This window comes from Pelodiscus sinensis, chromosome 4 (assembly GCF_052426305.1).
Source record: "Pelodiscus sinensis isolate ZL-2025 chromosome 4, ASM5242630v1, whole genome shotgun sequence".
In the NCBI taxonomy this organism is placed as follows: domain Eukaryota; kingdom Metazoa; phylum Chordata; order Testudines; family Trionychidae; genus Pelodiscus; species Pelodiscus sinensis.
The window spans coordinates 95,650,581-95,893,374 of NC_143055.1; the positions used below are offsets into that span (position 1 = coordinate 95,650,581).

Sequence of the window (242,794 nt, forward strand, 5' to 3'; positions counted from 1 at the left end):
GGATGCCCCCCCGCCGGCTTCCCCCGAGGCTTTGAAAGCCGCGGAGGGGCTCCGGCGGGGGAGCAGCCCAGGCGCGCCTGGGATGCCCCCCCCCTGCCGGCTTCCCCCGAGGCTTTCAAAGCCGCGGAGGGGCTCCGGCGGGGGAGCAGCCCAGGCGCGCCTGGGATGCCCCCCCCCGCCGGCTTCCCCCGAGGCTTTCAAAGCCGCGGAGGGGCTCCGGCGGTGGGGCATCCCAGGCGCGCCTGGGATGTATACCCGGCGTACAAGACGACCCCCGATTTTTGGGGGATGGTTTTTAACATCAGAGGTCGTCTTGTACGCCGGAATATACGGTAGTAAGATCCTCTGGGATCTTACTACATTTAAATGCAGAGGGGCAGCTTCCGAGACCAGCACGAGCTGGTCCTGACTCATGCTGAGTCCAGCAGCCCATGTTTCATTGTTCAGCCTGGTCCACTGCAAACAGGGGCTGCATGGCGGCAGCTGCCCCTGGCCATGGAGGGGCCTAGCTCCCTGTTGGGACCCTCATGGACAGGGGCTGCTGCCAGAGCAGCCTCTGCCCTCAGTGAGCCTTGGCCCCTATTCTCCCCCCGCCTCAGAACTTTTAAGCCAGCTCCCCCCAGCACCAGCTCCTGTTTCCCTCCAAGACAGCAAGGGCGGGTGTGTGTGTGTGTGGGGGGCGGGGGAGTAGTCAATACTTCAGTCAACTACTCGCTAACATCCCTAATTTGTAGGGCTCTAATAATAAAGCTTCTATCCTTGCAGTTGTTTTAACCTGGATGTCAAAGAAGCATTTTTCAGGCATTAGGAAAGTAGGATATGAATGGTTAAGCAGTAAGCATCAACCTGAATGGGTGATGCTTACTGGTCATGGTTAACTGGTGGGGACTGCTTCAACCCAGCTGCGGCAGGACTGGGCTGTCTGCTTCCCCCCCCCCCCCCACCATTTAATCAGTTAACTGGTTAAACTTAATGTTTATAACCAGTTAACTAAACAGGATTTTATATCCCTATAGCAAAGGTGGCAATTGCTTGGGAAAGGTGTCTCATGCAGAAGAGGCAGAGTGATAATCCAAGAATGACTCTTGTTCTAAATTTAGAGGTTGATGGGATTATGTAGCTAATACAACTTGTAACAAGAGGAAGTCTAGACTTAACTGTAGTGGGGGGCAGGCAGAGTGAAACACCTAGCAGCCAGCTTCTCCAGCTCCCTATAATGTGGAATATCTGTTCCAACAGCCACTTTCTCTAAGGTTGCACAATTTGTGGGATGAATTAAGGCCATGGTGGGATGTAATCTATTTCTATAATGGAAGTTTGTTTTGCAGAATTAACCAATATTGTGCAAAATTCTTTAGACAAGAACTTTTAGTTTTAGTCATTTGAATGCTGGTATGGGGTTTAGTCCACATTTAACCTAAGCATGTTAAAGTTATGAAACGTGCAAGATAGAGCCTAGGTGTTGTGATAAACTCTTTGTTCACTTCAGCTAACCTAGGCAATGTCCACAACCTAGTATTTCAGTATTAAATAACAGTGGGAGTTAGTCCGTGTGAGCATATTGAGAATCTACAGAGCAGTAGCCAGTGACCCTGCATGAAACTTTTGGAATTTGCTAACTTCTATAATTCTGGCAAGAACATTATTTGGTCTACAGCGAGGGCATCTCTGAACAGGCTGAAAAAATAATCTGAAGTAGCTGAAAATGTGAATTTTAAGATGGATTAGTTAAACTATATTAAGCCACAATGTCTGCCTGCTAGGGTTTAAGGACAGCTGTGGACTAAAGTTGCATTAATCTGAATTAATTTTTCTAGAGTGTTCCCCAGGTAACAAGGCCAGCATTTTGGTTCCTGTAGCTGGCCTTCTCCTTAAGAGAGACCGACTCCAGTGGTCACCAACTGGTCGATCATGATTGACTGGTTGATCGCTCCAATCCAGCAGGCCATGGCATTCAGCCCACAGAGGCTGCGCTGTGCTCCAGCTGGGCTGGATCAGAGGGGCACTTGGCTCACTAGGGCTACCCCATGCTGCTCCCCGCAGGCTGTGTGCAGGGTCGGAGAGCCACCTTTCCTAGCATCCTGCTGTGCCTGGCATGGCTGAAGGCAACCCTGGGCTCTGCCTGCCCCAGCCCCAGAGCCTAGGTTAGCAGGCAAGGGGCTGGGCCAGGCAGGGAAGAGACTCTGCCCCCTTCCCCTCCTTGCCCCAGGGCTACTGTCCTGCCTGTGAGGGTTGGGGGCGAAGGATGGGAAGGGGTAGGAATTGCACTGAACGGCATGGAGCAATGCAGGGGATCAGGCTGGGGGGAATCATGGGCCTGAGGGGAGGCTGGAGCAGAGGGAAGGGCTGGATGGGGGGGGGGGAGGGAGATATACATTTTTTACTTTGCAGAAGCTGCACTTTCCTTTACTCCCCACTTTTTTTTGCCTCCTTCCCCAACTAGCTATTTGGCTGCATTCTCACCCTCTTACTTCTTTCTGCATTACTGCCCCAAACCCTCCTGCCGCTAAACTCCCTTTCTGACCCTGCAGCCCCTCTCCTACCTAGATCCTGCCTCCGTATCACTCTCGCTGGCAACCCTATCCCACACATTGAGCCCCTCACTTTCGTTCGCACCTCAGCGCCTAAGTGGGGGGGGGGGGGAGGAAGTCCACAAAATCCACTAACTCCAGCACCCCAGAAAAGTAAATCTGACCTATGGGAAGCCTCGAACCTCAGCCTTCACTGCCCCTTCCCTTTGGGGGCTGTAGTGCCAGAGGAGTGAGGTGTCTGTTGGGAGGTGGGGGCACATCAGTGAGGGTTGGGGGTTTGGGAGGGGTTTTTTGCTTCTCACTTGTGTGGTCCCCAAATGATTTTTCTGTGGGTCAGTGGCCCCCAACCCAAAAAAGGTTCCCACCCAACCATTAAAACAAAAATTGAAACCTTGTGTTGGACGTAACAATATTTTACTTTATTTAAAATGGAATTTGATCAACTAACAGGGGTTGTAGATGGCAACACAGTCACCAGAGCTGCTCCAACCTGAAGCATTTGACTCCGAGGATTCCAAAAGTGGGTAGGGAGGCAGACAACAGAACAGGATGAATTTCCCGTAGACAGAACGTCGCTTCTCACAGAAATTTAGCCAGCTCCCAAAGTGTCGAAGTGTACACCTCTCAGACTTTCACTATAGCCCCGCCCCTGCAGGAGGTCTTGGAGCTGGCCCATGGTCACATATCAAAATTTGTGATGTTGGCTCCTGGCCAATTATTGCTCACCCCTAGCTTACGAGCTATCCAGTTTTACCATCAGATTGCCACACTACAACCGCTTAGCTGAGCCACTGTTCAGTGTCACTATAGAGCAGGGGTGGGCAATAATTTTTAAAGGGGCAGTACTCCAAGATTTGGCAAATGGCCAACAGCTGCACTGCTGTGGAGGTGATGTGCAGTCAGGGATGGAGTTTGGGCCCATCAGGAGGAGGAGCTTGGAGCCCACAGTCCGGTAAGGGTTATGGGTGCAGGAGAGGATTTGGGCTGGGGGTAGGGGCTCTAGTAGGGAGCTGTGAAGAGTGCAGAGAGTTTGGGTGGTGACCTGAAGCAGGGGAATTGGGTGCAGGGTCAGAGAAGGGGGATGAGTGCAGAATAGAATTCTGGCCTGTGGGAATGGTGTAGGAGGGGAGGGGTGCAGGGTCCCGAAGTCATGATCTGGGAGAAGAGGGAAAAGGGACACAGTTTGGGTGCTGTCCCGGGGCAGGTAGTCAGAGGGGAAGGGAAGTGCCAGAGGCAGGCTCCATCTGGGAGGTGCTTACCTACAGAAACCTGAGGCAGACTGCCTGCTGCAATCATGAGGAGGTAAAGCAGGGAGGGAGACGGTTTCCCACACTGCCTCTGCACCCAGCAAAAATCTCCATTTCTTTTGGCCAAAAACTGAGAATTTGCTTGGCAGTAGGAACAGCATAAGAAGTCTCCTTCCCCAGCCATCTAGCAGAGAGAGCAGCTGGCTTTTTAAAGCATGCGTTGTTCTCTGCCAATGAGTCCTGGTGGCTTGATTGGGCCTGATCCAGCCCACTGGCAACCTCTTGCCTACCCCTGCTATGATAATTCCTTTAGCTAATAAGTACTCTACTCCATTTAAAACCCACAAAATAGTCTTAACAACTACTCATTTTGACATATTAAATACTGCAGCTGATTCTTTGAGTCCTAATAGGCCTACCTTCCTATTCAGATGCTTTTATTCCATGTGCTTTTGACTGAACAAGGCATACTAACTGTGCAGCCTCCCAAGAAAGGCAGCAAACACATGATTTTTTAATGTGATCATTAAACAAATATAGCTTTAAGAAGTTACATGTGTAAGTCTAGTTCTCTGGCAACTGAAAGATAGGTAACTGAAAACAAGGGATTTTTATGCAAAACAAGTCAGGCCTACATGTCTCACCAAAAGCCCTTTATCTTTGGACCCCAATCCCTGGGATGGGAAAGCACAGGCTCTTGTTCCTCTTCTCCCTGGACAAAGGGGGCTTTTGGTGGATTTATCCTCCTGCTGGGGTTTTAGCATTTTTTCAGAAGGGGATCATGGTGCAGTAGTTTATACAGTGCATCAAAACATGGCTTCTATGAACTACTTACCCAGTCTTCATATTTGAATGGGAGATTACTCCTTTATAAAAAACAGCTAGCTGGATCTAAGCACAACATGCTCTCCTAGATGTATATCATCACCATAATGATAGGTGATCAGTATCAATATAATGATAGTTTAATGCAGAAAGGATTTGCAATCAGACTTCTCTAAAGTGGTAATTTCATCTGTCTCCCCATTTCCTCTAAAATTACCTAAAATGGGGATAATGCACTATAAAGCAGAGAATTACCATTTCAAAAATACTACACAAAAGCCACATGAAGCATAAAGTATTACCATCAGTTAAGGGACATCAGCTTATCAGTTTATGAGGTTTCTTACATGAATTGCTGCTAATGTTTGAGGAATTTCATTTTTTTTTTTAAAACTGTTCAGTTGCAGTGACAGCCTAAAGTGCTGTAAAATAAATAAAGCTCTCATCTGTTATACGTAGTTTGCATAAGCGGCGAGGAGTCCTGTGGCACCTTATAGACTATAACTGAAGTGTTGGAGCATAAGCTTTCATGGGCAAAGACCCACTTAGTCAGATGCATGTAGTGGAAATTTCCAGAGCATGTTTGCAAGTTACTTTTATCAAAGAATCTTGTGTTTTGGTCTTAGTCGACTTGACACATTAGAATTCTCGTTTTACCACAGCAATGCTTACGACAGTCACAGTAGGATATCCCACTCCTCCTCAAGTTCTAAATAAAGTACCAGTTACCTTGCCACTGGTTTTCTATAGAAGTCACTTGTGCTCAAGGGCGCATCTACATAGCAGGACTAAATTCGAAATAATTATGCAACTGACATAGCTCAATTGCATAGCTTATTTCAAAATAGCTTAGTTTTGGTGCTGTCTACATAGCACTTATTTCTTCCTCCAACTATCCTTACTCCTCAAAATGAGGGTTACAGGAGTAGGAGTAAGAAGTCCTCCAACTTCACAGTATTTCAACGTTACACACTGCCAGCTGTGTAGACAGACTATATTATTTCAAAATAATACTAGTTATTTCAAAATGTTGCTGTGTAGATGCAGCACAAGAGTACTACCTCTGAAATCACTGAAGTCATATTTTAGTATGATTGGAGGGCAATATATAGTAGAAAATACAGATCTATTGAGTCACTTTTGATCTTAATACTCTGTTGTACAGGGTAGCTCCTTAAAATGGCTTGTATTTTTTCCCAGCACTTTTGAAAAAAAAAATCTCATCTGCATGTAGCCACCATAAATGCTACTCTTCTATATTTTAAACTGCACAAAATCTGAATTTTTTTAGCCTCTTGGATGTATTAACACTGTTAAACTGAATTCTTCAACAGTCCTGGGAATGGCTATTACCATTATACAAGGGAGGAAAAAAACTTGAACAGAGCTTGAGTTAGTTGCAGCAGGGTTCACTATAAAAGACAAGTCTCAACTGGACATGATTATGGTTTAAGTAGCAGGTTTATATATATTTATTATAAATTATACATAACCTCAATTTGAGTTGCCATTCAAAAATAAATTGAAGTATTTGTCAATTTGCACATGATCTATCACTATTATAAAGATGTAATTTACATACATAGTAAACATTTTCCACACTTTAACACTGCTGTGAGTCTATTCAAGTTTCACGCATTCCCTCCTGCCCTCTAAAGATACGTTTAGACTAAAAATGACAAATATGCAACATCCAATAACCATTACCTTATCATGAACCAGTTAACTACAACTTTCAGCACTTTTAATATGGGTGAGTCATTGCATTGAATTCAAAGCTTAATTTTCAATTTTAAAATGTGTTCTTCAAATCACATTGCACTGCTAGATGTTTGAAACCTCCCACCCCCATAAAAAAGCAGGGAGGTGTTTTTTTTAAATGGTTCCCTCGGGTCAGTAGTACTGTAGCACCAAAACAACAAAAGCAAGAGAAAATATTCAGATTAATAATTACATGCAACTAAACAAATGATGCTACTTATTTTACCCATCTATGTAATTGTTGGACATTGGTGATCAGATTACTGTAAAAATATTACTTTTCTATTCTTCTAAAGCATATAAGGGTTATAGTTATACTCCAGCTGTTTTAAGGTCACGAGTGAAAAAATATTTGAAAAATTACCTTTAATAGAAAAGTTTTGAATAGTCAATTTCATTCCTTTTGTAACAGGATTTACTATGCCAATATTTTGTAACCAGTTTTAGGTGGGGGAGGGGTTTTGGAACCACTGTTTTGATGCTTAGTTCTTTAGAAAGTGTAATGTATTTTTAATATCTTTCATAGTACAAGTAGCAAGATTTCTCTCTGAATTAAGGGACATTAAGCAGTAGCAGGGGAAGGAAATTTGCAATAGCACTTGCCAAGGCTAGTCACTGCCTGTAACAAAAAGGGGAATTCAGTTTAAAGGATTGTTTATTCAGTGCCTTTCACAAGAAGGAAATATTACAAATGGATTCAAGTGAAAATGTTGAGTCTCAAATGGGGGAGAGGTAAAAAGTAAATAGGATTACAAACAGGGGTCCGAGATAGAAAATGGAAAGGAAAAAGTCTAAACCCAGGCAAAGTGGGATATCTTAAAAAATCAAAGGATACACATAGGAAGTGTCATACATCAGCACACAAGAAGAAGCCTATATACCGGCTTTGCTTTACTGTATGAGAGAGAAGAAGCTAGTGGAAAATAAGCTTCCTTTCCTCACAGCATATAGTAAATTTGATTATGGAAAACCATGTTGCTTTGAAAAAAACAGCTAAAAGTCACAGGTTGACAGCTAGACTAGCACTCTCCCTTCAAACAACCCCACACTGCATATGTAAATTGTAACAGGCACTCATGCTGTTGAGGTCCGACTGATTATACATCTCAGCTTCATCTTTGTAGATCTGGTTATAACCTTCAGACAGACATGGTGTTTCAAAGGAGTTGTATAGTGTTTCCACATCTTTACTATGCTACAGGATACTTAAGTTTCCTGCTGTAAATTTCAAGTGTGCACAGACGCATGACGCTTTAACTATGAAATAACAGAATTCATGAACATAGGAAGAAAGGCAGGCCTCTTTAATCCTATTTGTCAAATGACCAAGATTGTTTGTTATTAATCTTTTGACTAAGAAAGAGGGCAGTAGAATCAGTTTAAGCAGAAGTTGGACTAATTCTAGTTTTTTCAGTCTATTTGTTTATAGTATACGATTCCTATTTAATGAAACAATGGACAGTTTGTAAAGTAGCACTTAAAAATAACCTCTTGCTAGACAGTCTCAAAATGATGCAATTCGAGATTAAGGATATGTCTATACTTACCCTCAGATTGATGCTCCAGAGGTTGATCTTCTAGTGTTCGATTTAGTGGGTCTAGTAAGAACCTGCTAAATTGAACACCGAGGGCACCCCCATCAATGCCAGTATTCCTACTCCTTGAAAGTAGTAAGTGAAGTAGACAGGAGCATTCCTCCCCTTGACCCTCCACTGTGGGGACAATGCCAAAGTTCAAATCAAGGTAAGCAGACTCCAGCTACACAAACAACATAGCTGGAGTTGCATATCTTAATTAAAATTTATCCCCTAGTGTAGGCCTAGCCTTAGAAATCCAGTAAGATGCAACAATTATCCATTTTCATAACTCCTTAATAAACCAAATGTTAACCCTAGTAAACCAAATGATCAAACCAATGATGATCCACAAATTCTGCCTTCCACAATTTTCATACTGTAGTTCTAATATCCAGTATGTATATGTGAAGTTTTGTTTTCAACAACTGTATGGCACTAAGTTAGACAAACTTTAATCAAGATCATGCCTGAAAGCCATTCTCTGCTCATGTTTTTTTTTAAATGTATCTGCTTCCACACCCATGAAACAGACTCCCACAGAATCTAGAAAGTCTGCCATTTTTAAAGGCACTGATGTATCTGCCTCTTCCCTTGCAGGGGGAAAAAATATTAAATGGTCTTTTAAAAACAGATCAGATGTGTGGACTATTACTATAAAAATATCAAGGTTAGGGTGTCAGCATTTAAGTTCTAGATTTCTCCTACTTTCATTGCACAACTAGAACAGTAGAACAGTCTAAATGCATGACTGGTACTGTACAGAAGCTAGTATTGTGTAACGCCCCCCCCCCCCAAAATCACATTCTAATGGTGTGTCATGTTGCCTTGAGATGAAAGCTTTGTTTTTGTCAAGGTTAGCAAGTGTTCCAGTATATAAGAATATAAAGGATTCTGAAAATAATGGCCTTATTACAAAGCAGTTTGATGAATTACAAAGATGACCTTTCAGAATTTTTGCTGGAGTACAGCTGCCTACTAGGATACAGATCCAGGATACCTTAATATCCAAAATACATTTTTGAATGTTTCAAAATTGCATAATACAAGTTTTAACCCAAGACAGTTTCACCTTAAACTCCTGATTACCCAACTGCTACTCATAGTATAAATCTAGATGATGTATCAGTGTTAACAGGCTTTTGGATAACATCCTTTCCATGCTTAATATACAAATGCCTCTTTCTTTTATCCTTTGTCTAAAAATAGTTAATAGTTTATCAATTTGGAAACTACACATATTTTTACTTTGTATGGCATCTATTTTGCTACTTGGTCTTAAGGCCTCCACAACAGGTATTTTTCTATAATGAACATTTACTTCTCAGCTTATTTTGGGGTAATATCTGAATATATATTTTGTGAACACTTACTCACCAGCAGTTTGAAATATCAGTCAGCATTGCTGAAGTAAGACCTGCCAGATACTAATGGGATAAGATGTAAGACTGAACTATGTAGTCATATATTTAACTTAGGAACAGGAAATACTGTAGCTCTATGCAAAAAAAACCACTTAACATTAGCAAGTGTGGAAAAACATGTTTAATCCCTTATTTCATGAGGACAGCTAACATTTAAATAGTCTGTTTCATCTTCTGATAAAGATTTTGTGGTCAAGGTTTTCATTTTATGCAGTTTTCAAGACACAATGGTGAGGTCTATTCCCCTTCAGTAAAATGAGGAGTTTTATTTTACATTTTTGAGCATGATTTAAGGTCCTAGACTGCTTTTGGTCACCATTAAGATTTTTAATGCAGAAAAATGTACAGGTATATATTGCTGCTGTGGATTATTTAGCAATATATCTTTATGTAATTGCTCAATCTTGCTTTTAGGTTGAAGATAGTATTTTGTTTTCTGTTCAATAGATTGTCAAGACCCTATAAACTCAAATCCTATAAATACTGAAGTTTCTGTGAAAGAACTGCAGTCATGACAGTTTGGGGGTACAATCTCCACCTTATGTCTGTTAGTGATAGAATGTAAGCACTTGCACTAAAAAAAGGAGCTGAAAGCCTAACATTCATTTACATTTTTGCTTAGTCAATCCACAGCAGTAACAAGCTCTAGTAAAACAAAATAAATACACCAAACTACTTACTTTTGGAATGTGTGATCTTGAACAATGAGAGTAGGTGGCAAAGTGGTTTAATATATTTGGAGGTGGGCTTGGTCACAAGCTGGTAACATTTTATGGTCTCATGTCTGTTCATAGTAGGGATTTTGTCATTTTTTTCCCTAGAGAGTGCTACATTTATCACCATTTCCCTGAGCGTGAACACTGTGCACCACCACATAAAACAGTGACTTTGTAATCATGTCAAAATTTACATTAAGAAATTTTAAGGGAAGGGTTTACCAAAGGTTGATTCAAAATTTATTATTCTGGTTTCATATGAAACAGTTTCCTAGGTTTAGTGTAGAAGTGTAAGACTAGAGTTTTTCCACTAGCTGGTTAACTCTCCAAGACATCTGAAAGCAAGATGCATGAGTGCACTTCGCTCTACGTCCCCATTAGGAGTATTTTGATAGTGATGCCATATATTCTTCCCCTTTTTAATTATGGGATAAGGCTGTTCTTTTACTATTATGTTAAATGTATACTCCTTGAACTCAGTTTAAGTCAAATAAATATTTGAAATAAACCTTGGTTTCTCAACCCTTCTGCATCTGCTTGGATTTGGCAGGATTTTTTCCTATGTATAATTTGGGCACACATTGCCTCAATGTGTTAAAATCCCTAATCATAATGAATGTTGGCCAATTTGTGTAAATTATCCATTTGCTTTCATTTGAAATATTTAGTAAAGGACTTAAATCCACACCTCAGAATTAAGACAGTTTATGAACCCATTTTTTGTGTTACTATTTCTCCTGTAAGGTGTACAAGATGTGCTGTTTGAGAGAGCATGTATAGCTGTTAACTGACAGGAAATCTAGTTTTAAAATGTAACAAGTGCAAAAAAAATTAGATGTCTCTCTTGAAAGTGATAGTCCTTGCATATTACTGTAACTTTAGTATCAGTCTACCATAACCACATGTGCATTAAGTATGTATGAACAGGTCAAGAGTTATTTTGAACAAATGACAAAGCCAATTTACCAGTATTGTTTTATAATTATGTTAATTCATGGTATGATTCTCAAATTAAGAAAATTCTGTTCTAAACTTGTATGTTTTATATGAAAAATATAAAGACCGTACAGTTCTCATCAACAAGATGGACTAGTATACTAGCTAACCTCTATTTTAATATTTAAGTAACAGTACAATAACTAGAAAATAGGTCAGTGCTTCAAGTGGTCATATTAACACCACTTCAATTCCAATATTTTTCCAAAATAAAGATGCAATTAAATCTACACTTCAGCATCAGTAGTGCAATACAGTGTCCTTTTCTGATTAAAGGAATTGAGGTTTATCCACAATAAAAGCTTTAAACAAGGTAGATTGTTGCCATTTATATATCAATTCTGTATGTTTGATATAAAATATATTGGGAAAGCTTAAACTGACTTTTACAATCTACATTCGGCTAAAGCTCCACATAAGCAGCATCAATGGAAATGAACATTGGAGGGAACTCAATGTAAAACACGTTCAAAACTACTGCAAAGAACAAAAGGACAGAAAGTTGGCTAAGAATAACTGAACATCCGTAGTGGTGCTAGACATAAAAGAAGAATGGACCCTGTAGTTACTTGCACTGTTTTAATTAAGTGAAAGAAATGCGAAACTTAGTCCACTTCCATTTCTCCAGATGGTTTGGTCTGCTGAGAATTGTCCTTTGCGGGATCTGGTTTTGTTTCAGCACCACTTTGTCCATTCACTGGTCCATTATGTTCACCATTAGCTTTTGTCTGAGCTTCACTTGGGGGCTCCATCCTTGGCTTAGGCTTGTTAACAACAGGGTTACAGAAACTATCCAGTTCCTAATATATTAGGATTGAAGAAAAGAATTATGTTCATTTAGTGATGAAACAAACACTCAAAACACTTGTACTAAGGAAGACAGTTGAAGAGTTCCAGTTTACCCGGGACAACAGAATTGAGAGAGGCATTTATTTCAAAATTTCCATGGAATCTAGGTTTCAGAAGCTGATTTTATTTAATGTGAAGTTTGAAAAGCTTACACAATATATGTTCTCTGACTAATTCTAGTTATCTGAAAATGTTGTCAATTTTCTATAAAACTTAGGTGCAGTAAACAATACCAGTTAGTTAAGGTATAAGGCAAATAGGATCACAGAGAAATATTTAATCCGCTATTACTCCAGAATAGGACTGATTAAATCACTAAATGAAAGGGATCGTCCCTCCCATTTACATCACTGGAGAACCCCCCCCCTCCCCCGCAGACTTACTATTTCTAGGTTAAGACAGGGAGAAAGCTTATTAAGCTAGAGTATAGGTACACCCCCGCCCCTCCATCTGTACCCTATTTTGCTCTTGAGTTTAATGCAATTTAACTATTTATAGATTTCTTCCCTATGCTAAGGACATCATAGGTACAATAATGCTTCTTTACCTTGGATTTTGCTAGTATTTCTGCCACCTTCACAACTGGATCCTGAGTCAGACTTAGTTTATTCTGGGCATTCATTTTGGTATTCAACCAATTCATGGCTTCACTGATAAACTTTTCAACTTTTTCCATCTCAGCAGGATCTAGATGATCATATTTTTCATCCTAAGAGGAGAAATGTTTTGAAACAAATCACCACAATGAATTTATGGGGCACACACTGGTAAAAGAAGTGTACAGTATCTAAGATTGCACTGCAACAGTTTCTGTGATAAATCCATGCATAAACTGAAGTTTAGAAGGAAAAATAGCTTTCGAGATAAAAAAATTATATAGGGAGATTTCGTCTTTGTTCATATTTAAATGCTTCAAGATACTCTTATAGAAAGCACTCTATAGAAATGTAAATTTGGGATTTCACTAAATTTATAATTATATTCCTTGATGTTGTTCAGATTAACTTAGAGCCCAATATGCTTCACAATATATCAATTTTCTTAAGTTTATTTTAACGTATGGCAATCTCCACCAACTTAAGAGTGACTAAAAAATAACTGCCAAATGAATTACTCATTTAGTTTAAAAGATACTTAAAGTACAAAATGGAAATCTTCAATTTTTTCATTTGACTGATACAAAGCACCCCTTTCCTCAAGCTCTAGGATAATCTTTCCAAAAGCACTTAAGTGCTTTTGAAAAACATTATTCCTAGACTTTGACTTGGTCTATGCTAGCAACTTACAGTAGAGTCTCGATTATCCAACCTAAACGGGACCGACAGGTGGTCGGATAAACGAAAATGTCAGATAACATGGAGTACAGAACATTACCTGTACAGTAGCTGATTCGGGTGCTCCGGGCGAAGGGCAGCAGCACTTTGGGGATGTTCCACTTGGAGGCTGCCGAGAAGGGCAGCAGCAGCAAGAGCAGCATCAACAGCACCCCGAGTGACAGGGCAGCGAGTGGGGCCATTCTCCCAGCCTGCACCTGGGGGCTGCAGGAAGGGAAGCGGCCAGGCAAGGATGGGGACCAAGCGACGCTGGCAGGAGACTCCAACCCATGGACTGGACTCTCAATCGCCCGCCATGTGCTGCAATTCAACGGGTGTCAGCAGCTGGGGCAGGAGAAATGGGCCTGGTCACATGATAGGTGGGCGGCAGCAGCGTGGGGTTTTAGTTTTGCTAGGATCTCCTGCTGGAGCCTCTTCAGCCAGGAAGGCTGCATGCGACATGGCAGCACAGGGTGGCTGGCCTTGGGGGCCGCATACTTGCGCTGCACTAGGCTGGCTGGGGATTTCTCACGGAACCCCCTGACAATGGTCCGCGGAACCCCAGGGTTTATCCGGTATGTCGAATAAAGCGGAATGTTGGCTTACCGAAGGTGGGATAATCTGGACTCTACTGTACATCAGTGTTACTGTCCCTCAGGAATATGGAAAATTCATAACCCAGAGTGTTGCAGTTATACCTCCTAACTGCACTGTAGACAATATGTTGATGCGAAGGCTTTACCTGTTGACATAGCTACTGTACCATTAGCTACAGAAAAGCCCTTAGTTTTTCAAACTTTGTTTACTAACCTAGATAATCCCCATACTCCAACTGTATAAATATGTACCTTATTTTTGAATGCTTCTACTGCTTTCATTAGAAGCTGGACCTTCTTTCCCAGGTCATTTAAAGCTTTTGGTCTTTCTTCATGTTCCATGTATCTTTCCTGAATAGGCTGACCATATTTCTGTAAGTATAAAACAGAGCATGGCACACTGTATAATTACCTCCAAAACTGAACTCTCCCACTAACATTTATATGTTTAGCTAACTCAGTGAATGAACATTAGTGTTAAGGTCAATGTAGCATGTTCTGAGTTGCGTGAATATCCTACAGGAAGTAAACTCTAGCACGGGGCAGGCAATTTTTGCGGGGGCCATACCAAGAATTTCTAAATTAGTCAAGGACTACACTCTTCCATATTAATAGAGATGGTGAGGGGTCTGGGATAGAGGTTGGTGCAGAAAAGAGCGGGGTGCAGGAGAGGATGTAGGGGCTGGAAGGGAGTTTGGGTGAAGGAGATAGTTGTGACCTGGGTTGGGAGAGTAGTAAGGTGCAGGGATCTGCGTTGTGACCTGAAGAAGGAGACTAGGGATGCAGGATCTGGGGGAGGGGAAGAATGCGGAGGAATATGGATGCAAGAGGGGAGGTAGAAAGTTTGGGTTGTGACATGGGGCAAGGGATTAGGGTTCAGGATCAGGGGGGCAGAAGGTTTGGGTTATGTGGGGTAAGGGTCAAAGGGTTGGGATACACACTCTGGCGGGGAGACCTAAATGATTGACTCCCAGCCAGCAGACTCCTTGCCTGCCCTTACATTGGTTGCAGGGGCCATGTGGTTTTTCAACAGCTAGGAGCCTGAGGGGAGGTGGGGGAGGGTGCTTTGCAAGCTGTCTGTTAACAGGCAGATCCCTTTGGCCAGAAACCGGCCAATGGAAATGGTGCTAGGGTGGGGAGGGAGCACCACACAAAGCCTCTCCTCCCTCCCCGGGCTCACATCTGTTCAAACAAGAGCCCCACAACATCCATTTTCCTCTACAGCGTGGGGCATGGGGGATGGCAGGCAGGGAGTCTGCCAGAGGCTCCCCATTGCATCTGCGGGCCAGATTCAGCCCGCAGAGAATATTTTGCCTAGGCCTGCTCTAGCAAGACATGCTGCAGTTAGAATATTGGGAGACCACTATATAATAGTGAAGAGAAACAAGAAAGAAATAAGTGAACAAGATTTGACTGCCACAAAAATTGTCTAGGGTAATATATAGAATTACTTTTACAATATTTTTGAAGTACAGGCAGTCCCCGGGTTACGTACAAGATAGGGACTATAGGTTTGTTCTTAAGTTGAATTTGTATGTAAGTCGGAACTGGCTCCAGATTCAGCTGCTGCCACTGAAACTGACCAGGGGCTGACTACAGGAAGCCAGAGGCAGAGTTGCTCTGTCCCCAGCTTCCTGGAATCAGCCTGATCAGTTTCAACAGCTGCTGAATCTGGAACCTGGGACAGAACAGCTGGGGCGCTGCCCGGCAGGTTCCCACAGGACCAACCCGGCAGCACCCCAGCTGCTCTACCCGAGGCGTCCCGCAACAAAAGCCTAGTCTGCTGGGGGGGGGGGGGGCACACTAGCTGCGCCCCCTCCCCCCCAGCACACCAGGGAGACCCAAGCAAAGCTGCACAGGCGGAGGGACCCCGCCGCCCCTGTGGGTTTGCTCCTGTCCCCCTGGTCTGCTGGGGGAGGTCCAGCAAAGTCGCTGGACCCCCCCCAGCAGACAGGGGAGACAGGAGCAAAGCCGCCCAGGTGGCGGGGGTCCCGCTGCCTGGGCGGCTTTGCTCCCGGGTAAACGAGCAAAGCCGCCCAGGCTGCGGCTTTGCTCGGGTGTCCCTGGTCTGCTGGGGGGAGGGGGGGGGGCGGGGTCCAGCGGCTTTGCTGGACCCCCCAGCAGACCAGGGAGACCGGGAGAAGCTTTTCTCGCCCCGTTCATAAGTGCGGATCCGACATAAGTCGGATCCGCGTAAGTCGGGGACTGCCTGTATATTAGATTTCAAGTTAATGTCCTTTTGGACAGCTCACAACTCAATTGCAATCATTCAGTAGGCATTCAGCCAAATAACCACAGGAAATGGGCAACCACCAGAATCCACATTTTCTCTCCTAAAGATCTCTCCCATTTGCCAGAATGTGCTTAATTATTCAGTCTTGTAGGACAATCGATCTGAATCTCATCTATATAGCTCCCCCAGTTGGCTTATTTCAAATCAGCAAAAGTTCTGCAGCAGCCATTTTTTCATAGTCACCAGCTGCTCAAAGGGGGACTAGCCAGATAACAGTATTAAATCAGTTTCACCGCACTATTTGAGAATGAAGCATTTTTCAATTTGAAGTTAAGAGTTAAGTATCCAAGATTTTAATTATGAAATGTCCTTGATATTAGGCCCCCACTCTACTGTCAGAAACCAAGCAGATCTTAGCTATGAGCACAATGGAATATAAAAACCTGAAGACTGACATCTCATCTCACAGAAAATGTTTTTAACAAAAAATGTTTTTAACAAGACTTAACTGAATTCAACATTTACACTACAGTTTCTGAAAACAAGAGCTGCAGAAAGTCTAGTACTGGGATGGTGAGCCTATGGCGCATGGGGTATTTTAACTCCCTCTGGGGCATCTGGTATTGGCCACTGTCAGCAGAAAGGACATTGTACTATATGTCCTTATTTGGCCCACAGCTTGTCTTGATCCAGCCCACAAGGCTCCGGGTTCGCCCTAGGATTGCCAGATGTCCGGTATTAAACTGGACAAGTCTGTTATTTTCACCTCCTGTTCAGTTAAAAAAATCAGAAAATACTGGACATCTAAAATGTCTGGTACTTACTGAATTTTTTTTCCCCAGCCAGTTGGTGATAATCCTGGGCTGTCTGGCTCAATACGGAGGCAGCCTGGCAACCCTAGTACTTAACGGGTTCTGCAGGCAAGCTGTCCGGCCCAGCGCAAGGAGGTGGGTGGCCACCGGCAGCCTGTTAGGGCCAAAATGCCTCACCACACAGTTTTTAAAGGGGCCATGCTGGTGATTTGAGGTAGGGGTTATTTTTTGTTTTGTTTTATTAAAAACTCTCGGGGTCCTTTTTTTTTGGCTCAAACTTTTTCCTGGCATTTCTTTTTTGTTGTTGGGTATTTTTTCTGAAATCATCTGGCAACCCTAGCTCGCTCCCACCCCCTTATAGTAGGGCAAATCAGCGCTGCTGTTCCAGCAAGCGGGAAGGAAGCAGCTCTACATGCTGTAGGGAAGTGCTCCCTGCAAGCACCCCCTCCCCACCACTCCCATTGGCAGTTCCACAGAGATGCATGGGAAAACAGCTGTGTCCCCCAGCAACTATGCCAGATAGATAGGCCCCTTAATCCCCTATCCTCTCCCATACTCACCCCACTCCAGTATTCTCCTCCCGCCCAGCCACTCCTTCACCCTATCTACCACCCCAAAGCCCACTCACTGGCAGCCCTCCCTACACTGAATCCCTCATTTTGGATCCATCCAAGAGCCTAGAGGAGCCCCACAAAATCTACTAGGCCCAGTGAAGAGTTAACCTAGCCCTAAGGGTAAGCCATGAGCCTTGGTGCCTCCCCTCATGGTTCTGGAGCTTGAGGAGAATATGTGTTTTTTTTCAGCTTCTCAGTTGAGGGGCATGTGTGAGGGTTTTTTCTTTCCCCTCCTCAGTTGGAGGCAAGTAGGGACTGTTTATCTGCTTTTCAACTTGTGTATGGTCCTCAACTGAGTTGCCTGTGGATCTGTGGCCCTCGACCCAAAAAAGGTTCCTCACCACTGGCCTCATGCCAGGTGGTCGAATTGCACCCACTGGTGTTATTCAACAGGTGCCCCCCCCAAAAAAAAACCACACGCCAAACACCTAAGAAAAATCAAAGTGTTAAGCAATCTACAAACTTCGCCCACAATATTAGCCACAAATGTGATGCACTAACTTATAGTATCCTAATAATTGCACAGACCAACATACAAATATTTTCAGATGCAAATGTGGGTATCTAATTTAAAAACTTTCATTAATCCTGAATCATTCATTAATACCAGTGTTCGTGAACATTCTTAAATGGATAAACACATGCTCATACATAGAGGTCACTATATATAATCACTGATGGTGATGTTTCTTAAATTTGTGTTCTATAAAAGCAAAACAATCTTACTCTTAATTCCTGAAGTTTATCCATATATACTTGTTTTGGTTGGTCCTCACCATCTTCATAAAGCCAGTTTTCTGTATCTTCCAACATTAAGGTCAGTTTACTTGACTCCTAAAAAGCAAGTGTTTATAGTGAACAAGGTCATCAAATTTAGCTCTCTTTTTGAAGGTAACAATTTTGATGGTAGCAGGACAAATACAGAAATGTCCTAACCTACCCATATCTACAGAAAATGGAAGGGAATTCTGGACTCATATGCCAGTTCCTAATTAGGAGGAAAACCAAATGCAAGAAGTTAAAGACTAACCAGCAAGGATTTCAAGCCTAAGTTATACATAGTGATACAGTTAGGGTACTAATCAGGTTTGTAATTTACATAAATGATCTTTTGCATATTCCCCTTTGAATACTGATAGTGAAATTTTGGATTTTTCTAGTGGTGAATTATATTCACAAAGTATCTTAAGTTTCTGACTTTGTAGTATGTTTGTATGCAAGGTTATGGGGCACTGGCAAGAGTTTAAATAGCAATACTTCAGTAAATGATATAATTCCTGTCAGTTTAAAGTGTAATTGTGCAGTATGGTTTTAGCAATTATAACCACCCTTGCTTATGCATAAAAGCAGATATTGGCAATATTTGGTTGGATATTTCCAGCAAACGCTGAAGGTATTCTTAGACTTTAGTAAAAAACTAAGGCCTCATTCTCCCTTAATTTACTCTTCAAAGGCTTCTGTACCACATATACTTGTCCAATACAGCATTAATCAATTATGCTTCCATAACATCACTGGAACAGACTTTGGTACCAATATTTACAGTAAGTTTAGTGTCACTGTAAGCCAACGTGGCCATCTGCTGTAGCCAATTTCTATCCTGGGACACAGGGAAACCACAGAAAGGACAATCAAAGAACACTTAATATGGTGCCTTCTAATGCATGGTAAGACACAGAAGAGCTAAAGTGATGTTCTGTCTTGCACTTCTCATTTGGGCCTGCAAGACATACCAACCAATAACTTCTTTCCAAAATGAAATACACCTTTCAAGACTAAGTAGAAATCAAGAATAGAAAGCTTTATTTGTGCCACTTATTTTATTCCTGACACCTACTCACTTCATTTGGGACTGAATACTGATTGGTCATTCTTTCCTGGATTTTTATGGAGACAAATGACACTTGAAACCTTACTGTGCTAGATACCAGGAATGATATACCCCCATACCTGACATCTAGACTTTACTCATACAAAACTAGAGCCGGTAGAGCTTTGTTAAAATGGAGCAAAACTTGAACAGCATCAGATAGCAATACTACCTATGTTTGAAGGCTAATTCACTGCCCCAAGGATTTATCCCAAAGCCCAAAAAGAAGATCAGTACTTAAATGAAAGTGTTACCCACCCATACTCAATATTAGTTCAATGTTAAATGTGTTAAAATTGTATCTGGCTCTCTTACTTCCTCAGTGACGAATTTTTCAAAAACACCACATAGCTTGTCTCTGAAGTCATACACATATTCTTCAACAGCATTCTTAGAATCATTTCTTTCTTTCTCTAACTTGTCTTGCATCATCATCTTCCCCTATGGGGAGAAAAAAGCTCAATCAGTTCAAATGTAATGCACAGAAACATCAACAGTGACATTAAAATTCAAAGTGTTATTTCTGTATCAAGCTATTCCTAGCTGTGCAGATTATTTTAGGTTTCAGCTAGTGTGCCTTCTGTGTCAATGTGAGTACTATTCAGAGGCTTAGTGAGAGTAGAAGCACAAGAAAAAAATCTGATATGCAACAGGTTTTATACTGCCTTGCTGTTTGATCACCAATAGGGAGCAATTACTAGACTGACAATTTGAGACAGCAGATATGCTTGTTAATAATAATCCAAACTGGGAATGACCTGAACTATAGTAATACATTTCCTATAAACATGGGGGGCCTTTGACAATTTGAGGTAGCTCTGGTTTAAGCAACTATGATTTTTGGAGCATTTTGGTTTGAATTATAATGCAGAGTTCTCTATATATAAATAGACTGCTCGTTTTTGTGTGTGACCAAGTTCCAGCTGTGAAATCTGATTATAGCCCCTTCCAACACAGGAGCAGGGAGATCAATACCATTTTTTATTTCTGCAAACTAACATTTTAGTACTCTCTCTCTTCTTCCTCCACTTACAAGCTTCCCAACCTCTTGATTGTATTTTCTATTCCAACTGAACACCCTAAAGGAACTTGTATCTTTATTGGAGGGCAAGAGTTTGCACTATTAACAGATCATAAAAAAGGAATTCTCAGGATCCAACTATGATCGCTACAGATTGATGGGACCAAATAGCATTCCTTCAGATGAAGGATACTGACATGGGGCTGGAGAACACTGAAGACAAGAGGCTGGGCAATGGTTTGCAAGTCATAAGGAATTCTTTAGCCTTTGAAGGCATGATTCCTAACATGCTTAACGATTAGTGCTGTGGCACCTTAGCCCTGGTCTACACTAGGGATGTTAAAAAGTTACAATAATCAACTAATTGAATAGTTGATAAGGACGCTTCTGCTTTGAAATGTAGCAAGAGCCCACCTGGCTGTTGCTACAGTTCAAAAGGTGGAAGTGCTATGTGGCGTTCCACCTTTGAAATGTACAAGAGTCCCTACTGGGGGTCTTGTGCATTTCACAGACTGAAAAACCACATGGAGCCTGGGGTCAGCGGGGGAACTAGAGTTCCCCTGCTGGCCCCAGGCTTCATGCAGCATTTCTTCTTTGAAATGTAGAAGAACCCCACCAGGGACTCTTGTACATTTCAAAGGTGAAATACCACTGCTGCACTCCTGCCGCCTCCCACAGAGCTTGGGGGAACCAGTTTGCAAGCCAGTCCCCTCCCCCCACCTCTGCTGCCTCTTTCTGGTAGAGTCAACAAGGAGAGGAAGCGACTAGTCGATTAGTGTACACTAAGGAGTTATTTTGAAATAAGGGGGCTGGTTATTTCAAAACAGCAGTAGCGTGGATACTCCACTGCTGCTATTTCGAACTAACTACTCCTTAGAGTCATTCAACTTAGAGCCCCAGGAAGCACTGGGGAGTAATTACTTTGAGGTAGTGTGTCCGCATTAAAAGAGCCTGCCTCAGACTAATTTCAAGGCTTCCCTGTAGTATGGATATGCTATTTCAAAAGAGTTACTTCAAGAGTTAAGATATTTCAAATAGCTATTTCAAAATGTCCTAGTGTAGGTATGCCCTTAGACTAACAAATATATAGAATCATGAGCTTTCTTGGGTGATACCCATTGGCAAGCTTTATTTCTAGAGATCTCAATATATTCCATTTACAGACTGCTTTTTCCTCCAATTCCTAGACAAATAGGATAGCTGGAGATGGAATCTGTTAAAACAGACTGAAAAAAAGCTGCATGCTGGTCATTTCCACCTTTGCCACAAGAAGAGCTGGCTCTTCTCAGCCAGGTGTATCTAATGTACTACATATTACTTCTTTATGGAAGTTCTTAAGAGTCACAGCAATCTCCAAGCAAAGAGACTTAAACTACAGTTAGTGGTGATGGTAGTTTAGCCTGAACTACATTAACTTTTGTAGATTATGAGTAAAAATTTTCAGTTTAAGAAAAAACCCTGATATGACCAGTAATAGTGATATTACAGAAATTTGAAGTATATTTGCTAGTTCTAAATGATTTATCTCTGGAACAAGCAAGCATATGCTAGCAGCTATTTCTTGTACAAGGAAATTTTTTTGCTTTCTTTATGAAACTTATGCACTTACCTCATTTTCTATGTAGCTATTAATAAAGTCCTGCCCCAACTGTCTATATAGGCTAGCTTGGATAGGTAGTTCAATACTTTTGATCTTCGCTTTAGCTTTGACAGGCTGGGCCACATGATCTGGCTTGTCTCCTGAAGCAGTCTATGGAAAATATTTTATTACATTCTGAGAATTATTCAACTGTGTGTGTGTAACATTTCTCTTGTAGCCAAAGGCTATATGATTAAAAAGGGAGAATACCAAACATGTAAATGGAACAGGCAAGAAAGAACTAAAACAAGTTGATGATGCTGTACTACTCCAGGGACACTATCTTAACTGCATACTATGTGCATCTTCAGTATTTACTCCTTTTCTGAAATCTACATTTCAGAATTTAAAATGAGAAATTATTACTTTTGAAACAGTATCAACGCCTTATATTTAATATGAAAATAAGATGTGAAATCACTACATTAAACACAGCCTGAAAAGAAAATCAGAACAAGAGCTCTTTAAATTAGTTGCAGCAAAATCTCTGGTGCTTGCATTTCCATTGTCTCAGAAAATCCCATATCCCTGTGTCATAGCACCACTATAAATCCCATTATTTCTTTAATGCTTTAGGGAAACATTCTCTGAAGTCTTAAACTCATACCTATATCACAAACTCACTTCAAATGTACTATGGCAGTACTACTAATTATAGTTTTGATAATCCTGGAATTAATCCCTTGTACTTAAATTTGATGAGGTGTACATTGGGATGTGTAAATAGATTTACATATTTATTAGGAGAATACCAAGCTAAGAATGGACACATGAAAACAGGAAAAAAATGTATGGGCAAACTCACAAGTTTCCTTTATCAATACTTGATACAAACCTTTGTTTCAGCTCCTCCGTGTTGTTCGCTTTCCTCATCTGCTTGGGTTGGCTGTTCTGCCTGATTTTTGTGATTGCCTTCCTCTTGGTCAACTTGCATTTTATCCTAGAAAGATAAATAATTTATCTGAATATCTACCCTTGGCTCAAGATGTTCTGACCTGAGTCAACCACTCCAGATCAGCATTTTATTATAAATCACCGAGCAGTCTTAATGTTTAAATTAAGAGGACAAAATCCTCATGTGTAACAATGACAGTGACATGTTTTGATGCAGTGCTATCCTTATTTCAGAAAGGGGTATAAACTTTTAACATTTAAAAAAAAAAGTCTTTTTAGTGGTTCTTTTGAATGTGCCCTTTGACAAAATTACATTAAGACCACAATGCTTTACACACATTTAATTGAAAATAAACTGTAGGCAAGGAATAGAAAAGACATTTTAAGACCACCACACCAACATAGGTAGGAGAGGAAAAGATTCTCTATGGAACAGTCAGAACTTCAGATATTGCATCATCACAAGTCTACATCCAATCTGAAAAAAATTTCATTGCTTTATTTTTACTTACATATATAGTCATAGTAGGACCATGAAACTAGTTTCCAGTCTTAGTGTCAAAGTCTTACTACAATACTTATTTAGCATGCTACTGTTATCCTATATACAGTCTCTTACTCCAATGAAGAGGAAGCTGCCAAGTGCTTCTGACACTAGCTGTTGGTGGACACCCATTATATCAGGTCAGCACTTATTAAAAAAATCATTTTTGCAAGAATGTGGGGTACATCATCCCAGTTTAGGTCTAATTTCTTCCTAAAAGGCTCAAAAGAGGGTATGAAACCCCTCTTAAAAAGGTCAACTGAGAGCTTAAGTCCTGTATAATGGAGACTTTGACACTTCTTGGGTGCATGAAAAGCAGCAAGCAGGGCAGGTACATGATATTAGCACTTGAAAACTAGTTTTACATACCTACCATGAATAATAATTTCTTTGAAAAAGGTCAAGATGTAGCATATTGGACCTATTTTTAGACAACACTAGGAGTTGCTGGCATTTTATCTGGACCTTTCTTTAAAAACTGAGTATGTGATTTTTCCCACCTGTATCTTTCCTGTAAGTAACAGTCCTAAGATCAGTTCACCTGTTCTTGTTTCAAGTTCTAATGGCTACATCACAATTACTATGAACATCTATTCAACATGTGAAGTGAGTTCAACTAGCAGCTGAACTGTTTATTAACAAATATTTTGTTGTCATAAAGCATCTTAATATACATTTTGTTCCCTTTTTTAAAATCAGCAGAAATATCTTCTATTATTATATGGATTCAGCTATTTAAACATCAGAATTAAAACAACATTGGCAATAATGTTTAGAGTTCAAACTGAAGTCTGGAATCTCAAGTATGTTAAAATCTCAAAATGGCAAAATCAGAAGTCTGCATGATTTTAAAATGTTAATCTTGATTTGTGTTTACAATACACATTTATTGAAAATATTTTCAGTTTTTATTATTGAGGAAGCAATAGTCCTGCAAAGCCGTATAGCTCTAATATATATGAAAAGTGACATACTGTTTCTAGAATTAAAAATGTATTTACTTACTCATGTATATTCAGTTTGCATAAAATGAATCTTTAAAATGTTAAGTAGCAAAATTCAATATCAATAGATTGCTAAGTTTTCCTACTGTACTTAAAGGAAAGTTATCATTTGTGATAATAAAATTAGAAGCAATTCCTAGAAATTAAATTCCTGAATTTATAATAGAATACATATGAGAATAAAGTGAATTACTTTTAAATTTCTTTAGTAACTGACAGCAACACAAAAATGCACATGGACTAAAAATTATTTCCTTGTAGGTTAATAAAATTTGCTATGAAACTTTAGGTACTAGCATATGCTGCATCCACTGCAAGTATGAAATAATTTAGTTTGCTAAACTATTGTTTAATAATCTATTTTAAGCATCAGAAGGCTACTTCTGCCAACTTCTTCAAGTTTTCAACTTACTGTTCTTACTGTTCACACAGACTATCAGAGGCAACAGTTGGAAAGAGGGGAAGGGGAAATCTTCTCTATAGTTAAAGAGAAAATTCTAATGATAAAAGAATACTACATATGCATCACAAACCTTATCCTCAGAGTCAAGGGTATCATCCTCAATTATGAAAGAGAATTGCTGACAAGCACCACAGTAAAAACAGAAGACAAATTAGGAAGAACAGAAGTATTGTCATGGGGAAAAGCCTAGAGATAAAAGTGGGTTACTTTTGTATTGAGGATAGTGTACTATTTCGAATATTCTCTATACATAATACATTACATGGAAATGTCGACATGTCTTCTGCCACTATTTTTTAAATTTTACTTATTAATAAACAGTGATTTTTTGTTGACGGTAGGCCCTGGGACAGTGTAGCAGCACCTATTTTCCCATCATACTTTAATTGAATGGGATTCCCCTCTGGCATACCTGCACCTATTTCCTGGGGCAGCTTGCCTACCAACGGAAGTCCGCTCGGGACATCCAAGTGTGGCTTTTTTGTTTTTGTTTTGCTCAACAACTTTGAGCCTGGATTACTGGCACCTTTTTTCTTACCAAAAAAAACACCATTAATAAGTATCTTTAAATGTGTCAAAGGCACTTTTTTACTCCTTGAGAAATTTTAAATATTAATCCTTTCAAGTTATCAGAGCACAAAAAGTGTCCTTATGCTGATGTAATGGTAACTGCACTACCACTTATTCTAACCTTCATAAACCAAATGCTAAAATGTGCTACACAAGAAAAACTGGAAAAATATTACTCTGGGAGGAAAAAATATGTACATGGAAGAGGCGGCTTCTTCTAAATAAGTTCAAGTACCTATCCTGAGGAGCTTTCAACTGAATTTGGGAAGTTCAAATGCAAGAAGATGAGAAAATAAAATGAGCAGAGGACAGAAAATTAGTTTCAAGAAGGGATTTGAAAAGAGTAGGTAGGCAAGGTGTTTCACTTACACAATAGGAAGTTATTTCAATAGGAACCGCAATGTTTTGGGGAAGTGACAGATTGATGTGAGAAGGTGAGATGTGAGGAAGTAAAAGTGGTCTGGAATAGTCCATATGCATTTCTGACCAATGCACAGATCAAGATTTTACCAACAGGCATAGGGAACAAAGGAGAGATTTCAGAAAAGTGAATGAAGGAAGCTATTAGGAATTTAACAAAAACATGGATGGAGAAGAAAAAAGCAAACAGCGAGGCTGAGTTTAACTGAAAAGAAAAGTTATAACTGATGATAAAGACAAGTAACAGAGTTTTGGAGAACATGAAATTTAGTATGACAACAGGAATTCTAGGAAGTGTGCCACAGTTTAAAAAGGCAAGCTAGAAAGTAAGGGAATAGAATGAAGATAAGAGATGCATTTGGGGGACTGCCATATAATGCATCAATGTAAAAAAGGCAAATAGAATAGGACACCAAGCGAAGAAACCTAAGGGATGCCAGAGAAGAACGCCCTCGCCGCATCCATAAAACATCCCACAAGGTATCATTTGAGTGGGGATCAGGGTGGACTTGGCCTTGTTTAGTTTACGGTCCAACCTGAAGAACATGTCCCTGACCATATATGTGGTCAGTCACTTGAGACAGGGAGGAGCCTTTTATAAACCAATCATCCAGGTAGATAAATCTGGAGCCTCCCTTTGCTTCCTCAGGAAGTCGGCCACTACTGCCACAACTTTGTAAAAACTCTGGAGGCTGTAGAAAGGCCAAAGGGAAGGGGTGTAAACTGATAATGGTTGTGGCCCAACGTAAAGCGGAGGAATCACCTGTGCAGGGATGAAACAGATGTGAAAGTAGGTGTCTGAGATAGAGGGCAGCATACCAGTCTCCCATGGCTAGGGAAGGGATAATGGAGGCCAACGTTACCATCTTGAACTTTGATTTTCCTAGTCAAGTGTTGAGATCCCTCGGGTCCAAAATGGGGCAGAAGCTGCCCTTGGCCTTGGGGACAAGGAAGTACCAGGAGAAGAAACACCTCCTCCCCCTCCCGAGGTCCTGGGGGACCTCCTCTACTGCCCCCAGGTCAAGAAGCTTCTGCACCTCTAACCTGAGAAAATGCTTCTCATCATGCCCAGGACCCAGCAGTCCATCGTGATATGAGACCAGGCACAGTGGAAGGGGAAAAGTTGATCAGTAAAAGGCCTCTAGTCAGATTGGTGCGCTGTCTACACTCACACCTTCAAAGATTCGGTCTAGGGCCTTTGGGGCACTCCTTCCAGTCAGATGAAGAGCAGAACTGTCGCCTGCCGCTTCTATTATTATTATGGCCTCTGCGCCTGGTGAAATTCAACCTGCTCCCCTGCTGGAAAGGGCAAGATGGGGTCCTAGGGAGGGAGTGCCCCTGCAGGACAGGAATGTGGATGCCTAGGGACCTGAATGTTGCTCTAGTACCTTTTAGCCCATAGAGACTGGTATCAGTCTGCTCCAAAAACTGGCCCGCACACTTGAAAGGCAACTCCTGGACAGTGTTCTGGACTCCTGGTAGAATGCCAGACACCTGGAGCCATGCGCTTCTGTGCAAGACCAAGCCAGTTGCCATAGAGGAGGCTGCTGCATCCGGAGTCCAAGGCCGCCTGGAGTGCCACACAGGACACTACCTTTCCCTCCTCGGGCAAGGTCTTAAACTCCTGTCTAAAGTCTTGGGGCAACGACTCTCCAAACTTGTCCATTGCTGCCCAGGAGTTGAAGGCATATCTACTCAGGAGTGTTTGCTGATTAACAATCCTGAGCAGGAGACTCCTGAGGTGTAGGTCTTGTGACTCAACAGATCTGATCGCTTGGCCTCCGTGTTATTAAGGGTTGGAGCGGGTTGTTCATGACGCTCACAGTAGTTAGCAGAAAGAATGTAAGCAACTAGTCGCTCCCTTTTCAGAAAGAGGTAGCAAGGGGGGAACAAGAGGGGGTGCTGAGAGGAGCCGACTTAAAGCCAGTTCCTTCAGCTCCATGGAAGGGGGCAAGGGCACAGTAGTGGCATTCCACCTCTGAAATGTACAAGAGTTCCCACTGGGACTCTTGCACTTTTTAAAGCAGAAGCACCGCATGGAGCCTGGGGCCAATAGGGGACTCAGTCCCCCACTGGCCCTAAGCTGCATTTCAATCTTTGAAGTGCACAAGATCCCCAGGAGGGTTGGGGCTCTTGTACGTTTCAAAGGCGGAATGCTGAGCAGCACTTCTGCCTTTGAAATCTAGCAACAGTCCAACGGCCTCTTGCTACGTTTCAAAGCAGAAGCGCCCTCATCAACTAATTGAACAGTCAATGGAACTTCCATTAGTTGATTAATTTTAACGTCCCCAGTTAGCAGCCTGTACCACTATCAAGCCCAGTGATGGGTGTGAACAAATACTCATGGCCCACCTGGGGGACGAAGTACTGCCACTCTGCCCTTTTGTCCATGGGTGGTATGCATGCTTGGTAATTCTGCCCACCATTTTGTTTAGGGACAGAGCCATGCGAGATGGTGCCTCTATGTTGAGGAAGTTGACAGTCAGGTCGGAGTCCTCTGAGGCCCGCTCGAGCTGCACCCTGAGACTTTGTGCCAGTCTCCGCAGGCGTTCTTGATGGGCCCAGGAGTCCATGGTTGGCATTGACAGGGAGGCCAGCCCCAAGGCTTCATCTGGAGAAGACGATGAGTACTTGCGCACTATCAAGTCCTCCAGTTCACGCAGCTGCTCTGAGGCCTATGGGCAGGGCCCGATTGACCCGAGGGGACTTGAACCCTGATGCCCTCCAATGGGGGCTGAGATTCACCCCAGATTGCCAAGGCCTGCGGTGCTGGGGCACCAGCATGGTGGAAGGCCAGGCTCAGGGCGTCCTAATGTGAGGATCCCACAGTAGAAGTAGTCCTCCCTTGGGCCTGATGGTATGCTCATGGAGCCCAGAATGACCACCTGGTGCTGCCACTGCAGGGGCAAAGTCTGCAGTAGCGACTGGCCTGAAGTACTGCAATGTCACTCATGGTGCCAGGAGTAAGAATAGTGTCGGAAGCCGAGAAAGAGACAGCATCACTCAGGACTGTACCGACTCAACATCCAAATCCGCTGAGTAGTCGGACTCCGTTCCCCAGACTCCGCATTGGTCAGTGCCACTCTGTGTGCCGGACCATGGATGCTGGCTTGCCCTGGTGCCAGACCGGTGGTGGGGGCATCAACTGCTCCAGTTCTGCGGACTCTGCCTCCGCAATAACGGTGCTGGAGGCCACGCTCTCTCTGGACTCTTGCGGGAGAGTGGCCACTGACACTGAAGGGCCCACTAGTGTTGGCGCAGATGTGAACGCCAGAGAGTGCAGTCTCGCCACCAGACCCTAAGGCATCACAAAAGGCTGGAGAAGGTGCTGTTCTCAATACACGTCTGCCCAGGTCTGGTGCTGCCGCCGAAGTACGGACCCGAAACAGGTCCCAGCGTGCAAGAGGCAGCGAGGGCGAGTCCACAGTCAACTCAATCTATTCCCGTGCCACCTCGAGCGAGTCCACTGTACAGGGCCTATCAACTGGAACCAGCTCCTCCTCTGCACTGTAGCCCTTGGTTGTGCTCAACTGACCACGCTCTGACCCAGGAGCAGCAGACCTTGAGGCTAGTATGGGCGCAGCGCAACAGGGTGCCCCGACTGGGGCGCACCAGGATGGAGACCTACCCCTCTCCGCTCTCTTCTTACACCGCAACGGTGATTGCAAGCGGTGCCGGAACGAAGGGCATCTCGATGCTGACGGGGCTCCGGAGGATCCTGGTGTATCTCGCACCAAAGGCAGTGTGCTGCGGGATTCCGGTGCCATGTCAAACACCAGCTCCAGTAGGAGTATCTTCAAGTGCAAATCTCTCCTGCGCTGGGTTCGGGGCTTAAAACTGTGGCTGATTCCGCAATTAGCCAGGACGTAGGCCTCACCCAAACACTGTAAGCACAAGTTGTGCGGATCACTGCAGGACAGTCAGCGCAGAATTTAAAGCCGTGAGGCCCTGCCATGCCCCATGGGCAGAGAGGAAAGGGGGATGCATCAGGCGAACCGTATCTATCAAACAAGTACTTAACAGAAAGAGCAACTTGGAGGGAAAATAAGAGCTAACATTACTGGTGAATACCGCTGACAGCACGCTTGCGAGCAAACAAGAAAGGAGCTCCAACAACCGTCACATGTAGTAAGAAAGAACTGAGGGGGTGGAGGGTTAGCAGGGGTATATATGCACCGATACAGTGGTGCCACTCCTTCTTCTACAATCTCCTCAGCCTGCATTCACAAATTTTGGTCCATCCTTTTCAGGAGATTTTGATGGGCCCTTGCATCCATGGTAGGTAAAGAGAGTAATGTGCCCACCACTGTTTTGTCTGGGGAGGACGAGAAAGATTCCTTAAGGCAGTGGCCACCAACTAGTAAATTAGGATCTACTGGTACATCTTGGAGCCTTTGACAGGTAATCCTGACTGGTTTCACCAAGAGGCTATCAAGTGCTGACACTTCAGCTGCCCCTCCCCCTACTGCTGAGCATTATCCTGCCCTTTGCCTAGGAGCTGCCTCCCCCAGATCCCAAGAGCCTCCTGCTTGCTGTGCAGAGCAGGGGAGGAAGAAGAGGTGCACTGATGTCAAGGCCTTGAGATGGGAGTTTTCTGGCTGCTTTTGGGAGTGGTGCAGGGCCAGGGCAGTGGTGAGCCTGCCCTAGCCCTACTGCACCACCATCCAGGAGCCACGGGAGGTAAGCGGTGCCCAGTCGGAGCCCACATCCTGAAACCCTACCCCAGTCATGAACCCCCTACTGCACTCCAGGCCCCTGCCCTAGCCTCGAACACCCTTGCATCCAAACACCCTCCCAGAGCCTGCACCTAGAATCCCCTCTGACATCCCAACTGCCTGCCCCAGGCTCAGCTCAAAACCCCTCTCGCACTCCAAATCCCTTAATCTGAGACCAGAGCCCTGAACCCCAACCCACTGCCCCTGCCTGGTGAAAGGGAAGAAGGATGGGGGAGGGAAGAAGATGGAGTGGGCAGGGTCTCAGAGAAGAGGCAGGAAGGAGGCGGGGAAAGGGCATTTGAGTTTGAGGTAGATCTTGAATTGCACTTACATTCCAAAAGTGATCTCATGCTTAAAAGGTTGGAGACCACTGCTCTATGGGAAGCCTGCTCCTTAGTGTCCTGAATACACCTTGAATAAGGTAGACAGCTGAGGCCTGCAGACATCTGTCCTCAAGAGGAGGCCTAGGGGTATCCTTTTAGGCTGTATCTAGACGCTGACCTAGGAGTAGTGTGGTCGATGGGGCACCATGTGCTGCTGAGTAGACAGATGCCACTCAAGGTGTTGTTGGGCCTTGGGCCTGATGATAGGTGGTTTGTGGAGACTGGAGGTCAGTGCTTCAGTTCCGGGAGCTAGACCAGTGCCAAGTTGTGCAGGACAAGAGCAACTCTGCCTCAGAGAAATACTCAAAGGCTGATCAATGTGGTGCCAAAGAGGTCAGTGCTGGTGATTGGTGCCATGACATGTACCAAGACATCTATGTCTGTTTGCCTCGGTGCCTGACCACCTGTACAGGTGGCATCTGTGTTTGGATGTGGTCAGTCTTGGAGTCAGGGATGGTCTTCTCAGTGCCAAAGGCTTCTGCACGGATGCTGGTGTGCTGTGTGTCACGGGCGCCAGTGCTAACTAAGAGTCCACTTGTGGCCAAAGAGCTGCCTCCATAAGAAGAAGTTTGAGCAGCATGTCCTTCTCCTTTTTAGTGCGCCATTTGACTCCCCGTCAGATTTTACACCCACCTGTGTGACGATTCTCTCCCAGGCACTTTAGGCACAAGTCATGCAGGTCACCATGGGGCATAGGCTTAAAGTCCTGAGGCCCAAGTATACTCTGGTGTGGAAGAACAAAGGTGCGGTGGAAAACCCCACTCAGTACTGTAACTACACTATGAATACAACTTACAGAAATACACTAAATATAAAGTTGTAACTCTTTACAGAAGAACCACTAATGGAGCCCTTGCTGTAGCAAACAGTGTTCCAACAACCATCACAGGCAGTAAGAAGGAACTGAGGGGGCAGAGGGCCAGGAGGGGTATATGTGCACCACCATGGGGTCACCCCTCTAGAGGGCTCCCTTCCTGGCCCAATGGGTACCGCTAAGGGGGGGAACACCTTCTGAGAATCATACACGCAGTACACTCACACCTAAATGGAATGGACATGAGCAATCACTCAAAGAGCCACCAAAGATACAAGAGCAATAGCATAACATTTCAAGCTCAATTACAGAAGCCAAATGATACGTGTACAAAATGAGCAGCAGCAAAAGCAGAACTCAGACTGAACCCTGCACAAAGAACTCTGACTTTATTGTCTAGTTTTCACTGCCTCAAGCAGTTTCTCTAGTGAAGACTGAGTGGAAACTGCATTGGAAGTCAAGGCAGTCAGAATACAGTATGCTCATGAATCTTTTATATGAACTGTTGGTGGGTAAGACAGATGAGTGGATGATAAATGTAAGTTAGGACACAAGAGCATGTTTGAATCGAGAGAGAAAGGAGCACTGTTAAAAAGGAATGGTCACAGATGGATAATAGGATGGGCACCTAATTCAGAAACAAGGAAAACAAGATTGGAGAAAAAGGAAGAAAATTTCTGATTAACTGGATCAATATGGTCTGCAAAAATTTGCAGTGCGACCCCAGGATTTGGAGGCACAGTCACAGAACACAGAAATTGTTTAGCAAGGACCTTAGGCAGAATCAAAGGAATACACAGAATGGACAAGGTAAATCAAGGTGTAGTTGAATAGCAGGAAGTTGAGGTTGAACCTGAGGTTCAAATATAAAAAGCAGTAAATGCAACATGAGAGCCACACACGAGTAAGATGAAAGTAAAAAAAGTAAAATGAGAGTGAAGACAGAAGCAACCCAACCTGGCAGAGCAGCAACTGTCAGAAGGAAGAAAAGATGCTAGCAGTTAAGATTAGAGGTGACAACCATTAAATAAACTACAGAATAAAGGAGGAGTGAGAGTTCATCCTATTGCCAGAAGGCTACATACTGCTCTGATATCCACCGGGTCTCCTGTGGAGTTAGGATATACTATGAGCCAAGTGGTAGATACTAAACGCAAAAAAATGACTTAGTTCAGACTGTAGTCCTGTATGTATGAGCTGTTCATGTGGCTCTCTAAGGAACCACAGCAGGAACTAGAAAGTAAGCTTTCCCATTCCTTTACGGACAGGTTCATGTCTGCAGTTGTATACTGTAGACTACTTAGTGTCATACAACTGTCTTATTCTCTTCTCCCTAAAAGATCAGTCTGGTGACCTCCAACAGTTGCACTCTTCCAAGGTTAGGACATGTTAGAGGTAATGGAAAGGGGATGAAGACTTGAACCGGGCATTGTCACTGATTAGTGTATCACCAAGTTTATAATCCATGATTATACATGGCATAAAATTATTAAATACTGTCATATTTCCCTCATCTTTTAGTCATTCAAGTACATTTGCACTTAAAGCTTTTCATGATTAAACTATATAAAAAGGAAAAAAGCAAACAAATGAAAGTTTAAGCTGAAGATGAAATAAAGTGATATCCATAGGACACACAGAATATAGAACTGTTTTCATTAGTAAATTTCATTTAACAAATAGTTTTATGAAGTGTTTTATACAAACACATTAAAAAGCTTGTTTACCTGGAACTCAAAGACATATTTCTTCAAAAGCAATATCATTGTTGCCATTAAATACTAGTATTAAAAACTGCTGAAAACTGTCGGCAGAAGAGAAAAATTGAGCAAACATTTTTCTGTGGGTATCTGTGTGAATCTCATTTGTATTTATCTTTTACATACTGTAACTCCTGGGGGTATGAAAGGTATTTGTGTCCTATGTAGCTCTGAACCTATTATTAATGCTTACATAAATAGAAAGCTGTATACAAATAACATTAACTGGTGGTTCAGTCTATTCTTGTAACAAATAATATTGGAAATGGGAAAATTAGTAGATTAGAATTAACCTTTGATTGCATAGAATCATAGAACACTAGAACTGGAAGGGACCTCGAGATGTCAGAGTCCAGTCCCCAATACCATCTGGACCATCCCTGACAGAGGTCTGTCTAACCTGCTCTTAAATATCTCCAGTGATGGAGATTCCACAACCTCCCTAGGCAACTTATTGCAGTGTTTAACCACCCTGACAGTTAGGAAGTTTTTCCTAACATCCAACCTAAACCTCCATTGCTGCAGTTTAAGCCAATTCCTGCTTGTCTTATCCTCAGAGACTAAGAACAACAATTTTCTCCCTCCTCATGACATCCTTTTAGATAACTGAAAACTGCTATCATGTCCCCTCTCAGTCTTCTCCTTTCCAAACTAAAGCCCAATTCTTTCAGTCTTCTTTCACAGGTCATGTTTTCTAGACTTTTAATCATTCTTGTTGCTCTTCTCTGGACCTTCTCCAAGTCTTTTGTTCTTTTGTTGCAATTACAAGAGAAATTTTCAAATGTTACATACCTGTTCATCTTTGCCTTGATTCTTACACGATGATTCTGCATCCATAGGTATATCACTGTGATCTCCTTCCACATTTTGTTTCTCTATTATTGATGCATTAGCCACACTGAAGATTCCATGGATATTGACACGTACTTTAACTTTCACTTTGGAATTGTCTCCATCATACTGAGGAACAACATTCTGAATAGTGAAACGTCCTAAAAAACACAACAAGCAGCATATAAGGATTAATCTGGTTTTCTGGAATGTCTAAAAGTGCTTTCATTCCTCAAAAATATTCCCTAGAGCCATTTTCATTATCAAGCATTTTAAAAAAAAGGACAAGAAGGATTGCTCCAAAAAACTCAAGTAACTGTAGGTTAGAGAGGTAAATCAGTAGCTAGAACAATGGCTGACTAATCTCAGAATAACTAGATATTCCTTTACCAAATTCAGGAACTTCAGTCATACAACCTCTCCTGTAAGAGCTCCATAGCCTATATTCTGTGAGAAACAATGGCTCCAAGCAGAAAATGAGCACAGTGTTGGGAATTAGGTACTCCTCAATTTTAATCTTGGTTCTGCCACTGATTGCAGGTCCTTGGAAAGTCACTTGAAAAATCTGCCTCAATTTCTGCAACTGTAATACTTTGTACAGAGACATAAGTATATAAAACACTACACGGAAGTACCTTGAATTAAGTAGCCTGAACAGACAAATGGGGTTGGCAGTAAATGGAGGTCTTATTGACAAACACATTACTATCCTGGAACATTGGAAGAATATACTTCATGCTTCACCCCGTTCTGTTAGATCTTCTTCAGGCTGTTGTCTCCTAAATGATGGTACCACCTAACCTTGAACAATTTTACAATTCCATATCCTCACAAGAAATGAATCTGCTTGAAGAAAGGGGGTGGGGTAGGGCTAAATTCCACTTAGTCTTTCTGCAAATTATTCATTCAGTTTCAATTGCACCCATTCTGCTTTGATATGGATCTTAGGTATCCTTGCCTTAGAGCACACTACAGTATTGCATTATGGAAATGATCAAGAAACCAGCAACTGAAGAAGCTTCAGCTAATACAAAATCTGGTTCAATTATGGGCATCTTTTCCAGAGACACAATACCTTTTGTTTACCTGTACTGGCTTCTGATTAGTTTTAAAAGGTGCAAGAGGAAGTGTTTGGAAACCCTTATTTGGGGGGGGGGGGGTATTTGCCATATATTTGGTTAACAATTTGAGCAAGTTCTCAGAAATGGCTTTGTAGTATTTGAGAGAGACTTGGAACACCGCTTGGCACTGCCAACAAAAGTCCTATCTTGTTAAATATCCTTATCCAAAAGGACAGATGGTCAAATCCACAAGAGCAAACACATGAGGTTTTGCTCTAATAGAGACAGGCACCTGTAGAATGCTGAAATGCAACAGGGAGCCCAGGATCAGCTGGGGAGGCCCCAGGATCAGCTGGGGAGGCCCCAGCTGCTCCCAGGCTCAACAGCACTGCCCCTTTGAAATGCCAGAGGTAGCGTTTTAAAGGAGCAGCCACCGCACAGCTGAGCTGTGACAGAGGCAGCAAAGGGGGGAGAGGAAGGGGGAATCGACTAGTCGACTATCCAATAAATATTTGCTTATCGCATAGTCGACTAGTCTTTAACATCCCTATTTAGAACTGGAGGATTTGGCTGCTAGAGCTATTAGATCAGCAACACTTGGAGCTGGTTTGGAAATTCAATATGAGTGCTTGTGGTAAACCAGATGCTGATTGTGCACTATGAAAAAGAACATCCTTCCACTATGCAAATCAGATACCTTGTATAGACAACGAAATGAGGATACAACAGGACAAACCTCTTGAATCCTTACTCCTCCTTCCACTTTTGGATCTGTGAACCTACACCATGATGTTGGACCCAATAAAACTTATGGAGGTAGTAACTATAAATGACAAACAATGTTAAGAATTCTAACATTCATCTTAAATAAGAAATTTAACTAAAGCATTAAATCTTTGAAGACGCTGAATCCAAAATGAGCTGGCAAGGTTTCTGGTCTGATACTTACAGTAGCTTCAGCCTCACAATGTTCAGATAAGTGAAGTGAGGTAACAAGGAGATGCAAAAGCTCTCCAATACACACAACCAGTTCTTCATCTCTATGATTTTATGCCAAGACATTTGGCTCAGCTGTTTATATACACCATTTTAAATGAATGGATCGCTTTTAAAATGCACACAAAAGATTTAATATGTATTTCCATGGTCTGTTCTCACCTATTCTGGGTTCAGGATACGGTATTTCATTTGGGTGGGTATAATAGGCTTCCAGATCAAAAGGCTCCTTCTTGTGGAAAGTAATAACTTTTGAAAATGGAGCAGCATGGTTCTTATTGAAGACTTCACATTCCCTAGAGATATAAAAAAAGTGTTCAAGTAAATAAAAGTAATAGTTTGTAGAATGACTATGAGTCAAGTTATATTAGACCCTGCTATATTACCTATGAGCATCCATGAAAACCTAGTAACCAAATGAAATATTTAATAGACGTTTATTTGGCTATGGAAAATTATTTTGCATTCTCTAACTTAACTGAAGTTTGAAGGCAGAATGAGAGTTAAACTCAACGACCAACCTGACAATACTACATTTTACAAGTATCTCTATGTAGATTTTTTGTATATATTAGAAAGCTAATTATGATTAAGTTATGATAAATAAATTAGAACAATGTAGCAACTGGTGATGAGTAGCAAAATGGTACGTGACCCCAACTTCCAGAGACAAAATGATTAATGACAATACAGTACAAAATATAGACAAATGAGCTATAGTTCACAGGTTTGACCTTCACACACCATTAAGTCTTTTTGCATATTTTACTTGGGGGGGAAGAGGGGGGAACAACTTACCCTGTTCCTTCCTCATAAGAGGACTTCCATCTTAAAGTTACCGAATAAGGAACAACATCGGTGAGGGAAAATTCACGCACCTTAAAAGCTGGGGAAAGAATTGCACACTGGAAGAGAGAGATCATATTTTAAAGATGTATATAGTTTAGTGAATACATTTACTTGAATTTAGCATTATTATTCTTCTATAAATCTAGTACACTGGCCATGATTATCTTAGTGTAAAGTGTTTTTAAATGAGCTACACATACTAATATTCAGACAATTTTAAGTTACTTTAATTAAGAACCATCATCTGAGTTATACTGATGGAGCATGTTTATAGTGACAGGAATCTCTGAGTTTTTAAAACAGAATTACCTCATAATGGCTTTGAAGTTTAAACACTCCAGTTTTACAGATGAAGGAAGTGACATACTCATTAATGCAAAAGTCTATGGCAGAACTAGGAAGAGAACCCAGACATTCTGACTTTCACTCCTGTATTTTAACTATAAGACCAGCCTTCCCATCATTACTCACATAATTACCACCAAATGTGACTACAACAGATGTTTAAATGATTAGTGAATATGACTGTGCAAGAACCAATAGTTCAAAGACCTTAAATCATGATATGAGGGACATTTTGTTTTAAGTTGCAGCATTCTTTGACTTTTGCTTAATAAACAATTATAAGCAATGTATGCTGTAGAATAGATTGGAATTTTAGTAACCATACCTGTAATGCACAACCTCTTGCAACAGCTTCATCCGCATTCAATGTAGTGCTTATATCTTTACAGAAGAACCTACATATTTGTTCCTTCACTGCTGGGATTCTAGTGGCTCCACCTACAATTTCTATACTGCTTATGTCTTCACGCTGCAGTTCTAGGAAAGAAACCATTCAGGTGATAATCCAAATATTTTAGCTTCAAAATTACCCAAAGTTGATTTTATTGGCTGCTCACTCATGAATGAAATGCTCAAGGCATTCTTAAAATAAAACTAAATACCTAGACACTACAAGAACCAGTGAAGACAGGCGAATGGCCAAACCGTGCAGTGAGAATGTTATGTTCAATTGCAACAATTCAGACTAAACAAATCTCTGCCTCTCCTTTAGTCAAAGTGAGTTTCAAGCTCCAAGTGCAAAAACCAAGAATAAAAAACTACTTATCTTAATGACTGTGGTTGAAATGATACAGATTCCACTTTTATTACATATGTGCCTATTCACACACAAAATCAGATTCTTTTGACCAACCATGTCCCATCTCGCCCACTTCCCTCCCTTCCCTGGAAGGCATAAGAGTATAGGGACCCAAACATCCATAATTCTTACTCCAATACAGACGCTAGATAGTACAGTATAGTATTCCACAGCAACAGTGAAATAGGAGGGTCATAGATTCCATGAGGACATCATAATAACTAAATAGTTCTTTAAAAAGAAGTAGGACCGTACCAAATTCACTACTGTATCAAGGTAGTGTGTACTTCCTCAGAGAGACCAAAACCCCTCCCTGGGGGAGCAGAGCCACACCCACCTAAGCTGATGGGCAGGACAGAAAGCAGAAGTACAAAAGGCTGGCCCTGAAGCTCAGCTGGACTGGAGCAGCCAAGGGAGACTTTTCCCCTGCTGCAGAGCGGGACATCAAGGAGTTGCTCCCAGAGCTGCTGCCTAAGGAATGGCTAGAGGTTCCAGGACCAGCAACGGGCCAAGGCACCAACAAATGACCGGGTAACAACTGACCACCGACCTTGGGAGGATGGAGGATAAGAGGTGCCAAACTGTGCCTCATACTAGGTCAGTGTGTTGCAGGTGTATTCCTGCTGATCCAGTGGCTCACCACTAAGGAGGTTAGAAATCGTATATTTCAGTTTAGCTCTTGCACGATTACTCAGTACTCCCCTCCAAGGGTGAGCTGGCTCTCCTGGGGAGCCCCTGCAACCCTACGCTGCTGCCTTTGTATTACAGGCAGCGGCAGCTCAGCTGTGGTGGGGGCGAGCTCTCCGCAAACAGAGACAGCCCTGGCATCCCACAGAGCAGCCTATGGGTAAGTCTTTCCAGGCCCTTGAGGAGCCTGATAGTCATCTCATGGGAGAAGACCGACTTGCCCTGGACAGGAGAATACAATAGCTGTCAGGTGGACCTTGATCAAATCCTAGAGCCAGCCCTTAGTACTTCAGGTGGAATAAATACCCCAGGACTGATAGCAGGGAAGAATGAAATGGAGAAAGACTTTATATAAAGGCCCAACAAGTGAAGCGCTTCTATTTAGCCAGACAGGTAACTCTGTTGGAGGGCTTTCTGCTACCCAGTAGAACTTGCTGGACCTACACCAAACAAGCATTCTGCTTGTATTCAGCCACACCATCAGATGAAGGGAGGCAAAGTTTGGGTGAAGCATAGTTGATCCAAGACATCCCCTTCAAGGACAATGCTGTGTTCTCTGAACAGACACCAAGCTGCATGGCTTAAAGATTGGAGGGTCATATTCTGCTTTTTGGGCCTGTATATACCCTTGGGCCTCCAGGAAGCATTTTAGGCTGCAGCAGCCTCAGGGCCCAAGAGGCAGGGAAGGATTGATAAGTAGCCCCTGCCTTCTACATTGATGTCCCAGGAGGGCCCAGAGAGGCCTTTTGAAGATGCATCTGTGGACTAGCTTTGTTCAGGATCCTTCCCTTGTATTTTTGGACTGCATGTTTCCTTTCCTCACTGTGTTCCCAAATATCAGACCATTGAGTATTCTGTACTGTGACCATTGTGTACATTCAGCAGTTTTCCTCCACCCCTTGTTTCCATACCTATACCTCTTCAGGATCCTCCTGGGCAACTTCTTGCCCAGGGAGCAGAAGCTTTCCTACATATGTCAGGACTTGAGAGGGTAGGAGTTTGATTTTCCAATATTTCCTTATCCCAAAGGTGAAAGGGGGGGCCATGGTCCATCCTGGACCCATGTCACCTCAAAAAATTGAGGTTCCTCATGTTCCCCCGACCTCAGTCATTCTTTTCCAGGAGATGGGTACACACTCATCAACTTCCACCAGTCAAGGCTTTACTGACACAAGGAAATAGAGAGCTGCTTCTTTATTGTTGTTGTGCAGTTTACAGAAGACAGATACCGTAATTTAGTGAATATAACCTACGGGGTAATTTGTTTTTACAAACACCCTCCCTCCCCCCAGGGTATACAGCATTTTTTTTTTTTTTTTTAAATAAAAACACACACTCACCCAGTGGTGAGTCGCCTCTTCCTGTGGCTGCGCAGCTGCCAGCCTCCAGGCAGGGGAGCACTCACTCCACAGTTCCTGCAAAGCCGCAGGAAGGGGCAGGGGAGCGCTCATCCTCCTGCCCCTTCCTGAGGCTGCGCAGGAACCAGGGGGTGAGCGCTCCCCCGCCCGGAAGCTTGCAGCTGCACTGGAACCTGAGGTAGTGAGTGGCTAATCCCATCTCCCCTCTCCCCATAAATATACCCTTTGCACAGAAAATTCTTGTATACCCCACGGGTTATATTCATGCACGGGGCATACATTTTTTTTTTTTTTACTCAAATAGAAAAAAACGTGGGGTATAGTAGGGTTTGGAGTATATTCACTAAATTACGGTAAGCATATGGGTTCATTGCAGTGGAACACGGTAGGTACTTTGGGTAGGAATCTGGGAGGAGTCCTAACCTAAATGTGACCTTATCCTTATAAAATATGGTGGATCCGCCATTAAGGCTGCTATTTCGCCAACACGTCTTGTAGACGTGATTGCCACAAGGAAAGGTACTTTCATTGACAAGTGTAATAGTGTGCAGGTGGCAAGAGGCTCAAAGGGTTTACCCATGAGCACATTTATACCACGTTCCAGTCCCCTGCTGGGATTGGTTCCTTGTATGGGGGAAACATTGTGTAAACCCGAACACTGATCCGTAACTGGTACGGGTATCACATTTGCCTAGGCCAGTTGCATGCTGTGATTATTACTCTAGCCCTGTCTCACTTGATCTTGAGAATCACTCGTGGTATAAGAGGAATAGGCGGGAACACACATGCCAGGTGTGCATTTCATTCTATACTGACGGCATCCCCCAATGAGCTGGGACTGATGCCCACTCTTGAGCAGTACTGTGGGCAATGAGCATTCTTGTGTATTGCAAATAGGTCCACAATTGGGAATCCCCATTTCCTTAAAAGGTGAGTGAGCACTGATTGGTTTCTCTCCCACTCCTAGTTTTGTGAAAATTCTCTGCTTAAATTGTCTGCCTACGTATTGTCTTTGCCTGGTAGATAAGATGCAACCAAGTGTACATTTCGTGGGTTACACCTTTCCCAGAGTCGTACCATCCCCCGCACTCCCTCCCCTGTGGATTGTAAGTTGCCCCTACACTCCCAAAAACAGCCCTCTCCTTGTGGCTCCCTGTGCTGACCTGGGCAGGGGAGCCATCCAGCGCGGCCATGAAAGATGCATCAGGAGCCTGCTGTGGCCAAAAAGCCTCAAAAAGCATTTAAATGCATTTTCTTAAAGGGGCAGAGCTCCCCCCACCCCAACCAAATGCGATCCGGGGGCTCCTTTTAAAGGGGCAGTCCCTTTTTTTTTTTGGCTCAACAACTTTGCTCTTTGTGCTGGATCCACTGCTATCTTGGCTCTTTGCCCAGAAGGGGTTGGCCCCCCCTGGTGTATGAGCTCATGATGTAGGTCATCTCCCCAACCTAGGAGGGAGGCATCTAGTGATTGTTATTCACAGGGCTCAACAAATCACTGTTACTACTTGCCCATGGCGAGTAGATTTCAGCCGGTCGCCTTGTTCACTGGCGGTGCACGCATGCGCAATGCGGGTCTTGTGTATGCGCAGCGTGGGGCTGGTGAGTAGATTTCGCCGTTTGTCAAGACCTGGTTATTCATGGTGAAATCTGTTGGAAGGGGACTTCTATACATACATTGTTGTGTATCGTCCACCATGTAAGGGAAGCTTTTATCTTTTTGGGCATAGTAAGGTGTTTGCTCAAAGGCTGAAGGTGAGGCCGATAGGTTGTGTGTATCCATGCTTGTAATCGAGCGTGAGGTACTACAAATGTGGCTGCTGCCACGTGTCCCAGTATTTGCAGACATGGGCTTGACTGGACTGTTTCTATCAGGAGCTTGAGTGAGAGCCATCTGTGGTGTGGTAGATAGACTGTGCAAAAGCCAGAGCCTAGGTGTGCCCCTATGAATTCCAAAGTCTGAGTAGAGGACAAGGTGCATTTTACCATATTTAACAGTAGACCTACTTTGTCGAAGAGGGTTTTAGTTGTCGAGACTGCTTGCTGTGTATCTTGTTGTGTAGAGAACATAACAAGACAGTCGTCTAGATAAGGGAATACCATAATTCGGTTTTGCGTACGTGTGCAGCCACTACTGTGAGTACTTTTGAGAATACTTGTGGGGCTGTCGACAGTGCAAACGGTAGCACTCTGTATTGACAGTGTCCGTGCTTTATTGTGAAACGGAGGAATCTCCTGTGTGATGGGTGAATTGATATGTGGAAATATGCAGCCTGGAGATCAAGGGTAGACATCTTTGCTCCTTTTTCCAGGGGAGGTATAATCATAGCCAGTGTAACCATTTTAAAGCATTGGTATTTGACAAACCAGTTGAGTTTGCGGAGATCCAAAATGGGTCTCCAGCCCCCTGACTACTTGGTGGTAAGGAAATAATTTGAGTGGAAACCCTTGCCTCTGTGTTGTTAGGGTACCTCTTCTATAGCCCCTAAGGTTATGAGACGTTCTACCTCTTGCAAAAAGTAAATTTTCATGAGAGGGGTCCCTGAAAAGGGTCGGGCGGGGGGAGAGTTATGAAAGGAATGCACTAGCTGAATCTTTTGATTTTTAACATTCACTTGTCAGTAGTGATGGCAGACCAGAAGTCGACTAATCTGTTGCCAAATACCATAGATGATTTTGTTTGCTGCCTTGGAAATTTCAGGGTTGTCAGATCCTTGAGCAGGACTTCAAATCTGTTTCCTAGATGTTGATGGTTGCTGGATGGAGGACTGTTTAGACGTCTGTCTCCGTCCATTTTGACGTTGTCTGTGACTGCTGTTGAAGTGTCACTGCTGTTGGTTAAACACTGGAGACCTGTATCTTTGCTGGAATTATCTATTCTGTTTTCTTCTTCTAACAGGTACCTGGATGCCCAATGTTCTGAGAGTGACCTTTGAATCCTTCAGGGTGTGGAGGGATGTGTTTGTGGACTCCATGAATAGTTTTGTACCCTCAAATGGAAGGTCTTCTACAGTGGTTTGAACCTCTCTCAGAAAGCCTGAGCGCTGAAGCCAAGATTCCCTCCTCATCGCCACAGCCAAGGTTAAAGATCTGGCTGCTGTGTCTACCGAGTCCAGCGCTGCTTGTAGGGCTGTGAGCGCTGTAAGTGTACCCTCTTTAACGTTTGCTTTGAATTGTTCTGCCTTTGTGTCTGGAACGGAATCAATAAAAGATGCTATCTGATCAAATATGAAGTGTGTATACTTTGCTAATAATGCAGTTGAGTTAGCTATTCTGATCTGTAGGCCTGCTGACGAGTATGCCTTTTTTCCAATCGTATCCAGCCTCTTCCAACCCCTATCGTTGGGAGCTGTACATGTATTTTGTCCTCTCCCTCTTTGATTGACCGCTTCTACCAGAGAATTCAGTGTTAGATGGGAGAACAGGAATTCTTCTCCCTTGGGAGCTATGTAGTATTTTTTTGTCAAAACCTTTCAAAAGATCCTGTACTCAGCAAAAGAGGAGTACAGGATCTTTCGAAAAAGGTTTGGTTTTTTTGTTTTGGTTTTTTCCCCCAAAAAGAACCCCGTCTAGATGGCGGTTTTACTTTCAAAAAGCCCTTTTTCGAAAGAACATGAGGCTGCAATTATGCAAATGAAGCATGGGAAATTTAAATCCCAGCTTCATTTGCAATTTGTCTAATTTACATCCCTCTTTCAAAAGGGATGTAGTTTAGATATAACCTAAGGTGTTGCAAGAGCATTTGTTATTTTTTAAGTTACTGCTTGCCAAGGTACAGCTACAAAGAAAGCAACTTTAAACAGTAGATGGAACAAGAAGCCATAGACTCAAAAGGGCAGGCTCATGAGAGAACCAAACTGAAGTCTCAATAGGGAACCAGGTCCTGCATCAGTGGGAAGAGCATTTCAAGGACCCTTAGGAATCAGACATGCCATGGGAGACTGATTCACCTTAGACACACAGATGTAGGAAGTAGGAATAAGATCCTCCGGAAAAGGGCTTTTTTTCCGGAGGATCGGGGCCAGTGTAGACGCTCTTTTCCGGCTTTTCTAAAAGCCGGAAAAAAGCGGCGGACATTTTTATTTAAATGCCGCGGGGGATATTTAAATCCCCCATGCATTTCCCTATTGCGATTTCAAAATTACCATGCCCCTTCCGGAAAAGGGGCCAATGTAGACGTAGCCTACATGTTTAACAGGTTAACTGGGCTGCCACATTGCACTGCGGGCAGAAGAGCTGTTTCAGCCTAACTGGTTACTCGGTAAGCACCACATTACAGGGTGACTCTTACTGGGTAGCAGGTTACCAGTTTACTTCCTTAATCAAGGATTGACTGCAGATTCAACCTGATCGTGGAGATGCTACACTCTGATACCTGGCAAGACAATATCTCCCACTATGCCAAGTACAGGCAGTCCCCGGGTTATATGGATCCGATGTACTTACAAATGGGGTGAGGCAACCCTGCACTAGCTGCTTCCCTCCAGCAGACCAGGGAGACGCGAAGGTAGAGCCCCCCCCCCCCTCCCAGCAGACCAGGGAGATGCGGAGCGGCTTTTCTCAGCATACACCTCAGCTTGAGAATAAAGGACTGAGGGAAGTGAGGTGTGGGAGAATAAAACTGAGCTCTGGAGAAATGTTTGGCTACAGTTTCCCCTACAATATGTACCAGTTCCGACTTACATACAAACTCAACTTAAGAACAAACCAACAGTCCCTATCTTGTACGTAACCCGGGGACTGCCTGTAAGTCACTCTGGTAAAGAACTTTGATTTCTGAGAGAATCTGCTTTACCTGACTAGAGCAAGCCTTTTCCTCTGGGTTCATCCATGCAGCAGCTGAAGTGAAAGCCATGAAGTGGAAAGAGGAAAGGTATTGGTACAGGAGCCAATTGCAGTTCTGCAAGAGCAGACCCAAGTGGCTCGGGAGTAACCATGCAACAGCCTTGCAAGGCACGAGGGATAATTATGACAACTTGCACCTTCTCAATTTTGACAGGACACTGCTGATCAACAGAATCAGTGGCAATAAGTACATCAGATCCCCTGCCCGTGACCAGAGAAGGGTATCGGATAGGGCTGGGGGCTTGGGAGAGATCAGAACTCCTGGCACTTCTACCTCTGTCTGGAAGAGACCTCGAGGTCACCAAGTCCAGTCCCCCACACTTATGGCAGGATTAAGCACCATCTTGATCATCCCCAACAGATGCTTGGAGAATGATTTTTCTCATTCTGTCTTGTAAAAACTCTAAGTACTTGGAAGCTGTTATGTCCCCCTCAGACTTCATGAGCCTTGACATCATTCTGGGGGACCCGTAATTACCTTGTTGGGCAAAGATGAGGAGGCAACAGATACAGGCAGTTGTTCCACCACTGATTCCTCTTCCATGGGCCTGGGTGACCCTGAGGGATCTTTTCCAGTGTCACATTCATGTTGGGGAGCACTTAGGAGACTGTCATTGACAACTTATCCAAGGCCCCTTAAGTCAATCTATGCCCTTGTTATGACTGTCAAAACCAAGTGACTCCAGTGGTGCTTAGGGCAGAATACTGGCCCTGTGGCCATTATGCTCCAGACAATACCACAGAGCGCATCAGTGCCACCTATGAATGATCCTGCCCTGCTGGCAAAGACTCCTCCTTAATAATGGAGCCAGCAATGAGAGATCATGTCCTGGGAAGAAGGGCAGTATCAAGACCAAATGTCTATTCCAATCACATCAACATAACCTCAAAACTCAGCTAGGGATCCGCACAAGGGTGATAAGGAACTGAGGGCAGGGGGAGCTGGCATTGTCCCTTATAGGGATGTAAAAGGTTAACTCGTAAGCATCTTCCTTAAGGGTGATGCTAACTAGTTCCAGTTAACTAGTGGAAGATGGAGCGGCTTCCCACCCACTGTGGGCAGGGGGCTGCTCCAGCCAATCCCCCACCCTTACTATGTTTACATGGGATTTTGCATCCCCAGTCCCTTATAAGCACAGCATACATGAGCCACTCCAGAAGGTACCAGAGCCATTACCTTACAGATACCACTGAAGAAAAAATGTTAAGCACCTGTGCATGTGACAAGCACACACCTCTACAATTAAATGAACATAAGTAAGCACTTAGAGGCATTATGACTCATTTTATTGGGGAACGTATCAGAGGGGTAGCCTTGTTAGTCTGAATCTGAAAAAGCAGCGAGGAGTCCTGGGGCACCTTACAGACTAACCAAAGTGTTGGAGCATAAGCTTTCGTGGGCAAAGACCCACTTCGTCAGATGCATGACGAAGTGGGTCTTTGCCCACGAAAGCTTATGCTCCAACACTTCGGTTAGTTTATAAGGTGTCACAGGATTCCTGGCCGTTTTTATTGGGGAAGGTGACCTAGGCTGATATCCATCCTATATTTTAACTCACAAGAGTGCTAGATGAGAAAGGCTGTTCTGGCTTAGTGAGCTCTGTTTCCCCCTCTGGTTCTGAGGAGACTTTCATACTGCCATGAAAACTGTGAGATCCTGAAAACAGAAAGTTTAAAAATAGACATCTCGCCTCTTCTCTGGCATCTTGAAGGAAGAGAAACACATTAAGCACCTATCAGGGATATACCCTTCTTCAAAGTATTTCAAATGGCCATCATTGATCAGAATAGCTACATGACAGGAATGGGGGCAGTTTTAAAATACTGATTTTGTTTCAGCCTTGGCTGCTAACACGTACTAGCGGGAGAAAAATAAAGTTTTGTGGATTTTGGTTGTTTTTAGAGACAATGGATATAAACAGGAGAAAAAACTGAACACACATTGAGCAGTTGCACAGTGCACAAAAATGAAGCCACTGTAGGGGTTCTGTCTCACTGCCATGGAAGTAAGAAGAAACAAAGAACAGTTAAGTGGCTCCATTCTTTCTGCCCTCAGGTTTGGAGGGTAGAAAAGGTATGTTAGAGGGCATCCAAAGCACAGGTGCAGCCCCAATGGACAAAGATTGCCAAAAGAATTTGATCCTGTGTGCATGAGCGTGTGTCCTAGAAGTAGAATCCATGAGAACTATCACTTGAAGACTTAGTTAATTATATGGTTTCTTTGATTAAATTGATTCTTGTTTTGGCTACAATACAGACATTAAAAAACCACAAGCATTCACTAGAAACATGATGAACAATCTGCATTTATGATTTCAATTCAAAATTGCAGTTCTGGATTTGGATCATATGGGTATAACTAACTTTCTCTCAGGCAACTGTCACCCACTGTATATTGTATTCTAGCATACAGGATCTAGTCTCTCCTAATTTTTGCATTACTTATCTAGTCATTAAAATCAGCTCACAAAAATTATTTCTAGTTTTTCCCTTCCCTTTATTTTTAACACGTTTAAGGGGTAGATTTGTGTAGATTACAGTGGTCTTTTTCAGTCTGTGAAAATCCATCTAGATTTAGTGACCAACAATGAAAGTTTACACATGTGCTGCAGGACTTACACTGCAGGCTTTGCTCCTAAATGCTCATCATTCCATCTGCACCAACCACACTCCCTAGTCGCATTGAACCTTTACCACTGTTGTGAAACACCTAGCTACTGTATCCGTTCAAATCCTGTTGATAACTCATGCAGAAGGTTATTTCCATATCATGTAATATTTTTTAATTTTAAAAAAGTTATATAAAAAGCTACGCAACAAAAACTAAGGGTTGCAGAGACAAGGACTTAAAGTCAGGAAACACAAGAATTAAGGCTTTTGTCAGCTGTATGCATAGTGCAAGCCTAATGATGCTACTTAACTGCATGATTATATTCCATTTCCCCCCCCCTCTGAACCCACCTCATTCATTGTTCAGGATGAATGATGCTCAGTAAATCAGGAATACATATTAAATTGTTGCCATTTGAATTAATCCCATAAAATTTATGCAATCATATAATTATAGACCAGTGCTTTTTTTGTGACAGTACGCATCGGAGCACTCGCTGCTTTCCTCTCGCACAGCCCCCAGCCGGCCCTGGGAGCAAGCAGTCACACCAGACAGAAGCCCGCTCAAGACACGGGGCAATTAAAGGGACCATGACTGGTTTTTTTTTTTTTGGTTCAACAAATTTTCCCTGGCTTTTTTTTTGTGCTTGACAAAACCCTAGTACTGACATTCTTTTAAAAACAAAAAACCTCCCACTGTTATAGACCATATCGTAATACATACGAGGCCAAATTAAGCTTGCCTTGACAACGACCTCAACTGACATTTAAATTCAGTGCTTAGTTTTGCATACTTTAATTTTATATCTTTTAAAAGATTTAGCAGTTTTTCTTCTGAGCTAGTAAACGAAAGAGTATCCTGAATTAACTTCTACTTACTAGCGTGATCCATTACTGCTCTTAAAGGAGGTTCCACTTTAGCTAGGAGCGGAGCACATAATTGCTCAAACTGAGCTCTGTAGAAAAAGAAATATGGTGTTATAGGCAGAATAAAAGCCACCACGTTCTGTTTGGAATCAGTGCAATTTGCAGTACCTGTTCATCTTACTGGAGACATCAAGGTCATCCATGAAGCACTCAATGTTGAGGGGAAGGTCAGAAGCATTTGCACTCATAAGTTTCTTCAGTTTTTCACATTCTTGATACAAGCGCAGCAGAGCTCGAGCATTCTCTTTCACGTTCAGCTTATATTTTGTCCTGAATTCCCCACAGAAGTAATCTACTAAAGCCTCATCAAAGTTTCTGCCTCCCAAATAAGGGTCAAAAGCAGTAGCCAAGACCTGCATAAGAAGTGAAATGTGTCAAGTATATACTGATCCTCTACTTCCTACCAAGTCAATATTTCCCATAATATTGCCCTCCACTAAAGAAGCCCATGGGCTCACAGAACAGAGCATTCTGGACATACAGAAAGAAGAACCAGGATCTTTATCTTGTCATGTTGCATAGGGACAGCAATTTATCATTCCATCAAGAAAATAAAATCTGCCAACACTCATTCTTGCTTAAGTGTTCCACTGGGTATGCATATCCTTTCTAAAAACAAATACTCTGTTCAGAACACAGCATGCCTAAGACATTTATCTTAAAAAAAAGAAAAAAAAAAAAAGATACCACAGAACACTAATTTTTCACAAAACTGTGTTTTATTACTGAAGACAAATGTAATCTAGGGTAAAAAAAATTAAGCCACTATTGCTCCAACCTTGAAAGAAAAAAGTCTTACAAATACAATATTAAAATTGTTCAATTAAGCACACTTGTCAAATACCACCAGCCAACTCTCTTCCTAGCCATGCATTGAAATTCAGCAATAGCCTACTTCATTTCTCAAAGGTGAGTTTAACAAATTTTCATGTACACTGGACAGGAGATAGACAAGTTGGTTCTGTGACTTCTCCAGTTAGGAGATGAGATAGCTGTATTCTTCGTCTATAAAACAGAAGTGGGTAATATTTTTGGGTTGGGAGCTATGGCCCCCAAATGATGGGTCCTGAACTAAAAAGAGAACAACGAGGACACTTCGCTCATGCAACTCGAGATACTAGGGTTCCCCTCACGCTCCAGCCTCACTGGAGAAGTGGCTGGATTAGCTTATCTGGGGGCCCAATACCAACAGATTTGTAGGGCTTCAAGGTGGGACCAAAATAAGGGGTTGAGTGCATGGGAGGGGACCGTAGTGTCCTCATCCCTGCTATAAAAGATGGACTTTATGGTCATAAAGGATGGACTTTATGGTCATAAAGGAGTTTGAAGAACAGCTAGCCAAAAACTCAAAAAGTAATAGCAAAATATCTTTTAAGTACATCAGAAGCAGGAAGCCTGTTAACCAAAGGGGCCCTTGGACAATCGAGTTGCTAAAGGAGAACTCAAAGATGATAAAGTCATTGTGGAGAAGCTAAACGAATTCTTTGTTCCAGTCTTCACAACTGAGGATATTGGGGAGATTCCCAAATCTGAGCCATTCTTTTTAGGTGACAAATCTGAGGAATTGTTCCTGATTGAGGTGTCATTAGTGGAGGTTTTAAAACAAATTGATAAACTTAACAGTAACAAGACACCGGGACCAGATGACATTAACCCAAGAGTTCCGAAAGGACTCAAATGGGAAATTGCAGAACTGTTAACAATGGTAACCTATCCTTTAAATCAGCTTCCGCACCTGATGACTGGAAGATAGCTAATATGACGCCAATACTGAAAAGGGGCTCTAGAGGTGATCCTGGAAATTACAGACTAAGTCTAACATCAGTACCGGGCAAATTAGCTTAAACTATAGTAAGAGAGTAAAATTGTCAGACACATAGATTAACATAATTTGTTAGGGGAAGTCATCATGGTTTCTGTAAAGGGAAATCATGCCTTATGAATCTACTAGAGTTCTTTGACAGGGTCAACAAACATGTGGACAACGGGAATCCAGTGGATATAGTATGCTTACATTTCCAGAAAGCTTTTGACAAGGTCCCTCACCAAAGGCTCTTAAGCAAAGTAAGTTATCGTGGGATAAGATACTTATCTTCCATGGATTGATAACTGGTTTAAACACACAGGAAAAAAAGGGTAAGAATAAATGGGAAGTTTTCCTAATGGAGAGAGGTAACTAGTGGGTCCCCCAAAGGTCTGTCCTGGGACCAATCCTATTCAACTTATTTATAAATGATATAGAGAAAGAGGTAAACAGTGAGTTTCAAAAAGAAAAAGATCTCACCAAACTAAGTGATTGGGCAACAAAAGGGCAAACGAAATTTAATGTTGATAAATGTAAAGTAATGCACATTTGGGAAAAATAATCCCAACTACACATACAATACGATGGGGATTAATTTAACTACAAGTACACAAGAGAGATCTTGGAGTCAATATAGATAGGTATCTGAAAACATCCACGCAATGTGCAGCAGTCGTCAATAAAGCAAATAGAATGTTAGGAATCATTAAAAAAGTGTTAGAGAATAAGATGGAATATCTTATTGCCTCTATATAAAACCATGGTGTGCCCACATCTTGAATACTGCATACAGATGTGGATGCTTCATCACAAAAAAAAAGATATATTGGAACTGGAAAAGGCTCGGAAAAGGGCAACAAAAATGATTAGGGGTTTGAAATGGGTCCCAAATAGAGAGATTAAAAAAAGACTCGGACTTTTCAGCTTAGAAAAGAGGAGACTAAGCAGGGATATGATAAAATCATGACTGGAGTGGAAAGTTAATAAGGAAAAGTTATTTACTTATTTCCACACTATAAGAACTAAGGGTCACTAAATGAAAAATTAATAGGCAGCAGGTTTAAAAACAAACAAAAGGAAGTTTTTTTTTCCCCACTCACCTCACAGTCAACCTGTGGAACTCCTTTTGCCAGAGGATGTGGTGAAGACTAGGACTTTAACAGGGTTCAAAAAAAAAAAAAAAAGCTAGATAGATTAAAGAGCTATTAGCCAGGATGGGTAGGAATGGTGTCCCTAGCCTCGGTTTGTCTGGAAATGGGTGACAGAAGAGCGAACACGTGAGGATTACCTGTTGTGTTCCCTCTCTCTGGGGCAACTGGTATTGACCACTGTCAGCAGACAGGATACTGGGCTAGACAGACCTCTGGTCTGACCCAGTATGGCCATTCTAATGTTCATACTAAGGATGTTAATAACTAGTCAACTATCTGATAAGCATTTGCTTATCGGATAGTCTTTTGACTAGTCAATAGGCACTTCAGCATTCCTCCTTTGAAATGCACAAGAGTCCCCAGCAGGGGCTCTTGTGTATTTCAACCCATGGAGCCCGGAGTCAGTGGGACTTCTCACTTGTCCCATGCTGTACACAGAGTTCCACATTCCTCCTTTGAAATGTGCCATGAAGTACAGTCATTTAATAGCTGGAGGTTATTTTAGTTCTTACCATTTCATACATATTTACTACAAACAGCATGTATTTACCACACCAGGCATGATATTTAATCAGTAAGAAATGCACTCTAGTGAACAGTTTCCTAAGCACTGTCTCTGCTAAGCATGGCTACTGTTATCAAAGTTATCTTAGTCTATGGTGCAACAGTTTAGTAAAAGTTAACTTACTTTCAGTTTTCCTTTGTTAAAAGCACACACTGAAACTTGATATGCAGAATGTCCCAGGTCTACAAAGACTATATTTCTTGGCTTCTCCTCCAAAGCTGGTAGATCTTGCTTATAAATTCCATAAGCTAGTGCAACTGCAAAAACACACCACCACCACAAGGGTCAAGCAATTTTCAATACTTTAACAGGTTTTTTTAAATTAAAAAAGCCTAACTTGAGGCTTTAAAAAAAAAAAAAAACACATTGGGCCTGTTTACAAAAATTCACAGTAACTTATGATAGATATTATGTTGAAAGTCTACATATCTTTTACATTAGAACAAAGTCATTCAGTGTTAAAGTGACAAAGATCTCCTGGTGCAGTAACTGAGGTTCTTCAAGATCAATGTTTGTGTGGGTGCTCCATTTTAGTTGTTCACAAGCAGTGCCAATCTGAGTTACATATGCACCTTCTCCATCTCATGGTTCCATAGGTACCTCATCTAGCATGCATGGTCTGACCCTTCAGTTCCTTCTCTACTGTAGAGTCTATAGTAGAAACTACAGGGAGATGAGGGTGCGTAATGGAACACACAGAGACACACATCTTGAAGAACTGCAGTTACTGCATCAGGTGAGTGACCTTTTCTTCTTCAAATCATGTCCCTATGGTTGTTGTTCCATTCCAGGTGACTATAGACCAGTGCTCCCAGGGGACGGCCGCAAGAGGCTTCACAGTTGTCCGAGTGACTGAAGATAGCAATACTAGGTTTTGCAGGGTATCAGACCCTCAGGTCAGATATATTCAAAAAGCAATTATGCAGTTTATGTTCAGAGGCCCGGATGGCTGGTCTACATATGTCTCAAGTGGTACATTGTTCAGAAAGGCTAGTGAGGTTGCTATAGATTTGGTAGAATGAGTTCTGATCTTTGCAGTGGGTTTAAGTTTTTTCGTTGGTAGCAGAGTTGTATGCACCTCAAGATCCAATTTGAGAAGTCAAGGAGAGTTGGATTGTGTGAGCTGGATTCAGCATCAACAGCACCACAAGACTGGGATGACATGTGCATGACCCAGATAAGCACTGCTGCTGAAAACCTCTGCTCAATGTTCCAGGAACATGTGGAGCACCCACAGGGACATTACTCAGAGAAAAACATGCCACTGATAGTGGTGCCCAAACTGCAGGGCATGCCAATCTAGCAGGGTGAGGAGGAACACCTGGATGGTGCAATGGGACCAGTGTCAGCCCTCATGAAGTGGGTATGGAAGGAGCACCGCTCAGGCTCATTTTATTCCAAGCTCAACTCTCGGCTGCCAGCCTCACTTTGAAAAAGCCACTGATTTAAACTGCTCCGCCTGGGTCCCAAACAAATATTACTTTAATCCTCCTACAATGAAAGCATCTCACTACAACCACCATTCTTTTGATAAATGAGAATTTGATCTATCCTCTGCTATAATCGACCACGGTCCTCAGATTGGCCAAATAATTTGTAATACAACAATGGACACCTGGAAAAAAAGGTTACTTACCTTCTTAACTGTTGTTCTTTGAGCTGTGTTGCTCATGTCCATTCAATGTAGGTGTGCACATGTTACTGCAAGTTTTCCCTTACCATTTCCCATTGGGCAAGTAGGGAAGCTTCCTGGAGTGGCGCTGGTGTATCGGCTAATATATACCCCTGCTAGCCCTCCACCCCCTTGGTTCCTTTTTAATGGGACTACTCCAAGGAACGGAAGACGGGCAGGACTTGGAATGGATATGAGCAACATGTCTTGAACAGTTATGAAGGTAAGTAATGGTTTTTTTCTTCAAGGGATTGCTCATGTCCATTCTGTGTAGGTGACTCCAAAGCAAATGCTAGGAGGGAGGGTCGGAGTTCTAACCTTAAACTGAGTGGAGGACAGGCCTACCCAGGGCTACATCCTCCCTAGCCTGATGGATCAATGCATAATGTATTGGCAAAAGTATGGCCCAAAGACCACAAGGCAGCCCTAAAGATGTCCAAGATAGGGACCTTAGTCATGAAGGTCATAGAAGAGGCCAGGGTCCTAGTCGAGTGGGCTGTGAGGGGAGGAGGTAGTCCATAGAACTCCTTAATACATGACATAATCCACAAGGAGATCCTATGTGCAGAGACCAGCTCCCCCTTCAGCCTCTCTGCAATTGCTACGAAGAGCTGTGGGGACTTACGGAAGGGCTTTGTTCTTTCCAAATAAAAGGCTAGAGCTCTCCTAACATCTGAAATGTTTAACTCCTGTTCTTTACCTGAAGCATGGGGCCTGGGGTAAAAATCTGGGAGAAAAGTATCTTGAGAAACATGAAAGAGACCACGTTCAGAATAAAGGTGGAGAGGGCAAAATCTGATCTTATCCTTGAAGAAAACTATATACCGGGGGGGGGAGGGGGGGGGGGGGGGGGGAGCGGGGGAGGAGAGAGGGGAAGGGAGTGTCTGAGGTGAAGGCTCTCAGTTCGGACACATGCCTGGCTGATATGATAGTCACCAAGACAGACACCGCAGCGAGCACATTGCCAGGGGCTCAAAGGGTGACCCCATGAGTTTGAACAGGATCAGGTTGAGGTCCCACTGAGGGATGGGCTGATGGGACATGTGGATAAAGTCTGTCTGACCCTTTCAAAAACATCTACATCATGGGATCCGCAAAGAGGGTCTTGCCCGGGGAGGCCAGGTGGAAAGCGGAGATGGCATCAGGTGTATCCTAATTAAGGAGAAGGATAACCCCTGTAACCTAAGATTCAGAAGGTAGTCCAAGACCAAGGGGATCTGGGCATCCATGGGTGATATCCCCCTTCTGGGCAGCCCAGATACCTTGACAAGTGGAAGCGCTTCTGTAAGTGGTTCTAGTGGAATTTCCTACTTCCCAGCAGAATCTCCTGCGCACGCTGAGTACTGAAGTTCTGCCACTGTCAGCTATGCAGCTTCCATGCCATTAGGGGTAGGGATCCCAAGTTCAGATGACAAAGCCGGCCAAAGTCCTGAGTAATGAGATCCGGGTCAAGCAGGAGGGCAATCGCTCTCTTGCAGGACAGGCTCAGGAGGGACATGAACCAGTACTGCCCAGGCCATTCCAGTGCCATGAGAATCAGGGATGCCATGAACTCCCAAACTCGCAGGAGCATCTTGTGGGAAAGGCAGGAACACAAAACAGACCCTCAGGCCAGAGAGTAATGAGTACATCTCCCAGGGAGCCCCTCCTCAGCCCCATGAGGGAGCAGAACCTTGGACACTTCTTGTTCTGCCAGGCAAACAGGTCCAGAAGGGGAAACCTCCCACTGTGGAAAATTTGGAGGACCACGTCCCCTCTGAGGGTACATCTAAACTACACCCTTCTGTCAACAGAGGGTTATAAATTAGATGCATCGAAAGTGCAAATGAAGCGGGGATTTAAATATCCCGTGCTTCATTTGCATAATGGTAGCTGCCGCTTTTTCCCCCCAAACCGGGCTTTTCGGGGAGGAGAGGGGGGCAGTTTAGATGGAGCATTTTCAACAAATGCCCCATTTCGAAAGATCCTGTACTCCTCAAAAAATGAGGAGTACAGAATCTTTCGCAACAGGGCACTTCTGTTGAAAATGCCCCGTCTAAACTACCGTTTGTTTTTTCAAAAAGCCCCATTTTTTAAAAAAAGTGGTGACTGCCATTATGCAAATGAAGCGCCCGATATTTAAATTCCCGCTTCATTTGCGCTTTCGATACGTTTAATTTACATCCCTCTGCCGACAAGAGGGGTGAAGTTTAGACACACCCTGAGAGGCCACTAGTGGCTGAAGAAGAACATGCTCAGCTGATCTGCCAGAGTGTTCTGGGACCTAGGAGACAAGAAGCAACTGGGTGAATATCTGTCCAGATGCATAGCTCCCACAGCTGAAGGGCTTCCCAACACAGGGAAGGGGAACGAATCCTGTCCTGCCTGTTGATATAGGAGACCGCCAGCATATTGTCAGAAAGAACGAGAACCGTTCTGCTCAAGCTGAGGAAGAAAGGCCACACAGGTGAGGCCATTATGCCCACAGCTCCCTGACACTGATATGCAGGGAAAGTTCACATACCATGGGTCCACATGTCTACGAGGTGAGCCCCACAACTGGTGTCCGATGCGTCCATCACTGACCAGGGGATCAGCAGGGGCCTAGAGAATGGGATTCTGGACAGACCATCTCCTCCTAGGTCCACCAGTCCAGAAAGCAAAGGACGTTGGGGGGAACCGTCACCACTCTGTCACAAGAGCAGAGGGACGGGCTGAGAGCTAGCACAAGCCACATCTGTAGTGGGCGCATGCGAAGTCTGGTGTGTTGAATGATGTAGGTGCATCCGGCTATTAGTCCCAGGAGGTGCATGCAAGACCTGGCTATCTCATCATCAGGAATGCCTGCATGCCCGCTTTGATCTCCAGGAAACAGGATATGAGAAAAGGAGGCAGTGGCTGACCGAGTGCAGGTGGGCACCCACAAACTCTATGACCTTGGTGCGAGGGGACCAGCATCGACTTGGCCACATTCAGGAGCAGCCCCAGCTCCCAAAAAGGTCTTTTACTAGAGCGACGTGGGCCAGCACCTAATCCTACGAGGGGCTTAGAAAAGCCAGTTGTCCAGATAGGGGAACACCTGAATACCCCACTTTCTCAGGGAAGTGGAAATGACAACCATGTACTTCGTGGACACTTGAAGGGCAGTCGAAAGGCCAAAAGGGAGGGCCGTAAACAGATAGTGGTCCCAGCCCCGCATAAAGTAGAGGAACTGCCTGTGGTGCAGTGCAATAGAAATGTGAAAGTAGGCATCTTTTAGATTAAGGGCAGTGTACAGGCTCCGAGACTTAGGGGGAGATGACAGATGCCAGAGTCACCATCTTGAATTTGGCTTTGGTAATGAAGGGGTTGAGTTCTGAGGTCCAGGACAGATCGGAACTCTCCATTGGCTTTGGGAACCAGAGTACTGGGAATAGAAACTCCTGCCCAAGAACCCCTGGGGGACCGTTTCCGCGTCCCCTACGGTTGAGAGATGCTGGACCTCTTCCCAGAGGAGATGCTTATCAGAAGGATCCCTGAAGACGGGCAGGGGGATGGAAGAGAGGGGTCGAAAAGAAGGGGATGGCATACCCCTTCCTACCATTTCCAGGACCCAACAATCCAAGGAAATGGATTCTCAGGCCTGACAAAGAGAATAGGAGGTCCCTGAACAGGAATGGTTGGGCTAGTAAGCTGTCCGCAGGCATACCCCCAAAACCATTTGCAAACACTAAGGTGTTGTTTGATGGGCCCTGGCCGTAGCCCAGTGTCTGCCATTCCTCTAATTACCATGTCTCCCTGTACGGAGAGAGAAAATTGGGATGGGTGCCCTGTTGAGAGGGCCTAGAGCAAGGGTGGGCAAAAGGGCCTCCGCAGGCAGAATCCAGCATGCCAAGCAAGTTGATCTGCCCCACAGAGGTCCTGCCACTCTCCCGCCCCCAGGCTAATTAGGGCTTGGGGGCAGGGAAGCACGCAAAGCTTCCTCCCGCTCTGTGAGCAGCACGTAGCCCTTTGAAGCGCCACGTACTGCTCGCAGGGCGGGAGGAAACGTAACACACTCCCCCACCCCCAAGCTCGGATTGGCCTGGGGGCAGGAAGGGCGTACAACATCTCCTCCCACCCTGCAAGCAGCACATGGTGCTTTGAAGTGCCGTGTGCTGCTTGCAGGGCGGAAAAAGAGGCTTTGCACGCTCCCCCCGGCCCATCAGAGCCTGGGAACGGGGGAGTTTGTGAAGCCTCTTCGCACCCTGTGGGCACCTAGTGGGAAAGGGGGACAAAGGGGCTCCTGCACCCCCAGACTAATTATGGTCTGGGGGTAGGGAAGCCCAGAAGCATTCGGGACCCGCCCCTTCCAAATTAGGCCCCACCCCACCCCTTTCAGGGCAGCCTGGGGCCACTTAAAAAATTTGCCTGACAAGGAATGCTGCTGGGTAATCAGTGTATGGATCCCCAGGGACTTTAAGGTAGCCCAGCTATCCTTGAGACCGTGCAGGTGTTGGTAGGTCTGTTGGAAAAGAGGGATGGCCCTCTAACAGGAGGTCCTGAATAGTAGTCTGGAGCTCAGGGGGCACTCCAAACACCTGTAGCCAAGAGCTGTAATGCACAAGCCCCGTGGCCACAGTGCAGGCAGCTGCATCAGCCATGTCCAGGGTGTCCTGGAGGGCAGCCCTAGAGACCAACCCTGACTTCTTCCACGAGGGCGCTTCAACTCAGAGTCCCTAGGGACCAGCTCGGCAAACTTGTCAGTGGCTGCCCAAGTGTTATATGCATAGCGACTCAGCAGGACCTGCTGGTTGACTATGCAAAGTTGAAGGCCCCCAGACAATAGGCCTTTCTGCCCAAGAGGCCCATTTTCTTAGTATTCCTGCTCTTAGGGGTGTCTACCAGCTGGTCCTGTCTCTCGCTTCCAGGGCCAGAGTGCTAGGTGCAGAGACCACAGGGCGGTGCCATCTGGGTCCACGCTCCTTGGCCAGGTCTGTTGCCAAGGTTGTCTCAATCAAGTCTCTTGTTGCCTCAAAGGTACTGCAGTGGAGCTCTCTGGGAAGACTCCTCCCAAACTGGTGTCTTGGCATGGACTAGCGCTTCACCAACCTGACCGTGATTGTCCAGGTGCTGTGCTCGTTGGTGCCACATGCCCCACTTGAGGGTGAACAGAGGGCACGTGCTTCGATGGAGACCTGCCCCATTAGGTCTCTTCTTCTTCTGGGGCACCAGGGACTGCAACCAGTGCTGAAGCCTATGCGGCACCGGGGAGACACACAAGTGGCTAGGTGCCTCCCACACCGAAGCCGGTGCACTCTGGGTTGCTGGTGCCAGATTGGGCGCCGGTGTTGGGTGTAAAGCTGCCTTCATTAGGATAATGTTCAAGAGAGATTCCCTTTCCTGCATGGTGCATGGCTTGAAGCCCTTGCAGATCTTATAGGCCACAGATAAGTGGGCCTCTCCAAGGCACTTAAGGCAGGCTGCATGAGAGTTTCCACAGGGCATAGGCTTTTGGAAGCCTTGGGGCCCGGGCATGCCCCACCAGACACGCTGGGGACACAAAGCAAGCCCTGCTCCTGGGTGCTTAACACCAAGTACAACACTTAACTACTAAAAACCTAGACAGGAATAATTAACTGTAAAAATTTTAACCAACTACTAGAACGAGAAAGAATTACTAAGGGGCACTTGCAGAGCAAAAGGAAAGGCATGTTCCAACGACCGTCATGAGCAGTTGAAGGAACATGGGGTGGAGGGCCAGGGTATATATTAGCTGATATACTGGCACCACTCCAGGGGGATCTCTGCTGGTCCAAGAGCTACTGCTAAGGGAAAAACTTCTGATGACGCATGCACTCAGCGTATGTACACCTACATGGAATGGACTTGAGCAATCATACCACGAATAAGCAAATTACTCATTCTTATAAATGATGTTTGTGCCAATTCTATAATTGTGTAATCAGACAAAAATCATGGCATCTAGACTGAGGTGTGGTAGGTAAGAAGCAGAGAAAAATATTAACCTAAATTTGAAGCGGAGAAAAAATATATAATTTAGATAGGGACTTTTGTGGCAACCCTGGCAGATGCTACATTATTGTTAAGAATAAACTGATCCTCCCCGCCCCCGGGCTCCATGTGGCACTGTCACTTTGAAATGCCACATGGAGCCTGACATCAGGCTCCCCAAGGAGTTTCAAAGTAGCAGAACCACATGGAGCCCTGACCCACCTGCTGGCCCCGTGTTCCCAGCGGTGCTTTCACCTTTAAAGTGTAGCAACAGCCCTGGAGGAAGTGCTCTTATTGACTAATCGAATGGTCGATGCAAATTGAATTGACTATTCGATTAGCCAATTAATCAAATTTTACATCCCTAAGCCATACATTAGTAGGACTTCACCAAACTAGATAAATTTTAAGATGTGGTTATAATCAAACTCACACATATTAGTACTATTGGCTTGACTTGGGGATTGTGGGACATTATAGAAATGATTTCTATTCTAAGTATCCTCAATAATAACCTACTAAAACACTTGGAAGTCCCACAAAGTCCACTTTGACTAAGCCTCTGCTGCAAGACTAAGACCCCAGAGAAAAATAAAGAGGCATTTTTCTTGTAGCCAAATATATACCTGACGTGTGTGAGTGAGATCAGATCTTTTCTGCAGCACATTTATCTCCCTGAAACTAAAACAAAATTTAAGAGGAGCTACTGGTCTCAAACAGACAAAACATACAGGAACAGTACTTGGAACCTAGCAGTCCTGGGTTTTAATGATTAAGTCAATAACAAAACCCCCATGCCTCTGAATTTTCAAAGACTTTTTTTTTTTTTTTTTTTTAAAGTGGAGTACACTACTCCAGATGTAATTATTCTAAGTGGACTGTCAGAAAAGAAAAGCGTAACAGACAACTAAACTATCAATATTTTGTAGAGGCTGGAGCTCTCCAGTTCGGCATCGTCCAGATCTGAATTGTCCTAGACCAGAGAGTTTGTCTGACCAGGGGAGGTCTGTGCTCCTCTGCTTGCTGCTCCACTCCCAAGCTTCCTGCCCTGCTGCTGGCCCAGCACTGCTCCTCACCTTGCTGCCCACCCACTGCCACAGGGTCTCCTACGGTCCCTAGCAGGGACTGCTTGGCCGCTTCCCATCTCACTGCCGCAGGATGTTCTCCAGGGTTCCCGGCTGGGGCCACACGGCCACCCTAACTCACTGCTGAAGCTGCCCTGCTGCCCCTAGCGACTCCAGCCACCTGCCTCCACAAGCCCCACTTCAGCCCGGGGGGTTCCCCAGCGGAGACTGCCCAGCCACCCCAGCCACCAGGGGTTTCTCGAGGTTCTTGGCCAGGGGTTAACCAGATAGGGTGGGAGTTCCCTGGCCACCACCTGGCCCTGCTTACACAGCCACCTGCCTGGCCCCATCAATGCTGGGAGTTCTGAGCCAGGCGGTGGCTCACCAGATGCCTCCTGGTCCAGCCAGAGCTCTCCAGCCCTGTGTTGCTCTGGGGCTGTTTGGTCCAGCTACATCCCTGGCCCCATGGGACCACAGATGTTGCCAGACCAGAGTATTTTGGATTTGGAAGGTTCAGCCTGTAGATTTTATATATTTTTAACATAGGAGTGATTAAATAATTATTGTTCAAAATCCAATATTCCAAGTTTAAGAGTTTTTAGACTGTTAAAAACAGCATTACACACTTATTCCTGTTCTGCTTCTAGCAAGTATTAAAATTTTACCTGCTGTAGTTTCATTCATCAGTCTCAGACAGTTTAAACCTGCAACCTGAGCAGATGCCATTACAGACCGTCTCTCAGCATCAGTAAAGAAACTAGGGACCTGTTTTCAAAACAAAGGTTATACTCCATTATACAAGTTTCATGACATCCAAAATCCTATGCTCACTTTAAGAGTTAACATATCCAAAAAACAAAACAATTCCATAAGTTTGACTAATATGGACATTTAAAATATCAGTTCTATTTTATTAATTCAGACTGATTAAAATTGCTAGATCTTTTTAAAAGTTATTACAACTTCCAATTATCGAAGCTGGTTTTAAGACAATAAATATCCTGCATTATCAAGATTTTTAGGATCTGCGAAAATCCAGATGCAAGATGCACAAGTGTTTCTAAACAAATCACATTTAACATTAAAAAAAATCTCAATGCAAGATTAAGAAAAAAGGATTATACCTTAATTTTTTTGTACACAGAGAAAATATTTCAACATTTATGTAACAGTGAAATTTCAGCTCATTTTCTAAACTAATCCAAGTTATGTCTGCCCCCCATGCTCAAGAAATAAACACAAAATAATTTCAAAAAATTAATCTCCTTATTACAGGAAGCTACCGCTTACATTTAACGTCAGAGGTGTGAGGGGGTGGCTGAAAATTGCACCAAAACAAAGAACACAAGGAAGGCAGTAAGAATGGAGCTAAGATATTAAAAACACACACACACACACACACAAAAACGTGGCATCGAAAATATGCTATGAAAACATGTTGCAAGCAAAGAGCTCAGAGATTTCGTAGAAATATGCAAGTGAGGTATAATTCTCACATTTCAGTAGAATTGTCAATAGTACCTATAGCATCACAGAGCTTCAGCACTTCTTGTAGAGTAGATATAAGATCTAGCTATAGATCGGAAGAATTCTATAGCATGTATCAAGAAGCCTCATGCTGTACCAGAGCCTGTTTTCATCTGAAGACCACCACAAAGTTGTCAAGCAAATTTTGGCTCTTAACCCCACCCTCTACACAAGACATGCCTGAAATTTTTTTGGGTTAATGAGTATTAATTATTAAAAATATATTTTGTGCTTTTCAGCATATATTTTAGTTTTATTTTCTTCTGGGTGGTTTCTGACAGCACATCAACTGGATCTTTTCCAGTTAACAAACCATTATAAATTTACTTTTTACATACAATTACCCATTATAGCAGAATTCTGGTAAACATATTACAAACTTACAGAAATAACACAGTCTGCCACTGGTTTTTTTAGTGCACTTTCTGAAGTCTCCTTAAGCTTAGCCAATAGCATTCCTGTAACCTGTTCAATTGCAAATGGTCTCTCTTCATCTAGGTAGCGTGCCTGAAACACAAGATTAAACAACTGTAAAGCAGAAAAATATTTTCACAGTACAAATCAATGGATTTTTATAGGTTGTTTTATCCCAATATTTCTTAGGTCTTTTAAGACCTAAATGCAGCCACTCTGAAGATGGTCAGTAGGTGCCATTTCATGTTAATAAGATAATTAGAGATGCTTATTTTAGACAAAGTTTTCTAAATTTTTTCCTCAAAAGTTTCAAACAGGTGTAGAAAAATCCACATTCAACCTAGGAGTAAACAAACATGACATATGTCAAGTGAGAAAACTAATGTCCTCCCAGAGATAGTGTGTCATGTTTGAATTTCTCCTCTGAAGCCTCTAATTTACATTTCGAACCCTTCTAGGCAAGCTATTTAGAGAAATAGCTTTCTCTAAGTTCTTACTCTAATCCTAGACAGCACTCAAAAGAGGATTTGAGTTGGCCTGGTGCATTCGTGCAGCAATTCTTATATTACATATATTAACTTGGGAGACATTCAAAATGCTGAAATGTCTATTAAAAAGAAGCAGCTCATGCATGAAAATAACCAGTTAAATAACAATACCATGCAACTGAAAACTGTACCACATATCAAATATATAAATACGGGAAAGCAACTAAACTGATTATATCAAAGGGTGGGGTTCCATCCAGGTAAAGAGAAAAGGACTGAGATTTAATAAGAGTATATACACACTCACATGTTGATGTAGGGAATGCTAATTTGGTGCTGCTACTGCCCAAAATTCTAGATCACATAATGGTTTGTCTACACAGTCTGTTAATGGACTCTGGTACATTTTAAAAGCAGAGAGCATGGGACCAGCAGGGGACTGCTTGAGTCCCCCACTGGCCCCGTGCTCCTCACTACAGTCCTCACAGCAGGACTCTTGCTACATTTCAAAGGCAAAGGTGCCTTTATTGACTAATTGAATAGTCGATGAAAATTCCATCAACGACTTGATTAGCTAATTTAACATCCCTACTGGGTATCTGCATACACAGATGCAGAGGTGGACATCCGCAGATCATTTTTGCAGATTGGATACCCGTTTTGTATATGCACAGGGTTCTACTTACTACAACAATGAGAAAATGAATTGTACAAGTAGTCATCTGTAAGAAGAACTGAAAAAAATCCAGCTTTTTCTAACTGTTTCTGCTTTCTGATTGATTTAGTTCTTTATATCAGCTATCTTGATCAACACAGAGAAGACTAGAATTGAGACCACAACAGAAGAGACTGAACAATATGCCAAACATCTCTGCCTGCACGGAAGTGTTGAATTTTCAGAGCTCTGTTGAGCACATGAATAAATTCAACAGTTCGGGGTTAGTGCCAGGACTATGGACATACTACACAGGCACAAAGCACATTGACGTGAACAAGCTACACTTATACACTCTCATCCAAAATGACGTGTTCCTGCGCAGAAATTACTCCAGGAAATGATGCCAATTTGTTATCAGAAGCGCTTCGCAGGATGCTTAGACAGAAGTGTATTTTGGATATCGAATTAAGGACAGGATGATATCAAGTAATCTATAGCATTCCATATGCCATCTTTCCGAACACCAACTCTAAGGCTGTGTCTACACTGGTGGCTGTTTGCTCAAGAACATCTTGCGCAAGGGTTCTTGTGCAAGAACTCTTGCGCAGGAACACATCCACGCTGCCATGTGTGAGATGTGCTTTTGCGCAAGAGCATCCATGGCAGTGTGGATGCTCTCTTGAGCGAGAAAGCTCTGATGGCCATTTTAGCCATAGGGCTTTCTTGCGCAAGAAATCCCTGCCGCGAGTCCACACTGACCTCTTGTGCAAGACCTCTTGCGCAAGAGAGCTTACACCTATTAGAACAGAGTAGATCTTGCACATGAAGCCCTCTTACCACGCCGTACTGTAAATCTTGCACAAGAGTGGGTGGGCAGTGTGGACGCTCTGCGGAAGAATGGCTGTTCTTGTGCAATAACCTGCCAGTGTAGACATAGCCCACAAGTCCCTGGTCATGCTAAGAAAGCAGACCTTAATCCCTCAGATGTTAAAATGAAAGCAGAATATACCAGAACTTGAGATGCCAACTCTGCCCACATATCTACACTGGCAAATTCATCACTGGAGCAAACATAAGCCACAAAATCAAAGAGTCATTTGACTGTACATCCAGTAATTTGATCTTATGCCATCAAATGCCAGCAGTACCCCACTGCTATATATACTGGACAAACTGGACGGTCTCTGCGGGAAAGAATCCATGGACACAAATCGGATATACAGTAAACTTCCGATAATCCGGCACCTTTAGGACCCAGGGGGTGCCGGATTATCAGATATGCCGGACTATCGGAAGGGGGGGGCTATGAGGGGTCGGCGGGGGGAGAATGCCACCCCAGACCCCTCATGGCCCCCCTTCCGATAGTCCGGCTCTGCCCCAGGAGTCCCTGATTCAGCCGCAGCTGGAGTGCTGCTGGGTTGGTCTGGTAGCACCAACTCTTGGCGCAGCAAGACCAACCCGGCAGCACCCCAGCTGCTCTTGGGGACGCCCGGGGCAGAGCAGCTGGGGTGCTGCCGGGTTGGTCCCACAGCGCCGCTCTACGGCGCTGTGGGACCAACCCGGCAGCACCCCAGCTTCTCTGCCCCAGGTGTCCCGATTCAGCTGCTGCTGATACTGATCAGCGGCTGACTCCAGGAAGCCCGAGGCAGTGCTTCCTGGAGTCAGCCGCTGATCAGTTTCAGCAGCGGCTGAATCAGGATGCCTGGGGCAGAGCAGCTGGGGGGCTGCCGGGTTGGTCCCACAGCGCTGAGGAGCGGCGCTACTGGACCAACCTGGCAGCGCCCCAGCTGCTCTGCCCCAGGTGTCCTCAAGTCAGCCGCTGCTGAAACTGATCAGAGGCTTATTCCAGGAAGCCCGGGGCAGAGCAGCTCTGCCTCGGGCTTCCTGGAGTCAGCCGCTGGTCAGTTTCAGTAGCAGCTAAATCAGGGACAGGTGGGGTGCTGCCGGGTTGGTCCTGCAGCCGTGAGGGGCAGCACTACGGGACCTATCTGGCAGGCAGTGCCCCAGCTGCTCTGCCCCCGGCTCCCCCGATTCAGCCGCTGGTCAGTTTTAGTAGCAGCTGAATCGGGGAAGCTGGGGGCAGAGCAGCTCCAATGGTCCCGCTGCCCGGAGCACTTCCAGGTTCCTGATGGTGCCGGACCATCAGGAGTGCCGAACCATCAGATGCCGGACCATCGTAGTTTTACTGTACACAAAGGGAATATACAGAAGCCTGTTGGTGAGCATTTCAGCTTGCCTAACCACAGTCTGACAGACCTGCAAGTAGCTGTCTTGTCACAAACCAGCACTACAATCCAAAATACACAGAGAAGCCGTGGAATCCCAGTTGATCCACAAATTCAGTTCACATGATTATGGCTCAATCGTGATATGGGCTGGTGGGGACTACTTAATATACCTACGTAACCACTGAAGGTGCCAACAGCTCCCTGAATGGTATCCTTCCTGTTTTAGGAATCCCTCTATTGACTTTGATCATCACCTGCTTAGGTTTAAGTACCCATTATCCAGATACTTAATGATGCTCCATCTCCCACCCCTGCCCTTTTTCTTTCTCTCCCTCCTCCCCCCCTTCCCCTCTATTTATTTCAAGGTTTCATATCCTCAGCTCATAACTCCAGCCATCTGAAGAAGTAGGCTGTGCCCATGAAAGCTCATGATACCATTTATGTTTCGTTAGTCTATAAAGTGCTACCAGACCTTTTTTTTTTTAAACCACTGTTATGACTAGAAATATGTTGAGCATAATTTGGTATTTGTATGTGTACTGCAACAAGAATGCCAACATCAGCTCTTACTATCTGTTTTCTAGAGGCAAGTATCAGTCAATGGTATCGCATAGGAGGAAGATCAGGACTACAAATTTTAACTCCATTTAACATCTCCATCTCTTTCAGCTGAATATCATCTAGGATGTGGCCAGTTTAATTTCTTGGAAAGTCAACATTCTGAGTTTTAGTAATTAATCTTGCCTCACGAGAATTTTGATTTTGTCATCAAAGAAGCAGAATGCAAAAAAAAGAACACACTTCTTGTCCTCTATCTTCCATGAAGCCTTCCTTAAAACAGCTTCATTTTCTTCCCTCCCCCAGGTTGGATGGGTATGTTTATATCCAGAGCTACCTTCACAGAATTTAAGGAAGTTAAAATTGTAAGCTAAGTGAAGCAATTTCATTTGACAGTAAAGCAATGCCAAGCACAAAAGTTCCACTTGCTTGTCAAAATAATGACACAGTGACAGCTGCAGGTGCATGTGGAAACTGCAAAACTCACCTTTATTCCTACACTCCCATTTGGCATCTTTTGAAGCTCATATGGAATTCTGGCCCTTTCACCTTGTATGTATGGATCATCAAATGCTCGTCCGTGCATCTTTTTGAAGCCATGTAACGTGTTCTTTACGTTTGTGACAATCTGTGGAAAATAAATGTATTGCTATGAGATGCATACCAGAAAACACACACATTGGCTGTGTCTACACTGGCATGAATTTCCGGAACTGCTTAAAACTTAATACTATTCCGTTTTCAGTTTTTCCGGAAAAGGAGCGTCTACATTGGCAGGCTGCTTTTCTGGAAAAGCCCTTTTTCCGGAAAAGGGCCAGTGTAGACAGCCCAGTAGTCTTTTCCGGAAAAGAGCCCCGATCGCCATTTTCGCGATCGGGGTTTTTTTCCGGAAAAGACTACTGGGCTGTCTATACTGGCCCTTTTCCGGAACAGTGTTCCGGAATAAGGACTTATGCCCGAGCAGGAGCAGAATAGTTTTTCCGGAATAGCGGCTGATTTTGTACAGTAGAGCATCGTTGCTTTTCCGGAAATTCAAGGGCCAGTGTAGACAGCTCGCAGCTTATTCCGGAAAAGCGGCTGATTGTCCGGAATAAGTGGCCCAGTGTAGACACAGCCATTATGTCTTCTATTTATCTCAGGAGGGCTTCGAATTCTCAACAGGAATGAGTGGCCTGCTATGAACTTGGGATGTAAGAGTGTAGCCGTTTAAATGGGTAACCGTTTAGCATGAGCTTACCAGTTACTCAAACGGTTACACATGGCTCCCAGTATAACACATGGCTCCTCTGATACAGAGCCTCACGTGTAACCACTGAAAAATTGAGTGGTTACACGGTTACTCAACTACATACGTTTTAAAATCTCTACCACGAACATCAACATTTGAGCTATGTACCTTTATCCTCACTTCCCAATGACGACAACTCTTAAGCATGTCACGTCACTTTATTTATGAGACCTATTAATATACAAACCCTCTTCACATGTATACATCAGTATTTCACTAGTTTGCACCCTCCTTTATTTTAAGAGCTTCCTGTTATATCCAATTTGGACAGTAAATTAATTACATACTAATCCAATGACTGAATATGCAAGTATCTTACCAATGTTATTAAAATACTGTAATTAAATATTCAGTAATTTTCATGGCTTAAAGTACCAAAAATGTTTCAAGTCAAATCTCAAGTCAAGAAGAGTTCTCCCCTTAGCTACACTCTCAATATTTCAGGATGGTGATTTAAAACTCTTGACTTTGAATCATCATATATCAAAAGAACTTGCTTATTTTGTTTAATGAACACAGGATTTTTTAAGTCAGCTACAACTGCACTCCAAACTTTGAAAAAGCATAGCTTAATTCTCAGGCTAGTGAATACAGGGTAACAGCTGGAAGCCAACCTTTAGTAACTGGTGTTCTTAGAGAGGTGTTGCTCATATCCATTCCAATTTAGGTGTGTACATGGCAAATGCACAGTTGCTGGGATGATTTTCTCTAGCTGGATGATAGAGGTCGGTAGGGGGGACCCCCTATAGTGACACCAGTATGGCTAGGTATACAGCACACTGCCAACTGTTCCCTCCTCTCCGTTCCCTCTTGCTGGAAGTAACTCCAACAGAGGAGAGGCGTGAGGCTTTTGGAATGGATGTGATCAACACATCTTGAAGAATACCAGTATGAAAGGTAACACCAGTTCAAGTAATTGCTCATACGCATTCCAATTTTAGCGATTCCCAAGCAGCTATCTGGCGGAACGGTCGGATATCACCAGTTTGCAGCCTGCAACACTGCCCTTTCAAACACGGCATCCTCCCTAGCATGACAGTGACTATCATAGTGGTATGTAAACGTGTGTACCGAAGTCCATGTGGCCACTCAACTAATGTCTTGGATGGGAACATGTGCGAGAAAGGCTGTTGACAAGGCCAGCACAAGTCAAGTGGGCAGACAGCTGAGGGGCTGGCACTTTCGCTAATTTGTAACAAGTATGAATAAACCCCATGATCCAGGAGAATATCCTCTGGGCAGTAACAGGCAGCACTTTCAGCCTCTGTGTTATTGCAACAAACAATTGATTAGACTTCCTGAATGGCTTAGTACGTTCCAGGTAAAAACCTAAAGCCAAACTGACATCCAGGGAAAGTAGGGACCTGTCCCGGGGGGTAAGGTGGTGCTTAGGATGAAACAGGCAGAAAAATGTCCACATGTAACTGGGAAACCACTTTCAGGAGGAACGAAGGATGGTCTCAACCAAATCTTATCTTTAAAGAAAACAGTATAAGGAGGTTCTGACATCAACGCTTTTAGTTCAGAAACCTGTCTGGCAGAAGTAATGGCCACCAAAAATACAACTTTCATTGACAAATACAATAAAGATCTAGTAGCTAACAGCTCGGAGGAGCTATTAACTTTGATAAGACCAGGTTTAATTCCCATTGAGGTACTGGTTCCCTCAAATGCGGGCACAATCTAGGGATGTTAAATTTAGGAACCAAGCAGATGATAGAATTTTATCAACTAGTCAATAGGCGGCCCCACTCAGTCCCATCACCAAACCATACTGCGGCTCTGCAATTTAAAAGACAAGAGAAGGCAGGCAGCTTGCTCCCCGGCTCCTAATGCATTTTTAATTGCAGAGCCACAGCAGGGTTTGGTCCCTGACACAGTGTGAGCAGGAACTGAGCTGCACTGCCTGCCTGCCCGGCTCCTAATGCCTTTTAAATTGTAGAGCCACAGTGATAGAGGTAGCCAAAGGGAGTGGGGGGCAAGGGAAGTGGAGACCATGCTAGGGGAAACCAGCTTTTAAGCTGGCTCCTACCTCCCCCCCCTTGCTGCCTCTGATATAGTGGGGGGAAGGAGGAAGAATGTGAGTACATCCCTTGTACAACTGAACCAAGCTCTCAACGAATTGGCTCACCAAGCAATCTACAAATATCGAATGGCCCCCCGATCTGGGATGAAATGCTGATATTGCAGCCAAGTGCACGTTAATGGACTAAATGGCCAATCCCTGTTGTTTTAACCCAAAGTACTCCAAAATGAATGGAAATGAAGCCTGCAAGGGCTGGGTGTCCCTCTGTAAGGCCCACAAAGCAAACCTCTTCCACTTGGAAGCATATATAGGCCGAGTGGAAGGCTTCCTAGTACCTAACAACACCTCCCTGACATCCTCCAAGCATTGCTTCTCCAATGTACTGAATGAACCATGTCATCAAGTGTAAAGCCTGGAGGCTGGGGTGCTGCAATGAGCCACAGTTCTGGGACAAGTCCAGAAACAAGGGGAGGGAGATTGGGGAGGTGCTATTGGGAGGTGATGGGAGCCTTGTGTACCAGTGCTGCCTGTGCCAGGCCAGTGCTATCAAAATGAGGTCCGCACTGTCCTCACAGGCCTTGGTCAGCACTTTGGGAATCAAGGGGAAGGGGGGAAATGTATACAATATGCCCTCTCCCCCCCCAATGAATTTGGAAGGCGTCACCCAAGGAGCCTCTGCTGTTGTCCCTGTAAGAACAGAAGGCCAGGCACTTCTTGTTCCCCCTTGCAGAAAAGAGGTCCACATAAAGACAATCTCACATCTGGAAAAGGCCCTGCACAACCTCCCACTTGAGGGACCGTTTGTGCATTTGCAATGAACTGCTGAGGTTGTCCACCAGCAAGTTCTGAGACTTCGGCAGGTACAGGGTCAAAATGCGCATCTGGTTGCGCACACATAACTCCCCCGGCGACATGGCCTCCTTGTACAGGGGAAGAGAGGGAGTATAGAATACTGCTGTGGTGTTCTCGGTGAGAAATGACACACACCTCCCCCTTATGTCGCCCAAAAAGGCCCCACAGGCCAACTGTACAGTCCCGAGCTCCTTTACGTCGATGTGAATTGCACATTTTACTCAAGACCAGACACTTGAGTCTTGAGTCCACCCAGATGAGCACCCCATCTCAAGTCCGAGGTATCTGTAACCAAAGTAAGGGTGAGCCAAGGGGTGCGAAACGGAACCCCTCTGCACGTGTGGAGAGGGTCCAGCCACCAACAAAGAACCTCTATCACTGACAGTTAACACTGTCCAGATGATGGCAAGACAGCTTGTACACACTGGTCAACCACATCTGTAGGGGGCGGAGCTGCAGTCTAGAGAAGGGGACAACATGGGTGCAGGAAGCCATGTTCTCCAACAACTGAAGGCAAGCCCAGGCTGTCGTAATTGGATGGGCTCCCAGACCCCAAACCAGTCTGCACATGCCCTTGAAACGGGGCTAAGGGAGGGATGCCCTGGCTTCCAGGGAGTATAAATGTGTCCCTACAAACTATACAACTTACGTGAATGACAGGGTCGACTTCTAAAGGTTCAGCAATACACCCAACCACCAGAACATTGTCATGATAAGCTCTATGTGAGCCCTGACCACCGCTTCAGAGGGCCGCCTGACCAACCAGTTGTTCAGGAAAGGGAAAACCTGAACCCCTCTACGACACAAATGCCACCACCACTGCCATGCATTTTGTAAACACCTTTGGTGCATCAAAGAAGCCGAAAGGGAACAGAGTATGCAAAACTGATAGTGGGAACTCTCTCTCCCCCCCCCCCCCTTCTGTGAACTGGAAGCATGGCCACATGAAAATATGTCCCCTTCAGATCGAGGGCAGCATACTGTCTCACGAATCCAGTGAATGGATGATTGAGGCCAAGGATATCATATGGAATTTTAACTTCTTGAGGTGCTTGTTTAGTCTGCATAGATCCAAAATGGGCCGTAGCCAACCCTTGTCTTTGGGGAATAAGGAAATAACAGGAATAGAACCCAGTGTCCCTGAACTGTACAGGGACCTCCTCAACTGGCCCTACTTCGAGGAGTGTCTGCACCTCCTAACACAGGAGCCTCTTATGAGATAGGACCTTGAAAAGGGATGGGGCCAGAGAGTGGGAAGGTGTGGTGGAAAGAAACTGAATTGAATATCCCATCATTACTGTGCCTAGAACCCACCTGTCAGATGTGACTCAGGTCCAGGCATGGTAAAAATGGGACAAGTGGTCCCCAAACATCGGGACAGGATCCGAGGAGGAGGCAGATACATTGCTCTTGGGTGCACCTTCAAAAGTTCTTCCTAGGATCTGGTGACTGCCTAGAAGACTGGGCCTGGTTATCAGTGCTGCCACTACCACTACCATTGACACTAAGGGGACATCAGCGACTTTGCCTACTACTCCGCCTATTCTGGTCCTGCCTCTGACAAGGAGGATAATATCTGAGGGTCAGAGTTGGCTTGAAATGCTTCCACTATGTTACAGATGTGTGAAGGGATAAGGGATCTTTCGGAAAAGGCTTTATTTTCCGAAAGATCCGCGTCTAGACTGGCGCTTTTTTCTGGCAAAGCTCCGAGCCAGAAAAAAGCGGCAGCCATTTTTATGCTAATGAAGCGGGGGAGATTTAGATCCCCGCTTCATTTGCAATTGCGATATGTCTAATCTGCATCCCTTTTACAAAAAAGGGATGCAGTCCAGACACAGCCCTAGAGCCAAGAGTTTTGCCTTATAACTATGCCTGTTGACATAGACCTGACCAGAATCTGTGACATCCAGAGCTGCCTGAATAGAGGTTTGGGAAATTACCCTCCCTTCCTCTATGAGGGATGCAAATTCAAACCTAGAATCTGACGGGAGGAGCTCTTTAAAATTTGTCCATGGTCACCTATGTATTAAAATTGTAGCGGACAACATGCTGCCTGTTGATTTGCCACCTTCAGCTGGAGACAACCGGATGAGTATACTTTCCTCCCCAACAGGTCCAAACTCTTAGAGTCCTTGGACTTGGGCCCTACTGACATTGGCATTCCTTAGCATTAGCTGCATCCATGACCAAGGTTCCCGGTTACAGGTGCGTATACTCGTACCCCTTCGAAGGGACAAAGTACCACTGCTCCACCCCTTTAGTGGTCAGGAGAATGGAAGTGGGTGGTCTGCCAAAGGGTTTTCCTGGTGGAGGAGAGGATCTGATAAAGGCTCCCCCTGTCCCCCCAAGACATGATGTCACTATAGGATCTGCATCCTGCACGACCTCATCTATTAGCAGGCCCATACTCTGGGCCATTTGCCTCAATAGGTCTTGATGCACCCTATTGTCCATAGGGGACAGCGATGTCACTGCCCCAATTACTGCCTCATCAGGTGACAAAGAGGAGGGGTCGCACAGCTCCCCTTCTTCCTGTTCCACCTCCAGTACCAGTACCTTGGGCACATGCCCTTTGACACCAGCACCTGAGTGCTGTGAAGCAGATGGTACCAGGTGCAGAGTCATCCCTGGAACCCAGTGCCGTTGGTCCTCCCCAGATTGGGAAGCCTGTGCATGTCCCTAGTGGGAGCTCGGTGCCAAACAGAACTCCACAGCAGGTATCTCCAACCCCAGCACAGTCTGAGACAACTGTATCCCTGCTGCGAGATCTTGACCCACAGTCACTGAAAGAGTGCCCCTACTGATCAAAGCAATAGAAACTGACCTGGAGCCACCAGCTTGCACCTGGTGGTAGGCCCAAGTGCTCCAGAACAGCCAATAGGGAGGACATTGTAGGGCCAACCCATCTCCTTTCTGGAGGAACCTGTGCTGAGCAGTGCCTCCTCTTATACCAGTGGCCCTCCAGTTCCAACTCAGAAGTGGTTGTGGAATGCAGGGACCACCGAGGAGCTGTACTGCTCTGGTAGCTTGTGCACAGGTGTACGGTCACTGGAAGGACTGCACATTGTACAGAAGTCCTCCCCCACTGGAACAGGTGACAAAGGGAACCACCCCCACTGATCAACCAATGCCACCTGTGAGGACTCCACCTTGTACAGGAGCCCACACTGCAGCAGTCGAGAGGTCGTGAATCCCGGCTCCGCGACCAAAGCCAACTGGGAGGACTCCACCTGGAACAGGCGTCCTTACCAGATCGGCACCAAGGTGAATGATACAGAGGTGAAAGAGACCTTCATAACATTGGAGACTTGCTCCTTGACTGTACCAAGTCCGGTACTGGCAATGGTGCCGGCAGAACCACCAAAGACTCACAGGGAGACACTGAACGGTCAGACATTAGCTCAATCAGGTCTTGGACAGCCTCACACGTTTCAGGAACAGATGGCATTTCCACATCTCCCTTTTAGCTCTCCCGGGATGGGGAGTCCACTTGCACCAGACTCCATGGTACTGGAGGCAGCGCCAGAGTCAGTGCTACAGGGGCGGGTTGTTTCAAAGAGTGCTGCAACTCAGCATGCAACCCTTTAAGCCTCTTGGCTCGGGAAATAGTAGACTCGCCCCCTTTCCCACCTCTACTCCTTTTCCTGCACCAGAGAATGGGATCGCTGCCAAGAGCTAGGCTTCAGTAGACGGAAGTCCGGGGTGTCTTGTCCACCTCCTTCCTGAGAGCTGGCGCACACCGCATCAACAAAAGAGCACTGCTGCTTTTGGGCCAATGGCCTGCAGCGCCAGATGAAAATCCAGACAGACTTCTGTTAACAGATTTCAGAGGTGAAACTCTGTCTCTTCTAGTTCTTGACGTAAAGTTCTTACACTTGTCTGTTAAGTAGGCCACTCGAAAATACTTCAGGCAGAAGTAGTGCAGATCACCCATGGGCATAAACTTCACACACTGTCTGTATAGTCTGAAGCCAGGGAGCCAAGGCATGACCCTACCACGAAGGAGGAAAAAGAAACAGAGACCCCTGCTGCAAATTTAACTACTACTAAACACTTTAGAAAATAAACTATAAAGCAATTAGGCAAAGCACGCTTACCCAAGACAGAGACACTAGCTCCGACAACTGTCGCTAGTGGTAAGAAGGAACTGAGGGAGGGGGCAGTCGGCAGGGTGCTATATACCTAGCCATACTGGTGCCACTCTAGGGGTTTCCCCTGCTAACCTAGGGTATCCTGCTAGGGAAAATTTTTCCAGCAACTGGCACACAGTGCACACACAGCCAAAATGGAATGCACATGAGCAACCACTCAAAGAAGAACGTAAGGGCTCCAATCTCAGCAAGCCCAGTTGCTGTGTTCTGGTCCATCTGCCCCATAACATGACTGAACGCGCCATTCCTTTGGCTAAAAGGTATAAGAGTATCTAAAATTTAAATTACCCATCTTCTAGGAAGCAACAGGAGGAATTCTTTCCGTATTACTCCACAATTTCCTGACAGGGGTGCATGTGCACTTATAGAAAAAGGGATATTCTGTTCCTTCCACTCCCTAGAATCTGCTCAATCCTCATTTTTTTTAGGTATTCCTCATGATTATCTCCAGTCCCAGCCTTTCCTCCTGATTTTAGTTCTCTCAAGCAGCAGCAAGTGAAGTTACAAAAATCATAAGTTTTATTACTGTCCCCAGTTGATGAGTCTGAATGACACTAGGAATGCTACTAACAAGACACTAGGAATGCTACTAACATCCGTGTTGTGTCAGCAAATTCACAAAGATAACATTGCTTCCATTTTCAAACCTTAAGGGACAGAAATTTTTCTTAATGAATGCTAACACTCCTTAAAAATTGAAGACTTGTGCCTTTCCCCATTCTCCTCCTTCCTCATAAAGAAAGCTCCTTATTGCTTCAATGGTGAATAAACCAAGTCCTACATTACTCCCATCTTTCCTCTAAAAAGAAAACAGATCAAGAATTAACCACAGGCAATATTTCAATTAGTTTTAATAGAAAAGAGTTCAGCCTAATGATTTAGTAACAACTGGTAAAACGGCAAGGAAATTTTAAGCATATTTTAAGTTAAGACATGAAACAATATATTAGATTTCTTCACCCTTACACTTATTTCACAATTCAACAGGATATGAGCAATTTAAAGATTGTGTAAATTCCTGTAAAGTAACAAGTTTAAATCTGTTTACCTGACTTTTTGCTGCATTTCCTATGGCCCGGGTTTTGGATCCTAGAGATACGCAAGCTCTAAACAACAACAGAAAGACAAATATTCAATTTTGATCGAAAATGTCAAAAAGATACTCTGGGGAAAAAAGTATAAACCCTAAAACTATCTAAAAACACTACTTTCAGAAGACCATTAACTGCTCCTTACAATTTTTTTAAAGAGTTCCAAAAAGTGTCACATTAACAGTTTGTATTATCAGAGATTATTTTCCTTCCGCCACCGTACAGGTTGGACCTGCCTAGTCCAACACCACTGGGACCAGAGCAGCCCCAAACAAAAAAATATGTTGGACCAAGGGAGCTCCCCTGCCACCAGCCCCCAAGCTCATCACTGGCTGCCAGCTGGCTACCCCTGCAGGTACTCTGCCCCTACCCTTCACCCCAAACCTGGCTGGGTTGCTCACCCAGCTGCTACTGGCTTCCTGGGTGGCCCAGGCTCTGGCTCCGGGGCCCCGTGCTCTATGGGGCTACTGCAGGCTTATGGCCCCGCACTGCTGCGAGCCTTCAGCCTGTGTCACATGCTGCCCCCAGCCCTGGCCGGCCCTCCAGCCCTTAGGTTCCTGGCCTCTCTGATGGTGCCTGAGCAGAGTGTGCTGGTTTTTGGAGGTGCAACCTGTAGATCATGGTTGAGAAAGATGCAGCCTAAGGGCCAGATTTGGCCCGCCTAACTCTTTGATCAGGTCCGCAGACTTCATCTGGCTGCTTTCTATTTATATCCTGCTGCCCATATCACCGAATTTCCAGGAGGTGGCTTAGGCAGCATGATCCTATTTAAATGGGTCACAGCACTACCCCAGCATGGGTTGGTGCAGTGAGCCTTTTAAAAATCCATAGCAACCCCAGGGGGCTACCAGGCAATGCTACAGCAGTGGGGCCGGGAGCCACAAGCACTTTGCTGTGTTTTCACTTCAAAACCTCTGGCTTCAGACAACTCGAGGGGAGGCTAGACCATAGACCTGTTCCTTCTGCTCCAGGCTCTGCCCCTTCCAAGATGGAGGTGGAGCCAGCCCATGACCAGTACCAAAATTCATTGAGTGCCCCCTGCCCGCAAAAATTATTGCCCATCACTGATATAGATTAAGAGCAATTACAAAGATATGATGCTATTTTGGCACTGGAAAATTCAAAGAGGAAGAATATCAGACCCTATAACGACTGGCAGAGTTAAGTTTCAAAATGCATAAAGACCTGGAAGTTTGATAAATGCAAGGAAAGGTGTCAAGAAGGATTGTAACAAAATACTCTTCACAAAGCACCTTATACTACAGTTAAAAAAAAAAAAACCAAGTCAATCTACCAACTAATATCAAAAGCACACTTGTAACTATGTGTCGTGATCATGAGGGTTAGCTAGCAGCCTGGGGAATAAGGGGTTAACTACATCCCTTACCTAGCCAGGTGGAGTGGCCAATAGGAATGTAGGTAGGAATTTCAAACTGGCACAAAGGAATTTTGGGGGTTTCCTTCCTTTGTTCTGGGGGCAGTTCTCTCCAGCTATTGAGGGGGACAGACACTCTGTCTCTCTCCAATGAAAGACTGTTTCTTCACTTTCTGTAAATAGATAACCTAGATAAATTCGTTAGGTTTCATTGTTTTATGGTTTAGGTATGGGATCTGCTGTCTGTGCACTTTTAAACAATGTTTTGGCTTTTCTTTATAACTAAGTTCTAGGTCCATGGAGTTTCTCCATGAGTATATTATTTGTTACTTTTCCATCTAGTTACAGTAAACATCACATAATCCGGCACTTTTAGGACCCAGGGGGTGCCGGAATATCAAATACGTCAGACTATCGGAAGGGGGGGCTATGAGGGGCCTGGGGTGGGGTGGGAGAGGGAATGGGGGGGCGGCGCTGAGGGATCAACCCAGCAGCACCTCAGCTGCTCTGCCCCAGGCATCCCCAAGTCAGCCACTACTGAAACTGTCCTGCAGCACCAAGGGGCAGCGCTACAGGACCAACCCAGCACCCCAGCTGCTCTGTCCCGGGCACCCCAAGTCTGGAAAGCCCAGGGCAGAGCAGCTCCAATTGTCCGGCTGCCTGGAGCACTTCCGGGTTCCAGGTGGTGCTGGACTAGCAGGAGTGCAGGACCACTGCATGCCGGACAACTGGAGTTTTACTGTATTATGCTTGCAACAAGAATAGTGTGGGAATAGTAAAAGTCTTCTCTTTTCCTTTTATTAACCTGGTATTGGTTAATGGTGGTGTCCTGCTTTTTACTTTAGGGGTGAGATTTTCCCAAATGGTCTCTCCTCTGATTTCTTTATTAATTTAGGTGGTGGCAGCGGAAATTTTATTCTGAAAATCTAGGTTTTAAGATTTTGGGGGGAAGTTTTATACTAAATCCTAGTAGATAAGGTTTTGGGGTACACTTGCTGGTCCCCACTTCTGCATTTATCGTGCCAGAGTGGGGAAGGAGCCATGACACTATGTCATAAAGATATCCATGTCACAGAACCTATGCAGTAATCCATATAAAGTTCTGATTTTCCTGCTTCAGTTGTGGATGTGCTCGAAGTTGATGTCCAACACTTCATGCATTAGTAATAAAAATAGTCTGTTCCACCACATATTTTAATGTGCATTTTTAATATTTAGTTCATAGAAATCTATGAATGAGAAGTGCTATAAGTGCTTTCCAAAGCAAGTAAATATCAGATCTCTAATTTGCAGGAGGGGAAACTGGCACAGAGTTTGCCCAAGTTCACCCAGCATGGCAGCATCAATACTAAAGTATCACTGGAATTTCTAAGCATTATAGACAAGTTTTCTAATTCAAACGTGTTGCAGGAAACCCAAGAAAATTCCTTATTGTATCTTGTTCTAACACACAGAAAGAGAAAATGATCACAAAACTAAAGCAAATGGTATAAATGATCATGACTTGATCACATATCACTGTGCAAGCAGAATGAAAACCAGATCAACATTAGAGATATACGTGCACCACGTTAATAGGGCTAATCTCAGAAAGTTGAAAAGAATTGTGAGAAATCAGCTAAGGAAGAATTTAAAATCAGAAAAATGTGAATGATAATTGGAAATCATTAAACACTCCCGAGAAGCTCAAAAAGCCATAATCCCAAAAGAAGGCGGCAGTGGTAGTTAAAAATTAACCTGGTTTAGAGGTGAAGTGAAAGCAAATCATAGATATGCACACAAACACAGATTTAAAAACAGGTGACCATTAAAAATAAATATAAAATAAGAAGTTTGGAACTGCAGAAAATTGACATGGGAAGCCAAAGACATAAGGAGGAATCTACAACCAGAAAAGCTAAGGAGTTTTAAATATACAAGGAACAAAAAGCACCCCAACAATGGTATTGCTCTATTACTTGATGAAGTAGTAGAGGTTTCGATATTTCATATGAGAAAAAAATTGTTCAATATTTCTGTTCAGTATTTGGAAAAAACAGTCTCACCATACAGTGTTGATAACTCTTACCATTCCACTTGTATTAGTGACTGTTAAAAGAAGTTGCTCAACTCAGATGTGTTTTAAATCAACAAGTCCAGATAACTTACATCCAAGGCTTTTAAAAGAGCTGACCAAGGAGTCGGTCAGCTCTTTCAATAAGTCTTCAAACCTTGAGTACATTTCAGAAGACTGTGCCAGTAGGTCTCCCAGCCTGAGTTCAATCCCAGGCAAAATGATGGAGCTACAAATATGGGTCTCATTTAAAAATGAATTAAAAGAGAAGGCTATTAATGAAAATCAATATGGGTTTACGGAAAACATTTGTCAGACCACGTTGGGCTTTTTAAAAAAAAACAAAAAAAACAAGATCATAAGTTTGGTTGAAAAATAAACCAGTATTTACGCTACTCAGAATTCTGCAAGGTATTTGATTTGATATGACAGGACACACATTACATGAATTAAAAGCCGTCTGACAGATGGGATTCAAAATGTAACTGCCAAATGGAGAAGCATCATTGAAGCGGCATTTCCAGTGGGGGTCCTGCAAGGATCGGTTCTTGGCCCTATGCTTTTAACATTTTTATCAGTGACCTAAGAAGAAAAAAAATAAAATCACTACTGAAAGTTTGCAGATGACAGAAAAACTGCAGGTATAGTAAATAATGAAGAAAATAGGTCACTGACTTAGAGCCATCTGGATTGCTTAGAAAACTGGGTGCAGTCAAACTACACTTTAATACAGCTAAAAGTAAATGTATATATTTAGGAACAAAGAATGCAGGCCATACTTACAGGATAAGGGTACTCTATCCTAGAAAGAGGAGTCTCTGAAAAAGATTTGGGGGTTGTGAGGAATGAACAGCAGAACAGGAGTTCCCAGTGTGATCCTGTGGCTAAATGTGATCCTGAGATGCATCAAAAGGAGAATCTCAAGTAGAAGTAGAGAGGTTATTTTCCCTCTGTATTTGGCATAGGTACAACTCCTGCCTGGAATGCTGTGTCAGTTCTGGTGCCCACAATTCAGTACAAATTGGAGAGGTTTCAGAGAAGAGCCAGCAGAATGATTAAAGGATTAGAAAACATTCCTGATAAGCTAAACAGATTGAGTTCCTTGAATCTGTCACCTAATGAAAAGGTTACGGGGTAACCTGATTACAGACTATAAGTATCTCCATTGAGAACAAATATTTACTAACAGGTCCAGAGAAATTAAAAGTGAAAGACTACCCAAAGCAAGTAATTAACCATTCGAACAATTCATTAAGAGTTGACAGATTCTTTATCACGGACAATTTTTAAACCAACACTAGATGTTTTTCTCAAAGATATGTCGTGTGTTGTACAGGAGGTCAAACTAGATGGTCATAATGATCCTTTCTAGCCTTGAAATCTATGAATAACCGGATTTCAGAATCCCAATCTAATCCTTTAATGCCGCGTTTCTCAAACTGGGGGTCACGGTATCAAAGTTTGAGAACCCCTGCTTTCATGTCTATGAGTTTCATTCTTATAGTTTACCTCAAGGCACCGGTAGGCTCTCTCTCAAAGTGGAGAACTATCATTTAGTGACTATATCCAGCACTCTTCCAATACAAAAGAGTGTATTAAATACATAATATTTCAGCCCAGACAAAATCCTGAACTACATTCTATGTACAGCACTAATTTTCATTGTTTATAAATCAAACAGTTTATCTTTTAGATAAAGCTCCTCGTGGAAGCCTAATCCGAACTAGCTACTCCGTGCCGCGTGTAGCCGCGCGGCATGGGGTTCGAACTGCCGGCATTTAAAAATGGCGCCGGCCGGCTTTATGCAAATGAAGCCCGGGAAATTCAAATCCCGGGCTTCATTTGCAAGTGCGGTATGCCTACATTACCCTCCTAGTTCGAATTAGGAGGGTAGTGTAGACATACCCTTAGAGATTAGTCAACTATTCTATAGTCCCCAGGGGCAGGGCAGGGCTGGCAACCAGTGCAGTCCAGCTTCACTCATTAGGAGCCCTCTGCTACCCAATACTGCTGCTTCTGTATCAGAGGCAGCAACATGGGATGCCAGGCAGGAGCCAATTTGCAAGGGAAGCCAGTATAAAAATGACTTCCCATGCAAACTGGCTGACTGCCACCCCATCCATAGTCCCTGCAAACCAAGGCTGCTGGTGGAGAGGAGGGGAAGGAGAAAGGCTTCTGTGAAGCAGTCTCTGGCCACCACAAGACAGAGACTGCCCTAGCAGCAGTCCCTACCCACTGGGACCACTTGTGGACAGGGGCTGCTCCGCGGCAGCCTCCCCTGCTCCCTCCTCCTCTGCAGCCTCTGTCCGCAGAGCTCAGACTGTGGACAGGGGCTGCTGCCACTCTGTGCTGCCAGGGGCGTCCCACCAGTCTTTAGCTTCCTAACCCTATCAGTATTTAGCTTCCTTCCCCCATAAAACACACCACTTCTTCCTGGTGGAGCTAGGGCCACCACAGACAGAGGCTGTTTTGCAGCAGACTCCCCTGCCCCCACTGCTGTTACCTATGATAGAAGCAGTAGTACCGGGGGGCACAGCGGAGACAGTGCTGGGGGGGAGGAGGAAGGGGATGCAAGTAGTTGATTATATTAACCGATAAGCCTAGGCTTGTTAACTACTCGCTTTAATCATTACCCCAGGCCTTCTGATCAGCAACAACAGAATTAGCCTTATTAATTTTTTCAATTTTATACTCTGCTTGCTAGGAAAGCCATCAGCACAAACTGGTTTCAGAGAGACAGCAGTGTTAGTCTGTTTCAGGGAAAACAAGGAGTCCGGTGGCACTTTAAAAGACTAGCGAATTTATTAAGGTATTAGAGCATAAACTTTTGTGAGCTATAATTTACTTCCTTAGATGCTGAAGAGAAAAACAAGAAGAAAAAGAGAGGTAAGTGTGTGACAAGGGCATTAATTAAACAGAATGGATGAGGCTTATTTATCTCCCACAGTCATGTGGTGAGAGTAGCAGAATGGGAAATTACCTATTGTAATGCAAGAAGCACTTCATGAGTTTGTCTAGATCTTGGGTCAGCATGTCAAATTTGCATATGAATTCCAGCTCAGCAGTTTCTCTCTGAAGTTTGGTTTTGAAGTTGTTCTGAGAAGGGCAGCATGCATGTCTGAAACTGTGTGCCCAGGCAAGTTAGTGCTTCCCCACTGACTTTTGGATGTTGCCATTCTTAATGTCTGATTTGTGTCTATTTATTCTTGTGTAGAGATAGTCCAGTTTGCCTGATGTACATGGCAAAGGGAGCATTGGCATACGATAATTATCTATTACATTAGTAGATGTGCATGCAAATTAGTCTTTAATGGTATGGCTAATGTGGTTAGGTCCTGTGATGGTGTCACTCAGGTAGATTGTTGTCAGCTCTGTCTGCCCGAGTTTGTTGCAGGGATAGGTTGTTGGATTCCTGTTTCTGTTGTGGAGTGTGAACTTGGTTGTATTTGCTTAAAAGGAAAACCATAACATGTTTTATAAGGGTATCTTTGCAACTACCGTATTTTCCGGCGTATAAGGTGACTGGGCTTATAAGACGACCCCCTAATTTTTTAGTTAAAAGATAGGGTTTCGTCTTATACCCCAGCGCCCCTCCGCCTCCTTTGGTCCCGGTGTCCCTGGTCTGCTGGAGACGGTCCCCAGCAGACCAGAGGCACCGGGAGCAAAGCCGCAGCAGCGGCAGGGTCCCGCGCCTCTGAGGCTTTGCCAGAGCAAAGCCTCAGAAGCGCGGCACCCCGCCGCCGCTTTGGCTTTGCTCCTGGTGCTTCTGGTCTGCTGGGGACCGGCTCCAGCAGACCAGGGACACCGGGAGCAAAGCCTCTGAGGGGCATGTTTTTTAACATCAAAAGTTGTCTTGTACGCCGGTATATACGGTAATAGGGCTACAGACTTGATAAAATCAAAAGTCAGATTGGAGGGAGGGGTCAAACAGGGTTCCACAGGGACCCTGTTAATATCTTTATTAATGACAGGGTGGATAAAAATCAGTGATGTTTTTATTTAAATCAGACTATAATTTTTTTTAAAATAACAATTTCTCCTTTAAATATAACAGTTACATTTAAATCTCATCACAAACACGATACACCTACCCTTACAGTCTCATAAAAATAAATTGCTAGCTCTCGTCTGTCCAGCCTCACAACCAGCTCTTGCTTCTTGAGAATTCTGGGTTTTCAATTTTTGTTTCTCAGCAGACTAAAAAGTAACATGTGCAAAGACACAAGTGGATAGGATTGTTTTTGTTCTGTGCTTTGCAGTGGTAGACCTCGGCCAAGCATGACAGAGGTGTTAATGAAGGTATTCTCTTAAAATTGGAGAAACAATATATAGAAAAGGACGGAGGAAGCATAGAAAGGAATAGTGGAGTGAACTGGAAAGAAAAAGGGAAGACACATCCAGCACACAAAGGTTCCTATATTCCCCTCACACTTTTGCCACAGAAAAACTTTAATGGCTTCTGGGAGTAAGAGCTCCTCCCCTCCCCCAAATCCAGGAATACTTGGAAGAAATTTCTTTACCTGGGTTAAAAAGGAAAATGTGCCAGTGTAAATAGTCCAAGAAGGATATGCAGGACTTAGATGCAAGGGCAAGCAATGTAAGTTCATAAAAACAAACAAAAAAGCAGTCATGTAGCACTTTAAAGACTAACAAAATGGTGTATTAGGTAATGAGCTTTCGTGGGCCAGACCCACTTCTTCATATCATATTCTTATTCTATACCCCTCTGTTATATAACGGTCACGCCAATTCACTTTTAGAATATGATCTGAAAAAGTGGGTCTGCCCCACGAAAGCTCATCACCTAATACACTACCTTGTCAGTCTAAAAAGTGCTACTTTTTTTGCTTTACCAAGATCAGACTAACACAGCTACCTCTCTGTAAGTTCATAAGGAAAATTGCTTATTGGGAGAATATCATATGGATAGGTCTGAAGGAGAATATGGATCGACTGGTTAGCAACTTAAATACTTTACTTTGAAATGCATCATTCTTGAAGACTCTATGCCTTTTAGCCATGGCATCCATTAAACTGGCTACCGCTATAGTGAACTAGCCACACTTAACTGGCTAAATAGCCACATGTGGCTAGCACGTTGGACACCACATCCTTTTAAGATAAAACGTAACTTAAATGAATTCCCGAGCATTTCGCTATGTTGGTAGAAAAAAGTTTAGCTAATGTTTATGGCTTTTTAAAATTAGTTAACTAGGTTTAGAAGAATCTATCACCCAACCAAACAATACAGAAAACTGCAGTAAGCAAAATCTAGAGTTGCGAGTTGCTTCTGTGTGTCATTTTCTTCTATTACGTAATACATGCCCCTTTATTTTGGAACATCATGGCCACAGACCACAATAATGATGCCATAAGTCTAAGGATGTTAAGTAGAGTGTAACTGACTAATCGAATAGTCAATGAATTTTTACATCAACTATTTGAGTAGTTGATAGAGCAACAATACCGCTTTGAAAAGCTGCAGCAGCATTTCAAAGGGACAATGCCGCACGGAGTCCAGGGTCAGTTGGGGACCCCGGGCTCGAAGCAGCACTGCCGCTTTGAAATACAGGCAGTCCCCGGGTTACGTACAAGATAGGGACTGTAGTGTTTGTTCTTACGTCGAATTTGTATGTAAGTCAGAACTGGCGTCCAGATTCAGCCGTTGTTGAAACTGACCAGTGGCTGACTACAGGAAGCCCGAGGCAGAGCTGCTCTGCCCCGAGCTTCCTGGAATCAGCAGCTGATCAGTTTCAACAGCGGCTGAATCTGGACGCCTGGGACAAAGCAGCTGGGGCGCTGCTGGGTAGGTCCCCGCAGCGCTGCGCCTCGGCGCTACGGGAACCAACCCGGCAGCACCCCAGCTGCTCTACCCCAGGTGTTCCCAAGTCAGCCCTGCTGAAACTGACCAGCGGTTGATTCCAGGAAGCCCGGGGTAGAGCAGCTCTGCTTGGGCTTCCTGTAGTCAGCCGCTGGTCAGTTTCAACAGCGGCTGACTTGGGGACGCCCAAGGCAGAGCAGCTGGGGTGCTGCCGGGTTGGTCCAGTAGCGCCCAGGAGCGGCGCTGCAGGACCAACCTGGCAGCGCCCCAGCTGCTCTACCCCAGTTGTCGGCGAGAAAAGCCTGGTCTGCTGGGGGGGGGGGCAGGGGTGCACTAGCTACCGCGCCACCTCCCCCCCCCCCCCAGCAGACCAGGCTTTTCTCGCCGCAGAGGACGCGGGCGGCCCTGCCACCCACGTCCTTCGCCGCGAGAAAAGCCACTCCGTGTCTCCCTAGTCTTCTGGGGAGGGCAGCAGACCAGGGAGACACGGAGCAAAGCAGCGAAGGACGCAGGCGGCGGGACCGGCGCGCCTCGGTGGTCCCGCCACCCGCGTCTCCCTGGTCTGCTGGGGGGAGGGGGGGCGCAGCTAGTGCTCCCCCCCCCCCCAGCAGACCAGGCTTTTTTCATTGCGGAGGACGCAGATGGTCCCGCTGCCCGCATCCTCCGCGGCGAGAAAAGCCGCTCCGCGTCTCCCTGGTCTGCTGTGGGGGCCACCCCAGCAGACCAGGGAGATGCGGAGCAAAGCCGCAGAGGACGCGGGCGGCGGGACCGCCGAGATGCGCCTCAGTCCCGCCGCCCGCGTCCTCCGAGGCGAGAAAAGCCGCTCCGTGTCTCCCTGGTCTGCTGGGGGGCGCCCCCCAGCAGACCAGGGAGACACGGAGCGGCTTTTCTCGCCTCGGAGGACGCGGGCGGTGGGACTGTGGCGCATCTGGGCGGTCCTGCACCCCCGTCCTCCGCGGCGAGAAAATCCCCGTTCGTATGTAGGGATTCGACGTAAGTCGGATCCACGTAACTCGGGGACTGCCTGTACTGCGAGGAGCCTAGCATCAGGCTCCTTGTGGCATTTCAAAGCAGCAGTGCTGCTTGGAGACTGGGATCAAGTGCCTCTTTGAAGTATCTCCTCTCTTCTCCCCATCCCTTGTGGCCTCTAATAGAGACAGCAAAGGGAGAGGGGGAAGTGACTAGTCGACTATCCGATAAGCAAGTATATTTGCTTATCGGATACTCAACTAGTCCTTAAAACCCTTACATAAGTTTATTCCTGATTTTACTTCAGCAAAAAACTCAGCTTTTCCAAAGGAATCCCATCCTATTCTTGCTTTCTCAAAAAAAACCAGAAGAGTCAGTGAGTTCAACAGAGCTTACTCCAAAATTAAGTGCAGTCTAAGTACAGTCACAGTCTTAGCTTTTTTGGTCATTTGAAATCAGATCTGCATCCTTACTAAAAATATTAATGATTAACTGAACAACAGAGTGAGAAGGACTTAGGACAACTATTCAAAATCATTTTTGAATTTTGTTTCAGGATCCCATTTTAGCATAAGACACCGTCTATCTGCAACAACTTCAGAGTCATCCATTGGTACTTTTAGCAGCAGTGCTGCAATCAAACATACAAATTGTCAGTAGCAAGCAAAATTTTTGATTATCTAGTAAAACCACCACCATGGATGGGTTTCTGATACCACAATAAACTTAGCAATCTTCATCTATGCCACAAATTATCCTTTTTTGCATTGCTAACAATAAACACTTCACTGACATGGCTGAATCCTTACAACCAGACTGCATACCACCTGGCAGAGCAGACATTGGTGGAAGGTCTCTAGATAGGGTGTATGAAAAGAACTTGCACAGGTTGCAAGAAATGCCAAGAGGAAATTTGCCAGTTTAAGCTATGATGGATGGAGCAGTGTACACAATGATCCAGTAATATGTAATTGTGTGAAAACAGAAGATGGGGTTGTATATCTTTCAAAAATGATACATTGGGAAATGCTCACACAAGTGAATATTTAAAAATGTGGCAATGAAAGCTGAAATAAATTGAACAAAAATTCAGCTGTGGTGTGCAGTTTTGTCTCAGACAATGCTACAAACATGGAAACAATTATTAGAGCCCTGAAAATCCATAGATATCTGCGGGTATCTGCATCCACAGATATGGATGTGATCTCCATGACTAGTTTTTGCAGACACAGATGCAGATCCAAACTGCTCAGAAGATGAGAAGATACTAAAAAGAAACAGAAGACTATTTCTTCACGTATGGCTGCAGTGCCAATGCTTTCTTCAGCCAGAGGCTTAACATCTTCTCCAGGAAAAGAGAATGTTGCAGTAGCAAAATACTTCATTAACAACCATTTCCCTTCAGTGAAACTGAAGCAATCAAGATTCAAACTAATTGTCCTTTATGATTTTCAATAGAATTGTGTGTTTGATTATTTTGAGCAATTTATTAAGAACAGCCTACTTTCATACAACTTTGCAAAGAAAACCATCATTAAATAAATGGAAAAAATCTTACCCAAACCATCTACCATTGGATTTAAGAGGAATGTAGAAGATATGCTCAGTATACTGAAACCTATATCCATAGCCTTAAACTTCAGAGAAACTGCTGCTTCATTGCTGATGCTGTTGAAATTTGGACAGTCCTTCAAAAGACACTGACAAAAGAAATCTCACCAGACAGTTCAACTGCAGGCAACAAAGAAATGAATAGATCATTTTCCTGCAAAATTCTCAATTCTATATATAAAGACACCTAAGTTCTGAAGAAGATGCTGCTGCCATGCATGGGCATCTCAAAAATCACGTCTCAGTTATGCCAGTCATAATGCGATTTAGGACTATAATGAAACCATTTAATGAGTACAAGTTTCTTGATGATGTTGTGAACAAAGTCACTCCTCTGAGCTGGTGAAAATCATTAGGCAAGCACCCTGAAACCGTTACTGAGCCAACTTTTTACAGCAGTAGCTTCCTTGGCAGAGAGAATATTTTCATCATTTGGTATTAGATGCTTAAACCTAGGAACTTAAAAAAGCCGGAACACTCATTTCTGTTTCAGTCTATCAATCAAAATGACCATGGGAGTGTGAAAGAGGAGAGCTAGTTGTATAAGTTTTATGAATACTAGACATTTAGTGTTGTGATGACTTGTGTGATAGAGTTAATAAAACTTGAAAAATAAAAAGGGCAGCCATCAGTCAGCAGTTCAGAAGACTGCCACAACTGCAATGTGAAACAGTTATTTAATATTTAGTTTAATAAAATGTAAGTGTGTGATTTAGTTCTTACCATACCTAATGGTAATTCTGGTGTACACAAAAAAATCCTAGTTCCTTACTGAAAATTTTGTAAACTAAAGAAAGAATGGTCTTATCAGACAATACATTGTAGTATATGCTTCAATGTTAACATCTCAGATTCATTAACCAGTATGTTTCGCTATTTAGCATTTTATTTTTAATAAGCTATAGGTTATGTGTGTATAAATAGATATTGGACAAAATAAAACATTTAATTCCAGAAAATGAAATAAAATACTATACTCAATACAGATGTCTCTTGGAAGAAAAATACTTTAGTTGCTATTTATGGGCCTGGAATCTTTTTATAAATGAGCATGCATTACTCAAGTAGTACAGTTTGAGCCTTTTACATGAATTCCTAATTTCTAGTAGAACATTAAGAGAGGGGGTGGGGATGGGTGGGGGTGTGCTCTCCTAGTTGTATACCATAGAAACAGAGGCGGCCAATCTCCACCTTCTCTTACAGGTCCTGTGATTGCCCCCGCCCTCTCAGAAAGCTTGATGTTTCATAGCTAGGAAAGGACGCAGCAGAACAAGTAGAAACAGGATTGGGAAGGGGGGGGGGCGGGGGCACTCCTCAGGTAACCCTCTTTTGTTGGCCTTCAAACAATGTCCTCTTACACCTCCCCAAGTCCCTCATAGCCACCCCCCTCATCTGTTCTTATTGGAACAGCTTCTGAACACTACAAAGGACTGCAATATGAATTGAGCATAAACCCATCTGTGTAAATTAGATTTTCACTGATCAAACCCAAGTATCAGAGGACAGAAATTTCACAGGATCTCAAAAAAGGCCTCCCAACAACCACCTATAAAACGGGTACCTGTCACTTCTAAGGCACCAGAGAGAATAACCAAGAGATAGCACACTTAACCCAACCCTTCCTCTACCTTTAGCCTGCCAGAGACGTGGGAGGCAAAAGAAAAGGGAGCAGAGGAAGAGACTAGGAACATGAAGGAAAAGAGATGAATGAGCAGGACTTAATCCTCTCACTGATATCGCGCTACTCTGGCAGATCCCTGGCCCAGACACACGTACCCGCCAGCAGCTGCCACTACCCGCCTGCCCGCGTCTCGGCTCCGCTACCCCCAGCCCTAAAGGCTGCGAGCGCCCTGTCCCAAGCCCGGGGGCAAGAGACGTTCTGCCCGGCGGGTGAAACGAGCGGGCAACAGCGCGCGGGGCTTCTCAGAGAGACGTCGGGCACCCCTGCGGAGCACGCTGAAGCGCCCTACCCTCCGGCCAGGGGTGCACCGGGCCGGGGAAGGGAAAGAGGGCCGGTACTCTCGGGGTGCAGTGGGCAGAGGCTGAGGGCCTGGTACCCACGAGAGGGGCCGGTACCCTTGCGGTGCAGTGCGCAGAGGTTGGGGGGGGGGGGAGCTGCTACCCGCTAGAAGGGCCGGTACGACCCGAGTGCAGTGCGCAGGGGCTGGGGGGGGGGGCTGGGGTGCCCCAGGGGGGGGGGGGCCGGTACCCTTGGGGTGCAGTGCGCAGGGCTGGGGGGCCGGTACCCGCGAGGGGGGGCCGGTACCCTTGGGGTGCAGTGCGCAGGGGCTGGGGGGCCGGTACCCGCGAGGGGGGCCGGTACCCTTGGGGTGCAGTGCGCAGGGGCTGGGGGGCCGGTACCCACGGGGGGGCCGGTACCCTTGGGGTGCAGTGCGCAGGGGCTGGTACCTACGGGGGGGGGCCCGGTACCCTTGGGGTGCAGTGCGCAGGGGCGGGGGGGCTGGTACCCACGGGGGGGGCCCGGTACCATTGGGGTGCAGTGCGCAGGGGCTGGGGGGCCGGTACCCGCGAGGGGGGCCGGTACCCTTGGGGTGCAGTGCGCAGGGGCTGGAGGCCGGTGCACCGACACTCACGGGGTGCAGCGGTCGCTGTACTCATTGGCGATGGTCTCGATACCGCCGCTTCTCGCTACCGCGACGTAGCAGTTGAGGAAGCCCAAGTCGATGCCGACCACAGACATGGCTGCGCCCGGTGCTTTCCGCTCCCCGCGGGCCTGTCGCTGCGCTCCCGTCTACCCGCACCGGCTCCCGGTTCCTACCCGTCACGCTCCCCACTGCAGAGCACCAGCCACCAACCGGCAGTTACTCTCCGCCGCGCAAGCGCGCTGCTCCTTCCAGCGAGGACTGCGCGAGACCCGGCGGCCCTTCGGCAGTTTCCGGAAAGGCTCGGGCTGAGTTCGAGAAAGATCTGGAAAGGGAGCGTTTGTCTACGCGCGCCACCTCGTGGCCGCTCATAAATGCTGCTGCTGCTCGCCCGCCCCGCGCGCCTGCTTAAAGGGACAGCACCCAAAATAAAGGGGCTGTTCTGCCAGTGATTTTGCAATTCTGTACAGGGCAGGGAGGTCCTCTATAAAATCTCCTGCTGTTAGGGAGTGAAGTTAACTTAAATGTCTTACAGGTATTGTCCTGTTGCATCCCCAAGATAAGAAGAAGGGGGGGGGGGAGAGTTGATAGGACAGTGCTTGTCATAAATTAAAGTGTGGGGTGGAGTGCAGGGGTCTCATGGCAGGGGGCTGGGACATGTGGGGGCACTCAAGGACCAAGGGGTGGGGATTAGGATGCAGGAATTAGGGCAGTGGATTGGGAGGTATGGGGGCTCAGGGCAGAGGGTAGGGATGCAGGAGTCAAGGCTAGGGATGTAATAGTATAGTCTATTCACTGATAAGCAAAAGTTTATAGGTTAATGCTATAGACTACATGCATTTCCATTAAATTTTTTAGCAGGCTGGCCAGGAGCCCAGCTAAATCCCAGCTTGCACTGGGTCCTGGATTTACCTCCACTGCGGCTCTGCATTTAAAGTGTATTAGGAGCCAGGTGGGCAGGCAGCCCAGCACAGTTCTGGCTTGTTCCAGGGCCAGGAGCTCAGCCCCATCCCTCCAGACAGGGGCATCCTGGGGAATATAAAATAGCCGACTAACCGATAAGAATTCATAAGGTTAATCGACTATTCAATTGACCAATATTTAACATCCCTATTCAAGGCATGGTGCGGGGGTCTCAGTACAAGGGTATGGAGGGCATGGGGTGCAGCAGTCAGAGCAGAGGTTTGGGAGAGGTGTGAGGCTAGGGCTGAGAGTGCAGCCACTGTGCTGGGACACGAGATGCCCAGGGATGGCCAGGACAGCTGGAATTGTGCTGTTCAGCTGCTAGATTCCCCAAGGCTAGGGATAGCAGGGATTGCACTACCTGGCCATTTGATAACTGAGCTGACTGGACCAAAGCCCCACCCCCAGCCAGTCTCTTACCAATGGTGCCACACAGTGGTTGGGGAGACTGGTACCCGTGAGTCATAGCTTACTTTAATCTTTGGCTTGTGTATTTTTGAGTCATAGCTAGGGCTCCCTTGCGAAAGTTACAATTCCATGACAACCATCAACAAAAGTAACTTAACATTTCTTACAAGTACTGTCCTGTTGCCAGCCGGGTCCCTTCCAGGAGATCAGCCAGCTCTTGCTAGAGTGGTGCATCAGGGCATACCCACTTACTTTCATTTCTGATGGCAACCTCTGTTATGTGTACAGCAGCCAGTGTGGCTTGTCCCAGGGTTGCCCAAGCAGCTGTTCAGGTAGCCCCAAAGACAGCCACATCAGCCACTGCTGCAGAAGCAGGAGAACTGACAGAATTGTTGGGCACCTGGAGGCAACCATCTCTGTGTTCCTGAAAAGGGCAAGGCCTCAGGTCAGAAGGGGTAGGGCTGAGAGCAGCCAGCCCTTAGTGTCGCCTGGAATGCACTGGGCCCCCGTGACCTCAACAGCTCTTAGAGCCACCTAAGGCTCTGGCAGTGATTTAAAGGGCCAAGGGTGCAGGCCCTTTAACCAAGGGGCAGTGGCCAAGAGCCATGGGCCCTTTTGAACAACTGGCTCATGGGGGCAACTTCCCCCTTTGAGCCCTTCCCGTCAGCAGGCCTGTGCAGCATCTCTGTAGCAAACTACTGCTCCAGTGGCCCCAAATCTTCCAACTCCCAGCAGCAGCCCCCTCCCTCCCAGTCACTCCTCCAAATAACAGCACTACTGGCTCATCCTTCAGCAGTAGCCTTCCCAAGATTTAGTAGGGGTGGTTATAAGTCATGGTTAGGTCAGGGGCCATGAATTTTTATTGCCTCTGACCTGTCCATGTGTTTTTCTAAAAATACACATGACTAAATCATAGCCTTAGTCAAAGCATGAAGCACTGGAGTAGGGGCTGCCAGCTGCTAGCAGTTTATTGGGAAGGGATGGTATATGGTGTATGTATTAAAGCCCCAGCTCCTGAAGTCATGTGATTATGGGAGTTGCTCAGTTCTCTTTGCCCCCAAGATTGCAGAGGAAAGATTGAAAATGTGACATCCCAAAAGCTCAAACTCCAGGAAGCAAATGTAAAGAATCCAACATTTATTCCTTTTTTAAAATCTCGTGATTTTTTTTTTAGTTGACTCATGATTTTTGAACAGTTGGCACTGGCAATATCTATGTATTAATTGTTTAACATTATAATTGTGTATACATGATAATCTAGACTATTCTGTAATTTTGGCTAACTTTATGGCCATGATCCTCCAACAGTGTGAACAATGGGGCAGGGAGTGTTATGTGCCACTGGTATAGAACTTAATATTTATATATGTGAAAATGTAAAACAATTAAATGTAATGATATAATTAAATAATTATTTATTGCAACATAATTAATATAATTATTACAATCCAGTATAATTACTGTTAATCAAAAATATGATTGTGATTTTCTGTGTCATCATTAATTATGATTAATGTATAAGTTCACACTATATAACCACTTTTTATCTCAAGATCTCAAAGTGTTTATCCATTGTCAAGTCAGTTTAGATTTGCAATATTCTTGCAAAGTAGATAGTACAATAGTTAAGTAGTCCCTACTTTACCAATGAGACACAAAGAGGTTATGTGCCCAAACCTGTAAGGTACTGAGTGAGCCCCTCCTGTAAGATTTAGAGCATTCTCATATCCAGCCAAAGACAATGAGACTTCAGGAATCGCAGCCCATTTCAGGATAGAGTGTTTCAGGCTATAGTTCTGACTGAGAAAAGCACTCAAGCATGTCTGTAAATGCTTTGCTGAATCAGGCTCTAATTCCTGCTCACCATACTCACACTAGTGATTCACTTCAGTTAATCTGTCTGTGAAAAAAAAAATCAGGGAAGCAGAATTTAGCTTTTATAGAGATAGGTATAAAAATAAAACAAAAATCTGAGCACCGTGCATTCAGCAGCTGGAACCAATTTAAATTACATAAGCAGTGGTTCACACACCATTTCAGACTGCATCATAAAAAATCCTATCATGGATATGCGTGTAACCATCATCACTGTATAGGTATTATAGAAGACTTACCGGGCTTTGCCTGGGTCTGGCCCAAGGTGGGGGTGGGACCCCGGCTGCTGGCTTCTCCCTGGGTTGGCCTGGAGCAGAGTATGGAGACACACACCCTGTCTGTCAGCTTCTTCCAGGTGCCATCTGGGGAAGAGAGGGGGAGGGAGATCATGCACCCCAGCCACCAGCCTTACCCTGGGATTGTTCTGGGGCAACGGGGGCCATACAGGACTCCCACTGGTGCTTTCTAGTCCTGACGTGGGTGGGGGGCTGCGGAGGCCACCCTCCCAGCAGGCCTGGGCTAGGCGCAGTAGATCAACGCAACTGCCAACAGCTATTTCCCAGTGATGCCAGGGTGTTGGATGCTGCTAGCTGGGGTGTTTTCTGCCTCACTTTGGTCATTCCACAGTGTAACTCCCTCTGACCAGAGCCCTCCCTTTCCATTTTATGAGAAACAATCAAATTCCAGACACATCCCATTGTCCTGACACAATCAAACCCCGACCTTGCTTTAAGTTAGGATAAGAGGAAGCTGCATACCAAATGTAGTGGTCTCAGCTTTTAAGAGGCATTCTTGAACAAACAGACTCACAGACAGACACACGTTTCTAAAATATATAGATAGATATGTCCACTAATCTGCCTTATACTGTAGGAATCCTCATTCTCTAATGGTGAGTGGGTTTCCATAAATATTGGTTTGGTTGTCCATTTTGTTGAGACTTCACACAATTCATTCAGTTGTATTGATGGTTTTGTTTTGTTGAGATCTGTGCCATTAAATTCATACCATGTTTGAGCACTACATTTACTTGGTCATTACATTTGGTCATATAACAACACATTTGGTTCACTTTCCCTGAAAAATATGCAAAGCTATTTGTAGTCTTGATGCATTTCAATGCCAAAACTGTTACTTCCTTCTTTGTTATTTTCTTTTTTAAATTAGAGAGTGGGAGTCTGCCTATCCCAGAATGTTTGGATATCTAGTGAAAGTTGTTTTGAACTACCAAATAATTATTGTAAAAGAGAATTTATACAATTTTATTCTAAGGAAGCTAATAAGAATGCCATTTAAGATTGTCTATTCTGCAGTGTGGTAATTAAGAACTCTAACTTACTTCACATATGCTACTGAAGAGTCATTAGATGATAGCAATTTTTGGATACTGCAGTTCATTGACATAGGTGACATGAAAGAATCTATATACCATGACCAAACCTCTAATGCATCATCAGTCGTTTCACAAAAAGCAAATATAGGCTTATCTTACAATATCTTACAATAAATTACCAGTATTGGCAATGTGAATCACAAACTCACATCATAAAATTGTTCAGGTACAAGTGTTGTGAGAAAGTTGTTGTTATTAACAATCTGTGTTGTATATAGAAAATAAGAATGGAAATTTGCACCAGAGTTATATATCTTCACCATAATGACAGGACAGTGCTAAAAGACCTCCACATCATTTAAAACCTTAACTGGATACTTGTAAAATATTTCTTTCTTTAGAGGGTCATTGTTAATGTGAGTCCTGAAAGTAACATGTTACACAAATTTGCTGTCTCTTCTCTGGAATTGTTTAAATTATTTACATCAGAAATGAAGATAAAAAAAATGGACATAGTATAAATTTTTAAACTAATGGGAGGAATCCCATATCATTTTAAGTTTCCTGCATAGACATTTTCATGGTTCTTCATTTTGGATTTTTTTTAACACATTGCATCCCACAGTGATCCTGGTCCAGCCTGGCCAGAGCAGCCCCTGCCTGTGCAGGGCAAGGGGTGGCGTGCTCCAGTCCGCCCACCTCCATTTTATCCTTCACAACATCCCATGGCAATGAGTCACACAGATTGACTATGCATTGTATGAAGAAGTACATACTTATGTTTGTATTAAACCTGCTGCCTATTAATTTAATTAGGCAACTCCCAGTTCTTGTGTTACATGGTAGAGTGAATAGCACTTCCTTACTCACTTTCTTCACACCATTCATTATTTTATAGATCTCTATCATATCCCTCTCAGTTGTCTCTTTTCTAAATTGAACAGTCCCATTCTTTTTAATCTCTTCTCATATGAAAGCTGTTCCATACCACTAATCCCTTGTGTTTCGACTGCGCAGGAACCGGGCGGTGAGCGCTCCCCTGCCCGGAGGCTGGTGGGTCCTGCTCCCCCTGCCCCTTCCTGCGGCTGCGCAGGAACTGGGCCGTGAGCTCTCCCCTGCCTTGAGGCTGGTGGCTGCGCTGGAACCTGGGGCAATGACTGGTTTATTCCGCACCCACCCCCGCCCCCGCACCGTAAATATACCCCCAGCAAATATACCCTTGGCCCAGAAAAGTCTTGTATACCCCGCGGGTTATATTCGTACGCGGGGTATACAAGATTTTTTTTTTTACTCAAATAGAAAAAACTGCAGGGTATATTCGGGTGTGGGATATATTGGGATGCAGGATATATTTGCTAAATTATGGTACTTTGACTTCAGCTACGCAGTTAACGTAGCTGAAGTTGCATATCTTAATTCGACCTTATCCCATAGCGTAGACATACCCTTAGAGACATGTTAGAAAAGTAATCAAATAGTAATTAGGGCCATTTCATGTTAGACTGGCTAGAACTTTGAAATGAAAACCTATAGGCTATGTCTACACTGGCATGATTTTCCGAAAATGCTTTTAACGGAAAAGTTTTCTGTTAAAAGCATTTTCGGAAAAGCACGTCTAGATTGACAGGATGCTTTTCCGCAAAAGCACTTTTTGCGGAAAAGCGTCCTTGGCCGATCTGGACGCGGTTTTCTGCAAAAAAGCCCCGATGGCCTTTTTCACGATTGGGGCTTTTTTGCGGAAAACAGTACTATGCTGTCTACACTGGCCCTTTTGCGTAAAAGTATTTCGGAAAAAGACTTTTGCCCGAACGGGAGCAGCATAGTTTTTCCGGAAAAGCACTGATGATTTTACATGAGATCGACAGTGCTTTTCCAGAAATTCAAGCGGCCAGTGTAGACAGCTGGCAAGTTTTTCTGCAAAAGCAGATGATTTTGCGGAAAAACTTGCCAGTCTAGACACAGCCATATTGTTAGAGAATTAGAGGTGATACTAATTGTATGTGTTTACTTATACTATGTTAGAGGTTATCTAAGTAAACAGGCAGTTCCTATCTATCGCTATATGTTGGAGTCAGATTGTACCAAATTTACAGCCACAAAAAAAAGGGGCACAGACCATACAATCTAGTCTGTCACTGTGATGACTCTGCTCATTTGAGGAAGTGGGCTTTGCCCACGAAAACCCATGATACTATCTATCTATCTATTGTTGGTCTCAAAGATGTACACAGTGTAAATATTCTCACTGTTTTATAACCAAAAGGTAGTTTTTGGAGAGCAAATGTGCCAGTGTACACAAGCCCTAAGAAAGGACTTTTGGCTAAGTCCTTTTCCTTGCAATTTCAGACTAAGGAGGGGTCCACCTTTCTTATATTTGCATATGCATGAAATATGTTGCAACAGCAAGATTTCAGCACTCAGCGTTGTGTGAGATTATCACTATGACAGTCTGGTTTATTTGATTTTGCCATTTCTAATGAGCAGTTTTCTCTTCTTACTACAATGACTGTTCTTATTTCACCATCCCTGAATCACCTTTTTTTGCCTGCATCTCCATTGATAAGAGCATTGTAATTCATAGCTGTGGCATCATTTTATATGTATTTTATTGTTTTAAATTCCAGTGGTATTTGGAACGTCATAAGTAACTATATTGCATCAAAACCAAATCAACTTGCTCTGATCCACCTATGTGTACAGCTCTAAAAAGATCGAGATAATGCGCAGAAGAAAAGTGATGTGCTTCTGGGAGACAACCTTGCTTTCCCAAAAACAATGATGCAGTGATCAGATAAAGTAAAATAGTTCTAGTTTACTTACAAGAAACCTGAGTTTTCTGCATATGTATGTTTCCATACATCACCACTTTTGGTCACATGATATATCATGTGTATTCAGAACCACAAAAATTCATAAAGCTTGTTACCGGAGGAGATACAGTTCTACAAATGTTTCCTTTCCTTTAAAGAAAAAGTAGAATTCAGTACAAAAATTCATCTTGTTAATACAGTGTAATAGATAGGTGATATTCATCCTTATTGAGGCAGAAAGGTGCAATTCACCCACAGTAGAGAACTTATAGTATTTCCAGTTGACGAATTGAAGAGAATGAAACTATCCATTTGCTTAAAGTCAGACATGAACTGACATGCTTTGTGGCCCCAGGCCATACAGTCAGACATTAATTATAACGTCATATGCAGTCATACACAATCAACTCATGTGCAACAGGGAGTTACTCTTGCAGAAATAATCATAACTTTCAATTTCTAAATCTCTTTGAATTTAAATTGTAAATCAGAATGTTGCATTAACATATTTTGCATTGACTCAGTTGTATTCTGATGCTGCTGTTTCCTGCAGATAAAGAAAGCCTAACAGCTACATGGATAGAATTATTTTCATGAGCTGCAAAATAAACACTTGGGCCAAAATCATCATCTTAAGATTCACATGCAGAGAGGTCTTCTGAGGGTATATCTACGCTACAGAGTGATTTAGGAAAAACGGCCATTTTTCTGAAAAAAACTCACATCCACACTGCAATCATGTTCTTTTGAAAAAAAATCGAAAGAACAGAGGGGCTTTTCCGACACTGGTAAACCTCTTTCTGCGAGGAAGAATGCCTTTTCCAAAAGCGCACTTTGGAAAAAGGCATGTGTGGACGGAAAAGAGGGAGTTCTTTCGATAGAAGAGGAAAGAGGAAAAAGCACAGGTGCCCTGGTGGCCACTCCACCCAGAGTAATCACAGCTTACATGCGAGATAGTATCCATTCAGCTGATCGCTTTTTTGATGTGTGTTGGCAGTGTGGATGCTCTTTCAGAAGAAGTTTTTTTTGAAGATCTCTTCCAGAAAAGATTCTTCCGAAAGAAACCTGCAGTCTAGACATAGCCTGAGTGAGGACTTCCTCCTTTACACATGAAAGTAGAGACTACTCATTCCATCCCTGACCCTTCAAAGACACTTCTCCTTGGGAGCTTTAAGGATGTCCTGGATGCAAGGGAGTGGAGCAAGGGAGGCGGTGCTCTTCATAGTAGCCTGCTCTCTGCTGTACGCTCAGATTTCTATGTGGCAGTCACAGATTACCTATGTGATAAACCCTCTTCTCATTAGTCCTACATGCTGCTTCTATTGAACAGCAATTGGATCTAGATAAACTAGAGATCTAGGCAATGACAGCGTGGCTCCTGTTGGAGGAAGGACGGAACAGAACAGCAGCCATTCCTGCAGGACTTTTCCTGGCTCAGAGGAGAAAAGGATTTGTAATGGAAACATGGAGATGAGGACAAGGAAAGTTTGCCTACCTTGCCAAGTTTGCTGACTAGTATGGTTAGCATTTTTATACTCTGATAATTTATTCATTTTTTTCCTAATTATTCTGTTGTCATGATCATGTTTAAAAATAGAGATTGTTTAAAACAAAAACAGTAAAAGAGATCTAACTTTTCTTGTTGTTTTTCACATCTCACAGATAAAATTTGCTTTCCCCTGTGCCACTAGAGAAACTCACCCAGAAGAAAAGGGCATATTTAAGAGCAACACTGCCCTTTACCAACGGAGGGCAGAATCAAATTATTGCTGAAGTTGTAAAAGAAAGGTGCTGTAGATTGCCTAAGAGAGTGAACAGACATCTTCAGGATTTCTTTCCACCATCCATCCCAGACTGCTCTGCCCACTTTGTTAGCTGTGTCAGCCAGCTTTGACACAAGAGTATCAGATGTAGAGCTATTTGCACTGCTGCAAACCCACTCGTCCCTTGGCAATCTTTCTTTCATTTGGGGGCTTACAAGCCAAGATCTGCCAATGAAACCCAAGAATGCAACAAAGCATATAATCTCATTAATTATTCTTTGATGACGGAGGGGCATCTTGAAAAATCCATATTTCATAGTCTTCTTGTTTGTGCATCATGCATGCTTTATTTCTCATTATAAAAATTGAAAGTTCAGCATTTTAAACAAAAGAGCAAAATATGCACAATGAGCTGGGGGAAACTAATAACTCTCCTAAGTTTTTAATTACAGCATTAACAACACAATAATGAAACTACAAACATGTTATCCAAATGAGACTTGTGTCATTATATGTTATACAGGCAAGATAAATTCTTATCTACTATTTTAGTCAGATGATGAACTCGTTGAAACATCAAAATTCAAAAGTTCCTTAATTTTGTCATAAAGCACTAGCACTAATGCACCTCCAGTTCCACGAAGAACATTGGAGAAGGCTCCCCGAAAGAAAGCGTTAAGTCCCTCCTGTTTGTATATCTTGATAAAGCAGTCAATGGTTCCTTTATATTGACGGTCAGCCTCTCCACTCTACACACAAACAACAAAAACAAAACCTTCATGCAATACCGCGAGAAAAATGTATATGCTTAATATACTGCAAATGTGTTTTTTTTCTTTCCTCACTAGTAATGAATGTTTAAGGCTGATAGTTTGGGAACAGCTTTTCCTCAGTTTTCCTCATGTCAAATGTGAGTACTTGAATTACTAAATACATCTTTGATTTAATGCTCATTTAGCTAATTCTCCACAGCTACATTAGGGTGCATTACGCAGCAGGAAGAGGGATAGCTCAGTGGTTTGCACACTGGCCTGCTGAACCCTGGTTTTTAGGCTCAATCTTTGAGGGGTCCATTTAGGCATCTGGGTCAAATCTGTCAGGGATGGTACTTGATCCTGCTGTGAAGGCAGGGGACTGGACTTGATTGACCTCTCAAGGTCCCTTCCAGTTCTATGAGATAGCTCAATTTGTGTAGCTTATTTCAAGTTAAAAAAAGGAGATCTTGCACGATCTCAAAATAAAAAAGGAGTCCTATAAAAAATGGAAACTAGGACAACTAACAAAGGATGAATATAGGCAAGCAACACGGGAATGCAGGGGCAAGATTAGAAAGGCAAAGGCACAAAATGAGATCAAACTAGCTATAGGCATAAAGGGAAACAAGAAGACATTTTATAAATACATTAAAAGCAAGAGGAAGACCAAGGACAGGGTAGGCCCACTGCTTAGTGAGGAGGGAGAAGCAGTAACAGGAAACTTGGAAATGGCGGAGATGCTCAATGACTTGTTTCGGTCTTCACCGAGAAGTCTGGAGGTGTGCCTAACGTAGTGAATACAAGCAGAGAGAGGGTAAGTTTAGAAGATAGGATACACAAAGAACAAGTTAAAAGTCACTTAGGAAAGTTAGATGTCAGCAAGTCACCAGGTCCTGATGAAATGCATCCCAGGATACTCAAGGAGCTGATAGAGGAGGTATCTGAGCCTTTAGCTATGATCTTTGAAAAATCATGGCAGACAGGGGAGATTCCAGAAGACTGGAAAAGGGCAAATATTGTGCCCATCTATAAAAAGGGGAATAAGAACAACCTAGGAAACTATAGACCGGTCAGTTTAACGTCTGTCCCAGGGAAGATAATGGAGCAGGTAATTAAGGAAATCCTATGCAAACACTTGGAAGGTAATAAAGTGATAGGGAATAGCCAGCATGGGTTTGAGAAGAACAAGTCATGCCAAACTAATCTGATAGCTTTCTTTGATAAGATAACGAACCTTGTGGATAAGGGAGAAGCGGTGGATGTCATATACCTAGACTTTAGTAAGGCATTTGATACAGTCTCGCATGATATTCTTATTGATAAACTAGGCAAATATAACTTAGATAGGGCCACGATAAGGTGGGTGCATAATTGGCTGGATAACCGTAGTCAGAGAGTTGTTGTTAATGGTTCTAAATCCTGCTGGAAAGGGATAACAAGTGGAGTTCCTCAAGGGTCTGTTTTGGGACCCGTACTGTTCAATATCTTCATCAATGATGTAGATATTGGGATAGAGAGTACGCTTATTAAGTTTGCAGATGACACCAAACTGGGTGGGGTTGCGACTTCTTTGGAGGATAGGGTCATAATTCAAAATGACCTTAGAAAGTTAGAGAAATGGTCAGAGGTAAACAGGATGAGGTTTAATAAAGAGAAATGCAAAGTGCTCCACTTAGGAAGGAACAATCAGTTCCATACATACAAGATGGGAAGCGACTGTCTAGGAAGGAGCATGGCGGAAAGGGATCTAGGGGTCATAGTGGACCACAAGTTGAATATGAGTCAACAGTGTGATGCTGTTGCAAAAAAAGCAAATATGATTCTAGGTTGTATCAACAGGTGTGTTGTAAGCAAAACTCGTGAAGTCATTCTGCCGCTCTACTCTGCGCTAGTTAGGCCTCAGCTGGAGTACTGTGTCCAGTTCTGGGCGTCACATTTCAAGAAAGATGTGGAGAAATTGGAAAGGGTACAGAGAAGAGCAACAAGAATGATTAAAGGTCTAGAGAACATGACCTATGAAGCCAGGCTTCATGAACTGGGCTTGTTTAGTTTGGAAAAAAGAAGATTAAGGGGGGACATGATGGCGGTTTTCAAATATCTAAAAGGGTGTCACAAGGAGGAAGGAGAAAATTTGTTCCTCTTGGTTTCTGAGGACAGGACAAGGAGTAATGGGCTTAAAGTGCAGCAGGGGAGGTTTAGATTGGACATTAGGAAAAAATTCCTAGCTGTCAGGGTGGTCAAATATTGGAATAAATTGCCAAGGGAGGTGGTGGAATCTCCCTCTCTGGAGATATTTAAGAACAGGTTAGATAGACATCTGTCAGGGATGGTGTAGGTGGAGCTTGGTCCTGCCTTGAGGGCGGGGGGCTGGACTCGATGACCTCTTGAGGTCCCTTCCAGTCCTATTATTCTATGATTCTATGATTCTATGAAAATACCTAAGTCAATTGTGTATCTTATTTTGAAATTGAAATTGGGAGTGTCTACACAGCACCTATTTTGAAATAGAGCATTCTTCATCCAACTTCCCTTTGACACGGTGTTTCAAAGGGGCAATGCAGCACCGAGCCCAGGATAAGCTGGGGGCTCCGCAGCTGATCCAGGGCTTCACGCAGTGACGTTTCAAAGGGGCATCGCTGCACAGCTTATCCCGGGTCCTGGGGAAATGCCGCGCAGAAACACATAACTCTGAGTCCCCCGCTGACCCTGGGCTCCATGCTGAGCTGCCACTTTGAAATGCACAAAAGCATTTGCTTATCGGATAGTTGACTAGTCGATTAGCATCTTAGTTTGAATGCTCTGGGGAGGAGCTATTTCAAAATAGCATCAGTGGAATGTCCACACTACAGCTATTTCAGCATAGGCATTATTTCTCACAGAATGAGGTTTACAAAAGTCAGAATAAACTGTCCGTTATTTTGAATTTATTTTGAAATAACGGAATTGCTTTGTAGATGCTCGCATTGTTATTGCGAAATAACTTCAGTTATTTTGAAATAACTGTGAGTATGTAGATGCACCTTTAGAGTCATCATAACAAAAGTTCATAAAAAGTTGCAATATAATAGAGGTAGCAGGAGATATAATAGAGTAGCAAACACTGTTGCACTATCTGTACAGGATCTGAATCTACTGCAATACATTCAAAGGATGTTGGTGGTGGATACTGGTGTTTAGATGAGAATTCTCCTTTTTAATACAAGAACTAACTCACATAGGAAACAGTAATGGTACTGTCCCCTGGTTATCCCAGGAATTTGCCTTCAGAGCCAAAAGTACTACTGGCTGGAGAAAGTATTGTATCAAATGCTTGGCTTCCTCCACAGTCAGAATGATTATCTCAACGAGAACTAGTTTTGCATCGATATTGTTAATTTCACTGTTATACAAATCATCCATAGCAGTAGCTGTATTGTGGCTGTATTTGTAGAACCACGTTAACTTTTTTTCTAAAAAAGAATAACAACCACTCCACCCCCACAGACACCTTAAGTAGAATAGCTAGCCCTATAGTTTTACGCGACAGCAAGTGCTTACATTTTCCTTGCTTGCTCTCTTTCTGTTTCTTATGCATCATTAACACCAGTGGATGATGCTTCTACTTGTATTCTTTGGCAGTGTGCATTTCCTGGTGGATGGAGTTACCATCCCCACAATTATAAATCATCTTTGAAACTATCTAGGTTCTCTTGGATATTTCTACACCTACTAATAACTAGTTGGCCACTGAGTTACAACCAATAATTGCTGGTTTTGGTGAGAATAAACTCAACAAGCACAAGCGCATATTAGTAATGGCAGCATAAATAATAGGCTCATATGCCAATCAGGTAGGTAAAGCAGTATCTGAAGACACAACAAGCACATGACTGTCTGAAAGTGAGCGGTTAGCACTGATAGTGGATGCTATCTACTGCACACCATGGGGATTTCTGGTGACTTAGGGCTAGATTTTTAGAAACGCAGAGAAGTATTAGTGGGGTAAAGCTACCAAACTCCCACTGATGTCTGATGCATCAAAATTTTGTTTGATACAATGAGAAGAGCAAGTACTCTTCAAATAAAACTTATGTAAATCTTTTTGGAACTACCATTCTCAGTTCTAATACTAAATGATCAAAGCCTCCCCAAAGATCTAGGCCCTAGGTGAAGTGTTCCTGTTTTGTCAGGAGCATATTTAAGGTTTTTACTTCTTGGTTGAGGATAATTCCTAAAAGTAGCAATTGTTCTCTGAAACATCCTTAAGAATTTACACCAATGTCTTAAAATACCCAGGCTCCAAGGAGAAAAGAGAACCATGTTTACTAGAAAAAAACTTTGACTATGGGCGGCACCAAACTATTTGAATTGATAATATTTTTTTGCCTGGGTAATCATAAGTACTTTGAAGGAAACAACTGCTACATCTCAGGTAAGTTAAGTCAGTAAGAGGAAGTACTCAAACTTTTTCTTTAGTTCTGTGGGAGTTGTCTCATTGATTGCAGCTGACAAGAGATTTTTTACCTCAGCTAAGGAGTGTGCAGATGAGGAATTTGAGAGGGTCATATAACAGTGACATGATTTTTTAAAAAGAATTGTAAAATATATAGCTTACTTGCATCATCATGCGTCTTCTGACAGTGTCAAAGGGGTAAGACAATATTCCAGAGAATGTAGTCACAATTTGGGCAATGAGAAAGGACAAAATGAATGGTGTTTGTTTTGGATTTGGCAATAGCCCCTATAAAAAAAAGAAAAACAACAGATGACAATGTAATTTCTGATCATCTAAAGTTAATGTCAAAATTGGTAAGTGCATAGTGTCATTTTCCAAGATTACTTTCGTAATTAACAAAGAAAGATATTTGACATTTTATACCTACTTTGTAATTTAAAAAAGTAAATATATTTTTGAGTATTTAAAATGAAAGACAAAGAAAAAAACATTTTTATTAATTACTAATGAATTCTTAAAATATCTGATCAACATGTGCATTTATCCATTAGAATTACCTTAATGGTGTCATAGCATCCAAAATAGGAAGCTCGGTATACTATGATTCCCTGCACTGAAACGCCAAATCCCTGGTACAGGCCCACAAGTCCATCTGACTTTGCAATTTTAAAAATACAGTCACCAAGGCCCTTGAACTGTCGCTCAGCAAGACCTAGCATAAAAGAAATTTTCTATTAAACAACATGCATATTTGTCTCTTTGTCAGAACAGCATTGTTTTAAAAGAATAACACTTTGCATCATTTTGGGTCAAAAGACATTGCTAGACAAGAGAGAAAGTATTACATTTCTTGGACGCACAGTAGAAGAATAGAGTGCTGACAGAGGAAGGGGAAAGTTCTTTCCTCTCAATTCCCCTAAGGAATTGCAGCTGCTCAGGAAGCTACCAAGCATCATGCACTTAACTTGCCCATTCCTAAGGCTGCGGCATGGCAAGGGGAGAGCGTCTCCCTCAACCCCAGACCTACTGTGGTGGGAAGAGGTACCCCTCCCCAGCCCTAGCCCAGGAGCTGCTGCATCTCTCCCTGTCTCCAGCACTATTGCGGCAGGGAGAGATGATCTCCTGCAGCCCAGGTGATGCCATGGGGAGAGATGACTGAGGGAGTTCTCTCTACACACTGTAGTCTCAGGCAGTCTGCACCCCAAACTCCTCTTCCCTGGCCCTCCAGCCAGAGCCCTCACACCGCTACGCCCCAACACTGTTCTCCAGGCCTGAGCATCCTCCCACCCCACTGCAGAGTCCACACACTCATTCAGAACCCTCGCCCCCTACTGCACTCCAGCCCCTTCCACAGTCCTGAGCCCCCTCACACACTCTAAACCCCTTAGCTCCACTCCCACCACATGTTCTCTGCACATGAATTGGAAATATTAGAGGAAACATTGCACTGGCGATATACATCATTGTTCAGAAAATGACACAATAATATCTTCAAAATTATCCAAACTTCCCACTATGAATTAAGATTAGCTGATTCTAAATGTTTCTTCCACAAATTAATTTGATCAGGGCTCCCAGGGGAATGAAACACAGACCTAGGGATGAAATTTAAAGCAGCAGGTGACAACTTTATTAATTTTCTTAATTTAATGGGGAGAGGACTAACCCTCCCCTCCAAAAAAGTCAGACATTGATTTGTGTGCTATTCATATTATATGGTCTTTATGCCAAATAACCAATATTCAAGTTTGGCCCCTTTCAATCCTAACCTTAGGATTCGGCTCACCTCTGAATCATCTTGCCCTCTCCTGCAAGGACAGAATGAGGATGTACCTGCAGGGTACCTCTCTCTACAAAAAATTAAAGCTTCTTATTCTCTTGCCCAGCGAATTAGTTGGCCAATCAGTTATCTTCATATTTACCCTGATAGCTGATCTCTTTCAGCCTTTAAACTGCACTGTAAGCAGTGACAAAAGACAAATTCTGCTTTTGAATCCCTTCCTTATTCTAAAATCCAAGGCCTCAGAATTCTGTGAGGAAGGTGAAAAATTCATCAGACTGGCCCACCATTCTCTTCTCAAGGAGAAAAGTTCTTCCTGATATCCAGAAATTGTCAGTCTGACCCTCCTGATAATACAAACCTCAACTATGGGCAGGGAGCAATAGAGGCAAAATGGTTGCTGCATGCCCAGGAGAATACTGCACGCAAAACAAGGGTGAGAGAAGGCACAAGAACCCAGGTTCCTTTGTCCTCCCCACAGTTTGACCAATATACAGCTCATAAATGTCTTCTCTTACGTCTCCCAGGCCAGACACAACTTTCATATATGTTATGAGCAGAGAGGTCCTCCTAGAATGGCTGAGCCTGCCTGTTCTTTCCCTGTACCTCAGTTGTTGCCTAGTCGAGCTGGGAACAGCGAACCACAGCCAATAGGAGCTGTGAGCAGCCTTACCCATGGATGCACAGGTGAATGAAGTGTCTAGTGGCCTGTAAGGGGCTAACCCTGTCGAACCCTGCTGTCCACTTATTGCCCATCCCTGCTCTAGAGACATACTACCCATTATATTTGTACAAAATTCCCACTGATATTCTTGGTGTGGAACAGAGATGGCTGCTGCCCTGTGAAGTCTGTGCCATTAGAGTTATATGATTACAAAAATAAGATCCTATAATTGTTGGCATTTATATCTGGCAAAATCCAGTGAAGTAGCTTAATATGAATGTAAAAAAACTATTGAAATTTAAGATTTATGTTGTGTAGTTGTCTCCCAAGTTTCTCCTCTCCACACACTTTCTCTCTCTCATTTGTAATAAACTCATAGGGCTGTGTCTACACTGGCAAGTTATTCCGGAAAATCAGCCGCTTTTCCAGAAAAACTTGCCAGCTGTCTACACTGGCCGCTTGAATTTCCGGAAAAGCACTGACGATCTAATGTAAAACCATCAGTGCTTTTCCGGAAAAACTATGCTGCCCCCGTTCGGGCAAAAGTCTTTTTCCAGAAAACTGTTCCGGAAAAGGGCCAGTGTAGACAGCACAGTAGTGTTTTCCGCAAAAAAGCCCCGATCGCGAAAAAGGCTATCAGGGCTTTTTTGCGGAAAACCGCGTCCAGATTGGCCATGGATGCTTTTCCGCAAAAAGTGCTTTTGCGGAAAAGCATCCTGCCAATCTAGACGCGGTTTTCCGGAAATACTTTTAACGGAAAACCTTTGCTGTTAAAAGCATTTCCGGAAAATCATGCCAGTGTAGACGTAGCCATAGATGTATTTTATTATTTTTAAATGTTTGGGGCATTTTTCTAAGTTATGCAAAGAATCTTAATGCACAGAGCTGAGTATTGATTTGATTGTAGCATCAAGATGTATATAAACAGTCTAAAATACATGTAGGGAAAAATTAGAAGGGTCAGTCAAGTGAATTCACTACCTTTCCCAATGTCAGCAGCTAATCGAGTTCGTGCAAAGTCTAGTGGATATACTACACACAAAGATGTTGCTCCAGCTGCTCCACCAGAAGCTAGGTTTGCAAAAAACCATTTCCAGAACTGAAATACAAAAAATACTGCATACAGTTATGAAAGTATAGAATTATGAACCCATCATAATGATCTTCTGTATGGCTATTTAAAGAATTAATGAAAATTACCAAAGAATCAGATAATGTTACAAATTAATATCTAATAAATGTTCAGAAAGTATGTGTAGTAGTAGTTCATACACATCAATTTGGCAAGATTCCCTTTCTGTTCTCATATTTACTACAAAACATTTATAAAGTCTCCCCCACTCTATTTTTAAATAATAAAGTGCTTTTGTAATTCCCAAGAGCAAGCAAAAACACTTTATACTATATTAGAATATAGTTCTGTTCAATGATGGCCCAAACCCACATTATTGCTGGCCTGTTAGGGCTTTTTGATGATGTTACAACTGTGCACCAACTCTAGTACCACAATGAAAAAACGTTCCTATGTCTCATGGGCCAAACTGAACTAAATGGACTTACAACAATTATGGATTTGTCTCAGAGTGTTTAAAGCATGCAAGGAAAAAGCTAACAGGAGGGGAACAGATTAAAATATTTTGCATCAGATTCCCAGCTTGTGAAAGATGGCTTAATTCCATTGATTTCTATGGCACTAAGAAGCTAGAATTTTAATTTCTGCAACCTCTTCTATTGCTTTTAATTGACATATTCATATTTTAACAAAGTTTAGCTAGCAAGGGAACTATAGCTTGTAACCTTGTTCCTCTCTAGGCTTTCCCACAAAGCCACAACACAAAACATAAACAAAGTGAATCCCAATGACCAGAGTTTCAAAAAACCCCACGCTAATTGTATTAAAATGTACTAATTTTTATATAACAGAATCCTAAGCGTTGTTTCATTCATAAAATGTTTGTAAAATCTGAGTCCCAAAAAACCATCAAATGCATCCCAGATGAGTACATTTTTATGAGAAGGAAAAGAGATTTCAAGAATCGTAAATTAAATATTATTTATACCAAACATAGGAGTTTTTTTCCATAGTAAAAAGGAGAATTTGCTTAAATATATATTTGTTTTGAGCAAAAGGGTCCAGACTAAGACTTAGCATGCAATACAAAGAGATGAGTCAGAGAATAGTAAATGTTCCTTCAGGTCGGTGCCAACAGGAAAGTCTGAAGCAGGAATTGTTGCTGGCACTGCAGAAAGAGCTGCCAGGAAGATAAGCAGAGAACATAATTTTTTTTGAAAATACAGAAACACGCTGCAGAAATCCTCGAAAGATAATGTGAGACAGATGTATAAAAGGGATGTTTGAACTTTCTATTTTCACATGAAACAAACTGGATAACTAATTTATTGTCAAACATTTGATTTAATCAAATCACCATTTTCCATTGGAAAACTTTCAATCTGCTCTAGGTCAGACCAAAACAGGTTTACTTATTAAAATGATCAAATGTGTTTTAGCACATTTACCTGTTTATCTTTATCCACTCCAGCCATGAAAATCTGTTTGTATTTGTCCTTAAAAGCAAAGTTTAAAGCCTGTGTTGGAAAATATCTGATAACATTTGCCAAATTGCCACGCCAGAAGCTCAAAAATCCTGTACAAAAAAAAAGATTATTAAATTACATTTACAATGTTTGTATTATATTACACTAAATAGTTTATATTACATTGCTGCTGTTGCTGGTTTATGATGAGTTGTAAAAATGTCAAAAAATTCCTACATTACTGGAAATCTGGATCCCCCCCCCAACATTAACTAACAGATGTCTGTATTAGTAGCCAACAATAAGAAATCTCAGCTCCTGAGACTGTAAGAAAAAAATACAGTAACACTCAGAAATGGTGAAGGTTCCTAACTTCCTTACCTTATAAATAAGATTTAAGATACGTTTTTTAATGCGCGTGAAGAAATCTCATTATATGCCTTCACTGGGATAAATATATGAATCATGTTCTTAATCTTATGAAAGTGTGGCTGTAGCATGTGTATTTTAATATTACAGAAGGTGCTCAGGTTCCATATAAACAAAATGGTGAAATGTTGATGAAACATTGGGAACTCAGTGTAAACTTTTATCATTAGATTCCTCAGTATGCATTTAAAAATGATCCTTTTGGACAATATAATTAAGTCATTAAGGAGATAGGCAAGTGTGTCTACAGCACCATCTAGGAGCAAAACCTGCCTGGATGCATGGAATCCTATTTGATACGTAGAGAAGTTTGCCCAGAGTCTATCTGCATAATGGCTGTCTCTAACTAGTACTATTAATTTTCTCAGGGAAATGCTGCCAAAGTGACGCTAGCAACATCAAGATAGTATCCAGTGCAATGAAGCCACAATATTGATTGGGGCTTCTGGGATCTACTGTAATACAAATAAAATTATGATAGCATCAGCAATAACTGTCTAAGGGTATGTCTACACAGCAGCGTTATTTCAGAATAACTAACGTTATTCCAAAATAACATAGTGCATGTCTACATTACAAGCCTTTATTTTGAAATGATGTTGAGCTGGAGGACTTTACTCCAACTCATGGCAATCCTCTTTTCACAAGGAGTAAGGGAACTTGAAGGAAAAGTGTTTTTCCTTCAACCTCCTGCTGTGCACCAAAAGCTGAATTAAGCTTTTCAACTTACACTACGCAATTGACGTAGCTGAAGTTGAATAGCTTAATTTGACTTTAGCCCTGCTGTGTAGTTGTGCCCTATGTAAAAAGGCATGGAAATAACCCAGTGGTGGGTTTTTGCAGTAGCAGTATCACTTTGGGTGAGCATGCTAACCAAATCTCCTGTAACACCAAAATCTTCCCTGGAAATTACTCTCTGTTGAGCCCATCACATAGGAAGAATATACACCTGCAACTGCCCTCACTTAAGCACCTACATAACTGCTGGACACAAAATCCACTGACTTAAGACAGATAAATGCAAATCTGTCTTTGATAAGGAAGGGACCTAAATCCATGTTTGCCTTGTTTACGCCTTCACAAAAAATGTCTAGCCTCTCAACAGCGACCTAAATCCCATTAATGTCTTGCTGATAACCCAAGTTACTCCTGACTGTTACAAATTCACATGACACATTAGGATGGGATGGGACAAGCCATCAACGGTATTACCAGCTCTAAGCATCAAGTAAGGCTCCAAAATGTCGTGTGACTGGCTTAAAAATCAGGACAATTTAAAAAATTGTGTGTGTTGAATTCTTTTTATTTTCCTTTTCATAACTTTAAATTTCATGGTTTTGTTCTCTTCAAAAAACAGGGCTAGAGACTTTTTTTTTTCAAATTATAGCAGACAGCCTCACATAATTTTGACTCTACTAGCTAGGATTTACAAACAAACAGTTGACAACACTGCATCAGTTGGTCATAATCTGAAGTCAAAAGGACAACAAGCATATTTAAAAATTAATCATATTCTTAAGTATTTTGTGGGACTGGAGCAAGAATGCTCGGTACAGAAATGAACCAAAAAATGATAGCACTATGGATACAGGTGCCTGACAAATTTATCAGAGATCTACCAGCTAGAATGTGATAGGCAATACAAGGAGGTTGAGATAGGACCCCTAACAAGAATCAGAGCAAAACCCCCAGTCCTTTATCCGTTGCTCCTGTCTTTCTGAACTAACAGCTGGACACTATAACTTAGTCTGTTTTCACTGACACCTTGCAATAATGTGGCTGTGCCATTGCTGCCAGACCACTGTAAGATGTGCAGAGTATCTGCTCTTCGTCACCAGAAAAGAGATTACTTGGTGACAAAAAAATCCCCAACCCCAACAAGGGACGGTAGTTCATGGACAGGAGAGCACTTTCTGCTGAGAAAGTGCTGTTCACATCAGCGCTTTTCATTATTAAAACTTTTGTAATTCGCAGTGGGTTTTTTTCACACCTCTGAATAATAAATGTTTTAACAAGGAAAGTACAATGTAGACAAAGCCTGACATTCATCAAGACTTGCCTCACTCATATGGGTTGTTTTAGGGCGGATATGAAAGTCCATTCACAAAGGGGAAGACTCAAAGTTTAAGGCTCCCAAATTCCCTTATTGTTTTTATGGGTATTAAGATAAGTATGCCAAATAGTTACATCTATATATCAGGGAAGATTATTTTAACTCCCCCTCCCCCAACTCTAAGATGTCTTGTGCAACTCATAAATATGTGAAAATACACTTTTGCTATTACAGCATGTGCTGGTAGATTAAACGAACACTTCTGACTTTTTACTAATTATTTTTTTATTTATAAAATATACTTAATTAAAATTGCTGAGCCCATATACATAATGTTATCAAAACACAACCCTCAGAAAAATGCATTAATAGTGATTACTTAAAAAAGAGTCAATGAGGGAATCCTCAATCTCATTCCAGCACAAAAAGCAAAAATTAAGGTTGAACCCGAACTGAATGCGTGTGAAAAAGGAAATGTGGGGAACCAACAAGCTGATAATGGGTTTGGTGAAGAGATGCTTGGAGTGAAGGGATTGGTGGTGAAGTGGAGGAGACAGAGCCTGGTGCAGCCCGGAAGGACTGCAGTGCTCTCTCTTTACCTTGTATTTTGGCTGTTGACTGCTGCTCTCTTGCTGGCTGCAATTCAGTAGGGGAGCAGAGGGAAAGGAGGCAGCCTGCACAGCAGGCACCACATCATCATCTAGTGTCAGGAGGCTGAGCTACAAGGTAAATCCTGCCACATGTCCAACTATACTGGATATATGTAATTCCAGTAAAATCAGATGCATGATGTGGGTGATAAATGCAGAAGTGTAATGTGACATGCATAACTCCTGGCAACCCCAGAATTAGAGGAACATGTGGAGAAGACAAGGACAAGATTAGGTGTGGAGAATCTATACAGTGCTCCATGTAGTTCTACATGAAGTAGAAACAAAAGACAGGACTATGCAGCACTTTAAAGACTAACAAGATGGTTTATTAGGTGATGAGCTTTCGTGGGCCAGACCCACTTCCTCAGATCAAATTGTGGAAGAAAATTGGCATGACCATATATACCAAAGGGATACAATCTATTACTATTCTACATGAAGTAGAGCATTGAAGGGGGGATGGGTGGGAGGTGTCCGTATCTCCTATTGAAGCAGGGGACAGGGATTACTGGGGAGCCATACCCTGCTCCTGGGAGATGCCCACAAAACAGGGGGACAGGAAGTGCTGGGGGTCCATACTCTGCTCCTGGGAGATGCCCACAAAACAGGGCGATAGGAAGTGCTGGGGGTCCATACCCTGCTCCTGGGGGATGCCCACAAAACAGGGGGATAGGAAGTGCTGGGGGTCTATACCCTACTCCTGGGGGATGCGCACAAAATAGGGGGATAGGAAGTGCTGGGGGCCATACCCTGCTCCTGGGGGACACCCACAAAATAGGGGGATAGGAAGTGCTGGGGGCCATACCCTGCTCCTGGGGCACGCGCACAAAACAGGGGGATAGGAAGTGCTGGGGGTCCATACCCTGCTCCTGGGGGACACCCACAAAACAGGGGGATAGGAAGTGCTGGGGGCCATACCCTGCTCCTGGGGGACACCCACAAAATAGGGGGATAGGAAGTGCTGGGGGCCATACCCTGCTCCTGGGGCACGCGCACAAAACAGGGGGATAGGAAGTGCTGGGGGTCCATACCCTGCTCCTGGGGGACACCCACAAAACAGGGGGATAGGAAGTGCTGGGGGCCATACCCTGCTCCTGGGGGACACCCACAAAACAGGGGGATAGGAAGTGCTGGGGGTCCATACCCTGCTCCTGGGGGATGCGCACGAAGCAGTCTATCATGCCCTTGTACTGCTGGTCAACGCGGATCTGCTTGGATGAGCCCTGCACCTGCAGCAGCAGCTTCACCCGCTCGATGGGCGCTACTGTGGTCTTGGAGACAGCAGCCGCGATGCCCCCTGCCATCAGGTCCGTGGCAAAGGAGATGGGGTCGAAGAGCTCCTCGTTCTGCGAGGCCTGCATGGTGCGAGAGGCGAGCGCAGGGCAGTGACACCAGCTGGGACAGGGCAGGCTCCAGGCAGCAGGCCAAGGCCAACTGCCACCCTCAGAACCCACCCCTGCAGGTCACATGGCCTAACTACACTGCAGCGAGAGGCCTATAGGCACAAAGGGAGCCAGGGAGAAGGGCCTGAGGCCTGGAGCCCAGCAGTGAGAAACTGGAGCTGGGGTGGCTGCTGGCTGGGGCTTGGCAACAAGGACTGGCTGAGGAACTAGGCCTGGAGAGCACCTCAAATATTCACGGGTGTGCTGGGAAAACCTTTTCCTGCTCCCCAGAGACAGCTTCAACCAGTGCTCAAGGATTCCATGGAAGAGCACAGAGCAGAGCTCCTCATGTGAAGCTGCAGGAAATCAGGCATCACGTGAACTCAGAGATTTACAACGATCCAGTGCCCAAAAAGCTTTAACTCTGCTCATGATTTTGTGTTCTTGTTTTAGTGCCAGATCAAATACCCATTAAAATCACTGATTTTGACTTTATACTGCAGCCATGTTTTCTTGGGGGACTCTGGAGCTTGCTGTAATCGTACAATGATCTCACCAGCACCCGGATTAATTAAAAAAAAAAAACAGAAATAGATGGAGTGGAGGGAATTTGCCACTGTTTTTTAAGTTCTTAAATGCAGCAGAAATGGAATGAGAGGCATATTAAAGGGCAGTTTCTAAATCTTGGGCAGGAACCAACTGCAATTTTGGTACCTATCTAGGGGCTCAAAGGTGAACACACAGATTTTCAAAGATAGTGTTTGTCAGCATCCATGTTTCCTGGGCACAAAAAGCCAAATTTTTAAAGGTCCCTAAAGGTGCTACTTTTGGAAACCCATTAGGCACCTGTCTGCATTTCTGAACGCTTAAATACTTTTTACAAATCTGTCCTCTTGTGCTCCCTGGGATTTTCAGAAGTGCTCATGCACATCTCCTGGATGCTAAGCTGAGGAACAATGCCAGTTAGGTGCATTTTACATGGGTAAAATATTACTTTTCACATGCTAATCAGACATGGGTGCCCCATAATGAAAGGTGTAAAAGCAGGCTATTGTCAGACACTATTGGGGTGTGAGCAAACAGCCTGTGAATTTCAAGCACATTGATTAATTAATTAATTGGCTCCTGGAGACTGAAGACTAGACAAGCTAGTCAGAATCCACTATGTTTGTATAATGTTCTCTTCTAAAAGCTCAAGATCACTTTCTTACTAATCCTCAGATTTTAGGCTTTTCAGATGTGATCATCATGTTCATATGAAACCACAATCCTTGTATTATAGCAGTTTTGCTCCTGAAAGGGCTCTTGTTTATAAGGTACTTTCCTTGGGTGTCAATTGTTTTCCTGCATTTTATTACCATTCTCTGAATGTGAGGCCATCAAATTCTGGAGCAGTTTAGAAGGTATTATATCATTACTGAGGTTTGTGATCCATTTCTATCTTGCTCAGTGTTGGTTATATTTAACTGTGAGCTACTTAGCCTTCTGTGCACTATCATCATTTGCATAACACGTGCAAAAAGAAACTAAGTAGCATTCCTAAATGCTATTAGGCTTTTCTTGTAGGTATCCACAGCTTTGAAGTTTATGACTGGATTGGAAAAATATATCCTAATTCACTGCTTAAAATTTGCTTTAACTGAATTCACCCATGTTATGAATGGTCACTTTCCATAACTTAGCATTGGCATGCAACTATATTATTCAATGAGCTATCATTAGTCTCTTGTTCTTGCTTATAACAGTCTCAGTTAGCATTAGAATATATTTATATGCCTTCATATTTATATTTTCTAGTAGTATCTGCTTCATTAGTTCTATAAGGTATTTCAGGTGCTGCACTGACACCAAATGATATTCTATAGGAGGAAAAAAAACCCTAATGGTATTCTGAATGTGTAAATCCTGGTCCTTTGATTGAGTTTTCATTGCTAAAGCCACACAACACATTTCTTTCAAAAGTAACAAGCACCTGACATTTCTAGAAGAAAGGCTGTAAAATTTCCCCCTCTATTCTTGACTAGCCTATAATCACTTTAAGCAGCAAGTGGACTTCCCAGAAACAATCTGAAAGCTGTTGAAAGCTGTCTGCCTCCTGCTTCCAGAAAGCAAAGAGTAACAGCCCAGTGAACCAGTGCTGCTGTCTGAACTGTTTCTTGGATTCTTTCACAGGCAGCTGCTCATATAAACATTGCTTCATGTATGTCCATTTCATTTACAAGCCAGACATATCTATTAGAAAAAAACAATTTTTAAATGTGATTTTTACTACCTTTTCCCCAAGTTCCTGACACCTTTATCAAGTAGAATAGTATCAACCAAAGGGGAATCACTTTTTTTTAAACAAACATTTTGCTTGCTTATGGCTGACTCTGCCTTTTCTACTTTCTAGTCTTTCTTGAATTCTAATCATTTAAACCCTGGCATTTCACCAAATTTTTGCACACCCATTCCTCCCATAAAGATTTGTATAAGCAATTGTATAAAAGCAGCAAGGGAGAATCACATTTCTATTGTAGCATGAAACTTAAGTTCTGACTCCTTTAGTAGCTGCTTTCCATTTCTTTCCTTTTTGTTGTCAGCTTCAATGTCCCTGATTCATATCAGTACAAATCCCAAAAGTTAGAAAGCCAAAAATGGAACCGAATATATCAGATATAGATCTTCCCTGCTGTATTTTATAGGAAAGTATACCCTCTCCTCCTTTAGAGCCTTCCTTAAGACATGCTTCTAAAAATCTACAAACTTAGTTCTGTACTTAGAGCAGTATTAAAAAAAAATTAGCAATAAAAATCCTCTATCAAAAAGTGTTGACTGTAATACGTTCCATACTAATTTCAGCACTCAGTCATATGCTAGCTGATGCATTCCACCTCCTCATCCATCTTGTCTGCACAAGATCTGTTTAGAACAAAGATTGGGTACTCTTCAGAGCAGATAATTTGTCTGCCTCTTGTAGAGCCTTAGCACTCTTTGGGAGCTATGGAATTATAAACCCCTTTCTTTGTAAGGGAGAAGTACAATATAAAATCAGAAATATTCCCTTATTTAACTGCCATTTTTGGCTTCTTCTGAACATGCAAATGATTGAAAATGCCTTCTGATTTGTTTGTACATAGGATACTGCTTTTCATTTGTCAGATTCTTCGCTAGACCTAACAAAGGTGGTGATTTACTATCTGGTTCTGATATGCCACCGGGTAAACTATGCTATCATCACCCTTAAATTTGTGTCTGCAGCAAAAAAGTAAGTATTATCTACTGCAACATAGTGGGCACATCTATTCTTTCACTAGATTGTTGTAGTTAGGATTTTTCCATACTATTTCTTCTTGATTTCTCTAAATGAATTTGTAGGAAAATGCCTATAACTGACTGATATTTTCAACAGGATAGACATTTTACATCAACAATGTACAACAATAGCTTAGGGGTATCATGGTGCACTTAAATATTATAAAATTATTAACACAATACTGAACTCCATATGGCTTTTCATTTCCATCTTCAACAGATACCAAAAGGCAATCTCAGGGTAAGCAAACTTTCATTTTAACACAAAACCTGAACAGGTGTTAAAGCAAAGTAACTTCCAAAATGTATGGAATGTGAAAAGCATATGAGGTCACTCTTAAGCTTCCACATTACAATGCTTAATTGTTGAAGATGGGGTATTTACTGGCTAGAGGTATCTGTTAGGATAGGAGTGAAAGCCTTATAGAGGAGTTCTGCTCTGGCAGTGCTGTAAGTAAGGCTATGGTCTAGAATGCAGCGCTATTTTGGGATACTGGAAGTGTCCCAAAATAGCAACACCGCATCTTTAAATACTCCTGCTATTTTCAGAAATAGGAGGCACACTATTCCGGCGTCCCTGTAACCCTCGTTCCACAAGGGTTAAGGGATTTGTCGGAATAGTGCCTTATTTTGAAATTTGATGCTGTCTACACAGCGCCAAATTTCAAAATAAGCTCTTTCGATCTAGACTCAGAATAAGCTACGCAATTTGCATAGCGCAAATTGCATAGCTTACTCCGACAGAAGGGTGCTTTCTAGACACATCCTAATATGAAGATGGAAAAGAATGGAGCTGTCTTTCCTCTTATTTCCATGTTTTCAAATTTTGGATTGACGGGGTGTGTCCTGTTGCAGCCTTAACCTTAAATGTAGGTTTTGTTTGGTAATATAACATGGAACACACCACAGATGTGAACAGCAGTTTAAAAAGATATTAATAGGCAGCCATCTGACGTTAGCTCATTGTTTTGGTAAATGGAGGGGTTAGAAAGCAGTATAGTTAGCCTGAGGGTTCTTTAAGGAGTGACTTGCTTCACTTGTGCAACTCTATTATCCAAGTAACGGATTCCAAAGATCTTTCTGTCTAGCCCATGGCTGGATTGGGGGAAGGGGCATGGGTGGGGCTGGATATAAACATCCCATACAGTAAACAAAAGAAAAAGTCAAATGGAAACTAAGTTAATAGTTAGAAGGACTTTCATGTTTACATAAGTTTTCCACATGCAGCTATAGTTTGCAATAATCAACTAGGTACTGAAGACTAATAAACATTTTATACGCCTCTACAAAATACTGCAATATATCTTATGAAGAATGTTTTATAGAAAAAACCTGTACCATTGTTTTCCAGAAGGACCCACAATATCAGCACATTTGAAAGTGTGTAACCAAATGAAAGATGATATTTTAACTTTTATTAAGCTCAGGCACAATCTTGTGTGTCTTAGTGAGCTAATATTTGAATTTTCCTTCTGTTTCCAAACAGAGTGGCTATGTCTACACTGCAGGATTCTTGCGCACAAACTGTTTTACGCAAGAGTTCTGGTGCAAAAGGTCTTCCACAAGAGTGCATCCACACTGCCATGTGCTTTTGTGGAAGAGATGTGCTTTTGCGCAAGAGCATCCACGGAAGTGTGGACGCTCTCTTGCGTAAGAAACTCTGATAGCCACTTTAACCATAATTAAGACCAACAATTTTAAGATGGCCACTTTGCTAGATTCAAGAGATACTTGTGAAAGACATGCTTTTGTTTGTAATCCGTTATTTCAGCATACGAATTCCTTATCGTGTCTTAAATAAACTGATTTAGTTACATTGGTACAACTTTCTTGTGCAAGAAGAGAAAGTCTACACTGCCTTCTTGTGGAAGAGCTTTTGCGCAAGAGGGCTTATTCCTCGTGGGGAGAGGAATAACTCTTGTGCAAGAAGCCCTGTTTTCTGATGCTTTGCTGTAAATTTACTTGCGCAAGAATGCGCCTGCAGTTCTCATAGGCCAATTGGGCTTCTTTAGCTGGAAACAGTGCAACGAAGATTGTTTTCTTTTCTTTCCCTAAACTTTCTTCCACCTTAAAAGAAATTCCTCATACAGTTCAACATTAAGTAGTTTTAAAGTTGCTTTGAAGTATTTTGCCTTTTCAAAATACGGTACACACATCAGTAATAGTACTGAATGTACTTGACAAAGTAAACCTCACATCACATCTCTATGGCGATCATAATTTTGTAGATGGGAAACACTGACGCAGAGAGATTAAGACCAACAATTTTAAGATGGCCACTTTGCTAAATTCAAGAGATACTTGTGAAAGACATGCTTTTGTTTGTAATCCTTTATTTCAGCATACGAATTCCTTATCTTGTCTTAAATAAACTGATTTAGTTACATTGGTACAACTTTATCTCACAGATAAAACTAACTAAATATATTTGTTAGTTATAGCCTACTGAAATTACCTTTGATTTCTTCAAAATTTCTCTTCAGTTGGTTATCCAACCATACTGCAACTTTAATATTAATCATGAACTTTAACAGCTTGCATTTTCTTGCTGGGCAAACGATGAAAGCAACCAGCGATGACAGAATCAGAAAAGAAAAATTTGACTGCCAACATGGAATGCGATGAGCTGCACTCCAAGAGCCAGCACCAAGTGTTAGGGCTGGAAAAAAAGCAAGAGAAAGGGGGACTAAAAATGTACATTCTAAATAAAGCCAGCTTTTAAGAAAGCTGTTGAAAGGTCTGTGGATTACAAAACTTCCAACAGTTTGGTTTTTGTAGAAGGCTTTTGTGGAAGACATCTTCATTTTGGAAGAGTTTTGATTCCACTTGTCTAGTCCATAAAAAAGTTCATACGAGGCAATAAGTATGTGAAAAAATATCCTATTGTTAACCATAACCAGGCTAACCAAACTAATACTGCCTAATGTGACAAACCTGAAAATGGATGAGTGTGTACAAAAAATACAGAAGGCGCAGTATACAAATTTCTTTATTATAAAAGCATCAACATCATATACAAATATTTATATTTGTGCATCGCTTTCAGAAACAAAGCTACCAAAGTTTTTTTATACCCTTTCGTACCTATTGTACTTTCTTAAAGATAATGTCTCCTTAACAAATGTTGTACTTTGTTATTTACAATGCAATTCACAAAATCTATTAAAATGTCAACATTATTATAGCTCTTGGCTGTATGAAGGATCACAATGGATAAAAAAAAAGATAATCTGCTAATTGAGTGTTTTGTAGCCTCTAATCCAGATGCTGTAAATTCTCCTTTCATTTTTATTAACAGACCTGTAGTAAAACCATCCAGCAATTGTTCATACCCTCAGATCTTCATGTTACCAGGGTATGTTATATTTTTTCCATTGCTGATTACCAAATATCCAGACAGTATGTCTTGCACTTGATATTAAAAATTGGAAAATACTGGAATGTAAATGTTATGCTAATGTTTTATGTAGCAAAGCTACACTTTGGATAAATAATTCCATCTTTTTATTCATCATGATCTATTTGACTATATCTAAAATTAATGTTTTGCTTCTCGTGAAACATCATCTCCCAGAGATAGCTGATAATGTAGTAAGTCAGCATTAACATGTTACTTCAGTGTTTAACAGAACTAGTCCACAAGGCAGATTTATTTTTTTAAAGCACTTCAAAAGAACACTCAGAAGGGCATCATGATTTACTGAATTTCTGTTTATATTTAAGTGCTTTGGATGGATTCCAACACTGTTCAGGACTTCTGCTTAATCAGGAAGCACGTTTATGTAGCTAAGCCAAAGGATAGTTTAAAAGCCAGTTCAACAGCAACTTCTGTGACTGAATCATGAAAACAGACGTAAAACTCCTGAGGTTTTGGATGAAGGAAGAGTCTCCTAGAAAAAAACAAAAGTTCAGTGTCAGAGGTAAGTGTTCACTGTTCTAGAAATTCTATTTGTGTTTTATAAGGCTTCAACAGCAAGTTGAAAGTAATTGTAAACCAAGGTTAATAGTAGATTTCCACAGTTCTCCTGGAAATCTTAGTTCTCCCCCCACTTTTTTATATTAATTTCACCATTGCTCAGTTTTCTTCAAGACACTGGCCCCTCTGCTGATGGACTCTGGACCCTTTGGGTCCGTCAGCAGACCCAGATGGGCTCTCCTCATGACCCTCTGGCTTTGCTGCCCGCTTTCCTGCCTCTGGGACACTAGATCTCCTGCCCCAGGGGTGCTGCCAGCCCTGGGGCTGCCACTGATGCTGCCGAGCTCCACTGCTCTGGGGCTTTTGTTGCTTCCACCAGGCTCAGTAGCCAGCCCTGTGATGCTGGGCTTGGCTGCCTGGGGCCCACCGCTGGGCTCTGCTGTCCTGGGGCTGATGCTGCTGCCTGGTGCAGCTGCCTTGGAGCCACCACAAGGCTTCATAGCCCCTGGATACCACCATCACCAGGCTCAGCTGCACCAGGGCTGCTGCTGGGCTCCACAGCGCTGCAGCTACTGCTGGGCTCTATAGCCACCTCTGGCATGTGGCTCCATGGCCAGTCCCAAGACACTGGGCTCAGCTGCTCTGGGGTGCTGCTAGGCTCCACAGCCAGCCCTGGCACACAGCTTCATGGTGAGCCCCAGAGCCACCAATGGGCTCCACAGCCAGCTCCAGGTTCCTTTGACCCTGAGATCTACTAGGCTCCTAGCTTCCTGGCCAACTTCAACCCCCAGGCTTCATGACGCTGGTACTATCTAGTACAGGGGCTCACTGGTCCAGCAACATCCGTGGTCCTACTGGACCAGGGATGTTGTCGGATCCGGGAGTCCCAGACCAGAGAGGTTCAACCTGTATTGTTTCTCTTCCTACAGGTACATTCTTACATATCAGCTCTCTGGTAACCTACAAAGTGGGAACCAAACCATGAAGTTATCAGTATGTGAGCGCAGTAGCTTTCTTTATGAGGTGTACTGTGTTGCACTTAATGCCACACGTTAGTTGAACATACTGAGACTGGAAAATTGAAGCTTTTCCTAACAGGGCCAGCAACATTTTTAAACAATACCCTGTGGATTTTGTGCATTTACCCTATACCACTTAGTAAGAGCTGTATATTGGAGTAGCAGCACAGGTATTATTCACTTGCAAAATGGGGACAATGCAGACAAAGGTCTGAGGGGTAAGGAGTACAACAAAGAAAACACAAGATATTAGGGCAAGATATCAGAATATCAGCATATAGCTACAATGGTGATGGCTATTACAGAAAATTCTAAGGCTATGTCTAGACTATAGGGTTTTTCCAGGATACCAAAAACTCCGCAATGTCCAGGGAATGTGTCTGCTCTTCTGCTTTTTTTTGCGAAAGACCAGATGCGCTCTTTCGGAAGCCCTGTCTTCCTTCTTCCACGAGGAAGAAGGGCTCTTCCGAAAGAGAAGGATTTTCTGAAATTTGACTCAGTGTAGACAGGCCAAATTTCGGAAAAGCCTCTTCAAAAATTTTTGTACCTTTTTCTGATAGATAAGTGTAGTCTAGACGTAGCCTAAGATAGAGAGTCATCTGAATTTAAATCTGAGTACGTTTCTTTCTACTTACCCTACAACCCAGTAAGTCATAGTTGGTGGTGGTTTTTTTTGATCAGTCCAGTTATCAGGGGAACACTCAAACAAAACACCATGTTCTCTCACTACACTGAGGTCAGAACTTGCTTTTCTGGAATCTGAATCGCTCTCACTGTCTGTATTTTTCTTTTTCTATAAAATAGAAAATTAAATATCAATATAGTGTGAAATATTTTTTCTGCATAAACAGGAATTTGCATAAAGAGAACTGCAGTGTGATTCATTTGGGAGGAGCAGGGGATCTGTGTGGGAGGATCTCGGTATCATAATTACTATATGTGTAAAGTAAGATTTGGAAAATAAAATTAATTTTCTAATGTGTAATTTTATTTTCTTCAAGTGGCTACACACAGTTCTGTTAGTTTGATAGTGATGGTCTTTCAGACTTTCCACATATTGGAGGGAGATACAAGCTCTCTTTTGTGATTATTTTTCCTCTACAATCTTCAATCTCGCTGCTAGTGCATATGAGATAATAAAGCCATACTGAGAAGCTTGGCATTCCGCCATAGCTAAGGAGAAGCAACAAAAACAACAAAAATGTGACAAAACTAAACATTGCACTGGAAAGTGACATTTGAATGAGCTTACTTATACAGGAGTTTCTTTTTTAAATAAACAATTGAAATACTTAGCCAAAAGCACTTCCTCTCACTCGTTCTGAACATCCCAACAAAATAGATTATTCCTGTGCTTTACCAAGTCAGTTAAGGATAAAAAATCCTTTGTAGAAGTGCATGGTGTTTTTTCCATTGAACAGCTTGCAGCTACACGGAGAAGATAAAATTATATGCATGGAAACTAATTTTCTTTCTCCTGACAGAAAATACCCTTGGTTCTGGTAGTCCAGTATTGATGGCTTCCTTCTCACAAAACATACCCAGTGGGGATAAAACATACAGGATTAGAGTTTCAAAAGTGCTTACCATGGCCTAATTTTACTCCTACAGAAGGTACCGGGAGGGTTTTTTTTTTTAAATAAGTAATAATAATGCTTAGTAAAGAAGTGACTGAAGATCAAGTTGCTGCATGGCAGATCTCACTGTAAGATGTTCTGAGCTGCAGTACTCAAGAGGTGCATGGGTATCTGGTGAGTAAACCCTTACTGTTGTAGAGTCTTGACTAGACAATCTCTAGATCTTAAACGTTTGATGACACGAGGAGAAATAGAAGTGCATGCCCCTTGGAACTGCATCCTGTTTCAACAACCAAGTAGTATAGAATAAGTGCCAATCTGGGAGAATTCCCCAGGTCCCCTGAAATCTTGCCAAAGACCTTTCTATCCCAGAGCCGCTGCCAGATTGAACGGAGAGGAAAAGAGGCCTCCTTGGAAAGAAAAATATCAGAGAAAGACCTGAGGAACTACTGTTTGTCTTAGGCAGAAATAGTTGACAGGACTTTCCACCAGGCTGTAGAAGTGCAAGTTTGCCAACAGGAATGGAAGACATTCACACTATGTTCATGTTTCCACATCTCACCAAGATGGAATAATTATGTCGACAGAAGAGCACTCTCCCATTGGCATAGAAGAGCACTCTCCCAGACGTGCAACAGCAGCACAGCTGCATTGGCACCACTGCACCACTGTAGGATAGTCTTGTCCTAAGTCTATTAAAGTTAGAAGTTAGTCTGTGTTTCTATTTTTACTTCTTAGGTAACCAATTTTGAGCTCTCTGCCTGCTACTTTTAATCACTTAAAATCTATCTTTCTGTAGATAAGAAATCTGTTTTATATTTACCTAAACCGGTGTGTTTTTAGTTGAAATGTTTGGGGAATCTCTGCTGAAGTTAACAAGGCAGTTGCACATCCATTAAAATTACCTTTTTATTGGAGAGTGAAACTAGGTAATGAACTTGCACTGCTAAAGGCAGTCTTGAGCAGTGTAAGTTGGTACATTTCTTGTACTGACTGGTACTTATCTCTGTATGATTCATGAGCTTCTCAAAGAGTATTCATTCAATTTAGCTGGGTGTTAGACAACCCAGGCTGGAGAGTTAAGGGAGCACAATGGTTTCCTAGTTCCATGTTGTGCCCAAGAGATCCTGTACAAGAACACACATTTCAGATGCTGAAGAAAAGTATCAGAATCTAAAAGTCTCGGAGGGGTAGCCATGTTAGTCTGTTACTGAAAACACTTTAAAAACAACGAATGGTCCTACAACACCTTAGAGACTAAAAATTGAGATGGTATCATGACACTGTGTACTTTTTTTGTTAGTCTTTAGAGTGCTGCAGGACCATTCGTTGTTTTTTACATTTTATCAGAATCTAAATTGCCTGTCACCAAAGGTACAGTTACAGTTTCTGGTTTTCAGTGTTTATTTTTCTCCATTTTGAATTTTTGCATACATTTAAATACAGTAAATAGTGATTTTTTTCAGTATTTAGAAAATGGTTTATATATGTGTGTGTGTGTATATATTTATATATATATATATAAATATACATATATTAAATTTTATATAATTAAAATATATTAATCAATTTTCTTGCAATTATTTTGGTTCAATATTGTGCACATCTCTAAAATTCCAAAGCCCAGCAATGTTTCACAGATCTAAAAGTGCTGGAATGTGATTACGTATTTCTGTGTATCTTAGTTATCTATTTATCATGCATTGTGAATGAACTAAATAGTCCAAACTTGTCTTCTTGATCCATAGCTTTTGAATGCTAAGCAGACAGGTATAGCATGTGTTGTTGGACCAAATGCAGTCTGTAAATTTTCTCTCAGGAATAGACTAGTTATCCAGTCCTAAAATTTTATAAAACTGGTTTACACATGTGTGCTTGACTCTCAACAACAAGAAAACCTTTGTTCTCCAGAGCATATTCATCAGTTCTTTTTGACCTTCAGACCATTGTGAGCTCAGCTGGCGTCCACTATAATGACATATGGCTGAAACAGGCAGGAAGGGTACATGCTGATGTTGCTGTGGCCATGTCCATAACAGATGTTTTCACTTTCAGACATGTGTATCCAATTGTTATTAGTTACACCTGGAAATGTCTGTGTGTGTGTATGTGTATGCCAGGGATTTCCTTATCCAGTTACTTTTATTGCGAACTAAAAATTGGAAACCCTATGCACCTGTTAGTTGTGACTAAAGGTAATGTGAACTTAAAGAAAAGGTTTCTGAACTTGTGTTATTTTAACTGTTTGTATACAAAACCAACATTCTCCCTTTTTTGATCTATGTTTTCTGCTTGCTTTTGTATTTCTGTACCAGCCTAAAGAAGTGCTAAAGGTATAAACTAATTTGCGGCCAAAATTCCAATCAGCAAAGCCTCAATTTATGTACAGTTGATGAAAAAAATCCCACTATTCAGGTCTTTTTCTAAGTATTAAGAAACTAACAGACTTATCCCTGCAGTAACAGTCCAATCTGAAATGCCCTCTTAGGTGAACATGCCTCACAGCTCACACCTCCAAACTACAAACAACGTTGAAGGAAGATTACACTGCTGTTTCCAAACTGTATTTATTCAGTCTATACCAGTTCTTTCCATTCCTCATAATTTGTCCACAGGCAGGAAAGTGTAGGGAATGCCACCTGTTCAATAGCTTGGGATTGCTTCTCACTCACTAACTGTTCTGTCTGTTTCTTCTAAGACCTTGAAAATTGCTACACAACATCTGTGTATATTTATGTCAAAATGTAAAGCTTTTGCCCGCAAAGGAGCTGGAGAGTTCAATTGAATTAGTCATGGATTATCAGCTATATTTTAATTTGGTTCAAGTCAGTAACAACTGGCAGTTGCTAAAAACAAGCCAGGACTGTAGAAAAAAAGATTGTATTGGACATACATTGGTGGATCTATTTATTACCCAAGTCTCTCAAGATACATGTAATATTCATTTATTTAGTTAAGTTTTTTGCATCAACTGGTTGGACTTCCCTGCACTGGCACCCTCAGGACCTGACCAGTCCTGGATGAAGATTTTTGCTAGAGCAGGGAAGGTCATTTCTAGCCTCCCTGCCACTGCTCCCCCCACCCAGTCCTGGCCCAGACCACCACTGGCTCCCCACCTGCTGTCAGACCTGCTGGCTTGCTGACCACGCTGGACAGCCCCACTGACGTATGCTGGACAGCCCCACTAGCAGTTCACTGAGGGCAGCCCGCTGCCCTGCCACTGGATGTTGCCTGACCAGAGAGTCCCAGGCTATATCTAGACTTCAGGCTTCTTTCGGGAGAAACTTTTCCAGACGAGATCTTCCGAAAAACTTCTTCCAGAAGAGCGCGTCCACACTGCCAAAGCACATCGATCTGCTTTTTTGAAAGACAGCGTCCAGACAGATTGGATGCTATCTTGAATAAAAGGCCACCTGGTACCACTTCAGACAGGGCTTTGGGTCACCAGTTGCTTCCGAGTGCTGGTGTCGGAGCCTAGCACAGACACACACTTAAAAGAACCCCCCTGGACAGCTGTTCCTCTGCTTCTGCTGTCTGCTTGCTACCTCTTCGAGGGACAGCAAAGCTCTTGCAGTTCCTGGTGCGGTTGCCCAGCTTTTTTGGACGCCACAGTTTTTGTCTTTGTATCATGGAGCCGGAGCTGCCCCTGGGCATGCGATGGCCCCACATGGCCAAGCTGCAGTTTCTGAATCCCTTTGTGCCAGCTGCCTTCCTGGTCTTGACCAAGCTCGAGCCCAAGGTCATTCTTGGGACCCTCTCCCTGGGTGTGGGAGCAACACCCTTGCCACCGCAACCCTCAGTGGAGAGGCGTTTCTGGAGGATTGACAGCAGTTCTGACTGGTGGGACTGGCTGGTTATGGAGTGGTGGGAAGACCAGAAGTGGCTCCAAAACTTCCACATGTGAAAGGCCACCTTTTTGGAGATGCGTGTTTGGCTTGCCCCACCCTCTGACGACGCGATACCCACCTGTGGCCTGCCATCCCCTGGAGAAGTGGGTTGCAATTGCTGTCTGGAAGCTCACCATACCAGACGGTGGGCAACCAGTTCGTTGTGGGGAAGTCCACCGTCAGGTAAGGCACTCTTGGGGGCTGAGGGGGTATCCTGGAAAAGGGGTACCCTTGGGAAAGGCGGATTGGAAGTTCTGGGGGGTGGAGTGGGGATAGGGCGGAAGCCATGTCCATGGGGGGTTGTCCCATCCCGCCCTCACAGAGCCCTGCTGCTGGAGGGTGGCCTCATAGGGGGTGGCTCCTGGGGTGTTTGAAGGGCACAGGGTACGGAAGGGGGGTGGGCACTTCCCAAGGGCTGAGACACTCCCGCTCTCATTATCTGTTTTGTTTGTTTCCTGGGAGACCTGGACCCAATCCACCTGGGAGACCTGGACTCGATCATGGCTGGATTTGCTGCACTGGGGTTCCCAAACAGTGGGGGAGCCATAGATGGGATCACATTCCAATCTGCGCACATCAGCATAGAGCGGCCCAGTAAATCAACCGCTAGGGCTACTTTTCTATGATGCTGTAGGCCCTGGTTGGCCACTGTGGACAGGTCACGGACATTTCTGTCAGGTGGTCGGGCAGGGCACATGTTGCCCGGATTTTTCGAAACTCCAGCCTTTACAGGAAGCTGGAGGCAGCCACATTCTTCCCTCACTGGGACTTTGCGGTTGGGGTCGTGCAGATATCACTGTGCATTGTGGGGAATGCAGCCTACCCCCTGATGCCGTGGCTAATGAAGCCTTATACTGGCAACCTGGACCCCAGCAGGGACCAATTTAATGCCCACCTGAACCAGACCAGGATCCAGGTGGAGTGTGCCTTTGGCCGCCTCAAGGTGTGGTTCAGGTGCCTCCTGTCCTGCCTGGACGAGGTGCTCACGGCATGTAGTGGAGAGGAAAAGGGAGGCCTTCCTCTCAGGGTGCGGAGCAGAGGCCGGCTGCGAGGCGAGACCCTTTGAGCAGCTGCAGACAGCTGCCATCCAACAGGCCCTTGAGGCTGGGGTGTACATTCAGGAGGCCCTGAGGGAGAGTTTCTCTCAAGAACCCCAGGAACTCTCCCCAGGGCCTCCCCACTAAGGGCCTCTGGCTTGCTACATATCCCTTTCTCACCAATTCCTCTCTTTGCCCCTTCCCTGTCCTCTCAATAAACACACCTGTTTGGTTTTGAACACAATGAACTTTGTATTTGTCTTTTTAAAAAAAGGGGAGGGGGAAGAGGGCTCCTAACCTGGAGGGGGAGGGGGGTTCCGAGTGGCATCAGGGTTGACTGGATGTGCCTCCTCAGGTGTAGGGACCTCATCAGACTTGGGGTTGGGTGGATCCTGGGATCACAGCGAGGTGGGTAGGAGGGGGGGCTGGAGCAGGGGGAGGGGGCAGGGGCATGGGCATCACTTGGGGGAAAAGGGAACAGGCATAGCAGAGAGGGCAGGAGGGTGGTAGGCAGAAGCAGTGACACCAGAAAAAACTGTAGTGCAGACATACCACCAGTTTAGAGAGTTTCCAACTTGTACTATTATCTCGCATGTACATGAATTACATAAGAATTCAAACAAATTTATGATCAAATACTAAATATACCCAGAAATTCTTAAAACTTAACATCCTCAAATAACTGCCAGAACAATGATCTCCTCCATGATTCTCCATCAAAACTTCCAACCAGAAACAAAAAAAAACTTGGGAGAACAGGAATGTTTTGCAGCTTATTCAGATAGTCACATAATACAAATTTTGGTGACTTAAGACCTCATTTGATTTTCAAAAACAAGAAGCCCTTGCTATAAAATACCTTAGCACCAGAGTTCACCCTGATAAAGCTTTAACTGACTCAGATAACCACAAGTGCCCTGATTTCACCATGGCAGAGAGACTGTCTCAACTGGACAAGATCCATATGCACACAATATAATTAATGACGGTGCAATGATATACTGTATAAATCTCTACGAGTGTGTTAATAGGAAGTCTTGTTAAGGGAAAAGTCTTATTAGATGTAATTATAAATGCTGCTTGCAAGAAATTGGAAGTGTGAGCTCCTCATGTACCTGTCTCACACCCAGAAGAGATTACATGAACATGAATAACATGTAAGGAATTGGTAGTGGGAATATGTTTTTACTAGACAGGTGTCCACATTAAAACTCCCGTCATTACAAACACCAGTGTCTGGCCAACTTCTTGGCAGTTTTAGCAGGAAAGTCAGAGACTGCAAATGAACTACCCTCTTACTTTCAGAGATATTATCTTTAGCTCAGGGCTGAAAAACAATGGCAGGGCAGTAAGGGAAGCTTAAACAGTCTCTGCACATGCTATATTCTTTGTATGAAGGAATAGAAAAGTTGTCATGCTAGCATCCTTCAAAAGTACTACATTCACAACAACAACAAAAATCCGTTTTTGTTGAAGTCAGGAGAGGGTAAATGATTTTAGTTCCTTTCTTATCATGCTCTTCCAGTAGCCTAGCGTGAAGCACTTTGCTAATTATGGGCAGTATGGAAGTCATAACATCACAGAGCAATCTGATTTTCAGAGCACTGTCTTCCAACACATGTTTGGTTGGAATATCTGTCCCAGAGGCAATCTGCCCATATAAGTAAAACACATGGTAAATAAAACACACACAAAGAATGTTCTAGAATGGACTACTTAAATGGTGATGTGAAAATAGTCTTGAAAATATTAAGTAGGATATTTAAGTACAAAAAACTATTGCATTAGGAAGACAAAGTTTCTTACTTCTTTCATCATGGTCTGCTGGAAAACAGAACGAATTGAAAGACAGCAACGATGAAAATTCTTGATTAGCTGAGGGTGGATCGAGCCACTGAGCTGTTGTACTTCTTTATGCACTGGAGTAATAAAGATTCCTTGCATTGTTTCTAAAGAAATATAGTGGAAGAGGGTGTTCTCAGGACCCGACGTCAACCTTCAAAAATGAGAGAATAAATTATTCTGAATGAAAACTCATCTTAACATCATATTCTTACACTGGATTGCTGTCTGTGGTGGTAACATGGTATAAGAATAGAAACAAACATTGTCAGGATTTTCCTATTTCTACACAAGATACATTTCCTTCTAATTAAAATTCTTAACATTATTTAAAAAAACCCAGAGATCATGGAGGTAACTGGGGGTTACTGCCCTACTCTCAACAATTAGTATTACCCAAACCAAAAAAGAAAGCATAAATAAACAGCTAATTCAAAATAGAAAAGATATGAGTGACATATTAGTCACTAAGTCACTTCTGTGCTCATAAAGAACAAAGCTGTTCTTCAAACCAAACTACTGATCTTGTTCTGTGTTTATAAGCTTGAAGACAATTGCACTTCTAATGTTATTTTCTAACATCACTTCTACCATTATTTTCAATTAAGAATTTCCCCCACCAATACCCTGGGTTAGCACCCATTTTATTTTCATATACAAGTTTCAGTTTTGGTAAAGAAGATCATTAGGACAGACTAGCATACTTTTGTCATCGTTTATTGACTGAAAACAGTGATTTAAAAGTATGTATCCAGCCCTCTTAAAGGAAATGGAGTGTGATATTTTTATATAAGATAATATTTATATAAAAACGTGTACATTTGCTATTACAGTGCTTTTGTTTAGTAATGCTAAGGGGGAGAGCTCCCTGCTAGCTACGCTTGCCAACCCTTCTTTCTGGGGGTAGACAGTCCCAGATTCCCACCCCTCCAGCCACCAGGGAGAGCCAGTCTGAGGCATGGCAGAACTGGCCAATCCTGGCTCTCCACCCCCAGCCACCAGTCCCCCCTTGAAGACAGGCCAGCCCTAGCTCTCCTCCCCCAGCTGCCGGGTGTTTGGGGTGGGACAAGGCCATGACTGGCCCGGCTCTTACTCTCCGGCCAATGGTGAGTTGGTCTGAGACTGACCTGGCCCTCTCCCTCTGGCCACAAGGGGAAAGGGCACATGGCTCGCAGTCCTCCCTTCCCTGCTGCTCCAACTCAAGCTGACCTCTGGCATCCCCCCTGGCCGCCAGGAGGAAGGAGGGCGAGACCCAGGCCCTGTGCTCTCCCCAGGCCCCATGCTCTCCTCTCTGGCTGCTGGGAGGGAGAGAAGGAGGGGAGACAAGGCCCAGGCTGCAGGCTCGCAATTTAGAACTACAGCAGCTGCCATGTGGATTTCTCTCTCAACACCCCTGCCTCCCGCCATGAGCCTCGATGCAGCTCCCCACAGAACAGCACAATTTAAAACTCCAGCAGCTGCCAGCTATGTGGCTCCTGCTGGAGGTACAGCCAGCCCCAGCTCCAGCCCCAGCTCAGGGGATGGAGGGTTCCCCAATTCAGTCCCGCCTCCTGCAGCAGGCCTCTCTGCTGCCCCCACGACACTGCAGTTTTACTCCTCCCCTCCCACCCAAGTGCACCATCAGCAGCAGCAGCTTACCTTCAGTGCTGCTGCTGCTCAGGAGACATAGTTGCCAATCCCTGCTGGGTTAGCAGCAGGAACAAGGTGGGGCGGCTGAGGGGGGAGGGGCTGCAGGATGCAGAGTGATCTGATGGCGTCACTCTGTTAACCCCTCAGGAAAAGTTTTCTTTAATACATATAGCGATAGAATGCTGCAAACAGGAGGTTTGCTAAGAATAAGTGAAAGTGAGTGAGGAAGAAGGGTGGATAGGATGGTAACATTTGAAAACAATCTACTGATAGTAGTAATATTAAGCCTGAGGTAGCATGGGAGACTAACAGAATAGGAGTTAAGAGACAAGACAGTGGTTAGAAAGGAAAAATTCAGTGGTCCCTCAGTTAGTCAGAACTTCTGACTCCTCAAGATAATCTTCAAGATGTGCTTCAATGGAAAAATAAATTACAAAAGCTTCCCCCTTGTCCCGCCTTGAAAACTGGGAGGATGAGGCTGGATTTCCAGACAGAAGGCCAGATATTCAGTTATCACAAAGTGAAATAAATTCACTAACATGAATAGAGCTACATTGATTTATGCTGGTATGACTCAGAGTTTCAGTTAGAAGTACACTGTTAATTAGTAAGAATACACACACTATTTAAATTATTAAATACACTTGATCAAATTCTCTAAGCACTAGCAATGTAAAAGTATAACTGTTAAAATGGTTACCGTTCATGGACACAGGCAGGCTCCTGCCCCATTCCTGAGGAGCTGGCTGCAACCCCGCACTGTTGCCTTCATACAGAGGTAGCAATGTGGGGTGCAGTCAGAAGCTGGCTTAAAAGCTCCTGGTGCACACTGTCTCCCTGGGAGTTGGGTGCCACCTATGCCTTTTTGAATTGCTGGACCCCTGCAAGTGTGTTATGGAGGTAGCAGGAAGTCACAGATTCCATGACTTTCTGAGAGACATCAGGACTAGGGATGTGAAAGGTTAACCGGTAACTGGTGGGGGCTGGAGTGGTCCACAGGCTGGATTAGGGATGCTAAGGACTAGTCAACAGGATAGTCAACTAGTTGCTTTTCCCCTTTGCTGCCTCTATCAGATAGAGGCAGCAAGGGGGGTGGGGAGGGGAGAGAGAGGTACTTCAAAGTGGTAGCACCATGTGGAGCCCAGGCTCAGCTGGGCCTCTGTGAGGCACTGCCGGTTTGAAACATCATGGAAGTGTTTCAAAGGAGCAGCGCCGCCCTATTGACTAATCGATAGTCGATGAAAAAAATGCATCAGTTATTCAATTAGTGAATTACATGATACTTAACATCCTTAGCCCGGATCTCACATTACATTAGATCAACCTAATGTTTAACTGATAACTGATTAACCTGGATTTTACATCCCTAATTGTGGTCCTGTAGCAGCCAAACCACTACAGCCAAACCACTCCAAAGCTCCCAGCCCTGTAATGCAGCAATGGATCCTCCTAAGCTCTCCAGTTGCTGGTGGTAGTGAGGACTCTGTAGCTCTCAGCCCCAGTGAGTGCGGGAGACCTGCAATTCCCAGTCATCACAGATAACTCCCAGCCCTGCAGTGTGACAGTTGATCCCCTGAAGCTCCTAGCCCTGTGGTCAGGAGTCCCTCCTAACTCCCTGCTGCTGCACACAATGGGTGAGACCCTCCTCCCTCCCCATTTTGTCAAAGATGTTTTTAGTAAAAGTCAGGACAGGTCATGGCTTCTGTGAATTTTTCATCATTGCCCATGATCTGCCCTGAATTTTAATAAAAATATCTATTGCAAACTCATAGCCTTACACAGAACTTTTGATGATTTGCATATGTTTTTGGAGAAAAATGGTGAATGTGGCTTAAAAAATAAAATATTTAACAAAACCAGTATTTTCTTACTTGATAGCATTATAAAGTTCCATATCTTTTTCCGAAAGATTCTTTTTCAAGTTTCCTAAATGAAAAGGATTTGGAAGGGTATGTTTCTTTTTAGTGACCTAAAAAACAAATGACACAGTAAACTAACAGAATAAGGATATCTAAATCCAAGACCAAAATCCAACTGACATCAATTATTTAAAATATTAAATAGTTTCAGCAATTTTTAGAATCTATTTTATAGTGTAATGTCTATTTCAGGCTAAAATAGATTGGTAGCATTTGTTCAATGAATGGCAAGTTTCCCCAGTCAGTATTGCTTATTCATGTATAATCTTTGGAAAAATTCTCTAATTACTTCTGTAGTTTCCAACATAGTGGTGCCAAATTTAGTTATCAGAAGGCCAAATATTTAGAAGCAATGATAATCCAGAAGAAAGAAACTAGTTGTAATCTTAATTCAGAGTGCACTGATGTCAAGAAGAGTCTTTAGGCTTTCAGGCTCCAATTTAGCAAGGTGCTTAAGCACTGCCTAATTTTAAACATATGAGTAATCTCAATGATCATATTAGTTCTAGTTTTAACTAACAACTGAAAATATGCTAACAAAATTCAAGCAAACAGGAAAACTTCTTATGCACCATCAGTTACATGATATAACCCCCCAAAAATATACCACAGTGCTAAACTGGCTTCAAAATAATCAACCACAATTTATAAAATATATGAAAAATTATCCTGTTTCCATCTATTCAGAAAAAATAATTCCTAGTGACGTGTCAGTTTTTGTTATTTTTTTCCTAACTGTCTCCATAGTCACAGAATGCAGCTAGAATCCATACCCTTACTATACATTTCTTAATAATTTGGTGTTTTTCAGTATTATCATTAAAACATTTACATAAGAATAGAGACAACCATCCATAATACTGATTAATTTCTAAACATTCCCTTAGCTATACCTACCTTTAAAAGTTAAACAGTTTAATAAATAACACACTGTAATAACAATAATACCTTGAATAAGCTACCATTCCCCTCAGACCCACCAAAACCTTGGGATTCTTTTTGTTCATGTTTTTGGACCTGATCTATTGTAGCAAGTGGGTTAAGGCCTCCACCTTCTTCAGGACCTTCATTGCCATTGTCAGATCCTCCACTGCTCCTTGAGGGACTGGGCTTACGCGTCCTTAAGGAGGAGTCACTGAAGAGTGTTCTCTTGCTTGTTGGAGAGGTTGCTGTTTTGGAAGTATTTTGCAGTTTACTGAGAATTGGTGGGGTTGTAAAGCTTTCCAATTTGTCACGTGTTGGAGGAAGGAACCAGTCAGCACAAGACAGACAGGGAATGGAGGGAGATTCTAATCTTTCCTCTATGCTGGAATCTATTCCTTCCAACTGAAGTATAGTTGCTTTGACCTGATCAACATATATACAGTCTGGTCCTGGATTCCCAATGGCTTTGGAAGTGCAGCCCCCTGCTTCCAGCAAAACACACAACATAAAGTGTCTCTGTAAAACAGACAAGAATATTAATCTTTGATTTAAAATACTGCATACTGTAGAATCCATTCTAGATTGCACTCCTTATCAAACCTGAAATGGTATCTTAGCAAATTACAAAGATTACAACACTAGACAGGTCCCTTATCCTCCTACAGGAGCCATTTTTTGTCAAAATCATACCTTTTGATGGTCTTTTTCCCTGTTACAATCCTCAAGCTAGTGAATGTTTATTTAATCACAAGTTATGAAAATTAAGTTACCGTGCATATGAGAAACTTTTAAATAATCATTTGCGGTTATTTCAAAAATAATTTCCACTGAAAATGCAGTAATTGATATTTTTAAAATAATGAAATTAGTGTATGCTTATTGAACCTCCCCGGTCTGGCACCCTTGGAACCTGGCTGGTCCCAGACCAGGGAATTTGCTGGACCTGGGGAGGTAAATGCACCAAGGACTCCACTTTTCCTCTTGGCTGCCCCACTGCTGCCTGGGTCTCTGTTCTCCCCATGGGGACGCAGGGGCTCCACTTTCCCCCCACAGCTCTGCTGCTACAGGTGGCAGGGCGAGAAGGAGGCTCTGCATTCCCCCAGCAGCTTCCGTTGCCTCCCAGGGCTTGACACTCCATCCAGCAGCCCCACTGCCTTCAGGGGCTCTCCGCCCAGCAGCCCCACTGTCACCAGGGGCTCTGTGCTCTGCTGCTATCCAGGGATCTGTTCTCTCAACTCCCTAATCCAGCATACTCCTGGCTTTACGGGGTGATTCCAATGATGCCAGCCAGACCAGGGATGTTGCCAGACTAGGGAAGTCCAGATTACAGCGGTTTGACCTGTACTAGAAATATGCAATTACATTTAACAATGTAAAGACAACAGAAGAAAAGACAGTTAGATCATTGGTTTCCCTGGAAATTTTAACTTACCAAGCCAACTATTAGTAAAAAGTATCTTGCTTCAGGCTCTCTGTACCCTGTAACACCCGAAGCTTCACTTGGTTGGAGGTGATGATATGGAAATACTTCTCGCCATATCACTAACTGAGCAATTCTCTGTTCTGCTGCCAATGGTAACAGGCAATAATGCCGACTATATAAAGCTATATCAATAAGATCCTCCTTTGGTAAGTGATTGCTAATCAAATAGCCCTTAATTAAAGCACAAAAAAAGAAAGCACATTCAATAAAAACAACAATACGAGTGTCTTTTATCTAAAGATCTCAGAGTTTTGCACAGTAAAACCATAAGCTCTTTGAGGAGGCAGTGAAGACTATCTTCTTGTATGTGCACAGTACTTAGCAAAATGGGATCCTGGTCTATGACAGTGATGTTAATGCATAACTTGTCAAATGGTTAACGGGTACGTGGGAGCAGCCCCATGCCTGCGGCTAAGATGCAGGCAGAGGGATGCTCCAGCACTGCCGGGCTCCCAGTCCATGTGGATTCCAGCAGAGGCAGCTGTGGCAGCCCCCATGGAGCAGAGGGGAGCTATGGTGGCAGCTGCCGCCCTTGTGTGGGGGACAGTAGCAACTCTTGCCTGTGGCAGGGCAACTCTAGTCTAACCCAGGTGAGGGGAAGGCCACTCCAGTCCCACCTACTTCCTTTTAATTGGTTAAATGAAGTGCTAGCACTATGTTTAACCATTTAACCAATTAAATGGGAGTTTACATCCCTAGTTCATGACTGAGGTTTTTAGGTGCTATGATAAAACAAAAACAAACAAGCAGCACACCTGTGAGTTATTGTTCCCATTTTGAAGAGATGCAAAATTGAGGCATACAGAAGTTGAGTGGCTTAGGCAAGTGTCAGTTCATGTGTAGCTTATATTGCCCCATGGTATATTTTTCAAAATTCCATGCTTTACTCAAACAGTCTCACCTTATAGAAGAGACAGGAGCCCAGAATCATATACAACCGTCTCATATCATAGTAATCTTCAGACTGCAAACAAAAATAGAGTATATTTACAACTCCTGACTGTTACATGTCTGAGTGAAGACAAGTGAAACTAAGTCCAATAAACGGCAATGTTACTTAATACTTCAATTTTTCAGAAAGCCTTTTTCAAATATTAATTTATTAACAGCGGAGCATCAGAGAGGTGAAGTTAGAACAAACAGCTAAATAAAATACAATATTTAGACTTTATTGTTGGTTTTCAAGTCACTTTAGAGCCATATTTATAGATACATTTTCTACTCAGTTCTAATCTATCTTACTGCATATCACCCTTACCTTGAAATAAACTACACATTTTGCACTATACAAACTATGTAGCTTATTTTGAGGTAATTTTGAAATAACTTCCAGTATCCCAAAATAGCCCTGCTGTCTAGACTGTAAGCAAGTGGCTTTTTTATAGGGTTCTCTAAGTTTCACAAGTCACAACAGGTGTATTATCATTCTTGCCACCAGAGGGACCTCATATCACAAATCTAGAAAGACAGCTATATGAAGATCCTTTTCACAATACAGGCAGTCCCCGGGTTACGTACAAGATAGGGACTGTAGGTTTGTTCTTAAGTTGAATTTGTATGTAAGTCGGAACTGGCGTCCAGATTCAGCCAATGCTGAAACTGACCAGCGGCTGACTACAGGAAGCCCGAGGCAGAGTTGCTCTGCCCTGGGCTTCCTGGAATCAGCCGCTGATCAGTTTCAACAGCGGCTGAATCTGGACGCCTGGGACAGAGCAGCTGGGATGCTGCCGGGTAGGTCCCCGCAGCGCCGCACCTCAGCACTGCGGGGACCAATCCGACAGCACCCCAGCAGCTCTACCCCAGGTGTCCCCAAGTCAGCCGCTGCTGAAACTGATCAGCGGCTGATTCCAGGAAGCCCGGGGCAGAGCAACTCTGCCTCGGGCTTCCTGTAGTCAGCCGATGGTCAGTTTCAGCAGCGGCTGACTTGGGGACGCCTGGGGCAGAGCAGCTGGGGTGCTGCCGGGTTGGTCCAGTAGCGCCGAGGAGCGGCGCTGCGGGACCAACCCGGCAGCGCCCCAGCTGCTCTACCCCAGGCAGCGAGAAAAGCCTGGTCTGCTGGGGGGGGGGGAACCAGCAGACCAGGGAAACTCAGGCGGCAGGACCGCCGAGACGCGCCGCGGTCCCGCCCGTATCCTCCACGGCTTTGCTCCGCGTCTCCCTAGTCTGCTGGGGGGCCCCCCGCAGCAGACCAGGGAGACGCGGAGCAAAGCTGCGGAGGACGCAGGCAGCTTCCCCCAGCAGACCAGGGAGATGTGGAGCAAAGCCGCAGAGGTGGCGGGCAGCGGGACTGCGGTGCGTCTGGGCGGTCCCGCTGCCCATGTCCTCGGAGGCTTTGTTCCTCATCTCCCTGGTCTGCCTGGGCCCCCCCCAGCAAACCAGGGAGACGCGGAGCAGCTTTTCTCGCCCCGGAGGACGTGGGTGGCGGGACCGCGGCATGTCTGGGCTGTCCCGCCGCCTGCGTCCTCCGGGGCGAGAAAAGCCCTGTTTGTAACTGCGGATCCGACATAAGTCGGATCCGTGTAACTCGGGGACTGCCTGTACCTAAAATATGTTACCCAGCATTAACTCATTCATTCACCTTCTAATTTAATCAATAAATGCTCTCACAATCATAACATAGATCTCAGCTGAGCAGCTTTAATTTTTATTGTAATGGATACAGTTAGCTCTGCTCAATAACAGTATTCATAAATATAAATGTTCAATAATCATTCATTCAGTTTATTTAGGGATCAAATGGATTGGTTCCTATTAGACACAAACAAAGAAGTTTAATAAGAAGTGAGACATACATCTGCCTCATATTTATAGTTCCAGACAGTTTATTAGCATATGACCTATGAGGAGAGGCTGAGGGAGCTGGGTCTGTTGAGTCTGCAGAAGCGAAGAGAGAGGGGGGATTTCATAGCAGCCTTCAACTTCCTGAAGGGAGATTCCAAAGAGGATGGAGAAAGGCTGTTCTCAGTGATGACAGATGGCAGAACAAGGAGCAATGGTCTCAAGTTGCGGTGGGAGTTATCCAGGTTGGATATTAGGAAAATCTATTTCACTAGGAGAGTGGTGAAGCACTGGAATGGGTTACTTAGGGAAGCAGTGGAGTCTCCATCCCTAGAGTTGTTTAAGTCATGGCTTGACAAAGCCCTGGCTGGGTTGATTTAGTTGGGATTGGTCCTGCCTAGAGCAGAGTGCTGGACTTGATGACCTTCTGAGGTCTTTTCCAGCTCTATGATTCTATGATTAGTTTTAAAAAAAAAGGGAAACCCCCCCAACATTTTCAGTATTATACATATTCAATAATATTTTTATATTTGGGCACAACAGATCCATCTATAAATTCATTTTTAAAAAAGTTTCTTCTGAAGCAAAACTTTAAAGAGGGACTTTCACACTGAGGAGAAAAAATTCATAAATGTAAACATATTTATTTCTCACCATTTGATATGTAAAAACATTTCAGAGGGGTAACCGTGTTAGTCTGTAACTGAGAAACTTAAAACAATGTCTACACAGCAGTGTTATTTCAGAATAACTGATGTTATTTCAAAATAACAATGCACGTCTACACTACTAGCCTTTATTTTGTTGAGCTCGAGCACTTCTTATTCTGACTCCTGTAAACCTCATTTTATGAGGAAGGGAAGTTGAAGGAAGAGTGTTCTTCTTTTGACTTTCTGCTGTGTTGGCAGTGCCTAAAGCCGAGTTAAGCTATTTCAACTTAAGCAATTGGTGTAGCTGAAGTTGCATAGTTTAATTCGACTTTAGCCCAGCTGTGTAGACATACCCCAAGAACTATTCATTTGATATATAGTAAAGGAAATATACAAATAATGATGTCTGAATGACTTGCTTCTTTCACGTCTGTCGCAAGATAAAAATTCTTGAAAACTGACATTCTCTTCTTTATCTCTCTCTCTCAAGTACACAATTTTATGTCAATGATATTTTATATCATCATTCTCTATCAAATATTAGGTTTCCATCATTAGGTGTTTACAAAAATGTGGTAAAAACAATGTCCTAAACAGCACTGCTTAGCCATTCACCTACTCTGATACTGAGACTTTTAGTTGCTTTCTTAAGATAGGAGGGTCCTGTTTTTAATTCTGTAATTTTAAGGACTATCCATAACCACTTGAAAGGAAAAGTTTGACTTTTTTTACTTATTATTAACTGAAAAAGAAAAGAAACATGTTATAGCAAATTATGTTTTTTAAGCTGAGCTAAGAATAAGTCAAGCTTGCAATTATATCAAATCTAATTTCCATTCCATGTCCCTGTAGTTACTTATGTAATTGCAGAGAGAAATTCAGGACACGCAATATGGATAAGATTGATATAAAGTGTAAAAAGGGAAAGTTCTTTAAACTTTTACCCCAAATCAAGAAAAAATATGGATGACTGTGCCATCACTGTGACATAGATTGCTTATTTGGTTACGAAAACTGATGGGCTTTGATCCAAGATTTCTTCGAACTACTGAATGTGGACAGCACAAATTGTCTGCCCTGTAAAAACGTGCTCCTTACCAGCTCTGCAAAATCAGCAGCCTCCAAATCACTCAGTGCTGTGTCAATTTCCATCTGAAATATTGAAATGGTAGATAACATATTTTTCTAACAAATATACTGATAATTACAATAACCATGAACTGCATACGACCTAGTACTGCTAGCCTCAAAAGTTTGCGAGTCATAATTTATTAATTTAGAGGCAAATGGTAAAAAAAATTGTACATACTTTTTGTAATAATAATATTAAATTTCAAGAATATCTGAATTCTCTAAAAGATTAAAGAAAAATCTTTTCCAGTTTCTGCATATTTCCCTCTTTTTGGAATGATGGAAAATATCAGTCTGCTTTGTCTGTCTCGTGAACCCACTGTTTAATATAAAGGAGATGTCAATCTTACTTTCTTCATGGACTAAAACTTAAAGGCAGGAGGTTCCCTTGAAAGCTGGCAAAGCTTTAGTATCCAACAGAGTTATCAGAAAAAACGTTTTCACTTTGGATTTAGTTTTTGTCTCTATGGAAATTTCTAAAGCTCTCTCACAACATTACCTTTGTTCTGCTCAAACAGCAATAAGCTTGCATATTTCTTTAGCTTCAGGAGCTGTTGATTAATAAAAGTTGTACTGAAAATACTTTAAGTTAAAGTACAAAATAGCAACTAGCCAGGTTCATGGCAAATTTTTTACTTCATGAAAAGAATTTTTTAAGGCCCTGGCATCCCTTTTGGGCTCTGTAGACAAGCTGTCTCTTACTGTGACATAGTAAGTTTTTCAGATTTATAGAAATTTAACCATGCTTTTGGCATTCAACAAATAATACCGTCTTTCAACTTCTTCCTTAGTTTATAACTAAATTATGCATTTATTCCACATAGAACTGATGTTATTTTTACTATTAAGGGGGATTGCCAGACTAATTAAAGTTGAAACTAACTTTCAAATATGAATCTAATTTTAACCCTCTCCTAATTTCATCAAAACTAATCCCCCAGAAATGTCCACTTCTTACACAGTTTAACTTTTTTGAAAAACATGGACACAAAAGTTTCAGAAACATAGGGGGTTTAAAATTGTTCTTATATACTTTTCAAAGATTTTCCTGATACTTTTTTTGGCACTCTCTCCTCAAAACAGAGTCACATAGAAAGTTCAAATTTTATTTCCCTAAGAGTGTCAAACTAACAGAAATTTCTTTCATAGATTTTCTTTAGGGGGATAGATGTCAGAATTAGAGATTAACATGAACAACAACAACAAAAACCCACACAGCTATATATACTGTGCTTGAAAAGTCTGTCATATGTAGCAAGCTGCCCCAGGTAAACACCTTCATTTCTCAGAATCCAAGCTTTTATTTAAAAAACAAACAAAATAAAATCCCAACAAACTCCAATGTCTTGCCCTAATGGTTGCAAAGATAACCTTCCAACTATGAACAGAACATAAGAACCTTAAATTTGTACATTCTTAAATTTTCAGAGAACTACAGTGTGTCTGCTGCTACTCAGAAGTTTCACAAGTTTCAGCAGAAAGAAAACTGATCAGTATGTTGCCAGTTTTCACTACTGCTAATGGGAACCCAATCGGTAGCAGTGAAATCGAGAAGAATCAGGTCAGGTCAATTTCATTCTGTTGCTACAGATGCTGGCACTGAGCTTTTCACAGTGGAGTACAGAGAGGCTGGAGAGAGGTTGATTACTGGAGACAATTCTTGCAGGAACCAGGAGAAAAGCAACAGAAATGCCCCCAAAACTGTAGCAGGAAAGCACTAGTATAAACATCTCACCTCGTATGCAGCTAGAAGGCTCTTGTGTGGGAGCAAAGAAGGCAGATGAAGACTTCTCCCTTTCAGTACCCATGGAGATTTAAGCAGAAATTCGAGCAACTGGGAAATGGTGGTAATGGTGGAGACTGGTTTCTCAGTTAAAATGCTACACCTGCATGGTGGATCCCACTACTCATCTTTCGGTCTTAATTACTAGGTTTAGTCCTCTGAGTTTTAGATGTCTGATCAATTTCTAAGCCTAAAGTATTTCTAAGGGAGTGGTTGAATGGGTTAATGTATGTATGTGTATGGCTTATGAGGAAAGGAGAGAGAGATGGGAGACATGAGAAAAGAAGGGAACAGATGGGAGATAAGACATAAGGGGATTCACAGAACACAAAGATAAAGAACAGTATGACAGTGGAAGGAGAAAGAAAAATAGAGTAAACAGGCACTGAACACATAGCAGAAAAAACACACCATTATTTAAAAGAAAGTGGATGAAGAAGTACTTTTTAGGCTATGTCTATATTAGCGAGGTTCCAGAGACACAATTGTACCAATGCAGCTGCACTACTATAAGTATTTTATCTAGCTGCTCTAGGCAGACGGGAGAGAGCTCTCTCATCTACATGATTAAACCACCTTCAATAAGAAGCAGAAGAATGTTTCCCAGCAATATGGTGCTGTCCTCACTGATGCTTCTGCTTGTGTAACTTATGTCAGTCAAGTGGTGTTTTTTTCCCTCTACCCTGATACACATCTTACTGACAAAAGTGCTACTGCACACATGGCCTTATGGATTATGCTTCTGAAAGTGAAAGAAACAAGCTTTCAAACTTACACAGAACCCTTCCTTGGTCTGTGGAGCGAACTCAGAGGGTCACAGCTAAATACAAGGACAGAACAGACAAGGAGTGACCATTCAAAATGAAGTGAGCAGTTAACACCTATATAGTTATGCAATGTAGCACTTTAAAGACTAACAAGATGGTTTATTAGATGATGATTAGATCTGAGGAAGTGGGACTGGCCCACGAAAGCTCATCATCTAATAAACCATCTTGTTAGTCTTTAAAGTGCTACATTGTCCTGCATTTTGCTTCAGCTACCCCAGACTAACACGGCTACATTTCTATCACTATATAGTTATGGATTACCACATTTTACTTCCCAGATAACCATCCCAAACACAAAACTTGTACCCACATTCATAGCCTCAAAAATGTGCTGTGGCTATCTGTATCCATATCCACGGATGCGGATATGAAGTGGATATTCACGGATTTACAGGACTCTGCATATCAAGGAATCTGTTATCTACAGCTAGGAATTCCCACACAAAACCCCATGAGAAAAAAATCTGGGTTACACACCTTAACACAAAAGCTGCCTTCAGCAAAGACATTTCACAAAAGGAGATTGTTAAATGCGGCTCAGAGGGACAGTAAATTTGGTCACTCCTGGCATATGCAATCTTCAGAAATCTGAGAGCCAGGATAGACCTGCCAGGGGTCAGGCCTCAGCTATGTGGGAGGTTCCTGACAGGGCTTGGGGGTTCAGGCCTGTGGGAAGCACCTGACGGGACTTGGGGTTTCAGCCTGTTTCTGTTGAAGTCCTGAGCCCTGGTGCATCTCACAGGGCTGAAGTTCCAAGACTTCCCTCTCCACTAAGCAGAAGCCCCTACCTCACCACTCCATTGCCAGGCAGAAGTCACAAGTTGTTCCCTGCCCCTCCCCAATCTGGTAGGTGGAGAATGGGGGCATGGCGGGTATAGGGCTCTGCAAGCTGCACTTAAACAGTAAAAAAGCAGCATGTACTCATGAATCACAGTTTGACCACCTTTGGCATTTGCAGTGGACCACCCAAATACTCTATGGGTATGTCTACACTTCCACCCGCTTTCAAGAGAGGGATGCAAATGAAGCTGGAATTTAAACATCTCATGCTTCATTTGCATAATCGTGTTATGGCGCTATTTCGAAATAACAAATGCTGTTAAGACGCGGTTATTTCAAGAGAAAATCCTTCTCCCAAAATAAATGGTAAATCTCATTGTATGAGGAATAAGGGTTATTTCGAGAGAAGGGTTTTCTCTCGAAAAACCACATCTTCACAGCATCTGTTATTTTGAAATAGCACTATTTTGAAAAAGTGCCATAACACGATTATGTAAATTAAGTGCAGGATATTTAAATCCTGGCTTCATTTGCAATTTCGAATGTCTTCATTTGCACCACTCTCTTGAAAGAGGGTGCAAGTGTAGACATACTCTTAGTGTACTTGTTTCAATACAGTGAAAATCCTCTCAGACTATATACTCCTACTTTTCACCTACCACGCACACTGGAACCCAAATGTACAATTTAACAGTTACAATTCATACTCACTGGAGACCACATCTTGCAAGAAATCTTTCCTGGACCCCCTCTTCTGGTCTTTAAATAATCCCTCAATCTCTTCATGATCATCATCAGAAGTGAGATGTCCACAGACCAGGACACACCGACTCAGACCAACAAATGCATAACCTATAGATATATCTCCACTGCTGCAATGTTCGATACCTGCCTCACCATGCCCTTAAATATACATGAGTGCACCAACAACAACTATGTAAATGAAACAGAACAATCACTAAATTTTTCCAATGAACTCACACCAAAAATGATAAAAGACAAAAACCACCATACAACAAGTGGTTTTCATACAAGAATCATTCCATACCTGATCTCTCTAGTCCTTGTCCTCAAAATAAATCTGCACAATAAGAGCCTGGAAATTGAAATTCATAACTCTAATAGAGACCAAAAATCATGGATTCAGTTTAAAAAAAAAACCACACTGGATTTATAGCTCATTATAACAACCCTAAACATGGAAAGGTATTGACTGCCCACTTCACCTTGAAGGGTCTCTTGCAGTATGTGTAATCACATCTTGTTCCACCCTTGCATTTAGCTATGACACTTTGACACTCTCAGACTTGAACAAAGTTTTGTGTACGCTTGACTGTGTACGCTTGAATGCTTGTCTCTCTCACATTCAGACGTTGTTTCAATAAAAATGCATTACCTCACCCACCTTCTTTCTCCAATATCCTGGCTACAACAACGCTTCAAATAACTATTATTTATTATAGGGGGAAAAAAGTAGTGAGAAAACTGGAAAGGAAAGGTTATACAAATAAAAGAGATGCAGTAAGTTACTTTTCAAAAAGTGTATTAGGTCACTGAATGACCCTGTGTTAGAACTGAATATACAGCACTGTCCAACATATACCGGTAACTATTTTTTCCCTTTAAATTACAGGAGCATAGCTTTTGTACATAGGGATGTAAGGAACCAGTCGACTATCCAATAAGCTTTTGCTTATCAGATAGTTGACTATAAGCAAAAGCTAGCTCCTTGACTAGTTGCTTCCCTCCCTTGGTGCTTTTAATAGAGGCAGCAAATTGGGGTGGAGGGGGAGGCAGGAGCCAATGCTGGGAGAGCCATTTTAAAAGCTAGCTACCCGCTGTGGCTCCTCCACTTATCGACTAGTCAATGGAAAATCCATTCATAAAATCATAGAGCTGAAAGAGACCTCAGGAGGTCATCAAGTCCAGCCCCCTGCCCAAGGCAGGACCAATCCCAATTAAATCAACCCAGACAGGGCTTTGTCAAGCCGAGACTTAAAAACCTCTAGGGATGGAGATTCCACCACCTCCCTTGGTAACCCGTTCCAGTGATTCACCACACTCCTAGTAAAATAGTTTTTCCTAATATCCAACCTATACCTCTCCCACTGTAACTTGAGACCATTGCTCCTTGTTCTGCCAACCGTCACTACTGTGAACAGCCTTTCTCCATCCTCTTTGGAACCTCCCTTCAGGAAGTTAAAGGCTGCTATCAAATCTCTCCCACCCCATTCTTCTCTTCTGCAGACTAAATAAATCCCTCAGTCTCTCCTCATAGGTCATGCATTCCAGCCCCCTAATCATTTTGGTCGCCCTCCTCTGGACCCTCTCCAATGCGTCCACATCCTTTCTATAGTGGGGAGCCCAGAACTGGACACAATATTCCAGATGTGACCTCACCAGAGCCGAATACAGAGGAATAATCACTTCTCTGGATCGGCTGGCAATGCCACTCTGATGCACCCTAACATGCCATGAGCCTTCTTGGCTACAAGGACACACTGTTGACTCATATCCAGCTTCTCACCCACTGTAATCCCCAGGTCCTTTTCTACAGAACTGCTACTTAGCCATTCAGTTCCCAGCCTGTAACAATGCTTGGGATTCTTCTGTCCCAAGTGCAGGACTCTACACTTGTCTTTGTTGAACATCAGCAGATTTCTTTTGGCCCAATCCTCTAATCTTGTCCAGCTCACTCTGGATCCTATCCCTACCCCTGAGCATATCTACCTCTCCCCCTAGCTAAGCATCATCTGCGAACTTGCTGAAGATGCAATCCATCCCCTCATCCAGGTCATTAAGAAAGATGTTGAACAAAACTGGTCCAAGAACAGATCCTTGGGGCACTCCACTAGAAACTGACCGCCAACCTGACATCGAGCCATTGATCACTACCCGTTGGGCCCAAGAGTCTAGCCAGCTTTCTATCCATCTTACAGTCCATTTATCCAATCCCTTAACTTGCTGGCAAGAATATTATGGGGGACCGTATCAAAAGCTTTGCTGAAGTCAAGGTATATCACATCCACTGACTTTCCCATATCCACAGAGCCAGTTACTTCATCACAGAAGCGAATCCAATTGGTCAGGCACAATTTGCCCTTCGTGAATCCATGCTGACTACTCCTGATCACTTTCCCCTCTTCCAAGTGCTTCAAAATGGATTCCTTGAAGATCCCGTCCATGATTTTTTCTACTGACTACTGACCGGTCTGTAGTTCTCTGGATTGTTCTTCTTCCCTTTTTTAAAGATGGGTGCTACATTTGCCTTTTTCCAATCATCCGGGATCTCTCCTGAGCGCCACAACTTTTCAAAGATAATGGCCAAAGGCTCTGCAATGACATTTGCCAACTCCCTCAGTACCCTCGGATGCATTAAATCCGGGCCCATGGATTTGTGTACGTTTAGCTTTTCTAAATAGTTCCTAACTTGTTCCTTCCCCACCAAGGGCTGTCCACCTCCTTCCCCTACTGCGTTGCCTAGTGCATTTGTCTGGGAGCTGACCTTGTCCGTGAAGACGCAGGCAAAGAAAGCATTGAGTACTTCAGCTTTTCCCACATCATCTGTCACTAGGTTACCTCCCTCATCCGGTAAGGGCGACACCCTCTCTGATCACCCTCTTATTGCTAACATGCCTGTAAAAACCTTTCTTGTTACCCTTCACATCCCTTGGTAGCTACAATTCCAATTGCGCTTTTGCCTTCCTCATAACTCCCCTGCATTCTCGAGCAATATATTAATACTCCTCCCTTGTCATCTGTCCAAGTTTCCACTTCTGGTAAGCTTCCTTTTTGTGTTTAAGCTCACCATAGATGTCCCCAGTAAGCCAATCTGGTCACCTACCATATTAGCTTTTCTTATTGAGCTTCCGGATGGTTTCTTCCTGTGCCTTTAATAAGGTTTCTTTAAAATACTGCCAGCTCTCCTGGACTCCTTTCCCCTTCATGTAAGCATCCCAGCGAATCCTGCCCATCAGTTCTCTGAGGGAGTCAAAGTCTGCTTTTCTGAAGTCCAGGGTGTGTATTTTGCTATTCTCCTTTCTTCCTTTGGTCAGGATCCTGAAATCTACCATCTCATGATCACTGCTTCCCAAGTTGTCACCCACCTCTACTTCCCCTACTTGTTCCCTCCTGTTTGTGAGCAGCACGTCAAGCTACGCACAGCCCCTGGTCGTTTCCTGCAGCACTTGTACAAAGAATTTATCCCCAACATTTTCCCCAAACTTCCTGGATTTTCTGTGTACTGCTGTATTGGTCTCCCAACAGATGTCAGGGTGATTAGTTGATTACAAAAAATTTAACATCCCTACCTGAAACAGGGTGTTTGTCAAACTGTGAGGTGTCAATGCTCCTCTGCTGGCCACTGCTCAATCTCCCGGGCTTCTCTTCTAGCTCTGGGGCTCTGAAGGCTTGGGCTGCTAATGCTGGCCCGGTTGGGGCTTCCTGTCCTGCTGCCTGCTCCACTGCTGCCAGGGTTTCTTTGGCCATGGCCAGGGCTGCCAAGCCAACTCTGGCCCTATGGCTACCAGGGATTCCCCAGCCAGGACCACCTAGTTGCCGCTGGCCTCTCAGGGGTTCCCCAGGATTTCGCCCGGGCCGCTTGGCTGCTACCAGCCCCACTGAAGCTGGGAGTTCCCAGCCAAGGCCAGGGCTCCCCAACCCCCATGGGAGTCCATGCTGGCTCCCATTTCCGACCTCCAGGGCTCTTTGATCCAACAACATCTGTGACCCTGCTGGACCACATATGTTTCCATACCAGAGAGTTCTGGATTTGGGAGATTCAATCTGTATCTGTAAAAAGACTGCTTCAAATGGGAGTCATTTTACTTTAAAATTGTGGTTGTCTTTTAAAAACTATTTAATTTAATTTAATAGCTAGCTGCTTATATGGCCATATTTTTGACTCCCTGTGTTTTGATATTCTTCCTATCAAAACATAAAGAGGTGTGCTTCTAAAAGAAATGAGTCTTTAGATAAGTGCTAAAAGAGAATGATTTGATTAGAAATATACCCTATTGTAAATATCAGAATACGACTTTTATTAAATTCATACATAGACCAAAAACAATAAACTTTGAAGTTTTGAAGTCAACATGTCATTTTTCAAGGTAACAAGCACATTCCATTCTCCATTACAAAGGCTCTGTTTTGTCAAGTTGATGCAGTGCAAGCTGCTGATTTCCTGTGGGCAACTACAAGGGTTAGCATCCTACTTGAATTCAGTGTCTTTAGAGCTTCAACCTAGAACTACAGTGTATACTCAAATTTAAGTCTTTCATTCATTTCACTAACAACATTTTGGAAATTAATCTCCAATTGTATCAACTGAAAACCCCTATCCCCATACCAAGGGCACGTAAGATTGTGCCCTTGCAGTTGATACACATCTTAGAGCTGCTCATAGATAAATTCAAGCCATAACAAATTTTAAGGTTAGAAGGGACTCTATGAACAAATGCAGTATATAATAGTAATATATCGCTATTTCTACTTCATATTCCTGTTTATTCATACATTGATCACATTTTCTCTCTTAGCCACTGCACTGAACTGGTTGTGCACATTTGGCTGGATACCATCACGACCCCTATGTCTCTGGGCTGGATGTTCTGTTGGGCTGTGTCTAAACTACATGTCTCCGTCGATGGAGCCGTGTAGATTAGGGTTATAGGCAAAGGGAAATGAAGCGGCGATTTAAATAATTGCCACTTCATTTAAATTTACACGGTTGCTGCGCTGAGCTGACAACTAGCTGATCAGCTGTTTGTCCGCTCAGCGCGCTAGTCTGGACGCTCCCCTGCCGACATCAAAGCCCTTTGTCGGCAGCCCCAGTAAACCTCATCCCACGAGGAATAACGGGGCTGCCGACAAAGGGCTTTGATGTCGGCAGGGGAGCGTCCAGACTAGCGCGCTGAGCGGACAAACAGCTGATCAGCTAGTTGTCGGCTCAGCGCAGCAACCATGTAAATTTAAATCAAGCGGCGATTATTTAAATTGCCGCTTCATTTTCCTTTGCCAAAACAACACATCTACATGGCTCCGTCGACAGAGCCATGTAGTTTAGACATACCCTTGGTCTGACCCAGTATGGCCTTTTTAATGTACTATATTTGGTACATATTGAAGATGTTTTTGTTAAACAAAGCCTTAACTCCTTTTTAGTTCATCGTCTCTTCCTACCTGATTCTTGAGTGAAGACACTAAGTGGTGTTAAAGCACTTTATGGAAATATACATGGGAGTCCAGACTCAGCATTACAGCTCCATAGAAAGCTCATCATCTAATAAACCATCTTGTTAGTCTTTACAGTGCTACATTGTCCTGCATTTTGCTTCAGCTCCATAGAAGGAACTGACAGGAAGAAAAGACAGCTTGGAATAGGGGAAGCCTTTGCTTAAATTACACTTCAGAACTAATAGCAAAACCTACCTTGGAAAGAAACACTGAAAATATGTATCAAATGTTTACTCAGTCATGTGAAAGTCCTTAAGATGGCGTTTCTTAAACTTTTTAAGACTGAGGAACACCAAACAATTTTTTTTAATGGGGAACACCAAGGATTTTTTTGTCAAGCAAAAACAACAAAAAAACCCCACCACCAATCCAGGGAAAATTTGTCCAGCAAAACAACAACAACAAAAACACCGGACCAAGAGGGAGGGTAGAAGAGGGTCTCAAGGCAGGGTGTCTGGCCAGGAGGGAGGGTAGAGGAGGGGACTTGTGGCAGGGAGGGTGCAGGAGAGGACTTGGGGTAGGGTGTCAGAGCACGCTGGGAATGTGGGGTTTTGGCAGGGGGAGGGGAGTGGGGGGGGTTGGGTGCGGGGTCTGGGCATGAGGGGGGACGCTTATCTGGCTTGTCACCCTGCTGCAGTAGGGAAAGCTGCCAGGGAGCCGCTGTGAAAGTGGCTAGCTGAACACGTGGAGGAGGAGGAGGCTGTGCCACAGCGGAGGCTCCGTGGGACAGGGCTGTCCTGCGGGCTGGGGGGGGAAAGGAGGGGCAGCCATAGTAGGAGTTGTCTATGGGCTCTGCAGGGGGCAGGGGAGCAGATTTTTTTCTGTTTTCTCCACTGTATTCCACTGGTATGCCGCGGAACGCACTTTAAGAAACGCTGCCTTAAGAGATTTGTAAATGAGGTTACCTTGATTTCTTGTGGTAGTGTTAGCCAGCGTACACCTGGGAGATTGTCTAAAAGCAATGCACTGCAGTTGTCATAGTTCTGAGCACTGGGGCTGGAGTTTGAGTTGAGTCTGGCAGGTTGAATTGCTCGCTGGAAGAACAGGTTGAAAAAATGATCCAAGCGGGAAACGTTTTCCACCTGGCAAAAAGCACTGAACAAACATGAACTGGAAAGTTAGAATAACATCAGAAGACTGGTACCTTGTTCATATAACCCTCTATGCCTGTGCTGGGCAACCTGTGGCCTACAGGCTGCATGCAGCCCATCAGAGCAATCTGATTGCAGGCCACAAGACATTTTACTGACATTAATTGTCCTCAGGCACGATGCCCTGAAGCTCCCAGTGGCTGTGGATCACCATTCCCCACTAATAGGAGCTGCAGGAAGCAGCAACCAGCATATCCTGGCAGCTTCTTCCCCTGCAACCACCACCTCTACAGCTACTGCCGGGAACAGCGAACTGCGTCCACTGAGAGCTACGGGGGACAGTGCCTGCAGACACTCAATGTCTGTAAATGTCTTGTGGCCTGCAATTAGATTACCTTGATAGGCCACATGTGGCACATGGGCTATAGGTTGTCCTCCACTGCTCTAGCAGATGCTTCAAGGCACAATGCTCCATTTGAAAGAAAAGGAAAAGGGAAAGGGAAAGGGAAAGGGAAAGGGAAAGGAAAAGGAAAAGGAAAAGGAAAAGGAAAAGGAAACGAGAAACGAGAAACGAAACGAAAAGAGAAAAGAAAAGAGAAGAGAAAAGAAAACAACAAACAAAAAAACCCGCCAAGTATTAAACAACAAAAACTAGAAGTTTGTTACCCAGATTAAAAATAGATTTGCTAAGAAAACAATTGGTATTTCTTAATACCAATAATTCAGCAGTCTTACAGCAAATTGCTGATTTCAAAATGAGGCTCTAAAAGACATTCATTTCTTGGTGACCTGGAGGACTATCTACCTGATCCTTTTCTTTAGTCATTTAATTATTTTTAGTGTATCTGCCATTGTTGACTATTGTTTAACTAATGTCAACCAAAACAATTTTAAATAAAAAAGATACTACAACATGTTCTTCATATTACCTTCAGAAAATGAAAAAAAAAATCTATTATTCCAAATGTCTCCTAAAGCTGTACCAAAATAAACTGCTTTATCCATGTACAAGTCCATGGGGATGGATCTAATGCATCCAAGGGTGCTGAGAGAGTTAGCTCATGTGATTCCAGAGCCTTTTGCCATTATCTTTAAAAACTCTTGGTGATCAAGGGAGGTCTCAGACAACTGAAAAAGGCAAATGTAGTACCCATCTTCAAAAAGGGAAGGGAGGAGCATCCAAGGATCAGTCAGCCTCACCTCAATCCCTGAAAAAAATCATGGAGCAGGTCACCAAGGAATCCATTTGAAAACACTTGGAGGAGACAAAGGTGCTCAGGAACAGTCAACATGGATTCAGCAAGGGCAAGTCATGCCTGATCAACCTGATTAACTTTTATGATGAAATAACTGGTTCTGTGGATATGGGGAAAGTGGGGAATGTGACATATCTTGACTTTAGCAAAGCGTTTAAAATAGTGTTTCATATAGTTTTCTTGCCAGGCAAGTTAAAGATGTATGGCCTGGATGAATGGACTATAAGGTAGACAGACACTGGTTAGACTGGTGGGCTTAACAAGTAATGATTAATGGCTTGTTGTCTAGTTGGCAGCCAGTATCAAGCACAGTACCACAGCTGTCATTCCTGGGGCTGGTTTTGTTCAACATCTTCATTAATGATCTGGATTATGGGATGGACTGCACTCTCAGCAAGTTTGTGGATGACACTCAGCTAGGGGGAGAAGTAGATATGCTGGAGGGTAGAAATAGGTTCCAGTGTGAGCTAGGAAAATTGGAGGATTGGGCCAAAAGAAATCTGATGAAGTTCAACAAGGACAAGTTCTATACTTAGGATGGAAGAATCCCATGCCCTGCTACAGGCTGGGGACTGACTGGCTAGACAGCAGTTGTGCAGAAAAGGTCCTGGGGGATTATAGTAAATGAGAAGTTGAATATGAGAAGCAAATGAGAAGCTCGTCAACAGTGTGCCCTTATTGCCAAAAAGGCTAAGAGCATATTGGGCTGCATTAGTAGGAGCATTGTCAGCAGATTGAGGGAAGATTATTTCTGTCTATTTGGCATGGGTAAGGCTGCATCTAGAGTACTGCGTTCAGTTTTGGGTCCTCCATAGTGCAAGGATTTGGACAAATCAGAGAGAGTTGAGTGGAGGGCAAGGAAAATGATTACAGGGTGCACAACTTATGAGGAGAGGCTGAGGGAACTAGATTGATTTAGCCTTCAGAAGAGAAGTGTAGCGTGAGAGGGGATTTGATAGCAGTCTTCAACTATCTGAAGGGAGGTTCCAAAGAGGATGGAGCCAGGCTATTCTCAGCAATGGCACATGACAGAACATGGAGCAATAGTCACAATTGCAGTGGGGAAGATATAGATTGGATATTAGGAGAAGCTGTTTCACTAGAAGTACGATGAAGCATGGAAATGGGTTGCCTAGGCAGGTGGGGAGATTTCCATTTTTCGAGGTTTTTAAGGTGAGGTTTGACAAAGCCCTGGATAGAATGATTTAGTTGAGGTTGGTCCTGCATTGAACAGAGGGTTGGATTAGATGAGCTCCTGAGGTCTCTTCCAACTCTAACCTTCTTTGATTCTATGGTTTTATGATATTCAGTGTTTGATTCTTTTCTGAGATGCATGTAAGTAGCTGCCAATATATCTTTGAAAACTGCCCATATATAAGAAGTGGTGTGTCATGATTATTGGAATAAACATGTGACCCGATGTTACGTCAAATTATTCTACCTAGAACACAACATATTTTATTTGCTCTTTAACATGGGAACAGAAATAATTATTATGATTCTGTAGTATTCAAAATATACTAGGTGATTTGTGAACACAGAGGAAGACAGTGCCTACTTAGTTGCTAAAGTTAAAAATATATTCTGTACATTTTAGTAAAAATCCACCTAAAAAACTACAAGAATAGACCACCCGGACTTCAATGGGCCTTTTGACATGCCTAAAGTTAAGCAAATGTGTAAGTCTTTGCATGATCAGGACAAAAGCTTTTTAAAAAATAAAAAAAATATTGCTCATCAAAGATAGTTAAAGAACCTTATTTGTGTAAGGTTAGAGCAAAACCAGACAACAGCATACAGACATCAGACTTCCAATGCTGTAGAATCCAGTGCCAAGCCACATACAAAAAGCAAAACACTTGGTACAGAAGCTTGTTCTGAGAGCTAAAATTAGTTATTAAAAATTAATCCTTTGGAAGCACTTACCTGTCCAAACCACCATACATAAATGTTAAGGTTCTGACAACATCTGTAATCATGTTCCTTAGCTGAGATAGAGGAACACTAGCAAAAAACAAAACAAAAACAAACAAAAAACCACACACACTTTAAACTGAGTTTACAATATGATGAAATGCATCACAAGTAAAATGAGGGCTTTATTGCTGCTAGCCTGACTCAAAATTTCTAATCCACTCACAAAATACAACAGAATGTCCACAGTTCATGGAAACTAAAAATGGAGGAGCTCTATTAGGTCATTCAATGTCTCTTCTGCAGATGCAAAATGTTCTTGACAGTACATTTTCCAGTGTCTTGCCTGGTCTAGTTTTAATATTCACAAGAAACTGAGCTTTCACCACTTCCTTTTGGAAAATACTCCAACACTTCACAGCAACTATTTAATACCAAAGCACTGTCCCTTATATTTTGACAATTCATTTTAGAAAATACACCATGTATCATGTTAGTAGTACACACTCTGATGTGTTATAATAAGAAAGTAACAAATACTACAATTGTTAAAAGAAAAGGTGTATTTGAATCAAGTTCATGTGCTTACTAATTTGCCAAGCTCAGTCCTTTATAATGGGACTCAAGTGGTGTTGCTAAACAGGGTCCTACAGTATCAGTAACACTTAGCACGCCATTGCATTTGTTAAACATTAGTTATGCCTCAAAACATTTCTGCCAGATGTAACTTTCCCGTTCCCCTGCAGGGCCTGTTCTCAGAGCAGGGTCAGACCCACCTCCAGGAACCTCTCCCAGTTGCAGGAAGCTCCACAGCTACAGGCTGGGACAGACCCTGACAAGTGTTGTTAGATAGCGTGTAAATGAATAGTGGTGCAACCACATCAAATTTTAGTGGTTACAAGACTGTTTGATAGTCCCTGGAGATGGAGCTGGCAGCAAGTGTGCTGCCCGCCCCACTTTCAGGGAGCCCCCTGCCACTTTGTGCTGATTGTCTATCAGGGGCAGCAGCACGGGGTGGCAGGCAGGAGCCAGTTGGTGAGGGAAGCCAGTTTAAAAACCAGCTCCCTGTGCAGACCAGCTCCCACCTGACACCCTGCGCTGCCTCTCATATAGAGGCAGCACACGGAGTGGCAACAACCTGTGTCTGTGGGAGCTTAGACACATCTCCTCAGCAGGCCCAGGCTTCAAGATGTGTCCCTGTGGGTGCTCCACTTAGGTGTATCAGCGCTGCTGTGCACACGGCTCGGAGATCTTTGTTAGCAGTCCCTCAGCCGCTGGTGCATGATATGCTATTGTGCAGTTGCCCAGATTGACAGTTAGACATGCACCAGCGGCCGTTCCCTCTGTTCCTTCTCTACTGTGTTAGTCCAGAGTAGAGGGGAGGAGGGTGAGATTGGAGCACCCACGAGGACACATCGGCTGTGTCTAGACTACATGCCTCTGTCGTCAGAGGCATGTAGATTAGACACATAGGCAAAGTCAAATAAAGCCGCGATTTAAATGATCGCGGCTTCATTTACATTTACATGGCTGCCGCGCTGAGCCGACAAACAGCTGATCAGCTGTTTGTCCGCTCAGCGCGCTAGTCTGGACGCTCCCCTGCCGACATCAAAGCCCTTTGTCGGCAGCCCTGTTATTCCTCGTGGGATGAGGTTTACCGGGGCTGCCGACAAAGGGCTTTGATGTCAGCAGGGGAGTGTCCAGACTAGCGCGCGAGCCGACAAACAGCTGATCAGCTGTTTGTCGGCTTAGCGCGGCAGCCATGTAAATGTAAATGAAGCCGTGATCATTTAAATCGCGGCTTCATTTGCCTTTGCCTATGTGTCTAATCTACATGCCTCTGCTGACAGAGGCATGTAGTCTAGACACAACCATCTTGAAGAACTCCAGCCACTGCACAAGGTGAGTAACCTTCCCTTCTTCTTCGAGTGTCCCCGTGGGTGCTTGGCGGTAGACGCTCTGACACACAGGATTGGATGGTAGACAGTACGGTACGTCCAAATCTAGTGTCTGAGTCCTGAAAGGTGTAAATAACATAATGTTGTGCAAATGTATTGGCCAAAGTCCATGTTGCAGCTCTGCAAATGATGTCTACAGGAAGACCCTTGAGGAAAGCAGTTGTGGTAGATACTGCTCTCATGGAGTATGCCCGTATAACTGTCGGTGGCTGTCTGTTTTTCTGGGAATAAGCCAACTGTATGCATGTAGAAATCCATTTGGATATTCACTGTTTGGAGACAGGCTGACCTCTAGACCTGTCTGCGCAAGACACAAATAGTCTGGGTGTTCTTCGGAAGTCTTTTGTGCATTCCAGGTAAAAGGCTAATACCCTGTGAACATCCAGCATGTGCAGCGCTGCCTGGTTGCTGTCCTCATGTGGTTTCAGGAAGAACACAGATACGTATATCAGTTTGTTACAGTGGAATGAGGTAGGTAGCTTGGAGAGGAATTTCAGGTGGCTTCTATGGATGACCTTTTCCTTGTGGAATATGGTGTACAGTGGGTCCGCCATGAGCACCACTATCTCTTCCACTCTCCTGGCTGATGTTATCACAATGAGAAAGGCTACCTTCATCGATAGATGTAGTAGCAAGCAGGTTGAAAGTGGCTCGAAAGGCTGTCTCATGATTGAGTCCAGCACGAGGTTCAGATCCCATGATGGCCCTGGATCTCTACACTGTGGATACAGGTTCCATATCCCCTTCCAAAATCTATTAAGGCATGGGTGGGGAAAAAATGTATGATGATGGAACTAATTGATAGCTCTGTGTCCTGCAGGTGAAGGATATATTCTAGTACTTCTGATATCCCCACCTTGTGTGGATCCCATGCTTGAGCTGAATTCCAGGCTGCAAATCGGGCCCACTTCTGCAGGTAAGTTATTCTCGTAGTGGGTCTCCTGGAATTAGGATGCCTCTGACCCTTTGAGACAGGGTTAACTCTTTGTGTGAGAGCCAAGAAGCATCCAGGCTCACAGGTTTAGTGTATGTAGCCTGGGGTGTAGTATTCACCCATTATCTTGAGTCAAAAAAGTTTGTACCAGGGGAAACTTGTACAGCTGATGTGTGCAGACTCGGAGTACCTTAGGGTACCAAACTTGTCTCGGCCAATTGGGGGGCTACGAGTATGACTCTTGCTGCCTCCTGTTTGATCTTTATTATCGTTTGATGCTATGAAAGGTATAGGTGGAAATGCATATGCTAGCGGGAAATCCCAGTGTATTGCAAATGAATCTCTGAGAGATTGCAGTCCAATGCCCACCCTGGAACAATACTGTAGGCTCTTGGAACTGATGTGCATTGCAAACAAGTCTACAACTAGGTATCCCCATCTCCTGAAAAGGTTGTTTATGATGGATTTGTTGATATCCCATTCATGGTTCTGTGGGAATTGTCTGCTGAGGGCATCCGCTAGTACATTGTCCTGGCCCGGCAAATGCATCGCGGTAGGTGTGACGTTGTGTATAATACACCATCACCATAGTTTTGTTGCTTCTGCACATAGGTTGCGAGATCTCACTCCCCCTTGCTTCTTTATGTAACATGTTGTTGCAGCATTGTCTGATATTATTCTCACAGTTTTGTCTCATGTGTGAGCAGTTGAGAGCATGCCCTCTTCACAGCTCTGAGTTCCAACACATTGATGTGAAGTCGGGACTCCTCGCACACAGAGCCGGTCCAAGCTACAGGCTAACCAGGCTACCGCCCGGGGCGCCCCATTGTAGTGGGCGCCGTGCAGGGCTGCCGGGCCGGGCGAGGGCAGGGCCGCGGCCGCGCACACACAGTGCACCTGGGGACAGGGCCACACTCCTGGGGCCTAGGGTGCACGAATGGCTCAGGCCGGCCCTGCTCACGCATCCATCATCCCTGTAATATCACATTCCCCATGTGGGCTCCCCATCCCAGCAGGGACATGGCTGTTGTGATAGTGACAGATGATGTCAGCATCTGGAATGGAAGTCCTATGCAGACACTGTTTATGACTGTACACCAATTTAGGGTGCTTTTGACAGGCCTGGGTACATGAATTGTTTCATGGAGTGGATGGTGCCTGGAGCAGTACACAGAGAGTAGCCATGCCTGGAATGGCCTCATATGTAGTCAGGCTTTTGGGACTACAGACATGAATGCTGCCATGTGTCCTAGTATTTGCAGGCATGTACGTGCTGTGGTGTGTGTGCAACTCTGTATGGACATGATCAAATAGTGCATTCTCGACCATCTGTGGGTTGGCAGTGAGGCTATGCCCTGAGTGCAGTCCAACTGTGCCCCTATAAACTCCAGTCTCTGAGTAGGAGTGAGGGCGCTCTTCTCCAAATTCAGTAGGAGCCTGCTGTGTGAACAATAACGCTCTTGTTGACTCCAGTGACTGTTCCGTGTTGCCATATGTGGACACCATAAATCAAACAATCATTGAGATATGGAACTATGTTTGTTTTCTTCACAGGTGTGCGGCTACCACAGACGAGACTTTGGAAAACACTCTGGGTGCCATGGACAGCCTGAAGGGTAGCAACCTGTACTGATAGTGTGAGTCCTTGAAGGTGAACCTGAGAAATTGTCTGTGTGCTGAGTGAATTGATACATGAAAATGTGTGTTCTTGAGGGCTAAGTTAGCTAGCCATGCTCCTTTCTCTAAGGCAGGTACGATCTTTGCCAGCGTGACCTTCTTGAACCGTTGATACTTGATGAACTGGTTGAGTCCACAGAAGTCTAAGATGGGCCTCCACTGTTTCTTCCCCCCCCCCCGATTTCTTGACAATTAGAAAGTATCAGGAATAAAATCCCCTTCCTCTGTAGTAGCTAGGTACCTCCTCTATAGCACCTAGTTCTAGAAGGCGCTGCACTTCTTCCAGGAGAACCAACTCCTGAGGGGGTCCCTGAAGAGTGATGGGGAAGGGGGATGGGTTGGTGGAACTGCTGTGAATGGTATGCAGTATCTGGTTTGTATTATTTCTAGGACCCATTGGTCCAAGGTGATAGTTTTCCATGCCAGATAGAATGCGGTGAGTTTGTCTCCGAATATTTGTTTGCTTGATTGTACCTGTCTAGAGAATTGGGGGCTTTTGTACCCTCAACCAAATCCTCAAATTTGCTGATGCGAGGTGTATGCCTGGAGTCCTTCACTGTATGGAACGCTGAGTTTGTTGCCTCTGCAAATAGATTCTCACCCTCGAATGGGAGATCCTCGATGTTGGATTGAACCTCCCTGGGAAATCCCGACAACTGCAGCCATGACATCTGTCTCATCACTCCTACGGATGCCATCAACCCGGCTGCTGTATCTGCTGAATCTAATGCTGCCTGTAGAGCTGTTTGAAAAATTACTGAGCCTTCTCTGATATTTGATTCAAACTGCTCCCTCACATCCTCTGGTATATATTGAATAAAGGAATTGAATGATTCAAACGTGTGTGCGAGTATTTTGCTAGTAGACCCACATAGTTCACAATTCTCAGCTGGAGGGAGGCTGATGAGTAGGCTTTCTTCCCCATAGCATCCAGCCTTTTGGTCTGTTTATCGTGACTTAGTGTTCTGGGGTACTGTTGTTGCTTTCCCCTATGGTTGGCTGCTTCGACCACTACTGAATTAGGGGAAGAGTGAGAGAAGAGGAATTCAACTTCTGTGGGGGCAACGTAGGATTTCTTATTTAGTTTTTTCAATGTTGGAGGCACCAATGCCGGAGATTTCCAGATGGACTTGGCAGGATCCATCACGGCTTCGTTCATCGGTAAAGCCAGCCTGGTTTGTTGAGGTAAGCTGAGTATGCTCATGAGTTTGTGTTTATTCTGTGTTATCTCAAGAGAGTTTTATGGTAAGCGTGTCTGCTACCCTCCTAAACAAGTCTTAGATTCTTCTGAAGTCATCCCCTCTGATTGGTGACACAGGGAGACTATGTTCCTCCATCGTGGAGTAAGAAGTATTGGGCGGATAGAGGAAGCCTGTGTTGCCTCCTCCATAGATGACTCGCTGTTATGGTCGGTTTGGTCACAGTCAGTTTATTTTCGGGTGTTCATGTCAGCTGACTGTGTCCCTGGGACCTGCATAGTGTTTTGAAACTGTTGGGCTCGGTAAGGCACCAAAGGGTCCCAATAAGCCCAATGTGGAGGCATCGGTGGGGGCATCCACTGTGCCATCTGCCATTTCTGCATTTGCTTTTGTTGTGGTTTCGCATATAAAGGGACTCTGTGCTGGTCCTTTGACTGATCCTCCTCGTCATCACTAAATCTGGCAGATGCTTGTGATGCTGGTCTCAAGGAGAACAGAGAACCTCTAGCCCGTGGTGTGCCATCAGTACCGAACAGTGGTGAGCATGGTACTGATGCTACTGCAAGGTCCACCTCTGTTGTTAACCTTAGTACCGGAGTATGCGGATGCATTGGTCTGTAGTTCCTTACAGCTGCCTGCATTTATATCGTCAGTGCTTGAAATGCGCAGGTACTGAGCGTTTGTTCAAGCGTGGCATTCCACTGCTCTGCAGCTTGCCGGCTTGCTTACTCCTCAGTGGTACCATGTTCTCCACTGGTGCCACGTTACTATGTAGAGAGCTTGAAGCGTAGCCAGAGGCTCCATGCTTCATATTAGGGTCATGGCTTTTCTTTAAGCTGGATCCCCTGTCCTGCTTTTGAGAGCCCTGCCTAGAGTTCTTATCAGCCTCCTTTGTCTTTTTGTTAATCAGAGGCTGAAGGCTCAGCAGGGGACCGGGAGCATTTCGTGCTCTGCTCCAAGTCTTGCTCTCCAGCACGTCCCTGCCAGAGAATGCTCCTCCTGCCCTTTTCCCCAAGAGGGATATCTCAGGGGAGGAGGGGTGAATGAGGCTGTGACTCAGCCATGTTGTGGTCCAAAAATAATAATCTTCTTTGTAGGTCTCTCACCTTCTTAGAGGATGGGGTGAGCTTTTGACAGTATGGGCAGTGACTGACAGGATGGTCTTGCCCTAGGCAGCACAGACACTGCTCGTGTCCATCTGCTGCTGCGATTGTTCTTCCGCACCCTGTGCACCTTATAAAGCCCAGTAGTGCCAGCATGACAGGTATTTCTCTGTTTGTTCTTTCAGGCTAACGGGACGCAACAGAAATGCCCGCGCGCTGCTTCACCTGCTTTTCTTTCTGTTGTTATCCTTTTCCTTTTTTTCCCCCTCTCTTCTTCTTTCTCCTTTTGATGCTGTTAGGGAGACTAAGTGTGACCAATGCTGGCGGCCGTTGAGAAGGAACTGAGGGAATGGCAGCTGGTGTGTGTAACTGTCAATCTGAGCGATTGCGCAATAGTGCAGCATGCACCGGCGGCCGGGAAACTGCTAACGAAGATCTCTGGACCTCTGGACCATTTGCACAGCAATGTTGACACATCTAAGTGGAGCACCAACAGGGACCCTCGAAGAAGAGCTTGAAAGTTCCTGTGTCCCAGACCATGCGTCATCATCTATTACTGTTATTTGTATAGCTGTAGCACTTACAAACATCAATCAGGATGATGATGTGCTAAATTCTGTGTATTCAGATAGAGTCCCAAAAGAGATTAAAATCCAAGATAGCTACATCACACTAAATATAATCTTTTCCCCCAAACAAGTAGCAGTTTTTGTTCAAGGAAATTCAAGTATTCACAAAAGTCACTATTTTTAGTGACTTAAGCTAGTTCTGTAAAGTTTTTGACAATGATTTTCCATACATTGCAAGATTAATAATTCCTACATAGGTACCCAAGATACCAGTCATAAAACTGAAAACACAGCTCTACAAACATATTAAAGTGATATAAGAAAGTTACTATTTCCATGCCTTTGCACACAGTACCATCATCTTCTCAAATAAACATGTTACTCTTAAAACTCACCTTTCTGCAGGAAGGCCAATCACAAGCAACTTGTCAGATTCTTTATAATAAACCACCTGAACCAATTTCCCACATAAAAAAAGGGAAGAGCTAGAAAAATAAAGCCAGAAGAAAATGTCTACTTAGTTTTTTATTCTGAAATTGAATATCAATTAATATATTAAGTTCATTATTCACTTAAATATGGAGTATTTAGCTGGGTCATACAATTACATTTATTATTATGGAAATTGATGTGCACATTGTACAAGCTGTTTATAATTTAATCATATACTGTACAATAGATTTTTTTAAAAACAAATTGATAGGGATAATGGGAAAACACAGCAATAGACATCTATTTTTTAACATTTCCACAAATGGTTACCAAAAAACCTGCTAGAAGTCTTTCATTTATGTCTTAATTTAGCAGAATACTGGAACACACTACAAAAAAGGCAATGAAAAAAATGTCTCAAGAGTGAAAACAAATTAGAAATATTACCCAGTTTTCAATTCAGATGTATTTATACAATTTTTGCAAAACACACACCCGGGTTAATCCAGTGGGACAGTCAACATTTTCTAACATGTGAGAGCTCCAAAGTGTGCTGTCTGCTCTCAAGCTAGAAAAATGCTTTCAAAGCTTCAAGGAGAACAGCTACTTAACAGCCCTTTAATAGCTCTCCTCTGGTCCTTGCCTACACATTGTCTCTTTCAGAGACAATGTAATAAGTAATAAAAGGGATGCTAGCTTTGCATTGCCAGAATGGGCCAGGAATACACCACTAGATTTGGCAACAAGAGTAGAAATATCGAAGAAAATGTGTGTCTGCACAGTAACATGCCGAACATGTGGCTAATAGAAATGAGCTCATAGATAACACCATTTTATAGTCAACATATCCTGCAAACTGCCATATAACCTGTTACTTTGTATAACCTGTGTACACAAAGGATTAGCTCTTCAGTGACTGAAATGCAGCCATTTATATTTAATGGTACAAAGCAATATTACTGTATATAAAACCGTTTCGGATAAGAAATGCAGAATATTTTTTCCAGTTAGAACTACAGGGAGAATTTTTCCACGCCATATATAATGACCAAGACATTAGAGATTAAAGCCCCTAGTGTTACAAAGTGAACCATGGGTCAAACTGCCACAAATGGCAAGGACTTGCTTTATGTTCCAACCAAAAGACTCCTTTAGTAACTCCTTGCCCCATGTGGGACCCAAGTACTAAGAAAGAGACATGAATGCCATCATCTCTTTCTGACTCATTAAGATGTTTTTTAGAGGTCTTCCACTTAGCTTACAAAATTAACAGGATTTCAGCAGAAGGTAGTATGGCTATATTCTTTTGAGCAAAATTTTCAATCATGAAAACCTTAGTTATAGTCTCATCTGAGATATTCCACAAGTGACTTTGGCTCCTCAATCTTTTTTGGAAATAGGACTTCGGTCCAGGTACTTTTAATTTTTTTAATCTGAAATAATGAGAAAGGTAAACCTGAATTGTTACAGTAACAGTACATTAATCATAGAAATATATGAAGAATGTACATATTTTATGGAGAGTGCAGTGGGACAAAAAAGAAAGTTGGAATCTAATAATCTAGTTACCAGACTGTCACAGATTAAATATAAAACCAACAGATTGAGTCTGTTGGCGACTGCTGCTAAACTTCAAAATATTATAGAAGATTGCAAATACTTCTTTGCCAAAATCAAAAACACTGAGGAAGGTGGCCTTTGTGACTACAGTAATGTATTGGGACTCTAAAGGCCTGGGTATAATTTCTGGCTTTGCCACAGATTTGCTGTGCAACTTTGAGCAAATTACTTCATCTCCCTCTGCCTCAGTTCCTGGTCTATAAAATCTGAGAAAGAATACATTCTAAATCACACAATTGTTGGGACAATTGATGTTTATGAGATACTGAAATACTATCCTGATAAGGGACATGAAACCACAGACACACTTACAGGGTATAAGATCCTACAGTCATAATAGTACTAAACATTTTTCAGGCCACAGGATTTTCAGGACGGGTTACTTTCTCCCACATTGTTGTTGTAGCATTAGTCATTTAAAATAGTAACTTAAGATATCACTGTATCAAAGTGAAAAAAGTCAGAGTTTAGTTTAAAACTAAAAAAGCAAATACTTTAGAAAACTTAATCTAAATGTGCTCATATTGCCTTAAAAAGGGACAGAGATTTTCATTATTTATCACTTATATTGTGCTAATGCTAGACACTGCACAAACACAGAACAAAAATGCTCTTCCTTCCCCAAAGAACTTACACTGCAGGACCTAATTTTCACACTGCTTTAAAGAGCAAAAACAACTCTCTCCTCCTCATCCCTTAACTCCAGACAAATTCACTTGAAAGAAATGCTGCTAAGTAAATTAAGATTTTAAGTGGAGGAATTAGTCTCTGCCTGGCACATCCTGTTGAAGTTCAGCCCGAATAAACTATATTTCATTTCAATCAATAATTGACAGAGCACTAGAGTGCATTCACACAGTGTAGGGAGAGTGCATTCACACAGTGTAGGGAGACAGAAAGAAGAAGCAGGAAAGGTGACAAAATTAACATGAAAATATTAAAACAATACTACACTCCTCAGAAGTTTAATGTATTGATGCTTTAAAAAAACCCAACCCTAATCTAAAATGCATACAGCAAATGGAAGGATACAGTGCCCAATATCTTAAGTATTTACAAATACAAGAGCAACAAAGTGATGGCTATAGTCAATGTGTATATAAACACAAACACAAAGCACCAGTTGTGGCTCAAAATATATAAAGTTTATTTATAAATAAACCTTATTTATTTTGAGAGAAGGCTCTGAAGAGGATTTACATCCCTTTGCTGCAGCAGATGGAAGGAACTGAGGATGCAGAGAGTACCACACACACTTGATAGCTTTGCTTTCATGATGTTTGGCACCGCTATACAAAGGTTCCAACATCTGAACTACACCAGATGGTGCTTTCTAGTAGTGGGACTATGCAGAGGACACTTAAAGTACTAATTAATTACACAAACTGGAAAAGTTCATAGCCTTTCCACCACACTTAGCCTTATATACAGTAGAGTCCCGCTTATCTGACACTCTGCTTTATCCAACATAGCTGGATAAATCCTGGGGTTCAGCGAGACATCCCTAGCCAGCCTCAGATTCTAAGGCTGTGGAATTTGAGAAGCAAATATGTTCCACAGTTTAAAGCTTTCAGTTTTTAAAAGTATCATGTCCTAGACTTTATGTCTGAGAAGAAAATCTTGAACTTGAAATGTGTGCTAAGTTACAAACTGTTGGAATGTCATCACTCTGTGTCTGAAGACTTAAAATAATGGGTGAGATTTTGTGCTGCACCTCTAAGGGTGCGTCTATACTGCAGAGCTTTACTTGAAATAAGTTATGCAAATTGAGTTATGTCAATTGTGTATCTTATTTAGAAATAGCTTATTTTAAAATAAGGAGTATCTACAAAGCACTTATTTCGAAATAGAGTATTCTTCCTCCAACTTCCCTTATTCCTCGTACAATGAGGGTTACAGGAGACAGAGTAAGAAGTCCTCCAGCTTGACAGTATTTTGACACTATTTCGAAATAATTGCCTGCAGTGTAGACGCCAAGTTATTTTGGAATAGCGCTAGTTATTTTGTAATAGTGTTGCAGTGTAGACCTACCCTAAAATGCAGTTATATGCTGAGAATAAAACAATCTTTGACATATCAAAAAGAAAAACTTGTCAAATCAAATTAATTTAATATAAAAATGAATAAACATGGAGTTGCTGAACCAACTAGCATTCATTTTCATATGTAACAGTTAAAATCTTAGGTTTTTTAAAATTTAAGTTAAGCTGCTACAGAATATCCAGTTTACTTTACTAAAATAATTCAGAATCCAGGAATCCTGCTAAAAATTTTAGATCAATTTTCACTGGGAGTACGTAAGGTCAGATCCACAAACCAGTCACTTGTGATAGGTTATATTTTATATGAAATTTCTAACCACTGAGATCTAAAGCAAAGAAAGAGCCCAATATCACATAACCATTCTCTGTACAGCTACATTAGCCAGACCAACTGCAAGCAGGATATACCAAATATAACATTACAGATAAGGTAAACTCATTCTTGTTTTGACTAGGCATAACTGTAAAGCCTGATGTACAGATGCTTTCTTCTGTTTTTTTAAAAAAAGAAAGGTTAAAAATAAATAAAAAGGTTTTGTATTAAGTTGAAAATACTGTTACCTGATAATGTGGGCTCCAGTCACATTTTCCAGCATATCACAGAGAGTGAGAAATATTCCTCTCACACTTTTCAGCTTTTGGGATGCTTCCGATATGGGGTATTGGTAAAGAATTTCTTGCTGTTAGGATACCAAATTTTTACTTAGTTAAGCAAAGGAAAAGACTGCTAATTTATCATGCATCTTCCCAGTATGTCAGTGGTGGGCAACCTGTGTCCCATCAAAGTAATCTGACTGCAGGCCACAAAATATTTTACAGATGTTGACCATCCACAGGCAGCACCGTCTCCCCTCACCCTAGCTCCCACTGGCCACAAACAGTGAACCGCAGCCACTGGAAACTGCAAGGGGCGGGGGGGGGGGGGGGGGGGAAGGGTGCCAGTGGACAGTCAACATTAGCAAAACGTCTTGTGCTCTGCAATCAGATTACCCAGCTTGCCAACCACTGCAGTGTTTTCTAGCACTGGTTTATCTGGGCACTTTCAGACCTTGCTACAAATTTGCAAAATTCTTAAGAATATGCATATATCTGTTTGTAGACCAGGATTTTTGTAAATCTTTACCATGAGGGCAAATATATACAAAAACTAAAAACATACTGTAGAATTTCATGTCTTAAAAACCTTTTAGTCATTTTAAAAAACATTCCCATGGAATCAGATTTGTTTATGTTTGTACAGCTGTCTGAACATATAATCTGGCCCTTAAATGGAAACCAGCGAACTCCTTACTCACATTAGTGAGCATTTACTCACACTAATAGAATTATGTCCATTTTGCTGTTATGTACTATGGATTCACAACTCCTCTAAAGTAAGGATGTTAAGGACTAGTCGACTATCTGATAAGCAAATGCTTATTGGATAGTGGGCAGGATAGTCGACTAGTTGCTTCCTCTCCCCCCCCCCTTGCTGCCTCTGTCTGATAGAGGCAGCAAGGGGGGTGTGAAGACAGGGGCACTGCACAGAGCCTGGGATCAGCTATGCGGTGCTACTTCTTTGAAATGCTGTCACAGTGTTTCAAAGGGGCAGCACAGCGTGGAGCCCAGGGTCAGCTGGGGAGTCCTCAGCTGACCCCAGGCTCTGTGCAGTACTGCCCCTTTGAAACACCATGGCAACATTTCAAAGGAGCAGCACTGCCCTAGCGACTAATCTAATAGTCAATGCAAAAATGCATTGACTTTTCGATTAGTGAATTACATGCTACTTAACATCCTTACTCTAAAGATCAGTCCCTAAACTAGAACATAAATATATGGCCTTTCAACCCATATATCACTGATCATATATTTACATTTTGGAATAAGATATTAGTAGTTACATGCAAATAAGATTCATAGGTCACTAACAAACCTGGCACTGAGCATGCAGTTATTTACATGTGGATGCCCAAGGAGCAGAAGCCCTTCAGGATCAGTAATAGACATAATACATCTTTAGGACAAGGATTTTATCTGATTCTTTCCAGTCTTAAATTCCTGGGTTCTTTAAGGGAAATGCTGTAGTTACCTCTTTCACAAAATGCTTACATAAATTACTTAAAGCACTTTTGCGTGGGAATAATAAATTAAAGGATAATACCCACATACTTGGTCCAGTCTGTCAACCCATGAAATGTACAATTAATAAATGATACCAACAGAGATAGTGCAATCTATACAGTGTTTTCAATCTTTACTAGAGGACCTGGAAATATTCTAATTGAAATATCACATCTACCCAAAATAAAGAGTCCAGAAGATACTGTAAAATTATCCCTCTTAAATCAAAAGCAACTATGAAGTTATTAACTCTTTATTTCATACGACAAAGCACATCCATACAGTGCCAATTTTGGTTGGGAAATTTTCTTTTCAATCAGATTAAAGAATTTCAAGTCACACTATTAAGAGAACTGGCAAGCTCTGCTGCTCTCGTCCAATTTAATTAGCTTTTTTTCAAATACTTGTTAGTAACAAGGATTTTCAGCATCAACTCCTCATCAAGAAAAAAACAGCCCTTTCTAATTACAGCTTTGCAATGAGTTAGACAAAAAAAAAAACTCTTTTCTTTCCCTATGAACTGAGACTTTTACAGTGTTCTGTTGAGGAATAACTATACACTTTCCCAGGGAAAGAAAAGACAAATATAACAAAAGATCCCAGCAGCACCATCTATCTATTAATGAGTTAGTAGGGTTTAGTACCTAACACCACACAAGAAGATCAGTTGTCTTCCATGCAAGATGAAAAGTGTTATTTTGTCTAAACAGTGCAAAGAGAAGGACAACTGAATTAATAAATGACAAAGTAGTTCATCTTTAAAAATATAACACTTTCTGAACAGAACACTAAAATATTGCATGGAAATATTCTTTTTCAATAAATCCCTCCTCTTCTATTTCAATTATCCTGACTTTCCATAAAATGAACTGCAAAAGAAACAGTTTGCTTTAAATCAGAACAGTCTTGGCAACAAAGAACTCCTGTCAAAATAGAGTTGACCTGCTAAAAGCCTCCCACAACTTTTAAAAACAGGACACTGACAAAGGATGTTTTAAGCTGTCCTTATACTACAGTGAAAGGAGACAATAGTTTGTTGCTCTGCTGTACACAGGAAGACTGTGAGCTCTGCAAGATTCATTCAAAAGCTATTCAAATAGGAACTATTACTGCAGAATTTACAGCGTAAGTATTTGTAAAAGCCAACAGGGTCTCATTCGTTGCTCAATAATGCTTAGTTTACATAGAAACTAAACAAATTCCTTCAATAGTGATATCAATCATTTAGAAAATAAATTAGTAATGTTATTCTCTTTAAATATGAAATCACTATACAGTCCAGGTACAAAAATCTGTTACAACAGAATGAAATATTTACTCTGGTCTTAAAAAAAAAACAACCCACCATACCAACCAAGACCCAACCTACCAGCTGAAGACTATTACGTGGAAGACTAATTTCCTCCTAAGCAGATGATTTTTACATTATGATACAACACTCAGAGCTCTGTGAGGCTTAGAATTCTTTAATTCTGCTTTTGGATGCTCACTGCTCATAAGTGGGAGAAACTAGCCTAATTTGCCATTATTTACTAGAGAGGCTAGGATGTGATCTGCATACCAAACTATCCCTAAAGGTTTATTAAAGTATCACTTATAGAAGATGACACAGATACATATGTTTCTTTAGTTCTAATCCTGACTACTGGAGTATGGAATAGCATATCCTTATTCATTCCTTTTTAATAGGATAAAATTAAGGATAATTTCCTCCAAAAGGCATTGTATCCTTTGGGTAAAGTGTGCGTTTTAAAGAGGTCAACTGTGCCATTTAGACACAGGCTAGCATTAGGTCTGCTTAAAGTTGGACCACCTATAAGGTTGTCAGAGAAGAATTCATCCCTGGAATATAAAGGGAGCAGACCAGCTGCAAACCTTCTTTCAAATGATTTAGATTTATAAAGTAACAGATGAAGTGCCTCCACCGAGGGGAGGCACTTTGTTCCTGCCCAGGTCAGAGCCATTCAGCAGTGAAGTGGCCTCCCCTCCAACTGGGAGATTGTACTCTTCCCCCTCCTTGCAGTCCTGGCCAGGGTTCTCTGCTCTGCCTTACCCAAACTGCAGCCTCCCCCGCATCTTTGGCTTCCCAGCATCTTTGGCTCTATGGCTGTGCCAGGAGGCTTTTGCTCCCATGACAGCAGGACTGGAGAGTGTTTTCTGCACTACTACAAGGATGGTGATATCACATAACTGCAGGTACGAGGTATAGGGGAGGCTACACCAACTGTTATCAATGGATTTTTAAAATAAATTTCAGTGGTGGGTCAGCTTTTGCTTCCTTTGGTTGACCACATACCTCATCCTTAGATGTTTCAGAGTCCAATTTGAGTGTGAGGTACATAACAATATGAGGCATGCCTTGGATAGCCAGCTGAAGGTCCATATTGTCATCTCCCCAAAGAAGCTTGACAAGATTGTTCATAGGTGACTGTGCCTGTTTATATTTTTGTTGAGATGTTTCTTCATACTCAAAGACAGATGTTTCAAATGTAAGTTTCACCTATTAAAATAATTAAACATACAGTATTATAAAAATGGGACTGTACTTAAAGTCAAGTTCATTGACTTACAAATAAAAATATATTTTTGCCATAAGAAGAACTTTAATCTCTTCGGTCCTTTTTTAGGGTTCAGAAAGTTCTTTACGAAGATGTTTTAAAATATATATACAATACACAACCATTGAAAAATCCCTGTGGTTTGAATAAAGTCATTTATATAGTCAATGTTATATAACCACGCATCCCCAAATGCTAGACATAGCTATTAAATGTTTTATCAAACATGTGAATTAGGCATGTGGTCTAGTCTGTTTTCATATTTGATTTTTATAGTTTTAAAAATAGAAAAATACACTTTCTGCACTTGATTTATTTGAACACACAATCTAGTACCTCCACTTTAAAACGTTATTACATATCTTGTTTCAAAATAGCAGCACTTGCATATTTATATGTTCTTAAGATTCATTTTCAAAAGTATTCCCTTAACATTTTAACTCATCAGTTTAGAAACGCACATTATTACAATGTAATCTTCCTAAGTTGGACCATACCACCAACAATCTTTTAGTATATTTTTAAAACTCAGCAGCCGTTGAATTCATTCTCACAAACTAATTTACCAGTATATTTTCTTTTTTTCTTAATGTATCAATTAAAAAAAATAATTATGAAAAGAAAAGTTGTGCTAGTTTATGATTAGAAGTTAACAACGGTCTATTTTATATCATCAGTAGAAAGTACAAACATTTGTTACGTTACTTGCTGTCCCAATTCTTCTAATAATCAAAGTACTACAGAAATTGCTTGAGGGACAATGACACTTTCATTTTTAAAATGACAAAATTACATTCATTTTACCAAAAAAGTACAGTTGACAAATATTTTAGATTATTTTCTTTAAAAATAAGTATAATTTTAAGCTTTCAGTATATACGTTAGAATTTTAAACAACATAAAATCCAAGCATAAATTTGGTTTGGAACTGGAATCTTCATTTTTCAAAATTTATTTTATAAATCTGCATCTTTTTGTACAAAATTATCTTATGAAGATAATTTTAATTATTTTAAAAGCGATGAAAATAATGAATAAAATTCTTACTTTTAATGAAAACTGCATGTTAAGGAGACAAAAACAAAGGAATTTTTATTTCTTGTCTGAGCCTTTCAGAAATGGGGATGTTTTACCTTCTTGGATGAAGGATTGTAACTTCCATATGTCTGAACAGACAAAAATTCTAGTATACTACATGCTAAAATGTTGTCTTTGTCACTGACTTCACTGGAACTTTGACTCTGTCCAGTGAATTAGAGTAACTGATGTGAGAGAAAAAATTTATGCATTCCCAATAGCAACCTGAACAAAAGCAAGTCGCATATATGAAAACAATCATAATTTCAAAAGAAAATCTAGCAAGAGATATGGACAATACTCATGCTTGCCAAGAAAGGAGCAGGGAAAAAAACTGTAACCATTTCTACTTCTGACCCTCTACGTTCCCATTCCACTCATGGTGTGGAGTTTCCCCTCTCCCATTCCTGGTGCTTCTGACCTCTTCCTCTTCTCCCTACCACCTCTTTCTCTTTTCTTGAGCAGAACAATATCTAACTCTTCTTCCCTCCCACAGATATCCTTAATGGCTTCAAACTTCCATGTTGAGGACTCGTGTGCCCTTCATATATACTCATCTTCTCACCTTCACTTTCCCACTTGACATACAGGTTTGCTTCAGTTCACCCACTTACCAAATGGACATCTGCTTGACATCAAGCACCCCTTTCATCTCCAATCCATCACTGAATTCCTCCTCTCTGACCATCATCTGGTTTCTTTCAACATCTCCCATCTGCCCCCTTCCTCTCACAGACCACTCACTGACTTCTAGTACAGGAATGGTGATGATGTCTCTTCTGCTCTCTCTGTCTCTTCCCTTTTTTCCTCACAGATATGATTGTTGATTTTCTACATGTTTCATTATCCTCCACCTTTGCCTCTTTTGTCCTCTATTCTGTCATTGTCACCCACAGTTCTGGTTCACCCCAAGTACCTGCCTTCTCATTTCTGTTAAGTGTGTCTGGTAGAAAACTTGTGACTATGCTGACAACCTTCACTTCATATTTGTTCTCTTCTCTATCAGCTCTTCTATTTTGTTAGCCAAGGGATACTCCCACCCTACTTAGACTGTCTCAGAATCTGAGATATTGACTCCCGCTTCCATCTGCCATCAACAATTTGTTATATTTTCAAATAAATTTCATCAATGCTGCCCCTCATACATCTAAGTACCCATAAACATCCACAAAGCAACCTTATTGTATTCCTTCAGATCTCCCATTTAAATCCTCCCTTTGATAACAGAGATGCAGCTGATGCTCTGTGACCACTGTTTATCATGCTCTCCTCAATTTGTCTATATCTATATCTCTTTCTTATTATACATAGAATGTACATTTTTGGGGGGCATGGATAATTTTTTTGTTCAGCAACTAGCAAAATGGGACCCTCATTCATGACTGGGTCTCCTAGATCAGTGTTTCTAGACCTTTTTTTTTTTTTTTTTTTTTATAAAGTAACCCTTTTCAAGAAAAGAAAAGAAAAGAAAAGAAAAGAAAAGAAAAGAAAAGAAAAGAAAAGAAAAGAAAAGAACCTCCAGTACCTACAGTTTTTAGACACACAATTTTGCTTCTACCATTGCAACACATTTGTTTGGGTGTAAAAAAGTACAAAAATAATAAAGCGCTGTAAAACTTAAAACAAAAATTCAGTTTTCTCCAAATGTCAATTGTTTTGATGTACCCCCCGGGTTTCAAACTGATCAGTTTCAGCAGCAGCTGACTTGGGGACGCCTGGGGTTCTTAAGTTGATTCTGTATGTAAGTCAGAACTGGCGGTCAGTTTCAGCAGCGGCTGAATCTGGACGCCAGTTCCGACTTACATACAGATTCAACTTAAGAACAAACCTACAGTCCCTATCTTGTACGTAACCCAGGGACTGCCTGTACTTTATTAACTCATGTAATAGAGGTCTGTGTTGGGAATCTAAAGGTTACAACTCTGCTGATCACCCATATGAGAGTCAATAGTAATGCAATCTCCCTCTTTTTAGTTTGTTTTAAAAACACTAGGAAATTACTCTTCAGTCCTCTACTGAGTGGAAGAAAGTGGCCATCTTTTACCTTAGAAGTGGTTACATTTCTCTGGTGAAATGACTGATGGACCCCTCCCACTACAAGCACAACTTTAAACTGGCCTTTCCCTACAGAAGTTGGAAGTGACTTTCTTTACATGTCTTGAACCAGCTTTTGTTACCACAGTTGTCCCTTTTATCTTCAATCATTCACTTCCTTGTTGTCCTATCATCTGGAAGTAGGGAGCAGACTGGAAATTTAGCTGCTTCCAACTCTGCACTTGAAGGATGGAAGTAACCCAAATGCAGAGCTGAAATATGTGGGACTACAACATGTAACGTTAACGCTGTTGCTTATAAGCAGCTCAGGGAATCACCCTTTTTTTTTTTTACAAAAAAATAAAGAGAAGTAATTTTAAAGAACACCCATTTTAAAAGAAAAAAACCCGCTTTTCCTTACTCCCCCCACTTAAAATAAATCAGAGTAAAGGAAACTCGGTGTGTGTGTGTGTGTGTGTGTGTGTGTGTATTTTTTTTTTCTGTAAAGATTGTCAAGTGCATTGGGATCTTTGGCTTAAAGATATATCCAGAAATGTCAGTTATATTTGCATAACTGAGTGTTTTAAAAAATGTGGTTAAAATAGATATTGGAAAAAGCCAGAGTGTTTTCTTATTGTCACCCTGATGACAAAGGTATGGTACAGCCTGTGTGTCTTGAAATAATTTCATGGGACATGAAGAAACACAGCCAGCCAAGCTGAATTCAGTTAAGTAAATCACATTATTTACTTAAGCCTATTCTAAAGTAGGTCCTGGTTTTCTTTTCTAAACAATGGTAAAAGAAAAGACATCTTGGGTCCAGACTTATAAATATTCTTATGAGCAAAGCTAAGCAGAAGTGGGTCAACACTAGCAGTGTCAAATTAAGTAGCAGCTAGTTTGGTTATAGCCAGTTAAAATGTAGGTACTGTATGGAACACAAAAGAGGGTTTTTTCAAAACTTTATGAGGATAGGATACTTTGTAGTTTATAGATCATGTTCAAAGACTTCTGTAAAACCTTCAGATTTTTAATGATAATCTGGTTTGTTAAAATAAAGATATTTGTATTTAGTTTATTTACTTCTATACGTCTCTACCTATTGTATCATTTGTATTGTGATAGCACCCAAATGCTTCAGAGCAGTGCTCTTTTTGTGACGGTACACACTGGTACAGGCATACAGTCACCATTTTCTGGGAGCACTTGCTGCTTTTCTCTGGCACAGCCCCCAGCCAGCCCTGGGAGCACTCATGGCAAGCCAGAGAGAAGCCTGATTGGGACATGCGGCAATTAAAGGGGCCGTGACTACATTTTGACCCCGACCTCCCAGGCTTTTTTTGTTTTTTGACTAAATCGGAAGTTGCTGTTTAGTACCGGCACCTTTCTTCTTTTTTTTTTAAAACCAAAAAAGCACTACTTCAGAGTATGGGCAGGATGGTGCTAGGTGTAGGTGTAGTTCTTGCCTTGCCTTAAAAAAATACAGTTTGATATAGCAACTGTTAGCGGTGCTGGTGGGGCTTTTGGTTCATGATTATTATATGTTACACTGGCTGTTATCAATTCAAAAATTGTTATTTGTATAAGTTAAGCACAATCCTAAAAGTATTGCTCATTCTCAAGATAAACTATATTCACATTGACTGAGGTCAAGAGAAGTTAAGAGATTTTTTTTTTAAAAGGGATGTATATATTTTTTTCAGATACACTCACAAAAGAGCAGACACAGCTTATTATGGAAAAATCTTACTCACAACATTAGAGTTTGTCTTATGCAGCTGCAACCTTCTTACATCCAACGTTTTTTGCTGTGCTTAGTGAAAGATACTATACTAATCCTTCAGTTTGTGAACACACAATCTTTATTACTGAAGCTTACAAACAACAAAACTTCTTTTCTGCTAGAGCATGAACAGAATGTTCTCAATTTCAGAAAAATAGAACTATATAGTTAAATTCTCCAACATTCTATTTAAGCAGTCACTCTCTTGGCTTGACTTAAACTGGTTCAGTTACTGGGGAATAAATGCACTTTAAATAACAGGTTTGGAAAGCCAACATGAGCCATAGTTATATATTTCAAGCAATCGCTTTCTGCTTGACAGATTTACGGACACTGGGAATGTTAAGGCTGCATTAACATTAACTACTATAAAAAGTTTACATGGGATGTTTGAGCAAAAACAATATATATTATCTAATTTACAAGGATACAGTTTATTAAACAATATTTTCTGCTTTTCACATTGAGTAAATAATAGCAGCTACAGCAACTACGGATTTAGTCAAAGGCAGGCTGTGACAGGGTTCTTGTACGGTGGAGTTCTTTCTGCCAATACATGACCACAACTTCACTAGGTTAGTCAAACTCCATAGTGTCAAATATCTTGAAAACCTCCCAAAATGACACACCAGCACTTAGCCTTACTACAACTGCAGATCCATAAGCTACAAACACTAGCATCAACTTTACAATAAATGGCAGCATAGTCATCTGAGTGTAGTGATCTAGAAATAAAAAATTCTAGTTGCTGTTCACCTTCTGAATGGTAAACAAATCATTACTTATTTTTGTCATTGTTAGAAGAAAAGAGTCAGATTCCCAATACAGTAGACAAATGTATTTATTTTGTAGGAAATATTTATCTGTAGGAATTGGATTATATTTTTAACTATTTGATCAGTTTCTACTCAATGTTACTTCAGATTTCCTTCAAGTAGAATTTAAGAATTGTGTGCATGCACTCGGACATACAAGTAACTTCACTTAAAATTGCCCTGGTTAACACTATATCGTTACAGTATTAGGTTTGTAATCTATTAGAGAACATACTCATTTCAACTTGTGCAATGTTCCATTATCAGGTTGTTTGGCTCGCCCTAATCCACCTCCCAACTAGGCATTCCTGGATCTATGGCAAACCCCCATGCCTCAAACCTACTCCCCCGGTTAGAATGATAGGAAGGTGGAGGAGGGCAAGCCTCTGGCTGCAAATCCAGCTATGCCCCCGCCTCAACCAAACTTCACAATCATCATTGGTGAATACAGAAATAAACTATTTAAAATTATATAAAACTTATACTATGTCTGTATATCATGTCTTTTGTCAGGTGAAAAAAAAATCCCTAGAACCTAATCATCCGCGCCCCCCCCCCCACACACACACTCTTAAAAGATTTTAAGTGAATCCAATTTCTTCCCCTAAAAATGAATGTATCTGGAACATAACTATAATTTAAGCGAGGAGTCACAGTACTCTCAGATGAGAAAAAAAGTTTATAGCTTTAATTTCCATCTCTCATCTCACACTGTAAATCTGTACAATGTTCCCAGGGAGGTGAATTTTACAAAGTAACTTGAAACATTTAATTATCTAGGACATGAGTGGCATGAAAACTAACAATTTCTAAGATAAAATAATTGGTTTAATGCAATAGATATTTGAGAGAGTTTTTCTGTCTGTGTGTCTGCTCAAGAACTCCTCCTAAATGGAAAGAGCTAGGAGAGGGGTGGGAAATAATTGCATTAATTTTTGATGGGGGGGCCACTCCAAGAATTTAGAAAGGGATGAAGGACTGAATGCACTCTTCCGTATTAATGGAGGAAGTGCAGGGGTCTGGGATGAAGGCTGGGTGAAGAAGGGAGTTTGAAGTAAGGGACTGGGATGCAGGAAAGTGTGTGGGGTCTGGGAGGGAGTTTGGATGAAGGAGGCAGTTGTGACCTGGGTCAGCAACTAGGGTGTGGGGGTTTGGGTTGCAACTTTGGGCAAGGGGGGCTGTGACCTGGGCAAGGGACTGGAGTACAGGAGGAGGTGCAGAGGTTTGGGTTGTGACCTGGGGCAAGGTATTGGGGTGCAGGATCTGGGAAGGGATATGGATGCGGGGGGAGAGGGTTTGGGTTGTAACCTGGAGCAGGGGATTGGGGTTCAGAATCTGGGAGGCGATATTAGTGCAGGAGGGGTAGGGCAGAGAGTTTGGGAGCAGGGGAGTAATGGGGAACAGGCATGAGCCGGGAATCAACTGACTCCCAACTCATGCCTAGTCCCAAATGCACCTCTGCTTTTTAAATGTACTAAGAGCCGACAGGCTCTTAATACATTTAAAAGACTAAAGTGCAGCAGGAGGGACCCAACATGAGCCGGGACAGCTGATTCCTGGCTCGCGCCAGGTCCTCCCCACTGCACTTTAGGCTTTCAAATGCATTTAAAAGGTTGGTGTGCAGGAGAGGGGGGGCACCCTGCACGAGCTGGGAATCAGCTGTCCCAGCATGCGCTGGGTCCCTCCTGTTGCATTTAGCCTTTTACATTTATTAAGAGCCAACAGGCTTAATACATTTAAAGGACAGAGCCACAGCGGGGTTACCTCTTGGGCTAGGAGCTAATCCCACTGAGGATCCCCCGCTTATTGACCAATTAATTAGTTCAATTAAATGTAACATCCCTAATCCTAACTAGCTATAGTTTGTTGGGCAAGACTTAGTATTTGGGTTACCGAGAGTATGGAGATTCAAGTGCACCACATTTTCTGTAAACTGTTTCCTTTTTAAAAGTTGATCAGTGCAAAATAACCCAGTTCAATCCCCTCTATTTTTAAAATGTGTGCCTAATCTAAAAGTTTTGAGATCACAGCAAAAATGTATTAGTGTGAATAAAAGCCTCCCGGAGTATGTCTACGTTGCAGAAAACATCCAAACATACAAAAGCCCCACAGTAGAGTCAGAGTCTGGGTCTAGAGACTTCGGCTCATGCTAGACTGCTAAAAACAGCCTTGTAGATATTCCTCTCAGGCTGTTGTTTGGGGTCTGAAGCCTAGGGAGGTGGGTGGGCTTTAGGGATGCCAACTTTCTAACCATATTAACCAAACACCATTGCCCGGCTCCTTCCACCTTGCCCCATCCCACCCTGCCCCTTCTCTGAGTAGGGTTACCAGGTAGCTTCAGAAAAAATACCAGACACACTTGGGGGGTGGGAGGGGGGAGAAGGGACCAGCCGGGAGGGGAGGGGAGGGAAGAGGAGGGGGGAGAATGTGAAGCGGGGCTGGCGGGAGGGAGGGTCAGGGAGCAGCAGGACTGGCCAGGGGAGATAGGGAGGGGGAGCTGCCGGCGGGAAGCAGGGCAAGTCGGAAGCAGCGGGACTGGCCGGGGGAGATCGGGGGGAGGAGAACCGGCCAGCAGGAAGCAGGGCTAGTCAGGAGCAGCGGGGCTGGCCGAGGGAGATCGGGGGAGGAGAACCGGCCAGCAGGAAGCAGGGCTGGCCGGGAGGGAGTCGGGGGGAGCGGGCCTGGCTGGGGGAGAAGGGAGGGGGGGAGAATCGGCCGGCGGAGAGCGGGACCGACCTGGGCACATGCAGATCCAAGGGCGCTGCCTGTCCCGCGCACAGTCCCGGTGCAGCACGAGGAGTCCAACTACCACTCCACAACGCGCTTAAACAGCTCTCAGGAGCACGGACAGGGCTTCTCCTCCTCCCCAAGGAGTCACTCCTACGTCAAACGCAACCAGAGGCTCCCAGCGCCAATCACGCCCCGCCTCCCAGCCACTCTCTCCCCACCCCTGCCAGGCTTCCATCGGGTGCTCAGCTGGAAAACCAGAAAACCATTGTACATGTCCGCTATTTTCTGAATTTTTTTATTGGACAGAGGGCCCAAAAACCAGACTGCCCAGTTGAATACTGAACACCTGGCAACCATATCTCTGAGGCCCTGGCTTCTGCTCATTCCACTTCCTTTCCCCCCTTCCATTGCTCACTTTCCCCCACCCACTCTTGCTTTTCCACAGGCTGGGGCATAGGTTTGGGGTATAGGAGGGGGTGATTGCTCCAGCTGGAGGGGGTGCAGGCTCTGGAGTTGGGCCAAGAATGAAGGGATTGGGGTGCAGGACAGTGTTCTGACCTGGGACAGAGTGTTGGGGTGTAGGAATGGGTAAAGGTACAAGCTTCAGGCAGCACTTATCTCAGGCGACTCTCAAAAGTGGTCAGCATTCCCACCTAATGGAAGCTGTGGAACTAATGCTCAGGGTTGGGACAGCGCACAGAGCCTTCATGGCCACCCCTGCACCTAGGAGCTGGACATGCCAGCTGCTTCCCAGAGCTATGTGGGAGCCTGCCTTAGCCCCACTATGCTGCTGATCAGACTTATCAGCTCGGTCAGCCAGGCTTTTTCACTGGGTATCCAGCTGAAAATCAGACACCTGGCAATCCTCATGGGTTTCAGAGCCTGAGCCAGAAATACTGTACCATTAAAACTAGCTGTGTGAGTCTCATGTGCCCAAGTCAGTAGGCATAGGTTCTGAGATTCACTCACCACAGTTTGTTTTGCAGTGCAGACACTCCCTAAGCCTCAAACGTAAGGCCAGATTCTCTGTGCTTTGTACAATACCACTAATATAGCTGGGTCTAAAACTGACATAAGCAGCTCAGGGAAGATTGCCCTGTACAAAGCTGATCCCGGATGACATTCAGCTGATGTAAAGGCTCTTGTGCCATCTTTTCTCCCTGTTGCCTTTACATCACTATATAGGGGGCATGTCCCTAAATCATAACAGTCCTTAGCTGTAGTTTCAGTTGCTCAGGAGGCATTTGCAGATAAAAAAAATTGAAATAATCCCTGGAATGCTCTAATTCAATACAAGGGACGTGTCACTGGAATCACAGTAATCGATATGTGAACTTTCAGACGCCTTTTTGCAATGTGCTGGTCAGTCACACCCCAGAAACTGGCCCCAAGTCCGTATGAGGCCACTCATTTAACCACTGATTTAAAAACAGAGATACAGAGCACATGGAATCAAATGTTTGCATAGAGATTTTCCAGCAGAAAAACAGATCACTATAAGGGAATAAAAATAAATCAGAATATACCTCATATGTAACACTGCAGTATGTAAGCAAACAACAGAAATTTAACAGATATATAATAAATAACAGGAAAAGAATATCAGCTAAATTTGAGAAGTTTTCCAGAACTCTCACTCTCTCAATACTGTCTAACCATTTACAGACACAGTAATTTTTATTTTACTCAAACTTTAACTTCACTGAGTAAAGGAAGATGCTTTCAGTTCGTTAGTTACAAACTCTTTTTTTCAAAGGAAGCAGAATACATCCACTTAGGAAAGGAAAATAGATCCAGACTGGGAAAAAATATAACTGAACTGCTGTGTCTAGCTATCTCCATTGCAGACAGCACAGAGGCAGTATAGCAGAGGTCATAAAGTATATTTGCTGTTTTCCTAGTACCAGAATCTATAAACTTGTTAACTTGATTCCAGGATGTTAGAAGAGCAGGTGGGGGGGGAGCAGGGGGAGGATAACATATTCCATTTTAATCAGGGACAATATATTTTAAATAAAATGTAGTTGTATTTGTGCCAAGAGTCCAAGATCTCAATTAGATTTTGCAGAGATCTCCACAGTGTTCCATCTAAATGCTCTCATGGTTAATGGGCAAGTTCTTTTCCCCCCCGATCTGATATTTTGAGGCCATCATTTATATTGACAAAATTATCTTGATAGAGAACTTAAAATGATTCTCATTACCACAATAAAGAGCATCTTGCCAAGACTCACCCTATAATCCAAAAATCCCTTTACTATCACTTTTCATCACATATGCACTCAATGTGTATTACAAATAAACAAACTCCCCATTATTTGCCAACCACTTCTGACCAACAGATTGTTCTCCAGTTTCTTTGTCCAGTATTATAAGCAAGACACTGACATCCTGTCTCATATCTACCATCTATAGACCACTCAGCCTTCCCCATCTCAACTATCCAATACGATCAAGATACCAACACAGCATTTCATAGCTTATGTTCTATTGACATAGTTAATAGTGTTCAAAGTGGCAGTTTTCACAACAACCATAATTTGGTTCTTTGCATACAGGTAATATTTATTGCTGTCATATTAATGGTCAAAAGTTAATGTGTTCCAATGATGAGTTATGGCCCTGTCACCAGCAGGGAGAATAATATTAATATAGGTTAGCAGTGGTAAATATATAAAATAACACAGTATAATGTCTAGCAAAAGTACAATACCTGCATAGGGCCTGGGATGCAAGACAAAACCCTTTCTATATTCTCAGTGTTCACATCAACATCATTTACCGCAACAAGGGCATCTCCTGGAGACAAAATAGGAACAAATTAATAAAGAATATATGCAATCACCATACAAGAGTCAACAATATGTTCTCGTCAAAATGTAAACTATCATTTGGTATTCTCAGATGATTTTCCTTAAACTTAAGTAAGCTCTTTTTTAAAATATAATATTAACATAAGCCTAAAAAAAGACAAAGATTAGTAGCTTGATTTTTCAAGTCTTTACTACTAAGCTAGGGTTTATTACTACATATCGATTTCAAAGACAACACTCAACGCTCTTTTTATCCAGAGTTATTTTATTGCATTTCTGCTGAGGTCTCATAATGGATGTCCCTCAATTTTTTCAAATCAATCATGTCTAAAATGGAACTATTTATCTTTCTCCTGAACCATCTCTGCTCACTTTCTACTTCATTTCCACTGACAAATGCTACCCTCTTGGTCTTGCAAGCTTTCATGTTCACGATCATCTTTAACCCCTTCCTTTTCTTATATCTAGGCTCTTGCCAAATTGTGCATCTGTTTCTACAAGATTTCCAAAATTCACTTTTGTACCCCTACTGCTAACATTGTAGCCTCATCATCAGCACTCTCCTCCTATCCAATTTGCTTCCTTTCCACTCTCCCATCTATTCAATAGGCTGTTACTAAAGATATCTTTCTTTCTGCTGATTCAGTCATATTACGACCAAATCATTTCAGTCCCTACAGTTGCATTCAATCTCATTTCATCTCAAGGTTTTCTCATTCTTTTTTTCAAGACTCTACATAATGCTGTCCTGCTTATCTCACTTATTTTTTACTACACTCTCCATTATACATTCATCTACTAAGTCCTCCTGCCTAACTACATGCTTTGTTTCTTTCCACTTGTGATCTGCCTATTTACCCTCCACTCCCCACTCCTGGGGCAGCCAACTACACCCTCAAGTTCCTAGTAAAGTTTCTTTCTTCTCTTTATGCCACATCTTTTCACCCTTTCTTCACAGCCTCCTTTCAGATTCTTTTTGTTAACAGGACATTAGAATTACAAGTTCAGCTCCCAAAAAGGTTTTTGTTTAAGACATTAGAAAGAACAAACACACTCCCACTAGAAAACTTTTCCAAATTAGTTCTCAGTATGTGCTGCCTGCCTGTAACCAAGACATTATGGAAAGGTTGCAAAGGCTCATTTGTCTCTCTGACCACTATCCATGTTACTCATCCATATGGGCACTAATCATATTGCTAGGTATGGCCCTAAGTAGATCAACAATGACTACAGAGCTTTGGAAACAAGGGTAAAGATGTCGGGACACAGATTGTGTTCTCATCCATTCTCCCATTGAGGATAACAGCCCAGACAGGGATATCAGCCTCCAGGAAATGAATGCATAGCTGTGCACAGACAGCTCTCCTACATTTCAAAGGAGGAAGCGCAGCAGTCTGGAAGGCATGAGTCCCTGCTCATGCCATTTCCCTGCTGCACCTTTACCTCCCCTGTGCTGGGGGCCATGGGAGGCGGGCTTTTAAGCCAGCTCCCCCAGCACCAGCTCCTGCTTCCCCCTTGATGCCTCTCTCTGATAGAGGCAGCGGAGGGGAGGAGCAACTAATTGAGTCACTATTTATGCTTATTGTGGAGTCAACTAGTTGCTTACATCCCTAACTGTAATATGCCTGTGCAGACTTGGCTTTAACTATAATTTATGAGATATGTTGCATGACTAGAATAGTGATTTAGAGGATATAGTTTGTTCTGGTTAAAGATTAAAGGTTAAAAAGTAGAAGGTGATGTCACGGTTGGGGGGTCTACTATAGACCAGCAAATTAGGAAGAAAAGGTGGATGAGGCATTTCTAAAACAAAAAACCAGAAATATCCAACACACAAGACGAGATAATAATGGGGGACGTTAACTACCAAGACACATATTGTAAAAATAATACTGCAAAACACCAAGTTTCCAGAAAGTTCTTGGAATGTATTTGAGATAATTTTTTGTTTCAGAAGGTGGAGGAAGTAACAAGGGAGACAGCTATTTTAGACTTTATTAGGACTAACAGCGAGGAACTGGTAGCAAATCTGAAAGTGGAAGGCAATTTAGGTGAAAGTTGATAGAGGGAGACAGCAGCAAAATAAGCAGAGTGGGCTTCAAAAAAGCAGACTTTAATAAACTCAGAGAACCGGTAGGACCAAAATCTAAGGTAAAAATGTTCAGGAGACGTGGCAGTTTCCAAGTGGACAGTATTAAAGGCAAAACTGCAAACTATCACGAAGTGAAGGAAATACTAGAAGACTAGTAAGAGGCCAATATGGCTCCATTAGGAGTGTTTTTATTTACCTGCCAATTAAAAAGGAACCCTACAAAAAGCAGAAACGGTGATTATTTGCTATGGAGGAATACAAAAGAATAGCCTAAGCATGTAGGAAAAGAATCAGAAAGACTAAGGCACAACATTAGTTAAACATAGAATAGGGCATAAAAGGCAATCAGAGGTTCTTCAAATAAATTAGGATCAAGAAAAAGATGAAGGAAAGCATAGGTCCTTTATTAAGCATGGAAAGAGAGCTATAACTGATGACAACACCAAGGCTGAGATATTAAATACTTATTTTGCTTCAAACATCTCTAAAAAGCTTAATGGTGTTATTCAATACAGTTATCATAAACAAGAAGTAGGAAGAAGCATAAGACAAAACAGAGGAAGAATAAATTAAAGGATTTAGATAAGATTAATGTATTCAAATCAGCAGGGGCTGATGAAATGCATTCTAGAGTACTTAGGGAACTTATAGAAGCAAACTTGGGAACCGTTAATTTTTATATTCAAGAACGCATGGATGATGGGTAAAGGTAAATATAGTACCTATCTTAAAAGGTGGAACAAGAGCATCCAGGGGAATTACAGACCAATCAGCCTAACTTTTTGGAATTTGGAAAGAGACTGGAACAAACAACCAATTTGTAAGCACCTAGTATAATTGTTCTTAAATTGTGTGTCACAAGCCCAAGTGTAGTCTATCAGCTAGGGTTGCAGCAATCCCAAATGTGCAGAGAATGCTATTTTACAAAATTACATGTGTGAGGTCATGCTATGTGGAGGATGCCATTTTTCAAAGGCTGTCTGGGGTCACAGGAAGCAACATATCTAAAATTGAGGTCATTTGGATAAATTAGAGAACAAAAATGATAAGGAGATTTAGAAAACCTGATCTGTGAGTGAAGGTTAAAAAATAGCAGGTTTAGTCTTTAAAAAGACTGAGAGGAGGACCTGATAGCAGTCTTCAGATATGCTAAGAGCGGTAATAAAGAGGCTAGTGAGAAATTGTACTCTATGTCCACCAAAGGTATCACAAAAAATAATGGACTTAATCTGAAGAAAGGACTATTTAAATTAGAGGAGTCCCTCACTTTACAATGGCATGATTTACTACCCCCCGCACTTACGACGTTTTCCGTAAGTGCAGAAGGGGCTGAAATCCCCTCACTTACGTCCTTGGCTCCACATTTACGACGGTGTACAATGCCTGTCGTAAATGCAGGCTCAAGTTACAACGCCCCCAACTTGCGACACTATCCAAGGAGCCCATCACGTCGCAAGTCAGAGGCAGCCTATAGAATGTTTTTCCTAATATCTAAGCATCAAAGTGGTTAAGCTCTGGAATAGGCTGTCATGGGAGACTGGGGAATCCCCATCATTGTAGGTGTTTATTCAACCTGTTCTTAAAAACCTATCAGAGATGGTCTAGGTTTTCTTGGTCTTGTCACAGTGTAAAGGAATGCACTTCATTGTTTCCTGAGGTCCCTTTCAGTCCAACATTTCTATAATCCATATATTGGTATTTCTGTTACTACCATGCTACCTTGGTATCAGTGTGCCTCCTAAGTACTCAGAAACAGAAATAACAATAGATTTGTATATTTAAAGGCCAGACAAGAACAGTATAGTGATCTAGAGAGAGATCCACAAAAGAACTTAAGGCAATATTTAGGTGCTGCTGAGAACCTCAAAACCACTACCAGAAGCCATGTACACAGCTCCTCAGTGTAGGCTGGTCTGCTTCATACCTAAGTACTAGGAGGATTATCAAATCAGGCATTCCTTCTCCAATCTTGCCTACAGGACCTGGTCTAGTATGTGTGCTCAGAGCATGCTCAAACCCACACAAAATGGCCAGAAGAGGAGACAGTGATTGTTCCCCATACCACCTTACAAATTTAAGGCACAGGGTAGAACACTCACCAGGACATGGAATACCTAGGTTCAATTGTCCCCTCCATCTAATACAGAGAAAGGATTTGAACTAATATCTCCTTCCTCTTAGGAGAGTGGCCTAATCACTGGGCTGTGTGGTATACAGAAGCAAGTCTTTCTTAACCTTTCTTACATTCAATTGCATATAATACTTAAATTAGAACGTTGGGACTCCCTCATTTCAAGTGAGTGTTCCAACCATAAGACTAGAAATTAGAAAGGAGTGGTGATACTGTCACCCACTTCCTACTGTTTTTGAGTAGGCACCTGACTCCAGAAGAGGGTTTCTGGAGGAGACAACTGCTTAACTTCCCTGGAGAGGCAAGCTGTAGGCTGCATTACCCACATGGGCATTTCCTAATGGCTAGTTTAGGGCTTGCCTATACAAATACTTAGTTCATGTCACACTAGAATGTAAATCTACCCCATCTCAAGAGCTTCGTTGGTTTTCAGTATGGTTTAATGTTCATCGAACCCTATCAAGTGCATGTGAACTGTGCAGGGAGACTGTGAGATGTTTTGAGCTAGGCAAGTCCCCAAGCTACTAATGATATTCAATTTTACTTCTCCTTTCCACATAATCCAGATTCTTCATTCTCTTTGTTCCCTAATTAGCTAGCAGAGATACCAGTTCTCCAAGATGCTGGATTCATATCAGTCCAAAGAAGGCTGCAAAAGTTTTGGTAAGAAGTGGATTACAGTGGGAGAGGATTGTGCGTGTTCCCACAGTGGTGAGGGTTTTCTACCTTCAATCAAGATCTTGGAATCAGACTGAAACCCTTCCCCTTTTATAGTGTCAGACTAAAGCATATCTTATCATTTTGGGGTTATTTAAATTTTATTTAAATAATTGAGACAGAAACTGAAAGGGAAGGATGGATGGATATAAAATATTCTTTATTCAACACAACACGGACCTGAAACTTTTTTTAGTAATACTTGACACTAGATTTTGAAGCACAATCCCCTCTAATTATTAATACCCAAAATAAAGGAAGTGTTACAAACACCACCACTCATAAAATTTCTTTTTATTATCATAGGGAAATAGAATGGGTTTCCTTAAGATAACAACCTATAGAAAACCTCTCCTTTCAAATAATAGTAAATCTCTCTACCCAGTCAGTATTTCTTCTGATTTACATCACAAGACAGTTTTTGGCCTATACAGTCCTTGGTATCACTTCTCCCCCAATGAGCAAAAAAAAAAAAAAAAACACCAACCCAAAACCCTTTCCCACACATTCAGGCTACAGGTGCCTTATTTCTGTCCCATTCTAACACTATAGGTTCATCTCACCTACCTATTTAATGCAATATACATATGTACTTTTATTTTATGGGATTTAGTGATTATACCAGCTGTGCATTATTGGGCTCTGGCATGCAGAATTGGGCTTTAGCCAATCACAGCTTAATTTTCCAGAGGTGTTGAGCACTTGCAGCTGTCCTTGAAGCCAATGGAACCTGTGAGTAATCAGCAGCTCCACCCAATATTTTCTATGGGCAGAAGTAATTATATGTATTTTATTTCAAAATACATAAAAAGATGTCCTTACCAGCTTTATATATATACACACTGTATGCATTTTCCCTCTTTTAAAGATGGAGAAGTTAAACAGCTTGCCCAAAGCAACCAAAGGGAATCCATACCAGGCCAGCACAACACAAATCATGGGCTCCTAATTCTGTATATGCTGGTATGCACACTGCCATAGTACAGAGATCACAAACAATGCATGTTATGAGGTTATGTTATCAAGAAATGTTTTTGTATGAACATAGCTTTAAGCATCCAGTATTAAAGTACTGTATCACTAATTCTATTCTGCCAACTATCATTTACAGGCACTAGAAGAAACATTAAAAATTGTTCCAGATTGCTGGCTTTGCTTAACTAAACAAATTTGTTTACTAGAGTGTTCAAAAATTTTAGACCACTGTCCGCACAACAGTAATTGTTTAATCCTCTGCCAAGTGAGAAAATTCAAACTAGCTGCACACATTTTAGTGGAAATGTAGTAAACACCCTAATATTTTTAAGTGGAAAGAAGGCTTTCATACTTGCCAGGTGATGTTTAAATTTCCTTAAGTGGAAAATTTTCAACTGCAATTTTAAAAGCAGTATTTACACATTAAATACATAAGTGTTTTATCATTTGATACCTAACTGTTCATATATTTCAAATTTCCATTCTTGCAGTAAATATTTATTCTGTTCAATTTATAAAAATGTAAGCATGTGCTATAAATAGATCAGCTTTCCAGAGACTGAAAGCAGTCCCAAAAGGAAGCTCCCATTTTGCAAAAATGCCTTATCTTTATAGATCACTCACGAGACAGTTATGAAAAAAGCTACCTTTATCAGTGTGCTTCTCCATGGGTAGACATAAAGCAAAGGAGCTATAAAATCTATGCAGAAGCTTAATCCAGCAAATTAAAATAATCATTGGCGGGAAAGGGGTTACAAATTTTATTATGAATGTGCACTAGTAAATATGGTTATTTCTTAAAAAGACAATGTGACTTTGAAATCTAGTCCATTTAAAAAAAAAAATAAATCAAGAAAAATGGATGAAAAGTGGACAGAAATAATACTATACCAGTAAAACATCCCCTGCCATGTTTTTGTGGTTTTACAATCATATTTGCCTATTTAGAGGAATATTCCCTCCAACACACTTAAAAATCAATAGCAAAAAATCAATAGCATAGGATCGGAAAGCTAAGGTTGACTTTTTTATTTATGTATTTCATACTGTAATAGAGGCTCTGCTTATGTACACAGTTATACTGGTGTAACTCCTTTGTATTCACTTATTTCAGTTTCAGAGTGGCTGACTGCAGTTCAGCTCAGACATGCATCTAAGCCAGGGGTCTCCAAACTACGGCCCGCGGGCCGGATGCGGCCCGCGAGGCCCTCTCATCCGGCCCGTGGAGACCTTTTTGTCTACGGAAAAAAAATTACGGAAACTTGTCTTGTTTTTGGAACAAGTACAGGCCAACAACATGACGCACTTTCAGCAGTGCAAGGTCTTCATGGCTGAAGCAACAGCTGAGTTCCCCACGTCATTTGCATGCGAGATCATCAAAGACCTCCAGCTGCAGTTTCAGCAGCGGTTTTCTGACTTGGATTCAAAGGCAGAAGAAGTGAGATTGTTTCAAAACCCATTTGAAGCAGATGTGGCCAGTTGCCCAGATGAACTGCAGCTGGAAGTCATTGAGTTGCAAGCAAATGACCTCCTTAGGGACAAGTTCAAAATAGGACTGGTGGGTTTTTACCAGTTTTTGCCCAAGGAAGACTTTCCTAATGTCAAAACTTTTGCATCAAGGTACCTTTCAATCTTTGGAACAACATACCTGTGTGAACAAACATTTTCAAGAATGAAATATGTGAAGAACAATTTGAGAACAAACTTGTCCGATGATAATCTCAGGTCACTGTTGATGTTAGGGACAACAAATCTAAAGCCAGAAATGTCTGCTATTTTGGCATCCAGGAAACAATTTCACCATTCACACTAATACAGGTGTTCATGTGTAGTGTATCAATGTGTTATTAAATAATAACTGAATAAAATAATATTAAATAAATAATTAAAAACAACATCCATGTTTTGATTGTTTTTTATTTGGACCTCAAGTGTGTAGTCGGCCCCCGAACTGCTGTTTGATAGTTAATGCGGCCCTCGGGCTGAAAAGTTTGGAGACCCCTGATCTAAGCAAATGAAGCTAAATCAAAATAAATATGCTGATATAGCCTTTTGTGAGCTTAAATTTTGTTTAAAAAAATCACTTTAATGTGTTGCAGATCTTTATGCTATGGATTTTGTATGCCAAAGGCTGACTGACCTCTTTATTCACAAAGTACACATTTATTTCTTCCAGTGGATTATTTAGGTGCATCTGTTGAACACAGTGCTTTTTCACAGCTCATACTTCAAGTGCACTTTTGTTAGCTCTTGTGATTATGGATAAGACAAGGAAAAAATAGTTTACTTTCCCAAGGTGGCTTAGGTTCTACAAGGTTGATAGTAAAAGTTTCCCGTCTTGCTAAGGTTGATATAAAGGATCTTCAATGTGAATGTGTTAAGTAGGAAGCTGAATTTTTATAGTTTTAAAGAGAACCACCACACTTTAACAGAAGACTTTGCTTTGTGTGCCTCTTCTATATCTATCCAGGCCCAGGGCTGCACAAAGTGTCCAGAAATTGTTTTAACTGTCAAAATTTGTTTTGATGGTCAAAAACATTGTTTTAGTATGTAATCTACCATTTCTAATTATTCTGTTTGTGTTTCTACAAGTAAATGCACTGTTAAGTACTGTATATTAAATATACCAATAGAAGCTCTGTTTAAGCAGTAGGGGAACAATAGTAAAATCATGGCAATCTTTCTTTAGGGCAGTGGTCTCCAACCTTTTTACACCCACTATCGCTTTTTAAATGTCAGAACAAACCAAGATCTACCGTTCCATCCTTCCCCCAAGACCTCACCCCCTTCCTTGAAGCCCTGCCCTGTCTGTTCTCCTCCTCTCCATCACTTGCTATCCCTAGCCCTTATATACAGTAAGGCTACGTCTACATTGTGCGCTCTTGAACAATAACATATTCAAATGAGGTGCAGCAATGAATATCGCCTTGCATCATTTGCATACTTAATGAGCCACCATTTTTGCGCAAGGGGCTTTTGCACAAGAGCCATTCTGCCTGAAAATAAGCAGCAGAACGGCTCTTGTGCAAGAGGGGTTTTTGCGCAAGAAGGAGCAGTGTAAAGTCCCAAGGGGGAATTTAAGGTCCAATTGGCATCTGATGCACAGAACTTTCCCCACATTGGCATCAATGCTGCCTTGTATTAGTAGTACTATATTGATTTACTGAGATGACCTATTTGTAACTCTCTAATGCAGTTCTCTTTGACCTCTTAATCAAAGATGAAAGCTTTTTTACAGTATTTTAAAAAACCAACCTTGGGACTTTTGCCATTAAGATACATTACTCTCATATCTTTCTTCATACATGTGCAAACAGAGCTACCTACCTATGTCTTAAGGCACAAGTCAGTCTAACATTCAGAAAATGGCTTATCTTTAAAAGAACAGACTTTAGGCCCAGATGCTCAAAAGGCATTTAACTTCCACTGAGGGAGGGGGAGGGGGGAAAACAGTGGAAGTTAGGAATCTAAATACTTTTTGAGGATCTAGGCCTTAGTGCCTTTTTCCTTATATATACCATTTTTCTTTACTAGCCAAGGGTTCAGGCCAGAGATAAGCAGATACCATGTCCTGATCGACATGAATTGCAGATGCCAACTTAAACAGAGATTGATCTATTTCAGCCCCATATTGTTTTAGTGGAAGCAGATGCATGTCAAGAGCTCATGCAAAAGTTATCTGTATGCTCTCCAATTAAGTCACTCTGAAACACACTTCAGATTTAATATTCCCATACTACTGTCCAAAACTCCACCACATACTTCACTTATGACAGATCAACTAATTGCTGCATATATTAGAGGGCACTCTATAGTGAAAACAGACATGATATTTACATAAGCATTATCACATCTCTAGCTCTGGCTTCAAACTTTTTTCTAGTTTTCATGTCTCACAATGTTACACATAAAACCTGACATGAGATTAAATAATCTCAAACACAATTTTAATTGCTCAGTTAAATAAAAAAAACATTTAAATATTTGATGTTTTCTACATTTTCAAATATATTACAAAAGTGTACAGTACTCACTTTGTATTATTGTTAACACATTTGTGTTCAGTAAGAAAACAAAACAGTTTGAGTGCAGTTATGAAAACAAAATTCTACATTTTTAAAATTGCACTTTCATGATAGAGATTGCATTACAATACTTTTATGAGGTGAACTAAAAAATACTATGTAAAATATTAGAGCCTTCAAGTCCACTCGCTCTTATCTCTTATTCAGCCAATTACTGAAATAAACATGTCCAAGAGAGAATCCTATCCCTTTCCTATTTTAAAATGTCACCTGAAAGTGAGAACAGGCATTCCCATGGCACTGAATGACATTTACATGTCAGATGCACTAAACATTTCTATGTTCTTTCAACTATTAAACACTTTCTTTGGGTTGTAAATGACATTTATTAGTTTTTTTCATTTTCAAATATAATACATTTAAATTAATATTCTATTAACAGTGCAATTAAAAAAAACACAATTACGTAGTTACTTTGTTTTGAGTTAATCACTTGTGAACTATGATTGACAGCACTAGTTTTCATTTTTCAAACACAGGGGGAAATTATTTGTTTCATAAGCATGATGGTCCATTGTTTTCCCTAATTCTCCCTGCAATAAAACAAACTCCTTCCTTTGCTGATTCTTGGGAGCAAAAAATGGAAAGAAGATGAAGTTTTGATTTCTCAGAGGACATAACTTTAAAGTTCAATTTGCCATGAAAAGAGGATATGAGATTGTCTTCCAGCTGTTGCTTCTAGTATACATTTAGGTTTGGACATGGACTAAATATCTGCAATACTACATGCAATAGAGAGGAATGATGCAGCTTTGTTCTCTTTAGTATTGTAATCCTGAATGTACCTAGCCTCTTGAGTTCTTACAGCATATTAAGAGACAAAAGTACCTTTATGTTCTCTGAGGAGGGAAAGGAAACCATGAATGGCAGAAAGATACTATGGTATTGAGTGCAGAAACAGAACAAATGTTAGTCAATAGGTAGATCGATATGGGGATGACTGTGTAGCTACTGAACAGAAGGCAATGTATAGTACTAAAAAATTAGGATACCAGTATTAACCTTTTAATCTCTGGAAGGATTTCCCTCCCCACACATGCTTCTTCTATCATTTGGGCCACTGAGAGACATCCAGTAGCATCACTTAAGTAACACCCTTCCCACAAGATAGGGACACATTTCTCCACTCTCTAACTCAATTTGAAGAAAAGAAACCAAACAATCATCCATACTGGCATATCTTATCAGAAATTCCTTCTGTCTCTAGAAGCCTAATTTTCCTCCCTAGGACTTGCTTTGGTGGACCTTTTTATATTTCTTCATTAATTCTTTCACCAGAACAGAAAAAAAAATGTAGGGGAGAAAAATGCAACACTGGAGAACAATGTACGCTTATCAAAAGATTTTATAAAATACTGAACATATTCAAAGTTCCAAGTTTTGATCATCTTTGCTATGAAAGTATAGATCTGCATCTCTGCACTCCACTGACCTGATCAAAACAAAAAGCTGAATGTATGTGGTTTCCTTTTATTACCTTCTGTATCATGAGAAAAGCAAAAGATTGAGACTCAAAGTGAGAAGTTTCAACCAACATCTCCAGTTAAAAAAGGATACCTTCCTTTATATCTCTGCTTTCTGTACTCTTGCAACCAACAGGCATCCTATACACAGAAATTAAGGAATTGTAAGCCAGGCGGAAACTACTTAGTATGAAGTGTGACATCAAACTCACTTACTCCATTACCCCATCTTATTGTAAATAAGACCTAGACTCATAAGTCTTAACGGCTACATCTAGACTGGCAAGTTGTTCCGCCAGTTGTCTACACTGGCCGCTTGAATTTCTGCAAGAACACTGACGATCTCATGTAAGATTGTCAGTGTTCTTGCGGAAATGCTATGCTGCTCCCATTCAGGCAAAAGCCCTCTTGCGCAAATGCTTTTGCGCAAGAGGGCCAGTGTAGACAACGCAGTATTGTTTTGCACAAAAAAGCCCCAATCGCGAAAATGGCGATCAGGGCTTTCTTGCACAAAACTGCGTCTAGATTGGCACAGACGCTCTTCCGCAAAAAGTGCTTTTGCGGAAAAGCGTCCGTGCTAATATAGACGCTCTTTTCCGCAAATGCTTTTAACGGAAAAACTTTTCCGTTAAAACCATTTGCGGAAAATCATTCCAGTCTAGACGTAGCCAACAAGTATAGCAAAGAATAGGGAAGTGTTAGCCAAAGTGTGAACAATTACTAAATGGAGAATACGCAATGGGGAATGAATCACTTGATGATTATCTGTTCTGTTCATTCCCACAGTGGCCAATGCCAGGTGCCCCAGAAGATAGGATACTGGGCTAGATGGACCTTTGGTTGGACCCAATATAGAAGTTACGTTAGCAGTTTCTTGGAATGAGTGATAAAACAGCAAACGTAAAACAAGATTATTCATGATCCTTAAAATGAAGTTGGGCAAGCACAAGCGATTTTGTAAAAATATGAAAGGAATTACATTAGCAAAGGAGAATGTACAATAAGAGTTATTACAAACAATACTCCTAGCTGCTTGTTTCTTTGATGTTTTTCCCCTGCTCATTCAGAACAATCATGAAATAAAACCTACAACTTTTTGGGCCTTTGTTTTAATTCACCATCCCAAACAGAATTATGACAAACCTCTAACAACTTGGGGGATTTGTCTGTACAATTTGTTAATTCTTTATGAGATTGTGAACTTTAAATGCATTTTTATCAAGCTGCATGTTCCATTTTTAGTGTGGAAGCTAGTTGCTTTTTCTATGTGTGTTTGCCCCCCGTCTAGACTGAACTGCCAAAGGTCAAACCAAAAAGGGTGGTTGATTTAATTGATACATTATTGTAGTGCAATAGCTCTAGAAAAAGAACCACTCTCAGGCAGGAGAACTGGTTTGTCTAGGGAGTGGTGGTCTGACAATGAAGTCAATAGGTAGTACTCAGTGGTGATCCTGTTAAGGCTGACCAGGATGTCATATGACAGACAGGGGAAGGCTATAAATTGCAGAAACTGCTCAGTTCCATTCTCTTTGATGCTTTTCTCCAACTTAACATATGAGAAGCTGCTGCAGAAGCTGGATGAGACACATGGGTGGACCTCATATACTTGAATACAGACTGTCCCACACAGTTTCCCCCTCGACTTGTCAATGCATGTAGATTTTTAAAATGGATTTGTGTACTTCCTATGCTATTAAATAAAGAGCAACAATGTGGTAGAACTCGGTCAAAGTGTCTGTGTGTTAATGCGCTACACCTAACACATGCCTCAAGAGAAACTGCAGCCAAGAAAGATTACACCTTTGGTGGGATTGTAGGGAAATAGTATATTTAAGGTATTGGGGTATCCTGGGGGTACTGGAAATGGGGGCCTATGCAGGTAGCCTGATTGTTTATTCCCACAATAAATTGGAAATGAAACCTGACAGAGGTAGAGCCCTAGAAATGTGCCAGACATGGCACAAGGAAACAAACAGTACTGTAGCCTGCTAAAACTCAATGAGGCTTAAAAGTTGGAGCTCTAGATGTGGTAAGTAGCCAGAGGCCACTCAAATGAAGCTGACACAAACAAAAAAGATTTAGTTTTAGAAGATCTTTGTAGTAAACAGCTTAACAGATCTAGATTAAGTGTTTTTGTTTTATGAACACACAGGGCTATTAAACAGTAAATTCTTGTTAGCAGAACAGGTGTATTTCTTCTTAGCATATAAAATATAACCATGGTTCTATCTATGTGTTTAAGTATTGCAAGAGAACATATGACTTCTGTATACATCTTTTTATATATATTAAATGTATGGTACACAAATATACAGATGTTCAATCCTAGATGTTAAATGATAGTGCTACAAATTTACAAAAGGAGATACCTTATAGCAGTACTTTAAGAAACTATGAATCATTTTTCCTATTAAAATATTAATTGCCTTGTCCATTTTTCTTGTTACCCCATTTGGTTGTAAAACAAAGTGCTTAACCTGCAATATTATTAAAAAATTTAATGACCAATAAAAGTAGCTACCGTATTTCTCATTGAAAAAATTAAGTTGGATAAGCCAACTGTCCCAAAACCGTTAGTAACATAGCCAAAGAACAGCACTTCAAAATGTTCATGTTCAGAGGGGAAAAAGTTGTTTTATACCTGGTTCTCAATGTTCTGACAACCACTAAGATCACATTGCCTATCTGCATTTGTTAGTCCATATAACAAGTACCGTATTGTTCTGCATGCCCTTATTGATAAGAGTGGAATGAAGCAGTATTCTAGCAACATGGATTAGTTTGAACTGAACAAAAATGGTTCAACAGATAAACCAGTAATTCAAGAGTATTTAGATCAATTTAACTTGTTTAATTTGAAGTACATTTTAAATAAAGAACTGTTCCATTCAAGGTAGGATTCTTTAGTCTCATCTTAAGCTTTTTCTCATAAGTGATATTTTAGATCATGATGAACTTAAATTGTTTATTCTCTTCATGTAGGTACCATGTGTTTAGCTAAAATTAAACAGAAGCATCAGCCTGCAGAACTGCACTTCCGGTTTTAACCAGGGGTTTGGATGTATACTCATACGGGCTGGCTATATTGCCTTCTGCTGTACAATACAGCTATGCTAAACCAGAATGGTTTCTGACTGGAACAAACTAAATTAAAAGTGGTTTACCAAAAAAGTGTTTAGTTTTTTAACTTTACATTGCTTATGCCAGCTGAATTAAAATCCAGGCATTTAGTTTATGCAAAATATCCCTGGTACTACATACATTTCAGAGTACCCAATGTTCACTGCACATATATAATTTAGAGTATTTTTATAGGAAAATTATACTTTTTATGCCACTTGGCACAGGAGGTAGCATATTTTCCCTGTTCAAAACTGAATTATGGCAGTATGCTTTAAAGTATTTTGTTTCCAACATGTAAAAATAAAGGTTATATTGGTTGATGGTCGCTCAAGACATATAATAAACTGTACCCATTGAAAACAAAATAAAAATGTGATTTCTCCTCACTTTCACATGGTATTGCCTCCTTAGCTCTGTTAAGAATAAATGCAAGACTGCCATGGAAACAACTGAAAGGTTAATGTCATCTCTTGTCTGTAACGATCTGTCTCTATGCCCATTCTTGTAGACAGCTAAAGTCAGGAAAGAAGAGGATACTAATTTAACGCAGAACTAGGGATGTAAGATATCTTGTAACCGTACCAAAAATTATCGGTTACATGATTATTCAATAGTCCTTGGGGCAGCAGCCCCACTCCTGGGGAGCCCACTGCCACTGCCATCCCTAGGAGCCAATACATGTGGGGAGCTGCCTTTCCACACTTACCAGCTCCCACCTGCCCCCTCACCGTCCGCGCTGCTGCCTCTGATAGGTTGTGGGAACAGGTAGCCATGCAGGATCCAGTGTTTGTGGGAGCCGACTTAAAAGATATTGTGATACAGAGGCAGCGGGGCGGCTATGGAATGCGTAGAGTTGTTAGGATTAACCGATAAGCTCAGGCTTATCAGTTAATTGTTTACAGGACTATACGCTAACATACCTACTCAGAATTAGTAAGATTAGGGTGACCTGATGTCCTGATAGAGAAGGAGTTCTGATATTTGGGGTTTTGTCTCTTACAGATGTCTATTACTCCTAACTGCCTGTTCTAATTTTTCACATTTGCTGTCTGGTCACTTTAAGTGTGACCCAAGCAGGGTGACAGACAGAAATGCTGGACCCCTTGGAAAGGTCCAGGGAGGAGGGGGAAACAGGCACTACACTCCTAGAAGGGGCAGAAGGAGAGGGGCTGGGTCAGCCAGCCCTTAGCACCTCCTGGACTGTGCTGCACTTTCCACAGCCAGGCCTTAGCACAACCCGGACTGCTCCATCCAGGGCTCTAACCCCTGCTACTGTTGCAGTAGTGGCAGCCAGAAGCTCTTGGCCCCAGGGCAGTTGCCCTCTTTCCTCCCCAACACACAAACCTCCACTGATAGACCTGGACCCATGAAAATGAATTATACTGTTAGTGTGGTGGTAGGCATTTACAAACTGTTGGTTAATGAAATTTATGCATCTAAACCAGGGCCTATCAAGATGAAGATCTCTCCCTCTAACCTTATTTATATAGTAGCCTTTTCCCCTTTTATAGCACAACTTGAAGGTCATTCACCCTTCCTAGGGATGTTAAGTTTAGTTTAATCAACTAATCAATGGATTTTCCAGGAACGTAGTCGATAACCGGGAGAGCCACAGTGGGATCAGTTCCTGGCTTGGGAGCTAACCCTGCTGTGGCTCTGCTTTTAAATACATTTAAAAGGCTGGTGCGCAGCCGGGGAGGGGACGCAGCATGAGTCGGGATTCAGCTGTCCCGGCTCATGCTGGGTCACCCCTGCTGCGCTTTAGCCTTTTAAATGTATTAAGAGCCGGCAGCTGGGGGGCGAGGGGAGAGGAGGGACTAGTCAGCTATCTGATAAGCTTTTGCTTATCCTATAGTCTACTAGTCACTTACATCCCTACCCTTCCCCCCACAATACAATACTCTTTAATAGTCTTCTTACCCAAAACATGTACTAGTGATTAAACGTGTGATCTGTCTATACAAGGTGGAATTTTCAAGAGTGTTTAAATTATATGACTTCAAATAGGACTTGTGCTCCTATATTATTCCACAAGGTTTTGGAACGCCAGAGTATACACTTTCACACTCTTTTCTCCAGAGAACAATCTGAAGGCTAATAGCACTAATCCTATACAGATAAACAGGTAGACGCTTTGTGCAATAAACAGGCAGTCCCCGGGTTACGTACAAGATAGGGACTGTAGGTTTCTTCTTAAGTTGAATCTATATGTAAGTCGGAACTGGCGTCCAGATTCAGCCGCTGCTGAAACTGACCGCCAGTTCCGACTTACATACAGAATCAACTTAAGAACCCCAAGTGTCCCCAAGTCAGCTGCTGCTGAAACTGATCAGCGGCTGATTCCAGGAATCCAGGGGCAGAGCAACTCTGCCTCGGGCTTCCTGTAGTCAGCACTGGTCAGTTTCAGCAGCAGCTGACTTGGGGACGCCTGGGGCAGAGCAGCTGGGGTGCTGCTGGGTTGCTCCAGTAGCGTCGCTCCTCGGCGCTACTGGACCAACCCAGCAACACCCCAGCTGCTCTGCCCCAGGTGTCCTGATTCAGCCGCTGCTGAAACTGACCAGCAGCGGCTCAATCAGGACGCCTGGGGCAGAGCATCTGGGGTGCTGCCGGGTTGGTCCAGTAGCGCCCAGAGCGGCGCTGTGGGACCAACCGGCAGCGCCCCAGTTGCTCTGCCACAGGCATCCGGAGAAAAGCCTAGTCTGCTGGGGGGGGGGGGCGTACTAGATGCGCCCCCCTCCCCCCAGCAGACCAGGAAGACGCTGGCGGCGGACCGAGATGCACCGCGGTCCTGCCGCCCGGGTCTTCCGCGGCTTTGCTCCCAGTCTCCCTACAGCAGACCAGGGAGACTGGGAGCAAAGCCTCTGAGGGCGCCGGCAGCGGGACAGCCGCGGCGCGTCTGGGCTGCCCCGCTGCTGGCTTCCCCCGAGGCTTTGCAAAGCCGCGGAGGGGCTTGGGCAGCGGGGCAGCCCAGGCGTGCCTGGGCTGCCCCGCTGCCCAAGCCCCTCCGCGGCTTTGCTCCGCATCTTCCTGGTCTGCAAAAAGACCAGCTTTTCTCACCCCGGAGGACATGGACCGCGAGGTCCTGCAGTCCGTGTCCTCCGGGGCGAGAAAAGCCCCGTTCGTAACTGCGGATCCGAACTTAAGTCGGATCCGCGTAAGTCGGGGACTGCCTGTATATCTACTCTCACAACTGGTTTCGACCTTTATATATAGATGGCGTTCCTTCTTGAACATTTAAAGTAATTTCAGTTTCTACCAAGACCCTGTAAAAGGGTAACCTAAGACTTTCATTTCCACCCTCCATGTGCTTCCCTCCCCCACATAATTGTGGTTTCATAAAACACAGATATATGTTAAAGCTTCATATTTTGGAGCACACAGTGACTGGCTTATTGGATTACCCCAAAGTTACAACAGGGATAACTGCCTCCCTGATCCCTCTGTAGTCTCCTTGAGGGCACTCCTACTCAGCTCTCAGGCCTCTAGTCATCACCTTTCTGAGAGTGGGAATTTACATCCCTCTCCTGCCAGAATGTGCATTTAGGCTCTAATTTCCTTGCAAGTTACAGTTAGGGTTCCCAGCCCTCCAGGAGTCTCCAGAAATTAATCTTTAATTAAAGTTTGTCATGCACGGGCGATGGGTGAAGGTAAGGCTGCGGGAGGCAAGCCCACAGTCCCACCCCTTCTACCTAGGCCACACCTCACAGGAGCCAAGCTGCCCTCCCCCCCAACACCACAAGGAAGGCATGCAGCCCCAGCCTCCCTGGCCCCAGAGCATGGGCAGGGCAGGTGCTCTTGGGCAGCAACACTCCGCCCCAGTAGGCATTCTGAGGGGTGGAGAATAGGTAGGGCCAGGTCGGTGGTATGGGAAGGCAATGCCTTCTGCCACCTTTTATATCCGCTGCCCTGTTGTCAAGTGATGAAACCTCCAGGAATATGTCCAGCCAAAATGGCAACTTTAGTTACAGTGTTTCTCCAAGCAAGTCTCATGTTGGGAAAACTGCAGGTGCTGGACTATCTCCCAGGAACTATGACAGGTTTACCATTGATAAATCAATTTTCACAAAGCATAGTACATTTATTTAGGACAAACATATCAAAGCCAAAACAGTCTAGATGTAGGCTAATCTCACCAGGCGCTACTTAGCAGCATGGGATTCTCATGGGCCCATATACCACTTTACAAGTTCTTGTTTCCATAGTACCTTACACTGTGGATCAGCTCAGGTGGACCCTTTAGACAGTTTGCGACTTCTTTTGCTACTTCTCTTAAATCTCTTAAAAAACTTGCCTATGCAGCCCTGCTCACCTTGCCCTCCTCCACTCCCCAAACCATTGTACAGGTTGGAAATCCCTGGTCTGGCACGCTCAGGACCTGACCGGTTCTGTATGACAAATTTTGCCAGACCAGGGGAGGTCATTTTGGATCCCTGTTACTGGCCCCCCCATGGCCCGGCTGCTAGCCTCCTAGCTGGCTCCCTAGCTCCTACTGGCCTCTATGCCCCTCCGACTCCTTGGGCAGCCATCGCTGCCATGGCTCTGAGACTCATGGGACAGCCATGCGTGCCATCCTGGAGCTCCAGGACCTGCAGGACAGCTGCACTGAGCTACCAGGGCAAGCAGACCTCCGCCAGGTCAGCCAACGCCATGGGCAACCCCACCATAAGCTTGCTGCGGGCAGCCCACTGCCCTGCCAACTTCACAGGGAGCCTTGCCACTGGCCTTCCACTGGGACTTTCTGGTTCTGCAACATCCATGCCGGACCATGATGTTGCCGGACCTGAGAATCCTAGCTAAGAGAGTTTCAACCTGTACACCTACAGATTTCTGCCTGGAGATTTGCATTAATTGGTCCCAGTGATCCAAGACCCAAAGAAAACTGAGTCAGCACTTCAGGAGCATATTAATTACCAATAAGAAATAAATGTATATGAATAGCTTACATGCCTATAAATCAGTGTGGATAAAATTGATTTTTTAAATAAAAACACTGTATCCTTACATTCATTTTTAAAAATTTCAATAACTGTATTTTTAAAATCAAATACAAACTTACTATAAAAGATGTTGAGGCTAAACTTTATTATAATTTAGCTTAAATGTTAATCACATTTTGATACGAGAAGCTTATGTATCCAAAACAACTTTTAAATAAAACAAGCTTATATATACAGTTTTGTGTTTCAGTTACGATCAAACTTCAGAGTTACGAAGTGACCAGCTCAAATATATTTAAAATCTCAAATAAAAGTTACCCTTAATGTCTACTGAAAATGCTTATTAGTCTAGGTTTTGCTTTAGTCTGAAGAGTAAATTAGTATCTGCATTGGTTTTAATGGGAGCAAGCAAGGTCACTGTTCATTGGATTACTTACCAATCAAGATTTGACCTGTTTTTATAGCTGAGCTGCCTGGGACCAAGCCATGAACTACAAGCTTCTCTTCACTGATCCCGCTTCTGTCTTGTTCTCCTTGCTTTTCAGCTCTTCTGCTACTCCATGAAGACTGATGAACAATCCCTACCAATGCCTCCAGTAGCTTGAGTTTCTCCCCTGCTCCAGTGTTGGGCAGTCTTTTTGGATTTACATAAACACATACATCTTTGTACCGTTGCTGAACTATGACTCCCACCTTCTGAATGGACTGATGTTTCAGTATGGAGGTTGGGCCAGAAGGATGCCCATTACCGCCTTCAGTTCTTTTCTTACCAGAATGCTTTGGTAAAAGTCTTTTCTTTTTTAAAATTTTGGTGATTTTTTTCAGTCTGGGTTCATTCTTTCTTTCTTTTTGTGATCCCTCTTGAATAACCTCAGCTTCATTTTCACAGAACCTGACATGATTCACTGCAGCCACCTCTGAAGAGCTGTCTCGAAGCAGAGTTTCTTCTTCATCATCACTCAGTTCTAGATAAAACAATTCCCCATTTTTCTGCACACTGTCCAACCATTCAGGCTCAAGGTCACTGTGTATGAGAGAGAAACAATTAAATGCTAATGCGGACAAGGAAGTCAGAAATGGCAACAACATTTGCTTACTTCAGAGATGGGGTTGAGAAAAAGTCTGCTTCTTCAAATTCTATGACTTTGATGCTCTAGTTCCGTGGTCCCCAACACGCTTGGAGGGGGGGGGGGACGCCGGCGCATGGAGCTTGGGGGGGAGGGGGTGCCGGCCCCGGGCGCGCGGCAACCTCCACAGGTTGGGGACCACTGCTCTAGTTCATGTAGAATATAAAAATCCTTAAAGGGAGGAAGGAGAAAAAAAAGCCTGGGGAAGTGGGCAGGGACCATAACTGCCCTTCCAGAGTCTGAGGTAGCTTTCTATAGTGTCTTACTATTCACCCATTGCAAAAGCATTGCTCATGGAAACTAATGTCATCGAACTGTTCCTTTTGTGGCCATGGCTGAATAAATAACCATTATGTATCAGAGCGAGGGATTTTCTTTTAGTCAAAGAAGAATGATATTTTGCCCATTCTATCCCACATTTTTCCCTTAACCCATCTAAAAGAACCACTGTATTGATGGCATTTATGAACAGAATCTAAATAAAAATTGATTTAACAGTATGCTTTAGCAATATAGATAACAGTCTATCAATGGATTATTTACGGGAAGATTTCCACCTCCCTTCCTCACCCCAGCTGGGTGTATTTTGAGTGTTAATAAAATAAGCTTCCATTTAGAAGGGATAACTCTATAATATTAGTTCCATGGTTAGTCTAAATTAAGCGTACCCTTATGGTAATATAGGTTTCTATGGGTTTAGGTGAGTAAAGCACATTATACGCAGTCAGTTATATCTCTGAAGATCTAAGGCGAGGCAACTCAGCTTTGGAAGCCCCGGGGGCCACAATGATACTAACAGCACATGCTGAGGGCCACAACTTAAGTGGGGCTGCATATAAATGCAAATAACTTTTCACACTGACGGGCATGAATACAAAGATTAAGGCAAGACTACACAACATGCAGGCCCCATTTAAGTCTGTTCTGATTATATTAATAAAATGCAATATTTACTTGATTTCCACCCATATGACAGCAATTTTAATGAGCAATGACAGTCCAGGAATTTAACTACTAAAACACATATCAACAGAAGACTCGCTGTTGTGAAGCATGTTCCCAGTGGAGGACATGTTCAAAGGATCCCACCCGCAGGGCGTGAGTTGAGCCCTGCGTAAACTCAAACTGCATCACAGCTGCAAACAAATGGACCACATGTTGAGTAGCCCTGATCTAAGGGACAACTGAGGTGACTACGACTAGACAGATTTGTGATACATTTATGAAGGAACTCCATGGTATGGTTTTTCCTTCCTGGGACCCCTTGAGAGCTCTTCTAAGGAAAATCCACAGTTTTGATTACTTAGTTGGTAACATCTTGGAAGCAGGAAATATATTTTGTCTATTTGTACAGCATCTACCACCTACACCCTATAAGGAGTTCTGGCTCACACTTGGATTACTAAGAAAATATAAATAATAAGTAGGTTAGTGGCAGGAAGAATCATACTGTACAGCATTCTCCATCTGCAATCAAACATATGTATATAAGTTCATGCTGTGGGGGAAAAAAAGTGAGTCTTCAAATCTCTCCCAGCCTCCTCCCCATTATCCAACCTCCAGCTTCCACAAGAGCACTGTAGCTTGGGAGGGAGGAGCAAGCAGAGCAGCAGCAAAAAGGGATCAAATCTGTGCAGGCCTGGGAGTTTCTTTCCCCATGGATCTGCAAGATGGTGGGGCTACAGTACAGCCTCAACCATCCACTAAGGCTCTTCCTTCCTGGGTAAATGTTTGAAAGAAACTACATTGAACATCAGAAGTCATTCTTCCTTCCCCTCAATACCATATGGCAGCAAGACACAAAATTCTTTGAGAGGAAGGCATGACCTTGTTTCACTAGTAGGGATTTTGGACACTGAAGTAGTTGAAAGACTATACTGAGGAGGGCATGATCCCAGTTTTCATACAAATTTACCATTTGAAACCTATGAGTCACATTCAGGTACCATTGCTGTGATTTCAGAGTCAGCTACAAAAAACATCTGTGCATTTTTGGGGTAAAAATGTGAATAAAAATGTACTAAATGGAAGGATGTATAATTTGTGCCCTGATCTTACAGCTGAACAGAAAGCTTCTGAAGCAAGAGGCAGACAAACTATTCTTAACAGCTGTCATATTACAAAAGTTACAAATTAAGAACATAAATCATCTGCATCACACAGTTAAGTACTTCAACCACCAACCATTAGTACTAGGGATGTAAGCAACTAGTTAACTAGTCAACTATCTGATAAGCAAATGCTTATTGGATAGTTGACTAGTGACTCAATTAGTTGCTTCCCCTCACCTTTATCAGAGAGAGGCAGCAAGGAGAGGGAGCAGGATCCAGAGTTAGAGGGAACCAGCTTAAAAGCTGCTTCCCCCCAGCACTCTCTCTGTGGGGAGAAGAGGCAGAGGTGCAGCGGGAAAGTGGTGGTGCTTCACCTCTGAAATGTAGCAAGAGCAGAGCAACATTTCAAAAGCAAAAGCACCACAGGGAGCCTGGAGCGAATTGGAGACTCAAACAGTCCCCCACTGGCCCCATGCTCCCTGCCTTTGAAATGTACAAGAGCTACAGGTGCGCTCTTGTACATTTCAAAAGCAAAGCTCCGCTGGGACTACAGGGACAGAAGGGAACTACTTGAGTCCCCCACTGGCCATGCTCCCCATGGCGCTTCCACCTTTGAAATGTAGCAAGGGCTGTTGGTACATTTCAAAGGCGGAGGCGCCCCTTATTGACTAATCAAATAGTTGATGCAAATGACATTGACTATTTGATTAGTTGATCTAAATTTAGCATCTTTAATTAGGACATGAAACTGTGCCACATCTAAATTTATCTTCACTAGTTCTCGCCTTCCTCTGTTGAAATTAAAACTAGAACTATTATAGAAAAATTTCCAAGAATAGTATAACCACATAAGTATTACTTTCTAAATAAAATAAATCTGTACTAATAGATTAAGGTTTTAACAGAATTTGAACCACAACAGCAACAAATGGGGAAAATACATTTTTAGTTCATAGGAATCACAATCAAAACATGGCAACTAGGGATGTTAGATAGCAGATAACAGAATAGTCAACTAACCGCATGAATTCTCAGTGGTTAGCCAACTCTTCTATAGTCCCCAGGGTCGGGAGCAGCATGGGGTACCAGGCGGCAGGCTTAAAAAACAGCTCCCCTCGCAGGATAGATGCCTGCCACCCTGCGTTGCTATCTCTGACACAGGGACAGCAGTGCAGGGGGACAGCACCCCAGTCTGTGGGGGATCCGAGCTCCCAGTGGACAAAGGCTGCTGGGGAGCAGGGAGTGGGGGAGGCTGCCAAAAAGCAGCCTCTGTCCATGTTGACCCTCCTCCCTCCTGCAAACAGGGGCTGCTGCTGGAGACCAGCCTCTGTTCACTGCAGGCCCAAGCTTGCCATGGACAGAGGCTGCCCCGCAGGATGCAGAGCAGCTTCTGTCTGTAAGGAACTCTGCTCTCCCCCCCACCACCACCATGGATAGGGGCTCCTGCCGTGAAGCAGCCTCCCCGATTGCCCCCCCCCTCGCACTGCTGCCTCTGATAGAGATAACAGCATGGGGGTGGGGGGAGGAGAGGCAGGCGGCACCACAGAGCCAATGCTGGGGGGAAATGGGGATACAGAGGCAGCAAGGCGGAGGGGGAAATGCGCATAGTCAATTAGATTAACCAATAAGCCTAGGTTAATCATCTAGTCGACTACTTGTTCACATCCCTAATGGCAACTACAGCTGGTACAGAATTTTCTGATGAAACATGTTTTTGGCAGAAAATGACAATGTGTTGTTCTGACAAACTTCTTATCAAACAGGAAGGGTTTCATCAAAACATTGCTTGGTTCTGTGCCAGTGTTTTGATGAACCAAGCAGTGATGGTGAGCTGCTGGGAAGACAAGCATCCCAGGGTTTCTAGGTTCTATGCTAAGAGGTGGGGAGCAATGCTCTGCAGCAGGGAGCCTGGAAGCCCCAAGAACGCCAGGTTTTAAAAAAGCGCTCAGTGCTTCCGGACTGATTGCCACTGAACCATGAGATCTGGCTCCCATGCTCTGCAGCCATAGTTCAGCTATGATCAATTGGAGAAGCTTGCTCCCGTTGGCTTACAGCACTTTCATTAAAGGACCACAACTGCACTGATGCAGCATTTTAAGTTTAATCTACTCTTAGTTACAAAATGGTCATCAACATTAATGATGAGGTTTACCGGTTAAACTTTCACATCTCTAGTCTACGCTATTAAATTATGTATACCTAACTTATATCAGCATACAACCACCACAGTCACTATATGTGTGCTCTCACTTGGCTCCTTGTACTTGTGGGCTACGTCTAGACTGGCATGATTTTGAGGAAATACTTTTAACAGAAAATTTTTTCCGTTAAAAGTATTTCCGCAAAAGAGCGTCTAGATTTGTGCAAAAGTATCCTTGCCAATCTAGACGCTCTTTTGCGCAAGAAAGCTCCAATGGCCATTTTAGCCATTGGGCTTTCCTGCGCAAAAAATTAAGGTGCCTGTCTACAGTGGCCCTCTTGCGCAAGAGGGCTTATCCCTGAGCGGGAGCGTGAAAGTATTTGCGCAAGCAGCACTGATTTTGTACCTTACAAAATCAGTGCTCTTGTGCAAATTCAAGCGGCCAGTGTAGACAGCTGGCAAGTTTTTGCGCAAAAGCAGAGGGGAGAGGGCGAGGTGCTTCATGGCTGCCTGTTATTCAAACAGGCTGCTCTCACCGGCCAATGGAATTGTACTAGGGGTGGGGGCAGTACCTGAAGCTTCTTCCCTCCACTCCGGGATTACAGTTTTAAAGGGAAATGGGACCCTGCAGCAGTGTTTGAGCAGTTTGTGGTGCGGCAGGGCAAGCAGCGGAGCCTGCCTGGGGCTTCCCCCGTCTCCACAGGCTAGATCCGATGGCTTGGCAGGACAGATCCAGCCCGTGGCCCATATTTTGCCCAGGCCTGGTCTACACCAACATTTCACTGACATAATTACATTGTCCATGACTGCCCTTCACTTGTGAAGATGATGTTACTAAATTGGCAAGTACTTGCATCACCAGGAGCCAAATTTAAATAAAGATACTTTCACATCTAGGTTGATCCAAAGCAGTTTAAATTGTTCCAATCCTGTAGTGTAGACCGGGCCACAGTTTACATCAAACAAGAGTGGCTAAATCCAAATAATCTTTTTTTTCCAGTGTAACTGCCATCTCCAGTGTAGGTTGGTATATTTTTCACATACCTATGATGTAGTTACACTGACCTACATTTTAAGTGTAGATTAGCCTATAACCAACACAAAATGAACAAGTGTTTTGTTCGTAACAAAAAGTTTTCTGCCCAGAACTCGGGACAAAAGCAGTGAGGAAATCTGTGTGTTTTTTGTTTTACCTAGGTGAAGGTACTACTGTGTAACTCTAAAAGTAACAAAGCTGTAGCCATCTGAAATAGATGTTTCTAGAAGCAAATCACAACACTTATCTAGGTACCTAAATCTGGAATTAAGACTTTACATTTCAGCAAACCATGTCCAATAATCTTGGCCATACTTTTCAGATCCCAGCTGTCACAATCTGCAGAAATGCATAATACATGGCACATGCACAGCATAGAGGGCAGGGGGAGGACAGAGTCAGTTTGGTGGGAGCAGGTATGCACCGGGAGCCAGCTTCAAAGCCAACTCTCCATGTGTACCAGCTTCCACCTGCCCTCCTGTGTGAAGCAGCGGGGCAGGCAGCTCCGCGGAAGCTGGCACTTACGGGGAGGTGGCTTAAAAGCAGGCTTCCCATAGGCACCAGTTCCTGCCTCTCCCTTTCTTGCTGCCTCAGATACAGAGGCAGCATGTAACAGTCTGGATTAACTGAGGAGCGCAGGCTTAATGGTTCATCGTGTAAACAGGAACACATTACCATCCCTAAACCACACAGCTACATCTACATTGGCATGATCTTGCGCAAATACAGTTTAACGCAACAGTTGTTGCATTAAAGTATTTGCGCAAGAGAGCGTCAACACTAGCATGTGCCTTTGCGCAAAAGATGTGCTTTTGCGCAAGAGCATCCGTGCTAGTGTAGATGTTCTCTTGTGCAAGAAAGCTCCGATGGCCATCTTAACCATTGGGCTTTCTTGGGCAAGAAATTCATGTTGCCTGTCTACACTGGCCTCTTGCGCAAGAACAGTTGTGCAAGAGGGCTTATTCCTGAGTGGAAGCATCAGAGTTCTTGCGCAAGAAGCACTGATTTCACACATTAGAACGTCAGTGTTCTTGTGCAAGAACCCCCCGCCAGTGTAGACAGGCAGCATGTTTTTGCACAAGCTCATGACAATGTAGACACAGCCCTCCTGTCTATACTGACTCAACTATAAGGGCTGAAACAGCAGTAGATCATTTCCCCTGCACAGTACCTTCCACTGGAGAACCTCAAAACACTTTCTGACATTACACCAGTGCAGGGTGCACCTCCCAGCCCTTCCCTGGGGGGGGGGGGGGGCAGCAGGAGCACGGAGAGCGAAGCTGTTTGCTCAAGTTCTCACAGCTGAAGAGTGGGAGGGGGGAGGGAGCATGAAATCCCCGCTCTCCTAATGGGGAGGAGGAGCCTCAGGACGCCGCACTCTCCCCGCTGGAAGCCGGACAGCCTGGGTGCGACGGCTGCTGCCGCGACTAAACGCAGCGCTACGGAGCCCCAGGCCAGAGTCTTCCCCTCCCGCTAGCGAGCCCCAGAGAACAGAGTCGCTCCCTGCCCCAGGCCCGCCGGGGGGGGGGTTCCCGCGCTTACTCGGAGCCCCCGGAGAAGGAAGCAGAACGGGAGCCGCTCTCGCTGCTGCCGCCGCCCGCAGCCTCGTCCTGCAGCCGCGGCGCCGGCTCCCGGGGCATCTCGAGCGAACGTGGCTCTTCCGCGCGCCTCCCCAGCCCGCGGCCCCGCGCCGCCATGACACCCACCCACGTGGCGCCCGCTCCGCCTTCCGATTGGTGCCGCCAGCCGGCTGCCATGGAGACGGGAGAAGCCCTGTCGGGCCTGAGATTACACCTGGGTAGCCCCTGAGCGGCCGCGAGTCCGGCGCCTGCCCCGCCCTCTAATCGCGCTCCATAGGCAGAATGTGAGGGCAGCGCGCATGCTCAGTCACTCTGGTGCGGCCACGGCCCGCCGCCCTGCCCATTGCATCCATAGAGAGAGTTATTCACCCTGTGCAGTAACGTCTGTTCTTCCAGATGTGGTTCCCCCCCCCCCCCCGTGGGGGCTCCACTCCCGGCGCCGCAAAACGGAAAAACTTCCACAGCAGTAGCCCTGCCTGCCGGCACCTGCACCCCCACTGCCTCGCGCCGTTCCAGCTGAGCGCGGGCCGGCTCGTCAGTTTCCTCCCAACCGGAAGCATCTGCAAAAGCTCCGAAGCAGGGAGGAGGGTGGGTCATGGAGCACCTACGGGGACACACATCTCGAAGAAGAGACGTTACTGCACAGGGTGAGTAACTCTCTCTTCTTCGTCGAGTAGTATCCCCGAGGCTGCTCCACTCGAGGTGAGTACACAGCACTGGTCAAGCACTATCGGCGTGCTTCGGACTTATTGTCTGTGTGCTGTGGCCAAGACTGCTTGCGCCACCGCTGAGTCATTCCTCAATATTCTCGCAAGAGCATAATGTTTGGCAAAGGTAAGAGAGGATGACCAGGTTGCTGAATGGCATATGTCCTGCAAGGGCACCCCTCTAAAGGTACGCAGTGGATGCGGCCATGCCTCTGGTGGAATGAGCGCAAGGACGTCCCGGTAAGGGTTCGTGCCGTAGGGTATAATAACGTGTGATGCAGGAGGTGATCAAATTGGAGATACATTGTGTGGAGAGCTGTTGCCCCTTGGAGCGCTCCGCCGTAGCTATAAAAAGACGCCGAGACTTCCTGAAGGCGCATTTTCTATGCAGATAGAAGGCCAGCGCTCGTCTAACATCGAGTGTATGTAAACGTGAATCTTCTGGTGAAGAATGAGGCTTCGGATAGAATGTTGGCAGACTTATGGGCTCATGTATATGGAAGGCTGAATTTACCTTCGGAAGGAAGGGGGGATGAACACGAAGCAGAACCCCCTGTTCAGAAAATAGCGTGTACGGTGGGTCGGCCGAAAGAGCTGCCAACTCACTAACTCGGCGTGCTGACGTGATTGCGAGAAGGAATGACACTTTCATCATGAGCAAGCGCAAGTCACAAGTTGCTAACGGCTCAAAGGGAGGACGAGTTAGCGTGTCTAGTACCAAAGATAAGTCCCACGGCTCCGGTGGGACTGTATAGGTTGGATATAGATTACCGAGCCCCTTTAGGAATCTTTTAACTAACGGGTGGGCGAACAGCAAATGTCCATCAATGGGAGGGCGGAAGGCCGAGATTGCTGCCAAGTGAACTTTCAGCGAAGCATTTGCTAACCCCTTTGTCTTCAGCTAGAAGATGTAATCCAAAGTATGGTGCACAGGTAAAGAGAGAGGGTCGAAGTTCCTTTCCAGACACCAGGCTTGGAACCGATGCCATTTATAGGTGTAGGCTTGCGAGTGCTATGGCGTCTGCTATTCATAAGTACGTGTTTCACTTCCTGAGAGAAGTTCATTTCCGGTGGCTGAAACCAGTTAGGAGCCATGCCGTGAGATGCATGCGATCGATGCTCGGATGCAGCATCGAACCGTGCCGTTGAGACAGTAAGTTGGGCATCAGTGGAAGCCGTCGTGGCTGAGCGACCGACATTCTGGATAATTGTGTCAGCCAAGGCTGTCAAGGCCAAAAGGGTGCCATGAAGATCACTGTTGTGCCCTCCATCGCTATCTTCTCCAGTGCCTTCAGAATGAGAGGGAGAGGTGGAAACGCATAGAGCAGTTGGTGAGAGCCCCAATTGAGCAGAAGTACCTGGAGTAGAAACCTCTCCCCCGGAATTGAATGGGTACCCTCTCCACTGCTCCTATAATAAAGTAGTCGGGACACCTCTTGCTGTAGAAGAGTCTCATGAGAGGGGTCCCTGAAAAGGAACGGGGAGGGTGGGAAGTGGGGGGGGGGAATGGAGTTGAAAGGGATGGCATATCCTGAAACAACTATGTCGTTGACCCATCAGTCGGTGGAAATCAGAGACCAGCGATGTTGATAAGGCCTCAGCCGATGATGGAATAAGGCTACCTGATTGTGTGATGCTCCCGACAAAGGAGTTGCACGCAGTCCCTCGACTGACCCATCAAACTTGTTGCCGGCCCTGCTGGTGACCGGATGTCTTGCCAGGTTGCTGTCTTCGTTTTTGCTGGCATTGTCTTTGTCTCTGTTGTTCATATGGCTTGGGGCGGAATGTTGCATAAGAGAAGGGTCTCTGTTTGTTATAGGGCGTATACCTCTTACGTTTATACGGAGGTGTATACATCCCAAGTGTTCTAAGAGTCGTACGGGAGTCCTTGCCTGAGTGGAATATCTGATTAGTGGACTGGGCAAAAAGAGACTGACGATCGAAGGGGGTAAGTCTTCTACTTTGTTCAACAACTCTCTCGGGGCAGCTGCTTAGTGCAACCACGACAAGTGAAGCATGACTACCGCAGTAGCCGTGGCTCTAGCTGCTGCATCAGCCGTGTCCAGGGCGATCTGAAGTGCTGTTCTGGCCGTTGTGTAGCCCTCCTGTATTACCACCCTCAAGATCTGGCACTTCGAGTCTGGTAGGTGCTCCAGAAGAGGGACTAATTTGGAGTAGTTGTCAAAATCATGATTCGCGAGGGGGGCCGCGTAATTACACATCCGGAGAACTGAAGTGGCAGAAGAATACACTTTTCTACCTAAAATGTCTAGGCGTTTAGCCTCTTTGTCACTTGCAGTATTTTTATTTTGGGCCGTCTTTGATCTTTGTTGGGCGGCGTCCATAACGAGGGAATTGGGCTGGGGATGCGTAAACAAAAAGTCCATCCCTTTTTGGTTTATAAAGTATTTCTTGTCCGCCCTCTTGTTAGTCGGTAAAGAAGCGGCGGGAGTCTGCCATATGTCATTTGCGATTTCCAGGATAGCCTCATCGAAGGGCAGAACCAGTTTTGATTTTTGTGAGGGTTGCAAGTTCTTTAGCAAGGGATGTTGCTTTTGCTGTACATCCGTAGTTTGGATACCCTGAGATTGTGCAACCCTGGCAAAGAGCTCCTGAAACTGTTTGTGATCTTCCGTGGGAGATAGCTCCCCAGGGAAGACAGCATCGTCCGGAGATGATGAATGGTTGGCCGGAGACTCAGGGGTCCGTGGTTCCCTATTTGGAGTATAGTTGTTCTCATACTCATCTTGATTAGTAACTGGTATAGCGCCCTCCACAGGCACTGATGGAATCGTTGGCGAAGGTGCGCGAAGTGGAGACGCTGGGCGAGTGGTTTGCGGAGATTGTGATCGCAGATATCGCGTGGTACGAGGACATCGACGGTCATCATAGTGATCACATCTCTGACGGTGAGTCGGGGAGCGTCTGGGAGAGTAGTCTCTGGACGCATCGCATCGATGTGAATATCTCGAACGTCCCGAGGACCTCAGTGATATAGATCTGTCAGAAAAACGGGATGGTGAACAAGAATAGCAGGAATAGCGTCGTTGATCGTGGTAGCAATAGTGATGGTACGATGGTGATTGCTGCGGTGATCTATGGTAGCGGTCCCTAGTGGAGACATAATGAGAAGCACGATGGTTTTCTGAGCAGATTGAAGCTGGTGACCACGGTCCCGGAGAGAACCGCGCTCTGTCAGGCGTGAGTGAAGGGGTCCGAACGCGCCTTGACTTGTAAGGAACCTCAGTCAGCACTGAACAATCTGTAGGAGAAGACGGTGCCGTTTGAATTGGTGTGGTCCCGGTCACATGGCTGCCCTGGAGATGAATCAGCGGTGCTGCGGAAGTTAACAGCTGTGCCGGTGCCGGAGGAGGCTGCGGTGCAGAGGGCTGCGTGGTGCCGTTGACCACCTGCAGTGCCTGAGTCGGCGCTGTTGCTTGCGGCACCGCAGAGAGCAAGGTCCCATCAGCCGGCACCGCGGGCATGGGTGCCAGTAGAAGTGCAAGTGGCTGCGCATGCGCAGTATCAGCTGGTGCCAGAGCTGCCATTGCTGCTTGTAATGCGACCGTTGGAGCCGCTGCCGGTGCCGAGTCTGCCCGCAGTCCTTTAGCAGGAGCCCGCATCGGGTCTTTTGATCCGGCAAAGGTCGGGGCTGAGGCACTGCGTCTCTTGCCCGCCTTCTCCGTCGGGTGCCTCGGCAAAGAACCAGAGGTACCCGGTCTGTCCCGTATGCTCTTGCGCTGCGGCTCGGTATGTTTGTGGAGCTCCTTTTCAGGTGAACGAGGCAAGTGAGCTCCAGAGGCACGGTCGCCTCGGACTGGAGGGCTTTGTTAAATAAAATCACCCTCAGCCGCATTTCCCTATTGCGCCGAGTGCGAGCTGTCAATTTCATGCAGTGAGGGCACTTCAAAGGGATGTGCCCGTCACCTAGGCATTTAACGCAGCGTGAGTGCCCATCTGAGTCAGGCATCGCCTCCTGGCATTGGGAACATTTCTTGAAGCCAGGCATTTTGTCTTTCTTTTCTTTTCTTTTCTTTTCTTTTCTTTTCTTGGCTACTACAAAGTATAAACTAGGACGGGAACAAGATCTTGAGAACTAACTAAGTAATAACTATTAAGAACTATTAACAACTATCCTAACTATGAACTGCCAAGTGGCAAACAGATTTCTAAGGTGAAACTCCCTTTCTCCTCAGGCTGGAGAGGGAGCACGTCCTAGATCCGTCTGCGGCCGCGGACGGTTGAAGGAAACTGACGAGCCGGCCCGTGCTCAGCTGGAACGGTGCGAACGGCGCGAGGCAGCGGGGGCACATGCGCGGGCCAGCAGGGCTACTGCTGTGGAAGTTTTTCCATTTTGCGGCGCCGGGATGGACCCAGCACCTTGAGTGGAGCACCCTCGGGGACACTACTCGACGAAGAAGTGTTTGCTTCTTTGGGGGGGGGGGGAAGCGGCTGCAGGCAGGGTTAGATTCAGTGCTGGGGCAAACTCCGGCCTGGTGGGGGGGAAGGAGGAGCGCTTACGTGGCTTCGGACACTGCTCCTGGCTCTTAACATCATTGAAGAGGGGCTCGGGGCAAATCGCGTGGTGGGGGAAGGGTAAGTGCAGGGGGCAGAAATTCCCCAGCCGGGGGGGGGGGGGGGTCAATTGTCTGGTGCGGCAGAGGTGAGGCTAAAAATCAGGCTGGAGCGGGGGGAGACAGTGCCAGCCCCCACCCAGGGTGGGATAAAGGGGGGAGACTGTTAACCAGGGGTAGAAATGTAGCCATGTTAGTCTGGTGTAGCTGAAACAAAAAACAGGGCTATGTAGTACTTTAAAGACTAACAAGATGGTTTATTAGGTGATGAGCTTTCGTGGGCCAGACCCACTTCCTCAGATCAAATAGTGGAAGAAAATAGTCACAACCATATATACCAAAGGATACAATTTAAAAAAAATGAACACAAAAAAAAAACAAAACAGTTTTTTGCTATTTCAACCAGAAAGGACATTGTCTCAATGACTTGATAACCTGCATCCTGCTTCAAAGGCCCTTTAAGACTACACTTGAAAGAGAATCCTCTGATCTATCATTCATGCTTAAATTCAACACTTTACATCTAAGCTTAAACAAAGACATTAATTATCTTACCCATTACAAAGATAGCTTCCCCAATTATCACCTCTAATATCTGTAACTCACAGACATTTACCTTTCCCCTTCTGTTCTGAAATGTGATTTGTCCTTTTCATGTGTGTTCATTTTTTTTAATTGTATCCTTTGGTATATATGGTTGTGACAATTTTCTTCCACTATTTGATCTGAGGAAGTGGGTCTGGCCCACGAAAGCTCATCACCTAATGAACCATCTTGTTAGTCTTTAAAGTGCTACATAGTCCTGTTTTTTGTAACCAGCGGGTGAACCCCTTGCCCAGGGTGCAAGGCTGGGGAGCACAAAGAGGGGCAAAGAGGGGTTTTTATTACCCTTCTCAGAGAGACACGCGTCTGAACACAGCACAGTTTCCTGTTTGCTCTTCAAGGTACAGCTGCTCTGATTGCCTTGTCTCTCCCTGCCAGCCCTTCCCACCCTGCACTGCTACAGTATGTGGGACAAAATGCTTTAAGCACCCTACATGCAGCTGTGAGGGAACGTGTAACCTTTTGAGGATTTAAAAATCTCTAATCAGTTAATACATGAAGACTCATAACAGTTCAAATATTTGTCTTATGGCTTGCAGTGATTCCCTGAATTGTACAGTATTCCCACAATTCACAGTGAACCCCCATCTATCAGGATTAGCTTCCCCTGCTGCAACCATACACGGATGGGGAGCAAAAACTGATGGCTCGTGTGTCACAACTGAGAGCCGATTTTGACCGCAGCAGCTTGTGACGCTACACCCTTCTCCCTTCCCATGTACAAGTTTTTGCTTGGCACATTCTAAAAGAGATTAATAATGGGAAAGGGGGGTTGAAGAAAGGACATGGAGTCTCATAACATTTCACACATTTGTGTTGTCTGCTGCCTGTGAATCATTGTGTTTGTGTGTGTGATGTAGTTCTTATCATTCCTTATGTGCTGCAGCAGCATCTGCTTCGTGACAGACAATGAGCATTATGTGCTATTTCAAAAACTAGTAACAATCAAGTTATCTTAAAAAAAAAATCAAAGTTCACTTTGAACCTCAGGTCCAGGACTGTCAGATGTTGCTGGACTAGAGAGCCCAAGCACAGAGGTTGCTGGTGGCTGGGAGCACAGATGGTAAAGCAGGGACCTTACCTTAGGGTCAGTTCTAAACCCAAATCCCTGAACCCAAATGTAGCAAATTATTAGAGCTAAAGAGGATGAAATACAATCAGGAGTAATGTAAAGTATTCCACTGAGGAAGGAAGAATCAGTTTCACACATGAAGACAATGATAGAGGTGGGTTTAAAAAAAACCATAAAAAGGTTATTGTTATAAGACGTACATGCAGGAACATTTAATTTTTTATTTCAACAATTTTGGAACAGCAAACAGCTGCACATAAGATAAAAAGTCTTAGACGGGTAGCCATATTAGTCTGTACAGGAATTTGGCACCTTTTTCACCCAAAGATGAAAAGGGCAGGCCCACTCCCATAGTTTGTGAATATTTTGTAGGCTCCAGGCCAGCGGTGGAGTGTCAGGGGGAGAGGTGGTGGAGATTCAGGGTCTATTTGGGACATAGAATAGGGTATGGAGTGCCAGCATGGTCTCTCCAAAGCTGTGGAGGGAAGAGATTAAACTTGGGGCCAGGATCCAGGCAATCCAGGGGCTGCATCTATCCCCTGTGCACGAGGTTCATCACCTTAACCTAAAAGATGGGCACATGTGCCCCGCATTCCAAATGGAATGACTGAAGAAGACCTGAGTGATGAGAATAAACAGAACATATGCACCAAGCGTGCATAGTCCTATTTAATTGAAATTTACATTTTACATTGATTTTGTGAAAAGTTTTCTGCAAAGACAACTTCTGATTAAATGAGACAGAGAAGTGTAATGTTGCTCTATACTTCAATACAGACTAATATGGCTACCCATCTGAGGCTTTTTAAACTATAAGTATGTGCAGATGTTTGCTGTTCCAAAACTATTGAACTGAAAAATAAAACAGTCCAGACATATGTTGGGAAACTAACACAGTGGGGCACAGGCTATCCAATAAGTTTCTGGCCTGCATTGGAGGCAACTTTCTGTTTCAGAAGGTTGAAAAAGCTACCAGAGGAGAAGCTGTTCTGGATTTGATTTTAACAAATAGGGAGGAACTAGTTGAGAACTTGAAAGTGGAAGACAGTATGGGGGACAGTGATCATGAAATAATAGAGTTCATGATCTTAAGGAAAGGTAGAAGGGAGACCAGCACAATTGAGGTAATGGATTTCAGGAAGGCAGATTTTGATAAGCTCAGAGAACTTGTAGGTAAGGTCCCATGGGAAGCAAGACTGAAGGGAAAAACAACTGAGGAGAGTTGGAAGTATTTCAAAGGGACGTTGTTAAGGGCCCAAAAGCAAACAATTCCGCTGTGTAGGAAAGATAGAAAATATGGCAAAAGACCAGCTTGGCTTAACAAGGAGATCTTGCATGATCTCAAAATAAAAAAGGAGTCCTATAAAAAATGGAAACTAGGACAACTAACAAAGGATGAATATAGGCAAGCAACACGGGAATGCAGGGGCAAGATTAGAAAGGCAAAGGCACAAAATGAGATCAAACTAGCTACAGGCATAAAGGGAAACAAGAAGACCTTTTATAAATACATTAAAAGCAAGAGGAAGACCAAGGACAGGGTAGGCCCACTGCTCAGTGAGGAGGGAGAAGCAGTAACAGGAAACTTGGAAATGGCGGAGATGCTCAATGACTTCTTTGTTTCGATCTTCACTGAGAAGTCTGGAGGTGTGCCTAACGTAGTGAATACAAGCAGAGAGAGGGTATGTTTAGAAGATAGGATACACAAAGAACAAGTTAAAAATCACTTAGGAAAGTTAGATGTCAGCAAGTCACCAGGTCCTGATGAAATGCATCCCAGGATAATCAAGGAGCTGATAGAGGAGGTATCTGAGCCTTTAGCTATGATCTTTGAAAAATCATGGAAGACGGGAGATTCCAGAAGACTGGAAAAGGGCAAATATTGTGCCCATCTATAAAAAGGGGAATAAGAACAACCCAGGAAACTACAGACCGGTCAGTTTAACATCTGTCCCGGGGAAGATAATGGAGCAGGTAATTAAGGAAATCATATGCAAACACTTGGAAGGTAATAAAGTGATAGGGAATAGCCAGCATGGGTTTGTGAAGAACAAGTCATGCCAAACTAATCTGATAGCTTTCTTTGATAGGATAACGAGCCTTGTGGATAAGGGAGAAGCGGTGGATGTCATATACCTAGACTTTAGTAAGGCATTTGATACGGTCTCGCATGATATTCTTATTGATAAACTAGGCAAATATAACTTAGATAGGGCCACGATAAGGTGGGTGCATAATTGGCTGGATAACCGTAGTCAGAGAGTTGTTGTTAACGGTGCTAAATCCTGCTGGAAAGGGATAACAAGTGGAGTTCTGCAAAGGTCTGTTTTGGGACCCGTACTGTTCAATATCTTCAACAATGATGTAGATATTGGGATAGAGAGTACGCTTATTAAGTTAGCAGATGATACGAAACTGGGTGGGGTTGCAATTTCTTCGGAGGATAAAGGACATAATTCAAAGTGACCTTAGCAAGTTAGAGAAATGGTCAGAGGTAAACAGGATGAAGTTTAATAAAGAGAAATGCAAAGTGCTCCACTTAGGAAGGAACAATCAGTTCCATACGTACAAGATGGGAAGCGACTGTCTAGGAAGGAGCATGGCGGAAAGGGATCTAGGGGTCATAGTGGACCACAAGTTGAATATGAGTCAACAGTGTGATGCTGTTGCAAAAAAAGCAAATATGATTCTAGGTTGTATCAACAGGTGTGTTGTAAGCAAAACTCGTGAAGTCATTCTGCTGCTCTACTCTCCACTAGTTAGGCCTCAGCTGGAGTACTGTGTCCAGTTCTGGGCGCCACATTTTAAGAAAGATGTGGAGAAATTGGAAAGGGTACAGAGAAGAGCGACAAGAATGATTAAAGGTCTAGAGAACATGACCTATGAAGCCAGGCTTCATGAACTGGGCTTGTTTAGTTTGGAAAAAAGAAGATCAAGGGGGGACATGATAGCGGTTTTCAAATATCTAAAAGGGTGTCACAAGGAGGAAGGAGAAAATTTGTTCCTCTTGGTTTCTGAGGACAGGGCAAGGAGTAATGGGCTTAAAGTGCAGCAAGGGAGGTTTAGATTGGACATTAGGAAAAAATTCCTAACTGTCAGGGTGGTCAAATAGTGGAATAAATTGCCAAGGGAGGTGGTGGAATCTCCCTCTCTGGAGATATTTAAGAACAGGTTAGATAGACATTTGTCAGGGATGGTGTAGACGGAGCTTGGTCCTGCCTTGAGGGCGGGGGGCTGGACTCGATGACCTCTCGAGGTCCCTTCCAGTCCTATTATTCTATGATTCTTTGTACGACTTATAACAATAACATTTTTATGTCCAAAAGACTCCCATCTCTATCATAGTGTCCATGTGTGAAACTGATAGTACATAATATTCATTGTCTATGTCAAGATGCAGATGCTGCAGCAGCACATTAGGAATTATAAGAACTACATCATACACACACTGGCACGTACATTTTATGAAACTAAGGCTAAGTCTAGACTACACGGAAGATTTGAAAGGGGATGCATATCTTCTTCCAATCTCACTTTCAAAAGCAGAGCTCTTGAAAGTGAAAGTAGTTGGGATGCAGCTTTTTCGGCAACCCCTCCCCTTTTTTGAAAAGCCACTCTTCCTCAAAAAATGAGGTTTACACGGCTTTTCAAAAAGGGCGGGTGGGGTGCTGAAAAAGCTGCGTCCCGACTGCTTTCACTTTAGAAAGCTCTGCTGAGATCAGAAGATATGCACATTTCCACGGAATTTGCATATCCTCTTTCGAATCTTCTGGGTAGTCTAGACAAGCCCTAAATGTTATATGTCCAAAATTCACATTTGCAAGTGCAGCAGTATCCTGAGTTCTTGTACTGTAGTTGTGCCCTTAGAGGGGCTATGTACACTGAATGGAATGAGAAGTGACTGTCTAGGGAGAGTACCATAGAAAGGGATCTAGGGGTCATAGTGGACCACAAGATAAATATGAGTCAACACCGTGGCACTGTTGCAAAAAAGCGCACGCATTCCAGAATCATGTATTAACAAGAGTGTGGTGAGCAAGACACAAGAAGTCATTCTTCCACTCTACTCTGTGCTGATTAGGCCTCAGTTGGAGTGTTGCGTCTACTTCTGGGTACCACATTTCAAGAAAGTTGTGGAGAAACTGGGAGAAGGTCCAGAAAAGAACAACAAGAATGATTACAGGTCCAGAGAACATGAGCTATCAGGGAAGACTGAAAAAATTGGCCTTGTTTCATTTGGAAAGGAGAAGATTGAGAAGGGATATGATAGAGGCTTTCAAGTATCTAAAAGGGTGTCACAAGGAAGAGAGAGAAAAATTGTTCTCCTTGGCCTCTGATGATAGGACAAGAAGCAATGGGCTTAAACTGCAGCAAGGGAGGTTTAGGTTGGACATTAGGAAAAGCTTCCTGCCTGTCAGGGTGGTTAAACACTGGAATAAATTGACTAGGGAGGTTGTGGAGTCTCCATCACTGAAAATATTTAAGAGGAAGTTGGACACACAACTATCAGGGATGGTCTAGACACTGCTTGGTCGTGCCATGAAGGCAGGGGACTGGACTCGATCACCTCTCAAGGTCCCTTTTAGTTCTGGTATTCTATGATTCAATGAGATGTCTGGATAGTTGTAGACCCCCATCACCACCAGATCCTGCCCTTTGGATGATTTTGTTAATTGTTTAATAAAAGCCTCGTCCACCTCTTCTGCCTGGATAGGTGACCTGTAGTAGACCCTTAGCATGACATCACCCTTGTTTTTTACCTCTTTTAACCTAACCCATGGACTCTTAACAAGTCTGTCTCCTACGTCCATCTCCACCTCAGTCCAAGTGCATACATTTTAATTCATAAGACAACAACTCCTCTGTTTTCCTGCTTATCCTTCCTGAGCAAGCTGTACCCTTCTATACTGATATTTCAATTTTGTGTATTATCCCACCAAGTCTCTGTGATATCAACTATGTCATAGTTGTGTTTATTTATCGTCACTTCAAATTCTTCTTGCTTATTACCCATACTTCTTGCATTTGTATATAGGCATCTAAGATACTGATTTGATTTTGCCTTCCAGTTCTGCCTTGTCCTTCCTTTTTCTCTATTATAGCCCACATTCCTTCCCATTTCCGACCTATCTCCCAGGTCTCCATGTTCATCACTTACTTTTGGGCTTTGGTCATCTGCCCCTGTCTAACCTAGTTTAAAGCCCTCCTCACTAGGCTAGCCAGTCTGCATCCAAATATGATCTTCCCCTTCCTCAAAAGGTGAACCCCATCCATGCTTAGCAGTCCTTCTTGAAATAGCATCCGGTGGTTGAGGAAGCCAAAGGCCTCCTGGCAACACCATCTTCACAGCCATGCATTTACCTTTAGGATGCACCTGTCTCTGCCTGGGCCCCTACCTTTGACAGGAAGGACTGAAGAGAATAACACCTGCACTCCAAACGCCTTCACCCGTACTCCCAGAGCTGCTCTTGATCTGCTCAAGGTCACACCTTGCAGTATCATTTATTCCCACATGGATGAGTAGCATGAGGTAGTACTCAGAGGACCGGTTAATCCTCGACAATGCCTCCGTGATGTCTCGGATATGGGCCCCTGGCAGGAGCACCTCCCAAGATGACACGTCAGGGTGACAGATGGGAACTTCCGTCCCCCTCAAAAGAGAATCTCCGGCCACCACTACCCTACATTTCCTCCTAACAGTGGTGGCAACAGACCTCCCAGCTTTAGGGGTACAAGGCCTCACCTCTTGTACTGTAGGGAGTGATTCCTTATCCTCTGTTTACAGAACAGTGTAACCGTTCCCCAGTACGACGGTGGGAGGATTGGGAGCAGGGTTGGAGCACTGCCTGGTGCCAGAAGAGACCAGCTGCCAGTGTCCCCCCGAGCCATCTCTTCCTCCACCAGTGGTGTGTCAGTTGTCTTTTGTATGGGGTACCTTCCTCAGCCGTCCAGGAATTCCTCATGGATTTGGATGCTCCTCAGCCTAGCTACTTCCTCCTGTAGGTCTCCCACTTGCTTCCTGAGAAATTCCACCAGCAGGCGCTTTTCACATTGGATGGTACCCCCTCTCCTGCCACCTCTGCCTGGATTTCAGTAAGTGGGAATTGCAAACCACAGTCCCTACAAAACCACACCAGGATCTGGGTTGAGACATCCAGTGTCAGGTGCTCTGTCTGGCTACAGAAGCAGGTGGAGACAGAAGCAGTGCTGGCACAGATGTTGCAGGTCTTCCTAACCATATTAGGACTTCCTTGTCTGCAGCCTCCTGTCCGCTTCACTCCCCTGGTCGCTCTGCCTCTGTCTTTTTAAAGTCTGCTCCCCTAGGTCAGGCCAACACCTTCGTTAGCCACATGTGGGTACACTCACATCTTGAGCGCTGCATGCAGATGTGGTCGTCTCATCTCAAAAAATATATGCTAGGTACATCAGATAGACGTTTATAACTAAATTGGGACAAACCAGCAAATAGCCTTATGTTGTCATGGTAATGGGAGGAGTTCAATTATCAGACATCTGGTGGGGAAGTAACACAGCAGGACACAGATTATCCAAAATGTTCCTGGAATGCATTGGAGACAATATTCTATTTCAGAAAGTAGAGAAAGCTCCTGGGGTGGAAGCTGCTTTAGATGTGGTTTTGACAAATGGGTTGAGATCGCAAAAGTGGAAGGCACGTGAGTTAAAGTGATCATGAAATGATAGCATTCATGATTCTAAGGAATGGGAGGAGGGAAAACACCAAAATAAAGACAATGGATTTAAAGAGAACAGACTTTGGCAACCTTGTGCAGGTGGTAGGCAAGGTCCCATAGGAAGCAAGTCTGAGGGGAAAAACAATTGAAGACAGCTGGCAGTTTTTCCCACTGGGTAGAAAAGACTGGATGTATGGCAAGAGACAACCTTAGCTGTCCTCAGTGACTTAAAAACCAAGAAGGAATCCAACAAAAGATGTAAACTAGGTCAAATGATGGATACAAAGGATGAATATAAATAAACTACACAAATATGAAGGCACAAAATTAGAAAGACCATGCACAAAACATGCTCAATCTATTTAGTGACATCAAGGGTAACAAGAACACATTCTGTAGCACAGAGCAAAGGACAGGGTAGGCCCATTCACCGAAGATGGAAACAATAACAGCAAATGTGACAATGAAATGCTTAATGAATTTTTTGTTTTGGTTTCACCAATAAGGTTGGTGGTGTTTGGACGATTAACATAGCAAATGCCAGTGAAAATGAGGTAGGATTAGAGGCAAAAATAGGAAAAGAACAAGTTAAGAATTACGGTACTGAGATAAATTAGATGTCTTCAAGTTATCATGGTTGGATGAAATGTGTCCTAGAATACTCAGAGAAATGGCCAAGACGGTATCTGAGCCATTAGCTATTCTCTTTGAAAAACCATGGAAGATGATAGAGTTTCCAGAAGACTGGAAAAAGGCAATTGCATGGCCATGCTATAAAAAGGGAAATAAGGACGTTCATTTGTGTACCTGAAAAGACCATAGAGCAAATAAATAAGCAGTCGTATCCAACTGACCTGAGAGCTTTGACAAGGTAACACACCTTGTGAATGGGGAGGAGGGGGAAGTGGCTGACATGGTCTATCTTGGCTTTAGTAAAGTTTGTGAAACTAATTTAACCTAGGTGGAGCTACAATAAGGTGGTTGCCAAACTGTTTGGAAAATAGTGCCCAGCGTATAGTTATCAGGAGTTTACAGTAATGCTGGAAGGGCATAATGAGTGGTGTCTTGCAGAGATCAGTTCTAGGTAATTTTTGTTCAAAATCTTTATCACTACTTTAGATAACGGCTTTGAGGCAGGGTTGAGACATGGGGAGGGGTACTTGGTAACAAACCCCCAAAATGTGTGGGCAGAAGCAGACTGATGCAGCGAGGGGACTGAAGAGAGCAGGGGCTGTCTTGCTGCACTTCCCCGGATCCTACTGGTATGTGAGTGGGATGAGGCTGTGCAAGGGCAGAGCAGGAGAGGGGTGGAACAGGTGCGGGGGTTATCCCAGCCCTTTCCCGGCACTCCAGGTTCCCCCTCACCAGTCACCTCTGCTTGGAGAGTGCTCTTATAAAGGCTGAGAATGAGAACACATTGGGAGGGATTGGTAAGTTCTTTGGACCACAAGCTAAATACCAGTCAACAGTGTAAAACTCCTGCAAAAAAAGCCAACTTCAGTGTTGTAAGCAGGACTCAAGTAGTAAGTTGTGTGCCTTACTCCATGCTGATTAATCCTCATCTGGAGCACTGGGAGAGAAGCCTGAAACATGACAACAATCATTGGGCCTATAGAAATTTGCTAGAACGGGTATTAGTGTTTTACAGTAGCAGTTTCTTACACTGTAGACTATGTAACTGCTCCCTGTAGGACTGTGCTACTTCCAGTAGCAGTTTCTTATAGGAGCAGTTCATTACTCCTGCAAATCAGAAACTGCCACTTGTAGCACATTCCTACAGGGAGCGGTTCTATACACAGTAGGCTGTGTCTAGACTGGCAAGTTTTTCCGCAAAAGCAATTGCGGAAAAACTTGCCAGCTGTCTACACTGGCCGCTTGAATTTCCGCATGAACACTGACTTCCTACTGTCTGAAATCAGTGCTTCTTGCGGAAATACTATGCTGCTCCCGTTCGGGCAAAAGTCCTTTTGCGCAAAACTTTTGTGCAAAAGGGCCAGTGTAGACAGCTCAGATTTGTTTTGCACAAAAAAGCCCCCATTGCGAAAATGGCGATCGGGGCTTTTTTGCAGAAAAGCGTCCTGCCAATCTAGATGCTCTTTTTCGCAAATGCTTTTAACGGAAAACTTTTCTGTTAAAAGCATTTGCGGAAAATCATGCCAGTCTAGACGTAGCCAGTACTGTATGGAACTGCTCCCTGTAGGATTGTGCTACTTCTGGTAACAGTTTCCTACAGGAGCATTTCCTCGTGATCGTACAAATAAGAAAGTGCACATTCCTACAAGGTAGCAGGCCTGACCTCAGATCTGCAATACTCCCGCCAGGTGCTGTACACTCAGTTGAGACCCAAACATCAGGGGTGACAGAGACGAGCCTTTCCCCAGTGGCCCCCTGTGTTGCTTGGAGTGAAGGGAGACCGCTTCTCCGCACCCATGTCTCACTCTGCCCTGCACTTCTCATCGGACTGCGCTTTCTCTTGGAGGGAGAAGGCAGAAACATGTGGGATAGACTCTGGCACCAGCAGTGAAATACTCAGGGGCTTGTGCATATTTCACTTCTTAAGAACAAACACTAGCTCTTAAGAACAAACACTAGCACTTTTCATCCATAGCTCTCCTACCTCTGTGCAAGGAGGTTCAGTATTGTTCAGTATTAAAGCATTCCTTCTTTACTGAGGAAATGGAGTGACTTGCCTAAAATCACCCAGAAAACTTGCAGACAGAGCCAAGAACAGAACCCAAGTGTTCTGAGACTCCAACTCATGTTATGTTTACCAGGCTCCAGTGTCTGTCCCAGAACTGAACTAAGGTAAGATGGAAACTGAACATATACTTCTGAGCTTATTTCCCCCTTACAGCTGCCATTCCAAAAGCAAGCACATGTTCAAATATTAACAAATGGCTTATTACTAGAAGGAAAGAATTAAATTTTTGATTGACACAACAGAAGCCAATGTTTACAGGAAAGCTAATTTAATTTTACTAATTGCTTCATGTGAAATTATTTTTTAAAAGTGTGTGTGTGGGGAGGGGGAGGTCACTGAAGGTTTCTTTACAGGTCACATGAACTTCCTAAAAACATTTTTCAGATCCAGCTCAAGGAACTCTAATCCTTTTCCAAACCATAGGTCGTGTCCTAGTATTCAGAAAAAGTAGAAGTTAAAACCCTGAAATTTAGTCTTTTCAATTCAGATTTTATTAGTTAATAATGTAATTTAAAGCCCTATCTACATTACAATTTTGAATTGTTTATAACACATGGGTAACACAAACCTGTAGGGGAACACTTTAACCTCCCTGGATTTATAAAGTAGCCATCCTTCTACAAAAAAACCCTTTTAAATCCAATTACAAAGGGAGACAGCTGAACTGGAGTTCGTTTTCAAATTCAATAAAATCAATTTAGGATTGAAGAAGGATCTTAATTGGTTAACATGTTCAAAGGCACTTTCCCCTTTTGTCACATCAGATGCTGCAAATGAGACATCCACCTGGATTGGCTAGCCTCATTGACACTGGTCCTGTACTTGCCAAGTAGCTTCTCTTGTTGTTCTTATATATACCCTTGCCTCCATAATTTCCACTCCAATTAATCTAATGAAGTGGGTTTTAACCATGAAAGCTTATGCCCTAATAAATGTGTTACTTTCTAAAGTTCTACTGGACTCGTTTTTGTAGATACAGACTAACATGGCTGCCCCTCAGACTTATTTCTGGTATGGTTGTAAACATTATGCAGGTCTACATTCTACATGATTAAAGCTTTTTGTTTAGTTGCCACAGAAGCCATTTCACCTTTTCCAGAGGCTGTGGCTAGTTCATAGTTATTTTTTGATCAAGGCTCTGTTAACATTTAAGGTGTCTAACTTGCTAAATTGAAGCCCTGGGGGAGGAGGAGAGTCCTAGGCTTTGAACTGAACAGTTGAGCATGTGCTAAAGTTAACATGTTAATATCACAACTTCAAATTCCAGTCAAGACAAATGCTTGAGGACTTAATTAGGGGGGAAAGGGTGTTTTAAACATGTTAGCTAATGGTTGAAATTCCAGGGCAGACAAGGCAAGTTGTAGTTTAACATGTTATCTGGCTAAGTTTCAGTAATTTTCTAAAATTCACTGAGCATATCAATATAGTAGTGGATAAAGGAAAACCAGTTAATAATTTGAGAATTCCAAGAGACCTTTGACACGGTCCTGCACAAGAGGATTCTAAAGAAGTTAAGTAAGCAAGAAACAAATTATCATATAAAAAAAACTGTCTTGAACACAGAAAGCATGGAATTATAATGGACAGTTTTAATTATGCTGAAAAAGTTTAACAGTGGAGTGCCTCGAGGATTTATACTACACCACAGATGTTTCATATATTTATTAAATTATCTGAAAAGAAGGTGGAATAATGAGTTAGCAAGTTTACAGATGACAAAGTTATTTAGATTAGTCTGAACCACAGAGGAGTGAAGAACCTCAGCGAGCTAAAAGAGCACCATAGTGAAATTTAGTGTCAGCAAATGAAGACTAGTGCACGTTGGCGAAAAATAGAACACTGTTGGGTAGTTTCCTTTATCAACTCAAAAAAGAACCCAGGTATCACAGTAAACAGTTCAGTGAAAACCTATGCTGGGTGCGTAGCTACCGTCAATAAACAACAAGGTGTTAGAATGTATTCAGAATGGGATGGGAAAATTCTTGAAACATTTCTAAAACTGTGGAATTGATCTGTGTTCTGAAGGTATAGATGTTACACTGTTGGAATTTGTATGTAAGATTTTAGTGTGAAACTTACGAACTTAAGACTGTCTCAGAGAAAATGTTAGCTAGTGAACAGAAGATTCCAAGTGAATTAAAAGACAAAGGACTATTTTGGATATGTCTTTCTTAGCTACATAACTAACACTTTTTAGCTGAAACCGTTTCAGGAATCTCAGACTAGAATTTTGTGGTCTCTCTGAAGTAAGCTTCTAAGTAAGACTTGTGCTTTTGCTCCTAAAAGTAAAAGCCTGTTATCTGCTGCATGCAACTACATGGATTTTGTCATAAATCCATTCATATATATAGTGAAGGATATATGCATATATGCTCTTCTTTTGGAAGAAATAAGAGAAAATTAAGAAAATGTGTAGTAGCACACACACAAAAACACCCCTTACAGTTCTGTTCAGCTTCAGGATAGGAGGTGAAAGGATAAGCTTACATTGTGCCTTTTTTAGCGGTCATAAAAATTTCACTCAAGTATACCAATCTTAATGGTGGAGACTTCTTAAACAAGTTCAGACCTATGACTTGATTTTAGACTAGCAATTGGTCATTTGAAGGCATGGCACAAAGGCAAGATATACTCTGATTTGCCTTCTTTTATTACTTCCGGAGAAGGGAAAGAAAACCCCCAACTTATCAAGCAGTTCACCTCTTCAAAGTGAAAAATAGTTTGGATAAACAGAAGACACATGAACTTCTCCAAATTAACAAGTATCTGGTAATTTTCTAAATGGAATATCACACAACAATCAGGGATTTAATAAAAGGAATGTAAATGAGATATTCAATCCCTTCTTGTTTAATTCCATTTATATTTCTTAGTCCTTTTAATGCAGTGAACAGCACACAAAAGTGTCTCTAAAGAAGTGATGGTCTCTGCCAGATGGTCCTGTTATGGTAAATTTCACTGGGTTCGAGGATTGGTTAATTGTTTCCAGTTGTTCAACAAGGGAGAAGTACAGTCTCTCCTCTACCCCCCAAAAGAGGGAAAGTCCATGTACTTTTGTTTTATGGGGATATTAGGGATCAAAGCACCATAGAACTTTGGTCTACCAAAAGCAGTAGTGGCAAATCTCCCAAGTATGTTTTCTGGAACACTTATGAGTTTTGATGCTGAGGAAACAATTGACCATTGAAAGTCACTGTCTCTCACAGCAGGATGCTATTTGAATAAAGACAATTTCCCACAAGATCTCTGTAGAAGGGAAAACCCTGCCACCATTCCTCAAACAGAAACATTAAAAGCAGATTAGAAATAAATATTCATATGGAAGATCCTTTATGTTTAACATGATAAAGAATGGTTGCTTTGCTTTTGTAATCACGGGAGCACTCTCACACTCTTATTGCACAGACTAGACTTGTTGTGGAGATAGACTCAATTTTAACACCTTCCTGGGAAACATGATTAAAAATTTGCTAGAAGGATGCCAGCATGAGTTCTTTGCTAGCATAGACAAGACACAGGCCTGGGTCTTGGTGTGACTGAATTCCTCTTTATGTAGGAGAGAAAGTGAGGGCAAGGTAGAGATGTATGCCACCTTTGCACCACCTGTACTTTGGGGCCAGTACAGTAATTGGTAAGTAATTTGTGCCTGTTATCTATGGCCCTGAAGGGCTATTGCAGTAGCTTGGACTAGCTAGAACTCTGCAATTTTTTCAGCTATGCCATAAGAACAGCCATACTTGGTCAGACCAAAGGTCCAGCTAGGCCAGTATCCTGTCTTCTGACAGTGCCTAATACCAGATGCCCCAGAGGGAGTGAACAGAAATGTAATTAACAACTGATCCCTCTCCTGCCATCTATTTCCAGCCCCTGCCAAACACAGGCTAGGGCCACAATTCCTACCCATTCTGGCTAATAAGTACTGATGGACCTAACCTCCATGAATCTATCTAGTTCTTTTTTCAACCCTGTTAAAATCCTGGTCCTCGCATCATCATGCCCTTTCCTCTCCGTCTATACTCCCAATGTCAGAGGCTGTAAAGGGAAGGGGGAAGAAGAGGAGGAATAGCATAGATCCTTTGTGCTGCTGGTTCTACATCACATAGAGATTCCACCAAGCCAGAATGATTTCCGATGGCTGTTTGTGTCAGCTTTATGTCCCCTTTGCATAGTATAGCCAGCATACATTGTTTCTGATATGGACTGTTTATCAGACCCAAGGATTGTGCTTGGACTATAGCAGAGTGCATCTTTCTTAACTGCCAACGATTAACAGCATTTTAAATGGTCTTAAGCCTTCTTCCTTTCCCCCATTTTCCAAAGGAATTTGAAGTTACAGGTTTTGTTTCATTAAAGATAACAGAGAAGACATAAAAGAGTTTGCTATATTTAACCTCAGAAATTCAGGTCTGGTCTACTTGTTTTTCTCCTAGATGACTCTATGGTAGACTGGAGAATTAGAAGGAATAGGGCATAAATACCAGAAAAGCAGAGTGGAGCAGGGAAGCAATTTTCAGTTTAGTTTAAGACTGTTTTTGTTAATGCTTGCTTTGCTCAAAACACTGAAACGAAGTTGCAAGGGGAAAAAGAGCACACCTCTATTGTTAAAGATTCACAACACTGGCAATTTCCGTGCAGGACAAGCTTTTTAATCTACATTTACTTTCTCAAAGGAACATCTTCAGCAAAACAGGAAAGGTTAAAAACAAGCAATAAAAGCTTTTGTTTGCTGTTTGAGGGATGAGCGTGCTGGATTTTCAACTCTTCAATACTTGATAAAAGCAAACAAGCATCATAAAACCTTTTGTTCACAATTTTGTTGCTGTTATTGTGAGGAGACAGTTTACTGCAAGGCTAAATTAATTTAATAGGAAAACTGAATTCATTTTAAATTAGTGAATTTAAATTAAGATAACCTAAAGCCAAACTGAAGACTACCTTTTTGACAGAAAAAGCTTCCAGGTTTGCAAATACCACATACAAAATAAGTAAATGATTTCACTTTTTTTGTCTCTTCCCATTTCCTCTCTCATTGGTGTCCTCAGTGTGGTGAGAGCAACAAAATACTGGAAGAAATAAGAAGACCACATCCGTCTATGTGACTTCTTTGGGAGAGTATTTTATTGGGTCACCATAATTACCAACAACTATTGCCAATTAGAATTTAAAGTAATAATCTGAAATCAGATTTTTCCATAACTTGGTGGGAGGGCTTGTTAAATTCCTAAGTTATTAGGATCACTTAGGTCTGGCAAATAGGTTAAGCACCCAGAACAGAGTGTCAGTCAAAATGCAAAAGTAAGTACAAATATTACTCCAGTGCATGGAAAATAAAATAAGAAATACTAGTGGGCAGCATTTTGCCACTGTAGCTTTCAAAAAGTTCACAACACTTGCTCAGCTCTACAGTAACTGATAAATGCATTCATACTGTTTCAGATTTCAGGGTCCCCAGCCGCACATGGGAGCATTTATGTGCAATTCAGACAAAAGTTGTTTCACAATGCGATATGAGGGCAGGTCTAGTCCAGAATGCCCCGTCTACTTATTTCTAGCATAGTATTAGTCTCTGTTTTCATAGTTACAATTTTGTAGATACCGATTTGAAACTTTCAGTTGCATAGATTTGTCTGCTGGGCTACAGAGCGGTTATGCTAATAATTAGTTTTCAGTAGCAGCATCTATTTGGAGCTGGCACAGACATAACATTGCCGCATTTCATTTGCAATACCAGATAAAGCCATTTAGCAGAGAGCGTATTTTGAGAAAAAAAAGACCTTGGATTAGACACACAGGCTACTTAGGAGCTTTTATTACATACTAATCAATAGAAACATTTTGATGATGTAACTTGTGGTTTAATCATGAGCCCTTTCTAGTTAGTGCCGGGAAATTGTCTTTAGAATCTCTTAGCGTCCTTTCTTTACCGGCCGCTTTGATAAGCTCTCATTGTGAGCGCTTCTTTGGGGGGGAAACACTGTGGAAAATTGCATGTTACGGATGGTGAGAGCGGGGGTGGAGGGGAAGCACTTTCTTTTCAGTCTGCCTCTTGCACTGTCACTTAAAAGGAGCAGACACTTTCCCCATCTGGCAGAGGGTTGTGCTTTTTCAAAAAGCAGAACATTCAAGATGATCAACGTGATACCTCTTGTCCCCCTTCCCTGCAACATTTCCATTAGGTAAGCCTGTCTGAAGCCCCTCCAATGGTATTGCTTAGATTGTTATAGTATTCGTATAAAATTTATCAAGAGAGCCTTGTTGATTCTCTCTTTAAGTGGCAACTTCAGGCAACTCCTAACAGAGAGCTAAACAAGATAAGTATTAATAATTCTATAAAATCAGCCAGCCCTCGTGTTTAGTCTTAGCATTTCAGGAGACAAAAATTCTTCCCACCCTCTTGGTTACCCAACACAAACAGTCCCGGGTCAATACTCGCTCCATCCAGTCCACTTTACTCACATACCTCCGAATCGCACAGCTCTTTGAAAGCTTGGGTTTCTTATCGAGCATGTTTCTCGTGCTAGACATTAAACCTTTCCCCACCCTCGACTGAACAACAGAAAAAGGGGAGAACCAGCACATTATCATTTCCTGTCTGAATTACAACATTACACTAATCACCCTCCTGGAGAAAGCGGAAAGTTAATAACTGCGCCTCCCAGTTTTAATTTTTTCCCTTGTCGTGAGATCGGTAGGAGTTACTGTACTGCGCTGCTGCCTCTTGCAAGTATCATGTGTCTGTTACGGCCACAGCGTGTCATGCACAGGAGCAAGGTCTGTAAACTAAGCAACGGGGACAGCGAGAGATGATCTCTTTATTTATCTCTCTCTGTAACAGGAGTCTATTGCTCTGTTGCTGAGGATATCCTATCACGCAGGAGTCCTTAGCCTTTTTTAAGAAGTTTGGCAATACACCCCCTTTCCAGAGTGCGTAGAGAGCTGGGGCTGGATAAATTCCCTTTATTATTCATATTAGTGATATTACAGGAGAGCCTGCTGGGTGTACAGGAATCAGAGGGGACTTCAAACCCGGCTGTTCCCGTCCCAGAGGAAGCAGTTAGAAAGAAGTGGAAAACAAAAATTGCCAACACCTTTCTGTGGGATTCAAAAAGCACATCTCCAGTTCCCACCAGTCTGAAGTGAGTGCCGGGTGGGAAGGGGTGTGCGCGAGTCCCCCCAGCTCCCCGCCTCCTCACACTAACCTGTGCAGTAGGATACTTTGCACTGAGTCCAGATCCTCCAGATTCCTGGTGACAGGTCTCGGGATGCTGTACCTGCCAACGCTGAACATGCTGGACCGCAGAGGCCGCTTCATTGCACAGACACAGAACAGTCTGCCAGCTTTCACACAAGCCCTTCGCCCCGAGTGCTGCTTGTGATCTGCGGCATACTGCACGGGTATGTGTGTGTGAGAGCTACTTCAGAGCAAACTTGTCCATTCAGCGGAAGCAGAGAGGAAAGATTGAATAGTCTCTCCGAGCAATTCTTCTGTGATCCAAAGAAAACGGATTCCCGCCTCCAGAGAGTTGGAGAATCTCGCCTCCTTCCTTACAAATCTGTAGATCCCATCGCTCACTCAAGAGCTTTCCTGAATGTTTCGAGGAAGGAGCCCGGCATCTACCTGAAGGAAAGAGCCGCTTGCTGCTGCTCTGCTAAGCGGCAGATGAAACTTTGAAGGCAGTTCAAACGGAGCAGGTGGGAGCTGTTCAATTCTCCTGCTTCCTCTCGGTCTTTCCCTGGTCCTAAAGACCTCCAGACATTGGCTGCTAGGATCGAGTTGGCGTCTGGAGGTGCGAGTCCCAAACGGCTAGAAATCAAGTATTTGTTCCATGAGAAACAGGTACTGACTTTTTCCGGTTCTAAGGACACAATATTTTTTATCTTCTGAAGCCTGTGAATGTAAAGGGAACTGAAATTGTGAGAGGCTTCACAGCCTGCCAGAAATAGCAACCGATCTGCCTTATAAAGTTCAAGGAACTGAAGAATGCTATGAATAGGGCACGATGTTGCTGTCAGTCTATCCCCCTCACAAAAGAGGATACGGGACTGAGGAAATGAACCTAAGTTTTGTATAAAGTAAAATTACACTTTACTGGCCGAGCTTGATCCTTCAGGTAGCAACTTTTCCCCACTCAAACTAATCTTCAGAACATTTTCTATATTTTGTTAGCAGATGCAATAGTGAATACTTTTATACCCATGTTTTATTCCTCATTACAAATGTGTATGAAAAAATGTCACAGAATCTAATCCAATCTAAGGTAGTATTAGGAAAACAAACCCACATTTAACTTTTTCAGAGGGGTAGACATAGTGGTCTGTAACTGGAAGAAAAAACCCCAACAACTTTAGCAGATAGCCCTATAGCTCCTAAGTCTCTAAGGTGCTACTGGACTGTTAACACCCAAAGAATCTAATTGCTTTTACATGGTACAGACTCCTCACCATGGTGTCCCCTGCTGTGGGCTCTGGGAATTAGCTTACTGCTGGAGACACCCCCACAGAAGGGGATATCCTCCTGTCTCTGCACTCTGGGGTCCTCCCGCTCTGGGAACCCCCAACCCACTATGCCCTCCTTGCCTCAGTGACCAACTGCCAGTCTTCAACTAGTCCCTTAACTCAGGGGCAAGCCACAGTCTGAAATAGCCATTCATCATTGACAAAGGGCTGTGAACCTGCTGCCTTTACCTACTCTGACTCCACCCTTCCAGGAGCCTTTATTTATACAGCCTGCAGCTGGCTCATACTGGTCACAGCTGCTAGCTCCACTGATCCTGCCCTCTCCCCCTGGCTGGGTTTTAACCCTTAAAGGGCCAGTGTGCAGCAGATGCCCATCACACATGGTTATTAAATCTCAGGATGCAACACTTCCTTTGCATCAAACACATCTATATTGAACTAAATGGAATTACACTAGTGTAAAAGGTGTGGGAACCATATCCTCTACCATTCTCATTTCCTATTTATAAATTATAGTCTTTCATAGACTCATAGACTTTAAGGTCAGAAGGGACCATTATGATCATCTAGTCTGACCCCCTGCACAGTACAGGCCACCCCTCCTAGAATAATCTCACCCACCCCTCCTAGAATAATCCTCTCACCTATATCTCAGATATTGAAGCCTTCAAATACTTTGAAGACCCCAAGATGCAGAGATCCTCCAGCTGTGATCCATACCCCATACTACAGAGGAAGGCAAAAAACCTCCAGGGTCTCTGCCAATCTACCCTGGAGGAAAATTCCTTCCCGACCCCAAATATGGCGATCAGCTAAACCCTGAGCATGTGGGCAAGACTCACCAGGACTTTTGCCCAAATGGGAGCAGCATAGTATTTCCGCAAGCACTGATTTCTTACATGAGATCGTCAGTGTTCTTGTGGAAATTAAAGCGGCTAGTGTAGATAGCTGGCAAGTTTTTCCGCAAAAGCAACTGCTTTTGCGGAAAAACTTGCCAGTCTAGACACAGCCAAAGGCTTTATTGTAATCTTTAAAGCCAAGTGTTCATTGCTATGGAAGGGGAGGGGGAGGGTTAGGCAGAAATGTGGTGTCTAAGCAGTAGTTGCTGAAGTCATTATGAATGTATGTACTAACTTCCAGGGCCATTTTGCCTGAGCATGCTTAGAAGAGGCTCTTGAAACTGCTCACCATACTGGCCTTGGAAGGTGTGTGGTGCAGAGCAAGGGCCATATCCCCATCTTGCCAAGGTACACTCACTTTAAGGTATAGCACACCTGGTTGCACTATGAAGCCTCCTGCACTAGGAGTGCATCAGGGAGAAAAGGAAAGATGAATATTGTTCTCCTCTTTTATGTAGTTGCTTCAGTCCCCTCACCACACATTTGCCACAGCCAAGGGGCTATTCAGAAAAAAAAAACCAGAATAAAGGGGAATTTGGAAATAGTTGTTCTAAGTGATACATTCCGTCTCCTATATGGATTACAATGGACAGAAAAAACAGGAGATTAGCTAATATTGCTCAGAGAAGCATCAACTAATCCTAAAACATTTTGTTATTCTCTTTGGAAGAGTCACAGAGCACAACCAGCAGTTCAGTTGCCAATGGCAGCCATGCTTCCATTGTATGTATGAGCTTCCTTCACAAGTCAAGCTGGGATCTAAAAAGTTTAGATCTTTTGAATCCTCGGCTTCAGCAGTATATCTGGCTTTGCCTCCAGTCTGTGCCTCCTACATTCCTACTGGCCTTGCAGAGTGGAAGTATGAGAATAATATTGCATAATATCAACACACAAAAAGTTCTGCAGAAGTTATGTATTACTTTATTCTCTTCCATTTATTATGCCTTATGGAAACATGGGTATTTCAGTCATTTTGGATTCCAAACAACAGTGGACAGTGTGAAACCTAGTTCTGGTATTAGCATTTGCTGGTAAAGCACAACAGTAGAATGACATGTTGAACATCAAAATCAGATTGTGTTGCCAATAGATTTTCCACTCACCCTTAGTAACTTTTCTTCATCCATTAGCTACTTCTCACAAGAGGCCTGTTATTTTTTTCCTGTAGTTATACACTAATTCTGTTCTTAATGATATTACCTGCTGTGAACAATATTATGTTTTGAACACACTCATAACAAAATGTGTGTAAAAAATCATTATTAGAATATTTTGTACCTCAAGAAAAGAAGCTTGTAAAATAAATTTTAAAAAAGCTCCAAAGTTTGTCAATGTGAAAATGGGGGAAAATACTTTATTATTACTTTAGCTTATGAGATACCAGAGCAAGAGATTCAACAGGGTCTTACTGTTGACAAACTGATACAATAACAAAGTTTAAAGGCCAATAACATATATAGCTACACACTAATGTGTACATTTTCTATGGTCACTCACTACAGTTCAGTTCAACACATCCAGATAACAGAAGTGGCAAACAGAAAGAAGAGGAACAATCCAAAAATGATGCAGTGAATACATCCAAGAAAATATATTTTCTTTCCTGGATCTATTTATGTTCTTACAGCTGCAGACAAGTTCCTCAAAGCTAAAGAGAAAGCTCCAAACAAGCAGGACTAATCCTTAAACATGATTCCTGCAAATTCTTAACCTCTGACCTTTACAAGAATTATTTTTGTTGAGTCTTGAACATGTAAGTTTGAGATCACTAAGTACAGAGAGCTATATTAATGTATTCCCTCTCCCCATCCCAGAATTTTGCATAGTATCCCTGAAGTAGCTATTTATATATGTTAGGGAGGAAAGGATGTTAGGAATTACTGTATTTGAAATCTGTCCACTTTTATTACTTAGTTCTTATTACAAGAAACAATTTTGTGAGGCAGGAGGAGTGGAATTCAGGATGTATCTATAACTTAAAAATGTAACATTAAAAAATTTAAGGAGATGAAGAAAACAAAACAAAATAAACTCTTTAAAGTGGCACCCTGCCTGCCAGAAATATTCCAGTGCATCTAGTCTCATTCTCCACCTGAAAAGCTTTCCTGCCAGATCCTTTAAAAGGGCTCCCACTTTTGACAGTGTTGATTATTGTTTACTAGAAGATATGCTCAGCATTGTTTGGGGTCCTTAATTCAAATATGTTTTGTTTTTATTTATTTAAATCATTGATCTGGGATGGGGTTAGGGTGAGGGGTTCGGAATGCAGGCTGTCCCAGGGAGAGAAGACAACCCCAACCCTCTCTCATCACTGCCAGTTGGGGCCAAGTGAAAAATGCCTAACCATGGCCACTGCAGCTGACACAGCTGGGTAAAGGGTGCATGTGCCCAGCTGATAAGAAGAAGCTACATACCAAATTTGGCAATCCTAGTGCTTACTTTCAGGAGGAATTCTTGAACAAATGGACTCACAGAAGGATGAAGAAAATATAAGAAAAGTTTGAAAGGATTGTTACATTTATGAAAGAGATTTTTGCCTAGTAGGACTATACACTGTGTAAGGTTATTAGAACTTGTCCTTCGTCTGACATGCTGTCCTGGCCTCCGGGGTACTAGGCAATTGATCCTCTGAAGTATGTGATCCAGTGGAGCTAGGAAATAGTATCATGAGAAGATTTTCAGTCCTTAACTTTTGAAAGAAATGTTGACTTCCTTTAAAGATACAATTGTTAGGCCCTCGCTCAAAAAACTTTCTCTTAACAGTATAATTGTCCTTTCTGGAGGAAGATTAGGAAGAAGCTGGTATTGAATGAACTTTTGCTATATATGGAATATTCAGATTTCCTGGACTATGTCTGGTTGGATTTTAGGCCTGGATATAGCCAACAACCACACTGCTTTCATTGGTTAATGATCTCCTCCTGGCAATGGATGTAAATCAAGTGATCATTCTTTTAGATCTATTGTTTGTCATTGATACCATTAACCCACGAGATGTTATTACTGTCGTAGATCTTGGTAGGGTTAAATGAAGTCATACTCAAGTGGCTCTGTTCTTGTCCTTCAGAGAGTACCCAAATGGTAATATAGGATAATTGCTGGTTTGTTCTGCTACTCCTCCTGAGGGATCATGGAGTGGTGCATATGTCCAATACTGAGATGATAAGCACTTTATATTTCTATTTCATTGGACTTAGTTAATGTAAGTGACTGATTAACCCACTATCTTGCTGGGAATGTGGGCTTGGATGAGACTGAGCTGGCTGATACTACATCAGGCTAAGACTGAAGTTATGATGGTAGTTTGAAAGAATTCAATAGGATTTGAGGAGTTGGCAGAAATCATTGACCTTTTTTTGGATCAGTCCCTTTTGGTCAGAATTTGATAGGGAAATACACAACAGCAGCTTTTTGCCTATATCAGCTGGATTTTAGTTATAACCCTGAGTATGGGTTTACCTGCTTGGCTGTTATAACCAGGTCACTAATCAACTTTTAGCAGGACTGACAATAGAGAGATTTTCTTTTCTGATTATGTCACCTGTACCACCCCCCCCCCCCTTCTTATTTTTAATTTAAGGAATAGTATCCTCAGCTGTAGATGTTAAGCAGTGGCTCTGTGTTACCACACAGAAGAAAACCCCCTCAAAGAAAATGGCTAAATTAGTGCTGGGTCTTTCAGTACTAATTCTGTTCTGTTGTCTGTCTAGAGTGTGCCTTTTTTTCTCAGTGTCTTCATTCGCAGTGCCACACAGGCTACCAGTGCTTAATAAGCAAGCATGACAATTCTGCAGCTGTGGCAATTATTCCACAGTCAAAAGGTGGCTGAATAAATTTGAACAAAACGAGCCATTTTCACCAGTGAATTTAGCCTTGCAAAATCTCAAGCCATAAGTATCAGGCCAAGCACCTGTAGCTCTGCATGTTTATCCCTCAATCCTAAACTGCATGGTAATTCTTAAGATTGTGTTTAGTCCGCTGCCAGATAGTAATTGTTGTGGTGTGGACATCTGTTCCCTAAGACAGACTATCAAACAGCCATAACAAAGTAATAATTGGACTAAATTTGAATATGAGACTTAAAGATGAAAGGTTCAATAGCTCCTTAAACCAGTGGTTCTCAGCCAGTTGCTCTCAACCATGGGGGTATGCAAAGAACTTTTGGGGGTACATCAACTCATCTAGATATTTGCCTACTTTTATAAAAGGCTACATAACAAATACAAGCATGTGTCAATGGGGGGGGGGAGGGAGGGGGGGAAGGGAGGCGCGCGGAGGGCAGCAACTTGAGGATATGCAAAACAAACCAGACTCCTTAAAGGAGTACAGTAGTCTGGAAAAATTGGAAATCACTGCTCTAAACCATTCATCCAGTTTGCCCAGTCTCTTATACCTCAGGGGCATAGTTAAGGGTGGGTCAAAGCCCACGCACTTAACATCCAGGCCCACCCCTGGTTCTGCTGACCCTGCTTCCTGGCTAGAACAATGGGCAGGCTGGGGGAATGGGGTAAGCCCCTGATCCTGCTCTGCAGCTGGATCTGGACAAACCCCTGTGCCCTGACACCACTCTTCTGCTGGAACACTGGATAAGGGGAGCAGAGCAAGCCCCACGGTCCAATCCTGCTCCCTGGTGGAAGCACCCAGAAAGTGGAGCAAGGCATGCCCTTGATCCCTCTCTCCAGCAGGAGTGCCCAGTAGGTGGACCAGGGCAATCCTCAAGTGGCAGGTCTGTAGACCGAGTGGCTGGGGGTATGAAGCGTACATTTTACAGGCCATCCTTTAAAATGTATGCTCCACGGCCAGAGTGTTTATCCCTTTCTCCCAGGCCAGCTGGAGGAGGAGAGGAAAGCTGATCTTGTAGCTTTTATTCTTCTTACCCCCACCATCGTTGCCTGCCCACCCAATGTCAGGGCCCACACACCTGTCCCATCCTGGTTGTGTCATTGCTATATCCAACCCTATCCTATATCTAAATCTTCGCTCTTCCTTTGTTTGTTGGTGAGATTGTGGTTAATGACCACAGTGCTTCATATTCACATGATGGTCATAGCCCCACTGCAGGAGAGGGCTCTAAAATGCAGAGCCAGTAGCATGCCTTTCCTTCCCTGAAGACAGCATATGGACATGCACCTCAGGCTCAGCTATGGATTTCTCGACTCCTACTGAGGAAGCCATTGGTGGCTTACCTCTGCAGGTGTATCTGCATGGCACAGGTTAGGTCAGACTATTGCTTTCTTTTCCTCCTGCTACATACAGAATTCTCTGCTGTGTTGGTGCTGGTGAGGCCTCCAGAGGAGTATTACCATTCCACTGAAATTCATGAGACAGTTCACTATGGCTATGTCTACACTACAAGGTTTTTGAGCAAAAACCGGCAGAGTGTCCACACCTCAAGTGCATTTTTGTTCAAGTAAATCGACAGAACAGAGGGCTTTTGCCGGTAGACTTATTCCTCTCCCTATGAGGAATAACTCCTTTTTGCGCTATAGCTCTTGTGCAAAAAGGCAGGTGTGGATGCTCCAGAGGAGTTTTTGCACAAGAAACCCCTATTGGAAAAAGCAGAGGTGCTTTGATGACCATTCTGTGAATGGCATCAGAGCTTTCTTCCACAAGGGTGTCTATGCAGTGTGGATGCTCTCTTGCACAAAAGCACATCACTTTTGAGATGCACTTTGAGGTCTGGATGTGCTTTTGCGCAAGAAGATTTTGCGGAAGAGCTCTTCCGCAAAAGGCTTCTTGCGCAAAAACCCTGCAGTGTAGACAGAGCCTCAGATCTCAGACTCCATGCAGACTCAGGAAGATGTCACAGCAGTGGTCATGCTGAGTTCATAGTTAATTTGTAAGACTTGAGACTTACTTATTTGTAAGACTTGAGACTTATTTATAAAAAAAAAGAAAGTTGAGATTTTGATATCACATGACTCCAGAAAGTTTGCCTGTACTGCCTATGCCTTAATCCAACTCCAGTTAATGCCTATTAATGAGCATTTTCAAAAGAAAGGTATCGAGTGATAAAATAGAAGTAAGAGAGTGGGAGAAGTGGAGTGAGAACTGAAGGAGGGAAGTGAAGTCTTTCTTTCTTTTTTTTAATACTAGAAGATTTACCCAGCCTTGCCCGGGTCATTAACGCTAATAATTTTTGGTTTTCTTCATTTAAATTATTGTTCTGGGATGGCGATGAGGGATTCAGTATGCAGGTTGACCCAAGGAGAGAGGACAACCCCAGCCCTCTCTCATAGCAGTAGCTTAGAGCCAGGTGAGAAGTGCTTCTCCATGGCCACTGCAGCTTCAGTGGGCACAACTGAAGAGGCCCAACTAAATCTATACCCCAAATTACCAGACACAGTAAGAGAACCATAAAAGTGCCACTGTGGCTTAACAACCAAGTAAAAGAAGCAGTGAGAGATACAAAGGCATCGTTTAAAAAGTGTAAGTTAAATCCTAGTGAGGAAAATAGAAAGGAGCATAAACTGTCAAATTAAGTGTTAAAATATAATAAGAAAAGCCAAAAGGTAGTTTTAAAGGTACTCTTTGCTTCTTGTATGGCTATATGCTGAGT

General features: G+C 43.1%; 3 protein-coding genes across 8 annotated transcripts; all 3 read right to left on the bottom strand.

The window, feature by feature from the left end:
- Window positions 1-9,465: 9,465 nt before the first annotated feature.
- On the bottom strand, window positions 9,466-91,114 carry HSPA4L (heat shock protein family A (Hsp70) member 4 like). Of its 3 annotated transcripts, XM_075929870.2 has the most exons (20): window positions 90,806-91,112; window positions 76,340-76,397; window positions 67,462-67,602; window positions 63,013-63,135; window positions 61,767-61,866; window positions 52,537-52,670; window positions 49,002-49,246; window positions 48,846-48,922; window positions 37,996-38,147; window positions 37,275-37,381; window positions 36,639-36,772; window positions 34,381-34,580; window positions 24,997-25,044; window positions 22,857-22,961; window positions 21,992-22,132; window positions 19,677-19,802; window positions 18,218-18,325; window positions 14,085-14,204; window positions 12,471-12,632; window positions 9,466-11,874 (listed from the first exon to the last, which is right to left on the bottom strand). In XM_075929870.2, exons 1-20 carry the CDS (start codon window positions 90,910-90,912, stop codon window positions 11,680-11,682), a joined length of 2,583 nt encoding a protein of 860 aa, XP_075785985.2. In that variant the 5' UTR covers window positions 90,913-91,112; the 3' UTR covers window positions 9,466-11,679. The 3 variants fall into 3 exon arrangements, with proteins under 3 accessions (XP_075785985.2, XP_075785988.2, XP_075785986.2); XM_075929873.2 differs by lacking the exon at window positions 76,340-76,397 and having other exon boundaries at window positions 90,806-91,114; XM_075929871.2 differs by lacking the exon at window positions 24,997-25,044 and having other exon boundaries at window positions 90,806-91,111.
- Window positions 91,115-100,298: 9,184 nt separating this feature from the next.
- On the bottom strand, window positions 100,299-115,093 carry SLC25A31 (solute carrier family 25 member 31). The gene is made up of 6 exons (XM_006131802.4): window positions 114,418-115,093; window positions 110,121-110,248; window positions 108,582-108,699; window positions 105,714-105,868; window positions 105,316-105,441; window positions 100,299-100,715 (listed from the first exon to the last, which is right to left on the bottom strand). The coding sequence occupies exons 1-6, from the start codon at window positions 114,632-114,634 to the stop codon at window positions 100,515-100,517; spliced, it is 945 nt and encodes a 314-aa protein (XP_006131864.1). The 5' UTR covers window positions 114,635-115,093; the 3' UTR covers window positions 100,299-100,514.
- Window positions 115,094-120,922: 5,829 nt separating this feature from the next.
- INTU (inturned planar cell polarity protein) lies at window positions 120,923-235,049 on the bottom strand. 4 transcript variants are annotated; one of them, XM_006131792.5, is made up of 16 exons: window positions 234,079-235,049; window positions 203,034-203,620; window positions 182,974-183,059; window positions 171,560-171,763; window positions 167,725-167,843; window positions 163,465-163,554; window positions 155,642-155,719; window positions 152,274-152,463; window positions 141,709-141,762; window positions 138,084-138,146; window positions 137,132-137,353; window positions 135,724-136,215; window positions 134,728-134,825; window positions 131,192-131,381; window positions 123,520-123,677; window positions 120,923-121,839 (listed from the first exon to the last, which is right to left on the bottom strand). In XM_006131792.5, the coding sequence occupies exons 1-16, from the start codon at window positions 234,189-234,191 to the stop codon at window positions 121,728-121,730; spliced, it is 2,856 nt and encodes a 951-aa protein (XP_006131854.3). In that variant the 5' UTR covers window positions 234,192-235,049; the 3' UTR covers window positions 120,923-121,727. The 4 variants fall into 4 exon arrangements, with proteins under 4 accessions (XP_006131854.3, XP_089634133.1, XP_089634131.1 ...); XM_089778007.1 differs by lacking the exon at window positions 234,079-235,049 and adding an exon at window positions 210,493-210,753 and having other exon boundaries at window positions 136,123-136,215; XM_089778005.1 differs by lacking the exon at window positions 234,079-235,049 and adding an exon at window positions 210,493-210,751.
- Between the last annotated feature and the right edge of the window lie 7,745 nt (window positions 235,050-242,794).

Coding starts and splice junctions, on each gene's coding strand:
- HSPA4L (XM_075929870.2), bottom strand. CDS start 90,912: ATGTCTGTGGTCGGCATCGACTTGGGCTTCCTCAACTGCTACGTCGCG. Junction 67,603..76,339: donor GAAATGCAGCAAAAAGTCAG/GTAAACAGATTT, acceptor TATTTTCCACAG/ATTGTCACAAACGTAAAGAA. Junction 61,867..63,012: donor TGGCAGACTGTGTTATTTCT/GTAAGTTTGTAA, acceptor TTTTGAAAACAG/GTCCCTAGTTTCTTTACTGA.
- INTU (XM_089778005.1), bottom strand. CDS start 210,707: ATGGCAGCCGGCTGGCGGCACCAATCGGAAGGCGGAGCGGGCGCCACG. Junction 163,555..167,724: donor ACTGGAGCCCACATTATCAG/GTAACAGTATTT, acceptor TTATTTTTCTAG/CTCTTCCCTTTTTTTATGTG. Junction 141,763..152,273: donor CACTACCACAAGAAATCAAG/GTAACCTCATTT, acceptor TCAATATTTCAG/ATGGAAATTGACACAGCACT.
- SLC25A31 (XM_006131802.4), bottom strand. CDS start 114,634: ATGCAGGCCTCGCAGAACGAGGAGCTCTTCGACCCCATCTCCTTTGCC. Junction 105,442..105,713: donor GATGCTATGACACCATTAAG/GTAATTCTAATG, acceptor TTTTTTTTATAG/GGGCTATTGCCAAATCCAAA. Junction 100,716..105,315: donor GAAGACGCATGATGATGCAA/GTAAGCTATATA, acceptor GTTTGTGTGTAG/AGTGGAGAGGCTGACCGTCA.